The following is a 235804-nucleotide window of genomic DNA, read 5'->3' on the forward strand; positions in this document are numbered from 1 at the left end:
ATGCAGCCAACGATGTGGCAGCTGATGAGAGACAGAGCTTGCTGATGGGTCAGAGGAGGGCAGTGAGGGCAAAGACAAGCAACGGTTTGGGCTTGAGCTCGGGTAGATGGTGGTGCCATTCCCGAGGCGGGCAAGCCTGAGAGGCCCGGGCTGGGGGGAGCTGGGTCGGGGCTGCAGTGTGGAAATGCCTGAGCTGCCCGTGTGGAGCAAAGCATGAAGCTGTCAGGGAGTCTGGAGCTGCAGGGGGGCAATGCCTGGGCTAGAGACTTGGGAGTCCCCAGCCTCTGGATGACATCTAAAGCCACCAGATTCAATGAGATCTCAAAGGAGAGAGAAGAGGCCTTTGGCCTGTGTGGCCAGAGCAGCTGTATGTGGCCACAAATGTGGCTGAGTCTTGGAATGCTGAGTGGCTTTGGCTGGACTCACAGGCGCGGGGCTGAGGCTGTGATTAGCCAGAAAATAGATTGATTGTAGGGGTCACGACAGCCTTTGGCTAGACTCTCATGCTGTCCAGGCAGAGAGAGATTTGTTTCCTGGGGTCAGAACGGCCCCTGGGACTCTGCCCACAAGCACTGCTTTATTCTCAGCATCACTAGCCTGGCTGCCACCAGCGTCGCCTGGGGCCTTTGAATAGAGACCAGAGCCCAGCCTGACCCCCACCCCAGTGGGTTTGGAGCGTTTTCCCAAGTGCACCAGCGATTCTGATGCACAGTCAGGGTTGAGAATCACTGGGCTGCAGCGAGCATTAGCTGAGTTTTCCTCTGTGGGATTTTCGGAGTGCTAAGCATTGAATGTCAAATCCAGAAGAATTTTTCCTTTTTATAAAACCACCCTCCCCGCGATCCTGTTGCTCATTCAGGAATGGAAGCTGAGAGTTTCAAATGCAAAGACAGCCAAGTTCCACACAAGCTACGAACAATGAATCTGACATTTGGGGGCCTTTAAACAGCGTCAGGCACAGGAAGATGGTGCAGGGTTAACAGCCCCACGCTTTGCTCCTCGTGTCTGTTTTGAACTGTGGCCACGGAGAGAGCTAGGGGTTGGGGTCAACCTCCCGGTTTGCCCAGGACTGAGGGTCACTCACTATGAACAGCTGCAAAGTCCCAGGCCAGCTGGGATGAGCCGGCCGCCCTACAAGGGACGGACATATCTTAGGTGCCTCCAGGATGCTTTATTTCATAAGCTCTGATCTTAGTTGTGTACTTCAGAGGTTTTAACCACAAAGGATAGAAAAGGGCTTTATGATGGCCAGACAAGAAGTGTGAGGGCCCTTATTATATAGGAGATAGATCGTTATGCATTGTCTCTTACAAATTGAGACAGAGGAAAACTCAGTGGAATTTTTATAATTCAAAGACCAAGAAGGGAATTAAAAGATTTTGTGCTGAAATTAGAGGTGGACGAGGTCAGCATAGGATTCACTCTGGGGATGGCAGGTATTGACAGGAAGCAGCAGGAGGGAGTTTTCCGGGGGCTGGGAATGTTCTGTCTTGATGGGGGAGGTGGTCATAAGAGCTGTACACGGGTCAACATTTCCTGAGCTGTGAATTTAAAATTACTGTCCTTTACACGTGTTACTGGATTACATTAAACCTCAATCGAAAAGGTTTTATTATTTTTATTTTAGTAAACATTCCTATGACATTAGGCGATTTTCAATTTTCAACTGTTTTTCACTCTATTTTCAGTTTGGGGGCGCTAAATAAAAAATAAGAAATTACCACCCCCCCAAAAAAAAGGTTTTTTTTAAAAAGTTTCATTTAAAAACTCAAGGAGAAATAGGACTAGTTTAAAGCAGAAAAATGAAAGTAAAATGAAGGAAGACATGGTGACTGAGATGGAGCAAGGGAGGGATTTCCTTAAGGGCAGCGTGAGCGCAGAGACAAAGATGAAAAGGGAAGAGGGGGCTGCCAGTCTCTCAAGATGGGAGCAAGGGGTTGGAGGCATTGGAAGTGCTCCCCAATGGGAGGGATCCTGGAGAGATTTAACAGAGACAGAGGCAGGATCTCAGAGAGCGCTGTCAGGTGTTCCCCGGAGAGCCGGGGGCAAGGCACCCCTCCGCGGGCCCTTAAAGCCACGGTGGGCGGCAGCAGTCAGGGTGGACCCCTTGGCCAGCAGGTGAGCATTGGGCAGAGAAGGTGTGGAGGCCACACGGTGACTGTAGGTGGGGAGCCATGTGGCAGAGGGAAAGCCCTGGAAATGTGCGGAGTCAGGACCCTCCGGGAAGTGCTGGGAGGACTCCAAGGCAGAGTGGGGTCGGGGGATGGTGTGGGCAGGTGGGTGGAATCCAGGCCTGTGGGGGACGCCCATGACAGGCTGTCTCCTGGCCGGCATTCCCCACGGGGAGGGGGTGAAGGCAGACAGAGTATTATGTTTGAGACCCAGAACCCAGCTTGACTTGGTACCTGCCACAAACGCAGAAGGTTCCAAACAGAAAAGAGAGGAGGGCATTGGACCCCACAAACAGCCTTGGTTCCGCATGTACAAGGGAAGGAGAAGAGCCATCTTAGGAAGAGGCTTCTATTTTTAAAAAACTGGGCTTGCTTGAAAGGAGCGGGGCGGGGGAACAGAGTGGAGTGGAAGCCGCAGGAACGAAGGTCAAAGGACGGCTCTGGTGGCTTGAAGTCTCCCAGGCCCGAGATCGGACGAGTCCAGAGGCTGAGGACGGGCCGCAGGAACACATGGCAGAGGGCACTGGCCTCTCTTTGTGCTCCTGGGGGCACTGGTTCCAGAAGCTTCTGCTTAGGAACCCAAGAATGGTTTTCCACTGAGACAGATGTAAGGGGAAAAAAAGAATTCTTAGGCCTCTCTACTCAGAAGTGAGAGGAAACTTTCAAAACGGAAAGTAGGTCATCTCACGCCCCAGCTTCAAACCCTTCCTAGCTTCTTGCTGCTCTCAGGTTAAAATCAAACTCCGCCCAGTTCTAGAGGCCTGCAGGGTGGAGCCTGGTCTGTCCGACCTCTTCCAGCCGGTAGCACAGCGCCTCCCGCTGGCTTGCTGGCTTCCCGCTCCTCAGACACACTAGAACTTCCCACCCCTGAGCCTTTGCACTCGCTGTTCCCTCTGCCTGAGATGCTCTGTCACACGTGTCAGCTCCCCGGGGCGTCCCTGACCTCCCCATCTGTGTCCCCCCCCCGTTACTCTCACATGTCCCCTGTCTGTGGCCTCCACCTGCACTCACCTTGCAGATATGTTTACATCTCAGTCACTAGTCTAGAAGCCCCGTGGAAAGAGCCACCTTGTCTGTCTTGTTCTCAGCTGCAGTTTTAGCACCTTGCTCATTTCGCAGCAGAGATGGTTAATGGTTACTTGTTGAATTACAAAGCCTGGAGCATTCCAGAACAGTGCTCAGCGCAGCAACAATGAGCCCCATAACCCAACCTTAAGAACTTACTGGATAGAGAAATGCAGAGAGAAAAGCACAGATGGCCTGGTAGGGAATGGACCTGTTACAAACGTGGGGTCCCCTGCGCATAGGAAGGGTGGAGAATGTGACCCAGGCAGAGCCCACACTCCAATCAGCACTGGGCGCCAGCAACCAGGAGCAAAGGTACCTAGTCATTAAAAATATGCAGAATCGTGCCTGGAGAGGGTCCCAGGCAGGTCCTAAGGTCTAGGACTGCCACAGTTGAAATTCTCTAAAGAATTTCAGAAGACGGAAGCATCCCTAATGCCTCTGTCCTTGGGAGGAGGCCAAGCATGTACAGGGTTTCTCCTCCAGGTTAGAGGAAGTGGCCCCCAATGGTACACCACCTGGCCCCTGGAAGGGCTGAGGCTTTTCTCCACCTGGGACTTTCTGTCACTGTTCCAGCCCCTGCATGATGAGGGCATCATGGGTCTGGATTAGCAGGGCTCTGGAGCATCATCTTGCAGGGATGATAGTCAGAGAAAGAGGAGTTTGCTTGTAGATTCTAACCTCTGGCTGTTGCTGGGATTCTTCACGTCCTACTGAGTCTGACCCCAGAAAAGCAAGATGCTCCAGAAACTCATGGTCAGGTTAATTCAACATTGGAGGAGGTGACAGGGCCACCCCCAGTGATGTAGGAGATGGTTCCTCAGCTGCAGCTGTAGGAACCCCAACATCTGAGAGGGCCTGACATCTAAGGAAAAAAACTGAGAGCAGAATTTTTATTCTGGTCAAGACTATGCAGAATAAAAATTGGAGAAGGAGGTGCTTGGTCTTCAATTTCCTTGGATTTCAGTTTCAGTGACAAAGAGATTTCATTGTGAATTTTATTTTATTTATTTTTTTGAGGAGAGAATTAAGTGATCGGAGGGTGTTCCTGTTGTTCAAAGGGGGGGCAGGCTTCTTCTTCTTTGGTTTATGGCAGAACCTCTGATAAGCCACACATGCAGAATTGAGGCAGGAGTGATATGGGATGGAGACTGACCAGGCATAGGTTTTGCTCTGGGGTGTCGGGTGGCCTTGGAGTTCAGCCAGCATCGGTTCTCCCACCTCTGCCTGAGTGAGAGTCACCAGAGGGCTTGTTACAAACAGGGTGCTGGGCGCCCCCAGAGCTACTGATTCAGCAGGTCTGGGGCGGGGCCTGAGAATGTGCATTTCTAACAAGCTGCCAGGTGCTCCTGGTGCTGCGACCCAGTTCCACACTCTGGGAGCCATGGATCTAATGACTGTCCAGTTCTGAATCGTTCTGTGGGCCAGCGCAGAATCCGCACCCCCCACCACCACCTTCCAGGTCTCAGGGGACTGGCGGTGAGGGGCTCCTGATGGAGCTGGGACAATCTGGGTCATCTCCCCACACACACACCCCCACCGGGAGACAGCCAACCCCTGATGACTGCCACGTTGGCCAATAAATCCTAAGGCTTAGGAGAGGGAAGTCAAGGGGTGTGTTTGTGTGTGTGTGTGCACGTGAGTGGGTGTGATTGTGTGTTTATGCAAGTGTATATGTGTGAATGTGTGTGTTTGCATGTGAGGGTGTACGTGTGTGAGTGTGTATGTGTGTGCATGCGAATGCATGCGTACGTATGTGTGTATGTGAGCATGTGTGTGTGAAACCTTTCCCTCTACTCGGCATGCTCTCATCTCAGCCCCCAGATTGGGGACATCCCCACGTGGAGAGTGATAAGCAGCTCTGGCCTGTCTCCCCACTCTCTCCATGGGATGAGAGGTGGACTAATCAAATCAGTTTCCTCCTCCGTAAATAGCTGCAGGCCTCGCCTCCCTTCCAAAGCTGTAGGAAGGATTCAGGGTCTCCATGAAGAGGAAAGACGAAAAGGACCTCAAACACCCTCCAAAGCAGAGACACCACTCTGCCAGCATCCTGGGCAAGCTCTCAGCATCTTCCTCCAGCCCTCCACCCCTGCCTGAGCATCCTTCACAAGCAAGCTGGTCCCTGGAAGCCCTTGGACAGCCTACAAATCTTCATCCCAATTTCCCAATTTCCCAGATTCAGGGCTAACGGCAATGTGCTTGTTCTATGCGAAAAACAGAAAATGTTCAGATTTATTGCTTTGAGAGTTTGGTCTGTCTCTTGGGCCTGGTTGATGTGGTTTCCTCCAAGTTTCATAGCATTTTGTTAAAAAAAAATACTAATTTTTGACAGCAGTGTTTTGCCTCACATTTACACAAGGTTTATAGTTTAAGAAGAGTGTTCACATAATAACAATAACAATCATCACTATATGTATTGAAGTTCCTACACTAAGGAGCTCAATTCACCCTTGAAACCACCCTCCCTTTCCACAGATGGAAAAGCAGAGGCTCAGGGAGGTTAAGGGGCTTGTCCAAGGACACACAGCCCAGAGAAAGGGCAGGGTGGAGCTGAACCCAGGTTCATTAGGTTTTTTTTTTTTTTTTGCCGTACGCGGGCCTCTCACTGTTGTGGCCTCTCCCGTTGCGGAGCACAGGCTCCGGACGCGCGGGCTCAGCGGCCATGGCTCACGGGCCCAGCCGCTCCGCGGCATGTGGGATCCTCTCGGACCGGGGCACGAACCCCTGTCCCCTGCACCGCCAGGCGGACTCTCAACCACTGCGCCACCAGGGAAGCCCTGCCTAGTCCTCCTTGATGTCTGACTGTTCACTCTCCTGAGATTCCATGAGACACTCCAAGGCATTTTAATTCTTTTTTTTTTTTTTTTTTTTTTTTGCTTAAGTTAGAGTTGGTTTCTGTTATTTGTAGCTAAGAATCCAAACTGACACAAACCCAAAGGCCCAGCAATTGGGGCCCAGATCCAGAAAGTGTGATACAGCCCATGATGGAATACTACACAATCAGGTACAGCAATGAGGTAAATGTATGTTGACGTGGAAAGATGTTCATAATATAGCATTTGGTGCAGAGCAGATTGTAACAACACAGGATGACACCTCAGTATGACACCATGTTTGCAAAATAGACTCTGTACCTGCATAGAAAAAGATCTAGAAGAAAACGTAACAGTATTTATTCTGGAGGGTAGGAAGGTGAAAGATTTTTCTTTCAGCTTATCATAAAGATAAGCTTTCTAACCTTTCTATGATATCTGTGTCATCAATTTTTTGTTTTGCTTTTTAAAAAATGGGCCACTGGAGCCATACTATCTTGGTGCCTGTCAAGAGTGAAGTGATTTTCTGGGTTCAGGCAGCAACTTATTTACCAAATGCCCGGGCTCCTGCTATAGCCACAGCTTCCCTGTAGCTCTAACTACTGCTTAAGAACATGCCGGAAGCATCTGAGTCTCCAGAACAAGGAAGCAACACTTCCCACAGCTCCAGGGCACCAACGGCATCCCACTTATGAGAACCTTGTGAGGTGGAGGGTCTGCTCTCTGCCTGGTGGAAAAGAGTGGCTCAGGGAGACAGGTGACCTGCCCAGGTTCCCACAGTGAGGGTTTAAAGCCAGGTCACCTGGCCCAGGGCCCCAACACCCCAGGGGCTACTCAAGTTCACTAACAGCCAAAATGAAGTGGCTGAGCCTGGGGAAGGACTCGGGATTGTCCTGTGAAGTCAGCTGTGTGGACACGCTGCTAATGGGTGGGGGTGAGGGAGGGGAAGCTCTCTGCTCAGTGTTGGGGCCTGACCTCCTTGCCCTGCAGAACGGCCTCCTCCCAGGGGTGACAGTCAGGAGGAGAGTGGATCTGTGGGATAGTCTTACCTTCCAGGTCTCAGCTTGAAGGTCATCTGCTCAGAGAGCCTCCCCTTGACCCTCTGAGGCAGGTCCAGACATTAGTGCCTCAGCCTGCTTGTCTCCTTTGGAGCACTTCACGTAACTTGCAGTCATTCTCCTTCATGGTCTGTGTGTCCCTGCTTGGCTGTATGCTCCCTGAGGGCGGGGCTTATGACTGTCCCGCTCACAGCTGTGTCCCCATGTCTGGTCCCCTGGAGGCACTTACCAAGTATCTGCTGAATGACGGAATAGATGAACCCTGGACTGGGGTGGTGAGCAAACCCTAGGGGTTTCACCTCTGCCTTTACTGGCTGTGGGACCTCAGGCAAGTTGCTGCTCCTCTCTGGGCCTCTTCCAAGCCTTGATGTAAGTATAAATATCCAACTTCATTTAAAGGGTTGCCCTCACCTTTCCTGAATATATTAGGACCAATTCAAGGGAAGGTAATAGAAGTTGGCATCTTTATACCTTAAATCAATTGCTGGTTGGTTATTCTTTCTGATGATAGCATTGCAATGGTCTCCCCAGGAGTCACTGATGTGCGATGAACCCAATTGTATTTCTTATTCAATAAACTCCTTTATTGTAACTTTACAGATTTTTCCATTACAATACTGAAAACAGCACTAGTGATTCGTAACACTTAGGCCCAAATCAAAGGGGAACCCCTCCTCAAATTATAAGGTAAATGACACATAATTGAACATATAGTAAACGTTGGGCAAAAGGAATTCAAAATATAGAAAATGGGGTCAAGATTTTGTGTGTGTGTGTGCAAACACTTTAAGGTTTAGTTTATTGGGAGGACACCATTTTTGAAAGCACATGATTTTGAAAACTATACTTAAAATCTGTGAGAAAACACAACTGTAGAGAAAAGGCAAAATCAAGCAAAAACCAAAAAACCTCCAAAACGAAAGGAAGTGAATCAAATACACGAGGCTGCAATGCAAACCTCCGGTGCTTTGGCCCTGGAATGGCAAGTGAGCAGGTTTCACAGACATTCTCCGTGGAAAGGAACGTCTGGGCCTGGTGTGATATCGCTGTGTCTCCGAGTCCTGTCTCCTCACAGAGGAAAAGAAGTTGCTCGTCCAACACATCTGCCGGGTCCGCCAGGCAGGGGCCCACATCTCCAATCCGTTTGAGAACAGCCCCAGATCCCGTAGAGGTGGTCCCGGAGCCGCAGGGCGACGGGTGGGAGTCAGGCCCCGCCCCCGCCAGAGCTGTCTGAGTGGTTCACGGGGAGCGGGTGGGCCTCCGTGTTGAACACCCAGTCTTCCAGGGAGAGCATGTCATCTTCAGAGAACAGAAGATAGAGATACCTGTGCCCCGGCAGGGAGGGGAACAAGACACAGCCTGTCAGCGCTCTGGGGAAGGGGGCACCCACTGGGAAGGAATCTCAGGGGCCTCTGAGACAGGCCTGTGCCCAAGGGCGCAGGGAGGTCGGAGACCCCAAATCTGCCCAGAGGGCTCGTCCCCGGGAAGGAGCTGTGGACGCGGAGGGGAGCCCTGAGCTTTAGGTCAGGCAGAGCCGGTTCATCCTGGCTCTGGTCCAGCCCCCGCTCTGTACCTCCCCCCGCAACCAGCTTCCCGCAGCTGCTTTCCCCACCTGGCCCTCCTAGGACCCCGTGTGGCCTAGATTCTCTTTTTTTTTGCAGGGAGGCCTGAGGGCTACCCCAGGACTCGGCCTGCTTCCTTATGTACCAGGAGACTCGACACTCAAGTAGATGTCCGGGCGCTAAAACGCACAGGGAGTCGTGACTCCAGAACTGCAGGTTTCCAAGCCATGGGGGTTTTTAATGGAAGGAACAGACCATCCAATCCGTCCTAAACAGCTAAAGCACAAGGGGACTTGCTTTAGGGAACAGCGAGGAAACGAGGAGGCCAACTTTCGCCCCAAGAAAGGAGGGCAACAGCACAGCAGCAGAACTGCAGCAGTGACCGGGATTGACACCATCATGGTTATTATTCTGCCCATTTTACAGAAGGGCACAGTTTCAGAGAACTTACGTCACTTGAGGAGGCAGGTTAAAGAAGTTAACTTCTCACATAGCTAATGCTTAGGGGGGGTGCAGTCCAGCCCAGCCTCACTCTGCGTGGAGAAACTGGCCTGGCCCAAGGCCCGCCCCTGGATCCCAAGCCTCCATCCCTCTCGGGCCCCCCTCCTGGGACGGCAGAACCTGACTGATGGTGAAGGAAGGGACTGCTGCCCCCGCCCCTCCTCTCTGCCCCCTCCCCCTTCCCTAAGAAAAACCCGAGTTGCCCTCTGGGAAGAACACCGGCCGAGCCCCCAACTCACTTTAGTGTCTCCGCTAGAAAGAAAGTCTGCTGCTTGTTGTCGTGGTTGGGAACCTTACTGTATACGTCTTGGATCCCAGAGAACCCGGCTTCCGTCCGACAGTATTTCTCCAAAGCCTGAAGGAAAGGAAGGCAGCCTTGGTGTGGGGAGAAGAGAGGCCCCCCCCAAGATTCACGCCTGCCCAGCTCTCGAACAGGCAGGCCCTCCCACCCCTTGGCTGGGGACCCCAGCATTGGTGGGGGCACGCTGCCTGGGCCCACGCGGAGAACGTCGTCCCTGCCCGGCCTGAGCGCTTCACCTGGTGTGAACTTAGAGGAAGCTTCTCTGCCTCTCGGGGAACTAGACTGACCTGACAGACTCACCCACAGTGGTGGACAGAGGCCAGGGAAGGGGCTGGTGGTGTTTTCGGGCTGGGATTTGGGGACTGGACTTGGCACACCCCAGGGATTCCCTGTAGAGATGTAGTCCCTGGGCCAGAGGCTGTGCCTGCCTTTTGTACAGAAATGCAAGTTTTACCCACTGAGGGTCTGTGGGTGGGGCCCAGGAGCACAAAACACTTGGCTTTCAAAGGTCAAGAACCAGGGTCTTCAGGAAAGCAGGGGCACTCTGGCCAATGAAGCATGTCAGGGAGCCTGAGCAGGGCCTACGCCCCAGCTGAGCATGTGCTCTGGGAGTGTGGCTCTCCCCACCAAGTCTGTGCCTCCGAGAGCAGTGGGCCTGGGGGAGAACAGCAGAGAAAGCTTGGCATCCATCCAAGAACCTTCTGGAATCCCCACCCCTGCCTTTGATACCTGCCCCAAAGAAGGAAGGGGACTGGGGAAGCAGAGCCCAGAGAGGGGGCTGCCCAGGGCTGGGCTAGCTTCGGGCAGAGGAGGGAGGTGAGCTGGCAGCCTGCTCCTGTTTGAGAGTAGAAATCTAAAGTCACCTGTCCAGGCTTCAGCATCAGAGGGCAGTGACCACGCATGTGCTGGGCCACCTCTGACTGCTGCGCTGCGTTCGCCCCTCTCCGTTTGCTGACATTATTGGGCACTCAGAACACTCTTCACAAGTTCCTGGCTGGCTGGGGACTCTGGGCTCTGCAACCAAACCCTGACCCTTTGCACTCTCAACTTTAGCCAGATGCCAGCCTGGCTTGCCCTTCCTCTTGGGTTTGGACCCTGACTGTGAATTCTCAAGGGCACCTGCCACCAGTTCTCCACCCTCCCCCTGCGCCCCGCCACTCACCATCACCACCTCCCAGCCCCACTCCCTGTAGATGGGGTCGTGGGTCTGCCGCCACAGGTACATGTAACTCTCCACCACCTCGGGCCGCAGGATGTAGTAGCTCTCGCTCGTCTGTGTGGCCACAGCTTCTCTGCCTGAGTTAAACCAGAAGGCTTCGGGCCCCAGTTTGGTATCTGCAGGAATGACCAACCAGGGTGCCTGGGTCAGACTTCCCACCTCCTGCTCTTCAGGATCCCAGTGCCCCAGGAGAGACAGAAGTGGCGTGGTAGCCCTGGCCGGGGCCGGCTGGTGATGGGCTGGCATGGGCTGGCCAAAGCAACGCCCTTAGGCCTCGAAACATTTGCAGTTTAGACCCTGAGAATCCACATGAACTTCCCAGCAGTCCGGGGAGACAAAAGTTTGGGTGGTGCTCCCCAACTGTGTATTTTGAGACATTAGCCCTGCAGGATGTTAACCGGTGCTCGGCCAAGAAAGGGTTGTAGGTTTAAGCACATTCGGGGAACAGCGGGTTAAACAAAGTGAAAGCCTCCTGTCTACAGGACTTACCAGACCCTTTAATTTGCTAATATGCAATGATGCTTCTCCACAGACCCCCTTTCTCTGGGAACTGCTTTTGACACTTCCCAGAGCCAGCCTTCCAGAGCTGACAGTTTGGGACACTGCTGAGGTGGGGATGAGGGAAGATTCGCCCAGAAGGCACATATTCAGGCAGAGGGAGCTGAATAAAGAAAGTCTGATGAGGTCTGGGTTTTGTTGTCATTGTTTGGTTTTGGTCAGTTTGTTGCTGTTCCTGTTTTCTGGATGACCACCATTATAACCACCACTGCAGCCACCATTTATGAGTTCAAGGGCTGTGCTGGGTGCTTTACATACACTGATTTCAAACCTTAAAAAATGTTGTTTTGGTGAGGCAGATACTATTATCTGCCCCTCGCGCATGTGGAAACTGAGGATCAGAGAGGCTATGTAATTTGTCCAAGGTAACACAGCAAGTTGTGGCCGAGCTGGGATGTGACCCTGGATCTGTCTGATGCCCTTTTCCCAGGCTGTCCTCTCTCTCTTTCTCCCCTGGGTCTGACTCTCTAGGTCCAAAATTTATGGTATGTGGGTCAGATCATCCTCCCTTTAATGCCTGCATATCCTGTCAGTCAGCAGAGGGCCCAACTCTGGTCCTAATGTGGGCCCCCACCTCCCATTAGGGCTCAGGACCCCAAGAGGCCCTGGGCTGCTTTTTCTCAGAGACATATTGGAGCTTTGCAGGACATCCTGCTCATTCACGGAGGGCTTCATGGAAGAGGAATTAGGCAGATCCTGGCTCCTCTGATCCTCTCAGATGGCACAGCTTCTCTTGGCCATCAGAACACAGCCGTTCCGCCAAGCTGCTAACGGGGTGAGGGCAAGAGCGACTGCTGCAGCCATCCATGGACCAGCCGGGCTGGTTGTAACCACATGCTCTACTAAGCGGACTGTCTTTTATGGTCTGGGCTGATTGTCCCCGACAAATAGCAAGCTTTTTATTATTCCTGAGATTTCCTATTTGTTTATGGTGCTGGCAGAGATGGCTCTTTGAAGGGAATTGAAGACCAGTTTTAAGGACCCACTGCGAATGGCTGGCTTCCTGAAAACAGCTCCAGGAGCTCTGGATTCCACTGGCGCACTCACAGACACGTTTTCGGTGGACTGCTAACAAACGCCTCCCATGCTGCTGGCTGAAGGCGCGGACCAAGTACTTCCTGTGGGGCCCAGGAGACCTGTGTTATTGTTCCCACTGAACAGATGAGAAAACAGAGGCCACCAGCTGCTGAGCGGCAGAGTGGCATTTGAGCCAGGATCTTTTACTGCAGATCTTAGGTCCTCTCCTCCAACCAAGGCTGGGCTTACAACTCAGAGCAGTGGGCCCCTTCTGGGGTCACGGGGGGCCTGGGGCTTTTTCTGAGGGGTGTTGTTTAGAAAGGTAGCACACAAGATGGGGCTGGGCATCGGGAGACCTGGGTTCTAGCCCCGGCTTAGCTACTCATACACGGTGTGGCTTTGGCTAAGCCAGGTCCCCGCTCTGGGCTGACTCAGTTTCCCTGCGTGTAAAATGAGGAGTTGGGTTCACATTCTCTCATGTGGCTTCTGAGTCTAGTGTTTGACAGTTCTGCGGTGAGTGCTGGCAGGGATGGTGTAGAAGCTCTCAAGCTTTCCAGGGGTCTTGGATCAGAGGGTGATTATGGGGTGGTGCCAGGAGGTGGTGAGACCCTCTGAATGGGAGCACTCCAGGGAGGAAAGGCAGAGATACGTTTAGGGGTAGGGGCTCAGGGAGAAGGAATTTGCTAAAGGCTCAGGAAGCCAATGTTTCTGCCTCAGGGGCTGGAGGACCCTCTGCTCTGAGCCCCTCACAGGGGAACTTGGCCGGGTCATCTCTGAGCCTCAGTTTCCTCATCTGTGTTGTGAGGGTCAGCGATGATGTATGTCAAGTGCTGAAGGACACCCGGCACACACAAAGTGCTAACACAGCACCGTATTCCCTTTAACTTAGGGCACAATCTCTGTGTGTGGATAGCACGCCCCTCATTCAAATTCCGGGTAACCTCCAAGGTGAGGCTTCCCTAAGTCCACGTGTTCCCTTCACTCACTGCCCCTCTCCTGGTCTTTCCAGTTCTTCCTGGTGTCTAGCCTCAGTCTTTCCTGCTGCCCCTTCCCCTTGCAGGGTTACCTGAGCGGGCGTACGATTCGTGGCACGTCTTGGTGATCTGGGCTGCGAGCTCTCGGTAGTGGGCCCTCTTTTCTTCCTTGGCATCCTCAGCGCCGAGGGCGATCATGCCCCCGGAGAAACAGGCCAGGTGCCCCATCTTGTGGTCCAGAATCCCCCCTCGCCACTCAGCAATGTAGGTCAGCCCCCCGGGAGAGACATTCAGCAAGTGGGTCTCTATTGCCTGGGAGCAAGGTGGGAATTGGGCAGGGAGGAAGGGCATGGGAGGGTACAGAGAAGGGAAGGGAGAGGACGGAAAATGAACATTTTGGAGACGGCAGCAAGTGCAGCTCTGTCGAGCCCTCCATCCCAGACAAAGGAGGCCTGCTGACCTTGGCTGGGGGCGGTCCCTGATGGGGCTGGTGGGAGGTTCTGCCACTCACCCAGCTGAGGCCTGGTGCTTGCTGGGGGGCTTGGACACAAGGCAGCTCCCCAGGGCCAGTCTCTTACACAGACTTTTTAAAAACTTCTACATTCAAAAATTTTTGGAAAAAATACCTTTAAAAATTATCAATCTCCATTATATCCTCTGTTAGGGAATCTTAACCTGAAGCCCAGTTGGCCTGTGGATGGGCTGGAAGGAGTCCAGAATGCCCCTAAACTTGTATGTGACACTTGAGGGCATTTTCATGGGAAGAGGGTCAGTAATATTTGATCAGATTCTCAAAAAGGACCACAGAAAATAACAGCTGCCCTCTACAGGCCCTTATCACAGGCTTCCACATTTAATGCTCACAAAAAGCCCGGCACATGGGCTGTAGTGCCCTCTCTAGACACAGGGGTTGAGTGGTGTGTCCCAGGTCACCCACCACACCATGATCAGGACAAGGACCCCCAGATGCCCAAGCCCGGCTCCTTCCATTACCCAATGGCTGCTCCTTTTGGTGGCAAGGGACTTTCAGAGCCCTCCCTGGTCCCCCAATAGGTGGTGCTGTTGGGAAAGACTCCCAGGGTGTTGGGGGGTGTAGGTGTCAGGCCATCGTGCCCCTGACTGCCTGCCGTTAGTCCCTTGGGAGCCCTGAAGACTGAGGCGATGGCGGCATCCACCCACACAGCTGCAAGGCTGGACTCGATGGGTCCTAATCCAGGGCGGAGCCCCTGGGGCCCTGGCCAGGCCTCTGCCTCCACTCTTGCCCTCCCGTCTATTCTCTGGGGTGGGCGGGCGGTGGGGTGCACTCTGTATATAGTGGACCTGACTGCGTCTTGGGCCTGTTTAATGCCCTCTCATGGTTTCCAAGTGCCCTCAGACGAAAGTCCAGCAGGGCCTCTGAGACTCCCTGATGTACACCCTGAGGTTTAACCTGATGCCACGGACACGGCTCCCGGGTGTAGACTCTGTTTCAAACCCCACCTCCACCAGTTCCGAGCTGTGTGACATTGCGCAGGTTCTATGTTCTCTCTGTGCCTCAATTTCCTCATGTATAATATGGGGATGAGAGCATGAACCACTTCACAGGATTGTGAGGATTCAACGGGCTGCGTATGCAGAGCTTAGCGTATATTTCTTCGCACAGAGAGGCCTCAGTAAGTGCTGGCTATTCTGATTCCTCTCCAGCCTGCCCCCGCCCCGTCCCCGCTCCAGCCATGCCGCAGGCCTCATTTCATTCCTGTGCCCCCTCCCCCAGGGAACATTTCCTGAGCGCCTCTCGGTGCCAGCACTGTGCTCCGTGCAGGGAATACAGCCCTGGAGATGGGTCTGGACCTGGACTCAGGGAGCTCACCCATGGGCACAGAGACATCCCAACAAAAGCAAATACAGCCGAGAATCCCCATTTGTGATCAACATTCTGAATGAAACAAATTAAAGGGACGAGGAAGAAAAAAGCTCAGGGAGGAGGTCCTACTTTGCGGAGTGAGGCCAGAGAAGGTCTCTGCGCTGGTGACCTCCATGAAGACCTTTTCTTCCTGCCTCAGGTGCTTTGCGGCAACCATTGCTTCTCCCCCAAGCTCCCATTCCAACTCTACTACCTCTAGCTCTGCGTTTGGGCCCCTCCAGGATGCCTCTTCCTTGGTGAAAATACTCCAGAGTCTAAACCACTGTGGCCCCATTACGCTACTACCCTGTTATCTTTCTATGAGGTGCAATTCCCACGTGTGTGCGCCTATTTGTATACATTTCTGTGGAACGTCTGCCTTTCTCCCAGGACTCTGAGTGCCAGGTGACGGCAGAAGCCACCACTACCATCCTCCAGCCAGTGCCTGGCAGGTGGGAGGTGCTCAAACAACATTCATCCCTCGATCTGTCTTGTCCTTTGCCCTCTGCTGTAAGGCCCAGGCCGGTGGGCTGCCTGCAGGACCCTCACTGAGCAGCAGATGGGGAAGCTCTGATGAAGCGACTGGCGCGCCAGGGCACCTGCTCCCTGTGGGGAGAAGCACCGAGGCAGCCTGGAGGGCTGCCGCGTCCGGGCCGGGCCCTGGCTCCTGGGCAGAGCTGGTCCACAGTAGTTGCTCTGCGTCGCTAAGGGTGCTGGTGCGGGAGGGGTGGCAGGGCTAGTCCCGGGCACAGAAACCTGGTTCAGTTATCACTGCCAGCACTGGGGAGAGGACACAGACATCCGGGGAGATCCCAGGAAGCTTCACACTGTAGCTGGAAATCTGTACGTTCAAGACTGTCTCCCACTGGTTATTTCTATTTGGGGTTAACCCCAAGCTAAGTAGTTGTGGTAAAGAGGAAATGATAGGCCAGTCTCTCTTTGAGGATATAATTTAGACAAGCAAATGCAAAGGTAAAAAATAAAAACCCCAAGGCTTTCTAAAACCCTCAGGAAAACACAAGATAGCACAGTCGGGCCACCGACTGGTAAAAAGGCTAAAATCATAGCAAGAGACATAGTAGAGAGCTGAGTTTGAATCCCAGTTCTGCAATTTGAGAGTTGGGTGACTTTGGGCAAGTTACTTCCCTTTGCTGAAGACTCCCTTTCCTCAACTGTAAAATGGGAATGATAATTCCTGGGATGGTTATGAAGCTACTCAAAGATGCTGGCTTAGCACCTGGCACTGACGGTTCCTTCCTCTGCCTCCTGGAGGGCACCCCATCTGCGCACTTCTGAGAGGGCCTTCAGGCCAGCCAGGCTCCCCTGCAATTCGGCAGTTGGTGAGTAGAGGCAGGGGCCCTGGATCCGGAGTCAGCAAGACCCGTGTTTGTGTCCTGGCTCTGCCATGTTGCTGGGTGACCTTGGGCCTTTCTGAGCCTCAGTTTCATCATCTGCAAGAAGGGGCTAAATAAGGCCAGGCACCCAGCGCACCTGCCTGGAGGAGGCCACAGGGACAGAAGCTCCCTGTTCTTCTTGCTGCCCCTCCTCTGTGACCCCGGGGTGTGTCCAGCTGATCTGTCTGAAGCCCTCACACCCACCCTAGCTGGACACTGGTCTAACCCACATACTGGAGCCCCCAGGGCAGCTTTCAAGGCTATTGCCTGGGCCCCAGCCCAGAGGTTCTGATGTCACCTTGTTGGGGTGCAGCCTGGGCATTGGGGTTTTACAGCTCCCCAGGTGATTTTTTTTTTTTTGCTGTACGTGGGCCTCTCACTGTTGTGGCCTCTCCCATTGCGGAGCACAGGCTCCGGCTGCGCAGGCTCAGCGGCCATGGCTCACGGGCCCAGCCGCTCCGCGGCATGTGGGATCTTCCCAGACCGGGGCACGAACCCGCGTCCCCTGCATCGGCAGGCGGACTCTCAACCACTGCGCCACCAGGGAAGCCCCCCAGGTGATTTTTAACATGCCAACAAGGCGGACAACCACCAGAACATTCTTCAAAGCCCCAAACTCGCCAGAGGTCCAGCCTTTACCCAGGGTCAGAGACACTTCAGGCTCTTCACTGGGGAGATCAAACGTGGGAGCAAAGCTGAGTTCTAGCCTGTTCAATCGAGTACTTCTACAAAACTCCCCGTTTGCTTAAATAATTTATGGCCATTTCTTCCCTTGAACCCTCAACTACAGTGTTCCCTGAGGGCTGGGAACTGGGCTGCTTGTGAACTTTATGTTTACTTTGCAAGGAAGGCAGAAAGGGCAGAAAGGGCCTCTCCAGGCAGCACACATGGCCACCGCTGAACCTGACTGCTAATCCCTGACAGGAGCTGCAGGCTGCAGCGGAAGCTCAGCTCAGAAGCCTGGAGTGGACGGGGCTGAGCCAGACTGAGCTGGGACTGGAATCCTGGGACCTGCTTCATGACTCAGGTCTTGGTGCCAGGGAGCTGGGCAGGGAAAACTCATCACTGAGCCCACAGTTTAAAGGATCCATGGCTCTGGAGGCCTGTTCCAATGTGCTTCCTTTAAGGACTACCATTCCTGGCCGGATTCATGTGATCAGAGTGTAGCTAGATATCATTCCTCCATCCAGTCTGCTGCCCACACCCATCCATCTACCCATTTCTACCCACCTATCCACCCACATCCACCTACCCATCCATCCTTCCACCCACCCACCCATCCATCCAATCATCCATCTGTTCACCCACCCACTCATCTTTCCTTTCCTTCCCTTCTCCCTCCCTCCCTCCCTGCCTTCCCCTCATCCATTTATTTGTTCACAAAATAGTGACTGTATGCCTCCCAGGTACCAAGCACTGTTTTGGGAGTGAAGTATACAGTGAATGAGTAGACAAGATCCTTGCTCTAGACAGCTCAGGAAGATAGACAATAAATAAGTAAACAAATACACACATGTGATCATTTTAGATGCTGATAAAGGTGAAGATGACTAATAATAATAAGCCTCAGGTATGCGAGAGAAAGAGAAGCTGGGGAAGGCTAATTCAGGGGCATCTGAGTTGACCAATAAGCGGGACCCAGCCACCTGGATGATATTCCAGGTAGAAGGAACAGCAGGTACAAAAGCCCTGAGGTGGGAACGAGTCTGGTGTATCTGAGGAAGGTTGGGAACGAGAGCTCAGAGGGCAAAGGGGAGAGAGCTCAGAGTGACCGGCAGTCCCAGATCAGGGACTGTGGGCAAAGGTGAGGAGTCTGGTTTATTCCGAGCACTAAGGGAGTCCTGAGCGGAGGGACATGCGTTTACAGCTATTCTGGCTGCTGCGGAAGAACTGACTTAGAGTGGGGAGGGGTGGAGCAAGGAATCCAGTTAGCTTAGACCACGGTGGCAGCAGAATAGATCCAGCCTGCTCAACGTACTTGATGAGGAAACTGAGGCCCGGAGCCTGCCCAGTGCCTTTTCTTTAGTTGGGCTCAAAGGTATCTGTCGATGGGGCTGCTGGGATTCCTTAACCCCCTTCCCAAGAGCCCAGGCTAACTGACTCCCCCTCTGTCCTACAGTCTCTGCCTCTTTGGAGGGATCCATCTGAGCTTAGCAACCCTGTTCACTCCATGCCCTGTGGACAGACCGGCAGAGCTGAGGGACAGTGGGGAGAACCTGGAGGCTGGCTTTGGAGACCTGGCTCTAGCTCCAGCTCTGCCAGTTCTGCGCTGTGTGGCTTTGAGCAAGTGCCTTCCCCTCTCTGGGCCTTGGTTTCCATCCACATAAAGAGAAGGAAGAGAAGTGGATGCTCCACTGAGGGGGGCCCCTCCCAGCCGGGATGTGCTAAGTATGTCACCTCTGGTTCCACAGGAAGATGGCCGAGGGTCTTGCTTTGGCAGCCTCACTTGGGGGCTCCTAGTCTGGCTGTGTTCTGGGCTCTGACACATCAACAGAAACACAGACACTGTGGTTTCTGAATCAGACTGCCTGCTGCTTCCTGTGAGACCTCGGACAAATGACTTCACCTCCTTGGTTCCACAGGAAGATGGCCGAGGGTCTTGCTTTGGCAGCCTCACTTGGGGGCTCCTAGTCTGGCTGTGTTCTGGGCTCTGACACATCAACAGAAACACAGACACTGTGGTTTCTGAATCAGACTGCCTGCTGCTTCCTGTGAGACCTCGGACAAATGACTTCACCTCCTTGAGCTTGGGTTTTGCATTTGTGAAATGAGGATGCTCACATGGCCCTAATTTCAAGGTGTTTGAGAAGCGTCAAGCAACAGGCTGGGGAGGGGACTGTCTTGTCCTCCCTCTGGCCAGTTCACTGTAGGGGTGGGGTGGGGAGCAAGCCCTCCGGCTCTCAGGGACCCGCGTGGGAACTGGTGGCGAGTGACTGACCACCCATGAAGAATCAGGCGCCTGTCTTACCTCCAAGGCTTCGTAGTACATATCTTTAGCCTCCATATCTGTCTTGGCCGACATCAGCCAGGATTTGATCAAATATTCGTAAAAACTGTCCCCGAGTCCTCCAACCGAGACATGGTCTGTGAGGGGAGAGAGGACAGGAACATTATCTCCACCTGCCGAGGCCACCGCGACTCGGTGGGGAGAGAGCATTTAATCCGCAGCCTCGGAGCCCCCAACAGAATGGGGGCTGGGAGGAAGGCATGGCCTGCGACCGGGGGAACCAGGGCCAGCTTGAGCACCATCGTCCCTCATGGAAATGCAGGGGCTCCTTCGGCTGCTATAAATCATGTCATCGTGTTGTTTTTGCAGGCGGAGGACGGGGCAGGGCCTCTGGTTATTAACCGTAAATGAGTTGCATTTCTTGAAAAAGATAATCTGGTGGCAGGGAGTTCAGAGATTTTTATTACCTGGTGACAAACATGGTAATTAATGCTGGGCAGGCTCATAAAAGGCCACGGAAAGGAGCAATGAGAGGCTTAATTTAGTTGGTCAGAGCACAAAGCTGTTCTGGGAAAGCCAAGTTTAAATTTAGCAAATTGGGATAAATGGGGTTCAAAGGAGCAGAGGGAAGGAAAACCGGGTTTGAGGACCCCTCCGTCCGCCCTGGTGGAGCAGGAACTCCAGGTGCGGCTGAGCGGGCGGGGGTCTGCACCCAGGGCTACCCCAGGAGAGGGATGGCTGACAGAGGAGCACTTAATTACAGAAGCAAGACACGGCAATGCTTCACTCACAATTAACAACAGGGAAACATAAAGGCGTTTAATAGATAAAACAAGGAGGAAACTGCGGTTCCCTGTTAAGCAGCAAGACAGTGAAGAAGGGAAGGGGGTGGATGAAGGTGGGGTGCGGGGGAATGGGAAGAGGGTTTTCAGCTCCTCTGGAGAAAGAGGGGTTAGAAAAAGAGAGGGGAGGGGAAGTGGGTGGAGGGAGAGAGAAAGAAATAGAGAATACAGCAACAGCCACCCTTTATCGAGAGTCTACCGTGGGCCGGGAGCTTTACTGTATCATTTATAACAATCTTCCCAAGAACCCTGTAAGGTAAGCACTACGAACCCCATTTCCCAGATGGGAAAACTGAGAGTGAGCCTAAATAGCTTGGCCAAAGCCGCCGAGCTGGAAGAGCTCTCACTTTCGGCAGATTTACACAGTCAACCAGAGAATGAAAACAAAGACGCAGAGAGAAAGAAAGGGCAAGTGGGAAGAGGGAGGGTCAGATAAAAAATCGGAGGGTCAGACAGCTGGGAGCCAGGAAAGGGGGCTGACAGGAGGCTCCCACAGTAAACAGGGGCCCCGTCCAGCCCCCTCCATAAACAAACCCTGGCCCAGCAAGGTTTCAGGAAAGGAAGGAGCACTTGTGAAAATGCGAACAGACCAGGTAAAGCCTGAGGCTTAGGGAGGCGTTGGGGGTGGGGGCGGCCAGCGTGAGCTGGACTTTGTTACCTGAAAAGACGGAACCAGCACAGCGTCCCCCTTGCCCCTGTTCCCAGGGGGAGGACACAGCTGGGCAAGCCCAGAGGGAGGGCGGGGCTGTGCCAGGCCCGGCATGTGGATGGCGTGTCCACGGCCGGGGCGCGAGGTCTGTGCAAGGCAGGGGTGGGGAGGCCGGAAGTCAGACCGGGTCAGCCTGTACAGAAGGGGCCCCCGCTCACGGCAGTCAGCTGGGGGCACGGGCACCTCCACGCTCGTCTCCTGGGCTTACCTCCTCTCACGGTTCCTCTGCCACCCCAAACACTGCTAGCCCCCTGCCCACTCTGTGTCACTTGTGATGATCCCTCTGCCAGGAATACCCTTCCCCACCTCATGCGGCTGACACCCCCTCACTGCTTCACCTCAGCTCAGAAGGGCTTTCCTCCGTGTCCCCATAACACTGAGGTCCCCGCAGGGTGATGTGAGGAGTGAGGGAAATAAGGCACCTGCACCCTCTGGCCCGGCGCCCTCCTGCGGGAAGTGCTTGGTGTAGCCGTCCCACCGTCGCTAGGTGCGAGCCTTGCCCTCGGCTGCTCCCAGCGCTGTGTCATCGGTACCTGTCTGTGGGTCTACCTGCCCCGCTAGGCTGTGGGCTGTGTGGGGAGGAGCCCTGTATGACTCGCATCTATGCCCAATACCTGTGTGGCACACTGCAGATGCCCAGTAAGTCCTGAATGAGAGAAAGGCAGGCATGTGGGGGCTGTGCTCAGAAGAGCCTTGAACGTCAAAGCCTAAGAGACTGGACTTCACCATGTGATTGCAGAGTGTGTGGGGGGGACAAGGTCAAGGGCTTCACCTGGCAGGTGTGCGCGGGAGAGGGGAGCCAGGTCAGCAGGAGTTCCACAGGTGTTTGAGATAGGACACCCTCTTGGGGACATGTGTATAGTCTCCCGGGGCCTCAGCTGCAGTGCACAGGTGGGGGATGTCTTCCCCGCACCGAGGGGCACGTGGGGAGAAGTGCAGGAGTGGGAATTAGAGACGTGGCTCCACCATTAGCTCAGGGCAAGCCAGACGCCCCTGGGCCTGTCTCCTGATCTGTAAAATGTAGAAGGGAGAGTTGGTGTGCGTGAGCAGAGGTGGGCTCTGCTGCTTCCTGATCGTGTCAGCAACGCTCCCATCACACTTGGCAGCGGGAGGCAGCCACCCTATACGCCTAGGAATCGCTGGCGGGAAAGTGGTATGAAGCTGGGGGAGGTGGCCGGGCTGGAGCTGGCGGGCAGCTCACACTCCCACAGCCACGGGAGAGAACCTGGACTTGCCACTTCCCTCCCACTGAGGAAACTGTGGGATTCAGGCAGTGGACAAGGAAGACAAGCCACCCCAGGGGCCAAGCCAAAGGGCTGGCAGCTCTTCGAGCTCTCAGCGGCTCTGCTAGGACTGGTCTCTTCTGTGCTTGGTGCCAGCAGGAGCCTGCTGGACCTATCCTGGCTGTGAAGTCCTAGCGGCAGGAGGGTCTCAGCCTCCCTTGCTACCCTGAAGCTCATCTTCAGGCAGGAGTGGGGAGCAGGCAAGAGCAGAGGTCTGGGACTGGGATGCAGCCCTAATTAGCCCTTTGTCTCTTTAAGCTGCAATTTCTCTGGTTGCAATGGGTTACGCAGAGGATTCAAGGAGAGAAAATAATGTGAACTTAGCTTATGCAAGTTGGGAATGTTATCATTTGCTGGAAAATTACACAATCATCAAAAAACAAGAAGAAAAACCTAAAAAGACAAAGACGGACCAAAACACCCAAGAAAACCACAGAAAACCTGGGATGACCCCAGGTGCCAAAGCGAGGGGAGGAGGAAAGCAGGCACCCCATGATCAGGGCTTTCTTTATAACCTTCCCTCTGAAATTTGGCAGGCCTTGGATTCATATTTTATTAATATGAGACAATTTTCCATATGTGACTGACTCTGCCCAGCCTTGCGACCCCAGGGGCAGCCTGAAAAGAAAATTATGCTTCTCAGCGGGGCAGGGGAAGAGGGGGGCGGCTCCCCTGTAATTTGCCAAGGTAGCTGTTCAGGCTGGGAAGCCACACCCCTCTCCTTTTTATGGGTTTTGCTGCATTGTCCTGGAGCAGCTAAGGCGGGCAGCTGCTTAGTTTCTCTCTTTACACAGTCAGGCCTTGCAATTAAAGGCAGTAACGGTTATTGAACTGTCTCTTCCCATGGCCATAATCTGTAATTCAAACCTTCATTTTCTCCCGGCACTTTTGAACTTGGCAGTGTGTTTTGGTTAAAAATACTTTGCATTTTTATAAGTGGTTTTTGCAGGAGGCTCCTTGGGAGTGAGGTCATCCCCAAGGAAAATTCCCGGGTCGAATTTTCTGGGTCTCCTGGATGTGGATCATGGAGGCTCTGGGATGGAAGGACAGGCCTCTGCAGTTTCCTCACAGTATCCCTGCTGGCTGGCCAGCTGGCCCTCCAGGCCCCGCTTGCATACTTTTGGTGATGGGCGCTTATGACCATTTGGGACAACCCATGTCATCTTTGGAAGATGAACTGAAGTCTGTTTCCTGCAGCTCCTGACCATTGCTCCCACGCCCCTCCACGGTGCACAAAGAACACATCTCCAGCTCTTCTCCCATTTTGCAGGAGAGGAAACCAAAGCTCAAAGGGATGAAGTGAATTCCCCGCAGGCATGCAGTAATTAGACTCAGGTCTACTTTGTCGCTGAGCCCTTGCTAATGCCATAACAATTGGGGCTGGAGGCAGGGAAAGGGAGAGGGGTCCTTGTTTGGGTGGAGGCAGTGGAGGTAGGGGCTCTGGGCAAGTCTTGGGAAGCCCCTAGAGGCAGGGCCCATGGAACCTGTTGCCCCCAATTTGTGCTGACTGTGATCACACGACCAGGGCCTTGGACAGAAGGGCAAGGCAGAGCGGTGCTTCTCGATAGGGGTGCAAGCCCGGGAGCTGGAAGACTTTAACACTCCCCTGACTGAGAGACCTTCAAATCCCATTGTTTCAGTGGGTGGAGCTGGGGGCTGTGAATGAGGCTCCACAGGTGACCCACAACTGTCTGGCTGAAAAAAAAAACCTCTGAACATAAACAGCAGGAAATCCTAGGGCCAATTCTAACAGGTGTAAGATACCAGTGATGAACTCATGATTTTTATATTGCTGTACAGTTAGGATCTGCTTAAACAATTTTTTTTTTTTTTTTGCGGTACGCGGGCCTCTCACTGCTGTGGCCTCTCCTGTTGCGGAGCACAGGCTCCGGACGCACAGGCCCAGCGGCCATGGCTCACGGGCCCAGCCGCTCCGTGGCATGTGGGATCCTCCCGGACCGGGGCACGAACCTGCATCCCCTGCATCAGCAGGCAGACTCTCAACCACTGCGCCACCAGGGAAGCCCTGCTTACACATTTTTTAAGAAATTAAACTTGGAGGTAGGGAACCAGATGAAAGGGGCTGGGAGAGGATGCATGGCCTTTCTTAGAGCCGCTTTTGGAGTAAACTTCTAACGGGAGCACCCCTGCAAGTTTGGGGGAGGATGAAGGAGGCTTCGGTGGGCACTGTAAGAGATGGAGGCTGGAGACAGCTAGCATGCGGGGGATGCACAGGGCAGGGCCTCACTAGCCAGCAGCCATCACATCCGTCACAAGGGCAATGGCAACAGAAATGAACACTCCCCACGATGCCCCGAGGGTGGAGGAGGGTGGCAGGAGGGTGGTATCCAGGAGCTCCGAGCCAATGCCTTGCTGGTACGTGGCTCCAATAAGTGCATCGCTCCTCACTCAGCCGGGTGCCTCGCCCAGCCAGGCGGGGAAGCTGGGCAGGAATCCGCTGGAGGAGGGGCAGCGGCGCCCCTGTACTCACGTTGCATCCAGTTCCCGCTCACCGGGCTGAGGAAGTTGGGGTAGAGGCCGAAGGGCTTGTCAATATCCCTAAGGACCTTTCGGATGTTCCTGACCTGCCAAGAGATGGACACCAGGCACGTCTTCATTTTCTCCAAGAAGCCAGCCGAGTCCCAGCCCACTGAGCACTGAGGCAGCTGGTTCGGGTCCAGAGAGGAAACCATTCCGACGAGGCAGGAAGGCAGAGCTGCGTAACTAGCAGCCGGCTCCAACCCGGAGGTGTGAGTCAGTCCTGCCCCTGTGTTCCAGAGCGGGGTGCGGCCACAGTGGGGCCTGACCCTCCACCTCTGCGCTGACTGCTCTGCCCGGGGCCCTGCCAGTTTCCCCTCCCCCACCTCCCCCCTTCCTCATTGCGTGTGGATTTTGGGGACGGGTCTTTTTAGGAGGGCGTTCGTATAAGTGACAGTAACTCATTTGTAAGTGCTCGACAGAACTGTCTGTTTAACAGGTCAGAAACGGTTATATTGGCAATTTCACACGGTTCAGCTTGGTAACATGTTATGTTATCAGATACTGTGGGAACCGTTCCAGAGGGGAGGCCTGCGCCCCTCAACATCCCTGTGCCCTAATAGGCATCTCGGGGTTTTAGTAACAACAGCTACAACGCTACAACGCTGTCAACGTTTCTCAGTTGCTGTGAGCCGGACCCATTAGATACATTACCTCCAACCCTCATAACAACCTATACGGTATTATTATCTCAGTCTAACAGACGAGAAAACCGGATCTCAGAGAGCGTCAGTCACTTGCCCATGGTCATGGGATTTGTAAGTGGCAGAGCCAGGACGTGAGTCAGGCCTCTCTGACCACTGGGAGCAGCCCCGGCTCCAACATGGATCAGGGCAGGGACCACGCAGCAAACGAGTAGCAGAGGCCACACCCGCTGGATCAGGAGGCTGGATCTGCAACCATTTGGGCTACAAAGGGCACCATGCGGGATTCAGGAAGGCTTGATCCATCAGGGTCTGCTGTCTGGCGGTACACGAAATCCTCCCAGTACAGACTCTGCAGGACAGAAGGGCCCTCGGGGATGGAGCTGTAGCATGCTCGCAGATTTATCTACCAGGTAAGGAGCAGGGAAAGCAGCCTTTTTAGCTGTCAGACCTTTCTTTCCGGGGGAAGGCACTTTGCTTTGCCACATCAGATCTCATATCCATTTATGTTAACGGAGCCCATTATGGGGGACAGGAATGTGCTTGTACCTGAGTTATTCTCGACTGTCCTGGTGGTGAGCAGTGAAACGGGCTAAATTAGCTCCCCCGGAGGGTGCGGGCGCTTCTAGAATTTGGGCCAATTTGTTGACTGCCAATAATCGCCTCTGTGGGAGGCATGACTGGCGGATGAAAGTAGCTGGAGAATGTAAATGTAAAGAGACACAGAGAGACAATGAGGTGGATGGACACTTGAGAAAAATCCGGAAGCCTGCTGAACTGATCTGGTCTTGAAGAGCATGGGTTTCAGAGCCAGAAAGTCCTGGGTTTGAGTCTCGGCTTTATCACTTACCAGCTGGATGACCCAGGACAAGTGATTTAACCTCTCTGAGTCTCAGTTTCCTCCTCTGTAGAATGGGGATGACAGAAGACACACCTCATAGGGTTGGTGGGAAAACCAGAGCTACTATACGGTACCCAGCACATCGTAGGTGCTCAGGCAGTGGTATCTCCAGACTAGCAGGAACTAGAGCAAGCTGCTCGTCTCACTCCGCTCTGAGCCGGCCGTGGTGTTCCTAGAGGGGTCTGGCTCAAGAGCAGTGGAAATAGGGAGGCTGGGGGCAGGGAGGGCCTGGAGGCAGGAAAAAAGACCAGAGGAGAAGACCCATTGGAAGTGGGATTGAATTTATTCCAGGAGCTCTTGAGGTGGGGTATCCCAGGGAGGCAGAGTCCTCTCAATATAAGGAAAAGCTTCTGAAGGGAGGTCTGACAACATGAGGGGCTGTTTGAGGCTGGTAGTGAGCCCCAGTGCAGAGGAAGCAATCAAGGGGTTGAAAGCTCTTCTTTGAGCTTCTCAAGAAAGCTCGGGTGGATTCCCACACTGAGCAAGCAGTGGTCCTAAACCTGGCATCAAAAAGCACATGGGTGCTTATTTAAAATGCAGACTCCTGGGCCTGGGGCGACACTCAGAAATCCGCTTCTTCACCAGCATGCTAGATGATGCTTTGGGGCTGGTTGGCTGACAAAAGACTGAGAGCCACTGGGTAGAGGTGTGACTCTGTGACCTCCCAGCTCCCTTGGCATTCCAAGAGACTAACATTTGGGGGGAAGAGAAGGCTTTGGGAGTGGGGGTCTCCTTCTTCCTGGAGGGCAGGGCTTCATCTCCCTATAGGGGCAGGACTCAGGAAGGGACAAGCACCATCTGAGGGTGGTGTGTGTCCACTTCTCTTCCTTGGGTTGAGGGTTAGACCTACGGAGACACTTCCAGACAGTAGGACTGCCAAGGGCTGTGACATTGAGGAACTGCTCCTTCTGGAGGGCTTCACAGGGGGGCAGGGATGGGCAGGTGTCAGGATGGACGAAGGCCTGGGTGCTGGCGCTCTGAACCCCCTGTGGCCTTCGCCAGCCTGGTAACGATGAGAAGGAACAGACGTGAGCCTCTGCTGTGGAGTGAAATTGCTTTGCCAGCCTGCTGACAGCATGAGCTAGATGGGCATCTGGAAGGGGAAAGGCAGGCAGATCTCACACAAAGAAGTTAAATGTCTCTGGAAGGGGACTTTTGTGCCGGGTGGCCAATTCCTGCCAACGCAAACTGGTGCCTGGATTTCCGTTGTTGCACTTTCTCCAGATTTCACACATGTGTGGTTGCCAGCGAGCGCACATGTACCAGGGAAAACCTTCTCGCTGGCAGCTATGTTTCTGCCGTGCCCTCTGTAGAATGCTGCTGACTCCCTGCACTCACCTTCCCTGGCGCCTGGCATCGGTTACGATTAGGCAACTATCTGCTATGCTGGCAGTGGCTGGAGGCCGTCGGGCTCCCCACACACCCTCCAGCTGGCCCGTGGTCCATTTCCCTGTCACGGGCCGAGTGCCCACCCTTCGCTCTCCATGTGGAGAAGAGGGAGCAGGGGAGAAGACTTGCCTTTTCTGCGAAGACCTGGTTGCCAGAGAGCTGGGTGAGGTGTAAGAACTCCAAGTGCAGGGATCCAAACTCCGCCAGGATGCTGCTGCTCCCTGCCACGGCCCAGCCCCAGCTCCTGTTGGAGCCGCTGAAAGACAGAAGTGGCCTCGGTCACCCTCTGTCAGCAGGGCTGGCTCCTCTGTCCGTTGGGGAGCACCTACTATGTGCCAGGCACTGGACTAGGAGCTTCGCCATGCAATCCCAGTTAACCCTCCCTGGGGGTCGGTGCTATTCATAGCCCCATTTAGCTGATGAGGACACCGAGGTTGGTGAGAAACTTGCCGAAGATCACCCAGGCCTGTCTGACAGGTAATATGCTTTGTTTCTATGGTCAAGCAGCTTCTGCAAGACCTGTAGGCTCCAGAAGAATATTAGCAGAGCTGCCTTGGTGGCCAAGACCTGGCACACACATGATGTTAAATTTACAGGTGATACCAATAATGCCGTCAGGGGCCACAAAGACCCCCCCCCCACACACACACAGAACACTCTATTTCTATCCACTTGTCAATGGCTCATAATCATTGTTGCTGTTTGTGGAGGGTAAACGGTGCATGGCTGGGGTCCAAAGAGGGCAGATGAAGAGAGCAGGGATCCCATCTGGCCCCCTCCCTCCCCTCTCAGCCAGTGCTGCTCATGGACACACAATGGCCCCCGCCTGGAACTTCGTGGAACCCACACCTGAAGGCTGGGTGGCCCTGCTAAGACCACACACCTGGGGCTGCTGGACCCTGGGAAGTCCGAGGTTAGGGATGAAAGCAGCAGGGGCTCTCGGAGCAAAGGTCTCCTCACTCGCTGAGCATGTACATGTCTCACGGACACCTTAGATGGATCACAAGCATGACCCTACGACCCCGCCGGAGAAGGCTGTCAACTAACCGCTTCCTCCCTTTCCTTGAAAGTACTGGGTGCTTTCAAGGAGGAAGAGTGCAGGGGCAGGGCCTCGAGTAACCCTCCCATCTGCCCCTTTCACAGATGAGGAAAACAAGGCACAGGACAGTGAAATCACTGCCCGAGATCACACAGTAAATGGAACAGTGGGGACCCAAGGCTGCTCTGACGCCAGAGCTTGTCCCAGTCACTGTGCAGCTGCTGGTCTGTCGTCTCATTACATGATAAGAGGCCAGGACGCTGCCTTTCCAGGAGCTGTCACTTAAAATCTCCCTGGGACCTGCAGCCAGGAGGCGCAGGTTCAAGTCTGTTAGCAGCGAGGTCTTGGGCAAACCATTTCTTCCCGTGTACCTTAGTTTCTGCATCCGTCAGACTGAGTAAGGATAATGCGTCCCCATCTCCGCTCCTAGGGCTTTGCGGGGATTGAGAGAGAAGAGGAAGATGCAGAATGGGGGTGGCCTTGGGTAAGCTGCTTCCTCTCCCTGATCTGAGTCCTCATGTGTATCGTGATGCTCTTTCCTGTGGGACATTTAGGACAACCAGGGAGACAAGGGTCAACCTCCCTCTGCAGGGAGGTTGTGGGGGACAGTGAGTGGGCACAGAGCGGGGTGGAGTGAGTGCCCCCTCTCTGTAGGGCCTCCAAGGTGCGGTCAGTGTGTGGCAGGCTGGGGGGCTGGCTCTGCCGGGGCCTCTGGAAGCCCCTCTGCTTCCTTGCTGTGGTAGCTCTGGCTCCCTGGGAACTGGCCTCTGTCATCCCTCTGTCTCCCAGGGACAGGACCTAGGAAGGCAGGCGTGGGTCTGGGAGGTCACAGTTTGCCAGCTGAGGGGCACCGCTTTATCTGGGGTGGGCTGGGGCTCCCCTAAGGCTGCTCTTCTCCTCTCTGATGTGGTTTCAGGAAAGTCAGGAAACTCTTCCAGCTTCCAGAAACAGATGGAATTGAGTTTTAGGATCTTCTGGAGCAGGTGATCTCAGTAAACATCCCTGCTTCCTTGGGTATTTTCCCGACTTGGGGGCAGGTGGGGAGGGATGGGTTGCACAGAGAGGGGAAACTTGGCTCCTAGATGGTAAATAAAACAGCTTCCAGATGCAGGCACTGGGGGCAGGCGTTTGCATCATGACCTCATTTAAAGCCCACAAGGCAAAGCATCATTAAACCCTGAGGAAATAGGCTCAGAAAGGGAAGTGAGTTGCCTTCAGAAGCTCAGAGCTGGTAGGTGGTGGAGGCAGGATTCAAACCTCAGAGGGCACTTCCCTAAGGGGTCCCCCAGATGGCCCCATATCCACCTCGAGGGAAGGGGAAGCTGACCCTTCTCTGTCCCTCTTCCCCCCACGCCAAGAGACCTCTCTCTCCAGCCTGTGATCTCAGTGGGAGCTGCAGGTACCCACAGAGGGCTTCCTGAATAATGGATGCTTCCTGCCCTCGCAGAGAAATTCAAGGTAAACCCCCCCCCCAGCCACCAACCCCCCCCCCCAGCCACCAGCCATCTTTTGCTCTCATTTTCCCCCACAGGAGCCTCTCCCTCCTCTCCCCTCCCTCTCAATGCTCACCCTGCCAAGTGGGCCTCCTGTGGTTGAGCCGCCCTGGGCAGAGGCGGGCGGTAGGCCAGGCACCTTCTTCTCTCCTGCCTGGCTTCAAATGCTGGCTCCCCCAGTTCCCAGCTTAGGAGACCTCAGGCGGGTCAGTGAAGGGTCAGTGAATTCTCTAGACCCCAGTCTCCTCATCTGTTAAATGACAGTACCCACACCTCATAGAGCCATTGTGAGGTATAAATTATGCACGAGATGACTGTCATTGTTAACATTATGTAATTACGCAACCTAAATTATGTGTTGTTTGTTAGAGTTAAGTTCCTAATATGTGCCAGGCAGCAGCGGTATCTTATTTTACCTTCACATCCAACTTCAGAGGTAGATACCAAGATTCTTATTTCATAGGTTAGGATACTCAGACTCAGAGAGGGGAAGACACTTTTCCAAGGTCACACAGTAAGTGACAGTGCTGGTAGAGCTGATCTCAAATCCAAATCCTAGGTACTTTGTGCCCCAAATGCATCTGTTCTGGGCAGCATCCAGAGACCAGGAGGTCTTCTGATCAGCCTCATGAGGCAATGGGCTGATGGAAGCTCTGCCCTCTGCTCCCATCTTTGCCTTTTAAGTCTCCAAGTGGACTCTCCCCTGGTGGGAGGGGCTGCTCCACAATGCCCCTCCCCAGCCTGGTGGAAGCTTCTACATGTGTGTGCCTGTGTGTGCACACATGTGTATGGTGAAATCGTTAACTCTGGAGCCAGACAGACCACGATTCTAATTCTGACTTTGCTTTGCTGCTGTGTCACCTGGGTAAGTTACCTCACCTCTCTGAGTCTGTTTCTTCACTGTTAAAATGGGGTCCAAGTGGTTGTTGTGTGCTGAAAAGAGAGAACCCACGTCATTGTGCCTGGGACACGGTGAACATTCAAAAACATGCACAATTATTACGATGTGTATGTAAGTGTGTAGCAGAAACGTGCACATGTAAACGCATCTTTGTGTGTGAATCTGTGCACATATATAGAGGTGGGAGAGTGCGTGTGACAAAGGTGAGCCTGCATATCTGAGTCCTCATGATTTGGGTGAGTGGCAGTTGGGTGCATAGGTGTGTGTGAGGCTGGGTGTGTGAGAGAGCCAGTGAGATTGATTCAGCTGCAGAGGCCCTTGGACTGGCCACCTCCCCTCTCCCAGAGTTCAGTGGTCCTGCAGGTCACAGGTCATGGTTGCCCCTGCCTCTGCCTCCCAGGCCTGCCACCAGGGAGGGGGAGTGGTCACACTCACTTGGAGACCACCTCCCTTCAGGGTCCTCCTCACCGGGCAGTTTGGGGACAGGGCCTAGTTACTGCCCCTCCTACTAGGGCCCAGGTCCGAGCTGCTCACAGCCAGCCCTGCTCTGAGCAGGGGCAGCAGCGTGGACCCAGCTCCCACCAGCAGGCCCTCTCCAAAGGGAACACTCAGCGCCACGCGGGCTGTATACATCCCTGACGTTTTCCCTGGTGGAATGGGGAGGCATTTTTAGCAATAGACTCTCTTACCCAGAAAATGAGAGGGAGGTGTTGCCAGGAAATATGCATACACATACATATGTATACGGCACTGGCAGCATGCAAACAGCCTAAAAATAAATGCGCTTTCTTAATCAGAAATGTCAGGATCTGTGGGGGATCAGGTCTGGGCTCTACAGGACACGGGTAAGGCAGGCAACCAAGGCTGCAGCTTGTGGGGCTTGCTTGGAATCAGGGGGTGCCACGCATGGAGGAGGGAGGGGTGCCTGAGCTAAGGTTTTATCCCAGACCCCAGGCAGTGAGGCCTGAGAAGCTGGACCCGGGACAGGGATCCAGAAAGAGGGGGTGTTTGTGTCTTGGCTCCAAGACGTCTGGCTGTGTTTCTCCAAGATCAGTGTTGGTGGGAAAGGAATCTGAGCAGGGATCAAAGTGTCAGGGTCTGAGGAATCAACCCTGGCACCGAGATGGGGGTTGGATGGGCCCTGAGGGCCCCTCCCTGGCCTGCAGTGAGATTTAAGTGACATCACACCCCAGGAATCCTTTCTGACCACGGAGGTGAAGATGAAGAAGGTGAAGATGCTGAGCAGGCCGAGTCCTCCCTTCTTTGTAAGGCCCTAGAGGGTGTGACCTCCCCAGGAAGAAAGGGGGCCTTGGGCACTCCACCCGAGCCCAGGGCCCCTGCCTCCCCTCCCCTGTTGGACTGAGATCCCTGAGATAAGAAATCGCTTCAGGAGATGGAACAGAAAGTCCAGTGTGATGGACATATTACAGCCCTCCCCCCAGGCTCAGGTTGTAGGATGGTCTCAAGAATGGCCCCAGAGGGCTCCCTGGGTGCCTGGGGACCGGCACGTGCCTTCTACCAGGTCTCCAGGTCTGCTCCATGCATCGCAAGGGTGGCAGGGTTCCTGCCTGAGGGAGGGCCAGGTGGGTGTTGGGAGCAGAGCTTTTGATCTCTAACAAAATGGGTTAAAACTTGGCCCCACTGCCTGTGAGCTAGAAGACCTTGGGCAATGGGCATCACATAAGTACCCACCCTAAAGGCCTGCTGTGAGGAGTGTGTTCTGAGGCGTTGAGTGAAACCCTTAGCATAATGCCAGGCGCAGAGGGATCGCTCAGTAAATGGTAAGGTCAGCAGTCATCAGAGTCGGTCTCTCATGCTGCACACACGGCCTCACGTGAACATTTGTTGAAGGAATGAACAAAGAAAGACGGGGACATGGGTCCTGCCCTCAGGAAGCTCCGGGGCCGGTGGGGGAACATGAAGACTGAGTGTGACAAGGGCCACAGGAGGCAGAAAAAGTGCCTGGAGGCCAGGAGAGGCAAGGACACCTTTGGCTTCTGGAGAAGGTGGCATCTGAGCTGAGCTCTGATAGCTAGGGAAATGGTGAGAAATGGCAGCCCAGGGGAGGAAGAGAGCGAGGGGAGGCAAGACAGTGGGGTGCACTGGGGTCTCCAGGAGCAAGATTCATGCTCCTCAGTGGATCCTAAAGCTGGCTGGCCACTATTCCCCTGACTTCGAGCCCGTCCTTTCCCCTCTGGGTCTCAGTGCCACATCTGGCTCCCACCCTCACAGAGGGAAGCAGCGGGGCAGGTAAGTCCCTGGGGACTTTGGAGTGGGACGGAGCTGTGGCCCTGGCCCCACCTGCTCTAGCTGTGTCACCCCGGGTCCCTTGTGCTCTCGCTCTGTGACTTGGTGAATGTCCAGAAAGACTCTAGTTCACACGCCGAATTACGCAACCTATCAGGAGGGGAAACGATGCAAGTGGCCAATAAAAACCAATGTTTTAAAACAGTCGGTAGAAAGAAACATACCAGTGGTTTCTTGATTAGTGGAGGCACAGGTGATTTTCTGGGTCTTATCCAACACTTCTGGTATAATCCACATTTTTTTTGCAATGAGGATTTATTTTTATAGGAAGGAATCATAATAAATATTATTGAAAATGGAGTTGGAAGTCCTGGGCTCATGTCCTGGATGGTCCGTTACTGGCTTATGTGACCTCGGCCAGGGTCTTTCCTCCTCGGAGTCTGAGCCTCCATGGGCCTGATGCTCCCAGAAGCCCCTCTGGGTTCTGACAGCCCCTCTGGGCTCCTGAGACCCAGCCCTGACGGGGGCTGAGGGGTCAGCAAACCAGGGTCCCTCTGCCCAGGGTCCTGACTCCCCAGCAGCTTTGGGTTCCTGCTCGTGGTGGGAGGTGTGATGTGCCTCCCAGCCCGGGATCCCAGCTGGGAAGGGAGGGCAGTTGGGGCACAGCAGCGGGGCTGTGAGTCATGGCAGTGTTACGAGATGATCACAGAGGAACGGCGGCCCCATCTCCATGCCAGAAAGATCAGGTCTTGCGTGGCCTAAACCCGAGAACCAGGTTTAGTGACCAAAGCCAGCTCAGGAGAGCCCCTGGCTGAGGCTAGGTGTCACTGTGCCACTGACCCCCATGATTCCTGCGGCGGCATCATCCCACCCTGTGTCTCAATTTCCACGCAGATGCAGCCGAAGCCACAAGTGGGAAACCAGACGGCATCCTACCTTTTGAAGTTCACCACGCCTTTTGGGATTCCTGTGGGGGTATCGAAGGCCGGCAGGAGTTTCTCTCCCAGCTTGATGGCCTTTATTCGGAACACCTGCAAGGAAGGGTCAAAGGGCACTGTGAATCTTGGCGGATAAACCTGCCAAGGCTGCTGGGCCCAGAGTGGGAGGTGCATTAGGCTCTGGGGTCAGACAGGCCTGGACGTGAACCTGAGTCCATGAATTCCTGGCTCAATTTCCTCCCTTGTTTATAAATCCAGGGCAATATTGCCTTCCTCAGAGGGTTGCTGGAGGAATGAAAATTAGGTAATAGTTGTAAAGCCCTTACTGCAGGGTCAGGACTAGGATGAAGGCTCAGTGATTATGCTGTGCTGGGAAGACGGAGCGGTCAGGGCAGCGGGTCACCAATGGTCAGTGCCTGCCTGCACGGCGGGACCAGTGCACCCCAAGCTGAGTGCGTGAGAAACACATTCGGATAGAGTGTAACGAGCATGGGATGGGGAGCTCCCGGCCTTGCTTCCCAACCTGGCTTCCGTTTGCTTCTCAGCAAACCTCTGCCTTCCCACCTGTAAACCCAGGGGAAGGGCCTTTCCCCTCTGACATTCTGATTCTGCCCATTGTTCCTAGTTTACAGCGGCAAAGGTGAATGGCTAAACCGGTGATGTGATGGTCGGGGAGCCACAGGGAGGTCCCAGGTGTCAGGGCCCTTGCACGAGGCTCTCAGCCCCTCAAACTGTTCTTCTGGGTAATTCAAAAGCACCTGTGACCTTCTGGCTCCTAGGAATTTATTCTAAGGGAATAAATCATCAAGGATGTTGCAAAGACTTAACTTTATGGCTATTTATTCCAGTGTTGTTTAGAATAGTATAGAAAAACTGGAAATACTCTAAATATCAAGCCACAGGGAAGTGGTGAAATTATGGCTTATCACTTCCCTGGTGGCGCAGTGGTTAAGAATCTGCCTGCCAATGCAGGGGACACGGGTTAGAGCCCTGGTCCGGGAGGATCCCACAGGCTGAGGAGCAACTAAGCCCGTGTGCCACAACTACTGAATCCCTTGCACCTAGAGCCCATGCTCCGCCACAGGAGAGGCCACCACAATGAGAGGCCCGCAGAGAAAGCCCACGCACAGCAACGAAGACCCAACGCAGCCAAAAATAAATAAACAAACTTAAAAAAACAAAAAAAACACAAAAAAACATACATTAGGGCTTCCCTGTTGGCGCAGTGATTGAGAGTCCACCTGCTGATGCAGGGGACACAGGTTCGTGCCCCGGCCCGGGAGGATCCCACATGCCACGGAGCGGCTGGGCCCGTGAGCCATGGCCGCTGAGCCTGCGCGTCTGGAGCCTGTGCTCCACAACGGGAGAGGCCACAGCAGTGAGAGGCCAGCATAATGCAAATAAATAAATAAATAAATAAAAATTAAAAAATTATGGCTTATCCATGCAATGGAATACCATGCAGCCACTGAAGTGATGTTGGAGAAGTTTATTCCATAGCAAAAAACGGTTTATAATCTATTAAGAGAAAATATTTCACAATGGTGTAATTCAACTTTTGTAAAAATTATATACAAGTGGATGCCTGAGGAAAGGTTGGGAATACACTGAACTATTAACCATGGTCTTCTCAGAGGACTAGGCTCATGGAAGATTTTTATTTCCTTCTTTTGGCTTAACTCTATTTTCTGTGCTATTTTTACAATAAAAGCAAACCCACAATAACCTTATTTATTTTTGAAAAGCTGAGAAGCAAGTCCCTAAGCAACCACTCCTGGTGGGACAACAAGCGTTTCCTTTCACTTCTGGGGCTCCAGGGAGACTCAGTGTGCTGACCGCCCATGTGTTGTTGCAAAATGAAGTCTTCTTGAGGTCTCTCCTTCTAACATGTGCAATTTAAAGGCTCTGAGGCAGCTGTCTGGGGACTGCAGTGGACAGGAGTTCGTGAACACTACCTGGGCTGTGGATTGGAGGCCTCTGTGGGGCGGGTGCAGTTCTTGTTTAGGAAGGAGGGAGGGTGGGAGGGAGAGGGAAGAATTGCACCTGGGGCCTGGTAGTGATGGGTGACAGAAGATGATAACGACCAGTGCCAGACAGTGGGTCCTAGAAGTGGGCACTGGGGCAGCCACAGCAGAATCCTGAGGGAGCTTGTCTAGAATTCAAATACCAAAGACTCGAGTCACCCCAGAAGCTACTGGTTTAGCAACAACAAGGGGCTGTCGTTTGAAGGTCCTGATCTCTTCATTTGCCCCCCGGGGAGGCTGAGCACAGAGGCACGAAAGAACGCAGGAACCCAAGGGAACCTGACCCAGGGCTGGGGCTCCAGCCTGCCCTCTGCCTGAGGACGCCAAGCTAACTCCTCTGAAATGCTCCTCTCTGCCAGCAAACCACGTCTCCTCCTTTGGAAGGCCCTGATGCAGGCTGGCGTGGCAGAGCCTCAACCATCCCAGGGAGGACACTGCAGGTGTGACTGGACAGGAGTGGTACCATGCGGAACAGAACACCTGTCCTCCTTATCATTTGGAAATGATGTGTCTTATCTACGTCACCTTTGATCCTTGCAACAGGCTTGTGGGGAAGGTGTTGACCCACTTTGAGGAAAACAAAACTGAGTCTCAGAGAAGCAAGTTGTCCAAGGTTATGGAGCTATTAAGTGGCTCTTTTCCAGGACACCAAGCCGCCTCACCAACACAGAGAGATATGGCCTCACACAGCCATGGCATGCAATGGGAGGTGGCCTAGTGGTTCCAGAACAGAGGTGAGAGAGACCAGCAAAAATTACATCCTGTAGAGTGGAAAGGGCTCTTGACTGGGAGTCAGAGCCCAGGTTCAGATCTCCCCACTCAGCAGCTGTGCGACCCTGTGTGAGCCAGGTACTGTCTCTGAGCCTCGTGTGCACAAAGGAACAGTGACGTGTGCCCTGGCTTCTTCAAAGGGGTCTTCTAGAAATCAGATGAGAGGATGTACATAAATGAATATGCTATAAAAACTGTAAAGTGGGCTTCCCTGGTGGCGCAGTGGTTGAGAGTCTGCCTGCCGATGCAGGGGACACGGGTTCGTGCCCCAGTCCGGGAGGATCCCACATGCTGTGGAGCGGCTGGGCCCGTGAGCCATGGCCGCTGAGCCTGCGCTTCCGGAGCCTGTGCTCCGCAATGGGAGAGGCCACGACAGTGAGAGGCCCGCGTACCACACACACACACACAAAACTGTAAAGTGCTTTGCAAATGTCACCTGGTGCAGCTGTGGTTGTTCCTGTTATTCTCGTGGAATATTCTCATGGAAGCGGAGTCTCTGTGGGGCCCCCCACCTCCCGTCCTACCCAGCAGGGGATCCGCCTCCTGCAGGTTCCCTCTGAAGCAAGAAAGGCCTCAGCCCAGGAAGGGGTGTGGGATCTCCTTCACCGTTCATTCCACAAACACCGTGGGAAAGACCCACTCCACAGGCACCCCCTGTATGCGAGATGGAGGATGGAGAGAGGAGGGAGGCCTCAGTCTGGTGTGGCCGAGTCCTGGTGACAAGCAGTGATGCTGGGCCAGGCTGAACAAGGGCTAGAACCCAGGCCCACGGTGGAAAGACACAGGAGCCTGTGTGACCCGCACCGGCTCCCTTTCCTAAATCTCAGTCTCCGCGGCTGCATGTACGCCGGTCTCCGCGCGGGGAGGTGCTGGGCACGGAGGGGTCAGGGAGGCGTGGCTGGAGGACGGGGCTGCGCCCATAACCCCGAAGCCTGCCTGCCCAGGGGTTCTGAACCACTCGGGCTCCCCTTGGGCCTTCTGGACACAGGTACTCCTACTACACCCCACTGCCTGGTCTGCCCCCCCCAGAAATCGCTGGCCCCACACCCACCCCTGTGAGCCCTGAGCTGCATGGCTCCACCCCCATCCTGGACGGGAGGCTGGCTGGTGCCCGTGCAGAGCATGGCGCCTTTTTCTGCTCCACATCATTTTCCTGTCCTGGTGTTTTCAAATGAAATTCAGGCCTTGGGTGGCTCGCAGGGCTCGCAGGGTTCCCACGGACAGTCATTTGGGGACAAATTGGTACAAGCGGTAATCTCTGCTGAGGAGATTAGGCTTGATGGAGAGGGGCCCCGAGTGGCCGGAGAGATCAAGTGCTCGCCGCCCACTGCCTCCGCCCACGTGGCCTCCGCCCGTCCGCGCCACTTGCTGCAAGGGAAGCGGCAGGGCTTTCTCTGACAGCAGCGGCAGAGGCTCCCCACCAGCAGGGGGCAGGATAATTATGTCTCCAAGCGGACAGAGCAGCGGCTGTGCCGAGCAGTGCAGCCGCTCTAAGTAGGGGCCACACAACTGACGGGTGCCCCATGCGCTGGGGATTCTGCCAGCCTCCCCCCAGATCCTCAGGCTGTGCTTTCCCAGGCGCTCACGAGGGATGAGGTCTCCCATTTCTGTGGTTCTCAGGATTCCTTGCAGTGCAGAGAACATGGGCTTTGGAGCCCTTCAGCCCTGGGGCCAAACCCTTTCCCACTCGTCCCATTTCACAAGAGCTCTCTGACCCCCGGGGGTTAGGACCACCCCACTGTGGGGAAGGCATGAGGTCTAGGGGCGGGAGAAGGGACTTGCTCAAGGCCACAGGCAGGTGCCGCGTAGGGATGAGACGCAGGTTTTCTGACTCTGTGTCCAGGGCTCTGCATTCTCGCCGCCCTTCACGGCCCTCCTTCCGGAAGCCAGCGCAGTTCGCCTGGGCCGAGTGGCCGGCAGAGGCTGCCCACCTCCCCGGTCGCCCCCTTGAGACCTGGAGCTGGGGTTTGGCTGGTGTCTGGCCCGGGAGCAGAGGGCAAGGGGATGGCTGTGGAGCAGGCCAAGGCCAAGGGGCCCGAGGAGGAAAGGGTGAAACAACGGTCTTGGCTTTATCAGTCCTGAGAACCAACATGTGCGAAAACCAGTCCAGCAGCAGCACAAGCCTGGACGGAGCACAGATATCGCAGGTGCCCTATGGGGAGCTGTGAGGATGGTGGGCAGCCCTAACTACTGCCCTTGGAGAATTTACTAGCAACTGTGGGAGCCACCTGGGCTCCCCTGGGCAGCAAAATCGAAGGAAGAATCTGTGGGTGGCACCATGGAGATGGGATTCAGATCCCCTCGAATCCCTGTTTCCTCATTGGTAAAATGAGGGGGTGGGATTGGATGTTCTCCTAAGCCCTTTCCAGCCTGGATGGTCCAGGGGCTTTGAAAGGCCAGCTTACCTCCTCTCCCGTCAGGTAGAAGGCTGAGAGAAGTCCTCCGATGTACCGGATGTTCACTTCGAACAAGGATGCTTCTCCACTCTGCGGGGCAGAAAGACAGGGAGGGCAGTGGGGACATTCGTGAGATGGCCACAGGGCTTCCTGAGGCAGCCAAGCCCTTGAGACAGGTCACACCTGCCACTGCCCCTGCGCCACTGACCTGGCCACACCTGCACCGGGCTCCAAGCCCTTGCCCAGCGGGCCAGGCTACCTTTGGTGGTGGTTTTCAGAGCAAAATGTGAGAGGGATCAGCACCTGCCTGGCGGGCAGCTACTGAACATTTACAGAGTTCCAAATAAACACTGGGTTTGGCTTCCTTCCCCAGCCTTTGCTGGAGGCCATCGGAGCAAAGTTATGCCTGGCTGCTCTCCAAGGAGCTCAGGAACTAGTGTGGGGAGCTGCTGGCTGAAGCTTAGCCTGAGGAGAAGCAAATCCTGCTCCTGTCTGGCCCCCTCCTCCCCGAGAGAGCCTCCTGGCTTAGCAGGAGGATGGTGTGGTCCTTCTTTGGGGTGACAGGGCAAGTGGAAGGTTCTCACAGGAGGTTCTGAGGCAGAAAGGAGGGGTGCCAGGCAGATCCTAGTAGGAAACCAGCAGTTTCTCAGCCTCAGCTCTGTAGCCCTCAGGGCACACCCACACTTGCCTTAATCATGGTTGTTTTCTTTCTGAAGTGTGGACTGCAAAGCAGGGGTACTGAGGCACCATGCCAAGGACCAGATCTGGGTTAAAATCCCACCTGAGTCACTCAATGGGCTTTCGAACTTTGGGCAAGATATTTCGCTTTTCCCTGCCTGAGTTTCTTCATCCCGAGCAGGGTGGATATGAGATCCTGAGTGGGGCAGGTGAGATGCCTGCCCGGTGCCTTCCCAGTGCTGGGCATGGCTTCATAAAGGTGCCTGTTATAACCCCCCTGCCCCCCAAGGGCTCCCCTTGGCATACTTCCCACATCACGGTCTTTTGTTATTGATGACAACAGTGGTCATCTTTTTATCTGGGAGAGCTTTTCCATTAACAGGGCACTTGCAAAGCTACTCTCTTTTGCCTTACAGTCCTTGGTGAAGTCATCATTCCCACTTTTCAGATGAGAAAGCCCAGGCTCAGAGAGGTGGAGAGACCCCATCTTGCTTTCTTCCAGGGACACTCCCAATGTGTCCCAGCCTGTGTGAATGTCCCTAGGCTTGCCCAGCCCTGCCACCACCTGGCTCCTCAGGCAGCTGCCTGAGGCCCGCTGTCTACCCACCATCTGCAGAGGGGTCAAGGTGGGCTATGGAGACACTCCTTCCTTCTCCTGCCTCTGATACTGTAGGAAATGGGAGGATTCTGAACTTCCTCGCCTCACACGGACTAGCAGAAGTCATAACAAGCCTCAAAATCATCACAGTGATGATGGCACCACTTTATCTGTATTGGACTTTATAGTGTCATAAAATGCTTTTTACAACCCTCCGTGGTGGTTAATCCTCACAAGCCTGTGAATTAGGCACTATCATTGTACCATCTATTGGTTGGGAAAGTAAGGCCCAGGAAGGTTAAATGACTTTTCCCAGGCTGCGAGCTGAGCCAGAGGCTCTCCTGTAGCGTTGCCTTCCTGGACTTTCCCCACTTTGTCTCTCTGCCCTGCTCTGCTCTGACATGGGCCTCTCCAGCAGCAGAGGCCTCCATTCTGCCAGGAGCTGTCCCGGTTCATAGCAGGATCTGTCACTTGTGGAGCCCCAGATGGAGCCCGACAGTGTGTTTTGATGTGACCCTTCCCCCTACCCATCTGTCTCCATGTCTTGCTCCCCCAAACCACCTAAACAGCCTCCCTGTGGGGAGCTGAGACCTCCAGGATGGATCTGTTACTTTAGTCTGGGCTGAGAGATCAGAGGGAGAGGCATCTGGTATTTAAGGCTTTTGTACCATCCATATACATGAGCATCCCCGCCCCAAGGCCCTGGTCTCTGACCAGGGATGCCTGCAAGACTGGAAACCAAGAGGGTCCCAAACCTGGTCATGGCCTCAAACCAGACAGCTCCCCCTGCCCCTCTCACTCTCAAGAGGGCAGCACGGGGGTGGATGGGGACCTCTAGGTGAGGGCAGCTCCGAGCAGATAACCACTTCTCCCTTCCCAGAGTCGCTTCCCCTGTTGCTGCTGTTCTGTCTGACAGATTCAGTCCCAGGAGGGGCTTCCTGGGTGGAAGCAATGTGCCTGGCACCCTAGGGAGGGCAAGAATGGCTGTCTTCCACCCTAGGGAGTTCCGGCTGGTAAATACTCATGGGCCGGCCAGGGATGGGGGGATATCCCCCACCTCAAGGCTGGTCTGAGGAGAGGGGCCTTGGCACAGGGTGTGTGGAACCCTGCTTCCAAGAATGCTCTGCTGGGCAGCCTGGGAGGAGCGGGTCACTGACCTCTTGGGCCCCTTCTGGCTCTAATACCCCGGAGGTCTTTGACTCACCACGTTCAGGTGGAAGCTCTCTTCCACCCAGGCCTTGGCCTCCTGGAACTCCTCCTTCAGCTCCATGAGGTAGAGGGTGTCGAGGGAATCAATGACCGTTGCCCCGCTGAGGCCTCCTGCAGGCACAGAGGATGGGTCAGTCTCGTCCTTTCCACCCCAATCACACGAGCCACCATTCCTCGGGCCTCCTCTAAATGCCTGGGCAGGCTCCCAGGCATGATCCAGGGAGACTCCAGGGCGACCAGCCTTTGAAGCCACATCTAGGACCCAGAGTCCCCCCATGGGCTGCTTCTTCCTCAGGGCAGCAGACAGTGGGTGGGGGGTTGGAAAGACTGAGTTCAAGGGATGAGCTGCTTCCCAGACCTTGGTCCACTCTTACATCTGCCAGCAAATCAACCATCAGGGCCAGTTGAGCGCCCACCACTTCTCTGTCATGCTAGGGGTGGCGGGTGGGTGGGTGAACTGCCATTTGGTCCACAAAATCTTAACAAATGTGCCAGTCCGCTGACTCTTCAATGCCATTCTTTATTTTATTCTAAGAACAAAACCATTTTCATAAATATTTATCCAGGAAGGTATTTATTGCCGTATAATATATAATGGGTCAAAGTTGGGAAAAAACCCTCCAAGTCCAATAATAGGAGGGTAGTTATACAAATTGTGGCTCATGTATAAAATAGGACACTATGCAGACATTCACACAACTGAGAAAGACCTATGATAGTTGGGGAGATACGCATGGGATCTGTTAAGCTAAAAAATAGTAGATTGCGAAAAAAAAAAAAGCACAACATAATTTCTTTACTGTTTGCCAATGTGGATGAGCCTGAACAGAATTAAGTCTGGCAGGAAGTGATTCAGTGCTTATTGCTGAGTGCTGGGATTACAGGTGCTTTTTGATTTCTTCAGCTCATGGATTATTTTTATAACCAGAAATTTATTTCTGTTTAAAAAAAACCCGGAAAGACAGTTTGGACAAAGAAACTAAACAAGTGCACAAACCAAAGATTCCGTGGCCACTTTTGCTCTAGGCCAGTGGGTACACAAAGCGTGAGCTTTGAGGCCTGGCCCCTGCCACTGGGCCTTAGACTCTTGTCCTGGGAGTAAAGGCGGAGAAAATTGTGCAGCTTTCCACATCACAGACTGGACAGCAGAGCGATGAGGAAGAACTTCCCACATGGGACAACCAGAGCCTGCCTTCTAGAGGACGGTAAAGGCGGAAAGGAGGGAGGAAGAGATGTGCCTGGGGCCATCTGGAGGGCTTCCTGGAAGAGATGGTGGCCTCCCATCAGCTCCTTACAACTTTAGTCATCGCAGGCAGCAGCATTTTCCTTTAGGGACTAGAGGGTAACTTCAGAGGAGTAATTGTTCCTTCAATGTCCTCCTTGCAGAGGCTCAAAGCACTGAGACTCACAGACTCCACCTTCCCCTAGCGGACACTAGAGCTCGCTGACAGGTGCTGAGCCCCACTTGAGTCTGAAGCACGGCTTTGGGGGCACTCCTGCATTCAGAGCTAGCGTCTAATCTCCTTAATTAGTGCTTCCTTAACTGCTCACTTGTGTTGACTTCGCAGGCAGAGAATCCTTGTGAAACTCAAACACTTAACCACCTCTCTAGGCTGGGCAAGGTCAGATAAAGGGCACGGCTTGGAAAAGGATGGGAGGGAGATCTGGGAGAAGTTGGGAGAAAGTTAAGTCTGGAGGTTAAAGACACATTTCCAGAAGGGAGGGTTTGCAAGGAAGAGTGGAGGGAGGGGAGGGCTGGGGGATGCAGGCGTTTCCCAATCCAGAGACACTGTGTCCTGGGACGGCATTTGAGTTGAAGGGAATTTCCAGAATGTCAACCCCTCCTACACTTAAGGATTAGTAGGAAAACATACTCAAAGCCAAATAAAGTTGATCTTTTTCTGGTTTATCCTGGCTGCTTCCCCTGTAGGTGTCCAAGGCTGAGCACGATTCGTTCATGGGACTCTTTACCCTCCTGAGGTGCTCAGGCCTTGGGACACAGATGGGCCACACATGGACAGAGAGGGACTGAGACATGCCCAGGCCAAAGGGCACAGGCCTGGGGTCCACACTCCAGGCTCTGATGCCTGGGTCCCTTCCTGTTAACCACAGGGCCTCAAACCTGACTTCTTAAGGGCCTGGAGGGATTTTTGAGATGCGGCTGCCTCACCCCTAGATTTCATAGATGAGGACCCCAGAGAGGTCTCGCCCAAGATTAGCCCAAGGGAGGAGTGGAGCCCCAGGCCGGGCCACGTGTAGTGTGTTTTCCATGAGAGGGCCTCTCAATTCCCTGGGAAAACAATTTCGGATCTGCTTGCTAAGTCCCCCTCCCCTGCGGGGGCAGGAGGCTGCTCTGACGTGTGAAGAGAAGAGAGGCCCAAGCTGTGTGTCCTTCAAGGTCAAGGGAGAGGCGTCCCAGGGTACCCGATTTCTGGATCCTGCCCCGGGCTGCCTGGTGTTTTCACCCCAGAGGGCCTCCGTCTCCTGGGCCAACCCTGAGTCCCAAGGCCCCAGGGCCTTGGCTGGGCCGGGAGGGCAGCCAGGGCTCCTCGTGACCAGCTGTCCTTCCGGAACACTCCCGAGGCAGCCGGCTGAAGAGGCGACTCACTAAGAGATTTGTTGGCAAGGTTCCGCCCCTGCTCTCGGGTGTCCCAGTCCTCCTCCCCCTCCGCTCCCACCTACCACACAGCTGGGCTGCAGGCCAGCAAGGCACTTATTGGAAAGCTTTCCGTTTCAGGCCAGAGGTTACCTGGCGGCCAGGCCGGGCAAGAGAGAAGGCCCTATCCCGAATTCAACTCTATCTGCACCTGCAGCCGACCTGGGGCAGCTCTCCAGGGAAAAAGACAGCCGCCTATTCAGTCAGCAGGCCCACAACTTGTATGTAAAGAGCCAGCGGGGCACAAAGAGTCAGGTGGCCAGCTTGGAAGCTTCCCTGGGCCTGGGCGGCCCACCCTCCTGGGCGGCCCACCCTCCCGGCTCTAGCTCTGAACTGTTGCTGTTCACAAGGCCCCTGCTGTCTCCCCTTCCTGTGTTCTTCTGTGAAAAGGACACAGCTCTGGGTTCACATCCCAGCCTGGGCCAGCAACACATCTGCTCTAAGTGTCAAAGTTCTCATCTGTAAAATGAGGTGAAGACCCCTGGGCTGGGGTACCGAGGAGCCACTGAAGGTTCCTGAGCTGGGACAAAGGTATCATATACTGCTCAGCCTAGATACACCTGATAAAGACATCTGTACATGCCTGGCACGGTGTAAGGGCTTGACAAATCAGTTCATTGTTCTTATTTCTGGGGTCCCTTAGCTCACCTTGAAACATTGGCCTGGCCAGGGAGATGTTGGTTCAAATCCTGGCTCCACTATGTACTAGCTGTGTGCAGGGCAAGTCACCGTACCTCACTGAGCCTCATTTTTCTCATCTGAAAAAATGGAGATTACAGTAGGACCAACCTCGTAAGGCTGCTGGGAGGGTTAAGTGGGGGGGTGGATGGAAAGGAGTTGGCATGATGTTGGGTACACATGTGCTTGTCCCCACAAACAGAAGTGTGGCCCTCCTTGTCCCCAGCTGGCCCTGCGCAGCCCCGCCACAAAGTCTTCTGGGGTCACTGAGGCCTTGTGACCCTCCTGCCTTACTGGCCTCTCACCACCCTGTTGGGCAGTGTAGGCACAAGATGTGGCTTGCAAAAGCCTTGACCCAACTTAAAGGAAAAGTGTCATATGGGTTCCACCTGTGTCTGCTGCTTCCCACCCCTGACCTGGGTGTGCACCTGCCTCCAAAAGGGTCTACCTACCTCCCGGACCCCTTCCTTCCCCTCTGATTCACCCTGTATCTTGTCGCCTGATCTGTCTCCCGAAAACCAGATCCATTGTGTCCATCCCCAGCTCAGGAACCTGCAGTGGCTTCACAGTACAACCATACAATAAAGAGTTGTGCGTGTGTGTGTGTGCGTAAAGTCTTTTGGGTCTGAATCTAAAGGATCTGGCTAATATCTCACATCAAGCTCTGCTTCCTGGACACAGGCTGCATCCTCTGGCTTTCCTACCTTTGCATGTGTGGTCTCCTCTGACAAGAAAGCTTTTCTGTGCCTCTGGGCAAAGCCTGCACTTTCTTCAAGGTCACTTCCCACTGGCAGCCTTCCCTGATTGCACCCAGACAACCTTCTCCCGCCCAGAGACCTCCCGTAGCACTTTCTTGGGCTTCCCACTCAGGTACCCTCCATTCCTGCCCTGCACTGTGGGGCTCTGTCTCGCCCCTTAACTAGACCATGAGATCCTTGAGGCTCATGCTTCTCTCACACCCCTTCCCTGCCTTGTCTCCAAGCAGTCCCAAAGGCCAGAGCTCCCAACCCTAATGGGCCCCTCCCTATTCCCTGCAGCTTCAGCACATTCCCCGACTTCTGTGACTCTTCTACAAACTTTGCTAGGAGTTGCCTTCCCCATTCCACCTGCTCCTGAGGGGTCCAGAGCCTGCCCAGTGCCTCCTCACCCAGGAAGCCACTGTGATCCTCACCCCACAGTCTGCATGAAGTCTCACCCTCCCTGAGAAGTCTTCCCCAGCCCTTCAGGGCCCACCCTCCATGCCCCTACTCCGTGTACCCCCATCGCCACGACAAGTGCTCCTTTCTCATCACTCTAAAGGGTTCGTCAATTTACTGCCCTGTCCTCCGAAATAGTAGGGGGCACAGTCTGCAGCAGAGTTGTCTCCACGCTCAAGAGATGGCTGCCAGTGGGGGTGGGTAGGCTGGAGGGCAGGAGACCAGGCTGGCCCGTCTCCGGCACCTGTACCGACACCTTGGCACCACGCTCACTCTGTGCTGGATCTTGGCCTTCAGGATGCCGCTCTTCCTCTTGCTTCTCCTTTTCACCCTGTGGTTGCTTCTTCCCAGTCTCCTCTGCTGGTTCTTCCTCATTACCAGGCCTCTAAAGACCGGGGCGCCTGGGGCTCCATCCTTGGGCCTCTTCTCTGTCCACCTTCCTTCCTTTAGTGATTCAATCTGGTCTCACAGCTTAAATACCATCCACATGCTGATGGTTCCCAGATTTAAATTTCCAGCCAGGACCTTGACCTCGGAGCCCAGACTCACTATCCAATAACTCCTTACTCACATTTCGGAGGTCCACACACATCTCACCTCTAACTCATCTGAAAGCAAATCCTGCGCCTCCCTCCAAACCTGTCCCTCCCGCAGTCTTCCCACCTCGGCGAATGCCAGCCCACTCCTCCCAAGAGCTGTGGCCCCAAGCCCTTGACTTTGCGTCTCTCGCCCCCACATCTGGTCCCACAGCAAATCCTGGCGGCTCTGTCTTCACAAGGGTTCCAGCCTCTGCTCACTCCTCACCTCCTCTGGGCTACCGCCTTCAGAAATGCAAGTCCTATCATGCCGTTCCTCTGCTCAGAACCCTCTCAGGGCTCCCCCCTGTCTCGGAGGTTGTGATTTGGCCCTGGCCTCCTCTCCCTGCCTGGCTTCTCTCCCTCCACTCCAGTTCCTTGCTGCTCCTGGCGCCCTCCAAGCCTTAGAGTCTTGGCCTTGGCACTTGCGATCGCTCTGCTGAAATAGCACCCCCATCACTCTTCCTGTTCCCTCTTTATTTTTTCCCAGTGCCTTTATCCCTAGCAACGTTCCACGTAGGTCTGCTTCCCTATTTACTGTCTTCCCTGATGGAGCGTAAAACTCCGGGCGGGGAGAGCTCTGTTTTGTGCACTGCTGCCCTCCACTGCCTAGAACACTTTCCTGCCCATCACAGGTGCCCGACAAGTATTTGGGAATAAAGGGCCACCTCCTCCTGGGCAGGGAAGGCTTCGAGGGGACCGTGGCTCATTCATATCTCTCAGTGCCTGGCTACAGTCTGGCACCCAGAGGCATTAAAGGTCAACGTGTCAGTTGAACAGACTGAACCTACTGCCCGGGCATCTTCTGTGACCACCCAGGTCACCAGGGCAGCTCAGCTGTCTGCTCTAGGGGCTGGTGCCAGTAGACAGAGGAGACCCTCCCAGCAGGCTGCGGCCACATCGGCCAGGGTGGCTGTGTGTGTCCACACCAGTGCCCTGCACAGAGCTATCTGTCATGCGTGTCGGGCTCTACAAGGGAATGGACCCCGGGCTCCTATAACCTCCTCTCCTGGGGGCTGCCTGGCCAGGAACCACCCTGCCCTGCTGGACTGTGGCTTGTATCCCCTCTCCTGACTCTGCCATATTAATGATGATGAGGTTTTTATGTGACATTATATTAGCAAAGAGAAATGGGTCAGGCTGGAAAACATAAGCTCCAGGAAGAACATTTAGATAGAAACAAAAATCACCCAAGGCGTAGCCTAGTACCACAGTATCTCCAGAGCCAAATACTAAGGGTTGCATTTAATTTGATGATGTAGTCCACAGAGACTTTTCTTAATCTGTAAAGAAAACAACACAAATGTTTTTCTCAGCTTCCAAAGAAACCAATATGGCTGTGGGGCAGGTCACAGTTCCCAAAGACGGATGCCGCAGGATATCCCATCCCACAAGAGGACCTCTTCCCACTCTCCTCTCCTTGAACCTGGGTGGAAATTTGTGACTACCTGGAATAACAAAATAAAGCAAAATGGATGATTTGCTAGTTCCCAGGCCCAGACCTTAAGAAACAGGCAGTTTCTACTTCCTGTCTCTTGGAATGCTGGCTCTTGGGACCAGCCACCATATTGTGAGGAAGCCCAAGGTAGGCCACAAGGAGAGAATAGATGGAGAAGCCATACATATGTTTTCTGACTGACAGCCCATCTGAGGTTCCAGCCAACAGTCTGCAACAATTCCAGACATGTGAATGAAAAAGCTTCCAGAAGTTTCCAGGTGTCAAGTCACCCTCAGCCTTCAAGCCTTCCCAGGTCAGGGCCCATATATCCTGGCAGAGAGGGAAGCTGTCCCCATTGTGACCTTTCTGAATTCCTAGCCCACTGGATCCGTGAGCATAATAAAATAATTGTTTTAAGCCAGTAAATTTTGGAGTAATTTGTTATGCAGCAGTAGCAGCTGGCATGCTCTGCCACATGGGTTTCTATGAAGATGAATTAAAGCGATATCCCCACTACCCCAAAGTACATTGTTTAAAACCACATCAGGTCTTCTGGCTGCATAAAATCTTTTTAGGGATTAGGACCTCTCCATTTTTATCAGGTCTGGGTTATCTGTTTGTTTGTTTTCCTCCAATAGGAATATTTTCCTTGAATCTTTCCAAGGTGGTTATTTCCTAGATCACATAAAGTTGTGTTCAGGGGCTGAGTGTTTCCAGAAAAAGGTTTCTTGGTGCCTCCAGAAGGACTAAAGATATTTTTTACAAACTATTCTTGGAACCCAACAGAATGCTCTTACTAGAGGCTGATTAATAAAAGGTGATCAGGTCTGACCATGTCACTGCCCTTAAAAAAAGCGCTCAAAGCCTCCTGTTCTCCAAGTTCAAAGTCCTGGGCACAGTATGCAGGGTGCCTGTGGTCCAGGCCTTGGCAACCTCTCTAGTCTCACCTCCCTCCTGCTCTCTTTGCATGCAATGCTCTACGCAGAGCAGACCACTAGCAGGTCCCTAAACACCCTGCAGTGTCTGCTGATGCAACAGCATTGTGTCTTCTCTCAAATGTTCCAGAACCACAGGCAGAGCTGACCACTCCCTCCTCTGCAAGCCTGCCCTGCTCTGCTGCAGGTGCTCTGTTCATAGCACTGTTCGCACTACACCGTACATTTTGCCTGTGAATCCCAAAGGGCAGTGGCTGGCTCGGACTCTTCCCAGGAGCCGTAGCATCCATCCCCAGGCCAGGCACTGAGAAGGCAAGGACAAATGGCTGTTGAATGATTAAACGGCTGGTGGAAATGCCCACAGCGCTTTCTTAGGGATTTCCAAACACTTTACAAGGCCGCTTGGCCTCGGAGAAAACATACCACTCAGAGCAGTGGTCAGCTATCCAAGGAAAACATCGTCAGAGGAATAAGATGGACAGCGGCAGACGTCAGGGCCCTGGTGGAACTAATGGCTTCCTCCACTCTTCCCAAACAGATGCCACGCTTTGCAGCCACAGCCAGATGGAGAATGTTTGTTGTGGCCGACCACTGGATGAGGTCCATTGTGACGAATGGCCAGATACGGTTCACTGAAGCAGTCTACTGGACAGGGTTCCTTGATGGAAAACCAGGTATGTTTAAAAATGTTAACGTTTTGGGGCTTCCCTGGTGGCGCAGTGGTTGAGAGTCCGCCTGCCAATGCAGGGGACGCGGGTTTGTGCCCCGGTCTGGGAAGATCCCACATGCCGCGGAGAGGCTGGGCCCGTGAGCCATGGCCGCTGAGCCTGCGCGTGCTCCGCAACGGGAGAGGCCACAACAGTGAGAGGCCCCCGTAACACACACAAAAAAAAGTTAACGTTTTGTTTGTTTTTAAATAAGAGCTGAGGGTGCAGTCGGACCTGGAAACTGGTATTCAAAAAAATTCCCTGCGACAGCGCTATGTAGCAAGCTCTGAAGTGCTTTTATCTCAGAGCATCTCTGAGAGAAGAAATGGCAGATGGAGAAATTAGTACCCAGGATCCTCCCAAGTCGCACAGCAGCTCAGGGCAGAGCTGTAACCAGACACCACCTTCCAGACCATTTGACCTTATGGGTTTTGGTTATCCCAGCTTTGTCCCTTCCCAGCTGTGTGATCTTGGGCAACTGACTTGACATCTCTGGGCCTCAGAAAAATTGGACAATGGGGTCTCCTTTTCAGAACGGCGTGGCCAGTTCAGATGAATGTATACAAAGAGCACTCAGCAGGCACTCAGTACAAGAGAATTCGATACACCCAGCACAGAGTAGGTGCTCAATGCACGGGGCTGTTACCATAAGGCTCAGTTCCAGCAGAGGAAGGCAAAGCTAGGATCCCTTGCAGATTAGGCGGGCAGGAGGTGTGGGCTCTCAGGAAGTCGGGACCAAGCTGGGCAGGCACTGTGATATTTTTAACACACTTCTTGCCTCAGTGGGAAGAAGAGCAAAAGCCGGAGCCCTGGCTGCTCGCCCCAAGAGACACTAAATCCAACTGCTGCTATGGGAAGCTCCTGAGGGCAGACCCAGAGTCCGCCCATACTCTGGCTTCTACCTGCAAATTAGATAATTGCCCAGTACTATCCCTCTACTTCCACGGGGAGGGTAAACATCCCTGTCCCATCGACCTTGGTCTTGTCCATGTAACCTGCTTTGGCCTCATGGTGGGTAGGGAATTAAAACTGGCTCTGACTTTAGGCTTAGCCATGAGACTTGCCAATGGGATTAGTGGATGTGACTTGAACAGAGGTTTGAAATAAGCTTGCATGGGGGGGTGTTGCCCTCCTGTGTGTCCACCTTTCACCTGGAGAAGAGCAAGTCTAAAATAGCCATGAAGGTCCATGAAGGATGAGAGATAGGTGGAGCAGACCTGGACCAGCTGAGCACAGCCTAGATAAACCAAACCCCAGCCTATCTGTAGCTACATGAATGAGAAATAAATGCTCACTGTTGCCTGCCACTCACTGTGGAGTAATTTGTTATATGGCATTATTTTTGGAAATAGCTGACTGATATAATGCCCTTCCAGCTCTATTTCTTTTTTCATCCAAAAGCACTTATTTATTTATTTATTTATTTATTTATTTATTCACTCACTCACTCACTGGCTGTGTGGCATGTGGGATCTTAGTTCCCCGACCAGGGATTGAACCTGTGCCCCCTGCAGTGGAAGCATGGAGTCTTAACCACTGGACTGCCAGGGAAGCCCCCCAGCCCTATTTCTTAATGGTCTTGTCACGTTTTCCATACTCTAGCTGGACTACAGATTCTATGAGGTCCACTCTTTCTCGCCTTCCAGCCCTTTATTCAAGCTGTTCCTTCTGCTTGGAAGGCCTTCCTCTAACCCAAAATGTCTCCACAAATGTCCAAATCCAATGTCTATTTTAAGTCTTGGAGAAAATGCTGCTTCCTCCATGAAGACATCCCTGATCGCCCCACCTGGACCTGAGGTTGCCCTCCTCTGAACATTTATTAAAAGAATTGCTGGGCTTCCCTGGTGGCTCAGTGGTTGAGAGTCCGCCTGCCGATGCAGGGGACGTGGGTTCGTGCCCCGGTCCGGGAAGATCCCGCATGCCGCGGAGTGACTAGGTCCGTGAGCCATGGCCGCTGAGCCTGCGCGTCCGGAGACTGTGCTCCGCAATGGGAGAGGCCATAACAGTGAGAGGCCCGCGTAACGCAAAAAAAAAAAAAAAAAAAAGAATTGCTTTCAACTTTCATTATAGTAATCTGTGTCATCTGTGTCCTTTTCTCAAGTCCATCCCAGGCAGTGAGTGTCTTCAGGGCTGAATCTAAGCCTGTTTAATCGAAGCCTGAAGAGCAAAGGCATCTTTGAGATCTACTGAACGATGCCCTCCGCCCACTGCCTCACACCTACATGAGGAAGCCTCCAAGGAGCCAGTGACCTCACCAGAGGCTGTTCCTAATGTGGTGTGAGGTGTGTGGGTGGGGTGTAGGGGGGCAGAGACCAACTCCATGGTGCTCTGAAATCCTGGCCCAGGGCAGACACCCAACCGAAGTTCACTTGTGGAATGTGAGATTCTCCTAGATGCAAACCACAGAGGTTAATAAGAACAGCTGCAGATAGCGCTTTGTGCCAGGCACAGTCTTATACACATCTTTTTTTTTTTTTTGCGTTACGCGGGCCTCTCACTGTTGTGGCCTCTCCCGTTGCGGAGCACAGGCTCCGGACGCGCAGGCTCAGCGGCCATGGCTCACGGGCCCAGCCGCTCCGCGGCATGTGGGATCTTCCCAGACCGGGGCACGAACCCGTGTCCCCTGCATCGGCAGGCGGACTCTCAACCACTGCGCCAGGGAAGCCCATACACACCTTTTTTAAACCTCGTGAAAACGCTATCATTGTCCCTCGTTTACAGATGAAGATTGAAATTTCAAGGAATTAAGTCACTTGCTCAATATTTATTCATTTACCCAAAAAAATATTTTGGAGTGCTCAGGATGTGCCTGATGCTGGAGAATGGACAGTCCTGGTCCCCACCCTCAAGGAGCGGAAGGTCTGGTGGGGGAGAAAGACACCAACCAGGTGTCACACGGATGACACCGAGTTACAAAGGACCAAATGTGATAAAGGGAAAGAGAGCGGGTGTACGGTCAGGAGAGGGCGGCATTTGAGCTGAGGCCTGAAGGAAGCACAGGAGGAAAGAGGGGGTCGGGCCAGGCAGATGCACAGCAAATGGAATGGAGTGGGGAAGTCTTGGCCTGTTTGTGGAGCAGAGAGGTGGTGTGGGGTGGTGAGAAAGAGGGAACATGGTGGGTGGTGACGGGGTGTGGAGGCAGACCACACAGGGCCTTGGCGGCTCGGGGAGGCTTGTGTGGAGGGCTTAGGGAGATCCCCATCTGCCTGGTGTTTTTTTTTTCTTTTTTTGAGGTACGCAGGCCTCTCACTGTTGTGGCCTCTCCCATTGTGGAGCACAGGCTCTGGACACGCAGGCTCAGCGGCCACGGCTCACAGGCCCAGCCGCTCCGCGGCACGTGGGATCTTCCCGAACCAGGGCACGAACCCATGTCCCCTGCATCGGCAGGCGGACTCTCAACCACTGCGCCACTAGGGAAGCCCTGCCTGGTGTTTTAAAGTGATACTCAAGCTGCTGTGTGAACTGTCCTGGAGGGAGACCCCATGTAGAGTAATTCAGGGAGCTACACATCTGGGTTGGTGAGCGCCCACTAGTCACTTAGGATGGGTAGGAGGGAGGCAGGGAGCACCTGGGTCTGTGCTTTGGGGTCCCCTGAAGTTGGCTGGAGGCGCCCCTAGCTGGTGAGGAGCTGGTTACCAGTCCAGGGGCAAGAAGAATTAACCAAGAGCACAGGGCACCATCAGCCAGTCACCTCACTTCAGCCCCGTTGGGGGAGCCTCCAGCTGCCCTCTGGAAGCACCAGGGCCTCCCAGGCCCACGGATGCAAGGTCACAATGTCATCTTGGATATACATGGTGGCCACACAGAGCTATGCATTGATCATGGCAAACAGAGCCTGTGGACCAGAGCCAGGAGGCACAGATGCGTGGCTGTGATAACAAGATGACTGATGATTACTGGAAAGGGGAAAAGCAAGGAAATCAAAGAGGCCCTATTCACCCCAAGAAACATAAAGAGATGGCAGAGGCAGTGCCGGGAGAGCCTGGTACAGAGCTGCGCCCCGGCGGAAGATCCTTCTAGTCGCTGGGATGGCTGAGCTGCAGGGAATGGGCCAGCAGAAAGGGTGGAGCCCTGGAGCCACACTTACTAGCTACCTCAGTTTCCTTATCTGTACAATGGGGACAACCATACCCCATCCTGAGGGTTAGGGATCACACAGTGGATGCAGCAGCCGTTCCAAGGCCAGCCTCAATTGAGCCTGTGTGGAGGCAGATGGAGGCACCTCTTTAAAAAGCTTCCCAACAACCCTATAAGGAGGGTGCAATTTGTGTTGCTTTTTTCCAGATGGGGAAACTGAAGCTGAGGGAGGTCATGCAAATTTCCCAAGGTGATGAATGGGGGAGCCAGGATTCAACTCAGGCCGGCTGCCTCGGAGGCTCCGCATTTCACTGCTGGGCCATCCTGCTCCTGTGCAATTTCTGGGAACTTGGCCAGGTTCAGAGGGTCTGAGAGGGCCCCAGGGAGGTGGCCACATCCACAAGACCCCCAGGCCATCTCCTCAGGGCCTGGCAGCACCTCCCACCTGTGGGCTGGAGCAGTGCCCCTCTATAGCAGGTACCACCTCTGTGAGAGGAGCTGGTGCCTCTCCCCACAGGAGCCCCGCCCGTGATGCTCAGCCTCCAGGAAGCCTTCCCAGATCCCCTTAAAGGAGTGACGCTTCCTCCCTGCACCACTCTGGGTCCCACTGCTGATCACTTGGCCAGGCCAACTCACAGGAGGGTCTGTGTTGCTCTATCTCTCTCACAGGCAGGAGCCTGGAAGGTAGAGATCCTGTCATATTCATCTTGGAATCATCTACGATGCTGGGCGCTCAGTAGGGTCTGAGTAAACGTATGTGGAATTAATCTGGAGAGAGAACTGAGAAGGAGCCTGAGCAAGCATGAGCAGAGGCCAGACTAGCTCTGGCCCTCTCCCCATCAGGCCGACGATGGCCCCACCTGATTCACCCTAGGAATGCAGGGAAGAGCAGGAGGGTGACTTGCCCTCCTCTACAGACCAGGGACCTCCCCTTTCCTTAATGCATAGGCCTCTTCCAGAAACTGACAGAAGTCACCCCGACCCTCCCCTTAACTGAAAGGACACATGCATGCATTTTACACAGAAACTAACACAGGCTTCCCACTGGCAGACCTACCTGTGTTGACAACCTAACTTAGATGGGGGATCTCTGGGCAGATTTTTATTTCCTACAAAGGATGAGGTGAGGAGTTTATTTTGGAGTCAGGGAGATGTAGAACAAAATCCTACCTTACTGTTCCTAGCTGTGTGATCTCTGGTTAGCTACTTTACCCACATAAGCCTCAACATCCTCATCTGTGAAATGGGGATAATATCAGGTAATGCATATTACTAGAGAGATGCAATAATAGGTGAATAGGGAAGGTGGTTTTTTTTTCTTTAAATGTAAATGGGTCGCAGGAGGTGCCTCTGAGTCACCTTTCATTTAATTTTATTTGATTTTTTTTTATAGGCAGACATGATAGTGGAAAAAGCACAGGCTTCTAGTCAAAATGTTTGACTGTTGGCTCTACACATTACCAGTTGTGTGGTCACAACCACGTTGCTTAAGCTCTCTGAGCCATGAGTCTGCATCTCTCAAAAGGGACTAATAACACCCCGCCTGAAGGTGTGGGTGGCTTGGAAGTGGCACAGAGTCTGGCAGAAAGAGGGAGCAGGAAGGGAAGGGTCTGTGCATGGGCTGAACAGGGAGAGGCCCCTCACCCACCTTCCCACGTCCACCCACTCCTCATCCCTAGCATGACTGCTCTGAGCACGTTTCCTGGGTGAGAACTGCCTCTGTTTTAGATCTGGGGGCCTATGCAATTCACAAATGTAGCAAACGTGCTGCGGCCCAGAAGACAGCTCCCTCTGCTTCAGAGAAAACACACGTTTCAATTTCCTAAAGATCGACCCCCAGGAAGCCTTTCACTTCTTTCCTAGCGAGAGCAGTTCTCAGAACTTGGGAGGTGCCACCCTCATGCGACTAAACAATTAAAGCCCAAGTATTTGTCATTCTCAGCAAAGGTTTGTGAGGATGACTGAGAAAATGAAAAAAAATCTGATTTCAGCAGCAGTTTTCAGAAATATATGGTAATCCACTTTTGTCAATCCACGGAAGGCACAGCTCAAATCATTAAAAAGCCATCGCACTTAATCATGCATGGAGAAGGCTGGGCTATGCCTCTCAGATCATTTTCAAAGGGTTTCAGGTTAACTTTCAAAAACTGACAGGCAAGCAGGGAGGGGATTATGATAGATGATAATCTGAGGAATTTCTGGTTCTGGTTCTCGGAGGATAAGGAGTTTATCTGAGAGAAAACTGCCACCCAGACCTCCGCATGGTGGCAATGGTGAGGGAAATTCCAGGATGGATCAGCTGTGACTTCTGCCCTCAGGGAGTCTGCAGCTGCTTTCTCAGAATGACAGCAAATTCAGAGCACACTATTAAGTAAGCAAATAATTGTGATGTATTGTGACAGGTGCTAATAAAAGGTGGAAGTTTACCCCGTGATTAAGTCTCAGCTGTGAACATACAGACCTGGGTTTGGAATTTGTCTTTGCCACCCACTGTGTGACCTCACGCAGGTTTCTGAACCTCTCAGAGGCTTGGGTTCCTCATCTATAAAGTGGGATGGCCAGCTCATAGGCTTGGGGGGTTATGTATGAGTTCATTCCTATAAAGCCTTTCACGTAGTGCCTGGTACACATTGAGCTCTCAGTCAATGCTGGCTAAGCAGCTAATTCTGCTGAAGGAAGCCTCACAGATGACCTCTGATTGGGATCAAGAAGGACACCCAGGAGTCTGCAGGGTGGAGAGTTGGAGGAAGGACATTCCAGGCAGAGGGCACAGCACATGCAAAGGCCCTGAGGTGAGGGGTTGGTCAGGGAGGAGCACAGGGTACGTGGGGAGGGGGACGAGGGAGGGAATGCTGCAAGCTAAGCTGGAGTCCTCCTGTGAAGGTCAGTGAATGCCAGGCTGAGGAGTTTGGACTTTATTGAAGGCTGGGGCAGTGTTTCTGACCTCAAAGGGTCAGGAACATCCTGTGTCTTCTTCCAGGTCTTAGTCCATGTTGGTCACTTGTTGACTTCTAAGTGACCACCTCCCATCAAACTCTGATCCAGGGTCCCCAGCCTTTGTTTAAGGAAAACACCCTCTATTAGGTCCAGCAAAGATCATGTTCCCCTTCTAAGGAAGGCAGAGCCGTTGTGGGGAAACTTCTATACCTAGTCAGGAACTGCATTTCCCACCCTCCTTGCATTTAGGTGGGGCCCTATGACCAAGTTCTGGCCAATGGAATATGGGTATAATTTACATACATATTGAGGCCTGGTCCATGAAACCCCCTGTGGGACCCTTCAAGGCTGAGGTGACCTTGGGAGTCACAAGCTGAAGATGATGGAAGCTCCATCACCCTGGGTCCCTGAGTGACTGTGATGAGCAGAGGTCCCTCCTCCTCCCATCAATTTGACTTTACATGAGCAAGAAGTAAATGTCTGTTCTCAATCCATAAAAAGGTCTCTGGGTTTATCTGTTATAGCATCTAGCATTACCTTAAATAAATACACCCATTATACAGAATGACCTCGGGCATGTTATTTCGCCTCTCTGGGTCTCAGTTTCTCTAATGCAGATTTTTGTGAAGGGCTAATAAGATGACAAATGTGAGTGGTGCTTTGCAAGCAGGGAAGGCTACAGAGATGCCATTCACTGCTGGTGTTGTGGCTTTGGTCTCTCCGAGAGCCAGAAGGGGAGGGGACTTTGTACAGCCCCTGATGAGGCGGGGGAGTGCAGCCAAGGTCTTGGAGAAGCTCCATGCAAGGGGTCCAGATCTATCATCAGATCCTGACCCAGATTGGAGACCCTCAATCCAGACTTTAGTTCTGCCCCTTGGCAGAGATGCTCCCCAGAGGGCTGAGCCCCCTGAGGGAGGGACTGGGGCCTGGCTTCTGTCTCCTGGTGGCTCCCCTGGGAAGGAGTTGGCCCTGCCTCCCTGATACCTTGTTCCAGCCTCTCACAACTCATTAACAGGAAATTGCATGCCCTGCCAGGAAGATGCACGTCTGATTTTTCAGACATGTCAGGTAGACACTATTATCAAAACCTTGTCATTTCTCTGCATAGCCCCACATCCTCCTGCTCTGGGGTTCTCCTGCCAGGTTCTGTGCTCGGGGCACACGCTTGCTCTCTCTGGAGATTTGAGAACCTCGTGCAGTTTAGCGTTCCGCCAGCCAGTCTGGCAGGGAGCAGGGGTTCAGGATGGAAGCCTGCATTGGTAGCTGAGGCTCACCCTGCACCCCACCCCTAAGCAGTCCTGCACTCCCAGCCCAGGACTGGTGCTGAGACCCCATAAGAAGACAGGAGGAAGGCCTGAGTGGTATGTGAAGTGCCGAGCTGGATCTGAGCAATGACAACTTTAACAGGATCCTGGTCATTACATGTCCTTCTGCTGAGAGGGTTTCCTCACCCATAGCTTAGAGGTAGGGATGGAGAATGCCCCACCCTCAGCCTCTGGAGCCTGGATTCAGGGGCAGGGCCACCTCATCCTGTACACATGGTCCCGCCGCCCCGTTCTCAGGCAGGTGGTTGCAGACACCGACCTCCTGTCTCCTGTGCTCTAACCTTTGCCCAATGTCCACTTGCCAGCACTAGCTGGGGACATGACAGGGGCTCTGAAATCACCTGACAGTAAAAACCATCAACGCCCTGGGCCAGGCTCTATGGAGAGACAGAGAAGAATCAAAAACAACAAGGACAAAAAGCATCAATTTCCACAGCCTTTCTCACAATAATTAACTTGTCTGAGCCTTATACCCACCCTGAGGGGTGCCATTACCCTTATTCCACTGAGGAGGAAACTGAAGCTCATGGAGATTAAACCATTGGTGCTCAAGGTAACCCAGCTAGTGCACTAGGCAGTAATCTGAGCTGCACCCTATAAACGTCCCATAATAATCACGGTCACTTGTTTAGTAGGTCCTACATACCAAGCACCAAACTGAGCATTTTGTCAACTCTCCAGCAGAGGTTATAGTATTTCCATTTTCAGATGACGTCTGGAGGCTCAGAGAGGTTAAGCAACTTGCCCAAGGTCACACAGCAAGTAAGCAGTAACCATAGCCTTAATGCCTACAGTGTTGGTGCTCTCTCCCTATACCAGTTGCCTCACCAGCAACAAGGGTCCCACTTAGGGAGGGCAGGGAAAGAGGCTACCAGATCCTATCAAGCGAAAAAGAAGCAGATAAAATTGCACACATGCTGGTCACCACTCCATTAAAAACTCAAGTGTGCATGAATCAGATGGGATGGGATCTGGTAGACAGCTGGGTGGCGTCTCAGAGTGAGGCGGGGCCTGGCAACTTCTGTTAGCTCATGGTCTTCCTTGGCTGTATCTTTCCTTGTAACGATGCCTGAGGGTAAAGGTGTATAGGAGCCAAGTGGGCACAGGTGTGGTGGCTCATCGTTTCCTTGGCCCTGGCAGCACGGGGTCCTCCCTCCCTCTTCCAGGTGCAGGAGCCACCTGGCCAGGTAACCTCTCCACCCCACCGCATTCCAGACAGCCTTCAGTCTCAGGCAGAGATCCAAGCAAACCAGCGACCACTGCCCTGAGCACGTACAGCTTTTGAAATAGTGAGGACTTGCAGGAGAGGGACTGCAGCAGCAGCTATAGCCCAGGCAGTGTTAGAGAGGCCCCCATGCCTGCAGTCCTCCCACCACAGAGGCCAAGGCCAAGGAGCTGGTTTCCAACTACCCTCTAAAAGGCCCTTTGTGACGTAGCCCCTGCCCTCCTGGGCAGCTCAGTAGCCACTTCTCCTTTCATGCTATCATCACACTCAGTTCAGCATACTCCACCGCCATACCTCTGCCCAGGCTGTCGGCCCTCCCGTTCCGCCTGACTATTCTTCAGCTCTAGAACCCAAGTCTGTTGTTCTTAGTTGTCCTGAATCCACCCCCCAGCTTTCAGACTGTTCATAGTCTCCCACCAAAGTCATGTATCTTAAACTTCTGTTAAAACAAACACTTCAGGGCTTCCCTGGTGGCGCAGTGGTTGGGAGTCCGCCTGCCGATGCAGGGGACACGGGTTCATGCCCCGGTCCGGGAGGATCCCACATGCCACGGAGCGGCTGGGCCCGTGAGCCATGGCCGCTGAGCCTGCGCGTCCGGAGCCTGTGCTCCGCAACGGGAGAGGCCACAACAATGAGAGGCCCGCGTACCGCAAAAAAACCCCAAAACAAAAAACAAACACTTCAGGAGAATTCTAGAACTCCTTCTAAAAGGCAGAGTGGGGTGGAGAAGGAGGATCAGCGGGGGAGAGGGGGAGAGGGGCACTGGAAGGTGAGATGGGATGGCCTGAGGACACACTGCATACCTGTGCTCTGGGGGGCCGCAGGACGGCCTAGGACGCCCCGGGTGGCTTTGCTCTAATCTGCCTAATCTGCCTCTACAACAGTTCCCGGGCTCTCACTCCACCGTGCCCTTGCACATGCTGTGCCCTCCACCTAGAAGGCAGTTCTACTCTTCTCTGCCTGGGCAGCTCCAGCTCATCCTTCAAGGCCCAGCTGGATACCACCTGCTCTGTGAAGCTCCAGAGTCGAGTCAGCTGCTCCGTCCCTTGTATTTCCAGCACCGCGTGTCTCACAATTACACGTGGATACTTTCCTCTAGGAGGAGAACTCTTTGGGCCAAGGGACATGGCCAATTCACCTTTGCATCTCTGGCATCAGCCCAGAACTGGCCTAGAAATGCCTCCTGAATGAATGAATGAGCCTCTGTCTCTAAGATGCCAAGACGCCTAATTCCCCACTTCCTGCTGGGCATTCCTCTCCAGTCCCGAGAGATGCAAACTGCACCCTTTGTCCTCCACCACGTTGGTACTGACCAGAGTTGGATTTTAATGGTGCTTTGACAAAGGGCGGCACCCACATTCATCTTCCTTGGCTAATTACATTTCCCAATTGAAATGCTTATCTCTGGGCTGGTGTTAAAGACATAATCAGTTTCCAGAATGGATTCAAAAGAGGTGAGAAGCAAGAAAATAATTAAGCTAACTCCTGATTGAATCAAATAATTAAGCAGATTAAATCAGTTGCCTGTGATCTACAGTGCAGCCCAAGCCTGGGGAGTGCATTTCTCTATCGGAGAGATCATTTCTGATTGTTTTAAAGATGGAGAGCATTTCCTCTGAGTAGTAAGTAAAGGACTGACTCTTTCAACTGAATACAAATCAGGGTAGCAGGACCCCAGCTTCCTGGTTTAGGCAAAGTATTGTGGGTTTCGTAGAAGAAAGCTTGAAGGTGGGGCGTGCTCTGTTCCAGAGCCACACCTGCACACCCACGGCACAGAGGTTGCATTGACGGCCCTGGTTTCTCACTTCTCCCTGTGTCCATGCCCTCTGCCCCTCTGAGCAGGGTTTCCTGCTCTGTCCGCTTACTCTGGGCTCAGCCATGTGGCTAACTTTAGCCAGTGACAGCAAATGTGATGTAAGCAGAGGCTGGCTTTCTTACCCCTTTGCCATCAACATGAGAACATCCTGGGACTAGACCACTGAAAACGAGAGACATGTGGAGCACAGCTGAACTGACCAGTTGTCCAAGGGTCTCCTAGGTCAGCTCACAGTCAGCCACCCCCAGTCAAGATCAGCAAAGTCACTTAGCCGACCCAGCCTGGAGCTGCTAAACCCTGAAGACTCCCAGGCTAAATAAAAACTTAGTGTTACATGCCAGTGAGGTTTGTGGGTATGTGTTATGCTGTATCATTGTGGCAATAGATAACTGATAAAGTATCCCTCAGCCTGGGTTGGCCTATCCTCCAGCCCCAGCCTCTAGAAGGTACCCTCTACCCTCAGCCAAGCATCACTTAGAACCCTGATATTTGAACAGTAAATATTAGATGAGTAAAAAAATTCATCTAATCCTCACAAAGGCTCCTGGGCAGCTGTCAGGAAAGGGATCACTTGCCCCATTTTATAGATGATGATGCTAAGGCTCAGGGAACCAAGCAATTAGAAGAGCAAGAGATTATGGTTAAGGAGAGTGAGTTAGATGAATGCAGTAGCCTCTATTTCTACCCCCCACCCCGAAACTCCACCGAAACAACAGTATGAGATTTTTTTTAAGCATCAATTCAGAAGGACAAAACAAACAGAGGAGAGGCAAGAGCAACAGTCTTGGCCTCTATTAAGGAGAGAGACATGTAGCACTGACTTAGCAAAGCCAGGAAAGCAGAATCTAAGCCAAGATGCTGAAAGCACATGCATTCAGGTCTACACCAGAGAACCTCACAGGGTCTGGAATTGGTGGCAACACCAGGCATCTCTGGAAGGATTTATTGAAAGTCAGCCTTAAAGGCAGTAAGACCCCTTTTCTTTTACGTCTACCCAGCCACGAAAATGTCTCCCTCTCGTCCCGGCAGAAAACTAGGGGTTGAGACTTGGAAGGGAGTAAGACAGAAGGCCTCTGGACTGTGGGAGACCTGGCAGAGGCAGGGGCACCATCCCGAGAGCGTGGGGGTTAGGGGAAGGTTTCTGGACTGCCCCACATTGTCCTCCAGCCCTCTGCCCACCTGGCTCTCAACAAGCAGAGGCCAGGAATTCACTTTCAGATAGGAGAATGGAAACATCTTCAATGCAGACTCTGACCAGCTGTAGAAAGCAAAAACCAGCATATATCCAGAGTTCCCTGTTGCATCACCCTGCAGTGAGGCATCAGCCAACAAAATCCACTCACCACACTGGGGGGTGGGGTGAGTGGGTGTGGGGCACACTGGAGCCCCAACCATCTTCTTTTCTGGCCCCCATTTAACATGCACACAGCCATTTGAGGGACTCACATGTGCAATAGGCATACATATACCCAAACAATCAGGAAAAGTATATTTAGAGGACACAGAGGCTCTGAAGGAAGAAGGAAACTACAAAAAAAAATCCTCAGAGAGACAAAAGAAAACGTGTTGCACCCATGAGATAAGATCAGGATGCTCAAAAAAGAACATTCACAAAGTAAAACAGAACTCTTGTTAATTAATACACAGTCTGACAGAAAAAAAAACCCAAAAAACCCTACAGAAGAGCTGGATGATAAATTTGAGGAAATTTCCCAGAGTAGAACCAAAGAGAGAGAGATGAGGATGTGGAGCAACTGGAACTCTCAAACACTGCTGCTGGGGATGGAGAATGGTGTATCCACTTTGAAAAAGACAGTTTGGCAGTTTCTTACAAAGTTAACCATACACTTAACACATGACCCAACAGTTTCACTCCTGGGTGTACACACAAGAGAAATGAAAACATACATCCACACAAAAACTTGTACATGACATACAAAACAGCATTATTTGTAATAGCCCCAAACTGGAAACAACCCAAATGTCCATCAACTGGTAAATGGAAAAAAAAATAACTGTGAAATGGCTATACAATGGAATACTACTCAGCAATAAAAAGGCACAAACTATTATACATATGACAATGTGGATGAACTTTAAAAACATTATGTTAAGTGAAAGAACCTGACACAAGAGTACACACTGTGTGATTCTATTTATAAGAGACTCTAGAAGGTTCAAACTAATCTAGAGTGATAGGAGGCAGCTCAGTGATGGTCTGGGCCAGCAGTTGAAGAAGGATGAACTGTCAAGGGGCGTGAGGGAACTTTCAGAGGTAAAAATATTCTGTATCTTGATTTTGGTGGTGGTTAATTTCTCAAAATGCATTGAAAGGTACACTTAAAACTGGGTGCCTTTTATTGTAAGAAATTATACATCAATACAGTTGATTTGAAAGTGAAAAAAAAAGATAGTGCTATTGATTCAACTGGGGTTAAAATCAAGGAGGTTTCATGGAGGAGGCAGTGTGTAAGCTTGGTTTTTAAAAATGAACTTGAGAGACATATGGAAGAAAAGGCAGGGACCTGTCAAGCAGAGCAAACAGTATAAGTATGGTTGAGACTGCTAGTTGCCCCCTAATATCCATTCTCTCTTGATATCTATAGAAACAGAAGCCATAATTCTATCTGAGCACATGGCCATGAGAATAAAGACTATATTTCCCAGCCTCTCTTGCAGCTAGGAGTAGGCATGTGCACAAGTACTGGTCAAGGGGATGTAAGTGGAAGTGGGGTGTGCAACTTCTGGAGAGTATGTTTAAAGTGAAGGGACATTCCTTCTCTTCCCCCTTTTCCCTTTCTGCTGGCTGAAATGTGGACATGATGACCAGAGCCAGAGCAGCCACCTTGGACCACAAGGTAGAAGCCACTGCTGAGAATGAAGGGTGGACCCTGAGTCCCTAATGAAGTGGAGTCACCACACCAGTCCTAGACTAACTACCTGGACTTGTAAGTGAGAAAGGAATAACCTTCTCTCTTGTTTAAGCTATTGCTATTTTGGATTTTCTATTAGCTCCAATAGAATCCAATCCTAAGTAATAAATTGGGCAAAGGCAAAGAGAGGTGACATGAACATGTCCCCAGTGTCAGAGACTCCTGGACACGACCATCATGATTTGACTGTACTGCTTGAGGGCAGGGCCCTGGTGTTCCTCGTTTTTCTGTTTCCAGGGCTTGGAACTCAGCAGGTGCTCAGGAAAAACACTGAGTTGGCTGGAAGACCATGGCATGGCTGAAGACCCAGAATGATGTTACAGAATGAATGTTTGTGTGTCCCCAAAATTCATATGTTGAAACCCTAACCCCCCAATGCAATAGTATTTGGAGATGGGGCTTTTAGGAAATAATTAGAGTTAGATGAGGTCATGAGGGTGGGGCCCTCTGATGGGATTAGTGCCCTTATACGAAGAGACACCAGAGAGCTGGTGCATTCTCTCTCTCTCTCCTCCTCCTCCACTCCCTCGTTCTTGCTCCACAAGTACACAAAGAAGTCGCTCAAGATGTGAGCACACAGCAAGATGGTGACTGCCTACAAACCAAGAGAAGAGGCCTTAGGATGAAACCCACCTTGCCAGCACCTTGATGTAGGACTTCCCAGCTTCCAGAGCTGTGAGAAAGAAATTTCCGTTGTTTAAGCCACCTGGCCTGTGGCATTTTATTATGGCCCTTGAGCAGACTAATACACACAAGATAGACTATGTGTTTGCTCTCTGAGGGCAATGCCTAAGCCCTCCTGTTCACCCCCATAATCCTTGCACCTAGCTCCAGAAGGCTTGTTGTGGGGTCTCAGGTATTTGCTGAAGGAAAGAATGAAAGACTGATGTAACAGAGGTCCGAGGTTTCACAGGCCAGCATTTGCCTATCCTTTTGGTTAACAGGTCCCCAAACTGCTTTCTGGGGCACCTCCCCTCCTCCCTCACTTCTAGTCTATGTTCTTCTTGGGGTGGGACTGTCTAGATGCCCCGCAGTGGGGATGAGTGATCTAGACCTCAGCCAATCCATACCTTTCATCCCTCTGGACATAAAGATATGTTAGGGACAGACAGAGCCACATGCCCAATTAAAGCTTGTCAGAGCTAATCTTGGGACTTCAAGTGAACAATCTAGAAACAATCAAGAAAGTGGCACTAGCTCTTTTATACCACACACAAACTGAGTAGATGGAAGATAAAGTAGCTGTAGCCAAATTGCTATCATCAAGGAACAGCCGATCTGAGAATGAAGCCCACTGAGAGAGAGTACAGCACAGAGACAGAGAAGGAGGAATTGAGTCTTGGTGACTTCAACTTGATGCCTGGATCAAGCTGTGCCTGAAGTCCAATCCTAGTGATTTCAACTAAGTGATCTAATTAATGTTTTGGGGGGCTAAACCAAATGGGCTTGAGTCTTTGTCTCTTGCAACCCAGAGAGTACACGCTAACACAATTGACCTTAAGGTCAATGTCACCCTTAAAATATGTCATCTTGGGAGCAGTGCTGCCATCTAATACAGGGACCAGGGCACTATCAAGTTACTGCATTAACTCCATTTCCTTTCAACTGTAGCTGACTCTGAGAACTTAAACAAGGTCTTGTTGATTCTTCCTGGTATGTGACATTGTAAACCAATCTCACATTATCAGCATTGCAAAAATTCCCCTATAAAAACACAGGAGTCTAAAATGTTAATCTGGGAATTAGTGGACATTTATCTTCTTTTGGATCGGTATAATTTCCTCCCAGGTTTTTTATCTGCTTTCTGAGCCATCTCATTTGTCTAAGCTTTCACAAGCTCATGCAAAACACATAATGCACTTCAGCTACAAAAATCAGTGCTTGAGGATATGTTTTTACCAGGACTGCTACAGAAATTTTTCCCATTGCTTTTCAGAGGCCTCGCTACCAAAATTTTTATTCATGAATAAGAGCCAGAACAGTCTCACTTATAAACAAAGCTTTTCCCTAATTATCAAATCAAGGAAAATATGTAATTAAAAAATATATATATAGTTTTTTATTTTTCAAGGGGAAGAGATTTATATTAGTTTGGGCTTCAAACAACCCTCATCTTCCCTCCACCACCGAGACTGACTTTAATTAAAGACCATTTACCCTGGGAATGGATTGCTTGCTGCAATTTGTACCGAAGACACACATTTGCAGACAAATGGATTGCAGTCCTTAGATTTTGCTCAGATGACAAAAGAAGTGATTATGTTCCCTCGTCACTTCCTCATTCTGAAGAACTCTATTAAGAGAATAATTTGAACGGTCTCTCTGCTACTCTGCATTTTAAAGTGTGATCTATTTCAATGCCACCAACATTTTTCCCCTTTAAAAAATGAGTGATGTTTAAGAAAAAATGCCAGCTGGGTGTCTATTTGAGGAGGGGCTGCGGGAAACGAGAAGGTTTATATAACTCCCTCTGAAGCCCCAGTTGCTTGCAAGTGCGTGGGTAACCTGTAGCTTTGTTTTGTGGCTACAAATAGCAGACAGAGATAATCCTAGAGCACAGGAGGAGACTAATCAAATTCACACGCCGGCTGTGGACACCTAGTTCTATTTTTCCACTTCCTGGCTGCCCAGTGCCGGAGGGGTTTGGACGGGGCTGTCTAACTCTGGAGCCACGGAGTTTAAATGGAACTGTCAGGCCCTAAGGCTTCCTGATTCATATGTGGTTTGAAAAGAGGCCCATGGATCTGCTGAAGGAAGCCCAAACCATAGGGAGGTCACTGGTGATAAAACAAGCCCAGGGGTGCCTTCTCCATGACCCCACGAACACCGGTGTGCTGTGTTATAATGCCTCATGCGTCTGTTATCCTGAAGGACTGAGGGTGCTTTGAGAGCACTGGCTAGTCTACCTCCTCAGAGCTTAGCTCAGTATCTGGCACACAGTGGTGCTCAATAAATGCAGAGTGAGTAAAAACATGTCCTTTAGTTCGTCCGTTTGGAGCTGAGCTCAGTACCAACACTGACTGGGTACTTGGGCAATTTATCCCAAATCCAGGAAAGGCATATCTAGCCTTGGCCTGAGATGATGGGAATTCAACTTCCTTCTTTCACTCTGATCCATGAACTATTTGATTTTAGAGATTTTAGAGCAGGGAGGAATCTGAGCGTGGTGGACTGCAAAAACATCTTGATTCTCCACCCTTCCCTGAATCCATGCCTTTGGCAATGTGACTCAGCAGCTGCTTTCATCAAGAGATGGAGTCCTTCTCCTCACCCCTTGTATCCTGGCTGGCCTTTTAACTTGCTTGGCCAACAGAATGTGAAGGAAGTAACAATGTGCCTTCTGAGCCTTGGTCTTAGGAGGATACGCATGCTTCCACTTGTTCTTTTAGACCCTTGTCTCTGCTATGAGAAGAAGTCCAGGTCCACACGTAGCAAAGCTAGGTCATCCAACCAAGGCCATCCTAGACCTAAGGGCTCCCAGGTGACTTATCAGCTGACTACAGATGCATGAGTTAGCCTAGTCAAAACCCACATACTCATGAGAAATAAAACATGGTTTTGTTTTACGTCACTAAGTTTCAGGATGGTTTGTTACACAGCAATAGCTAACTGATACATAGAGCTCAGCATTCCAAACAAGTGGGTACCCTGAAGCCCAGAGGGGGAGAGAACTTTCCTAAAACCACATCTGCCAGTGACAAGAATCCACATATGGGAACCACTCACTCAGGGCCCTTCCAACTATACCAAACACTGATCTTTCTTTAAGTACCCATTTCTTTTCATCTTTCTAAGTCATCAGTGCTCAGGTTCTGAACAAAGGGCAGGGGCAGGTATGTGATGGTCACCGAGCAACCATAAAGAGGCAAGGTACATATCATTAGTTTCCAGCTCACTACCTCTGAGGTTCTAGAATCATGCTCCTAGGAAGCCATTTGGTTCCCACACATTGTAACCATCTGTTCTGCCATGAGAATCAAGCCACAGTGGTCTTTTCCAAATTTGTAAAAAATTATGGAAATCAATAGGACTTTTAATATTAATAGTAATTTATAAAAGGCACTTAGAACAGCACTTGGCACACAGTAAGTGTTCAATAAATGTAAGTTACTATTATTGTTAAATTCTCCTCTCACACTTTTTTCTTAAACCTTTGGCGCCTCATACCATGTGTCAGTCATCAGGCAAAACATATGGATAACAAGTCACAGCTAACATTCATTGAGCACCTGTGCAGGCCAGGCCTTCTACATAAGTCATTGAAGTTAACCGTCACATTTCTTTGAGGTACCAACCCCATCTTATAGATGAGGAAACCAAGGCTCAGTGAGATGAATTTGTCCAAGGTTAGTAAAGCTGGGAAGTGGCTAGATTCATACCCTAGCTGTCTGATGCAAGCCTGGGGCAGCACACACTATGATTATTCATCTCTGTTCTCTCTCATGCTTAGCCTAGAGTGAGGACTGAACAAAAGTACAGAGTGAATAAATACATTTCAAGAATTCAAAGAAGATAGTGTCTCCCTGCCCCACCCCAAGTAGGGCTGAAATTAAAAAGACTGACAATCTGACAATATTAAGCACCAGTGAGGATGTGGAACAACTGGAACTCTCATGCACTGTCCTCCCCCACCCCCAATCTCAGGCTCTCGTACTTGAAAGGACATTTACTGTAACCAAGAGGGCAGGGCAGCAACCATGTCTGATTGACTGACACAACTAAAGAGACTTACAGAGCCCTGGTGAAGTGCATGGGCTTCAGATTCCCATGTTCCTGGGCTCAGGAACATGCAAGTGTCTAAGCCCCACGTGATGCTAAATGAGTAAGAAATTCACCAGGGACTTTCTTAGATACTTTCCAAGACAGTGGCTCTTTGGTACTGTCTGGGGATTGAACTCCCCACCACCCCAGTTCTAAGATCACATATGCAGTTGTCCAACATTTTACAATTAAAAAATACCATCATATGATTCTTCTTGTTTAATCCTTCTAACCCTAACCCTTTGAGGCTGGCCAGAGTTAGGAAATAGTATCCCCATTTTACAGATGAGGACACTGAGGTCTGAGAGGTAAATTTCTGTCCTAGGATCACACAGTCCTCCTGCCTGACTCAATCCAGTGCTCTTTCTACTATATATCTCATAAATAAGGTGGGGTGGGGAACAGAGAGATGGGGAGAGAGGGGGTTATTACTACAGTGCTCCTGGCACTAAGTTAGGTGCTTTTGTGTGCTATCACCACAACCAGGTGAGATGGTATTATGCCCATGTTACACATGAGGAAACAAATTCAGGGAAGCTGAATGATTTGCCCAATGTGATGATAATAACAAATGGCAAAGCAAAATTCAAACCCAGGTTTTGAATCTCCACAGCAGTAGGCAGAGACCTACTTTCTAGAAACAGAGTTTATTGGGATCCCAGTCTGGTGAGTGACAACAAATTAGCAGGATATGACAATGCATGGTTCAGGCTCCGACTCCTAAAAGCAGCTTTCAGATGGGAGGCTAGAGCTGCTTGAGGCTGGGCAGCATCGGGGAATGTGAGCTAGTCTCTCAAAGGAACCACCTGGAAAGAAATGAACCACTTATGCTATTCCAGTAGGTTTGTTTTTTAAAAAACATATGCGTTTTGAGGTCAAATAAAATGAGACTGTCAGTCTGGAGGGACGAAAGGCTGTCCAGAATTACGGTTCCAGCATGTCTTGTTATCTCAGGCCATGGTCTTTGGGTTCTGCCCCAAAATACTTATTTCGACTGGAGACCTTCACCTCTTCTGTGCTCTGGGTAAAATTCGTGTTACTGGTTTTGGGAAACAGGAAGATTCTGAGGTCTGCAGCACAGCTGTCACCAACCCCCGGGACACCTTTTCCATCAACCAAGCTCTGGCCCACCTGTTTACAGCATCTAATGCTTCACAGAGAAATGAACAAAAACAGCTTCTTCTCAATACTTGGTCTGAGACTTCTGACGTGGTCCATCCCAGTCACCCGCAGACAGGAAGCAGAAGCTGAGAGCGTGCACCAGGGCAGGGGCTGGAGGTCTCTCCCTTTCTGCTCCCAGCGCTTGTTTCCCAACATCTGCCTCTTAACAGTTTGTTGCTATCTTCCCTGTGAGATACGAGCCATGTCAGACCAGGACCCAGGGCTGGTTTTTCTCTGAAATCTCCAGCTCCAATACTTGGAGCTCTGTAGGAGTTCCACAATGGCTCGTTGAATAAACCAATGAATGAATCAATGATAAGTCCTGTCCTGTGACTGCTTCCCTGTACCAGGGGCCTGGCTGGTGATGATGACTGTGATGATAATGATAAGGAGGAAGAGGCGAAGTTGTCGTTCAAGGTTATAGCCAAGTTCTAGGCAGGGAGAACAGACGTTGACCTTCCCAACCTCAAAGACTGCAGTAGCTTTTCCCAGTTGGCCTACACCCTTTTGAAGCCCCCAAATGCATTTTCTTCCCCAGATCAAGTTATTGCAGAGGTAAAACAATTCTCTGGTCAAGTAAAATGAATGTGAGCAGATTATCTATTGATTGTCATCCTCCCAGGTTTTACGGATAAAGACCCCCTACCTGGACTCTGCATGGAGCACTGATAGGCCAACTGGCTGTGTGATGGGAGGTCCAGAGGCCAGAGCTTTGAATGGGCTGATTTTAGCGCTTCAGAAATCTCTGCTGCGTGTGATGGCTTTCTACGTTGGCATTTCCGCTCCCTGGGTTTTAAAGAATGAGAAATCTGTGGCTGATCACATATTCAGCAACCAAATGCACTTATTCGGAGACCTAAATTGCAGAAATAACTCGCGTGATTAGTTGAATGAATATGAGTCAGATCATCAAGCTCAATCTATGGATAAATCAGGAAGAGATAACTGGGCCCAGTGGAGGGCGAGCCCTCCCCATCAGTCTCTTCTGCTGGGCCAAGACACACTTTCCCTGCGAGGTGGCCAAGGTGGGAATCCTTGAGCCTCTGCTCCTCAGAGACGCTCTGCCTTGTTCTGCTTATGTACCAGGCCCAGCCACACCCCAAGCCCCAGCTCCAAGGCAGAGCTTCAAGTTCCGAGGCAGCTGGACCTCTGATTATTCCCAAAGGGCAGATCCACTGACGATGAGCCAGCCCCAGTGAGGGACATGAGAAGAGGGCCCTGGCCTCACCCCGGGCCCAGAAGCCTGTCCTCCTAATGCTCACTGGTGAGTTCCTGCAAAACAGGCCTTACCTTCTAGGCTCTGGCCTTGGATTTGCCTAGTCCAGCAGCATTCTCATCAAGCAAATCTCCATATCCCTTGTGCATGCCCGACTCTCCCAGAGTGGCCTCCAAGGATTCCCCCAGCCAGAGCCTGGGTCCCACATGGAACCTGCTCCAGGAGGAGCACAGAGCCTCTAAGCACAGCGCATGCTCAGTCCCATACCTCAGCCCAGCCTGCAGGCCGACCAACCCTGCTGAGTTGTGCAGAGATCTCACAGCTTCCTTAAAGTGGGCCACCAGTCACCTCATCTTCCTTGCTCTGGATGGCTCCCAAGAAGGTACCTCCCAGGGACTGAGGACCACATCTACGTCATAGTGGCATGACACAGACACCATCAATTCTTCCTTTCCTGTTCCTATTATGCAATTGTGGGTGTGACAGGACTCTGAGAGGCCAGGCCTCAAGTATGGCAGTCACAGAGTAAAGAGCTGGAGGAGACAAAGTAGGGAACAGGTATGTTTAAACCATTCAGTGGAAGGCTATACAGACTTCAACTTTTCCATCAAAAGGAAAAGGATCGGGCTTCCCTGCTGGCGCAGTGGTTGAAAGTCTGCCTGCCGATGCAGGGGACACGGGTTCGCGCCCCGGTCCGGGAAGATCCCACATGCCGCGGAGCAGCTGGGCCCATGAGCCACGGCCGCTGAGCCTGCGCGTCCGGAACCTGTGCTCCGCCACGCAAGAGGCCACGGCAGTGAGAGGCCTGCGTACCGCAAAAAAAAAAAAAAAAAAAAAAAAAAAAGGAAAAGGATCAAAGAGCTTGGGTTCCAATCCTGGCTCTGCAGTTTGCCAGCTGTGTGACCCTGGCCAAAGTACATAACCACTCTGGGCCTCAGTATCCTCATCTGTAAAATGTAGATATTTCTGTATAGAATTATTTGTAGGACTCAATAAATAACATATTTAAAGCACTCAGTAGAGTGGCATGTGATAAATACTTGAACATGTTAACTAGTCCTGTTCTAAAAACTTATCCTAAGAAAACATTAGGACAAGTATGCAAAGATTAGGGAACTGAATTAGAAAGATTCTAGAATGGCAAAAAAAAAAAATCAGAAATAACCTAAATGTAAAGTAATAGGATAAGAAAAAAATATACAAAATGTATATGTATATATATAATGTATGTGAACATACACATTATATATATATATATATATATATATATACATATACATGTGTATATGTATATATATACACATATAGTCTGTCCATACAATAGACTACAACGTAGCCATTAAATACGACAATATATTTGTTTAGTGTTTAACAGCTTGAAAAGGTGATCACAAAATGCTGTTAAGTGAACAAGCGCGTCACAAGACAGTATTTATCATATGATTCCATTTATTTAAAAATATATATTTATCTCTATTCATTTATATGGGGACACAACTGGAGAGACACACAAAACTATGGGTCACCTCTGAGTAATGGAACTTCGGGAGCCTTTCTTTCCGGTTCTTATTTGGAATTTCTAATTTCCCTACAATGGGCATATACTACATTTATCTTTTTTTTTTTTAAAGGAAAAAAGAGATGGAGTAATTTTAAGGGTAGAAAAGGATTTTCATACTCAGATAATTCCAACACAGATAAAAGGATTTGTTCAAACTTCATCAATCTCCAACTGAGAAGAGGCATGAAGAATGGCAGCCTTAAGAGAGAAAATCCCACGTTTCAAGGTTTAGTGTCTGAGAAGAGTAGCTTAAAAATGAGAGTGTCTCCAGCCATCCTTATACATCCTTCCCCATCGCTCCGTCCCTTGGGACACCAACCTTGAAAGTCAGCAACAAACCAGACACAGAATATGTCTCCCTCGCCAGGAACACAAAATCAGAGTATCAGAATGACAACGAATTTCTATTTTACCTTGCAAAGAGATGCTTCCCGCTGAGATGGGAAAATCTGGGGCACAAATCAGCTCTCTGGAAGGAGGAGACATTTTCACAGGATCAGCTGGAGGTCGGGGAGAACTGCAAAGTCTAAACATTCGTGTCATAACTTTGTCAGCTGTGTTGAAGTTGACAAGATGCTTACCCAGCACCTCAAGTCATACGCCAAATTGAAGTGGTTAAATGCATAAGCTATAATAACCACGGAGATTCTTTAGCAAGCCCGTGCCCAGCAGCCTGCCGGCCTCTGCTCTCCACACTGGGGGGCTGCACAGTATCACTGCCCATGATTGGGTCTCAGGACAGGAGCAACTGGTTTGCTCACCTGCCCATTTCCAGCATCTGGATTGAGGCCCGGTGCTGGCACTGGATGTAAGGGTCAGTCAGAAGCTGTGCCTACCTTGAGGAAGCAGGTTATACTACAGAGCGTGTTCTTCAAAGAGAAAAACATAAATCCAATTTATTTCACAAAGGGAACATCCCGGGTTGGAGGCAAGAAGGAAGATAAAGGGGATGGATGGAGAGAGGCTGTCCTGCTACTCAGCCCTGGGAGGGAGACATGGGCCAAGGTTTCCTAGTGTCCTGGCTGGTTCCGACCATCAGAGAAGGGAGTGCAGATGTGCCGAAGGGGCAAGGAGCCGGGTCAGTGTGCCAGGCAGGAGTCTGCGGGGGGCTGGGCTGTGGGATGAACTCCAGTGGGGGAAGATGGGGCCCCACCAGTGCCCAAGGAGATGGACTCTTTGTGATGATAAAGCTCCTTTGAGGTTTTTCTTATCAAAAGCAGCCAAAATCCTCTCCCTGGCTCCACAGGAATGTGGGGCTGACATACATCCACACCCGCAGCCCCTTCTCAACCACACTTCAGAAACAGTTCAGAGTTACACTGAGAATATCCTGTTACCTGGGGGTAGGATTAGTTCCCAAGTACCATGTGGCCAGAAGGCACCCCCTTTTCACAACTGCTTTGCCTACCATTTGCAAATGCCATGCTCACCAAACATCTGCTGCATGAAACCCCTAGACGTGCTGGACCCGCTCACACCATATGGCTGCTCTCCAGGCCACCACAGCCTTCCTGCTGAACGGGGGGCTGGCCTGCCACATCCAATAAAGCGAGACCCCCCACCCAGGTGACAGACTCAGCATTCACAGTGGCACAGGGGGCTCGCCCTTGCCAATGGCACCACCTGGGCTAATGGGTCCGCAGGAGGGGGACTGATCACTTCAGGAACAATGTCCTTTAGGCCCAGGAAGGTCCTGTGGTTCCTAACCCGGCTCGTATATCAGGACCACCAGTGGAGATTCTACTCTTAACACAGGTCCCTGGGCCAGCTCCAGACCCACTGAATCAGAATTTCTGGGGATAGAGCCCAGAAGTCTATGTTTGCAAAAGCCTACAGGTAATTCTGATGCTTCTCCCTGGTTAAGAGCTACAAATTGGCCCACACTACTCATTTCATAGCTAGCAAGACTGCCAGGGAGAGGGGAGAAAGTGTGTTGTCCAAGGTCGCACAGACAATCACTGGCAGAGCAGGGAGAGGACCCAACTCTCCTGCTTCCCTGGGCAGCTCTGACCATATTAATGGTAAAGGGGAGGATGATGATGATAACAGCAGCTACTGTTTATTTGTCCTGCTCTGAGCCCTTCACGCGTATTAACTAATAGAATTCTCACAACCACCACTCTGTGAGGTACACGCTATTATTCTTGTTTTTTCTAGGAGAGAAAACTGTGCCACAGAGAGGTTCATTTAATCACCCAAGGTCACACAGCCAGAAAATGGTGACCAGGCAGCCTGGTGCCAAACCTGTGCTCCTAACCAGTTGGTGCAACTGCCTTAAATCATCAGGATCCTTTCTCAGGTTTTGCTTCCTCCCCAGCCATTATGTTGAGCTTCAGGCTCTGGGATGTCTTGGGGGCCGGTCTCTGTGGAGCTGCCCAGCTTTGCACCCTGAAGGGGGAGGCACAGTCACATCCCCCACCCCGGGAATGTGGGGGAGCCCAGAGAGGCTGTCTCGCTCGCCAAGGGACTTGCTTCTGCACTTACATCTGGGGCTGGGTGTGCCTCATGTCCCAGGAATTCGAGGCCCTTCAGATGAAGCCACATCCCCCGTGGAAAGAAGGACCCCGCTGTGGATTTGGGCAAGAGCGGGAGAGGCGCTTTCCCCAGTGCAGCCCCTGTGTGACATCTTCTCAGACGGTGGCGAGTGTCCTGCAATAGCCCCCTCCGAGGTGTTTGGGATTTTGTCCTCCTTGGTTTGGGGAAGACAAGTAACTACTTTGGCTGCACTTTTGCAGCCTAATGCAGGGAAGAGGAATGCAGTGGACCAGGACCGAGCCGTGTCAACAGAACGTCACAACCTCCTTTTAATCAATAAACACACACAGACCCTTCTTTGCCCTTCACTGTTACCTCTGGACACCCCAAAGGGCCATCTGGGCCTGATGACGCGCTGGTATCACACAAGGCAGGTGATGCAGGGACTCCTGGCCTGTGGGGGGTTCACAGTCCCTGGGGCAGAGGAAACAGGACGTGGGGTCTTCGGACGCAGACAAGCCTGCGTTGGAACCGCCACTCTGCCTCCTTGCAGGCTTGGGTTAGTTACTCCTCTCAGAGCCTCAGTTTCCTCATCACACCAACACCACTTCAAAGAGGCACCGTAAGGAAAAACGAAACTCCCAAGAAGGTGCCTGTGCTGCAGGTGGGCACCTGCAGCAAGGCCCTGCCGGCCCAGCTGTAACAAGAGACAGAAAACCCAAGTTGTTGGTGGGGTTACTGCCAGCTTTCCTGACAACAGTGAGAAGGAAGGGGATCCTTCCCGTCGAGTCAGCAGTTGCAGGCTTTCGGAACCCTCACCTGGTGAGGAAGACAAGGATGCAGGGCTGCTTATGACTTTCATGGGCCCTACCTTTGTAAAAAATATTAAAAACGCTCTTTTACAATTGCATTGGTATAAAGAAGCTGGATTCATTATTTATTTATTTATTTAGATGTTGGGGGTAGGAGTTTATTAACTTATTTATTTATTTTTGCTGTGTTGGGTCTTCGTTTCTGTGCGAGGGCTTTCTCTAGTTGTGGCAAGCGGGGGCCTCTCTTCATCGTGGTGCGCGGGTCTCTCACTATCGCGGCCTCTCTTATTGCGGAGCACGGGCTCCAGACACGCAGGCTCAGTAGTTGTGGCTCACGGGCGTAGTTGCTCCGCGGCATGTGGGATCCTCCCAGACCAGGGCTCGAACCCGTGTCCCCTGCATTAGCAGGCAGATTCTCAACCACTGCGCCACCAGGGAAGCCCTGGATTCATTATTTTATATTCGTTATTATATTCATATTTTTCTTCCGATTTTAAGAGAAATTAAAATTAAAATACTTTTGTGAGGGAATTCCCTGGCCATCCAGTGGTTAGGACTCGGCGCTTCCACTGCCGGGGAGGTCAGGGTTCAATCCCTGGTTGGGGAATTAAGATCCTGCATGCCGCGTGGTGTGGCCAAAAATAAATAAGTAAAATAAAATACTTTTGTGAGCCCTAGGCACTGTGTGTAAGGGAGAGGTTCAGCCCTGTGCGGGAATGCCTGGCTGGCTGCTGGCTGCTCAGACTAGGTTTCTTCCCTTCAAGGCTGCAGCCCTCACCTCCCCTCCCCCGCCACCTGCCACCAACCACCCTCCTCTCTCTGAGCACCAGCACTCCACCCAGCAGGACCACCTAAGCTTGGTCTGAGCTGTTCCCCTGTCTGTAACAGAGATTTCATGGGTGTCTGTCAAAACCTACCCCCTGAGCATCTCTGGGGTAGGATCCAGCCCCCCCCATAGGACTCCTTTCCAATGCCACCGTCTTTGTGATTCCCCAGCAATGAAACGTGGGGAACTTTACGTAGATGCTGACGCTCTCTCTTACAGCCCTGCCGCTCAGGCACACGTTCTGTCCGACCCACAGGCGGACTTCACTCGTCTTTTCTCCAATGAGCTCACCGCGTCTTGTTCTTTTCTGCACCCTCTTTCCCTGCTCCCGATCCAGCTCAGAACCTGCCACATAGTAAGTACTCAAGGCAAAGTTGCAGGATTGAATGAAAACTCTCCATGTCCCCATGTGCTATCAGTTACTTGTTGCAAAACAACATGAAGATGCATTTCTGGGCAACTGCTATTTCGGGAACAGGGTCATCTGGGGAGTCGAGCCCTGGCTGCTGGAAGTAAGAAGCCGGCGGAGGGCCTCCGGCACGGCAGCTCCCTCCCTCCCTGTCCTAATCATTGGCTCGGCCTTCGGTGGGATTAGACAACAGCAATTATCCCCACATGGTCTATTCCCAGAATTCAAAGTTATTGGGGGAGAAAATGCAATTGTGCTTTATCCAGCCATTAAAACAAAACAAAACAAAACAAAACAAAACAAGAGCAGTGGATTTTAAACCGCCTTTCAGACTTGATGAAAAAACAGACTTGAGTATTAGCCCCAAATTGTGCTGACAACACACTTCCGGGTCTCTTTGTCTTCCTCCAGGCTCTCTTCAGAATTTTTCAACAATTCCTATTGATCGCTGCATGGTTCTCATGCCGACCATTTATGCTTGGGAGAGCAGCCGTCTGTGGAGCAGAGAACCGAGCTGCCTGCCTCAGAAGCCCCTGGCGGGGTGGATGTGAAGTCCTGGCCCCCACCTTCCAGAGGAGTGGCCACCACAGCCAGTGCAGCACCTCTGCCTCCATCGCTGAGCCAGTGGCCCACTCGGCTGCACCAGGCTTTCATCAGTCAGGGTGAAACACACCCCAAAGTGGCCCAATCACCTACTCTTTAGGGCCTAGAAGTAACATGAGAGCCCATATGCCAGACGCCCACGCTGTATGGTGGGGAAATGAGCTCACAGACGGGACGGTCCTTGCCTGGGTCACAGAGCAGAAGCCCTTAGAAGCCAGGTCTCCTGGTTCTTGGGGTCTGGGGTGGGGAGAAAACACTGGGGAGCATTCATAGATCCCCTTAATATGCCAGCTGCTCACAGATGGTCTCTCACTATGCCCTCAATCTCTCTAGTCACACTGAACACCTTTTAGACCCCAAGGAGCCACAGTTGTGCTCAATCTCCCCTTCGAGGCCTTTGCACATGTGCTTCTGTGCCCGTGATCCCTCTCTTATGCTTCTTCATTCATGCTTCAGGCCTCAGTTGAGGCCATCTCCCCCAGGAAATCTTTCTGAAGCCCATCCCTCCAAGGATGAGTTAAGGAGCCCTTGGTGTGAGCTTGTACCTCATGGCATTCATACTGCCTTAAGTGAAACGACAAGTTCATGCCTACGTCTCCTCACTAGCCTGGGACATCCACGTGGGTGTCCATCTTGGTCCCCGCTGTTTCCCCTGTGTCTCGAGCAGGGTCTAGTGGCACACAGTAGGCACTGAATGATCACTGGCAGATAAAGAAATGGTCTCCTGTGATCCCAGTGACAACCTGTGAGAAGGTGTCATCATCCCCATTCCACAGGAGAGAAAATTGAGGCTCAGAAAAGGAAACGGGACACCTACCCAGCGGGTTAGTGGTGGAGCCAGGGTTTGGACAACTCAAGTCTTCTGACTCCAAGGTCAACATTTTCTCTATTAAGACCCCTTTTCTAGCCTAGTAGCTGAACTAAAGAAGCTCCAGTTCACGCCATCTGTGTCCGTGTGTCACAGCTGGGTGGGCTGGTGAGACAGTGTGGGGAGGGGGTAGTGAAGGAAGCCTCGGCCGACTGTCCCTTCTGCTGCAAGGGGCACTTGAGGCAGCTGGCCTGAGAGCCCTGATTCACCTGTAAGTCAAGGCAGGAAGAGGAGGGGCCCTCTCCAGAGCAGGGCTGAAGCAGTCACTAAATGTTAAACAAAGAGACAAAGAAAAACTGTTTATAGCAGCTTTACTCATAATTACCAAATGCTGGGAACGAAAATGTCCAGGAACAGTAGAATGGATACACTTGAAAAAGAATGAACTCTTCATGACATAATTATGAGTGAAAGAAAAGTAAACCATAAAAGTACATACAGTATGATATGAAATTTTAAGGCAGACAACACGAATCTAAGGTGACAGAAGTCAGAACATCAATGGCCCTTGGGGACCAGGAAGGGTCTGGGGGAACCTTCTGGAGGGTAACAGAAGTGCTCTCTATCTTGATCTGTGGGTGCAGATCAAGGGGTGCATCCACATGTAAAACTCATTGAGCTGTGCACTTAAGATCTGTGCATTTTACTGTATGTAAGTTATAAGTTACATCTCAGTTTTTAAAAAGTAATTAAAAAGAAAAAAAAGAGGCTCAAGTCAAAGTACCAGAGTTCAAGTCCTGGTTATTAGGCCTTCCTGAGTCCCTGTCCCCCTTGTGCCTCTTTCCCCAGCCTTAGACACTGGACCAGATGGTTTCAAAGAATCCAACTGGCACAGACAGTCTGAGATTTTGCAAATTCACATACCTATTTGTCACTGAGTTTGCTGGGAAATTTGGCAAGTGCTTGCCATCAGTGCGGTGCGAAGAAAAGAGAGCTGGCTGTCTGCTGTGGGCTCTGCCTTGTTTCCAAGGAAGGAAAGGTCTTTGTAAATTGGGCTGGAACACGTCACCCCCAGGAGGGAATGTCAGTTTCAATATGAATCATCTTATACATCCTTAGCAACTTGCTCTGGGAATAGATACCCTGACTCACTTCTCCCCAACAGAAGCAAAACTTGCTACTAAAATTTCAGATTTCAAGAGAATCGGCATAGCCCAAATAGCCACTCAGAGGCGGAAAAAAAAAAAAAAAAAAAAGAGAAAGAAAGAAATCAGCCTAGTAACCAACTGAGAATCACAGAGAGGACAGCAAGGGGCCAGGGTGCAAACCTCTTTGTACTGAAGCCGAGACGGGGCCCAGTGGAGGTCGCCGGCTCCCATGGCTGCTGGCGCCAGGGCTGGGATGGGGACCCAAGGCTCCGAGCCTCGAGTTTTCTTTTTACAACAACCTGCTGCTATATTTTCTAGAGAAATAAATTATGCTCTGTGCTGGTGGGAAGCCTTTTAAACAAAAAGAAAAAGAAAACAGCTAAGATGCATCTTAATTAGAAACTGCTTGGGAAAACAACAAATCTTTTCGGGAGGAGAGTGCAGAGCAGCGCACCCTGAATGGTCAGCAGCCTGAGAGCGTGAAAGTCCAGCGGGCTACGTTAGAGGTGAGCGCTCGGCTTTGCTAACCACCCAGTGTGACCCGAGGGACATCCTGGTCTTCAGAAGGTGGCTGAGGAGCCCTGGATGTGTCATTCAAGGCCACAGGGAGGCCCCCATGGAGCTGCAGCATCTGACCAGCAACGGCCAGTCCTATCTGTCCTTCACATGCGTGGGGTCAATATTTTTATGCTATTTCCCTCCTTGTGCTAAAGGCCATTTGCCAATGACTGGTGCTTCTAATCCACTTCCCCTGTGCTTTGACAGCCTCTGGCCTGCAGATGGAGCAGCCTGGGCTCCCAAGACATGTGACTGCCGGGAAGGTCTGCTCATTGCCCTTAAGCCTGACCCATTCTACCCAAGGAATTGCAACATCGCCACCTCCGAGGAGGCTGATGACAGCTCTTTCTCAAATCAAACTCAGAGCCTGGGTCAGGGATGTGCACCACGGCCTGCCAAAATCAGGGAGCGACACAGCCTGACATCGATTTTCTAAGAACTATGGATACTTGGTGTTTTGTTTTTCAGAAAAGAAAAGAAAAAAAAAACCTCCGAAAAACAAAACTTATAAGAGCAGATATAGTATTTTCAGCCAGATAAGTCCAAGTGCCCTGTTACCCGATAAGAGAGGAGATAGGAAAGGGACTGGGAAGGGTGTATCTGCACTTGGGGAAGAAACAAGCTAATGTTTTATGAGGACTTACTGGGTGCCAGGCACTGTACTGGGGCTACCTAGCTCTGCCTGCCTCCTGTTACAGGTGAGTAAACTGAGGTTCAGAGAACTCTGTGACTTGTCCAATTTAATTCAGCTGGTAAACGCCAGGGATTTGAACCCAGGTGTAACTCCAAAGTCAAAACCGCTGCCACCCAGAAACAAACACAGAGAACCGTGGAAACAGCATGGAGACCTGTGGAAACTGGGAAGCAAGTGGTTTTCACAAACTGTCTATCTGCAAAGTATGCAGTTCTCCCGGCAGCCACACTGCAGTGCAGCTCTCCGCCCACATAAAGACCCTGTAAGATTGGTGTGTGTGTGTCTGTGTAGGTGACTGTGAACGTTTTGCAGAAGGCACTAAGTCACATGCCAAAATGCAATTGTAAAAATGACATCTTGGGGCCTGGATTTATTCCCTCTTCAACATCATATTTGCTCTGTTTACAAGGCAAAGATGATTTTTTTCTCTTCCAAGGCCGAACATTCCCAGCCTGTGATCTGAAAATCGTGCTGTGTTCATTTTCCCTCTTAACTCACCCAAGGCCATAATCATCCCTTGAAATGCGGATTTGGTTGGGCAGTTCTATCAGGGATTCACCAGGCAGAGGCAGAATCCAATTTGGGGCTCTCACGGTCACCCTGGGCCAGCTTGGAGCAGAGGGACGTCGCTTCTGGCTATACAAGCACCTCTATCCTCCACAGAGAAGATGCCCAAGATCAGAGCTGCTGACTAAGCAGGACTGCTGCTCTTTCAGGGTCAGTTTGCCGATTCCTAATGCACTTTGTGACGGAGGAGGTCAAAGCAGCTGCAGAGGATGAGAGGAGCTGAGCACAGCAGGACCAGGAGGAAGGGCTTAAGGGAAAACAGGGCAGGCAGAGACTGCAGGGGGCAATTCATTCATCTGACAATATTTATCCAGAGCCTACTGTGTGCCACACACTTTTTTTTTTTGTCTCAGGCTATAATTATTCTCACAATTATTTTATAACTGATATAATAATAACAGCGGTAGCTTATAGTTAATGAGTGCATATGGGCAAGTATATTTAAGCATATGGGCAGGTTTTACAAACATCAACTTTATCTACTCCTCACCACTGTCCTCATTGTACAGATGGAGAAACTGAGGTGCAGAGAGTTTAAGAAACTCGCCCAAGGTCACATGACTAGTAAGTGGCAGAGCCGGAATTCAGACTCAGGCTGGTCTGCTTCTCAAATCCGTGCTCTTCTCAGCTCATTATGCTGACAGCCAACGGCATGTCTTGTAAGTAGCTGTTTTTAGGTTAATGGCAGAGATTAAATATTTTCCTATGGTGGGAGAAAAGAGGGAAATCTGAATCTTTTTCCCAGGCCCTGAATAGTCAGCTGATGTCCAATAACTCATGATGCCTTCAGATGGGTGGCCGCAGACCCTGACCTGAAATACATGTCTTTCTGGGTTTCTGTGAGGGCGCTGGAGTAGAAGATGCAACACCACCAACCCTGAGACCATCCCCCTGCCCCTGCTCCCTTCTCTACAGCCACAAATGTGGTCACTGGAGGACAGGGCAGCATGGTGGTTTGTGGATTGGGCTTTGGAGTCCAGCAGACCTGTGATTAAGTCTCTGCTTGATAACTGTGTGACTAAGCAAGTCCTAAGCCTTGCCAAGTCTCAGTTTTCTCATCTGTGAAATGGGGACAAGGGGGTAATTTATACCTTAGCAGGGCTGTGAGGAGGACACGAGAGAATACAGCTATGGTGCCTGGTGTGATGCATGTACAGGAAGCAGGTGGGCTCTTGACTCCCAAATCATACACCTCCTGAAAGACAATTTGCTCTTGCTAGAGTTCTGAGAATGTCTAGTTCCTGGTGGTGATCTGGCCAGGACCAGAGGCCTGTGCTTTGACAATCTGGCCTTGGACAATTTGGCTAATCTCAGAGTGGGTGGTGCAAAGAGCACTGGGCTGGGACTAGGCCACCAGGATTCAACTTCCAGACCTACAATTAACATGCTGTGTCACCCCGGTTGAGTCCCTTCCCCTCTCTGAGCTTGATTTCTCCAACTCTAAGATGAGGGAGTTGGACTTGCCACCAAAGGGCCTCTCTGCTGGGGAGCTCTCAAGACTCTGTGCCCAGTACCGATTTTCCCAATGCCAAGGGAGAATGGAGTTCTTATGATCGCTCTGAGTTCTTGGGAGGATTAATGCTCATTAAGTGCTTTAAGGCTGGCAGTTGGCATTGAGTATGAGGTCCCACTATTCTCCTGGAAACCCTCCTGCTGTCAGAAGGCCGATTTATTCCACAGCCTTGAACCCTAACTTTCCCCTGACTCTTCCCTCTTAAAAATTCCATTGTAAGCTGCTTAAATGAAAGGGTGAGATGTACACTGACTACCAGTGAGCTGCCCATCTGTGATCTCTGCCACAGGCGCTTGAGGGCTGAGGGGACTAGGGCAGGAGGGATCAGGGCTGGGAAAGCCCTGGAGTCCTCACGTGGGTCCCTGGGTCCAGGAGACTCGGTCATAGCCCAGTCAAAATGGGAGAAGCACACACTGTCCTAAGGGCCTTATGTCAACCTCATAGCAGCTGAACTTGAAGAATGCTTCCTATGTGCCAGGCATGAATATAAGCACTTCTCACATATTAACTCATTTAGTTCTCAAAACAATCCTGTGAGTAGGTATTACTGTTGTCCCCAATTTAAGGCTGGAAACTGAGGCCTAGAAAGGTTAAGAAACTTGCCTAAGGTCACACAGATGGGAAGTGGCAAAGCAGCATGCAAATCCAAGCCATCTGGCCTCAGAGTCCATGCTCTTCAGCTGGCTTCCCCCAGGTCCTAGGAGCAGCCCCTTTTACAGGTAAGGAAGCTGGAACTCTGAGGGCTGAGCCACTGTGCTTTACGGCATCACCAGCTGCTGCTTTACGGCTGGTTCCTCTACACTCCCCTCCTCGAATGTGTTCTTCAAGTGGCAGACTCACCTCTGTGACTTCACAGTGATGAGAGCATCACCATGAGTGCCGGCCCTGTGCCCGTGAGGAACAGGCCATGTCCACTTTGCTGGCAGCTGCTAGGGGCTTGGGGGCATTTTCTGGCAGGACCTGCTGAGCCAGATTGTGGTAAATAGGAAAGGACTTTAACACTGAATTGCTTAGGACACAAAAACTGGCTTGGGTGCCTCACCCAGAGGTCTTACTTTCAAAGTGAGAACAGATTCAGGGAGGGGGGCAAGGGTGGTGGGGAGGGCAAATCCAATTCAAATTTGGTGAACTGCCACACGGGGAGACCAGGCTCTGCAGCCGATGTCTTTGCTGCATCCCGTGTAAATACTGCAAAGCCAGGCACCAGTGTGAGGTCGTTACTCTACCCCGTATGCAGCTCTCTTGGCCCCACAGGCCCAGGGAGGAGCCTGCAAGAGCCCGTGGCAGACTGATATGCACCAGGATGCAGGAGGCTGCTCAGGGACCCTGAACAACCACTCAGCCAGGCAGGGCAGGGTGGGGACAGCTGCCATCTGAACATGCCCTGCAGGGCCCAGCCTACAGTGAGGTGACTGATGACAGCGGCTGCCAGAGCCCAGGAACGAGGCCACCCACAAGCCCGTATGAGTCCAGCAAAAGAAGCCAGTGGCATGAGAAGCAGCTTCATTCAGGCCAGTTCATCTCCTATCATCCAGAATAGTCTGGCCTCCAAGCCCCTCATGGGTTCAACCCAAACTAGAACCTCCTCCAGGTTCCTCGAATGCCTCTAAACTCTCCTCCTCTGGGGGTGTTCCCATAAGCCTTTGTATCATCAGACCCATTTGTGGCAACAATAAGCATAACTACCAGCTAGTAAGATGGTTCTGTGTGTCAGGCAGGCCTTGGGCTGGGGGTATGATGTTTTCATTCGTTCCACTTTACAGAAACTCAGGCTCAGAGAACATTCAAGGTCACTCAACCAGGAAGTAGTGAAGTCATTTTGAACTTGTTGGGCTCCAGGGACCTAGAACCACAAGCCAGTGAAGGACTGGTCACATCATTGATCATGATCCCTTCTACGTGTCCCTCATTCTGAGAGCACCTAGACAGACCCCAGAGAGGCTCCGAGGAAGGGTTGCCAGTGTACGTCTCTGGAGAGCTGGTGGAGTTTTCATTGTGTCATTTATCCCTGCATCCCCAGCCGTCAGCACCGGGCATGGCACTAAACAAGCAGCTGCTGAATGAAAGTGTAAGAAAATCAAGACTAGCTTCTCCCTGCCCAGTGCCTGGGGCCCTACAAGTCCTCTTCTCCCAGGAGCCAGCCTCCCACTGCAGCTCAGTGGCTGGCTGCAGAAGGAAGGCCCTGTCTCACTGCCAGGACTGCTGCAGGCACAGGATGATCGGGTACCCAGGGCCTTAGCCAAGGCCGCTCTTGGGAGACAGGGGACCTCAGAAGCCTCCATGGGCTCACCTGGGCAACTGCCAACCACACTTATTACTGTGGAAATCCTATATCACTCATATATACTTGGCCCGTTGCACGTTCCTGCACGCTCTCATAGCAACCTGAGTGTGAAAGATGAATGAACAGGGGCCCAGAGAGGTCAGGTGACTTGGCCACACAGATAGTTCAGGGCGGAGTGAGGACTCGCTCCCAGGTCTTCTGGTTCTGTGTCTCCCAGAGACACACACCCAAGACCCTAAAGGCAGCGCGTGTGCCCAGCTTATCAGGTTTCTTTGCATCATTCCAAGCTGCCCACTCTTCCTGAGGCTCAGTGACGGGAAAGGGGCCAAAGGGTTGAGATTTAAGTCACAGGCCCTGAGGAATTTCAGAAAATGGGACTTGGTTTAGCCCAGTTCCTCCCAGTGGTGCTCCCCATGGTGCTCCCTCTATCCCCGTGGATGGTCGCAGCAATAGCTAAGCCCATGCTCTGCAGTTTCAGAGATCAACAGCCTCCCCTCAACCTCCACCAATTCCCTGAGTATCTGCACACTGTGTAGAGAGGAGAGGATTATGTCCCTCATTTATACTAGTAGCCAAAGCTCCAACAACCTTGATGAGAGCCACACCAGCCATCTTTCCCCAGGGCTGATGTGGGTGTTGGGGAAGTCTATGATCTGGACAGGTCAGGCAGCGAGCCTCTGAAACTAGAATCCACACATTTCATATTTGAGGTTAAGGAAACACCTGTCTTCCTCCCCACGACTCAGGAGTCCTCCCTCAGAACCTATCCTAAGACAACGTTTTATGCACAAAGATGATAACTGCCGTGTTATTTTTTTATTTTTTTATTTTTTCTTTTGCGGTACGCGGGCCTCTCACCGCTGCGGCCTCTCCCGTTGTGGAGCACAGGCTCCAGACGCGCAGGCCCAGCGGCCATGGCTCACGGGCCCAACCACTCCGCGGCATGTGGGATCCTCCCGGACCAGGGCACGAACCCGTGTCCCCTGCATCGGCAGGCGGACTCTCAACTACTGCGCCACCAGGGAAGCCCCCGTGTTATTTTAATAGCGAAAAATTGGAAAGTACCTTTAGTGGGATGGTTAAATGAATTATGGCACATCCATGCAATAACTGCAACCATTAAAAATACTCTTTATGAAAAAATTTACACGAGTTAGGGAAACACATATGATGTAACATTCAGTTAAAAAAAAAAGAAAAGGAAGAACATAATATTGTATATGGGTAGGGGAAGTGTACTGAAGAAAAGACTGAAAGGAAATAAGACAAGATGTCCACAGAGGCTGCGTCTACATGGTAGAATGAGTTATTTTTGGCCTGATTTACACTTTTTGATACTTTCTCTTTTCCCTTACAGCCTATGATAATCAGGGGGAAAAAGCAGCAGCAGCAGCTACCCCAAATCACACCCCCCTACCCAAGGGGAGTGAACTGTCCGAACAGCCAGAAGGGTTGGGATGCTGCCTGGTGACATGGAGGAAGGTAGGTCCTGTGTCCCTTTTCCCGTAACACAAATACTCTGCCATATGCATGGGGGGCCTTGTAAACCTGCTTTTGAAATTTTTCTGGGGATTTTCATCTGACTTAGCTCTTTGGTTCTTGATGTCAGGAGCCTGTGTCTCTAAGGGGTGGGGAATACAGGTGATGAATTTCTGTTTCCAGCTCCCCAGATAGCTGCTGTCTCGCAGGGAAGAAGGAAGCCAGGTGCCTCCAGCATCTTTTCACGTGAAAGGCCTGCAGAGAGGGGCGCTGGTGATTTGTCCGGGAATTACATTTGATATCTAAAGCCGTGCCCACAGTGAGGCACTTTGCAGTCTCTCCAGGTGAGAAGGGCTTTCGAGGCTCTGGGTGAGGAGGATCTCACGGCTGCAAACGACAGAGATGTTGGCAAGTGTGGCTGCAGGTCAAACTCAAGCTGCCAACACACAGCAGCACCCACGCTGCTCCCTAACTGTGACTATTTGTCCACCAAGCCACCCGGCGAGAGACACACACCCAAGACCCTAAAGGCAGCGCGTGTGCCCAGCTTATCAGATACATGTTTGGTTTCTCTAGGAAAACACCCAAGATCATTTTACAGCCACCTGGAGGAGCCAATTTAAACCCAATCCTCTGTGTCCTTCAGATCTGCCCACCTTCTCCATGGCAACTAGTGTCCGTCACTCACTGCCCCCACTCACATTTCCAAGTTTGTCTGCTCTGAAAATTAACAACAGCTGCATATAAAGAAGTGTGTGAGGTGAGGGAGAAGCATGTGGGTTTCCCCCAAACCTAGAAGGCTCACAAGCCTAGACAACCCTGCAGGAAGTCAGACTTGGGAGCCCCCAGCTCTGGAGAAACAGGGACATAGCTCAGGAGGCAAAAAGTCAAAAATGAAATTCTGCTCGGCCCCCAGGGGCAGGGGGTCTTTCGACGTCAGCTCACCGAACATGTTGCCCTCGTAGCCGTCTCTTGTGAGGGGCCGGAGCTCGTTTTTCCCCATTGCATAGCGCTTGTAGCTCTGCCAGGCGAACTGCATCATCTGTTAAGAAAGACCAGAAACAGACCCTGAGCGTGGAGATTCCCAACAGCGTGGGCTGGCCACCTGGCCTTGCCCTTTGCAACAGGATTTGAAACCACATTATAAAAACAATCTTCCACATTGAGAAAGACGACTTCCTCTCACCACTGTTTTATTCATAGCTATGCCTGGAAGGCTGTTCTCCTCCGACAGCCCCACACGTCCTGCGTCTACCCATAGATGCCTCAGAGAAGGCACAAAAGGCACTAAATACACTCTAGCCATCCGTCAGTGCCAAAGTGAAAAGCCACCTCTTCCATGAAGCCTTCCCGGACATAAAGTGGCCCTCTGAAGGGAAGGAAACAAAACTCACCGAGGGATGCCTGTTAGAATCTAATAGAACCGTTCCTTGAGCTAGGGGTTGTTAACTCCATTTTGTAGATAAGGAGACAGGTCAAGACATGAGGTAACTCGCCCAGGATTACCCAGTGAGTGAGTGAGTGAGTGAGCATGCTGGGAATTGAACCCATGCCCTCTGGCTCCGAAGCCTTAGGTCTGTCCCCTAAAGTCACTGCCTGAGTCTCTTTGAACTCCTCCTGCACTTGGCTTGACCCAGGCTGGCTCTCCCAGGCCTCCTAGCACCCCAGCTGGTCACTGTTAGTTTTTGTTTTACTGGTTCTGGACCACAAACTCTTTGAAGCCAGAAACTACATTTTCTTTGCCTCAGTTCCCCCAAAGTACCCTGCACAGGGCTTGGCAATGAGTATCTGTCAGCTTTGTCACCCAGCGCATGCATGAGTTCTTACTACATTAAGGCAACTTTGTTAGCCCCTTGGCAGCATCACAAGCACACAAGCACCTTTGTCCCCTAACTGCACTTAGCACTGGAGGCTGGAGGAACGCAAGGCGACAATCTGTCCCCAGCCCTGCTCCCCCGCCCCTCCCCAGGGTCTCCCTTTTGCCTTCGATGGCAGGCTGCAGAAGAAGGACAGCAGAGCAGGCCTCTGCGGTGACCATGGGGCTGAGAAGGGAGCCAGCCCAGGCAGCGGAGGCACAGCTGAAGGACAGGCAGGTGGGAGGCAGCCTGGTGTTGTGGAAAGAACTCAGGCTTCGGGGCCGGGAGGCCCCGGGTTCTAATCCTACCTCTGCCACTGTCTCTTTGCCTTTGGCAAGCAACTAAATGTCTCCAAGCCTCAGCTGCCTCATCTTTGAGATGGGAATAACAAGGGCTGCTTTGCCACAATCCTGAAAGGTTTAACTGAAAGCAAGTAGCTGGAAATGCCCAGTTTTCGACTTCACACAGCAAGTGATCAACAAACACGAGTCCTCTTTCCTGCTCAGCCTTTAAAATACCCATCTGGTTCTCCAAGCCTCATCCATCCACCCCTCCTTTCATCCATCTTATTAGTTCTCAGACTTTGGCGTGCATCAGAATCACCTGGAGAGCTTGTTAAAACAGGCTGTTGGGCCCCATCCTTGAGTGTCTGATCCAGCAGGTCTGGGGCGGGGCCTGAGACTCTGTCTTTCTAACACATTCCCACGTGGTCCATAGGCCACATCTGAGAACCAGCAGTCTACTATGTGTGTTTATTTATATTTCTCAGCTCACTTCCAGACACTGTCTGGCACCCTTCTGCTTCCTCCCTCCATCTCCCAGCCTACCTTCCTGCCTCAGCACTGTCTTTCTGGACATCGCCACCTGCGTTCTCCATGCTCTGCCACTCCTGGTGCCAAGGTCTAGCAGCCATCTCTTCCAGGCACACCTGGACAGTAACCATTGCCATGCTCACCACTGGGGCCAAAACACACAGACCAGGAGGGCAGACCTGACAGGTCTGTGGCCTGGGCTCTCTGTGAAATGGCAGAATAATCTAGTACCATCTCTCCATAGATGATAAAACTGAGGCTCAGAGATGGAAGGTGGTCAGGGTGGCACAGCCAGCAGGGCTGGAATACAGCTCTTTCAGCTCCCAGGCCAGCAGACCCCACCCCCATGCTTGGCCTGATGTGTGGCTTCCCAGGAGACACACATGCAAATGTCATGGTACTGCATGCCAAGCACTCGACACAGGCTTTGAGCCCTGGTTCCATTCCTTGGTTATTTTCTACTTATCTTGAATTGGCAATAAGGGAAACTAATTGCCGGGTATGAGCGCTTAAGGGAGACTGGCCTCCTCCCTCAGTCTCTCTTATTCTTGGGGCGGGGGGGGGCCTCGATTAAGTCAGTGTGAGGGGAGGGAGGGATGGGGGATGGGTAGGGGAGCAGCAGGAGGCTGTTAAAACAGAAATGACAGCAGGAAAGCAGGAGCAGAGGTCTGGAGGGCGAGGACTGCACCTTACCCCCAAACCCCACCTGCTTGAGAGAGAGAAGTGGGTGTGCAGGAGTAATTAAGAGAACCATGGGTATCTACATGTTCTCAAAGGAGCTGTCACTGCAGGGACGTGGGGATGTTGGAACATGGCCTGTTCTCGCAGTCATCCACATCAATGGAGAGGAAGGAAGGCACAAATAATCCCTGTGTCACTTGGGACAGGATTCAGAGGCAATTAGAGCTGCTCTCACACACACACGTGCACAAGGCCACACAGACCCTCGAACGCTAATCCTTGTGTCTCCCACCTCGGGTCGCAAGCCCAGGCGCTGGATAAGCGGGGATGACGGAGAAAGTCCCCAGCCAGGTGGTCCTCACTTCTCTTCCTAATGTGCCCCAACCTACCAGTTGTCCTAGCCTGTGCTCCCCCAGACCCCTCCCTCCACTTTCCTGCCAACTGCTTATCTTCCTTCAACTCTCAGCTGAAAGGGCACTTTTGCAGGGAGTCCTCCTCCCCAGCCAGGCCCCCACGACCTCCTCACATTCCTGATGTCAGGTCCCACAGCAGCCTGCAGTTAAGCTTTTATACTCGCAACTATTTGGTCAGTGCCCCCATCCCCTAGTCACTGCTGCGTGCCTGGCAACTCACCAAGGGACTGACACATAATAGGTGCTCATTAAATATTTGCTCAATGAAAGTAAGAACAAACAAGAAAATTGGCTCTGGAGCTTAACACATGGCTGGGAGGCTTGACGTGTGGACCACACACATCACAGGTAAAATAGGTAATGGGTCGGGGGGATGGGGTGGGGGGGCTTCTAAGTAACAGAGGTGCTCAGAAGAAGGCAAGCGTGTGTCTCAAGGGGAGCTTCACAGGCACCCAAGTGTCCGATGGACAAGTAGGATTGTGAGGGGCACAAGAAGAGGATGACCTACAGAAAGAAAGGCTAATCTCACTCTGGAACTGGTGATATGTGCCTTGGGCAACCCCTGGACTTGGCTTTAGAGACGGACAGTCCCTGGCTTCATGTTTAGGCAGTTCTAAGGCTTCAAAGAACTCAGGCCACCTCCTGCCCCATGCAAGTTCCTTAAAAAGACTAAGTAATCTCTCTTTGAACACCCCCAGTGAAAGGGTGCTTACCTCTTTACCAGGCAGCTCATTCAATTGCAGAGTTTCACAAAGTTCTTTCTTAATCGATCTAAATCTGCTTTTCCCTGCGGCCCTTGGGGAAGACAGCTCATATGCTCCCAGCACAGATCTTCATCCAGGGGGAGCCAACTCTCAAGTCACCTTAGGCTGCCTGTTGGCCGGCTGAACGGCCCAGCTCCTTCAACAGATTGCCTGATGGCAGAGCTCTAAATCCCCTGAAACTGCAGATACACATCACAACGTTTTTCCAGGGTGCCCAGACTTCATCACCCATTTGTTATGGTTGGTTTTTGGTAACGAGCAGAAACCGAAGTGCAAACTCTCCCTGGTTATATCTGGACCAGATCCTGTGGGTGTGGACTTGCCATTTGTCCCTAACAACTGCATCTCACTGGACTCTCTGTACTCATTCCATGCTGTGAGGATCTTTCCAGACCCAGATCTTATCATTCAGCGAGTGTGTGTGTCTGCGTGTTTTGGGTATTCTGCCTGCTTTCATGGGACCGCCATCTGTGTCTCCCCCAAGTTTTAGAGAGAAACATTAAATGGCTGGGCTGAGAACAGAGTTGGGGAAACAGCAGCAGGGGCCCCTCACCTGGCTCCAGCACTGCTCTTTGAGTGTCATCTGTCAACAAGTGAGGAATCTTCCAGATAATCAGTCCAAGCCCTGTGTCTCCATTTTTGTATACGAAGATATTATGAAGGACAGGACTGAAATACAAAAGCACTCTGCCCCAGTACAGCTAGTACAGAGAAAACAGATGGCTTTTTTTTTTCTTTTAAGAAAAATCAGTGGTTAGACTGGTATGATTTGTTCTTAGAGAACGCATTTTGGCTCCTATGGATCCTCATTTTTGGTTCTAAATGCCTGCAAATCACTAACTTAAAAACCTATCAGTCACACTAGGATGGCTATAATCGACAAGATGGACAATAACAAGTGTGGGCCAGGCTGTGGAGAAGTGGAAACCTCATCAATTGCTGGTGGAAATGAAAATGGTGCAGTTGCTTTGGAAAACAGTTTGGCATAAAGTTAAATATGGAGTTACGATGTGACCCAGCAATTCCACTCCTGGGTGCAGACCTGTGCAGAACAGAGTTAACACAGTAGGCCTGAGACTTCTATCCCTAGAAAGGCTCTGCTTGCAAATTTGGCCCTTGGCTGGTGCCTGGGAACTTGGATTTAGTGAGTGTTCCCACCATTCTCTGATGGGTAAGGGTGGTTTACTGCACCGAGACTGTACAAACAATGTGGTGTATGCTGAACACCTGCCTTCCTTCTGGGAGTCTGGAATTTTGGAACATGTTAGGCCGAGGGTACTTACATGACCAGCCCCCAGTAAAAACCTTGGGCACTGAGTCTCTAATGAACTTCCTGGTGGATGGCGTCTCACACGTGTCATCACAGCTCAGTGCTGAAGGACTGAAGTGTGTTCTGGGGGACTCCACCCAGAGAGGACTTTTGCATGCTGGGTCTCGTTTCCCCAGGGCTTCCCTGTATGCACATTTCCCCTTTGATGATTTTTCTTTGTGTCCTTTCACTGCAGTAAATCAGCCAGGAGTAGGACTATGTGCCCTCCTGGTGAATCACTGAACCTAGCGGTGGTATTGGGTACCCTGACATACACCCTAGAAGATTAAAAACATATGTCCATACAGAAAGTTGTACACAGATGTGCATAGCAGCACTATTTGTAACAGCCCAAAAGTGGAAGCAACCCAAATGTCCATTGACTGATGAATGAACCAACAAAATGTGTACATAGATACAATGGAATATTATTTGGCCATAGCAAGGAATGCAGTGCTGATACATGCTCCAATGTGGATGAACCTTGAAAACACTGTGTTTAGTGAAAGAAACCAGACACTAAAGGCCATACAGCATATGATTCCATGTATATGAAATGTCCAGAATAGGCACACCTATAGACAGAAAGTAGGTTAGTAGTCACCAGGGGTGAGGGAAAAAGACACGGAGAATGACGGCTAATAGGTATGGGGCCTTTTGGGATGATGAAAATGTTCTAAATTGATTGTGATAATGACTGTACAACTCTGGGAATATACTAAAATCCACTGGATTTTACACTTTTTTTTTTTTTTTTTTGCGGTACGCGGGCCTCTCACCGCCGTGGCCTCTCCTGTTGCGGAGCACAGGCTCTGGAGGCGCAGGCTCAGCGGCCACAGCTCAGGGGCCCAGCTGCCCCGCGGCATGTGGGATCCTCCCGGACCGGGGCACGAACCCGCGTCCCCTACATCGGCAGGCGGACCCTCAACCACCGCGCCACCAGGGAAGCCCTGGATTTTACACTTTAAAATGGTGAATTTTATCATATGTGAATTATAACTCAGTAAAGCTGTTATTAATTTATATTTTTAAAAACTATTAATGGGGACAAATAGATAGCACATGCCATTTGATATGACACACTAAGAAGACCACATGTCGTTTCAGTGGTAATCCTGCCAAAAATGCAAACCTGAACCGAATCATGAGGAAAGATCAGACAAACCCAAATTGAGAGACAACCTACAACATGAATGGCCTTTGCTTTTCAAAAACATCAAGGTCGTGAAAGAAAAGACTGAGGAACTGTTCAGCCTGAAGGAGACTAAAGAGACATGAACTAAATGTAATACATGATCTTGGATGCGATCCTGGAGCAGAAATAATAACAACTACTATTATTATTATTACTATAAAGGACAATCATCAAGATAATTGACAAAATGTGAATGGGGTATAGGGATCAGGCAGTATTGTGTCAATGTTAATTTTCTGGTTTTACTATGGTAACGCAGAAAAGTAGAACCAACCTTTTGGAAACACACAATGAAGTATTTAGGGGTAAGAGGCATCATGCTTGCAACTTACTCCCAAATAGTTCAGAAACCTCGTGTGTGTGTGTGTGTGTGTGTGTGTGTGTGTGTGTGTGTGTAGCAAGAGAGAGAGAAGAGTGTACACAAAGCAAACAGGGTAAAACACTAACATTTGAGGAATCTGGGTGAAGGGTAAATGTGAATCTTTGTAGTATTTTTTGCAACTTTTTAAAAGTCTGAATTCTTTTTAAAAAAATATTAGGGAACGTTACAGGATGTTGATGTCATTTTCACCCAGATTTATACATGACAGAATTCTGTTTTCCCCACTTGTATAAATTATGATAGAATGTGCTTGTTGCCAGTCTCTTTGTGGCTCCTCTTACCCCTCGGTTCCTCAAAAGCCCTATTGGGCTTTCACATTCCCCTCACCAAGCCTGTCCCGCCCACGCTGGTCAGAAGATGGAGCAAATGAGGAACCAGCAATTTTGGTTTCTCCTTTTATAATTATATTACCATGTTCAAATGAGGTGCCCATCCTTACTCTGTTCTTCCTGCTCCAAAAATAAACTAAAAGGCACCTTTTGTGGTTCTAAGCATTTTCCAGAAGTTCCAGCCCAGTCTGGGCTCAGCCCCCCATGCCCTTTTCTCCCACCTCTGGGTCACTGCTTTCACTTGAACTCAGTTCTGTGCCCTGTACTTGCCTCTTCTGCTTACATCCTTTCCGATAGTTTAAAAAATAAGGTTGATCTGTCTATCTATCTATCTATCTATCCATCCATCTACCTACCTACCTACCTACCTACCTACCTACCTACCTACCTATCGTTTAATGCATCCAAGGTATACAAGCTCATTGCAGAAAAACAGAGAGAAAGAAAATAATCATCTATCATTTAAGTATTATAACCACTGTTGCCACTTTGGTGTCTTTCTTTCCACTCTTTTTCATTTATCTTTGCTTCTTCCAGTGATGATGACATAAACATCTTCCATTTTATTCCAAAGGCTTTGTAAACATCATTTTAGATAGCTATATAATAACTTTGCAAGTAGGTTCAGTATCATTTACTCAACCTTCCTCCCATATAATTGTACATGTCAGTGGTTTCTATTTTGGGGCTATTGTAAATAATGCCATAATGGACATCTTTGTGCACACTCCCTTTTCTATATTTCAGGTAAGTTCCTTAGGCCAGAGCCTCTAAGAAATTGCTAGGAAAAAAATTAAAAGTTATTAATAAGTACGTTCCCTTTTAAGGATTAAACCCAGACAGCTAGTTTTGCCCACTGCTGTGCAAAACTTGAATAGGAAAGCATATAACAATTTCGTGACAACACATAAAGTAGTTCACTTGGGAAGATAAAACTAACATCATGAATGATCATTGCGCATATTTGTGCAGCTCTCTGCACACTTTCTCTCATTTGATCAGGCAGTTCAGTGGGCTTGACAGGATAGGTATTGTTCCCAATTAAAAATAATCGTGCAAGGGCTAAAGTATGAAATGTAAAGTATGAAACGGGTATTAAAAATTGTGTTTCCGAACGTTTAGTGATATAAACTAAATATCACTATATAGGGAGAGACACACAAAGATGTTCATTATATAATATTAGTTGGAAAAGCAGAATACCAAGTTATATGGTATGAAGATCACTGGACTATGTATGAGTGTTTTAAAGGAAAAAAAAACTGGAAGGAAATGCACAAAAATGCTGACAGTGGTTATGTCAGATACTGAGAGGTTTAGTGGTTATTTTTTTCTTATTATTGACTTATATTTTCTGGATTTTCTATAATGAATATCTAGAAATGTTTGTAAGGTGAAAATGAAAGATTGTTAAAATGAAAAACATAAGGAAGAAATGTTATAGTGCTACTTCTAAAGCCTAAAGGGATTGTGTAGGTGGTCGGCCTTGGGGTGGATGGGAGGGAGGGAGTTTTGATAGAGGAGAAGGCCTTTTCAGCCAGGAGTCAGAAAGGGGGCCAACCAGCAAGAGAAGTGAAGCAGCTGATGGGGGTAGGGGCAGCCTGAGCTACAGAAAGAGAAATCAAGAAGGTGGCTCTAAGAATCAAGAGACACGAGAACTAAACACCTCTGCCCCCACTGGGTTCTAGAAATACACACCAGGCAGTCATCATTTTTGTGTGTGTGCACGTGTGTGTGTGCATGCATGCGTGTCCATGCTAGAGACAGGAGCTCTGGATGGGCTGGAAGCCCCTCCCTTCCAGCAGTCTATGCATTATAGATTCAAAGAATACCTAACAATAGATCACAAAGCCTTCCCTTCACCGAGCTCTGCAGAGGCAGGAAACAAAGCTCCAGTGAGAGGCAGAGCAATCAGAGCAGAAGCCTAAGACACCTCTTCAGTTCTTTCTCAAACAAAAGCTGTTCTTGTCCACCTGAACAAATTGCAATGACATGAACTCTTAAAATGAAAAATATTTACTAATTTGAGGCAGACATTATTTTGTTTAAGATGTTCTTTCTACCTGTCTCAGAACTCTAGAACCCTCTCCTGCAGAAAAGTGACTAGAATCCACTGCATTGCCCACCCCAGGGGGACAAAGACACCCACCCCAGCCTGAGGGGCCCCAGAATGATGGAGCCAAGAAATGATGCGTTTGAGAAGAGGAAGAAATAGGAATACTGGCGGACCGCCTTGAGAGTGGGAAACTGAATAGAAAGTTTGCATTGGAAAGTTCTTTGGCAGCAGCTAGGGAGAAAGGAGCGATCATTGAAAGAGTGAGACATTCTCCCCTTTTAAAAATAAAACACGTGGACTTCCCTGGTGGCGCAGTGGCTAAGAATTCGCCTGCCAATGCAGGGGACACAGGTTTGAGCCCTGGTCTGGGAAGATCCCACATGCCGTGGAGCACCTAAGCCCGTGTGCCACAACTACTGAGCCTATGCTCTAGAGCCGGCGAGCCACAACTACTGAGCCCACGTGCCACAACTACTGAAGCCCGCGCGCCTAGAGCCCATGCTCCGCAACAAGAGAAGCCACCACAATGAAAAGCCTGCCTGCCGCAACGAAGAGTAGCCCCCGCTCACCGCTGCAACTAGAGAAAGCCCGCGCGCAGCAATGAAGACCCAACGCAGCCAAAAATAAATAAATAAATAAATAAATAAACCAAAAAAATAAAAAATAAAACACGCACACAGACAGGATCAGGTCCGGCAATGACCCAGAAACACAGTTGCAACATCTCAAAGCTGCCAGGAAGGGAAATGGATTTTCCCAGTCATTAAAGACAAGTGCTCACACAGTGACTTGCAGCCTTATTGGTGTCTCCCAGCAGTGACACCTGGCCCGTCTGCAGGGGCTGAGTGGGAAAGGGCTTGGTCTCTAATGATCCCAGGATCTAATGACCACACAGATCAAGAGATTAGAATGTTACAGTGATTTTTTTCTCCTTCACTTTCAGCACAGCCCAGGGAAACAGCTGACAGCTTGGTACCTAAAACCATCCACATTAGATTTCTCAGTCCACCCCATTCTATGGGTGCCCCACAAAATGATCTGACTGACAACTGCTGATGAGACATCTGTGAATGCACATAACCCCTGGCCTATAGTTCAGAAGCGGATGCAGGATGGGGTTTGGTTGTGCTGAGGGGTGGAGGGGTGGGTGGGGAGTAGACAGGGAGGTGCTGCCTCTAACCCTTTCACTTCTGGGTTTGCTTGAGCTACTGAAGGACAAATGTAGGAAGTGCAAATGTGATATGACTTCTGACCTATCTGAGGTCCAGAGAGCACGCCCACATCCTGCCCAGGATGGGATTCAGATTTGAGCAGTCTCAGAAATCTCACCCCATCTGCAGCTGTTCTAAGGCACCATGGCTGAGAGTGTGGGACCTGGAGGCAGACAGACCCTTGCTATTCAGTGTGGTCCAGGGACCAGCAGCTGGGCATACCCAGGGAACATGTTAGGAATGCAGCATCCTGGGCCCCACCCCAGACCTGCTGAATCAAAGCCAGCATTTTAACAAGATCCTCAAGTTATCCAAATGCACATTAAAGTTTGAGAAGCTGCTCTAGGGCTCTGCTACCTACTGGCTGTGCAGCCTTGAGTGAGTGACTTAACCTCTCTGAGTCTCAGTTTCCTCATCTGTAAAAGGACAGGAATATTTAATCCTTATAATAACCCTGAGATTAAATAAGATAACACTTGCCAAGTGCTTAGCACAGCAGCTGGAACATAGTATGTGCTCAGTAAAAAGCAGCCATAGGATGACTGCTACACTATTAATTTATCTACTGAGTATCTCTTCATCCATTTCTCTCTGCACCACCACTCTAATCCATACCACTCCCATCTCTTCATGGGACTCCTGCAGCAGCCTCTTAACTGGCCTAGAGGAGTTCTCTCTGGCCTCCTACATGGTTCAACCACACTGCAGCCATGGTGATTATTCGAAGGACAAATTTATTCATATCTTTACCCCACACCCAACACACACTCAAACAGTTCCATCAGATATAAAGATCAAACTCAGTAAGGCCCATCAAGCCTTGTAGAGTCCACCCATTCATGCTTCCAGTGTCAGCTTCTCCTCCCCATCTCTGCCCAGCCGTACTAGCTTTCTTTCTCAGTTCCTCAAAGAGCAATGCCTCCTCCTGCCACGGGGCCTTTGCACACGATAGTCCCTCTCCTTGGACCACTCCTCGCTCTACTTTTTTCCTGGTAAATTCCACTCATCTTTCAGATCTCGGCTTAGTTTCCATGTCCTAGAGAAGCCTGACCTCCTGGACTGCGTTGAATCTTCCTATTATAGAGGATTATTAAAGTCAGAACTTTACATTCATTGCGTGATTGGTTAATTAGTATCTATTCCTCCCACACCCAGAACACAGGCTCCATTTGCTCACGATTGCTCCCCAGCACCTAACAGATTGCCCAGCACATAGAGGTCCTCCATAAAAGTATGTTGAATAAATATCTAAGGATGGTGACAACAGAGGGGGAGCTTCCTGGGGCTGCTAGTGCTGTGAGAACCAAGGGGAAAGGGGGATGCCTGGGACAGAAACACCTACTGCCTGGTGGAGTTGCCTCAACAAGGGTCTTAGAAGGCCCAGTAAGGGAACAGCTCCAACTGTGAGGCCACAGGGATAGCAAGAACGGGTGAGACACATTCCCATGGGACACTTTATGACCTTGGTGCAGAGTCTGCAGATGAACAAAGGGAGCTGATGGAGAAGGTCACAAGCAAATTGAGCTCTGCCACTGCACTGAGATTGGTTCCCTGACTGCAAAGTGAAGGGTCCTCCCCACTCTCTTCTGTCAAAGCCTGGGCATCAGGGTGGAGGCGGGGAGATGGGGAGTTGTGGACAAAGATGAACAACAGTATGAAAGACCTCAGCATATCTGTGAGTGAAATTCCAAGGGGAAATGGTTCAACAAGGCCGTTTTGAAGAAACTGAGTATAAAAATGGCCTATGTGTAGGTAGCTCTACTATTTCCAAAGTGCTTTGCCTTCCTGATTTGAGCCTTATGGTCCTGTGAGTGAGGCAGGGTGGGTGTCATCATCACTCCCATTTTACAGAAAAAGAAACTGCACTTCCACATACATACACTTATGGAATGTATAGCATGTGACAAACACCATGAAGAGGGCTTTTATATGTATTAGCACGTGCAGTTTTCACCACAGCTCTGAGAGGTCCTCTCAAGGAGGAGGTAAGGCATGGTAGTTAAGAGCCTGGCTTTGGATCCCAGCTTTCCGCAGCTGTGTGTCCTTAGGCAAGATACTTGACCTCTCTGTGCCTCGATTATCTCATTTGTTTAAAGATAAGGATACTGTTATATTATGCTTAACCAGTGTTTTCCATGAGTCATCAGTGTGTTCCATATATGTTAACTCTTTAATTGTCACACTAATTTTATAAGATTAGTCTATCATTGCTCCCATTCTCATATGAGGAAACTGAGGCATGTGCCCAAGTGTCACAGCAAGCAAGTGGCAGAGCCAGGATTTGAACCCGGGCAGTCTATGCTCTTGTCAGAATACTCTATGCTTCTCATAGAATGGAGCAATTACCATGCCTGCCTCCAATGGGGCTGCAAGGATTGCAGTCATCCCTTGGTATCCAGGACACCCCCACTGATATCAAAAACCATGGATGCTCAAGTCCCTTATGTAAAATGGCTTGGTACAGTTGGTCCTCCTTATCCCTGGGTTCTGCATCTGTGGATCCACCAACCTCAGATTGAATTTCGGTTGGTTGAATCTGTGGATGCAGAATGCATGGATACGGAGGGCTGTTTGTAATTACAATGCAAGGCATTCGGCACAGCTCCCGGCACATAGAAAACTCTGTCGTAAGTATTAGCACTTGTGGTCTGTGGCCCTGGGATCCACATCATCTTCCCATGTCCAGAAACATCAGCACCATCCACCTGAAACCTCAGAGCCCTCTGGAGTCTCCTTCTATTCCACACCTCACGTTCACTCTCCAGCAATCCTGTCGACAACATCTCTGATTCACCCCTTTCCCATCCCCCTCCCAGTCCACCACTGTCCCTGGACCTCAGTATGGGCTCGCCGCTTCCTCTCAGGCACCCCTCGCCACATCCTTTCTCTATACAACCAACAGACTAAGCCCTTTAAAAATGCAAGCCATCAAATGTCATTCCTCTGTGTAAGAGCATCCAAGAACTCCCCAAGGCACCATGCCTGAAAGGCCTGCCTCTGACCTCTCCCCAGGTCCCTTCCCACTCTCCGCGCTTCAGCCACAGGGGCCTCTGGACAATACCTCAAACTCACACGGCACCTTCCCACCTGGGGTCGGCAGAATAACGGCCCCCAAAGGTGCCCATGTCCTAATCCCTGGAACTTGTGAGTATGTGTGGTAAAATGGAATTACGGTTTCAGATGGAATTAAGATTACTAATCAGCTGATCTTGAGGTGGGGAGATTAGCCTGGATTATCCAGGTGGGCCCAATGTAATCACAAGGGTCCTTAGAAGTGAGGGAGGGAAGAGGCAGGAGAGTCAAAGTGGTGAAATGTGAAAAAGACTCCACTGGCCATTGTTGGCTTTGAAGATGGAGGAAGGGACCATAAACTAAGGAATCCAGGGGGACTCAAGAAGCTGGAAAAGGCAAGGGAATGGATTTTCCCCTAGAGCCTCCAGAAAGGAAGGCAGCCTAGCTAACGTCTTGATTTTAGCCCAGGAAGACTCGTTTTAGACTTCTGATCTCCAGACCTGTAAAAGAATAAATTTGTGTTGTTTTAAGTCACTAAGTTTGTGTGATTTGTGACTACAGCAATAGCAAACTAATATACTACTTCAGGGCCTTAGCATTTCCCAGTGAAAAACTGAATGAACAAAACCCACCAAACTTCCAATGCACTTTCACTCCACCGTAGCCCTTTTTCTACATAAGGAATTCTGATACTCTGGAGCAGAGGTACCAGCATTCTGGAATTCACTGTTCCACAGCCCCTTGCCATCCATCAATGACAGTACTTAAGACTTCTGCAGGATAATAATTTCTTTCATGTCTCTTCTCCTGCCCTTGAGCTCTGTGACCCAATGCATCCCCAACCCCTGGCATGAGGCTGGCCCAACAGAGGAAGTCAACATAGCACATTAGTAATAATAATGGCTACATGTGTTACCTCTATTATCCAGTAGTGGACATGTACTGCACACCCAGCATGTGCTGAGCACTGGGCCAAGCCTTTCAGAAGCATTTCATCCTGCACCACAACACTGTTAGGATGGGTTACCGTTGTTAACCCTATTTTACACGATGAAGCAGTTGAGTCCTGGAGGGTTAAGTAACTTTTCCAAAGATGCAGAACAAATAGTGGCAGAGCCAGGCAATGGATGCAAGGGGGCAACTTGGGGGTCTGAATGCTTAACCATGACAGCACACTGTTTCCCACTCCACAACCCTCCGAGGTAAGATTAGTGTCTCCTTTTCCCAACATTTGGGGCCAGGCAGCTGGCAAGTGGCAGAGCCAGTGTTTGAAGCTGGGGTCTGACTCATTCAAAAGGCTGTGTCCCTTCCATCTCACTAGGCCGCTCCACTGTCCACTGAATGAATGAATAAAACATCAACCCAGCACCTCTGGACGGCACGTGGCACACAGAATCAAAATGAGGACTGGCTGCTGCCAACCGCCATGTGACCCATCCTGAGGCCTGCTTCTTTTTGAAAACGAGAACCGTCCAAATTTCCAGTTCCCGAAGGCTCAGTTCGCTAGAAGGGAGGGATGACCTGCTTTAAAGCTGCCCCAGCAGAGGCTGGGGTCTCTGGAAACGCAAAAGAGGCAGAACCAGTTCTTTCGCCTGAATGTTAAGAATTTTTTTTAAAAGAAAGGAAAAAAAACACATATTTACGTGAAAAAAAGGAAAATACCAAAGTGAGTGGCAGGGAGACATTAACTGGGCCATGGAGAGAAGTAATCTCTGTTGCCAGGTTGCCTAGAGAGGTAACACCATTGGAAATCTGGAAGATCAGCCTTGATAAACACTTTCTAAAGGCTGTTAGTGGCATCTGTGAGAGCAAGGGGCCTAGGTGACCTGTCTCAAGGCCTTTGGGGTTCTCATGGAGGCCCTCAGCTGAGGATGAGAACAAAAGGCTTCAGGAGGGCAGGAGTCTTGTCTTCTAGGCAGTGTTGCCATCTCTCTTTTTTCTTTTTTTTGCGGTACGCGGGCCTCTCACTGTTGTGGCCTCTCCCGTTGCGGAGCACAGGCTCCAGACGCGCAGGCTCAGTGGCCATGGCTCACGGGCCCAGCCGCTCCGCGGCATGTGGGATCTTCCCGGACGGGGGCACGAACCCGTGTCCCCTGCATTGGCAGGTGGACTCCCAACCACTGCGCCACCAGGGAAGCCCAGTGTTGCCATCTCTTGAAGAGCCAGCTCTGGGTACAGAATCCTTGGGACCCTATATTTAACTCATGCATGTAGAACTACGTGAAACTGTCTATATTCTCCTTGGAGCCGAAAAAGGATTAGTACTACTTTCCTCAGAGATACCATTCCTGGACCCAAGAAGGAGGCCTGAAAACCTCTGGACATGTGTGGGCGGTGAAGGGCCCTGTTTCTCGCCCTGTACAATTGTTACTGTTAAGGATTGGAGAATGAGCTAGTATTTATTGAGTACCTCCATGTACCAGACCCTGTGCCAGATGTTACCGTTACTTTGTCTCATTTAATCCTCCATTGCTCCTCTGGGAAGTAGCCTATTTTATAGATAAGAAAACTGAGACTCAGAGAGGTTCAATAATTATTCCAAAGGCACACAGCCAATAAGTGAAGGATTTGGATTCAAACCTAGGTCTGATTCCAACCTTTGCCTCTTCCTGTTCTTTTCTCAACTTCCCCTCACCTGACACCCATTTTAAAAAAGTGTGTTGAGCATCTACTAGGTACCCCATGTTCTGGTACATGCAGCAGTAAACAAGACAGGCAAGGTTCCTGCCTTCATGGCTCGTATAGTGTGGGGAGATGGACAATAAGAAATAAGCAGGGTGATTTTGAATAGTGATAAGCACTTTGAAGAAAAATCAAGCAAGAGGGGGAGAAGATGACTGAGTGGGTGGAGGTGGCCAAGAAAGGCCTCCAAGTTGATAACTGAGCTGAGATCTTAATGAGTATCTGAAAAAAAAAAAAACTCCTCCTGTTTCCCACGTGTAGCCTGAGACATGCATTTGACTTTTCTCTTTATTCCCCCTGGGGCCCCATCAGCGGAGATTCCAAAGTACATATTTTCTTTTTTGGCTAGAAAGCCTTGTACAACCCACTGATAAGGTTACCCGTTCACACCAGGAGAAAGAATTTCAAAGCAGTAAACAGACCTGCTCAGCCTTACGAGCACCATATAAAAGACTCCTCAGGTCCTGGAGCTCATTCATCCTACGAAGCCAAAGAGCTGCCACCCCATAAGCACTCCTTCAGTTTGCATTAATCAGACAGCTCAACATAGGTTTTCTTTTCATTTTTCTAGGTCTGTGATGATGGATGATGTGCAGTGGCACTTCTGGATTCATAATAACGGGAACCGGTGGTGTTTTCTCACTCCTACAAGACTAAACTTCATGGGACATTTAGGACATCTTCCTTGAGAGTGCCGAGCTAAAGTGCTGTGTTCTTGAAAGGATTATTGCAGTCTTATTATAAAAGATAACCTAATCACACGGGAGAGGGTAAAACATAAGCAACTTTTTTTTTTTTTTTTTTTTTTCGGTACGCGGGCCTCTCACTGTTGTGGCCTCTCCCGTTGCGGAGCACAGGCTCCGGACGCGCAGGCTCAGCGGCCATGGCTCACGGGCCCAGCCGCTCCGCGGCATGTGGGATCCTCCCGGACCGGGGCACGAACCCGCGTCCCCTGCATCGGCAGGTGGACTCTCAACCACTGCACCACCAGGGAAGCCCAACATAAGCAATTTGATTTCAAAACCCTGAAATAGAATACCAAAGAATAATTAACTATGAAAACCAAAAGGCTCTAATCTTGATGAGCTAATGGGACAGACTAGGAAAGAGAGAGAGAAAACTCAGATCTTCAAGTTTCACAGAGTTTTGAACCGTTTGAATGATCAAAATCAAAGCTCACACAGGGCTTCGGCTGGCTTGATTCTGAGGTGCTCGTACCTCAGAACCTTCCTCGAATCCCCACTCCCCACTCCCAAGTAACCGAATGCACCTGCCCCAGCTCCAAAGCTCTGGCTTCTGATAAGACAGAGCAGAGTTTTCTCTTTCTCAGCTGCCTCCAGATCTGGCTTCCTGCTGGGGCCTGTAAACCTGCTGCAGGAAGGTGGCCGCTCCTGCCAAGCCCGCAAAACAGACCCTTTCACAGAAGGGAGACAAATAGACTGACGGCCAGTGACAGTGATTTGAGAAAAACCTTCACAAAATTCCTCTTCCCTTTATTTGCTTTTGAGGTACAACTACAGGTGACAGTGGCTCACAGGGTCTTGAAAGACATAAATCTCAAAGACAGGCCGTTTTAGCCACTGCCTACAAAAGAAAGGCCTTGGTGAGATTTCTGTCACCGACAGCCGTATATGCTGTATAAAGGAGAAAACCGTCGTGTTTCCCCAATTTTGAGCACCGTGGCTGGAAAAAAACATTGCATAAAAGGATCTCAGTTCAGCTAGCAGGGGTGGGGGCAGGGTGAGGGTCTTCTCCAGCTGCTGCTAAGAAAATAGTACCCAGTCTTGGGTGCCTTTTCTAAGGAGGGTGGCTTCTACTCAACCTGCTGACCCAAGAAGCTGCTCTTTTTGTCTTTCTTTTTCTGAGCAAGAAGAGGAAGAAATTCTTCTTACTTTCACCATGGACTTGGTATTCCATTTATGGACCTGAGAAACATGTGATAACCATTCACTCTCAGATCTGACTCCAGGCCTGGCTGGTACCACTTAAAATGAATAAAAGAGATGAGCCTCATTAGCTGGAATTCAATGGCCCCCCTCATGGATGAGAAGTCACCAAGTGAGAAAGCTTCATTCAAGGTGATGAAGGGGTCAAGGATGGAAATGACGCAAAAGAGAAAATGTAAATGCACAAAGTTTCCTGAGTGATTAGCTGTGGCTATTTAAGCCATTAAAAGTTTAAACCCTCTTCCGGGCAGGGAAAGAACCAGTGGAAAATCAGAGGCACATTTCCTCTCTAGGATAAACCCAGAGCAATTTTAAAATGCAAAGCATCTCCAAACAGCTATTTGATTAGGTTTTTCTCCAACTAGGCTATGATAATTAGCAAATGCCTGGGAGATGAGATTTAAATATGCCAATCAGTCCATCTCAAGAGTTTAGCATGAACAATGTGGAAGGTAATTATCTTTAAGTGATCACCACCTTGGTGGGGTTACAGCCTTAACCAGAGATCTGAAACCCAAAAGATGTCCTCTCCCGATGCCCAGAGCAGCCGCTTTCCCACTTAAAAAAAAGCAATGCCAAGTGTTGTCTGAAAATTCTACCAGTGTGACCTTTAAATAGAATGATTTTGAGTACTTCTGATGATAATTCTGCCACCATTTCTTCCACTAATGGGGCATTTTCTTTTAAAATTATTTATTTATTTATGGCTGCGTTGGCTTTCTTTAGTTGCCGCGAGCGGGGGCTACTCTTTGTTGCTGTGCACAGGCTTCTCATTGCGGTGGCTTCTCTTGTTGCGGAGCACGGGCTCTAGGAGCGCACAGGCCTCAGTAGCTGTGCCTTGTGGGCTCTAGAGCGCAGACTCAGTAGTTGTGGCTCATGGGCTTAGTTGCTCCGTGGTATGTGGGATCTTCCCAGACCAGGGCTTGAACCCCTGTCCCCTGCATTGGCAGGCGGATTCTTAACCACTGTGCCACCAGGGAAGCCCTGGGGCATTTTCAAAAGCAGCAGGGTGATGGAGATAACCTGACTTCACGGAGGTGCAAACAGAGTCTACCTGCAATACCTAATGCACCATTTTCTCCATTAGTGATCACTCCTTAGGATGGAAATTGTCAAAAACCTAAAGATTCACAACTTCTGGCTTCTCATGCAGTCCACAGGGACGTGCGAAATGGGTCCTGCACTAGAGATTGCCCTGTAATGGGACAGATTGTTACCTGAAAGAGGAGAGGAGAATGCAGTTAGCTGTTTAGGAGCGTTTTTCTGTCTTGCTACTGGGGAACGCTACATCGTGAACTACTCTGGTTAAAATGAAGTCTTTTCAAAGACTCAGGCTCTTGTCACAATGGCTCCATTTTTTTTTTTTTTTTTTTTTTTTTTTTTTCTTTTTGCGGTATGCGGGCCTCTCACTGTTGTGGCCTCTCCCGTTGCGGAGCACAGGCTCCGGATGCGCAGGCCCAGCGGCCATGGCTCACGGGCCCAGCCGCTCCGCGGCATATGGGATCCTCCCAGACCGGGGCACGAACCCGTATCCCCTGCATCGGCAGGCGGACTCTCAACCACTGCGCCACCAGGGAGGCCCAATGGCTCCATTTTTCACCCCACAGACTGGGCTCGACCACCTCTCAAAATAGCCGTTTAGAATATTGTGATGACAAAATGGCTAAGAGCAAGGAAGGTTTCACTTCTTTACCCTGTAACTATAGAAACATGCATGTCTTGGGCACAAATGGACATTACCAGGCAACATAACAAAAAATGATAACATTGATAACCATCCCATAGTATTAGTTTTTATAATTAAAGATTACTGCAAGTACAACAGATCCCAACACAAATGAGAATAATGGAGACACGATCATTTCTTTGCTTCTTTGTCACCAACTCGCCTCCTGTCTACACATGGACCTGCACTTCCATGGACTGGAGAAGTCTGTAATTAACCACCTGCCAGTGTCACTGGCCACAACTCTAACCGGGCCAGCACTTTCTTGACTAAGTTCTCGCAAGTGATAATTAAATCCACCAGCCTCGCTTATGAGGTCTGCTCACAACTGAGCAGTTCATACATGTGTTGGCATGTCTAACAGTGACAGATTTTCCAAGTACCACTGGCTGGTGTCTGGGCCGCCAGCACTCTAATCATGAGATAAGTATCTCCTTATGTGAATGCCTTGAGTCACAGCCTCTGCCCCGTGAGCCTTCACCTTTTCTTTTAATCGAACAACGTTCTGCAATTTCAGCTCCATCTATATCAGGCACTTCCACTGTCTGCTAATAGAGTTTACAGAATTCTATTCCCCGGTCTATAGCCAGGGCCAAAAAATCTTCCTGTAAGTCCAAGAACGTTTCAGATGCACTATAAACTGAACTGGAACTTGGTCCACCATCGGCTGCCGACCTGAGAATGTGCCAGCAAGGGCTTTAATTCATAATCAGATGTTGGCTAGACAAATTACTTGCCAATGGTACCTTTGCCTACCACATCGCACAGGAGAATAATGCTCAGTGTGGAGATACATGGAAAGAGAGAGCTCTCCTGGGAGGAAATGTTTTGCAAAATCTATTTCCTTGACAACTGTTTTCCAAGCAAAAGCTAGTACTGTAGGGTTTCTTCCCCCCATGGTTTTGAACTATTCTGGTGTCTAAAAATCAACACTGTCAAACGCCCCAATGTAAAAAATAGGGATTTAAATAGAAGCCAAAAAAAATTTTTTTTTTAAGATTCTAGAGTTGAACAGTTTAAAAGGTAGGGATTCATATACACCACCCTTTTGTGGGGGAAGGGGTGGTAATGAGCAGAAGATGGGCAGCATCTAGCGGTACCACACTAGGAATTAGCGACACAGCTGACCATAGAGAAGAATGTGGAGGACAAATGGGCTACTGTGCTGGGTCCCACTACCTAAGATGGGAGGACTAACCTAGTCACCATGGGGAGCGCAGCCTAGACCCGGATCATCCCCTTCTGGGATTTACAGAAACTCTAAGAGCAACCCGATCAGCCTCAGGACTAAGTTATGTTCCCTTGAAATCACACAACCCCTAATTTTCTGAGACGCACCCAATTTCAAATATTCTACGCCATTATCGGACAACGTGTCAGACACCATGTTCTAAGTTTTTATTTGGAAAATGGTCTTATGGAGTTGGTGGGCCTCCCAGGTATGGGCAGAACCACACTCCTAGGGCCAGGACAGGTTGGTGGTATAAGGAATGCTACCATTCTCTGCTCAAGCTGACCCTCTCCCCGATGATGTCAATGGAATTTTTAGCTTGACTCTACACAGGTCGTGGCAAATCAGGACACTTTTTTTTTTTTTTTTTTTTTTTTTTTTTGCGGTAGGCGGGCCTCTCACTGTTGTGGCCTCTCCCCTTGCAGAGCACAGGCTCCGGACGCGCAGGCTCAGCAGCCATGGCTCACGGGCCTAGCCGCTCTGCGGCATGTGGGATCTTCCCAGACCGGGGCACGAACCTGTGTCCCCTGCATCGGCAGGCGGACTCTCAACCACTGCGCCACCAGGGAAGCCCAGGACACTTTTTAACATGCCCACCTACCCATTCAATCCTTCTATTTATCCACCCAATATTCCACATTAAGGTCTATATGCCAAGAACTGTGCTAGATATGGGGGCTACAGAGGGACAGGATGTGCCTGCTGTGGGGAATCACATTTTTTAAAGCAGGGTTCTTAATGTGGGGTTTATGGATGGAATGGGGGCCTGTGAACCCCTGGAAACGGAACTTAAAACTGCGTGTTTGTGCGTGTGCATTTGCATGCCATAAGCATTATTCTGGAGAGGAAGGTTTATAGTTTTTATCAGATTAGCATAGATTCTGTGACCTAAGAAAGGTTAAGAATCACATAAAAGCTATAATGCAAAGTGCTGTGTTCTGTCATAAATACCTCTCCAGAGAGAAGGGGTAAGAAAAAGCTATGTAATGGAGGTAAGGTTTGGGTGGGACCTTGACAAATGCAAGAGTTTGGCTTCACCTGCCGTGTAAGTGGAAGAATGAAGGCTTCATTCTTCCAGCTCAAAAGCCTCTCCCTCCAGATGCCCTCTGGGCTTCTCACCTGCATCAATCTCCCTCCTCCAAACTTGCTCTGTCCTTCATTCACTCACTGAACAAGTTTTTCCTGATTGCCTACTGATGCCGGGCCCTGTGAGCAAGACAGACATGGATCCCTGCCTGCCCTCCTGGAGCTGACATTCTTGTAAGAGAGACAGACATCCATCAAACACACACTCAGGTAAATAATTACTACAAACTGAGATCGATGCTAAGTAGAGGGAGAACAGAGAAAGAGGAGACTGGATGCCCGTGGGGGCCTGATTCCACAGAGAGGAGGAAGGCTTCCGGGGGTGCTGGGGGTATGCTGACCGCTGTGCTCACTGGCCAGCAATCTGGATTATCAACTGCCCCACAAGTTTGAAAATCCCTCAAGGAGAGACCGCGGATCATCAGGCTTGGCAGTTCACAGAGCTTGCAAGCACCTGGCTGGGTAGGCACTTGTATTTGCTGAACAAACAGATGAGTGAATCAGCAGGCTATCCTGTGATATTTCTTATATTAAATATTGTGAAGCCCTTTCAAGTGCAAAGGTCTCATTTTAGACCTCCTTCCGCCCCGCAGTACAGAGAACAGCTAAGCATTCTTTAGGTTGGAAGGAGGCATCCCATTTTCACAAACTCTAAAGTAACTGATTTCTCTTACTGGCTTTGTCCCAGAAGCTGCTTCAATATGCAATCCTGGGCCTTCATTCAAGTTCCAAGCCCTTCACGCATGACTCTGCTCAGACTCTATCCTCCTCGAGCTGAGGCTCATCCCCAGCAGTGAAAAGCTGAAAGACGGGACCAGGATGGAGGCAGAGCTCACCCTGGGTGGGGGAGATCAAGATGCAGAGAGGGAGCACTTGTGCCTTTAAGGAGGGAAGGGTCTGAAAATGGAGTCGACGTGTTTATTCTGTTATTGTCTGTTTTGTTCGTTCCTGTGTCTCTGGTGCCTGGCACACAGTATACACTCAATATGTATTTGTTAAATAAATGTCAGTGAATGAAAGGGGACTTGGGCACGCCAGTCAAAGGCATGGAAGTGGTCAGATACGTGGGACCTGCAGCAAACCCTGTGATGTGCTGACAGATGTGTAGTTCCCACACAAGCACTGGTCAATATTTTTGTTGACCTTAAATAGTAAGACAAAAATGAAATAATGAAAACACACCAGATTTCATTTGTTTGTCAGTGATGTGAGTGGAACCTTTGCTGAATTGGAGGGTAGTTTTTGAAAACCAGAAAAATGTTATTTTCAATTTTTTGCGCTTTTTATTTACAATGATACATTTGAAAGTTTACACTGCACTATTAATTAAGATTTTCTCCACCACTTTCCTAAGTCTAGGTAATTATCAAAACAATAAATAAAATCCTGATTTATAGTGTTGGCCAATTTCTCGTGGTGTAAATATTCCCATACCAAAATGATGTTGGGTAGAGACGCACAGTAGCATACCACTAAGTACAGATACAGTAGACGTAGGTAACCTCAAGAGCATAGGTATGGAATTCCCTGGTGGTTCTGTGGTTAGGACTCTGTGCTTTTACTGCTGAAGGCCCAGGTTCGATCCCTGTTCAGGGAACTAAGATCCCACAAGCCACACAGCATGCCCCACACCACCGCCCCCCCCCAAAAAAAAAGGAGCATAGATAAATAATAAAGTGTAGTAAATTACTTAGGAAGTAATGAGATTTGAGTATTTTCTACCATTGCTTTTAGTATAACTTATTTAATTGTAAATTTATATAATTAATTTTAAAATATGGCTGTTTTTAACAATCAGCTCACCAAATTCCTGAAAATTTAACAATCGCAACTGGGCTCTAGCACATCACCGGGTGCATTCCACAGGCAGACCCAACCCTGCTTTGGGACCACAGGAGATGCAGCGTCAATGGATTCACCCAGGACCGTGCAGTTAGAAAAGCTAGAAAGCTGCTCTATCAGTGTTTGTACAACATGTAACTTTTGTGATTAAAGAAAAGGATTTCTTATGAACTACATTTTGGGATTTAGGGTTTCTAAAAGCCGTGCCCCAGGACCCCCCGCCCCCAGGCCTGCTCAGTTCACTGGAGGAAGGGTAGGCCAGGCTATTCCCCGGAGGGACTGGCACTGCCTCTTGGAGGGCTTGAGAAGGACACAGCCAGCACTGTGCTTTCTAGGTCATGAAGCACATGTTGTAGAAAACTGTGGCCTGAGGGCCATATCAGAAGCTTCCGCAAGTCAGCCAGGTAAGAGGTCGGAGGCGGAGGTGGGAGGACAGAGTCAGGGGAACTACAGAGGTAGAACAACAAGCCGGGTTGACTCCATGGGGCGTGGGGAGTGGGAAAATGGCCCAGGAGACAGTGATCTAGAACAAAGAGGCCCTGACTCTGCAGGCTGCCCAGGTGCCATCTCAGCAACAAGACAAACCCCCAAACCCTGCAGATTCAGAGGCTCATCAAGTCACTCCCGAGACCCAGCTGGGTGCAGTTGTGTGACACCAGGAACATCCAGGCAAGCAGTGACTCTACACCTAAGTCTTCTGGCAGGTGCTGGGAATGAATGAGCGCCCTCAGCCCTGTGACGACTCTCGCCCTTCCTAATGCCTCTCCCCTGAGCCACGGGCTCAGGAACGAGGGAGGTCACCTGGGGCAGAGGCAGGCAGGGCCAGCGTTGTTGCTGCTGCCGCCGCCGCTGCCAGGACTGAACGTGCAGGTAACACCAGGAAGAGGCCCACCTCTCTTGGCATCTTCACGGTGTGTGCAGATTCAGTTTGATGGATCGGGGAGACCCAGGGAAATGAGAGGTGCTTCGGGTAGGGCCTCAGAGGGCCTGTGGGTGGGACGGGGGGAGGGAATGGGCTGAGTGAGTCTTGGTTATCCCAGGACCCAGCCCAGGGTCCCTCTCAAACAACAGTCAAGCTGAGATTTAGGAGACACAGGAAAACACCAGCAATGGTGGGGGTGGAGCTGGGGGACTGGGGTGGGGGTGGGGTGGGGAACAGAAAATGGAGAAAACACGACTCAGAACCCCAAAGTCCCGCTAACGCTACGGTTTGCTACACTGTCTTGGACAAGGCCCTCTCCATGAGCCTCAGTTTCCTCATCTGGAAAGAAAAGGTCACTTTTGAGGACTATTTTAAAGACCACAAGAGAGAAAGAAGAAAGGCGATGTAAGAGGTAATGGGCTACGCAAATGGGAGGGACCTCAGAGAAGATAAAGGACATCAGGAGGCAGGTTGGGGAAGGAGCAGGCTGTCTCCTTACCAGGCTCATCCCGATCTCTGGGCCACTGCCCTTCGTTCCCAGGAAGCCTCCAGCCCCCTCCGCACTCACGCCAGCTCTTAGAGTCTATAGTTTGTGCATCTTATGATCACGGGCAGAGTGGGATAACCAAGGCTCCCACTCTGGCTCTGCCACTTTCTAGCTGTGTGACTCTGCGCAGGTTGCTTAACATCTCTGAGCCTCAGCTGCCTCAACTGCAACTCAAGGAGAGCCACCTCTGTTGGCTAGAACCATGGTGAAGATTAATAACCTATGGGAAAGGCCTACTCCCTGGTAGTGGTTACTGAGTTTTGGCTTTGAATGACTGACATCTGCTAGGCCATCGAGAGCGAGACCAGGTGTTCTTGTAGAACAGGAGATGTGGTCTTGTTTAGACCATTCAAGGCCTGGGGGGCAGGGAAGTGGGCATGGGGAACGGGGAGGAGCACAACAGGGGCCTGGCTGTAAATGCTTCTTAAGTGGGTGAGCCCTCAAAGCGGGCAGGTGTCCAGGTGGCGGGCCAGGCCCTTCCATCCAGAGGCAGGCCACAGCCTAGAGTTCAAGTCCCCCAACCACACTACAGGATGGGTGACTCGCAGTGCAAGTTACATGAGTGTTTTTATTCTATAGTAAGGATGACATATGAAAGGAAGGCAGTGGTAGCCACTGATTACTTACTGAGGCCAAGGCCCCCGTGGGTAACAGGGCTTAACACAAGGTTACCGAGCTCCCCAGTCCTGCCTTCTCATTTTTCTATGGCTCTTGCTGTATCAATCTCTTTTTTGTGTGTTTGTCAAAGGGCAGCCCTCCGAGCTCCCAAATGGGACATAAATAGAACTGATGTACAACAAGCTACTATATGCTCAGCAGAGGGAGTGGAAGGCCCTTAGTCTTAAAGTGACAGATGACCAGGAAATTACTTCTCGCTAAAGAATAATGAAGACCGTAATTGCTGTGTATAAGGATGCTTCACTAGAAGGTAAGCATCTCTCACTGAAAAAGAAAGGTGCCACCACTTCAAGCCTCAGGGCCCTGCTTCACGGCTTTGTTCCTCCACTTCAAGCACCCCACTCACCTCCACCCCTGCCTCGTAACCCTTGCCCCTCCTTCTCCCCAGCCTCTAGAAAAAGGCACAGGTTGAGAGTGGCTTTCTCGGTCTGAAAGTTCCTTCACTCCTAGGAAAGGGTTTCAGGACACAGAACTGTCCACTGGGTAATGGTGAGCATGGCCATGACAGACTCGTGTTTTGAGGGTTGAAGCCCCTGGGACCCATTTACTGACTGGATCCCACACACGAGACCTTTCCTCTACCTGGTTATGACCCAGGTTGGTCTATCCATCCCTGTCTCTCTCCTCTTTGACTTCTCCCTGATCAATGAACCTAAACAGCAAGATGCCAGTGTGGTCATGACCAAACAAGTGTCTTCTTTCATTTTCCACTTCTAACAGCACTTTTCAAATGAACCACTGCAATTAAGCAAACATAAGCACAGCCTGACATACAGCAGAGAAACACACATGGAATTACCTGCATGAGGTAGAGACCCAGAAGGAATTTAACACACAGGCTTATTTATTCCAAATATGAAGTTGACCTATAGAACTGAGGAAAGTGTTTCAGCTAACACTTTGGCAAAGCACTACTAAAACCTGAAAATAGCTTGTCCTGGAGGAGGTGCCAGATGTACCTGTAGCTGTAGCATGAAATGATGTCTTTTTTTTTTTTTTTAATTTTATTTATTTATTTTAGTGTTATGCGGGCCTCTCACTGTTGTGGCCTCTCCCGTTGCGGAGCACAGGCTCCGGACGCTCAGGCTCAGCGGCCATGGCTCACGGGCCCAGCCGCTCCGCGGCATGTGGGATCCTCCCAGACCGGGGCACGAACCCGCGTCCCCTGCATCGGCAGGCGGACTCTCAACCACTGCGCCACCAGGGAGGCCCGAAATGATGTCTTTTAAAAGGACATGATTGGCACTTCCCTGGTGGCGCGGTGGATAAGAATCCGCCCGCCAATGCAGGGAACACGGGTTCGAGCCCTGGTCCGGGAAGATCCCACATGCCGCGGAGCAACTAAGCCTGTGTACCACAACTACTGAGCCTGTGCTCTAGAGCCTGCAAGCCACAGTTACTGAGCCCGCGTACCACAACTACTGAAGCCCGCGAGCTTAGAGTCCATGCTCCGCAACAAGAGAAGCCACCTGGATGAGAAGCCCGTGCACCGCAATGAAGAGTAGCCCCCGTTCGCCGCAACTAGAGAACGCCTGCGCACAGGAACAAAGACCTGGCGCAGCCAAAAATAAATAAAATTAAATCTTTAAAAAATAAGGGGGGTGGGCTTCCCTGGTGGCGCAGTGGTTGAGAGTCCGCCTGCCGATGCAGGGGACACGGGTTCGTGCCCCGGTCTGGGAAGATCCCACATGCCGCGGAGCGGCTGGGCCCGTGAGCCATGGCTGCTGAGCCTGCGCGTCCGGAGCCTGTGCTCCGCAAGGGGAGAGGCCACAACAGTGAGAGGCCCGCCTACCGCAAAAAAAAAAAAAAATAAAATAAAAAAAATAAAAAAAAATAAAAAAAATAAGGGGGCTTCCCTGGTGGCGCAGTGGTTGAGAGTCCGCCTGCCGATGCAGGGGACACGGGTTCGTGCCCCAGTCTGGGAGGATCCCACATGCCGTGGAGTGGCTAGGCCCATGAGCCATGGCCGCTGAGCCTGCGTGTCTGGAGCCTGTGCTCCGCAACAGGAGAGGCCACAACAGTGAGAGGCCCACGTACCGGAAAACAAACAAACAAACAAACAAACAAAAACAAATAAAATAAAAGGACACGATCATTCCAACCTACGACCCACATAGGCTTTGTAGCCTACTGGAGACACCCCACCCCACCCCACCTCCTGCCCCCAGAAGAGGAAGAGGAAGAGGTTCAAGGATAAGACGTTTTTCTTTAGGTCAAACTGCAACAGGAGAACTGAGGTTTTGGCAAGAGTAAATTTCTTTATGTTGTCCTAGTAACTCCTGGCACAAGTCCCTGAGGGACAACTGGCATTTTCCAGAGGGTTTTAAAAAGGAAGAGAGTTCAACCAAGAGACATGAAGTCAGTACCCCTGATCTGAGGCTGACAACAGAGCCGAGGCGAGAAACCAGGAGTTGCAGAGCAATGCTGGGGGGAACACTGTCCGCTGCCTCCTAACAAGGCTCCCTCCGCCCCACACATCCATCATCTCCTGCCCAAGGGCCGGGGACAGACCAGAGAAGAGTTTTCCACTCGTTATTCACCAAACTCCGCTCACTCCCTTGGAGCCAAGAAGAGAGATTTAAACTACGAGTGTCGGCCAGTTCTGTGTAACTAAACCTGTCATCTGGTATTTTTTATTTTTTTTATTTTTTGTGGTACGCGGGCCTCTCACTGCTGTGGCCTCTCCCGTTGCGGAGCACAGACTCCGGACGCGCAGGCTCAGCGGCCATGGCTCACGGGCCCAGCCACTCCGCGGCATGTGGGATCTTCCCGGACCGGGGCACGAACCCGTGTCCCCTGCATCGGCAGGCGGACTCTCAACCACTGTGCCACCAGGGAAGCCCTGTCATCTGGTATTTTGAGAGTGTCTGAGAATCGTAACTATGAGGCGAGGAGAGAGGGTCATTTCTACAGCCTGGCGTCACCTTTCAGAAGGGGCAATTTTAGCCCTGGAGGAGGAGTAATCAACCACACGTTCCCGCCCTAAGTGCCACGAAATCCAGGACCTGAGAGAGAGGCTGCGGCAGGAAGGAGACTCAGAGACCTAGTTTGGGCCCCACCTTTCAGAGATGAAACTCGGACCTGGAGAAGTTAAAAGGCTTGCTCAAGATCACAGAGTAAATCAACTCCTTAATCCATGACCTTTGGGGATGAAACAGGTTGGAGCCCTCAATCAGAGATATGCTCTAAGTTTTCTTTTCGCTTTAAAATAGCTTAGCTCACAAGATGGTTTATTTCAAACCAATAGGCCTTGCTTTGTTTTAAGCCACTTCAATTATCAGAGGACAGCACATGTTCGGGTGAACTCCACAGCACTCTGGAACCACGGAAAATTTACAGCCTAAACGTGAGAAGATTACACCTCACGGCATCTGCCGTCAAGTCAGGCTTCCCAATGCAGCCACACACAGATTAAAGTAGAAGCTCGCTAAGCATAAAAAAGGGACAATTATTTGGAGGAGAGAAAAACTGCTTTGGCAACGGCACAGTCCTGGGACCTGGGAGAGCTCGGGGGTGAGCACCCACCCACCCCCTGGGACGGTGCTTCCTTAACTCAGAGCCTGGATCCGGCTCAGCAGTCCCCTCAAAATATAAGTCAGAACAGCTTTCCTTTTACAAAGGCTTGCCCTCTGGAAGGAGTCTGGTGCCTCATGAATCAGTATAGCAGCCTGGGGTCCCCTAAGACAACAATCTCTACTCCAGATCTGAAGTCTTTGACGGATCTTCATCTGGAAAGGCAACCCCCAGTATCCCTGCGTTCAGGAATAAAAACTAAGGCTCACGGGGTTCAATTTGTCCACAGTTGCACAGCACATGAGTAAGGGAAAAGTGATTCTAGGTTCTTGGACTGGGGGATAGGAAGGGATGAAGGACTCAGGCTGATCTATCTGGATACTGCTGCTCTACAATCCTCAGAGTTGCCGAAGTCCTCTCTCTGTCCAGCCGGAAATAGATCAGAGTTTTTCCACCTTGGCACTACTGACATTTTGGGCTGGATAATTCTTTGTCGTGGGAGGCTGTCTTGTACAATGTCAATGTTTATCAGCATCCCTGGCCTCTACCCACTGGATGCTAACAGCATCCCCAGTTGTGACATCTAAAAATGTCTCCAGACATCGCCAAATGTTACCCCAGTTGAAAAGCACTGGAATAGATACACAGCAAGTTTCAGAGACAGAGTAGTCCCCCAGTACTGTCCTCCCAAACATGCCTCACCCCCTGTACCCTAGAAAAGAGCTGGGCCACTCAGCAAATTTCCCCCAGGAGCCAGACTAGAGGGAAGCTGAGGGCAGCCACAACAGCCCAGTTCCGGGGAAAGCAGCTGAAGACCAATACCCACTCTGACATGGCCCCTCAGCTCAGGACATTGACACCTACTGGATCCAAGAGGGTTCAGGAAAATCAGGGAGTCTGTGGAGCTCCTCACCTGAGAAGCCAGAGGCCCTCATCCAGGGCAGGGTGACAGGACATCTAATAAGAAGGCATCTGAATGAGCCACGCAGAGTAGCCACATCACAGCACAAAAAGATGGTTTCCTATAAGCCCCTTGCAGAGTTGGGGCTTATGACCAGCAGTGATGGGGAATTTTCAGGGGTCTCAGCAGAGACATTACAATGGAAGCTAGTATTGATTAAACACCTATTTTGTGCCAGGAACTCGGCCAAGCACTTGATGCAGACTCCAACCCTGAGGATGGTCCCATTGTCCAGGAAAGGAAACTGGGGCAGTGGTTAAGTTTAAGGCCCCCTGTTCATCTTGCATGTTGGTAGGAGGACACCCAAGCTCTCTTCAGGACGAAGCACCCTCACGATAGTGCCTTGTGAGGCTCTGGTCTCGCAAGACCCATCGAGCTAGAGGAAAAGATGGCCTGACTCGAGGCCGGCAGCAGGCTTTGGTGTTTGCTAAACAGCCTCGTGCCAAGTGCTGCCAGCGGCTCAGCCCCATGCCTGAGCGGGGTTCTGGGGGCCTTCCAGCCCATGGAGCGGGAATGGCGGATGCCAGCTGGAAGAGAACTTGAGAACACATTAGCAGAGTCTCGCTTTCCAGGAGAACGCCACTCTGCTGCACTGAGCAAACTTCTTTGGCAGCAAGGAGGACTCGCAAGAGTCCCAGGGCCACTCAGAGAAGCCCTTTGTTTCCCAACAGCAACCCGGAAGGCGGCAGCGGTCGTGAGGCAGGAGTCGGGGGGCCTCGATGGGAACCACACAGCCCTTCCAGCCCCCACACGGAGCACAGGCTCCTCAGCGCTGAGCCGGGAGAAGAGCATCTCCCGTGTCCTCGGGAAGGGACTGGAGGCCTCAGGGTCAGCCGGGCAGACTCTTAGGGGTCAGGAGCTGCTATGAAGGGGCTCATCGGAAGAATAAAGCACTTGGCTTTGGGTGGTCATTGCTGGGAAGTAGGACAGGCCCTCTGGGTCCCCAGAGCATTCAGCAATCCCTGCCCAGGCCAGCCTCTGCCACCGCCGGCAGGTAGCAGGGTCGCCCTGCCCCTCGGGACCCACTGCAGCCCTGACGTGGGTCCTGGTGCTAACATGCCTCAGATGGAACAAGACTTAATCGCTTTTCTAAATCCCACAACCCAGGAGCGGGAGGACAGCTGAGATAAGCCTCCTCTTCCTCCCAAAGTACAGATTTTCCCCAGGGGGAATATCCTTCCTTCTTTCTGACAGCTGACCTCAGCCCCGGCCAGGGTAGCAATTAGAATGCCCTCTAACAGGCCAGAAGGACCTGTCTGTGGTTAAAGAATGAGCAGGTTAATTCTGTGTGACCTGCTCAGTGACAAGAGTCAGAGGAACACACATTAGCCTCTCCCTGCAGAGAGCATCTTCCTTGAAGAAATGGTGTTTCTCTCAACTTGGGTCACAGCCCCGCAGACATAGAAAAGATGGACACTGCCCGATGCTGAGGGGTCCTGGCCACAGGGCTGGGCATGGGGTACTCTTGCTACCTGCTGGGAAGCTGCCCACAGATGACAAGGGCAGAGAGCGGACAGGAATCTGTCCCACTCCAACTACTTGCAGGGCAACAAGCAGCCAGGAGCAACACTCCCAGCCCCAGAACAAGACTGTGAGCTGGGACAGAGGCTTGAAGTACAGCTGAAGAGCCAAGCAAGCTCAGGGTCCTGGGCCAGAACAACCAAGAACCCACTCACCTCTCAAGCTGGACAGTTTGTCTTTCTGCCCAGCTGGGCCTGGTTACAACAGGAGTCTCGGCAAGGGTGGGTCTGCACATCCCCTCTGGGACAGAAGAAAGGGTGGGAGAGGGTTTCCAGTTGGCACTCCAGAACTCAGCGGTGGCTGCCCCTGAGTCTCGGCATCCATTGATTTCCAGAATGTTTGCTTGTTAGTCGGTGGACCCCATTCCAAGTGTCCAGCAGGTGGAAATCTCTCCAGAACCAAGCTTCCCTTCCTGACTCTTACTGTGGTCATATACTCCCTTTCTCCCAAGCCAATCCCCTCCAGTTGTCCTTGGAGGGGTGCTTATTTACTAAATGGACAAATGAAAAAATAAGCTCACATAAGAGCAATAAAGCCCTCCTTTAGCCTTTGTCCTAAAACTGATTTGAAATAGGAGAGCCAGGTTTTCCAGGTGAGAATTACAGGGTTTGTGGATTACGGAGAGAACCAAGCCTCCTTTATTTTTATTCTGTAAGGACCAAATTGATATTTACTTGCACAAGCCAAAGGCAAAAAAGGGCAGCCAGCTCTCCTAACAGCCATTTATACTTCCAAATGTGGTAGATTTATCAGAGTCTAAAATGGCAGGAAGAGAACTCAGGATGTGATATGTCAGAGATAAGTTCTGTGTTGTCCCAAAGAGAGTGTCCTATGGTTAGAAGCCCCTGTCCCTTGCTGGAAGGGAGATTTAGTTAAGTCATAGAGAGGCCACAGAGTCAAGGGGACAATGGCTGACCCGGTCTCTCTCAGGAACTCCCAATACAGGCCCGCAAACAAGCTCAGAAGCAACTACACGGAAGCAGCCTGGAGCCGTGGTTGCCGCAGAGGTTGACCAGTCTCTCAGAGCCCTTGGCATGGTAAGCCCCAGGCACTGATTTGTCAACAAAAGGCTCCAAACTCCTACAGAGTTTCTCATTAGATTCTTCAGCTCTTGGTCAAACTTAACACGTGTTTACCAAGGTCACAGCCCAGCAATGAACCAGATACCTCCTCATCCATCCCTTGAGGGTAGGAGAAATAAATGTTGGGTAAGAAACAACGTTGAGGACCTAATTTATAAAAGCAAAAAGGACAATCTGTCTTGTGGCAGGAAAGACCTGCCTCATGCCCAGGGTAATTGGAGACCCACAGGACCCCGACTGCATTGGGGATTGCAGATCTGTGTACACGGGGGCTGCCAGCATCTATACCCTCTGCTTTTTGAGTCAGAAGCTGGTTCTGTCCCATCACTTTGGCAACTCAGCATGGCCAGTGGCTAAAGGTCTTCTTAGGAGCCAGTACAGTTATGGGCAAGATGGAGCACGCTGGCATTTTCAACATGAAAAGCAACAAGGCTGGAATATGCTCAACCTCTTGGTTCACCCTGTGACGTTGGACAGGAGCCAGATCCTTCCATCAGAGGCAGGGCAGCAGGAGAAGAGCATCAGGCAGGCTCTCAGAACCCCAGGAACCCTGAGGTCCCCTTGGAGGCAGGGAGTCCAGCACTCTTGGTCCCTCCAGCCCAGAAGCCGCATGTGTACTTGATGCCAGGAACAGAAACACGTGTATGGGCAGATGGCCTCTGAAGCCCTGAAAGCATCTCCTGCTTGGGAAATGACAGCAGAGCCTCGCAGGACAAGGGGTCCCGCAGAGAAATACGGAGCAGCTGAGAATGGAAAGAACAGCTAGGTTCCTAGGCAGGTATTCAGGGCAAGAGGCAGAGGTTCCCATCTCAGAGCTCACCACTGGCAAATCATAACAGCAAAAAGGCCAACAGCTTGAACTTCAAAACCATTAAGAACAGCTACCCAGCCCCAAGACTGGGAAAGCAGGTGCAATCAAAGGCTCAGCCAATATGGACCAAGGATCCCCTCAGAAGTTGCTGGTAAAGTCCAGAAATATGAGGACTTCTTTGGCTGCAGAGAGGCTCGGTCAAGATAAAGTCTACAGGACAGAGGTGAAAACAGGGTCAGGGTGAGCCAGAGAGACAGGAAGGCATCAGCCAGACTTAGGTCTCTCTTAGGTCTCCTTCTCCATTTCTCCCCACACTCTGTGGATTCACACCGCTGCTAGGAAAATATTTGGGATTTCTGACATTCAAAGGGCGCCTTAGTATTAGCGTGCTCTATATGTCATTGTATGGTGCCTTGGTCACAACGACAAAAACTGAAGCTCAGAGTCTCTGGTGGAAAACACAAAGCATCTTCAGAAGACCTGCTCAGCCTGCACGTTCTGCAAAGAAACTGGTGCCAAGAGTCCTTCTGAGACTCAAGTGCTTACGAGCGGCGACTGCTAGGTGGTGCAGGAAGGTACCATTTCTAAGCTAGGTGAAAACTCAAATCAAGAGTCCTGGGGTCCTTCCTGGTGCATGCTTGGCATAAAGGTTAAGAACAGTGCTCGTGAAATTCCTAACGAAACGCAGCAGGCTGATTTGGTTTCCACCATTATGTCGTTGACAGGAAGCAGGAGACTGGTAGTCAGGGAAGAATGACAGTTTGGGGATTCGTATGATGACAATTAGCCAAGTTCTGCGCTGCTTCTCTTTACAAAGAAAACTTCCCTTCTCTTTGCTCTTGGAATGCCATGTTAGAAGAGAGATATTTCCATGGCAACCACATACACATTTAGTGATGTGTCACTAAATTTGTGAGTGCACAAAGGCACATTAGGAGACTTTTTGAATGTGGCAAGAGAAATAGATTTTCATAATTGAATGTTGCCCTCAAGTAGAGTTTACCATTTGCTGAAAGCTGAGGCTGCAGCCAGAGATGCTAACTCTGCCTCGTCAGAATGGAGGCTCGACCCCAAAATCTCAGCTTTAGATGAGGGCTGTCTGAGAGGCTGCTGCCCAGAAAGGGGCCTAGACAGATGGGGCACAGAGCTGGGGGGCCAGGATGGCCTTGGCAGAGGCAGGGAAAACAGATCCATCTCACTTTTTTTTTCTTTTTGTGGTACGCGGGCCTCTCACTGTTGTGGCCTCTCCCGTTGCGGAGCACAGGCTCCGGACGCGCAGGCTCAGCGGCCATGGCTCACGGGCCCAGTCGCTCCGCGGCATGTGGGATCTTCCCGGACCGGGGCAGGAACCCGTGTCCCCTGCATCGGCAGGTGGACTCTCAACCACTGTGCCACCAGAGAAGCCCCCATCTCACTTTTGACGAGAGCCTGAAGAGAGGGAGAGCTACCTGCATGAGAATCAGACACCACCCTGATCCTTCCCCAGCACCTCATGACCCCTAGACTATCATCTGTTCTACCAAAGAGAGTACAGGAAAAGATTAGCACCAGTATCAGACAGCTTCCCTAAGAAGAACAAAATAAAAAGAATGCTGAATCTAGAGCCAGAAGTCCCAGGTGGGTGTCCTAGTTCTGTGTCTTCCTAATCATGGAAATTCGAAAACCATTCTTTTTCTAAACCTCAATTTGTAAATGGGGAATATGCTTCCTGATTACCAGATGCTTCAAGGAGGCAGCGGATGTAGAAGTATCACTATAAAACTGTAATGCTGGGGCTTCCCTGGTGGCGCAGTGGTTGAGAGTCCGCCTGCCGATGCAGGGGACACGGGTTCGTGCCCCGGTCCGGGAAGATCCCACATGCCGCGGGGCGGCTGGGCCCGTGAGCCATGGCCGATAGGCCTGCGCGTCCGGAGCCTGTGCTCCGCAACGGGAGAGGCCACAACAGTGAGAGGCCTACGTACCACAAAAAAAAAAAAAAAAAAAAACTGTAATGCTGATAAACTATAACACTGTTTATAGTTGGCACTGGCTTGGCCCATGTACCCCTAAGGGGACCTCTGCCAGATGCAGCCTGGGCTCCCAGAGCGTGGTTATGTAGAAGGGGCCACCCCAACTCTGTTTGTGCCCATTGGGGCTGCTGTGGGTTTATGGTGGCCTGACTCCAAGTCTCTCCAGGAGCTGGTACAGCAAGGGTGAGAGTACAGCCCTGCAACACCTCCCCAGCCCCAGAGGCTCTGATGTTGGCTTTTCTGGTCCTCCCTGGCCGCACACCTACCCTAGGTCCTAAGACAGTCAGTACAGCAGTCAGAAGGCCTCAAAATTCAATTCTACCTACCTGCCACCCCTCCCCCAACCTCCTTATTCTCCCCATTACTCCTTCCCACTCAAACTAGACCTTGGCCTCCATGTTTCAAGGAAAGAGAAGCCACCACTGGAAAGCAAACAAGAGAAGCTAAATTTTGCCTTTTGAGTTTCCAAGGGCATGGGTCCTAGCAATGAGAAGTTTTCAAGAATAGTTTTGACCGCATGTGATTCACTTCACATGCTTGATTCAGAACTCAACCCCAGATGCCTCTGCCTTAGGAGAGCAGCATTGCTTCAGGGTAAGAGATAGCACCTCCATACTGGAGCCCCATGAAGTGCCCCTTTCCCCCATCACAGCACTCCTTTCCTGCCACCCTCACCTCCCTCCCATCAGCCTAATCTATGAGCTGGGCTTGGGCCTGCCTCCTTGTTCTACTTGTAACCTGTCCTCCCTGAGGTGAGGACACACTCTGCCACCATCCCAGGCTCAGGGTCTAACACTTTCCACTCACAGACACCACCCGGATCAGCCCTCCTGAGCCCACCACGTGGTCCTTCCACTGCCCATGGCACTGCCCCGTACACTTCCCGTCACACACGTCCACCACACTGGAGAGGCGCAACCACCTGTGAGGGCCAGGCCCTGGCCTGCCCAGCTGCACTTGTGAACTCTGTCCGAGTTCCCAGGCCTTGCGGCCCCTCCCTGCTCACTTCTGATGCCCCTGGTCCCAGCTCCCCTACACTGAGGCTCACCCCAGATAACTACTTTGGTTTATGCCAGAGGGGTTGGCACACTTGGCTCCAAAAGTCACCACCTCCCCTCATACTGCTGATGAGAACATAAACATTTCCACAGTTTTCTGCTGTGGAAAACTGGCGATTCCTCAATAAGTTAAACATAGAATTATCATATACCCAGTATTCCACTCTTAAAAGGATTGAAAACACATGTCCACCCAAAAAAGAGTACATGAATGTTCATAGCAGCGTAATTCATAATAGCTAAGAGGTAGAAGTATCCCAAATGGCCACCAACAGGTGAATGGATAAACAAAATGCGGTATATCCATTCAATGGAATATTATTCGGACAGAAAAAGAAATAAAATTGACACATGCTACAACATGGATGAGCCTTGAAAACATCATAAAGGCCACATATTGTATGATTCCATTTAGGTAAAAGGTCCAGAATAGAAAAATGCATAGAAACAGAAAGCAGATTGGTGGTTGCCAGGGGCTGAGGTGGGGGTGGGAGATGGGAAGTGGCTGCTCAGTGGGTATAGGGTTTCCACTTGGAGGGATGAAAAAGTTCCAGAATGAGATAGTGGTGATGATCACACAACACTGTGAATGTACGTAATGCTTCGGAATTGTAAGCTTTAAAACGGTTAAAATGATCAATGTTATGTGTATTCTACCTGTAATTAAAAAAAATGTCACCACCTCACAGAGCAGTGCATGCAGTTCCTTGGTGCCCCCAGCAGCCTCTGCAGCCTTGCTAAGACTTTGGGGTCTCCGGAGCTCCAGGACTGGAGAGGGGGTGCTGGACTGGGCCCCCCAGGGGGCAGCACTGCAAATGTGCACTGAGTCAGGGAGTTGGACACTTTCACCTTAGCTGGTGGGGCTGCTACAACCAACATAAACACTCTATGAGCACGGGCACAGACGAAGGAACAGGAACTCACTTCAGCTTTCAGAGCCTCTCTGAGGAGGCTGAACAACCCAACCCAGGCTGCTGTTGAAAACACGGTGACCATGAGGGAGAAAGACATCACACACCTTTCAGTCCTGCGACGATAACTATAAACCTGCATTAGCCAGCACTGGCCGCATCGCACCTATTATCCTAGGAGGATGAGCAGACCTAAATATTCAGACTGTAAGATGCTCAAACCACCACAGGAAAAGTCAGAATGATTTGGCCAAGGCGGAAAAAGCCAGGACTACCAGGTTGCAACCAGACAGGGACTGCTTTGAACCAGAGCTTTCAGGATTTCTTCTAGATGTACGGTCCAGCCTATTTTCAATCCCAGGCTGAGGCCAGGACACAGGGCATCTTATACAGCACTGGTGGGGCTCAGCTCTCAGGAGAAAGTCTGGAAGGGTGGCCTGGGTGAGAATGCCACTTAGACATGCTTTAGATGGCAGTTTCAGCAGGGACTTTGGCAAATGACCCTCCCTTTAGTGGTCAGGGGCTTCGTTTCAAGAGAACACTCCCATTGGAGCAGAGATGCTGGCCACAGGCTGAGAAGAACGTGGTGGGATCTGGTCACCACTTATGGTCACAGGGAAAAGACAAAATGCATTGTCACCACTCCACAATGTGTTCCTTTCCTCCACAGCAGTGAAGATTAAATCGTGCCTCCTCCCCCAACACGTGGCCTCCTCCTTCACTGAGGAAGGAGCTGGCCTGTGAATCTTTAGTGTGTGGTCAGGCCAGAGGATGCACACACCCTATTTCTAGAAAGGAGATGAAGGAACGGCTCCCCATGTCCTGCTATAAGGCTGAGCTCACTCGGCATCAGGCCGGGAAAGAGCCACACACCATCCTCACCTTGGCTCTTGGGCTCTCAATTGGAAATCAAAGAGCAGATAGCTCAGAACACCAGCTCTTTTTAGCAGAGGCCCTGATATACAATCAGAAAACAAAGGGGAGAGACAGACTCTCTAATCTTCGATGCCAGCAAGGAAGGAAAGCCGAGGGGTCTGTGACCAGTGAAGGCAGTGCTCTGAAGCCAGGAGGTGGTTGAGGAAGAGAGGAAACTAAAGGCAGGCCTCTCAGGAAAGGGCACCGGGCTGCTAGCCCACATCAGCCCAGGAGCTGCGTACAGGGCTCAGCGGGCAGCCAGGCATGGCAGAACCACTGGTGAAAGGAAAAAGGAAGCTCTCTTGGTCCCTCGGCCACCTGCCTCTATCTGCTCCCCAAATCTCTGTTCCTTCTCTAAAACACTTATGCTCCTGGAGGCTCTGACCCTTGTGCCTCTCTGTCCAGGCTTTCCTCGAATGGCTTTGCGCTCAAGTCTTCACCCCCAGCACTCCATCCTTCTAAATCCGCATCTCCTGTGCCATCACCCCAACCAGTCCCAAACCAGTATTTCCAACCACCTGGATTTCACAGGCATATCATTTTTATTTTGTCTGGAATTCAACTCATCTCCCCCTCCCAGGATTTCTCACTGTCCCCACTTCCTGATGTCCCCATTGACCCCAGGTAGAAACCTTGGCCATTCCAAACTTTGCCTTCCACATCCACACCTGGAACACCCCCCCCAGATCCAGCACATGGAGCCTCTTGCTCTCCGAGGAGCCCACTACGCCTGGTATTCTCCACATTTGCCTGAAACACCAACCTTTCCCCCAAGCTCACCTCAAGTTGATGTGACTCCCAGCCCTTTGTTCACCCCTTGATTTGGGCACCTCCATGGTGTTACAACTGTGTACACACACACACACCTGTCGCACCCTGCCTAGATGTGGTACTCAGGAGACAGAAGCCTCATCTTTGCATCCTCAGCATCTAGGGCATTGCCTGGCAGGCGGTAAGAACAAGGTGAGTTCTCTGGAAAAGTTGAGCTGGAATAAAACACACAAGCAGCAAGTAGTTAATATTCCTCTCGCTGTGTATCAGCTCAACTACATTCTTTCATAAGGTCTGGTTTGGACCTGTTTGACAACTAGATTTCCAACACAAATCTGCTCTGCAAATTCCAGCAATCACATGAAGGCGGTTTCTAGAACAAAAATGACAGGGGAAAAAAACAGCAGCTAAAAGGAGGAGGACTGAGGATTGCATCAAGAGAAAATGAAGGGAGAGGACGTTGGGCCCAGGGAAGCCCCAGACCCTCTCCAAACTAAGGAATGGCATCCACCTGGGAGGGCCGGAAGAGAGGGACCCATGCAGAAATGCCTCAGCATCTAATTAAACATTTTAGACTCTACTGCACACGAGAAAGAAAACTACGTCCCCCACGGAACCCTGATAAATGAGTCGTTTCCAACCAATCTATCACCATGGCATCTGGGCACCTCAGGAAGATGAAAATAAGACCAATACATAAATGAAAACCAATATACAAACAATCGTCTCCCCACACAGGCCTCCAGGAAGCCACAGCTACAGCCATCTGCCAAGTTCCACCCTCGTCACTGCTTCCTGCAGCCAGAGGCCTCTGAGTAAGCATGGTTTACCATAAGATTTAGCAACAGAAGGAAATTTCTTCTCTGAAGTCTGCCTCTCCATTAATGCTCCTACACTAAATGCCCACTGCTTGAAGCTGGAATGAAATAAGTTTGGCAGGAATAGGACTTGTTCTATATGCCATGTCAGCCACACAATTTGCTAGAAATAGTTGGGGCAACTTGACGCAGGTTGAGAATTCAGAGGTTTCTTGCATGGAAACAGAGCTCTCGGGGGCGACCATCACTAAGCCGTGGGAAGGATGCTCACACTCATCTATGGCATAGTCTCACCTCCTGCAGCTTCCACGCGGAGGTGGCCTGGGTAGATTTGATCTGATCCACCCAGAACAGCACTTCTCAGGTTCAGTAACATCCAGCACCTGCCAAGGCAGTGATGCTATGAAACTGCAGCATTGCTGCCCTGCATCTGAACACCTGGGACTGGGTTCAGTTCTTTCACTTCTTCATTATCTGTTGCCTGAGCATCTGTTACTTGATTTTAGGGCCCAAGCAGCCATGTGAAAGGCTACTCTGTTAACTGGAAAGGGGCAGAGGCAGCCATAGGAGGGAGGTTGATGGCCTTTTGGGAAATCAACTTCTGGACAAGCAAATATTTTCATTCCAGATGTTTATGTTCTGCCTGCTTCCCCCCCAAAAATCTAGGTGGGACAGGCAAATATTTATGCAGCTAACCAATGCTTCCCTTCCTCTATGCATCCATATGTAGTGGGAAGTGATTCTGATGCATGACACTATCAAGCTATAAACTTTCTTAAAGCCAGAGACTCATCTCTACTTTTCCTTTAGCTCACATAGCTTTCAGTGAATAACTGAGGCTCAATAGATAGTGTTTCCAAGATTTTTTTCTTAAAATTTTAATAAATGTATGACTTCTCTTGATGTTAACGTTATATGTTCTTAACACTGGAAAACTGTTTTAATTGAGTCTTTTCTCTAGCTCATTTTTTTTTTCTTACCTGATCCTGGTTTAGGTCTTAATAAATATAGACAATTTCCAACCTCTTCCATAAGTGGGTAAAAGGGAAATATAGCCAGAAAGGAGATAGAGCTTCGCTGAAGACAAAACTGCAATAGGAGAGTTCTAAAGCATAGCTGTACATTAGAATCATCTGGGAAGTGTTTAAAAATCCCAACGCTCGGGCTTCCCTGGTGGCGCAGTGGTTGAGAGTCCGCCTGCCGATGCAGGGGACATGGGTTCGTGCCCCGGTCTGGGAAGATCCCACATGCCATGGAGCGGCTGGGCCCGTGAGCCATGGCCGCTGAGCCTGCGCGTCTGGAGCCTGTGCTCCGCAATGGGAGAGGTCACAGCAGTGAGAGGCCCACGTACCGCAAAAAAAAAAAAAAAAAAAAAAAAAAATCCCAACGCTCAGGCTGTACTCTAGACCAATTAAATCAGAACCTCTGGGATAGGAACTCAGGCATCAGTAGTTACTAAGTTCCCCCAGGTGATTCCAGACTGCAATCAAGGTTGGAATCCCTGTTCTAAAGATTCATGAGACCAGTTCTTTTGAATGTCTACCAAGACTATGACAATTTCTACATTATTTCATCCCAAAGTGAAAACTCTTCTTCTAAATTGTCACCCTTGAGCCCTCAGATAACATAATAGAAAGAACGTCAACCAAAGAGTCAGGAGAGGAGGTCTGAGTCAGTGCATCACAATTTAAATTGGCGGGGCCTGGAGCTGGTCACTGCCTTTGCAGGGTGTGCATTCTCTGAGCTATAAAATGGGATTATGGTCCATGCCGTGTATGCCACAAGGCTGTTGTGGGGATCAGCGAAACTCTTAACGGGATGCTAGGGCTCTACTAAGAATACACACAAGGAATCTCTGATCTGATCTGTCCACGAGCGGGTAGGTATTAGCCCAGTCCAGGCCCCACTCCCCTCCAAGCAGGCCCCCTGGAAATTCTCCCTGGGAGAATTTAAAAGACCATGGATGGTACAGGGGCCAGAGAGTCAGAAACCTCTTTTCTAACATGCAAGAACACTTTAACTCCAGGGCTGACAAACCAGAATTTTGCTCCCACTGGTGCCAAGTTGAAGAGCCCTTTACTCAGAGCACAGAGAATCTAATTATGCCTTAATCTAATCCAGTGCCTAATCACAGAAAATGTCTAATGTTGTTTGTCTCCCTCAGTCCCATCTGGATGGACACCACTCTGCTACCATTCTTAGTTACTCAAGGATCAGTAATCAGACACAGAGCTCCTACCATGATTATAGGGTGGCTATTATACAAGACCACCTCTGAGACTACATCAGTGTGAAGTCTCTGCCCTTTACGTAGTTATACATCCCAAAAGGCCTGTATCTGAAACTGCTCGAGAAGTCTTTAAACTGAGCTGCTATTTTTCTGTCAAAACATGAAACTTTCTCTATAAAGGGTTTCCTTATACTCTAAAGTAGCAAAATTGATTATATTTATCGGTTGTTCTCTAAAAGGTCCAGTTCTGAAAGCAAGAAACTTAGTCTTCTTTTCCCACTGATCCTAAGAATTAAAAACCAAGGCTACTCCAGAGCTGTGTAAGGTATGTGACAGGCATGGAGAATGGCTTCTGGGAGAGTTGGAAAGGGGGAAGATTTGCTGATTTTCGTCAAGAACACAAGTACAGAAAAACAAAAAAGGTGCCAAAATGTCTTCCCAGGAGATCAGCATTTACTTGGCAAAGTTTAGGTTTAACCTCTTAAAAGCTCATTCCAGGAATGAAAATGGGGGAGAGGGATCTTAAATAAGAGATTTGTAACTTTAATTCAACACTCCCACCCACCCCAAGTGAGACAAGTGAAATTAAAGGTAGCCTTTGCAATGAAACACTACACTTACTTCATATTGAACTTTCCTGAGTGAGGGAAGATAGGCGATCAGATCTCACAGAACAGTCCTTGGAAATCCTTCAGCCATATATATTTAGCTTCTGTCTGACCAGTAATCAGCAATTTGGACTATACAAATAGTTGGGTTTTTTTTAATGTGGGGATTTACAAACAAAGTTTAAAAAAGTAATCATTACCCTTAAGGTATGGAGACCAGAGAAAATATTTGACAGGTTAAAAAATCCTGAGAGGAAAGCTGCACTAATGGAGACTGCTGGAACATCACAGGTATCAGCAAATATTTCTTCTAACACCTAAAAGCAGATGAGCAAAAAATGCACAAATAGTTTAAGATGACATCAACCAGAAATTAGATACCCTTTGAGAATTACTGTATCTATTCAGGATATAATTTCAACAAAAAATTATATTTCATGCATCCAATACCAATTACCAAAAATAAATAGGAATCTTTAAATATCGAATCTATACAAAATATACACATTAAAGTTTGTGCACTTGATTCAGGAGTCTTCAGAGACTTACTCAAGTTCTACTTATTCGTACTTTACATATAATGCTAACAAGCTAGATTGAACGGTTTCCTAGCCATCTGCACGTTAGAAAATAGCAAAATAGGAAGAGTAGCGAATAAAGCAGCCAGAGGCAGGTATCCTGACAGCCAAAAGAAGTGACAGCTGACAGCCTAACAGAAAGAGGGGAGAAAAACTGCTTAAAAGCAGATGGGGGCTTCCCTGGTGGCGCAGTGGTGGAGAGTCCGCCTGCCGATGCAGGGGACACGGGTTCGTGCCCCGGTCCGGGAAGATCCCGCATGCCGCGGAGCGGCTGGGCCCGTGAGCCATGGCTGCTGAGCCTGCGCGTCCAGAGCCTGTGCTCCGCAACGGGAGAGGCCACAACAGTGAGAGGCCCGCGTACCGCAAAAAAGAAAAAAAAGCAGATGAATCTAGAATCTCAAAAAAGGAGCATTCACAATGTTTGGCATAACATTTAAAAAAATGACTAGTGTTACATGAAGATGTAGGAAAATATGACCCATAACCACGAGAGAAAACAGTCAACAGGGACAGACCCAATGATGACAAAGATGTTGGCAAAAAAAGACTTTTTGAAAAGCTACTACAAATATGCCTTAGGACTTCAAAGAAAATCTGGAAACAATGAGTGAACAGATGTGAAACATTGGAGAGCCCAAAACAATGAAAAAGGTCCAAATGGAAATTCTAGAAGTAAAAAAATAACTGAAAATTAAAAATTCACTGGGTGGGCTTAACAACAGATTAGATACTACAGAGGAAAAGTTCAGTGAAATTGAAGATGGGTTAATATAAATTATCCACACCAAAGCACAGAGATAAAGACTGAAAAGAAAATGAACACAGACTCAGTGACTTCTAGGAAAATATCAAGCAAATTAACTTTTATGTAATTTGAGTTCTAAAAGAAAGACAGATTAGGGTAGGAAAAATATTGAAAAAATATGGGCCAAAATTTTTCCAAACTTGAAGAAAAATATCAACCTATAGACACAAGAAGCTCAACAAGCCCCAAGAAGGACAAACAATCACATCCACATTTAGGCACAGCATAGTCAAATGACTTAAAAATAAAGAGAAAATCTTAATAGCATCCAATGGGAAGGGAAAGACATTACATGCAGGGGAATATACTCTAATGTCTTATCAGAAACAATGCAAGTTACAAGACAATGGGTCTTTCATGTAAAAAAAAAGGGCGGAAATGTCAACTTAAAATTCTATATCAAGCAAAAATATCCTTTTAAAAGGAGGGCAAAATAGAGAGACTTTCAGAAAACAAAAGCTGCAAGCATTTGTCACCAGTAGACCTACACTAAAAGAAATGTTCAGAGGAATTCAATTTATAGATCCAAGGCAAATCCAATCAGAATCCCAGCAGGAGTTTTCATAGAAACTGACATGCTTGTTCTCAAATGTAGGCAGAAATGCAAAGGACTTATAATAACTAAAGCCATTTTGAAAAAGAAGTTCAAAGATGGGGAAATCATGCTATCTGTTTTTAAGACTTACTATAAAGCCCCAGCATCAAGACAGTATGAACTGAAACAAGGACCTACTGTATAGCACAGGGAACTATATTCAATATCTTATAATAACCTATAATGGAAAAGAATCTGAAAAAGGTTATATATATATCTGAATCACTTTGCTGTACACCTGAAACTAACACAACATTGTAAATCAACTATACTTCAATAAAAAACTTTAAAAAAAAACAAAACCCAAAAAACCCCAGGAAACAAATAGCAAGATGGTTGGCTTATTACTCAGCCATAAAAAAGAACAAAATAATGCCAATTGCAGCAACATGGATGGACCTAGAGATTGTCATACTGAGTGAAGTAAGTCAGACACAGAAAGACAAATATCATATGATATCACTTATATGTGGAATCTGAAAAAAAGGGTACAAATGAACTTATTTACAAAACAGGAGTAGAGTCACAGATCTAGAAAACAAACTTATGCTTATCAGGGGATTAGGCGGGATGGGGGGGGAGGATAAACTGGGAGCTTGGGATTGACATATACACACTACTATATACAACATAGATAACTAATAAGAACCTACTGTATAGCACAGGGAACTCTACTCAATACTCTATAATGGCCTATATGGGAAAGAATCTAAAAAAATAGTGGAAATATGTATATGTATAACTGATTCACTTTGCTGTACACCTGAAAGTAACACAACATTGTAAATCAACTACACTTCAATAAAAATTTTTTTAATTAAAAATACAAAAATAAAAAATTAATGATAGAAAAAAATGAACAATAACTCTAAAAAAAGACGGTTAGCTTAAACACACTCATACTAATAATTACACTAAAAAAAAGATAGTATGAATTGGCATAAAGACAAATCAATAGAACAGAAGTGTCCAGAAATACAGCTACATACATATAGTAAATTAAGCTAACATGGCATCAAAGCAATTCAATGGGGAAAAGAAAGCTTTTTCAACAAATGGTGCTAAACAACTGGACATTTAAATGAAAATAAAGAACCTCAACCCCTACCTCACACCATATACAAAAATAATTTGAAGCAGATGAGAGACCTAAATGTAAAAACTAAAATGATCAAACTTCTGGAATTAAAAGGAGACTATCTCATGACCTTGGGGTAGACAAAGAATTTTTTTTTTTAAGTACACACAAAAGCACTAACCATAAAAGAAAACATTGATACACTGGACTTCATCAAAATTTAAAACTTCTGCTCTTTGACTGACACTATTAAGAAAATGAAAAGACAAACCATAGAGTATGAGTATATACATCTGACAAAGGACATATCCAAAATGAGCAAAGGATTTCTAAAGTTCAATAAGATAATAAACACTCAATTTTTTTTAATTTAAGAAAGGGGGGTAAAAGATCTGAATACAGACTTAAAAGGAAGATAAAGAAATGGCAGATAAACATATGAAAAGATGTTCAATATCAATAGTTAAAAGGGAAACAAAAATTAAAACCACAATTAAGGGGACTTTTCTGGTGGCACAGTGGTTAAGAAGCTCCCTGCCAATGCAGGGGACATGGGTTCAAGCCCTGGTCCAGGAAGATCCCACATGCCGCAGAGCAACTAAGCCTGTGCACCACAACTACTGAGCCTGCACGCCACAACTACTGAGCCCGTGTGCCACAACTACTGAAGCCCATGCGCCTAGAGCCCATGCTCCGCAACAAGAGAAGCCCACGCACCACAACGAAGAGTAGCCCCTGCTTGCCACAACTAGAGAAAGCCTGCATGCAGCAATGAAGACCCAACACAGCCAAATATAAAAATTAATTAATTAATTTAAAAAAAACCCCACACAATTAAGGGACTTCCATGGTGGTCCAGTGGGTAAGACTCTGCATTCCCAATGCAGGGGTTCTGGGTTTGATCCCTGGTCAGGGAACTAGATCCTGCATGCATGTCGCAACTAAGAGTCTGCATGCCGCACCTAAGAAGCCCTCATGCCACAACTAAAGATCCTGCACGCCACAACGAAGATCCGGCATGCCTCAACTAAGACCTAGCCCAGCCAAAATAAATGAATGAATGTATAAATAAATAAATATTTTTAAAAAAACACCACAATTAAATATCACTAGACATCAAATATCATGGCTAAACCTAAAAAGGTGGACAATACCAAGTGTTGGTGGAAATGCAGAACTCTCAACACTTTGCTGGTGGGTCTAACTACTTGGGAAAAGTGTTTCCAGTTTCTCATAAAGTTAAACATACATTTACTCTATGAACCAACAATTATACTCCTAGATATTGCCACAAAAGAAATGAAAATATACCTAAAGAATTGTACATAAAATGTTCATAACAGCTTGATAGCCAAACACTGGAAACAACCAAAAAGTCCAACCACAGGTGAATGGATAAACAAATTGTGGGATATTCATACAACAGAATACATCTCAACAATGAAAAGGAATGAAACACTGATACACACAACATGAATGAATTTCAAAAACATTAGCCTCAGTGAAAGAAGCCTTGCGCAGAATGGCATATATTGTACTACTCCATTTAGCTGAAGTTCTAGAACAGGTGAAACTAATCTCTGGCAACAAATCAAAACAGTGGTTGGGGGTGGATGATGGGAGACTGCTTGGGAAGGAGCAGAGGGAACTTTCTCAGATGATGGGAATGTTCTGTATCTTCATAGGGGTGTGGTTTATATGGTTTTCTGCAATTGTTAAAATTGAGCAAACTTTGTATTTAAGATCTGTGCATTTCCCCATATGTAAGTTATCCTGAGATAAATAGGTAGCACCTGCATCACAGGGTTGTTGTAAAAAAATAAGATGAGAACACAAAACACAGGCATTGAGAGGCTGGCAGTCTTACCTAAAGGACTCATCAGGTCCTATGGGACATGCGGTATTGCACAGTGGATTTTATGGTGACCCCAAGTCATGGCAGAGGTGGAACGAGGGGAGAAGAATCTACTATTATTCAGCCACTGAAAATGGTTGTTATTTAGTGAAAGGTATTTGCCTAGAAGTTTCGCCTGTAGAGCAGCTGACTCCCAAAGCATGCCAGGTGAAAGCATAATTATTGCTTACCTATTTAGGACACTAATCAGTACGCCCAAGTTTCTTCTGTAAAAGTTACCACTCTGGTACTGCACTAAAACAGATGGACAACCGCCCTAGTCTTAGCCTTTAATTAATGAAAATTCAGAGTTAAGAGACATACTCAGACCCCCTTGTGAGTAACAGCTGTTCTGACCACCTGCCTATTGAGTTTGGAGAGCCCTCAACCCAAATCTTAGAAAACAGCCTTCTCAAGGGAAGAAATACCTACAACTGGACCACCACACTGAGGCCACAGACTGCAGCTATGGTCTCCGTGGCTTCAGTTCTCTTTGGGGATGGGGACACCAAAAAACAGGTCTGACAGCGATCTCAGCCACACCCTGCCTTTAAGAGAAACAAAACCACACTGCCTTGGCTATTAACTAGCCCTCAGAGCCTAGTGGGGGTGAAAGAGGGAAGGGGAGTGGGATTGAGGTCCCTGAGTCCTCAGAAGTCCTTAAGGAATCTCCAGTTTTTTTCTTACCATTATCTGCCATGAGAATACAGAGTTTAAGAAGTCTGTTGTTTTCCCCAAGTTATGCAAATACTTGTGCATAAGGCCTTGGCCCCAGGTTAGTGGGAAATCAAGAACCAGAGCTTATTTGAACGAGCCTGGTCTTTTTGGACTGCAGATGCACAGAACTGGAATAATAATAATCCTTGGTTCATGACACTCATCCCTGCTCCAAGTATGGCCCCTCTTTTAAAGTTAATGTAATAAATGCCCATTATGCTCTCCTGAATCCTGTCCATAATACCCTTGTTAAGTCTTTCCTGACCTGTCTAAAGAAAGCAAGGCAGCGAGAGAATTTCCTGAAGTCCCCACCACCTCCCTTAGTGCAGACTTGATTTAGGATGCAGATTCAGGCACCTTCCCCATGCCAGAGACAGTACCCACAGGCTGGTTGCCCACCTAGATTACCAAACAGCTTCCCTGCATGGGGCTTTCCAATCTGCGAGCCTGATTTATTTTCTTCAGTAAGAGAAAAGATGTAAGTCCCTTGGAGCAAAGTATGCCTGATATATATCACAATATTTATTTTTTGGTGGAGTAATGGATCAGTCTTCGGGAAAAGCTAGAGAAAAGGCATTTCTTGAGCTCAGATGTAAATCAGTCACTCTGAAAACTGCAGGGGAATCTATGTTCTTACCCCCTTGCTAAGTGTGAAATAAGCAGCTGACTTTTAAAGGTCATTGTACTATTTGTTTCTAAAGCTAACACTAAAGACAGAGCTAAGGAGGTGAGGCCTGAGAAGCAATTGCTCTTGGAATGCCTGCGCCGAGTCCCTAAAATAATGGTGCAGCTCACAATGAAAGCAGAGATTCACCTAACCTGTGGGTGTTAAGTCATACACCTGGTGGGGACAAGGTCTAAGCTTTGGTCTACATGCAGTGCTCAGTTCTAAGGAAGAAGAATGAAGTGAATAGCTGGGTTTATGATGTAAGGGTCTCCCAAGGGACCTGTCCGGTTAATATAGGGCAATCTTCCTGTCTATATTAAATGTATCATAGAGCAGGACAAGAAAGAAACTGAAGGACAAGGAGGAAAAATCTTCAGAGGATTTTCAACTGAAACAGAGCTCTTCGAAGGAAAGCTATTTAAATCTGAGGTGCTCCTAATATTAATTATCCTGAACATCTCACAGCCTCAGATTCACATGCTACAAAGAACACAAAGCCTTTTAATTTTTCTACCTGTCCCTGGGACTAGCAGTGATAAATCAGATATACAGAGAAACCACACATGACTAACGAACCAGCCCATTAATGGGGAGCAAAGATCATTTGCCAAGATGACTTATTCAGACATAGTCACATATCACAACGAGCAATATCCTGGAGGCTTAACACAGCAGACATGGAAGGCAAGAGCTGGGGCACTCCCTGCCAAGTCTCAGAGACTCCGGGGTGACTCGGGCATCCTCCAGATGCCTGCTGTCCAGGCATGAAAGATTTTACTCACGGCTGCCACCTCTCCAGTCCCTTTAAGTTAGACTTGCACTTGGAAAATGACTGCAACTTCTAAAAGGCTTCTCGGGTCACAGAGCCAAGCCCCCAAACCTTGCTGTGGCCCCTACTCTATGACTCTTAGAATTCCCTGTACCCTCAGGAAGAAGACCCAGCTTCTGCCACCAGTAACCTTAACTGTTAGTTTATAGATCTTTCCTGTAGCCACTCTGGGCTCCAACTAAGTGTCATATCCTATTCTAGGTGCTTGGGCAGATCCATAAACAAAACAGTAAACTGGTGGGAGCGAGGGACAGAAAAGGCTCTCCTAAATGCCAGTCTCTTCATTTTATCACGAAAACTGAGGCCCAGTGATAAACAGGAATTTTCCCCTGAGGCCAAGGTTGATGGCATGGCTAGGACTTGAACCCAGGTTGGACACTCAGGGCGACTGCCACATACAGTGGTGCATAAGGGCACTGGGCAGAGGGGACGGGGATGGGGGTAAAATTCAATCCACATTCTTCCTATGGGCTAGGGGCAGCCCCACTCCAGTGCTAGGTTCTCACAGCCCTACTCCGCCCAATTCCCTTTAACAAAAGCTCCCTTCATTGAAGGGACAACTGAGGTGCTCCAGATCAGCAACCAACCATCATTAGTAGGACACAACATGGTTTGAAACCTTTCACTGGGATGTAACCCTGACAAGCTATTCACTCCCAACTTTTGTCATGTGTGAGAAAAGTCTATTGAACTTGAAAAGAAACCCACCTATGACCAAGGTCCCCTAAAATAATTATAACAATAATTTCCTATATTATCATCAGATCTGAAAGGAAAGGCTGCTAGCAAGCCGTTTCTCATTCTCACCAACCCCTTTACTCTCCATGATCCCAAGAGGAGGGTCTATCACTGTTCAATCCCATCTCTAAAGCTCAATATGGGTGAGAGGAATACTTAACTTAATCAACTATGTGAATATCTACTCTTGACTAGGTGCTAGGGATACAACAGTGAACACCATCACCATCACCAACAACAACACAACATTTTCCCTGACTTCATGGAACTAACATGCCGAAAACAGAGCTGGGAAAAGCCCAGCTGCTAAGGAGTCCCTGGCCAGACTGGCAGTCTACTTAGGGGCCAGGTCTGGAAGCAAGAGTTTTGTGACCAGCCTCTTCCCCCCTCTCTCATCCCATTTTACAGAAGGAAAAATAAGGTCCAGGATGGAGAGGAGGTAGCTTGTCCAAAGTCAGACAGTTGAGCTGAGACTCGAATCAATGTCCTCTGGGTTCCCCTTTCCACCACACTGCCTCCTCCAAGGTTCCAAAATTGCGAACTGAGGAGAAAATGTTGGTTCTAGTGACAGATTGTTTCCTGATGTGTCTACACCCAGAACATGCAGCTTCAACCCATCTTATCAGCTGAGACCTTGAGCCCATGACCATCTCTCAAACTAGAAGGTTCATAAGTATACTTCACTGATCTAGAGCCCAAGTGTCCAGTCTTTATTCACTCTCATTTATCACCCTCTCTGAATCTCTCCTGAAGTTTACTTTTGCTTTAAAAACCTCATCTTATAAGAACAGAGCCCTTTTTATCTGATGCTAGCTGTCCCTCTGCTCCTGGGGTCTAATCAATCCATGTCTGGAAAAAAAACAAGCCAGAGAGGAAAGCAACAGCCCCTTTTATGAAAACAGGCACCTTTTTAAAATGATCTACCCATGGGCATGGCACAGATAGAAATTTAAATGAGAAGGAAATAAAGACATCCTCCAGCAATTGTCAAATGCATTTCTCATCAGGTGGGACACCAGAGAAGTTAACTCTGTGTTAACAGCTAAAACAAATACTCTGCCCCACATTTTTTCAGGTTGTTTGGGGACCGGGGGAGGTCCAAACTCAAGAAGCCTGAAGAGAAAATGGGCTTCAAAATGTAATAGTGTACATAGTCCCGTCCCCTCCATTCTGAGGAGCTTAAGGTCTTCAAGATAGTAAGAGGGGGTTCATTGAACAACTGCAGGTATAGACAAGCGGGCTTCCAGCTACTACCAGGGGTGTACAGTGATGCCAGATAGAAAGATCCAGACATCTGGCAACCAACACAGACCTCCACTCATTGTGTTACTTTACATCCATCTGCAAAGCAGAGTCTCCACACCTCCCACCACCCCCAGCCTCTGCCCACAAGGGAGGTTCTCTTTGTATAGAGGGGCAGAACCTGGTCCCCCGCTAGCCAGCCCACCCTCCTTCCCATCATGGCTCCCAACCGCAGGCTCTCAGAAATGGGTCCCATATCTAGATGCAAATGCAGAAAGCACCTTTTGAAGAGGGCAGTAGGTAACTCTTAATCCTTTGGGGCATCCTTTTAAATATCTGATGGCAGCTCTACACCCCGTGAAAAACTGCATGCATATAGTTTATACGTAATTTCACTGCGGGTTACTGCCCTCCAAGGAAGTCTGAAAGGGTTAATGTTTTCAGAGGCAGCTTTAGGAAAGGGATCTGGGGTGGTTCAGGTGAGTATTCAACAACACAGCTCCTTAACCAGTGGGGGAGAAATGATGCCCCTTTCTTAGCCACTGCAAGTTCCAGGTTTCAATTAACCTTTGGGATTTCAATAAGAATTTGGAAACTGAGAGTGTGCGCTTGCACACAGGAAACAAGGACTCGTCTTTGTGGTTTCCTATAGAGACATCACAAAATGTCCAGTGATTGCTAGTTAAGATAGAGTCTCCACAGGGCTTAGCATAAAAGGCTGAGTAACAACAGCAGAGATAAGTAGAGAGAGGTGGGCGTTGGGAGACAGGATACACTGGACAAGGAGAGGAGGACAGCTAAGCTCTCCACTGGCTCTGAGCAGGTCTTGACAGGGCAAGTCCTGACTCTTGCTGCCTGCTCTCCCTGGAAATCAGGGCAGACTTGCTGACTGCTCTGCAGCAAACCAAGAAGTCCAGACAGAAGCAGTCCTTTCATTCTGGGTCCACGGGGATGGGGGGAGCATCCTTTCCTTTCTAGGGAGGAGACCCTGGCCCACTGCTTGCCCACAGCCCCCTCGTGGCCCGGGGGTGTCACTGCAGCCCCCTCTGCAGTGCTGGGCAAAAACCTCGCGCAGGCGGCTCCAACAGTAGGCAGCTCTAACAGGGGTTGAGCAGAACATTTAGTTATCAGTGGTGGCTTGGCAACTGTCTTCAAGCCACGGTGAGGCTGCGTTTGCTTTTGGTTTCTTAAATTAAGACTGAGATTCAGACTCAAAGTGATCCTTCTAACCCCTCTGGTACAATCCCTACAGGGAACAAATCCAAGACCTGCTATGCTAAGCCAATAACCTCAGAGCTTCTGTAACATTACCACCGCCTTAGTGATCATTGCTCCTTGCATCACATGCAATTACGTACAGTTGTTCCAAAGCTCAACAGAAACAGTTAGCAAGAATGCACAACATCCTCTGGCTTGTAGGTTGCTGGCTAGACTACAAAATACTTGCAGGTCACCAAATACCCCCCAAATCCTGGCTTTCTAGGTAGCAGATCCTAAAGGGGGTTGAGACATGTCACGATTTAAAGACACACAGTGAGAAAGAACATGGCTCTTGGCCCCTTCAAACAGAAAGGGTGTCCATTAATGAGCCTAACTAGCAACTCCACAAAAATCTTATTAACATCTCCACAAAGGGAGGGAGCAGGGCCCACCTGGGCTGAGGACTGGCCTGGAAAGACCAGAGTCTGGGGGTGGGGGAAAGTTGGTCCAGTGGTTCAGCTACCATCAGGGCTGGGGATGATTAACTGAACCCGGTAGTGGAAAATTGTGCACGCAGGAGTGAAGGTGGGAAGTTTGGGTGGAGGGAGGAGGGTATAGAGTGTGCCTGGAGGACCCAGAGTAGACCAGGGAGCCCGGGAGTGACTGGGCCCAGGGGAAATGGATGGAAGCACAAGAGGGTCTTTTCTTTTGTGCGGGGAGAAGAGTACTTACCTCCTTGATTTTCTCCCGCTGGCTTTGAACTAGGCTCTGGGGCTCCTTACTCTTGTCGGCCCTAGTGCCCAGGACCGGGTGGCGGAGGCGGCTCCGGAAGGCGTTGAAGTCAAAGCTAGAGGAGATGCTCCCCTCCTGCGGTCTGAGGGCCGTGGCGCCGCTGCCCCGGGCCGCTGTGGCCTCCTCCCGCGGCCCGGTGGGGCGGGTGCGCCGCAGCCACCCTTTCCTGCGGCGGGGACTGGCTTGGCTCCTGGGGTCGTCCTCACCTGGGGCTGGAGCCGCTGGGGCCGGGTTCGGAGGCGACTCCTGCTCGCGGGTCAGGGGGTGGCCGGCGACTTGGGCCACTGCCTCCAGGCCGGGCTGCTGGGTCCGGGGGGCCAGGAAGAGGCGCTTGAGGCGAGAGGAGTTTGGCAGCAGGAACAGGGCCCCGAAGCACAGGGTGACGAGGCCGGAGAGGAAGAGAAGGAAGAGGAACTTCTGCGGCAGCCGCAGCCCCCACGGGGAAGCCGGGACGAAGCCGGGCACTTTCCTCATGAGCATCGTTGCAGGGCACGGGGCTGGGGACAGTCAGATCCGGCCGGGCCCCTGAGGCCCTGGGAGTCCAGGCACTTGTCAGCAGGGGGCTCGGCGAAGAGAGGTCGTCGAGGGGCGCCGCCCGGGGTGGGGGTCCCTGAGGGTTTCGCCCTGCGGGAGCTGCTCCTGAAGTTCAGGGAGTTTGGAGCGAGTCCTCCTGCGCCGGGACGGGGGAGCAGCAGCCTCGGCGGGGCCCGGGCGAGCGAGGCGGCACGGCTCGGGGCCCGGGCCCGCAAGGGTCGACCGCGCGCCGCAGCTTTCCCTCCGGCCGCCGCGCGGCCCCTCCTCGCAGCGGCCGGAGCCCGCGCTTTCCCGCGCTGCGGCGGCCGCCGGGGCCGTCACATGCCGTCCGCGGCGCCCAGGCTGTCGGCGGGGAGGGGCGCACGCAGGCCTCGTCCCCGCGCCGAGCCGCCCTCAGCCCCTCGGCCCAAAGTTTTAGCCTCAGAAGTAGTTTCCAGAGGCGGGTCAGCTCCGGGGGAGAGGTGGCGGCGGGGCCGGCGTGTCAGCTGCGCTCCGAGAGCGCGCCGGCCCGGCCGGGTCGCGACAGTGCCGGGGCTTGGCTATAGGGACACGTCTACAACTTTGCTCCGTCGCAGAGCGGGCGCCGGGGAGAGAGGGCAGGCACTTCTGAGCTTGCGGAGCAGGGTCTTCCCGGGCCCCAGGGAGCGGAGGGATGACGGGCCCCCTGTCTGGAGCCCGGCGCCTTTCGCGACCCGCAACGGCGGGGCGGTTGCAGCTGCGCCCGGGAGTGCGGGCTCCCGCCCAGCCAACTCGGTAGGGCTCCGGGTTCCTGCTGGGATCACCTGTTCCCGGTCCCCGCCGGCTCCGCGGAGCGCGCAGTCCCGACTGCGCCTCCCCCGCCGCAGCTGGCGTCCTCACCGCGGCCTCTCCAGACGGGCCGCTGCTGCCGTAGACTGAGCCGCCGCGCCGCCGCCGCTGCCGAGCCTGCGCCCCACAGGCGCGCACACCACCCGGACGCCCCCGCCGCTGCCGCGGCAGCTCGGGTTTTCACTGAGACAGCACCCGCGGCCCCGCCTCCCGCCGGGCCACGCCCTCGGGACACGCCCACTGCGCGCCCCGCGGTCCACCTCCGCCGCGGCGCCGTAGCCAGGCCAATGGCCTCGCGGCTCGGGTAGGGAGTGCGGGGGCCTAAGCCCGGGTGGGGAGAGGAGCTGGGACTCCAAGCCACGCCCCCTCCTTCGAAGGGCCAGCGCCGCGCACACTCCCCCCCATCCCACCAGCACCAATGGTCCAGCTGCGCGGGGTTGGCGGGGGTGGAGAGAGGAGCGAGGTCATTGGCTGCCTCGGAGGGATCCCCGTTGGGCCGCAGTCGCCCATTGGTTAGTGCCCAGCATTCGCTGGACTGGGAGCGCCCGAGACGCTCCCGGTACCCCCAACCCTCGCCGCTCCGGTTGTTGGTGCCCTGGAGGGGGCAGGAGATCCAGCTGGTCTGGAGGGCTCTGGCGGTCGTTCGGTAACCTCACTCACCCCTCAGTAACAGGCCAGGATTGGCAGGGGGCGGGGGCCTGCCCAGGGGTCCCGAGAGCTTCCGCGGGAGCCGCGGTGGTGCTGCTGTGGCACGCTGTGAGGACGGGCTGGGCCTGGCTAAGGCAGTGTTTCCACTGCACGCCCCGCAGACCACAGCTCTGCCTTCCTTTGCCTACGGGCCCCAAACCAGGCCGGGGCCCCTGGGTGGGGCAGGGAGGGATGCTAAGCACAGCGGTGCGAGTGCAAGGAAGGAGAAGACCACACACAGCATGTGACATGCGTACCCAGATGCCTGTGTGTTTATGTGCACATGTGTGCTTCTATGCGTAGCTCCAGGTGCACTCAGAGACTGCATGTGGGTGTGTACCTGCACACAAACATACACTTAATTTAGGTATGTGATTATACCAAAGCACTTAATTTAGGTATAAGTGATTATACCAAAGCACATGTAATACATATTAGTACAAATATTGACATGTACACACATACCCACAGACACTCACACAACAGATAGGTCCAAACACACACGTACACACTGCCAGGCGTATATTCCCAGACACAGATGTGTCTCGACCTCAAGGCCCTCACACTTTCCTCCTCAGACTCAAGTCTCTCTGTGCCTACCCCTCCTATTAAACCCAAGGCAAAGAAACATTGTGCTGTGTGGGTCTTTCACGCAAAACACTTTATAGAGACAAATAACAGCAGAGGGGGAGACAAATTAAGAGGTGTAATAGGCAAGAGGGAAAATATCTGCTTTCAGCTGCAATTTAAAATGAAATGCAGTGTTGATGAGACAGAAAATACTGCAGGGAGGCCTTTCCGACAGAAGAAGCAGCCCAGGCGGACTCTCATAAATCTTGCTTATTCCCTGAGGCCTGTTATCCTTGGCCGTTGGGACTCAGACATCCTTCTGCCTCTGGCCAGGCCACTGACAGCAGACCCTCCCCTGATGTTTAAATACCCTTGGCAAGTAAATTTCTTTCAGTTGAGAATAAAATATAGCTCTGGGTAACAGGTGCAAATATTTTGGTCACTGGAGATGACTAGTCCCTTCCAACCCCACAAGCACACCTGGCTTAAATGTAAAATTCTAATTTACATGTTTCAGTCTCTCCCGAGTTTGACTGGCAGCACTCAGTTCCCTGAAACCAGCTGTGAACATCAGAGGCAAGCATGTGGTCCACTTGGGTGCAGGAGCCCAGAGACCTGGTCTGGCTTCTTCCAATCGCCAATGCCCAAGAATCTCCCCACCGGAACCCACCTTGGGAAGGGGGAGGCTTGTCTTTGGAGAACTAGGCAGGAACCCAGCAGGCAGTGGAGGCACCGCACATCATTCCACATGGAGAGTGTAGGGGAATCACTGTTCAGTCCCCTGAGAAGGGAGGAGCCAGGAGAAGGGGAGGAAGGCAAGGCAGAGTCTCAGAAGGCTGTATCTGTTTGAACTGGATCCTCACTGTGATTGTGACACCTAGACCAGTCTCTGGATTGCTGGTGAGCCAGGGTAGAAAGTGAGACTGCATCAGGATTCCACAGATTCAAGCTACAAAAACCAGAGCCCAGAGGGGACAACTCCATTTCAAACTGATGTCATGTTGGTGATTACACCAAGCTGGTGATACCATACCTTTTATGATCTCCCTAGCAAGCTCACTGAAACTCTGGAGCTCCCATCCCACCCCCATACCCCTAACCCCAATAGGCTTCACACACATTATGGCTCTTCTCTCACTGGATTTTTTTTTTTTTTTTTTTTTTTTTTTTTTGCAGTACACGGGCCTCTCACTGTTGTGGCCTCTCCCGTTGCGGAGCACAGGCTCCGGACGCGCAGGCTCAGCGGCCATGGCTCACGGGCCCAGCCGCTCCGCGGCACGTGGGATCTTCCTGGACCGGGGCATGAACCTGTGTCCCCTGCATCGGCAGGCGGACTCTCAACCACTGTGCCTCCAGGGAAGCCCTCTCACTGGATTTTTATTATTCATATACTGTCCCACAGCAAACTCAGATGCTCACGGCAGGGACCATGGCTCGTTCACTTCTCTAACTGCCCTAGGTCTTAACTACAATGCCTCACGTATGGGCGCTGTGTTTGTTGAGTAATGAATGAATAAATGTGGGAGTGGATGCCCATTTCACAGATGAGGAAACCAAGGCTCAGGGAAGGGAATAATAATGAATCAACATTTTCAATGTGCTGAACACATATTGCTTCATTTACTTTTCAGAACACTCTTATGAGGTAGATATTATTAATAGCCTCATTTTACAGATAAAAATACTAAGGCTAGAGAGATTCAGGGTAAGTTAACAAGTATCTTTCTCAGTTCAGTTCAGACACTTAAGTGGGACTGGGAACAGAAATGAATAGCATTTTAAAAATCTATTCTGTCAACAAACATTTATTGAAATTAGATACTAGGTATTGCACTAGTCTCGGGTTGGTCAAAGATGAGCAAAGCATGGTCCCTGTCATTATTGATTCATTCACTCAGTAAAGAACTACTTGTTGAACACCTACTATGTGCCAGGTACAGAGGGGCTGGGGAAAACAGCCCTGAATAAGGCAGATTTGAAGCCTAACTTCAGGGAGCTTCTTGTCTAAGAGGCAACGGGGACCAATTCAACGCATCTGGAAGGGAACTACCATGCACTGGGCACTGTGCTGAGTGCTTTGTTCTCATCCTATCTACTCTCACAGTGGCCTTCTCTGAAGTAGGCTTTGAGATCCCAACTTAACAGATGGGGAAACTCAGGCTCAGGGGTGTGATGTGACTCGTCCACCCAGGGAATAATTTGCAAATATGAGAGAAAACCAGACTCATCTAATCCCAGAATCAATGCTCTTTCTGTTAATAATACAAATAGTAACTAAGATTAATGGGGCACACACTATGTGCCAAACCCTTGTGACAGAATTTTATAGAAGCTCACTTATTTAATCCTTACAACCATCCCATGAGACAGGTACTATTATTACTGGCATTTTATAGAAGAGGAAACTGAAGCACAGAGATGTTAAGGATCTTACCCAATGTCACACAGCTGGGAAGTGGCAGAGGGGGGATTTGAATGCAGTTGGTCAGGCTCCAGAGCCCTTCATGTCTTTCAGAGTCTATTGCTCCCCATCATATAATGCCAAGAGAGCAGGTGCTGTAGGAAGTCAGAGCAGGGAAAGAGCACTGGACTCAGGCAGAATTTTCACAGGCTTGTTGGGAGGATTATATGAGCTCATTCAGCCATTCAATAAGTATGTAAAGAGCACCTGCTATATTCCAGGCAACATACTATGCTTTGGTGATACAATGATGAGCAAAAATAGACACATTGTTCGCATTGTGGAGCTTACAGTCTTATGGGGAAGAGGAGTCTAAACAAATAGACAACCCCCAAATAACCCTGCAAGCTGAGATAAAAGTGAGGAAAGAGAGAGATGCTGCTCTAAGAACATGTAACGACAGATATGGACCTAGACTCGGGTTGAGTGAGAAGTGGTCAGGGAAGACGTCCTCTAAGGATGAGTGCAGTTACCTAAGCAAAGAGGAATTGTGAGAACACCCAGGCTGAGGGCACAGCATATGCAAAAATCCTGCAGTGGAGAGAATATGATACTTTTGAGAACAGACAAGCCAGTATGTGTGGAGTAGAGAGAGTGAAGGGGAAAGACAGGAAGCATCACTGAATGATTTAGGACAGGAGTAGGAATGTGTGTGAAGGGGTAGGTGGGTGGGTGGATTCAGATTAACATTTTTAAAAGGCTACTCTAGCTACAGTGTGAAAACAGAATGGAAGGCAGGAGTGAATGATGTGGGTGTCTTTCAGAGGATATTGCAGTAGCCTATGGTGGCTTGGACTGGGGAAATGGGAGATGCACAAGACCACAGGATCCAAATCATACTTAGAATCCCAAACTGAGAGGACTTGGTGATGGCTTGAGATTTGACGTTGATAGAGAGGGAGATGCCTGCAAGGATTCCAGGTGTCTAACTTGCCAGAGGCAGGGGCATTTGTTGAGGTGGGAGCAGTGAATTAGGCTGTACGGGGCTTCCAGTCTGCTCATTGAGAAGGTTCTGGGCAGCTGGTGCGGAATCTGAATCTCAAATGGTCATTAGTCCCATCTAAAATAAAAAAACTAGAGATAAAGCTAAACTGAGCCAAGAGACAATCATCAGGCAGCTTCCTTAATGGCCTCCAGACAAATTCAACCTGGGCAAGAGAGGCACTGATGACGGGGCCTGCTGGGTGCCAGCACACCAGGTTGGTCTCGAGACAAAAGTTCCCGCAGGTGTCCCTGACTCTCTCCAGCAGGCTGCAGGTCCCGGTCGGTACCTTGCTGTGCAGGGGGTGGCCAATTTCAGGGTCACAGAGCCAGAACACCTGCTCTCAGTCTCTTAAAAGAAGATCATGAAAGTTTCTTTTCAACACTTTGCCCGAGTCCCCAGTCCTGAGGTGGCCCAGTCAGCCAGCCAGAAGCAAGAGTTCTCAGCAGGGAGCAATTCTGCACCCAGGGAACATTTGACAATGTCTGGAGATAATTGTGGTTGTCACAATTGGGGGAGGAGTGTTCTACTGGCATCTAGTGGATAGAAGTCAAGGATGCTATCAGACATTTTCCAATGAACAGGATAGCCCCCCCTTCCCAACTGTCCAGCCCCAAATGTCAGCTGTGCCAAGGGTGAGAAACCCTGGCTTAAAGCCAAGGCTTTGAAGTCAGAGAGGCCTGGGTTTGAATCTTGGCTTTGCCACACATTGGCTACTTCATCTTGGGCAACTTGTCTGAATTCTCTGAGCCTCAAGTTCTCCATCTGTCAAATGGGGTCAATAGTAATGCATACCTCAGAAAGATGACGTGAGGAATACATGAGATAACTGGCTACAAAGAGCCCGAAGCAAATGCTCTGCTCACCTTCCATGTGAGCAGGGCCTGGGTTGGACTTGTTTTTGATCTACCTCCCACAGCTAAGTCCTCAGTATGCTGGAGAAGGGAAAGCAGGGTGGTAAGAATGAGGACCCTGGAGTCAGAGCGCCAGTCTGGACTCCATCGCCTACCAGTAGCGAGACCCTGGGAAAATTGCTCATCTCTTGAAGCCCTAGCTTCCTCATCTGTGAAATGGAGATGATCACACAGGGTGGTTGTGAGGACAAAAGGAGCTAACCGTTGTAAATGTCTTAGCACAGAGTCTGGTGCATCGTGAGCAGTGGATAAGTGTGAACCAATGTTATAAAAGATAAGAATTAGTGCTGCTTCATTTCCCAGTGGCAAACAAGCTAGCAACCAAACTGAAACTTTGTAACTCAGGATTTCCAGGGAAGTTCCAATTTCAAATACTCTGTTCATGGTCCCTGTGAGGGCTTTCATTTGCCAGACTGTACACACCGATTTTCATTTCAGAAAATATGGTCTCTATCTGGATTATCATACTTGTGCTGTTTATGCAGTCCTCTTGTGCTAAGCACTGTGCTAAGCACTGCTCAGATAAGCCCCTCCTCTCCAGGAGTTTCTAGATCATCCAGCTCAAAGGTAGAATGTTGCAGATGTGAAATCTAAGGATCAAAGTGCCCGCAAGTAATTTGCAGTTAGAGGCAGAGCAGAGGCTGGATCTCATCAGTACTTGAGAATCCCAGCTAAGGCCACTTCCACACGTATCATAAGGGTTCTTCTCACTTTCACAGTCCTGGGTTACATTTACCTCACTGATGTCATTGAGGGTTAAATGAAATCATCCACGTTAATGTCTTAGCACAGTGCCTGGCATATAGCAGGAACTAAATGTTAGTTATTATTATTTATGGTATGGGCACTTTTAAAGGACATGTAAAATAAATATCTTTGAATCTCATAAAAGTACATTTCCAAAAGCTTACATCAAGCCCCATAAAGCTAGAAATGAAACAGGATCTTTAAAATGTAACCCTGGCATAATATCAGGGAGTCTTTATCTTTTGTTTAGTGTGCGCGTGTGTGTGTGTGTTTCTTAACGTCCATGGGTTATTGAGGCTCCAGATTCTGTGCAGGATCTCAAACTATCTGCCTCTCTGGGATTAGGAACGTAAGAAGGGCCCAAGGTAATAGGCAGGAGTTGCTGGGAACACATGAACCAAACAATCATGGGAAGTTCCCTCAGAACTTATCCATCATGCCATTCAAGTGATTTCCAGAACCAGCTCAAAAAGCCAGAGTGGCAAAAGAGCATTACAACCACAGCCTTGACTCTCATAGACCTGCATATGAACCCAAGTCCTGCCGAGCTTACCAGGGGCTATGGAACCTTGGGTGGTCATCTCATCTGTTTGAGCCTCAGTTTCCTTGGCTATAAAATAGCAATGATAATAGTATTAAACTCAGTATATGTTAAATGTTAGTATTATTAAAAGAAGTAAAGAATAGCAAGTTATCGGGGTTGATAAATGAAAGAGAAAAAAGACTGGGGTTTGATGAGGGAGTGTTCCATTAGTTATCTTACTAGTCCCAAGTCCCAGCTCTGCCATTTGACTGCGTGACCTGGGCAGATCACTCACCTCTCTGAGCCAGTTTCGTCATCCATAAAGGGGGCCCATAATACCCCACATGAGGTAACCAGTGGGCAAACACTTGGTTAGCGATAAAGCAAAAAAGACATGTTCGTTGTGGCTATGAGCCCTTTTCAGAAAGAATTTTCCCCGTCTCACAAATATTTATTGAGCCTCAATCATAACTTTAAAATTTTGTGATGCCCTCGGATATTTCCTATTTTATTCCATTCTACTTTTTACTATTATTCAATTCTATATATTCTAAAGAAATAAAAAAAGCCGATAGAAACCAAGCTAGTCATGTCCACCAAGTATTTCTGGATCTCTGCCTTTGGGGCACAGGGTAGGATCGCCCTGCCCCCTTGTGGTTAAGCAGAGCCATGTGACTAGTTCCAGCCAATGAGCTGTGAGCAGAAACAACGGGTGTCACTTCTAGGCCAGAACATTTAATTGCCAGTGCCATATCCTCCAGAGCTCCGGCTTTCCCTCTAGCAAGGTGACTGACAGTGATCTAGATGGCAGCTGCTCCATCAGCCAGAGTCCCTGTGTGACTATGACGGGCAGGACCTCCTGCACATCTGCTTTGGCTGCACTGGCACGGAGCTTAAATGAGAAATTAATAGGTGTCGTGTTGAGGCACTGAGACCACGGGGCTTTAAAAAAAGTTTTTAACTTAAGGAAATGTTTAAGGTTAAATTAAATTTAATAATATATGTTATTTAATCCAATATATCCAAAATATTATCATTTCGATTATTATTTTAAAAATCAGTAATGAGATCGGCTACATTTTTTTTTTTTTACATGCCGGGTCTTCATGATCCAGTGTGTATTTTACATTTATAGCACATCTCAATCCAGACTAGCCACATTTCAAGTGTGCCATAAGCCCCGTGTGGCTGGTAGCTACTGGACTGGACAGCACAGCTATGATGGCTAATGACCCTCATTTTGAAGCACACTATTGTAAGGTGGCTGAATACATAAATCTTTATCCCATTTCAGAGGATCTTTAGAAAAGGAAGTACAGTGTCTTGTAACATAGGTTGTGGCTAGATTTTAGTTCTATTTTTCCTCATTTCGTCTGCAGTGGGGGGACTTCTTCTTCCAGGATAACAAATGGCTGCCATTTCCCACCCTTTAGCTAATTCACTCACCCCTACTCTTCCTCCAAGAAAAAAAGGGGGGAGGGGCTTTCCAGTGGCCCAGGTTACAAGTAAAGAAAAAAGCGATGATTATTTAGAATGTTCTCAATACCCACAGTATTCCAGGAGTAGATTCACAAAACCCCAGGTGGAGGTGAGGGTAGGGGAACAGCCGATGCACTTTCCCTCCACAGGATATGAACTGTAGACTTCAAGGTCATGAGGAATTATGGGGTGCTGGGGGCAGAGTAGGGGGTAAGGGTGGGAGGAGGGTGAATTTGATTTCATACCCTGGGGTAGACAGGATCCCTTTTGACTTTGGATGTTGGCTATACTCAGGATCAAGGGTTTCAGGTAAATGTTAGTTCCTCTTTTATTAATTTGTTATTATGTATGTGTTATTGTTGCTATACAGCACCCACTGCTTAGAAAGTGTCCTTCTTCAATTTCCCAATACGTCAGGAGCATTTTTCCATGAAGTTAAATATTCTTCTGCCTCATCATTCTGACAGCCAGAAAGAATATTTTAAACGGGTAGACCAAAATTTGTTTTCCCAATCCACTGCTGTTGGACATTAAGGTCATTCCCATTCTTTGTTTTTTTTTTTTTCGGTACGCGGGCCTCCCACTGTTTTGGCCTCTCCCGTTGCGGAGCACAGGCTCCGGACCCGCAGGCTTAGCGGCCATGGCTCACGGGCCTAGCCGCTCCACAGCATGTGGGATCTTCCCGGACCGGGGCACGAACCCGTGTCCCCTGCATCGGCAGGCGGACTCTCAACCACTGCGCCACCAGGGAGGCCCTGGGTCATTGCCATTCTTAATTGCATTTACCACTCTTACAATGCCTCGGCTCCTACAGAAGGCATGGTCAGAGGACACGTTTAGATGGAGGAAGGTATGATCACCCCACGGTGTCCTTCAGGCAAACTGAGGTTTTACCACATACGGTGCCAACTTCTGCGGAAGTGAGGAGGACACAGACTTCTCTGGGCACTGCCAGGAGAGCTGTGTGAGGTGAAAAGAGTGTTGGAGACCAAGGGCTGTGGGTGGCACCAGGTTCCACCACTTATCAGTTCTGTGGACCTCTTCTCCGAGCCTCTGAGGATGAGAATAATAATACGGCCCCTTGGTATTGTTGTGAAGATTAAATTAGACTGACTATGAATTCTGGCTAAATAAGAGAGATCGAGCACACACACATAACTCCGCTCCCTCCTGACCCTCCACTAACATGAAGGCAAAAGGGATTTTTTTTTTTAAGGCGTAAAACCACAAGGATAATCAGCCCAGAAGGGGAGATAACATTAACAAAATTTGGAAGGCAGAAAAGCAGATCAGTGGGTTGTAACTTAGGGCAACCAAGAACCTGAACCCTAAACTGCCAACAGAGAAAGCTAGAGGTAACCCAACTTATACTACAGAACCCCCAAAAGGCTCAGTGATTACCTACAGGGGCCAAGGGCGGGAGGGGCTCAAAACAGGAGAGTGGGCCCCTTCTCTGCCTTGTCTTCCCCTGCACCCAGTTACTGCTCCTGAGGGCCTGAGGATGGGGGGAGGGGAGAGAGGCCGTCCCTCGCATGGGCAGGCACAGCCCGCTTGGTGCCAGGCCCCAGGTGTCCATGTTGGGGGAGGGTGGTGGACACAGAAACCCAGCAGAAGCAGTCTCTCCCAGGAGGGGGACTCTGCAAGGGGCAGCAGAAAGGCCAGGCTGCCATGGAGAGTTAGAAAGAACGAGCAAGGGGCCTGGAGCAGGAAGGGCTGGTGGGCAGAACATTTGCTTCAACCACCCAGGCTAAGATGGGGGCTCTGAGGGCCGAGAGGACAGGACGTGGCCCCAAACCCATACCCTTTAGCCTGTTCCTATCAACTTCCTGGCCCCCGTTCTCTCTGTGCCTCCCCTTTCTCCACCCAGCCAGACAGTGGCCTCCTCCAGGTCCTGCTCCAGGAGCTTTCTTTTCAGCCTTTGCTCGGAGACATGCAGGAAGGGAAAGCCATCCTTGACAGAAGTTTTCAGGAGGAGGAGAAAAATAAGGTCATTTCTTCTTTGTAGCTCATTAATTCCAACCCACTAAATTCATTCATTCAACAAAGATTTATTGTGTGCCTGCTATGTGCCAGGCACTGTTCAGTAAACAAGTGGACCTACTATGATCATGCCTCGTATTGCCCCCGTTTGATTGCAGAGGAAAACTGCAGTCCAGAGAAGTTAGGTGACTTGCCCAAGGTAACACAGCAGCTAAGTAGTAAACTGGGATTAATGTGTCTGATACCTGAGTCCTTGCTCTCTCCACTGTCAACTCTGTAGAGGTATGGGGCACAGAGAATAGAAGGAACTAGTTAGGTAAAGCCCACATAGATTACCAGCAGTCCCCGAGTCATTATAATTTTATCTCCTAAATATCACTGATCATCCGCTTTGCTCCCTTTCAATCATTAACCCCCAGCCCCACCCCACTCCCCCATCCAAACCACCTTCAGCTCTTGCCTCAACACCTGCATTCATCTCCAGGCTGGCTCACCTCTCTGGCTCCCCCTCCAGTCTGTTCCCCACACAGCAGGCAAGGTGATGCATATGAAAGGTAAATGCCATAGTGTCACCTTTCTACCTAAAATCTTTCCACAGTTTCCCACTGCTTTTAGAATAATAACAAAACTCCTAACCATGGCTTACCAGGCTCCACATAATCTTCTCCAGCTTCATCCCACTTCCTCTTACTCCATCTGCCTGTACACGTCAGTATTTGGGTTATCTATTGCTGCCCCCAAAATCACCCCACATCTTAGTTTTCTCATGATTCTTGGGTTTGACTAGGCTCAGCTGTGTGGTTCTTCTGGGTCTGGAACCATCTGGAGGCATGACCGGGCTGGGCTTCCAAGGTGATCATTCACATGTCTGGTGGGTGATGCTGGCTGTTGCCTGGGAGTTCAACTAGAACTGTCAAATAGAGGCCACACAGGGCCTCTCCATGTGGCTTGGGATTCTCACTGCATGCCAGCTGGATTTGGAGAGAGTCTCTCAAGAGTGAACTTTCCACAGGGAAAAAAGCAAAAACTTCCCCCTCTTAACTTCAAGGCTTGGCCTGGAATTGATAGAGTATCACTTCCACCACTTTCTTTTGGTAAAGAAGTCACAAGCCAGCCCACACTGAAGGGGAGGGGAAACAAGCTCCATTTCTTGATGGGAAGAATGTGTGGCCTTCTTTTGTCCACCACAGTCCAGCTCAGCTTCAGATCACAGAAACCACCGCAGTTCATTTAAGCAGAAAGGAATGTAATACAGGGAAACAGTGCTCACACACTACTGGGAGGGCTGGAGAGGTTGGTCCTAGGCTGAGCTTCCAGAAATGATCCCCAGAGTAACACTGCAGCCTCTGTCATGACTGGGAAGCCGGGAATCTGGATGCTGCCGCCACCACTGCTGGCTGCAGGACTATACTCTGCCCCGATCCCCGCCAGCAGGAGGGGTGCCCCCAGCTCTTCTTCTGCAATCACAAACAAGGGCTAGACACTGAACCCTCTGCAACAGCAGCTGCAGAAAAAAAAACAACCCAGTACTCCGCCTGACTGAAAATCAGAAAAGTATGACCTCAGCCTTCCAGTGTTAACGTCCATGGTTGATAGAACCTAAACCGCATCTGCATGCTTGGCTTCAGAAGTCTAGCTTCTAGGTCTGTCTAATACAGGAAGGCACACTACGAAAGATGCTGAGTAAGCCAAGCTAGGGCGTCTCCACAGTCCTGGGCCTTCTTTCAGTCCCAGGTAAAGTGCTCTGTTTCCTCTTGCCACAGGGCCTTTGTACATGCTGTTCCCTTCTGCCCACAATTCTTTTCCCTCTCCCCTTCTCCCCCTCTTCCTCAGAGCCCAGCCCAAGGAGCTTCCTATTATTTTATCTCTCCATTTTTGCAGATGAGGAAGCTGAGGCCCAGAGAGGTTAAAAAATTTGCCAAAGAGCACCATAACCAGTAAGAAATGCAGGTGGAATTTGCACTCAGGTGGCCTGATTCCAGAGCCTGCTCTTAACAGATGATTCTGTTATGCAAAGAGAGTTTACCTGCGTGAAAAGGCCAGGGGCAGGGCATAAAGCTGACCTGCAAATAAGCAAGGATGACACCAGCAAATGTTGACGAGCCCGGAAAACTCTGAGAGTGACAGGAGGCGCAGGTGGAGGGTCTCAGGACAAGGTCGGCGCTGTGGAGCTTGGCCCCGCCCCTAGAGAACGTGGATAGGTGGCATTTCAAATACCGCTGAGCTAGAGGAGTCCACAGAGCCCTGCCACTGCCGCCATCCACTAGGGAGCGGAGAGCAGCACACGCTGTGTGTCAGGGGAGGAAACATCTCGTGTCTCTCCCAAGAGGGATTATCCGTTTCAGTGGCAAAGTCCACAGTCACAGTGGACAAAGTGTGCTCTGTGCCCTTAAGCTTAACAGGCAGAATTTGGTAGAGCAAAGAGATGCTGCTGAGGAGAGGGGGTCATCATAAAAGAGAGGTTGGGGGTAAAACTGGTGCCCCTGCTTGCCTCCTCTTGGCAGCCAGTTCCCAGTGAAGGGAGCCAAGGAATCCAGAGGACCACAGTTAATTTTTAAAATATAATATGTCCTCAGTCTATAAGTAGTGATTGGGATCATTTGCCCTCCCTAGGAATTCCTGGGCTAGAAGAATAGTATTCCTTCTTCCCTGGCTGCCACAACTCAGGTCCCTCTAAAGCCAGCAGATGCTCAGCAAAGGAAAAAGACAAGGCCAGGAAACCTGGGTTAGCACACTTGCTCTGCAACTTACCTGCTGTGTGACCTTGAGCAGGAACCTTCTCCTCTCTGAACCTACTTCCTTGTCCATAAAATGAGGGCACTGGTTGAGAACAAAGGGTTTAAACATTTTTTTCCTCTTAGCAGCAAAACCCTTTGCTCAAAAAAACAAAACAAAACAAAAAAACCCCACATACTCCCATCCTCTAGTTAAGTAGGGCTGTAGGGAATCGGAGACTAGACCACTCACAACACCCACCCTGCGAGGCCCATCTGGAAAACCACTCAGAGATGATGTCTAAGGTTGCTTTGAGCCTTTATTTTATTTTTTTTTTTTTTGCAGTACGCGGGCCTCTCACTGTTGTGGCCTCTCCCGCCGCGGAGCACAGGCTCCGGACGCGCAGGCTCAGCGGCCATGGCTCACAGGCCCAGCCGCTCCACGGCATGTAGGATCTTCCCGGACCGGGGCACGAACCCGTGTCCCCTGCATCGGCAGGCAGACTCTCAACCACTGTGCCACCAGGGAAGCCCCTGAGCCCTGACATTTTAGAAATGCAGGAGTAGTTTATGTGCACCGGAGGATTTATCTTGAGAAATAAAAAGGCTCCTAATACTGTGACTGGCTCATCCGGTGCCCTGCCCACTCTGCTTTCCCATCTAGAAACTGAAAGCTTTGGGCTCAGTGGTCTCTGCTGTCCCTTTCATCTTTGACAATCTAGGACTCTGCCCTGGTAAGGTTATAGGAAAATAAGACCCCTGGTGAGGAGGAGTGTATGAGGGGAAGAGGTCAAGGGCAGCAAGAATAAGGTGATTTTCAGAGATTCCATTTGGGAACAACCCAAAGGGAAGCTCAGGGAGGACTGAAGCTCGTAAGAGGCAATGAACACCCAAATCAGAACTCAGCTAAAGGGGTCATAGCCACAGTTTCTATTTTAGAAGGAATAGGAGAACTAGGGGTCAAGACGCTAAGTGTGGAATGTAATGTATGGGATGGATGGAAGGATGGATGGAAGGATGGATGGATGGATGGATGGATGGATAATAAGTAGATAGGTAGACAGGGGAGTGGATGGGCAATGTTCAGGAAAGCAGTTGTATGGAGGGAATGGGTGCATGTATTTGGCAGGTGAGAAGATACTCAGGTATATGGGCAAGCAGGTGAACAAGTGGGTAAGTAAATGGATTTGTGGTTGGGCAAGCAGATAAACAAAAAGGTGGGTGGGCATATGGGCAGGCTGGTGGATGTCCAGGTGGCGGGTGGGTGGATGGATAGGTTTTACAATGTAAGAGGAGTGAGGGGATACAATTTGATTGATGGGCTTTTTCCATTTTCTTGGCCATCTACCCCATTTTGTCTTCCATACCCTACTTCTGTTCAGTCAAAGACATCTGAAAGGTTTACAGCGAGTCTCTGTGGAAATCGTACCACTGGTCATGTATAAGATTACTTTATGTCATTATGAAATAATCTTAGAAGAAATCCAGATACAGCTGAAGTAACACTGCCTCACACAGTAAGAAAGATATCAATATTTCCTTTGAATCCTCTTTGAATCTTTCTGATGATCTAGTCAAGGAGGAAGTCCCGTTTGGTGCTATGTCATCTCTAGCACCTTGCCGACACGTTAATCTCTTGTTTTAACAGGAGAAGGTAGACTTCGGAATTAGAACCTTAGCAGGTGGTGAAATGGAACATTATTTCATTTTCATTAGGTTTAGTTGTACTGTTAGTTTGTGTATATGACACAAGTTAGGATAGTTTACAAAGGGTTTCCCTTTTAAATGAATGTATTTAAGTAAAATGAGTCAGTTACATGTAAAGGATTTTTTTTTATTATTAATTTATTTATTTTGGCTGTGTTGTATCTTCGTTTCTGTGCGAGGGCTTTCTCCAGTTGTGGCAAGCGGGGGCCACTCTTCATCACGGTGCGCGGGCCTCTCACTATGGCGGCCTCTCTTGTTGCAGAGCACAGGCTCTAGACGCGCAGGCTCAGTAGCTGTGGCTCACGGGCCTAGTTGCTCCATGGAATGTGGGATCCTCCCAGACCAGGGCTCGAACCCGTGTCCCCTGCATTAGCAGGCAGATTCTCAACCACTGCGCCACCAGGGAAGCCCACATGTAAGGTATTAAGTGAACAGTATTTATCATTGGGTTAAGAGATGCCAGACATGGCAAAGTTCCCAAAGATTATGAATGTTTAGAAAACACTGGTAAGCAGAAACATGATCTGGTCGTGTTACTTCCTGCCTTGTCGTCTGCTCTAGATGCTTTGTGAGCCGACCCCCGCCCACCATCCAGTCTCTTCTGTGCCTCTTCCCCCTCCCCACTCTGATCCAGACACACAAAACTTGTTTACATTCTATCAACTTTCCAGGCTCTCTCTTGCCTTCAGGACTTTAAACCTTTACTTCCCTCTTCTAGAATGCTCTCCTCCTCCCTCCTAGTTGGAGAATTCTGACTCGGTGCTCAGGTCTTGGTTTAGATGTGGCCTCATCCAAGAAGCCATCCCTCATCCTCCCAGCACGGTTCTATGCCTTTCCTCGCTGTCCCTCCCCCCCAGCATCCCCCATGCCTTCATCACATCACTCAGCGCATGACAGAGAAACTGCCCAGTTAGCTGCCAGCGCTGCCTATTAGAAGGGGAGCCCCTTGAGGACAGGGACTCTGTCCAGTTCACCCCCCACTTATTCATTCAGCAGTTTGCTGAGCGCCTACTTAAGGGCCAGGTGCTGTTCTAGGAGATATAGCAGTAAACAGGACAGAAAAATTCCCTGTCTTCATTCTAGAGGGGGGAGTTGGACAAAAATACAAAACAAATAATGTTTTAAAAGGCATATATATTCTATACACAATTTCAGGTTGTAACAAGTCCTCTTAATAAATTAAAACAGAGTTAGGGAATTTGTTTTTAAAGATGGGCAGTGATGGGGGCAGTGGCTGCTCTTTTAGATTGGGGTCAGAAAATGCCTCTCTGAGGAGGTGATGTTTGCACAGAAACCTGAAGGAAGTGAGGGGAAGAGGGACAATAGGAACAGCAAGGGGGAAGACCCCGAGGTACAAACAGGCTTGTAGCTTGGTGTGTTTACAGAACACAGAAGGGGCCAGAGGGGCTGGAGTGGGGTGAGCTTCCAGGAAGCATCTGGGCTGTGGCCCCCACTCAGGATGTAGGGATGAGGCTCCCCCAGGGCTGAGACCGAGCTCTGAGCAAACAGGAGGGAGGATGCCTTCTTTGCCTGCGTGCCAGCCAACCCCGAGCCCTGCCTGAGAGACCGCCAACATTTGCAGAGGTGTTTCCTGTTAACATTTACCTTGGCTGATGTTTATTAATTGAATCTATTAATAGACTTTTTTTTTGGCCTCTCCTAAGGAATAACTTCTAGAAGAAGCCTTTCTCCCCAGTTATCCCCTGCCTCGCATAATGCTTCAGAAGTGTAAATTGCTTTTCCATCCCTTATCTCTTGATCTATTTATTTATTCATCCATAACACACATCCAATTTATTGAGCAGGGAACAAGACAGACTCAGCTCTTACCCTCACAAAGCATATATTTTTGATGAGAGACAAGTCTGAAGAGCCTTGGAGGCTCATTTTCTTCCCACCTTTGGTAGCTTAGCAGAGAGCTGGCTCGGCTGCACCAGACTAGTCTGCAGGCAACAGCCAACCCCAGCTTTGGTGTGTATCCGTGTTCCTGCCTGCTGACACTCTTCAAGACTCTTCCGCGTCCTTGGGGTGCAGCCCTGGGCCTTGGCAAGCATACTCCCTACTGTCACTAACACCCAGACATCCCTTGTTATATTTCTTGCTACTTGGAGAAATTACACATTCCCTCTTACCTCTTTGGCCAACAGTCCGGAGTGGGTCTTTTCTCTTGGTGACGGTTGCATGTCCAGCTGGCTGGCTGGGGCAGGCCCCTCTGCAGGAGCACTGGCCCTGTGGAGGACATGCCTGCCATGCTGAGAACCCATGAGGGGGATGATGAGAGCTCAGGGCACTGCAGACCCTACTACGTCTCTGCCTCTGCGTTTTCCCCTGCGATCTCCATATGCACCGTGTGCTGCTAGTGCTGTGTCCATGCCCTCTGCATGACAATTCCAGTACAAGGAGACAGGAAAAAGGAAGGACTCTACATTCTCATAGGTGTTCTAAAGGAGATGACCAAGTGCCATGGGTGTAATTTAGGACTTGGCCTGGGGGTGTCACAGGCTGTGTTCTCTGGAGGCAGCATCTGAGATGGAGGTCAGCATGTAGGTGCTTAGCGGGGAGTGTTCTGACATCCACACCTGAGGAAGGGAGGGGCAGGAAGGGAGGGGCAGGAAGGGAGGGGTAGGAAGGGAGGGGCAGGAAGGGAGGGGCAGGAAGGGAGTTGCCTGGAGATGGTCGGAGACGGCTGCAAGGTCTTTGATTCTCCTCCTGCCATCAGTGCCTCATCAGTCACTGGATGTGGGCAGCCCTGAAGCGGGTGACCGCTGAAATGTGAAGGCTGCCTGCAGACAGCGCTCCAGACCCAGGGCACCAGATCTTTCACTGAAGGGCGATCAGGGCTCATGTTATGTCCACCACAAAGCACTTCAGGAAGGCTGCCTAGAGGAAGGGGCATTTCGCTTTGGGGATGCAGGAGTGAGCAAGGAAAGAAGAGTGGTCCAGGCAAAGGGTCAGTATATGTAAGAAGACCTAAAGGCAAGATAGACACTACACTCTCAGGGAACTACATGACCCAAGAGGAAAGCAGGTGGATCCTTTTTTTTTTTTTTAATGATTTTTTTAAAAATTTATTTATTTATTTATTATTTATTTTTGGTTGCATTGGGTCGGTTGCTGTGCGCGGGCTTTCTCTAGTTGCGGTGAGCAGGGCCTACTCTTCTTTGCGGTGTGTGGGCTTCTCATTGCAGTGGCTTCTCTTGTTGCGGAGCATGGGCTCTAGGCACGCGGGCTTCAGTAGTTGTGGCTTGCGGGCTCTAGAGCGCAGGCTCAGTCGTTGTGGAACACAGGCTTAGTTGCTCCGTGGCATGTGGGATCTTCCTGGACCAGGGCTTGAAGCCCTGTCCCCTGCATTGGCAGGCGGGTTCTTAACCACTGCGCCACCAGGGAAGCCCAGGTGGATCCATTTTAAGATGAAGAAGCAACAACAGAGAGGCCAGCGTCTTCCTCCCAAATTAGGTTACAATAGATGAGGGAGCCTAGCTTAGATCCACAGCTATGGATTCTGAGTCCGGAGCCCTTCCACCCTCTCCCCATTTGGACAGCAGTACTCCCCTGGCCACTCCCTTCTCCTCTTTGAGATGCCACCTCCTTCTCCACTCTCCCCCTCCAGCCTCCGTGCACATAGTCCCCACAGCTCTGCCCAGTGAAGCACTAACGTTCCTTCTAGGTCCAGCACTAATTCTGCCCTGTGAAGGGCTCCCGGGCTCCCACTTGGGTTACATTTCAGGTCAAGGGTTAGTTTGTTGTTTGGAAAGTAGAGATCAGTCTGTGGCCATGGTCACAGTTCAGTCAAGGACTGAGGTCAGGACTGAAATTAGAGCTGGCTCATGATTGAATTTCTGACCAGAGTCAAGTTGATTGGGGGCTAGGTTTAGAGCTTAATCTTTGGTAAGTGCTCAACCTGGAACCAGGGGCAGGGCTCAGTCTGGGACTGTGATCAGGGCTTGGAATGGAGCTGGGGGCAAGTCTCAGTCTAGGGACAGTTTGGGATCTTAGCCTGGAACCTGAGTCAAGGTTAAGCCTTGGGCTGGGGCTCAGGGATGTGAATCTGCATCTGAGACTGGATTAAGGACCGTCAGGTCTCTGTCTTCCCAGCCCCTGAGGCCTGGAGGCAGAGCCCTGCCCAGGAGTGGGCACGAGAGGCCCAGCAAGCCCAGACACAGCCCAAACTGCAACGCCACTGCCATGCTGGGCCCCAGATTCCACCACGTGGTGTATGGGATGCAGGAATCTGGGTATGAGACCTTTGGGAACGCTGTGGCACTGCTGGAGCCTGGTGTCTGTGGGGAACGGTCTGCACACATCGATGCGGCCCCAGGGCAATCGGAGTCAGCTCCCAGACAGGCCCAGAGATGGGTGCAGAGAGGGGAGGTGGCTCAGGCTGCTATCCCTCCAGCATGACTATCATGGGAACCCCAGTGCCACTCATCTTCAGAAAGCTGGACCTCCGTATCAACTGCCCACTGTGAGTCCCCTGGGACTGGCCCAGCCCAGACCCCTGAGAGGACAATGGCCAGGGGTAGAGGAAAGAGCCCTGGGCTGGGTGTTGGGGGCCTGGGCGCCACTGCCTTGCCTCCCCTCTCTGGGCCATCTGTAAAATGGGAATAAAATAAATTAAGAAAGGTATTTGACAAATGAGGAAACTGACAATCAGAGAGGGGAGGGGCTGACCCCTCAGGACCCACTAAGAATGCACACACATGCAAGGCGGTGAGCCAGCATTCAGACACCTGCCACGCTGAGGGCACCGGCTGCCAGAAGCATCAATCCACAGAGAGGAGCCCGGCCGTGGGTGGTAACACGGAGCTGTTGCCTGCTGAGCCCTGATTCCCTCAGCCCCTACACCAGAGAGGCTACACCTTAAGAATGGAGAGGGAGGAATGAAACACCGACACCTGCTACCACATAGACGGACATTGAAGCCATTATGCTAAGTGAAAAAAGCCAGACACAGAAGGCCACATGGTGTGTGATTCCATTTGTAGGGAACGTCCAGAACAGGCAAATCCATGAAGAAGAACATAGATCAGTAGTTGGCTCAGGTGCGGGGCTGGTGGCGGAGGATGGGGTTGAGGTGTTTCATGGAAGGGAATGTCTTTTTGGATGATGGAATGTTTTCAATTTGATTGTAATACTGGTTGTACAACCCTGTGACTGGACTCAAAACCACTAACGTGTACACTTTAAATGGGTGAATTGTATGTTATGTGAATCATGTCTCAATACAGCTATCATTTTAAAATGAGGGGGATTTACCCTGGGATGATAAAGAAGTTCTGGAGATGGACAGTAGTGGTGGTTGCACGACCGTGTGAATGTACTTAATGCCACTGAGCTGTACACTTAAAAATGGGTAAGATGGTAGATTTTATGTTATGTATATTTTACCACAATTTCTTAAAAATAAAAAATTTCATTTTAAAAAGATGGGGGGGAAGTATCCCAGAAAAAGACCATGGAACCCCAAATACTCTCAGATACTAGACTCAGCACACCAGGAAAAAACGAGCATCCCTGCTGCCAGCCCCCCATGCGGGGTAACACACACACACACTTGCGTGTGCATGCACGCACACCCACACACATACACACTACTCTCCAAGTCCCATAAGCCTGGTGGCTGGGGACAAAGGAAGGAAAATCTTTGAATTGCCTCTGGGACTGGGATTTCAAACAGATGGCCTTGTAATAACAAAGTGACCACAGCACCCTGGGATCTGCCACCGCACAGCTGGGGCCAGAGATTGGAGAAAAATGAAACTGCTTCCTGTGAAGCCCCCTGTATGCCGAGAGCTCCACAAACTGCTACAGATGCTCGATGTCAGCTCTCCAAGGAGCATAAACTACTTGAAGGCCGGGACCGCTGGGTCTGGTTTGTGCTCGGGGCTCCACACAGAGCCGGGCACATCGTGCCCGGGTCCTCAGTCAACATCTGATGAAAGAAGGAAGAGTCTCCCCCATGAGACAGAGAAGAAACTGAGGCCCCGGGAGGCCACGGCCCTAGCCAGGGCCACACAACCAGGTAGAGGTGGAGGCGGGGACCAGGACCCAGATTCCCAGCTCCCTGGCCCAGGCCGGCACCGGGCAGGACTGGATTCCACCCAGAGCCCCTCCTCCAGCTGTGCACATCTGTCGGCCTCCATGGGATGAGGCAATTGCCCAGGAACCTGGCCAAGGATGCAAACATCCAGGACAGAACAACCGGAGGCGTTTCCAAGGGGTGGGGTCGGCAGCCCAGGGCCAAGCCTTGGTCCCCACAGAGCTGCCCCCTCCTGCCTGGCTCTGGGAGCTGCATTCCTAAGGCCACACTTCCCCTGTCATCCCAATTCCTCCTGGCTGGGAGGCAAGAGTCCTAGGCTATTGTCTTGGACAGCTACCCACTGGGGGATGAACTCCGCAGGCCCCTGCCCCTCTCTGGGTCTCAATTCCCCTTCAGTGTAATCAGGTTCCATCCAGCTCTGCTGGTCCTGCTCCTCCAAACTGCATGGCTCTCTCTGACACAGACTTCTTAGAACCCTCAGCCCTGCCTTCAGGTGCCCCTAGTCTGAAGGAAGAGACACTCCTCCCTTAGAAGCTCCAGTCGGAGATGAGGGACATAGCCCTGCACACAGGACCTCCTGATATGTTGGAAGAGATAACACTCCACTCGCAGGATCCTCGTCTAAGGAGGGAGACTCCCCGCCCCGACTCAGGTTCAGAAACTCCTGGTCTGATGGGGGAGACCTGGGCCACCAGCAGGAGGCTCCTGGGTCAATGCTTGGGCTTTGGCTGGCTTCTCTCTCCCTTTCAGATGCCTTCTCCTCTTCCTAGTCGTGGGGCGAGGGGGCTCACGCCTCTGTTTCTCAGAACCCAGCATCTCTGTTTACATAGCAGTGGGCACCACCTCAGGCTGTTGGCTGCAGCCAGCTTCGTGACAGACGGCCCATGTGCTGAGGTCCACCAGAAAACACACGTTCCTGACACACCGTTTGCTTTTGGTGGCTCAGCTGTGTCTGCCACCGTCCCCAGGATGGTGCCCCCTTGGTCCAGGACCTGTTCCAGGCAGGCCAACAGCAGTAGCATCTAGAATTAGGCAGTGCTCAGACTGGACAGGTTCCTCCCACCTCTGTGATGCCCCATTTAGGGCAACCCCTCCAGAAGCCTGGCTCTGAGGCATCCAGGCTGGTCTTCACAGTACCCCAAAAGTCTGGGGTTATTACCGGTAAAGAAGCTCAGAGCTTGTTTCCCTAACTGTAAAGTGAGGTTGATAGAAGTAATACCGCTCAGAAAATAATTGTGAAGATTAAGAGATAATTCAGGCAAAATGTTAGCACGGTGCCTAGCCAAGGTGAATATTTGCTGTTTTATGATTGTGTTTTTTCTCCTGCTCAGCATTCAAACTCCTTTCTTGTCTGGGCGACTCCCCTGTGGGGTGAATCTTAGAGGAAGGCAGCTCTGCCCTCCCATTTCGGAGGCTGACATGCCCCCGGGTCAGTAGGACCAGGCACGTGACCAGACTCCGTCCGTCAGTCAGGAGCCCATCCTGAATTCAGGGACCACTACGGTGCTACAGAGGACAGTCGGGGCGGGGGTCATTCCTGGGGACCAGAGGCCGTGCCCAGGCCGTGATGCCCAGCGAAGGCGGCCCTGGCAGCAGCACCAGAACCAGACGCTGCCTACGCGGGCCCCTTGCCTGTGTCCCGAGCTGCCAGCCTCCTTCACATCCGCCCTTTTCCTGAGCCTCGCTCGCAGTCGATTCTGTGAGCTCCTTGGTGTCCTTCCAATAAATTCCTGTTCTGCTTAAATTAATGAGCGTCAGTTTCCATTGTTTTCAACCAAGAAACTTGACTGGTTTGGAAATTGGTCTGAAGGGGCGGGTTTCAGACAAGACACCCTCAGGGAAAGGAAGGAAATAATCATCTATTCTAGTTGGGGCTGAAGGTGGCAAAAATCCAGTTAGTATCCAGGATGAGAATCTAGCAGCCTGTGGTATGTAGTGGTGAAACAGCTAATTAAGTTAAATTAATTAATTAAATTATGGCCTGTGGCCATCTGGAAAAAAGTGCCATTGAATGCAAAGCTGTGAGGGCCTCAGTGGCCACGGCCACTGAACACAAGAATGGCACGATTTCAAAGATGGGGTGGCTGCTTCTATGACATTAGAAAAGAAATTTCATAATTCTGTGACACAATTAAAAGAAAAAGAATAACAAACGTCAATGCCTAAATTCTTGACTCAAGGCATAAACTGGAGCCTAGGAACTTTCTATAACTGGACTAAAAATTCTCTTATCTTTTACTGCAGTAGGATTACGTCTGTGGAAAACCAGATGCAAAGCATGATCCTTTGCATTGTCAGACTACAGTGGCAGTTGAGTTCACAGCCTCTTCTTCCTCTGCCCGCTGCCTTCATGCCGGTGGTTCCTTGAGGCTGAGCCTGGGTCCTCTTCTCTTCTTACCCTGCATCCCCACAGCACATGGGATGCATTTGGCTGCAAGCAACAGAAAACTCTGCGACAGTGGAGGTCCAGGGAAGGCAGACTCCTGGAATGCACAGCTCCCAGGGCTGTCAGAGGTGCCCATGCTTTTCTCTCTCAGCTCTGCCATCCTCCCGGTTGACTACACCTAGCGGTGCTGGAGCTGGTTCATGCTGGCTTGCAAGGGGTGATTGTGTGTATCCTAACTCTGTGTTCAGTGGCATCATGTTGGCCGTTTGAAATTGGCTACGGAGGAGATATTTACACCATGGAAATCAGCAAGCGCTACAAATCAGGGTTTGTTTTTTGTTTTTTTTCCTTCAGTTGGAGAGAAAAAAACACCAGCACACCACTGGCTTTATCCTAGCTCTCATTCCCTAAGGGGTGGCAATGGAGCCACCTGCTTGTGTAGGCTCCCAGGAGGGAGAGGAAGAGGGAGAGTATGAGGAGACAGGGAGGGGGAGGGGAGGGGGAGGGGGGAGATGGGAGAGGCAGGAGGAGGGAGGTGGGGGGAGGGAGAATCTCCCCTGACTCTGGAACCAGGCCGGCTCTCCAGCCTCGCTGAGAACCAGCAGCAGGGGAATGCCATGACCATGCCTGGCTGAGTCTCACCAGAGCCCCTCTGGAGCTGGGGCGTGGGATCAGCTGCCATGAAGAGCAAGGGCTCTGTTGGGGGCAGATCTCTGAACAAACTGGGTCCTTCAGGGAATGAGGAAAGAGGAAGTGGGGGTGATGGGTGGCAGCAGTGCCCACCCACACCAGTGGCTTCACTGATGACCATCAGAGCTAGACCCCTGCCCAGACATGTGTAACTGACCACCCCTGAACATCTCACCTTGGAGGAGAAGAAGAAGAATCCTAAGAGCTCGTGCACATAGCATTGACCATGTACCAGCTGCTGGTCCAATGCTGTCCGTGTATCAGCTCATCTACCTACACAAGAGCCCTAGGAGACAGGTTCCGCTGTGGATCTCATTCACGGGTGAGGAAAATGAGGCTCCGAGGGGTGGGGTAACTTGCTAGAGCCCACAGAGGTGGCGCTGGGATGGGGAACCAGCCCCCTGGATCCAGGTCCTCACTCTGAACCTCCACTCTCCCCTGCCCCCCACAGGAGCCTCCCCCCAAGCCTGCTTGAAGCTCTTCTCTTCCTCATCGTAACTGCAATTCAATGTTCAGGTGTCACCACAGGCAGGCATCAATGTTCTAGAAAGATTTCCACCCCCAGCCCAGGTGAGACACCCGTCTATGGCTGCTGCAGTGAACTCTGCCCCCCCGGGGGGCACTGGGCGCTGTAACTGCCTGGCTTCTTGTCTATTTCCCTTGAGGGCAAGAAACAGGTCCTACTCATCTCCACAGGCCCAGTGTCCTCAGGCCAGGAGCCGGCACATGGAATGGGTGGGTGAGAGCCTGGCCCCAGGCCCTCAGCTCCCTTCTCCCCACTGCCAGATCCCTGGGCCCTGGTGGTCCCAGAACATGCAGACCCCTATCTCCAACCTTCCAGGCAAATGTCCTGGCAGCCCCTCCGCCACTCCACTGCCCAGCTGGGTCTACTTCATACACTCAGCACAGATTTGCTTACCTCTGCTTCTCAGCCTCCTTCCTGTTTTACTCTTTTATTAAGATTCTAATTAAATAATTCTAATTAAATATAATGAGCTGAATCGACAAACTTACTGCAATAAAGCTGCAGCATTCAAGATATCCTCTCCCGATCTTTCCTGGGCAGTGGAATTGAGATGACGTTGGGCCTTTTCTGCCTGGGGGTGACTCAGCAGGGCTGGGACTGAATGCCATGCTCACAGGACATCGCCATGGGCCTGAGCCACTGGCAGGACACCCACGGCCCAGCTTAGGCCTCCCCTGACTGAGGCACCCTGCAGCCATGCTTTAGGCAGAAGTCAGTCTGTTCTTAGAGCCCAAATACTGGCCTGGCCACACTGGCCCTCTTCCGGTCTGTGCCTCAGGCCAGCCTGATGCCTCCGCCTGATAACACATGGCCTCCTCCACACCAGGAGGGGCAGCCAAAGGCTCCAGACTTATAACTGGGGTTTGCTAAACACGTGGGTGTCCGCCTCTCCCTTCAGCCCTGCTCTCTGAAGAGGAAGAAAGGCCTGGGCCTGAGGTCCGACCCCTGCCCTTCCATGTGGCCTTAGTCAAGGTCCATCCCCTCTCTGGGCCCCACCCCATTTTCCACCAAATGTCAGGCTGACAGGGTGTGTTGAGTGAGGCCTGGCCTCAAATCCTGGCCCTGCCCCTTCTTGGCTGTGTTACCTGAGGCAAGTCACGTTGCCTCTCTGAGCCTCAGTTTCCTCATCTGTAAAATGGGACCAACATCACCTACTCTGCAGAGAGCTGTTTAAAATTACCTTAAAACAAAAATTAGGCACAGACTAAGTGTTTGATAAATTATAACCATGAATCATCCTAATCCATCTCCCCTTTGCCACAGCAACCCTAGGGGGCTGAGAGAGGACCCAGGTCATGGGAGCTGAAGGGGGGAGGCAGAACTTTTAGAATCTTCCCAAACCTGGCTCACCTTCCTTCCCACTCTGCCTTAAACCAGACCCACCAGCCAGCACTGGGGACACAGTGCCCTGGGGACCCCAGGCAGGACTTTATATCCTCCATTCACAGGCCCTGCCTAGGCAACAGCACCGTCATGGCAGTCTCTGAGCCTCTACCCACACCTGACCTCACTGTACCTTTAGACCACCCTTCAGGGAAGGCAGAATTTCGTTCATGGTCCCATTTCACAGACAGAGAAACTGAGGCTCAGAGAGGGGGTTGGTGACAAACTCAAGTCAATCAGGCAGCGGTGGAGTCAGGACTTGAACCTGGCTCTCTGGCTCTGACACCAGGGAGCCACTAACTGCCACCTCCCAGTGTAAGTGCCAGGTGGCCGGAGATACTCTGTGTGTCCTAGTGACCCAGGTCGTGAGACCCAATAGCCCTGGAGGCAGGCAGGGCAGGGCGACTATCCCAGAGTTCAGAGGAGGATGGGGAAAGGCTGCAGAGCAAAGCTGAAGAGACGGGCCCCCGTTCCTGGGCTGCCCCAGGCTTACCTGGTCACCTGGCCTCCAGCCTCAGGCTCTGTTCCTCGGCAGAGTAGCACTGACTTTGGGGTCAGGAGGACCCTGGTTCGGTCCTGGCACTGTGTTCACCTGTTGTATGATGGGCTGATGACCTCACCTCTCTAAGCCTCAGTCCCTTCACAGCGTCAATGGGGTGCATGCTTGTATCCCCAGAAAAAAATGGTGGGCATTATGGATCTTATGTCACAGGCCTGTTTTAGTTTCCTGGGGCTGCTGTAACAAGGAACATGTATCCCCCGCTTTTCAAAAGTATGCTTTATGCCACTTCGTGTTTATGAAAGACCTATGTTAGTTCCTGTTTTCCCTAACTGAAAGACATCCAAAGAGAATTTTCGGGGACTTCTCTGGTGGTCCAGTAGTAAAGAATCCGCCTTCCAATGCAGGGGACACGGGTTCGATCCCTGGTCAGGGAACTAAGATTCCACATGCCACAGGGTAACTAAGCCCGTGCACTACAACTACTGAGCTTGTGCGCCTCAACCAGAGAGCCTGCGTGCTGCAAACTACAGAGCCCACATGCCCTGGAGTCCCCGTGCCACAACTAGAGAGAGAATACACGCACGCCACAACTAGAGAGAAGCCCGAGCACCGCAACAAGAGAGAAGCCCCTGCGCCACAGCAAAGAGCCTGCGCCACAACGAAAGATCCCGCATGCTTCAACGAAGACCCTGCATGCCGCAACTAAGTCCTGACGCAGCCAAAAAAGATGAATAAAATAAATAAAGAGGATTTTAGCATTTACGAAAAAGCGAGAATAGCGTTCAGTGTTTTGTTTTGCAGCAGCCGTCATAGAGGCAGCGTGCACCCCGAGGGGTGAGAGTGGCACCGCCAAGCTCCTTCCCGGGAAACTACCCTCGGCATCTCAGCATCAAAGCATCTCAAGCCACTTTAGCTTTGAACTGTCTCTGAGAGCATCTGTGCTTTAACTGGATTTATGTTTTGCATCCGTTAGCAAGATGTGTCCTAAGTAACTGCTTCTTCGCTTTATACCATTTCAGCTTACAAAAGGTTTCATAGGAACTTTGGGATAACGGGGAAACCTATACCGCAAAGTGGGTGGCTTAGAACAACAGAAATGTATTGTCTCACAGCTCTGGAGGCCAGAAGACCAAAATCAAAGTGCCAGCAGGGCCGTGTCCCTCCCTTCACCTGTAGGGGAAGATCCTGCTTCGCCTCTTCCACCTTCTGATTGTCCCGGATGTTCCTTGGCTTGTGGCAGCATAACCCTGGCCTTCACATGGCCTTCTCCCTGTGTCTCTTCACACAGCCTTCGCTCTGTGCCTGGCTGGCCCTGTGTCCAAATTTCCCCTTTTTATAAGGACACCACCCTGATAACCTTGTTTTAATTGATCCCCTCTGTAAAGGCCCTGTTTCCAAATAAGTTCACATTCTGACGTACTGGGGGTTTGGACAAGTCTTTTGGGGAGGACACAGTCAACTTAGGCTGCAGGCTCTTTTGCACACACCTGATCCTTACAGGCAGGCCAGAAATGAGTGTCCTCACTGTACAGATGAGGAAAAATGGAGCTCCGGGAGGGGAGGTGACTAGTACAAGGTCACACAGTGAATGAGTCACAGAGACAGAGTCTGAACTTCAGTCTCTCGAGTCTGGTGCTTTTCCACTGCCCTCTTTAAAATTTAAAAGGAGAAAAGAGAGTCCAGAGCTATCCTTTGGGGGTCAAGAATTTGATAGCCATGTGGCATCAGTAATAACAACCACCACTGACCAAACTCCTACCAGAAGTCAGGCACTCAGCTTTATATTTATTCACTGTGTCACGCTGCTACTTATTTATTTATTTATTTATTGCGGTACGTGGGCCTCTCACTGTTGTGGCCTCTCCCTTTGCAGAGCACAGGCTCCGGACACGCAGGCTCAGCGGCCATGGCTCACGGGCCCAGTTGCTCCGCGGCATGTGGGATCTCCCCGGACCGGGGCACAAACCCGCGTCCCCTGCATCGGCAGGCGGACTCTCAACCACTGCACCACCAGGGAAGCCCCACGCTGCTACTTTTGAAGTCACACTGCCTATTTCAAACCCAGGCTCTCCCATTCCCCCTGAGTGACACTGGGCCAGTAACTTCACCTCTCTGGGCCTCAGTTTCTTCTTCAGTAAAATGGTGGCAGCATCCACTCTAGAGGGTCATGGTGAGATTTAATGAGGTGATTCATGCAAAGCCCTTAGCACAGGGCCTGGCACATAGCAAGTTCTCATTTAATCCTCATATAATGACATCATGAGGTGGGTCCACACTCTACAGAGAGGAAACCAAGCCAGCATTTGACCACGGTTATGAACTAGTTACTATGTCTAGTAAGTGACAGAAGTGGGATTTGAACCCAGGTCCCTCTGACTCCTAATTCTGTGCTCTTTCCACAGTGCTGAAGTCCTGGCTTCTCCTGAAGGCCTCCAGGCTTAGGAATCTGACTCTTACTGAGGGCTGGCAGGGCCCAAACTTCAGACAGTCTTCCTAACTGGGTGGTGAAAGCCCTGGTCCAACTCGGTCCCTGGGGAGGGAGGGGGCCTCTGGGTTTAAAACACTGCCAGTGCGAGAACCAGGGGCTGGGCGTCCTCCCTACTTCAGCTGTCGGATAACCCCACGGGACAGACCTTCAAGCCAAGTCCCCAAGAAGCATATGCCAACCCTCCTGGGTCCCAGGGGCATCTGTTCTGATTTGCTGTAAAAATTAGAGCTGAGCTCTGCAGAACGTCAAGAAAGCAGGGGAACTAGACAGTAGTGAAGGGGCCAAAATCAAAGACATTCCCCATTGCTGCCCCCTACAGACAAGCAGGCACCCACACATGCACAAAGAAATACACAGGCCTGCTCCCCACCAGACCAGACGTCCACATGCTCACGTTCAGATACGCACGCCTGCAGCACAACACAGACCACAGAGCTGACACATGCTCACTCCACACTCCCAGAGGAATGACACACGTGCCCGGGGACACTCGCACCACAGCCTGACGCCGGCAGGGACCTGGAGACACCAGCCCTCCACATCACACAAGGATGCACAAGCCCGGGACACAGACCCACAGACTCGGGGACACCTCAAACCCGGGCCTCTGTCGGAAACAGAGGAGGAAGTGCATCCCGTTGTCAAGCTCCCACCCACCCCTTTTCTAGCCCTGAGCCCGTTTTCTCTTGGGCCTGACCCTGGACGACTGCCCCAGCCCCCGGGGGTCTCTGCAGCCTCTGTGACCTTGTCTCTCTCTGCACAGACCTCCCACTCCATCTCAAGCAAGTCAGAAGCCCCCGCCCCTGCCCCAGGTCCCCGGTGCCCACCTGCTCTCTGACCTCATCTCCCAGCTCTCTCCTTCCGGCCACACTGACCTCCTCGCCCCTTCTGTTCTCTCACATCTCACTCTTCCCCCTGCCTGGGGCGGGGCCGAGGAGGGGGTACACTTGCTGTATCTTCTGTCTCAAGTGCTCGTTCCTCCCACTTCCGTTAGGTCCTTTGCTCAAAACTCCCTGACCTCCCACCCCTGTATAAAGCAGCACTGCCCGCCTCCGCCTCTATCCCCAGCCCTGGCTTTTTTTTCCTTCCCAGTACTGAGCACCACACAGATTACTTCTACATATTTGGGGAGCGGGGAGGGTCAGTATCCCCCTCCCCCAGTGGAATGCAACTCCGTGGGATGGGATCTTTGTTGTTTTGTTTGTTGCCATGCTCCAAGCACCCGGCACCCAGCCTGGTGTGTAGGGTTGGTGCTCAATCAATGGGTGCTGAATGAATCACTCCTGACCGCCAGCCTGGCTCAGGGAGCATCCAGAGGCAGGGCCCAAGCTGATGTGCAGACAGACCTGGGGTCCAGCCCTGGTCCTGTCACTTCATCTGTCAGTCTTGTCTCTCACACGGCTGTCGTGAGGATCGAAGATAACATGTGTCAGCTCTCAACACAGCATCTGACAGTCCCCATGGTGGTGAGGTTTCCTCTGGCCCAGCACCCTGGTTTCCCTGTCCCCCACCTCCCATAGGAGTGTCAGGGGTGGATGGGGTGCCCGGTGGTCTCAGTGCCTTCTTCCTTCCTTTCTACGTGCCCTCTCGGAGGCTGGACACCTGTGAACCACTTTTCGCACCTCCCTTGGCCAGCAGGCTTCACATCGGCTTCTGCCAGTGAGATCAGATCTCACAGAACCAACCTTAGGAGCAGAGAGCCACCGGGCCACTGGCTGCAGCTCCCTCGGCTCCAGCCTTTCCTGATTCCCTGAACCCTTGCGAGGCCTCCTTCACACCCCCAGCCCTCCTAGTGGTTTCGTGAGATGAATCTATTAAGAGATTTATTTCCTACTTGAAACAGCTAGAGTGGAAGGTATTCTTGCATGAATCCTGACTGGATATTGAAGTTTCTGGAGTTTTTCCTGGGGTACACTTTGATGGTAGGGAAGAGCCAGAGCGTGCACTTGGGTGGCATCAGGGTGGAAGCTGGTGGGACATGTCTCCTCCCCCTTTGCCATCTTTTTTATTTTTCGGGTCGTGTCGTGCAGCATGAGGGATCTTAGTTCCCCGACCAGGGATCGAACCCGTGCCCCCTGCAGTGGAGGTGTGGAGTCTTAACCACTGGACTGCCAGAGAAGTGCCCGCCTTTGCCATCTTGGGTGGGGCCACAGCCCTGTGGTGACACTGGTCCTGCATGTCCCCCTCCCCCAGCAGCCCTCACAGCAACTTACAGCCACAGTGGGCGGAGTTCTCAGCACCTCACAAGTACCAACTCATTCATTAGCTCCTCAAAACGTCCCTGTGTGGATGGTGCTGTTATCATCCTATTTTATACAGGAGTAAACTGAGACCCAGACTATTAAGTCAATTGCTCTTCAGTCATTTACATGCCTAATAAGTGGCAAACCTGAGATTCAAACCCAGTCTGGCTCTAGGGGCCATGCTCATAATCACAGCTCTCTGCTCTCTCTTCCAGGCGTCTGTGCCAGCAGCTCGAGCAGCAGATGAGACCTTGGGGTCCTTGAGGAGGCGCAGTGAAGAGACGGGTGATGAGCTGATGCTTATTACATGCTTGAGAATTCACCAATGCCCTTTCTCCAGCCTCTTCTTATCATAATCATTTCCACTTCCCCACAAGCCCTGCAGACCTCTCAAGCACATTGGCCCTCCCAGCACACGTGGGGAAGGGACCTCTCTCTCTTCTCTATGGGGTGGATGCGGGACAGGGCATGGGGTCCCTGGAAAAGAATAACACTTCCATCTCAGCTCTGCTTCTCAACTGCCCACATGGCCCGTCCCTCCGTGGGCCCCAGTCCCCGACTGTAAGCAAAGAGGGTGGGCTGGAGAACCATTATGGCTCTTCTAGCTCTGGAAATTCTAGACTCCTGCTTTGAAGACATTTTGAAAATCAAGATCTTTGGTCAGGGCAGAGAAGTGGACCACACGTTTTACTAAACCAGGCTGGGATGGGAGTGCTTGGCTGCTGGCTGCGTGATGGAGACCCAGAGAACCAAAGCCCAGTGTGCATGGGGAAGCTGACCATCGAGTGGCTTTGCCTTCAGAACAGATAACCTGCAAAGTGGATCTTTGGGCTGCAGAGACTCCAGCCTTGCCTGCCAATCTGAGGCTGCCCCTGCTCTCAGCAGGTTCTCACAGGAAGCTGGGCTCGTTGTCCCCCTATTGATGAGCTGACTCGAGTCACTGATGGTCACTCTGTGCCAGGTGCTATGCTGTGCACTGAGGTTCAGGTGAATCGGACCCAGGCCCTGGCATCTCAGAGCTCCCAACCTTTCTCCCCTCCTTCAAGGCCCAGCTGGAACACCCCTCTTCCAGGAATTCTCCCTGGCTTCCAGCTCTGACTTCTAATGTCCCCCTGGCGTAGTATAAACCTAGCCCACGCCCAGGAACTTTCCAGGGCACCAGGACCCGCAAACCCTGGACTGTGAAAAGGTCAAGACAGGTCCCCGCAGCCCTACCCCGTGCTGGGGCTCAGGAGTTGTGGTCAGAATTGTCGCTTGGCAATAAGGACTTATGACACAGCCCTCATCTGTCCTGGCTGGAAGCAAAGGCACCCATGTGTTGGGCTCAGAAGCTCCTAAGTAAGCGAGGACATTGTGTTGTCCAAATGTTCCAAGTAATCTGCAGAGGGGCAGGGTCACCTTGTGACCGTGGAGAACACAGGGGCTCTGCATCCCAGGCCTGCCCCTTCCCAGCTGTGTGGGGATGGCAGGTCACATAAACTCTGTGGGCCTCAGTGTCATCGCCTCTAAAATGGGCTAATAATGCCTCCTAGCACAGTCACTGTGCAGCAGCTTAAACTAGTTAACGGGTTCAGATGCTGCCAGTGTTCCAGAGATGTGTTCCCCTCCTTCCCGGGCCCTCTGGGGCTGGCATTCACCACCCTGACACACTAAGTCTGCTCCCAGAGGACACCTTCCCCCTCGGAGGAACACCAAGGCTCACTCTGGGCCTCCGCCCACCCCACACAAACAGGCTGGGCAATGCTGGCTGGGGGCAAGACAGGGCCCTGATGTGATGAGACCCGCCCTGCCGAGTCCTCAACTGGTCATGTCCAGAGAAGCAGCCCCAAGGGCACCCCCTAGCAGTGGGAAAGATCTGTTTCCACCAGTCTGTGAAGACAGCCCCTGCCCCAGGTACCTAGCCTGGCCTGGGCCCTGCCGCTCCCGTCTGTGCCATGGCAGAGGCTCCCCAGAACAGGACATGGGCAGCTCTGCTTGGGTTTGCCCTTCACTCTACAGGGTAGGTAGTGCCGTGGAAATACACGAGCTCTGGCGTCAGGCAGACTGGGGTTCAAATCCAAGGTCCATTCCTTACTGGCTGTGAGATTTTGGTCAATTCACTTATCCTCCTTGACCCTCAGTTGTCCCATCTTGAAAATGGTACTAGGACCACCCACCTCCTGGCATGGTTGTTAGACTAGTGTCTCTGATGTTAGGTGTAAAGGACTCACAGGGCCTGGCATGTACGCCCTGGGGAAAAGCTCACTCCCTGATAACAAAGAGGCCACCTCTGTACTCCGTGCACAGGGAGCGGTAGAGGGAAGAAGGCCAGGTGAAGAACAGACCCCAGACAAGCACCGAGGGCCCAGAATTCGCCCAGATTCGCTCTCCGGGCTTGTCAGAAAGTCCTTGGAGAGATTTAACTGGGATGGGCTCTCCCCCTGGGAGAGGAGAGCCCAACATCCACCCAGTGAAGCTGAAGGTCACATCAAATCTGAAAGGCGACTTTGTTCTCTGCAGCTTCATCCGTTATGCATGAAAGAACAGATGGCGAGTGCTCAGGATTCATAATTTGAGACATCCGGAGACTGAAGGCATTGGCCAAATTTAAACCGAAAGACGGACTTGTTGAGTGTCTTCTCAGATTATGGGAGAAGAAGAAAGGAGAGAATTTCTTAGTCATCTACCATCCACTCAGAATTCACAGCCAGTCTGCCCAACGGCTGATATCAGAGGTCTCCACCCCTGGGTTCCGGATATTTTTATGATCACTGTTTGAAAGGAACAAAGAGATAAATGTCCGAGAAGACCCCCACTAGAGCTTGAAGAGAGCGGCCCTTCTGTGCGGCTCTACAGGAGGCCACAGGCAGCATGACTGCAGATGTGGCTCCCGGGGGATCAGGCCGTGGCAGAGTCAAGGGCCACAGAGATCTGAGTCTGGGCTGTGGTCTGTCAAGCACTGGCAGCAGCGCCTGCAGCCTCGGTGCCTGCAGCAGGGAAGGGAGCTAGTACCACGGGGCTCAACAGGAGCGCCGCGATGAGCTGGAGTTGAGAGCCTGGCACGGCCCTGGGCACAGACGAAGAGCTCAGTTAACAGTAGCCCCCGTTATTATCAATTTTACTTTGACTGCCTTAAATGTATTTGGTCCAAATTGCCTTTTGCTCTGAGATAAGCTTTGAGCCATCTAAGTACATCACCAACAATATAATTGTCACCCAAATCTCACAAAACCCAGGGGGGCAGAAAGGGTGGTGATTGTTGTACCCTTTTCCCAGATGGGGAAACTGAGGCTCAAGGAAAGAAGTGACTGATCCAGTGTCACAGCCCCAGGTGGCAGAGCCAGAGCTAGACCTTGGGTCTCCCAAGTCACGAAAACACACTTTCCTTCATCCCCCACCCTAGTCCCCAGTCACACCCAAGCCACACGTTCTGAGTCCACATGGACAGGGAGGGTGTCTGGACTGCTGTCCCCAGCACTGAATCCCAGGCCTGGTTTGTGTTTAGCACAAAGTCTGTCAAATGAATAAACGTCACGGACTCATTTGAGAATGTGATGGAAATGAGAGACACCAACCCCAAGAAAAATGTATGTGTGGCCACACGCATAATGTACATTTCAAGGGGTCACAGACCCTGGTTAGGAGGCCTTGACCTAGGTTTTCAGAGGCCTCTCCAGTGCTGAGCTCACTAAGCTATCCAGAGATGACCTCATCGCACAACCCATCCGCCTGGTGGAAAGGGGGCCCTCGGGCTCCATCTAGGGGATCACAGACCATTATCCCCCATGTCTGGGTCCGTGGCCACCACTGCTCCAACCACCCAGGGCAGGGGCCGCCCAAGGCCACGCTGCTACGTGGCCACCACGACACTCCATGCAAGTGCTCTTTGTATTTCAAAAAGAGAACATTTATTACTTATTTTTTTCCTCATTAGAACTTCCTTTACAGCAACACAAAGTAAAGCACAACAAAACTTATCTGTAGACACAAGGGGAGCACACTGACCACTGTTGGCCAGAGACCAGATGAAGGCCCCGTGGAGACTCCCACAACACAGCACAGCCTTTCTCAGGGCTCCCGGACCCTCGTGCCAAGGGAGGCCCGTGTCAGGCCCAAGCCCTGATGCCTCACAACAAACACAGGGGCTGATACCAAGGAGATCTGGAGTGGGCAGTGGGGGTGCAGGAGCTGGGCCAGGGAAAGGAAGGTATCCTCACATTTTGATAAAGGCAATCCCACCCCACCTCTCACCCAGGCACTCCCGTCTCTGTGTGTTGATTCAGATGCTTAGTTAGATACGTAGATTCTAAGAAACGGTGTGTTTCCTGGGCTGGTGAAACCTGCTCCAACTATCACCAGAGACTTAAGCTCGGTAAAGCCAGGCCTGGGAGGCACCTGAAGATGAAGAATGTGCTGGCGGCTTTGCTGGGAGCCCCATGGGGGTGAAAGGGGAGGGAAGGAGACTCTGAAGACAGGCTGCTGCTGGTATGTCCCCGATCTGGGGTCGGAGCATCAGGAAGGAACAGCGTGATGCTTATGAAGTTTGGTTCTGTTTCACCCTCTGAATTAGCAGACTTCAAACACTTCCATTTCCACAGAAATCAACAGCGAGACAGCTAGCAGGGCACACAGGCTCATGCCAGTTATGTGAGTAAAGGCACCAGATGGTTTGTTATGAAACACATTTTGGTCAGAAAATAGCTGGGGCTTTTTGGTTCCTGGGAGGACAACAGAGCTAGAAAAAAGGAGGTGTGAGTTGTGAGAGGTGTGGGTGAGAAGGCAGCTTTGGCACCAGATCTGGGTTCTACTCTTGACTCTACCCCGTCCACGCGTGTGGTCTCAGTTTCCTCATCTAGAAACTGGCAACCAAACATCCGCAAACAAATCTAGGTGTTAGGTTTCACGCACGATCTCAGGGAGTATGGGGAGGTGGGGCTCAGACCAAACAGCAGCGCGGGAAAACTTGATCCACGTGGAGGGGGAAGGGCAGGATGGGAGCTCTGCAGGAGGCGGTCACAGAGACGACCCCACGGTCGCAGGCAGACTCTGGGAGTCCAGGGCAGCCAGTTACACCGGTTCCAAGCACTGACGGGGACTTTGGGCCTCGTCTCTCGGAAGAAGGGCAGAAAGAAAGCTCTACGCGACGAAGCACCATCGAGGAGCTGGGGGCCACACCTGCTGTGTGTGCTTTAAAGTGCCTGCCACGTGTTGTCTTTGGTCAGGGGCTGCCCCTCTGCCTCTGAGAGCCCCCAGGGCCAGGAGCCCAAGCCCCGGCCCGCTGGGCCCCCCACGGAAGGCGGGCTGGATGTCACAGTCTTCTCCCGCGGCCGTGTTGCCCTCCTGTGCTCAGAGGATGACAGAAATGAACGATCCGACTACTCTCAGTAAGGAGCGAGGGCGCCTCCGGGGAAATCTGGGCCCTTGAGAGAAGGGACAAGAAACGCTTTGGCCACCATCCTGACACCCACGGTGGAGCAGAGCTCGCTCAGGAGAGCGCGGAAAGCTGGTTGTAACACTGCGCTCGTGCCCGATGCAAAACCAGCTTCTGAGTTGAACCAGGAGTCACTGAATAAATATTCAAGGCGTCTTTCAGTTCTTAGAGAAAGAACGGGGTTAAAAAAGAATCTCTCCTTCCCTCTGCTTGACTGGCTGCAGCTGTGATCTGCAGACTGACAGCGCTGCCGACTGAAGGACAGTGGCTGGGGTTCCTGGAGCTGGCCCCCGCCCCCGACGTGGGTGGCTTTGGTTTGTCACATGTCCTGCCAGCCCCAGGCCTCAGAAGTTGAAGAGGTCGTCCGGCTCGGCGCCACTGCTGTCAGGCTTGTCCCAGTCGACAGGCGAGAGGCACTGGGCGCAATGAATGTCCTGTGTTGTCAGTCCAGTGTCCAGGACCTGAGGGTTCGTCCGAGATTGGGCAAGCCTGGAAGGCAGAGCTGTGTGAGCCGGGGGCCCAGGCAAGGGGCTGGTGGGGCTCCGAGGAGCCGGTCCAGCCTGGCCAGCACCAGGGTCAGAAGTGAGAGGACGTGGGTGGGAAAACGGCAGGACACATGGCCAAAGAAGCAAGACTTGTATGTCAGGAGAGGTGGAGCCTCTAACCAGAGAGCCTACCCTTGAGGGTCAAGGGGCTCAGAAAACTGTGGGGCAGGCAGTGGCGTTCCCACCACGGAGAGGCTGGGGCACCCACACCGTCCACAGCTCCATCAGGAAATGCCAGGAAAGAGGAGAAAGGGCAGTGCTGCCGGCGCAGAGAGGGGCATGCGTGGGAGAGAGCCTGGGGCAACCATGGAAGACCACTGGCTTTAACTATGCTCAACACAGTGCTGTTCACAAAGTAAATTCAAAAAGGGGCACAACTGAACGTACCAAGAATAGGGGGAGTTAAATAAATTACGGCCCATGTCCTTAAAAGAACATGAGGCAGTCAGTGAATGAGGTGTTTACAAGGAGTTTTTAACAGCCTGGAGAAATGCTCCTGATACACCAGCAGTAAGTGAAAATCAGGATCCCCAAATGCAAATATGACGAGCTGATCAATGCAAAAAAATGTATATGTATAGGATTAGCGTGAATTAAGCCCCAAAGTCAGGGCTGTGGGATTATGGGATGGTGTTATTTCCTGTTTAACGCTTTGCTGCTTTTCCAAGTTGTTCATTAAGGGCACAAGACACTTTAGTAATCTGGAAAAAGTGAATGAAAGATTTCCTTCAAACAAGGGGGTTGTAGTCAGCCAGAGAAGCTGGGAAGATGGTAAAAAGAATCATGAAGGGGCCACACACGCCGCTCCCGCGACCTGGGCTGCGTCGAGAGGTTTCCACTGGCTCTGGCAGGAAGGGGATGGGGAAGCGGGGGAGGGCTGTAGGGGGCTGCTGAGGGTCCCAAGGGAGAAAGGAAGGCCTGGCTGACCAGGGCCCAGTGCTCGGAAGCCTGAGCTGCCCGGGCCTCTCCTCAGCCAGCCTTCTTGGTGGCGTGTCCCCAAGCTGAAGGCAGCCATGGACAGAGAAGGCCCCTGGGAAAAGGGGAAGTGCCACCAGCCTCTGGGTAGACCAAATATCTCCTAATGGGCCACATATCCCTCCTCTACGTAATGCTCCACGGGCTTAATTAAACACTGCCTTCTCCCTGCCCCTTTCCATAAATGCAAAACCTCTGGAAGGAACAAAGCCTGCAAAAAAGCCCATTTTTGAAGGCTACACCAGGTGTAGGAAGAGGAAGCCAACCTGAGCTGTAGTGTGTTCAGTTCAGCTCAACCTGTGGTAGAGCGGTCACAAGGAATAGCTTTTGATTCAACAGCAAGAACTTTCTGGCAGACCTAGCCAGATAGTGAGCTCCCCACTCCTGGAGGTATCTGAGTTGAGATTTTTGCTCTGGGGAAGGTCAGAGTTCACATTCTCAGACATGGCAAAGGGCCCTGGAGACCAACCCCCAAGTGCCAGGCCTCCTCCCCCAGCACCAGGAGTCCACCTAATGTTACCTTGAAAATGCTTCATCCAGGCCATCATCCAGCTCCTTGGGGAAAACAAAGCAGGAGATAAGAACCCTCAGAGGGGGAGCCCGTGCTCACAGCCGGGGCTTGTCCCAGCCCTGGGTAAGCTATAGGGATGTGGCACACAAGCGTAGGAGTCTGGTGGGCGCCTAGAGGAACAGGCACAGGCAGGCCTTCCACCTGGCTACTGCCACCAGCATCTCAGCACAGGGACCCAAACCTGGGATGTGGGACAGGAGAAAGGGCACCTAGGTGCCTAAAGACCTGGGGGTTCAATTCCCAGCTCTGCCATGACTCAGCAACACCTTAGGCAAGTCACTGCTTCTCTTTGAGACTCAGCTTTTCCTTCCACAGAATTAGGGGGTTGGACCGGTCGATCTCTACAGCTTTCAAATTCCAAGAGGGAGGATGGGAAGAAGGTTTTCTTGCTTTCACCCACTTTCAAAAGCTGAGCCCAAATTCCAAGCTCACAAGGGATAGCTGATGGCAGGAATGCCACAGCCTAGGTGGGAAAACAATGGGCAAGGCTCCCTCCACAGACTCCGGGAGGACGGGCAGGTGGCAAGGCTGGAGAACTGGCTCACAGTGCCTGTTTGGGGGACACTGGGTGGCCCCCAACAGGCAATGGGATTTGATAGGTTTTCAAGTCCATCAATGTTCCAGATTTTTAAAATTAAAGAGACGTGCATAGCACAGGGAGATCAGCTTGATGCTTTGTGACAACCTAGAGGGGTGGGATAGGGAGGGTGGGAGGGAGGCTCAAGAGGGGATATGGGGATATATGTATACATGTGGCTGATTCACTTTGTTGTACAGCAGAAACTAACACAACAGTGTAAAGCAATTGTACTCCAATATAGGAAAAAAAAAGATTTTGCAAAAACGTAAAAAAAAAAGAGACATGACAAGTAAAGTGACATGTCATTCTGCAATAGATCCCGGACTAGAAAAAGGACATTGGAGGGACAGGTGGAGAAATGTGAATCAGGTCTGTAGATTATACAAGTGTTGCATAAATGTTAACAATTTTGATCTTTGTAACGTGGTTATGTAAGATGTTAACAATTGAGGAATCTGTGTGAAGAGGAACAGGAATTCTTTGTACCATTTCTGTAATTTTTTTATCAGTCTAAAATTATTTCCAAATGAAAAACATTTCTAATTTTTTAAATAAAAAAATTATGTTCCTCTGGGAGATTCTGCAGGCAGAGGCCATCATCGTCACTGAGGAAGTGAAAAGGCTGAGACGGAGAGAGGTCAGGGTGCCTGGCCCGGGTCACAGAGGGCGTTGCGGGCCAGGCTGCCTGCCTGAGTCTCAGGCTCCTCGTTCAGGGGGCCGAAGGGGAGAGGCCTCAGGAGCGAAGTGCCCATGCCGAGAACAAGGGGGCCTTTGGTTGGTCCTGCAGTGGGCAGAGCCACGGATGCTCAGGCCAAGAGGCCAGGCATTGTGAGGAGACAGCTGTGCCGGGAGCCAAGCCTGTTGGGGACGCAGCCCTAGGTTCAAAGGGGACATTGTTCATCCCCTACCCTGGGTCTGGCTGCTGGGCTGGGTCAGGCCCTCCTAGAGGCCTGCAAGTCACGGGCGCCAGGGTCTGCACCCTGGAGCTGCCTTAGGCCTCATCCAGGGATCAGGCCAAGGCTCCCTGGATCCTGGGGGGTCCCCAGGCCACACGACCACTCACCCAGACAACGCTGCTGCTGTTTAAGGCTTGAGGTCGCAGTGCCTCGTCCACGTTAGTGGTGTTAGCGCTGACCGTGGACAGCGGGGCCTTGGCTGTCTCTTCCAAGTCCAGCAGGTTCCCAGTGGCGACCACTATGAGGGGTCAGGTGCGTCAGGAGGAGAGGAGGTTCCTGCCTCCCAGCCCCATCTCTTGGCCCCAGCCTGGAGCCTCCTGGGCTACCCTGGTCCTGACTCCCTCCTTGGGCATGGCCTTTCCAGGCCTATCACCCAGACCACCCAGAGCCCCACCCTTGCACCTCCCGAAGCAGCTGGGCAGCTGCCCACAGGGTGGGAAGCTCTCTCCCACTCATGGTTTAGGCTGAAACCCATATTCACAACAGGTATTAAGTTTTTAAAGAGCTCACACAACAAGATGTAAAGTGTATAGGGAGAGATGTATACACAGATTTATATACCTGTATAGGGACATATCTGGAGGAACATGCACCAAAACAAGTAATTTTCCCCCTTTACCTGCATTTGCTGATTTCTCTATAATAAACAAGCATTATTTATTTAACAACAAAACAAAGATAAAAACCCAGGACTTTACCCCAGCCCAGGAGGGAGGGGGGCCCTCTGGATGAAGGGTCCCATGCCATGCAGCCCCTCCCCCGCCCAAGACTCACGGCTCTTCAGCGAAGGGGTGCTGTCTCGGCGGCCCCCACCCAGGATGTCCCCTCCGTCTTGGCTGGTTTTCTCCCTCTTCTCCTTCTCTGTGGGACCAAGGCACAGTGCGTTGGAGCCCCCGACCCCAGCACTCCATCCCTAGCCATCACTGGGCAGGGGTAGGTTGTGGCCAATCTCAGGGGGCAGGTGTGAGGTCTCCAGAACCGAGAAAAGAAACTTTGCATGTTTCATTTAATCCTCACAAGGACCCTGGGGGAGGGAGACAACTGCTCCCAATTCTTCAGATGGGGAAACTGAGACTCGGAGGTGAAGGGGCCTGTGCAAAGCCACAAACCAGATAGGCGATGAAGTTGACGATCAGTCCAGGCCTGACTCCAGAGCCTTTACCATCCTCCCCGCCCCTACTGCTCTGCTGGTCTTCTTCAACGCCCCTGTACACCCCACCCACCGTGTCCACAAACAAGACTCACCTTCCTTGGATACCTGCCAAAACTCAAAGGCGACTTTGAAGGCCTGGGCTACTGTGAGGGTGACAGCCTGGGCCTGAAAAACAGCAAGTGGGGTCGGGGGAGGGATACAGTGTTAAGCAGGTAAAAGCAAGTCTCAACTGGAGGCCCAGGGACTCCAGGCCAGGCCCACCCTGGCTGTCCCAGGCTCTGGAATGCCTGATGGGCGGAGGCAGAGTCCTGGCCCCTCCCACATCGCCAAAGCCGATGTAATGAGGCCACACCTTCCTCAGGCAGCTGGGCCCCATCTTCACTACCTGGAGCCCAGCCAAGATTCCCACAGGTACTCCAATCCTCACCTTGGCAATGGTTATTCACCTCTACTTTTTTCCTTCACCTTTGAGTTCCCCTAAATGCAATTAACTGTGAGGCTTATTTCCTCTGAGAAGTCCTCCCTAATTACCTGAGGACTGCACACAGTAACTTAGTCCTTAAAATGAGAGAACAGAAAAGCCAGAGTTGGAAAGGGCCCCGCCACTGCCTGAACGAGCCACAGCTGGAGAGGCAAAGGTTAGACTCTGGTTACTACTATGCTGGGTCAGAGGGGCGTATAACTGAATGCCAGAAAGGTAGCAGGAGGCTTCTACATTTCCTGGCAGGAGCAATATGTCAGTGAGGGCCCAGGGCAGAAGACTAAAACCATCCAGTGCCATAACCCACCTGTAAAGAAGGGCCACACCTTGTCCCTCAACCCCTGGGGGACTCCCGTCTACTCCTTCAAACCCAACTCAAATGTCACCATCTCTCTCACGTCACGTCACGTCGCGTCACAGGCACTGGGCTCCCACAGCCCTGCCTACCTCTCTCTGGTGTCACGCATATGAAAGTGTCACCAGCTCACATGCCTGTGTCACCCCACCTGGGTGCTCCCTGAAGGCAAGCATCGACTATGAACACCCCTGATTCCCAGAGCCCTCCAGGGGTGTCTAGGATGGTGGCTGAATTGCATTTGCCCGGGGGCAGGTCTCCTGAGGCCTTACACTCCAGCCAGGACCTACCCTTAGCCCACCTTCAACTCAGCCCTTTCCTCTCTGATTCCAGTTCAGGGTTACTCAGCTCAGCTTCTGGGAGTGGAAGTCCCAGAGCTCGCAACTGTAGCCAGAAGCGACATGTAGCCTCCTCTGCAAGCTCGGCCTGGGGAAGAAAGCGCAGACTCTTTCAAGTGTACAACAAGTTCAGGCCTAACCAGCCTCGGCCCCACTCCCTTCGCCTCCGCCAGACAACTCAATTTAATTGAGAAATGAATCTGTGGCTACTGCCTTTAAAAATTTTTTTAAATTTAAAATCCCTAAACAAGCTGACTGATCCATGCCAATTAAATTTCACGAAGTATAAAATCTCATTTGAATGTCTCTGTCATTTACATTTTTGATGGAAGTACTGGCGCTTTATGGCAAAACTTAAATATGGTAATTAAGTATGAAACTCTTCACAGCTGTTTACAATTTAAGCTGTCACGTCTGGATCATGTTTAATAGACCCAGTTACCATTGAGAATTGCCCATGAAATAAAAATATGGGCTAATTACCAGCCAGAGTCAGATTACTATACACCCAAGCAAGGGCTGGTCACCCAGTGTGGCAGGGAGATGGGAACGCCATTATTTTTGCCTCCAGGAAATCTGAGGACGCAAGCCTGACACTGTTTTTGCATAAATCTGCTTGTTCATTTGCATACACCCCGCCCTTTCACCCTGAAGTCCCGAGCGGCAAGTTAAACCAAATATAACTCAAGATGCAGATGCATGCAGGTGGCTGAAAGCCCAGGCTGGGCAGAGACTGGGAGGGGGTGGGCCCCGTTTTCCTGGGCGACTGCAGGAATCTGGGCACTAGCGATGGAAGGTCTGCTCAGGCCTGCCCACTGAAAAGGCCTCCTTGACTCCGCAGGCCAGGAGCCTGCCCCTCCTGAGTGCCTCTGGCTGTGGGTCTGTCTTATTACCCTGACCAGGTACTGCCTTGCCCAGTTTTTGACGTCCCTGTCTTGTTCTGGGTAACCAGACTGTTAGCTTCTCACGGGGACCAGGTCTAGCTTAGGGCTGCAGACTTGGGCCAGGACCTCGGAATCCAGGACCCCAACCAGGTTCTCAAACCAAGTCGGGCCAGGTGCCCTGTACAGCCCTGCTGCCCAGAAGCATAAATCACTGCACAAAAGGATGACCTGAGGAATGCCAGTGGCCTGGGAGGGAGAACAGCCCTGCCGCACCCGACCCCAGGTAGAATTAGGGAGTCCACCTGTACTGCAACCCTGGGCTCCCCACCGATGCCAGCAATGGCACCTTCATTTCAGAGCCCAGAGGCTGAAGTGCTGGCTGAGGCCTCCCAGGTGGGCAGATGGAAACGTTTCTTTGTACAGAACCTTATCCTGGCCGTGCCCAATAGAAGCCACAGGGAAAGAGAGGCCAGGTGGTTGGGCTGCCTAAGCTGAGCTGAACTGGTGAGTGACCCAGAAAGGGACCCATTTGCCCCTGAATTTGGGTGGGTCCTAGGCTTCTTGCTCATTCAGGCAGCCCAGCAAGGAAGGGTGAGGACGTGGAGACTCTGGGCCCTTGGCCAAAATGACTGAGGGCTACGTCAGCGTCCAAATTCAAGGCTCCCCTGAGGCTGACTCTACTTAGCCATCCACCCAGGCTCTGGTGACATGTGAATCCCCAATCCCCAATCATACCACTTCATTTTGCACCTCTGTGTCTTTGCACGTGCTGATTCCTGTGCTGGAGTGCACCCACCCTCTCACCATCCTGCCCCACTTTTCTTGGCCTGGCAAACTCCTACTTACTACTCATCCTTCAAAGCCCACCTCAAAATGTCTCCTTCTCTGAGAATTCTTCATGTGCCACCTCCAGAGTGACTTAATAACCTCTGCCTGAGAACCAAGCTCCCTGTATGCCCGTTACTGAATCCCAGCTCTTCTCTCCCATTGCCTCGTTCGCATCTTCACGGCCACCCTGGGTCCCCAGTGCCCGACACAGAGCTCAGCCTGGGACAGGCAGCAGCAAGCATGTGGAGAGACCTGCCAGCAGGCAGGATGCGGACTGAGGCACCCACTTCACCTCCTGCCTCCTCCTCAGAAACGTGCGCTCTGCCCTGAGAGTCTCAGGGTCTCCAACGTGGCCAGACCACGAGGCCGTAACACACTGGCAGCTTGGGCTCAGCTGAGGCCTTGGGAGCCACAAGGACACCCCATGCATCAGGTGGTCTACTGACACCGCCCTGGGCTGGGCTGTCTCTCCAAGGGGCCTCCCCAGGGCTCCTTGAAATGGGGAGGCCAGGCGGGAAAGGCTGCAGATGGACAAGCCAATATCCAGCCGCTCCTGATGCAGATGAGAATGGGCCAAGAAAAGCGAAGAGTCTGGGCCCTGGGTGTCCAGCAGGAGCCCGTCCCTCTGCCCGATGGCTCTGCTGTCAGCACCAAGCAGTGGCTGGCTGTTTTCCCCAGGACCTGACCTCTTGGCCTGGGGCAGACTGGTTTTGTTCAAGCCTGTCTAAAGTCCTCTGGCCCAAGGCCAGGCTCCCTTAGCCGCTGGGCCAGCATCCACTTTCTTTTACCCCCGACCTCCCCATCCCAGAGGAAGCCTCTACATGTTGGGAGCCCCTGCACTGCAGCAGTGGCTGAGGGCCAGCTGCCCCTGCCCAGTGCCTGCTCTGGTCAGTGGGGAGGAAGAGACAAACAATGGGGACATAATGAGCTTGTTCTGTGGGAACAAGGCTGTCACGGGAGAAGCCACCGCAGCTCAGGGACCTAGGGCATCGTGAGGCCCCGGGTGAGTGGCTGGCGACACCGAGTCTGCAGGAAAGAAACAAGGTGCACAAAAGAAACTGAGACCTTTCAGAACAATCCTGGAGGTCACTGAGGTGACCTCCTCATTCTGTTGATGGCATGCAGCCCAAAGAAGGTCAGGGTCTTATCACAGAGGATCAGGCCCCTGGTCTGTCTCCTCCTACAGTGCTCCTTCCACAAGGCCTGTGGTAGGCTGCATGGTACTCCCTCCACCCCAGCCCACCCCCGGTGAGATGTCCACATTCTGATCCCTAGAACCTGTGAAGGTTACCATACATGTCAAAAGGAACTTTGCAGATGTGATTAAGTTAAGGACTTTGAGGTGGGGGATTATCCTGGATTACCCAGCGGGCCCAATCACAAAGGGCCTTATGAGAGGGAGGCAGGAGGGTGAGAGCCAGAAATAGCAATGTGATGACAGAGCAGAGAGGGAGACTGGACGATGCTCCACTACTGGCTCTGAAGTTGGAGAACAGGGCCCTGAGGTGTAGCAGAAAGCCTGGGTGGGGCGGGGGTCACTTTAAGACTGTGATGTCCTGGATATGTCCTTGATGACATGGGGAGGGGAAGAGATCCTGTCTCCTTGGCTACAAGGACCATAGGGCACAGGAACTGGGGCTCTGGGCTTCGTACACAGAGGTTAACAGAGGCCAATACTAAATAAATGTCGGGAACCTCCTTACAGGGCGGATGCTCAGACCTCGGGGGCCTCAGAAACAAAAACTTCAATGCCAAAGGCTGACTCCCTCCAGCTGCTTGCCACGAAGTTCAAGACAAAAGCCCAGAGACCACTGAGGTCCAGCTCGTCCCAGCTAGATGTGTCAGGGCGGCCTGGTAATGGGGTGAGGGACTCCTGGCTCCTCACAGCCATGTAGGGAGAGAAGAAACGTGGGTTTAGACCCTCTGCTAGCTAACGGCACCCTCTGCTAGATGACAGCTAGCTACATCATCTTCAGCAAGAGAGCTGACCTCTGTGTGGCTGTTTCCTCATTAAAAATAAAAATAAAAACAATGAACGCAGTTACAGCGCTCACCTTGCAGAGTTGTTCCAAGAAGTAAATGAGACGGTACCTTAAAGATTACCACTGAAACAGGCACAGAGTAGGTACCAAGATACGGCCATTTCCCTCCCTTCTCTGGCCACAACAAGCCAGGTTCTCTGAGGGCCTTCGCCTTTGCCTTTCACACTGCGCACCTCTGATCACCAGTCTCTATAGACTAATCCCTATAAGGCCCTGCACCTTATAGTGACAGGAGACTGCCCCGCCCCAGATCTCAAATGCATCAAATCACATTATAGAGAGGAAGCGGCTCAGGGCACTCACTGGGAATGAGGGCTTGTCGCGGCCACAGGCCAGCCGAGGGCAGCCCACCCTGACAGGTGGCCCACCTGATTGTAGCCCTACACAGTGCCCTCAGCTCTCAGCACCCACCTGAGGTTCCCAGGGACTTCAGACTTTCTTTAACTGATGTCACCTTTGGGTCCTGCCTTCCCCCCAGTCAGGGCCCCCAAGGCAGGGCTGCCAAGGCGAGGCTAGAGCCTGCCCAAGCCCAGCCTCTCCCCACTGACCATCTTCCGCTTGGTGCAGAGGAAAGCGTGGCACTCAAGATTCTCGTTGTGCTGGCTCTGTGCGATGTACGCAAACACTTTGTCATGCATCTTGTCTGCTGTACAGTAGGAGATTCTGAAAGGCAAGTGGCAAGTGTCACCACCAGACTCCGGCACAGGGGCCTGACCGCATCCCGAAAGCCCCTTAGAGCATCTCCCCTGAGTTCCAGAAAGCCTGCCATCCCACTCCACCAGGGTGGGACTCTGGGCCTAGCATCCTGGGCCATCCATGGGGTGCGGGAGAGTGGGAAAACCCAGGCTAGGCAAGAAGGAGTGGTGGTAAAGACGGGAGGAAGGGCTTCCCTGGTGGCACAGTGGTTAAGAATCTGCCTGCCAACGCAGGGGACACAGGTTCGAGCCCTGGTCCGGGAAGATCCCACATGCCGCGGAGCAACGAAGCCCGTGCGCCAAAACAACTGAGCCTGCGCTCTAGAGCCCACGAGCCACAACTACTGAGCCCGCGTGCCTAGAGCCTGTGCTTCGCAACAAGAGAAGCCACCGCAATGGGAAGCCCGTGCTCCGCAACAAGAGAAGCCACCGCAATGGGAAGCCCGCGCACCACAACGAAGAGTAGCCCCCACTCACTGCAACGAGAGAAAGCCCACGTGCAGCAATGAAGACCCAACACAGCCAAAAATAAATAAATTAAAAAAAAAAAAAAAAAAAAGACTGGAGGAAGGGCACATCCCCCCTCTACTGAGCCACATCCTCAAATAGTAGTAGGTGAGCCCTTACTGTACACCAGGCAACGTTCTAGACATCACCTCACTGAATTTTCAGAACTGCCCTCTGAGATGGGTTCTAGTACTATCCCCACTTTTCAGGTGAGAAAACTAAGGCTAAGAGTCAGACCACCAAGCTACTAGTTTCCGGAGGCCGTAACCACTGTCATGCTGCCTCTTTAAGAGTTTATGCTAACCAGCTGGAAAAGGGGGCAGGACACTACCCTGCCCACAATGCCCTTCACCTGAGTGTCCCCCACCTGCCCTCCCTTTGATCACACCCCTGCGCACAGGTCAGATGAGTTACAGGCCCATCTCTCCCAGGGTGACTGAGACTACTGACAGCTTCTCTGGGAGCTGTGGCCAGGGGAAAAGGAGCTGGGGGTAGGGCGGGGGCCTAGGAGGGAGACACAGCAGCTCCCTCCTCTTGAAACACCCTCTCCCCCCTCGTCTGATCCCTCCCCACTGTCTCCAGTCGTCCTGGGAATCCCAATCAGAAGAGGAGCTGGTAGCCCAGAGGTGGGACAGGAGCTCAGCAGACTCCTCACCTCATGCGGCCCCAGTTTCAATCACAGGCATTGACAAAGGGATCAGCACCACTTAAAATCGCCAGGTGGGCAGAGGGAGGGGGTGCCAGATTCCCAGCTGCCTCTTCTCCAGCCCAGGGGATCCAGCCTCCTGTCCTCAATGCCCTGGGTCTTCGGTATGAATCAACGAGATCCTGCTATTTTTCAAGCCCCAGCAAGGCGCCACCTCCCGTGAGAGGCCCTCCCAAGTTTCCCCAGGCAGGCCTCTCCTTCTCTGCCCTCTTGGGAAACACTTATACTCTATCTCCCATGTCCTCTGCTCCATCCCCTCCTAGACTGGAAGCTCCTTGAAGGCAGGGGCTGGGTCTGATTCCTCACCCGGCACAGGCCTCAGCAGAGCAGGTACTTGGACACCAGCTAGAAACTCTAAAACCACGCCCTCAACACACATCCCCCCACCCCCTCACCCCCAACCCCAGTACTGGCTTTGCTCCAGCCAGCTGAGCCACCTGCTCGGAGACAAGGCAAGAGACTGCAGGGACGAGAGGCTTGACAGAACTCTGGCCTCGGTGTCCTGGGCGAAGCTCGGCCTCTATCTCACCACGTGGCCTTGGGCAATTCCCTCTCTGGGTCTCAGCTTCCCAACCTGGAAAATGGACCTGAGCTGCCTGTCTCTTCCAGCTCTGAAATTCTACAACTGACCAGCTAAGAGAGAGGCGAGGACAGCCTGAGGCTCCAAGGGCCGGGCCTGTTGCCCTGTGAACAGCGCTCTGGCCTCAGACTCTGCCTGAGGCCTCCCTGGACGCCTGGCCAGATGTCCAGAGCTGAGCTGCTGCATTCCCAGCGAAAAAGGCAGTGACTGTGCAGCTCTCTGTTCCAAGCCTGACTCAGCAGCACACTTGAGGGGTGGAGTGGGGGGCAGGGGTGTCCCAGGCCAGCTGCAACTAGTGATAATGGCAGCAGCAACTGCCATTTAGCCACATGTTCATTGTGAGCCAGGCACTGGGCATCCAGGGCTTCGTAACCGCACACCGGGCGGGATCTGTTTCCAACCCCACACACAGATGAGGGAACTGAGGCCCCAAGGTCACCCAGATAGGAAGTGGTAGAGTCTGGATTCAGACAAAGCACTCCATCCACTGCCCCGAGCAGCAGACTGAATGCGGACAATGCCGAGCGTACCTGTAAATGGACACGTTCTCAATGAGCTGGTTGGTGACGTTGTCGGTCAGGATGATCCCCCGTGGCGACACCTTGAGAGTCACCTTCTGCAGCTTCTTCCCACTGGCCTTGGCCTTGGGGCAAACGTGGATCAGAGGAGCCTACCTGCCTCACTTGGCACCCACCCTCGTGGGCTACACCCAGCTGCTCTGAGCCCCAGACGCGAGGCCCACAGGAGGCCTCACCTTAGGTGACTGGCAGACATGATGGGGAAGACAATTCAGCGCACACCTTCTTCTAATAAAAATAGGGACAAGTGTCACTCACTGAGCACCTGCTGTCTGCCAAGCACGGGACCTCGAGTCATCCTCACAGGCAGCAGGGCTTTGCCTCAGGAGAAAACGGACTCAGAGGGGTTAAGGGAGTTGCCCAAGGACACACAGGTAGGAGGGACCTCAGACTCTGAGGGCTGAACGCGGTATCACAGCCCAGCAGGATGGGGACTCCACGCTCCACCCACTGTACCTGCCAGGGCCTGAGCAGAGGGGGCCGAGACCACCAAGAGAGGTGGACTCACAGGGCACATGCTCACTCAGAGCTGGGGAGGAAATCCAGTCCCTCAGGCCACAGGGCAAGTGGCTGGGCACCAGCAACCCTCCCACTATCCCTCCCTGGCACTAAGTTACCAACCCTAGGCCGGTGGCCTGAGCTGAGGGAGGGGAGGCTTAGAGAGGCCACGGCCACAGCAGCTGGAGAGGAGGACACTGACCGGACCCTGCCAGCCCAACAGCTGCCCTCTCGAGTAGCTAAGCTGGAAGCAGGGGGACGCAGGGGCAGGGCAGCTGCAACACATTCAGTCAGGGTGATGTGCAGGCGATGAGTGCTGTCCCCCCAAGCCCCAGAAGGAGCTACCCCTTCCTCGTGCTCCCACATCCCACCCTGACTGCGCTCACCGTGGCCACGATCCTCTTGACGGCGGCGGCCGACAGTTCCTCACCCTTGGGCTGCTCCACCAGCGTCATGCCCAGGTACTTGAGGCTGAAGAGCATGCCCTCGAGCAGTGTCTCCCGAGTGTCTGTCCAGTTCTCGGGCAGCTCTGCGCAGAGGAGGATAGGCGCTCAGACCCCGCTGAGCAGGGCCCACCACAGCGACAGCGTCTGCAGCCCCCGTCTCCTAGGAAGACCCAGCAGGGACACTGGGGTCCCCCCATCTATCATTACTTTTATCTTTAATAAAGGAATAACATTTTCTAGTACGTACCAGGCACCATGGTAGGAAGTGTTACACAGAACCTTCTCATTGACCCTCATGAGAACCTATGAGGCAGACACTTTTATCATACCCATTTACAGACAAAGACACTGAGGCCCAGGGAGGCGAAATCACATGACCAAGTCCACAGAGCCAGCGAGTGCAATAGCCAAGAATCAACCTCTTATTTTCAAGTCCAAAGCCCAAACTCTTAACTTCAACGTTAACACTTGCTGAGGGCGCACCATGCCATTTTCTTATTGAATCTTCAACGCAATCCGGTGAGATGGGTATTATTCCCACTTTACGGATTAGGAAACTGAGGCTCAGAGAGGTGAAGTCGTCAGACAAAGGCCACATACAATGAGTAAAGGGTTGGAGTCAGAATTCAAAACTGGGTGGTTCCCATGGCCCCAGCCTGGCCTGCTTTCCTCCGTCTGCACAGCCACAGAGACCAAAAGGTAGGGAGGAGGGGGACCAGGAACGAGACAGCAGCCCAGGGAGGGTGGGCGTGGGGTAAGGCTTAGTGGGGAAAGGGGGAGGTGACTGCTCAAAAACATCATACGAAGGCCACTGAATCCGGAAGGCCTGGGTTCAAACCCCAGCCCTGCTTCCCCCAACCTGCATGGTCTTGGGGAAGGCCCCTCTCCTCTTTGAGACTAATAATGCCCGGCCTACAGCAAGCAAGGGCACACAGCAAGACACATGGGAAGGATCCTCTGAAAGCTCTGATCACGACAGAGGTCAGGAAGGTTGGGAAATGAGGGGATGAGCCTGGCTCACTGGGTGGTGAAACAGACCAGGAGGGAGAGTTGGAAAGAGGCCTCCATTTCACCCCACCCACGTGAGAGAGGGCCCTGAGCAGGCAAAGGGACAGGAGGGGAAGTGTGGTCTTCACTGTGGGAGGGGTCATACAAGAATTCACAGGAGTACCTCGTCCCCTAAACTGAGACCCAGGTGAGCAGGAATTTGTTAACCTGTCATCCAGAGCCTGGCATGCAGCTGGCATTCCTGAGTGAAGGAACCCAGACAACCCCAAGGCTTTCAGGCCTGCAATGCCTCCAACCCCATCCTCAGCTCTGGACCCTGGACCACTGCCCTCCAGCCTCTGCCCTTAGGCCTCCACCCCACATGAAGCCAGCCCCCCACTGAGAAGACCCCAAAGTGACCCCATCCTCTGTCCCATCAACCATGAGTCTATTTCATTTGATCCTCCAAAGAGAATCAGAAAGTCCCCGAGGTGTCCCAGTAGTCCTGGGTTTGGTGACGGGAATCCTGGAGCAACTCAGACATGGGCCTTGTTCTCAAAGAAACCAAGCATATTGCCACCAGCAGGGCAAAACGGAGCTACAGTAACAACAAAGCAGCAGCTCTTACCATTACGTCTAACACTCACGGCTACCTTGCAAGCTGGCATTCTTTCATTCCCATTTCACAGAGGAGGAAACTGAGGCTCAAAGAACAAGTAATTTGCCAAATTAGTTGTCTATTTGACACTTAAAGCCCAAGTTCCTAACCATTAGGCAAACGCTATCTTGCCATGAGGCAGACTACCCTCAGTTTAGCAAAAGGCCATGGAGAAGTTCCTAGAGCCAGAGGTATTTCCCCCCATAATTCTTAATTCCTGAGGCTTCCTCTCTGTAGGGAGATGCCTAGACCACCACTTTCAACCCGATATTCATCTAAGCAAGGATGGCAGACTATGTGCTGCCAATGCCTGTCACCTGTGTCCTTGGCAGACATTGCTAATCAACTGCAGCCCTATTCCCTCTGATTTAAAGGCTTTGAACTGTTTCTCAATAAAAGGCTCCTGGCTGGCAATACCAATCCATCAGGGGTGGCCTTGTTCATCTCATTACCCATCCCTGCCCCACAGCAAACATCCTTCCTCTCCCCATTTTCATGTCTTCTCTCTCCCATTTCCACCAGCTCAGCCCTTTCCTGGCCCCTCTCCAGAGCCACTTCCGCTCCCTCCATTCCAAAAGGGCCAAAGCTTGCCAAGGTCACAGACGACCTCTTTGCTGTCAAAACATTCCCCAGTCCCCCCTGACCTCTGAAATGCTCGGCATTTTTCTGCAATCCTCCTTCCCTGGCCTGACCCTTCCCCTCTTCTCTGGCCTCCTGGAAGAGAGCCCTGGTAGACTGGCTGCCACTCATCAGCCTCAGAGACCCTCTGCCCAACCTCCTCACTTGACACATGATAAAACTGAGGCCCAGAGAAGGATGGGACTTCTGCAAGGTCACACAGCAATCAGAGGGACCCCAGCTCCCAAAGCACTACAGGCAACTCCCACAAGGACTGCTGCGAAGTTATAGGTTGCCCAGCCTCGTCTCCCCCACAATATCCCTGCACGCGAGCACATGCACGCACATGCAGGCACGCACACAGCAGAGGTTCCCATCAGACACAGCTTCCTCCCATGACGTTACATGTACTTTCCCACTTCTCTGCCTTTGCTCAAGGAGCTCCCTCTACCAGAAATGCCCTTCCCTTTGCTTGACTGAAACCCCTCGCACCCAGCCTCCTCCAGGAAGGCCTTGTTTGAGGCAGTATAGCCTAGTGGTTAAGAGCAAGGGCCTTAATCCTAGAATCCACTGAGTGAGCCTGAGCAAGTTAATTACTTTCCCTGAGCCTCAGCTGTCTCTTCTATAAAGTGGGAGAAGCAAAAGTCTCCAGCTCACAGGGCTGTGGTGAGCCTTTGATGAGATAATAACACACAATAATAATGAGACAATAAAATGTAATGTGCTTAGCACAGGGCCCCACCCATGGTTTTGCCTCCTGGGGCCTGTCGCTCCTGTCAGGGGTTTCTCTGCCCCTCTTCCTCAGTATGGATCTCCTTCTCTTCCTCCCACAGCCATATCACCACCACCAAGCAGCTGCCTGCGGTGTGTTTTCCTCTTGAAGGACTGCCGTGCACGTCTGCCTCCCCCAGGAGAAGGGGCATCCCTGCTCCCTGTTGCTGCTCTGTCTCGTTCTGCTCCTCCCTGCCCCTCCCAGGCCCAGCAGAGATCCTCCTGCCCCTCCAGGGAACCCTGCCTCCGCGCCTACACTTCTGGGCATGATTCATCTCTTCAGTGAGGTTTACGGTCTCTCACACCCCACTCCCTCCCTGAAGAAACCAGAACCAAATAGCACTCAATAAAGACAGAGGTAGGGTTCACTGCCACACTGGCCTGGTCACCATCCAGCCACCTCAGGCTGGAGGCCACATGCTCCTTCCCAGGAGGAGCCCAGGGTTTCAGGAAGAACTCCCGGAGGCCCCCAGGCAAATACAGGCCTGAGTCCACAGCGCTGTTCCGGTCCTGGTTATTTTTGGCCCTGTAGAGTGGGTAATGACTGCACTATTTTAACTTTATGATTTTACAGATGACCTGCGGTCAGAATTAGCTGGGGATGGATGGACCGTATGCCCAGTCTAAGTTGTAGCTGCAAACATGTACTCTTTTCTTATTAAGCGAGCCCCTGCCCAGGAGTCAGAGCTCTTGTGCCCTTGTGCCCCTTCTGCTGCCCTGGGAGACCCAGCTTGGCTGGTGCCTAGAACATCAGAGCTGCAGCCAAACCCATGGGCCAGGGGGGAACCTCCAGCAGGGGTCCTGGCCTCCAGCCTCCTCCAGCCTGGTGGGGAGATGGCATCAGGAGCCACAGAGTGACATCTCAAAAGAGGACCCAAGCTCTGCTGTGACCTGGAGTGTGGCTGCTTCTCTAGGCGGCAGTCTCCTTATCTGACAAATGGGCTCAGGCCGGCAGGAGCGTCATCAGAAAAAGGTTCAGCATGTGAAAAGTGCTAGGCAAATTTGAGAAGCTGTTAAGACTATCAAAAGAAAATAATAATTTTAAAAAGGTAATTCCCTGCGGTCCAGTGTTTAGGACTCGGCGCTTTCACTGCGGGGGCCCGGGTTCAATCCCTGGTCGGGGAAATAAGATCCTGCAAGCTGTGGGGCACGGCCAAGAAAAAAAAAAAAAAAAAAAAAGATAATAGCAACAGCTACCATTCCTAAGTACCTACTTATACTGTAAGAAAAAAATATGCTGTCAAGGTTAAAATGATGAGGTCTGGAGACGGGCTGTGGGGTTCATAGTCACTCTACCTCCCTGGGCCTTGGTTTCCTCATTTAAAAATGGGGACAGCAACTGTACCCACCCTATGGGGTTGCTGTGAGGATGAAATTAGTATACACATGAAGTGGGCTTAGAACGGTACCTGGTAGATATCAAGTGTGAGTGTTGTGTCACTACCAAGGGTCAAGTGCAAAGAGCTTTAATGTGTACATAGCCATTTGCAGTACTTTATGAGAAGAGTCAAGGATATATTAGGACTCCCATTTCACAGATGAAGATGCTCAGAGGTGTCTGGCCATGACTCATAATCCACAGTGCTGGGCCTTGAATCCATAGCTGTGCTCCTTGCCCTCTCCTGCAGCCCGCCAAGCCCCTTCCCATGAGCAGGGCCAGGCTTGGGATCATCCAAGAAGAATGGGTATCCTGTCCTGGAGGCTGCCCGAAAGGAGCGTCTGGCTCACTTTCAGTGGGCAGTGGGTGACCTGACTCCTTCAAGCCACACACCCCTCCCTCAGCCACCAGACCTGTGAGAAGCAGCATCCCAGCCTCCAGTTAAATGTCCCTTGCACTTGCTGTTCCCTCTGGCTGGAATGCTGTTCCCAGATTCCTCCCTCCTTGTACTGTATTCATATGTGTGTTCCACACCTTCTCCGAGAGGCCTTCCCTGACCCCCTGCACTGACACTCTCAGTGCCCCACCTTTATCTCCTCGGTGGGAACCATTTCCACACACGCCACCTGACGCGCCACTCTCTGGCTGCCAGAGACTCAGATGCCCATGGGGGCTGGGGCAGTAAGAGCTCCTGCTCCCCGCAGCCCCCTCCCATCACTGACAGGAACTGCCTCTCAAATGGAGTAACTGCTCCAGAGCTCCCCACAGGTGGCGTCCCAGCCGCCCACAATGGAAACTGGCTTCATGTTGTCCACTCTTTGGATTCCTTTCCCTTCTTGCTTCTCCTAAGAACATTTCCTGGGATCTCTTCCCAAATAAGTGACTTTACTCAGATCCCTATCTCAGCATCTGCTTCTAGAAGAACCCAAACAAAGACACCACCCATCATTTCCTCACCCGCTTTATCTTTCTCCTCTTGGCGTCACCACTACCCACAAGCACCCCACTCATCTGCACCCGGGTCATGCTGTCTACCTCCTCCCCCAGAGGGCTGGCGCTATCCGAAGACGGACGCATTCCCCAGCCTCGCCGGCACCTCTAACAGTGCCCGACATACAGTCAGTGCTCAATACATATTATGGTTTGGGGTTTATTTATATTTTCCATTATAAACATTATAAATAAGGATGAATAGATCTTCCGTCCCCCACCTACCACCATGAACCAGCTCTGTTGAAACCTGCACCTCAGATTTTTTACCCATTCTCATGGAGTTCTCTGACAACCCACGGAGGAGCCCGAGGGTCAGAGGGACTCCTCTTGGAAATAAGGGTACTGAGGGGCCAGGGTGCACCACCCTTCCAGGCAGCTGGAAGAAAGGAAAACCCAGGCCAGGGACTGAGACAGAACGTTTATGGCTCCCAAAGAGGTGGGGGAAAAGCCATGTGCGGGAGAAGGAGAGAGCCCTCCTTCAAAGTCAGCACTAACCGGGAGACAGGGGGCCATGAGGTTCAGGGCAAAAAAAGCTGTCTGCTGCTGCCTTTGCTCTGGGACCTCAGGCAAGTCCTTCTCTGGGCTCCAGTTTCTCTGCAAATAAAACAATGATCACGCTAATCCCAGCTTAGGACCTTGAGGGGTGAGGGGCAAGTCACAGCCGCCAGCGGGTGTCAAATCTAACCTTGTAGACACTGGTGTGTATAAAATGGATGACTAATAAGAAAAAATAAATAAATAAAAAATAAACATTAAAAAAAAAAAATCTAACCTTAACTCCAGTGGCTTCAGTCTGGCCCCCAAACTCAAGCACAGGGCTCAGACCTTCTTGAGGGTTGGGTCCAAGGCCTGGCTGGGACACCACCCCAGGCCAGGCTGCCCCAGCACTTCCACCCCAGACACACCCCACGGCTTCCCTCTCTACTTGTGGCCACGTCAGGGCCAGTGACTCCACTTCCCTGAGCCTCAGGCTCCTTTATCTGAGAAATGAATCTGATGAGGATCCCTGCTCTGTCACCTCCGAGGAGCAAATGCAGTAATGGAAGCAAAAACACTATGTAGGGGCCTCCCTGGTGGCGCAGTGGTTGGGAGTCCGCCTGCCGATGCAGGGGATATGGGTTCGTGCCCCGGTCTGGGAGGATCCCATATGCCGCGGAGGGGCTGGGCCCGTGAGCCATGGCCGCTGGGCCTGCGCATCCGGAGCCTGTGCTCCGCAACGGGAGAGGCCACAACAGTGAGAGGCCCGCATACTGCAAAAAGAAAAAAAAAAAAAAAAAAAAAAAAAAAAAACACTATGTAAAAGGTAGAGGGCCCAAAGCAGTAGTTACCATTTATTGAACTCTTTCTCTATGCCAGGCAAAACATGATTTCAGTTAACCTGCACCCCCCAAAAAAAATCTGTGGTGGGTACTCCTGTTATTAACAATGTACAGATCAGAAAACGGACTTAATAACCAGGGACAGGTGGGGATTCACCCTCGCTTATTCTGGGTCCAGAAGGCTCCAGGATGGCACTCTGGGCTTACTGGGGTCTGACTAATAAATAGGAAGGGGGCTCTCCTCTTCTTTCCTCCACAGACAGAGACAGGCTCTGATCCCCCAAAACGCTTTCCACCACATTAAGTATCATGCTGAAGGTCCACATGACAGGCAGCGGGAAGGGGAATGAGGGAGAAGGAAACCACCAGTTAGGTGCCAGAAGGAAGTGTTATTGTCAACAACCTTCTCAACATCCCTACCGGGTTAGAATTGTTATGCCCATTTTGCGGATGAGGAAACTGAGGTTCAGAAAGGACAAGTGACTTGTCCAACATCAGAGCAGGCAGGAGACACTCTTTTCCACCATCCAAGGTAGCTAACTCTCACCCTTCCCCATACTGAGTGAGGGATACCAAGGGAAGGGGGGCTCCTAAGTTTCCTTCCCTTGCCCAGAGCCCCGCCCCCCTCCCTTATCCCTAGAGAAAACTGCAGGGTTCCCCCACTGGAACAGGCCGTCATTCTCAGTCCTGATCAAATCCCACAAATATTTAAAGGAGCTATTTTGGGAGTCAATACATGTGGGAGATGGGTGCATCCCTGGCCTAGGCTAGTCCAGTCCTAATGGTCTCTGACCCCACCCCCACCAGTAGACACCAGCCCACGTTCCCAATGCCAGTCTTGTCTTGGTTTAGGAGGCAGGCACAGCTGGAACCACAGAGCCGGGCAAGAGGCGGGGCAGGGCAGGCTCCCTAGGCCCAGACACGCTGGCACTCCTGGGCCTCTTCTGGGCCTAGCTAACTAGGGCTCCTCTGGCGGAGCCCTGGAAGGCCAAGAGGGAAGGGGGTGGGGTGTGACTGTACTGACAGCGGCTTCCTGGTGCCTGGAGAGGCCAGGGTCCCAGGCGGTTGGGGCATGGGGGGCAGTGTGCAGGAGTCCTGGCTTTGGCTCCATATCTACCAGGAAGGCTTGAGTGACCCCAGACAAGCCCCTCCGTTTCTCCTCGTGAAAAGGGCTGGGTTTCTCAGGCCTCAGGGGAGGGTGCCAGGTGACGGGTTCCCTGAGAGTAACTGGAGACAGGGAGAGGAGGGGGAGCCGGGTGAGGTTCCTCCCAGGCTCCCAGACGCCCCTGGGAGAGGTGGCGGCAGAGTCTGCCATTCGACCAAGGCGCCCAGGGACATCGGAAGTTCAAGCGGAGAGGTGCGAGAAAGAAACAGGTTTCAAAAATAGCCAGGAGGCCGGCTGTGGCACCTGGACCCAGCCAGAGGAGGGGACAACGGGGTCTAGATGGGCTGGTGTGTGGTAGGTACCTCCCGAGACGCCAGGTTAAGCCTCGCCCCCAACTTCAAGTAGGTACCTGCAAACCCGGGCTCACACTGAGTCGACTTCTGGGCGCCCGGAAGTCAAAAGGTAACCTCGTGGGTTGGACTAGGGGAAGGGGGCAAGGGGGCTCCCGCCGGCCGCTGACCTCGGGGCCAGAGTGCTGGGGTGCGGGATGGGGGTATCTTCCCAAGCCCCTGCCCCCTGCCCCCTCCCCCGGTACCGACGCTGAGCTCCTGCCTCCCCTGGCTGTCCAAAGAGGGGACGTGCTGGGGTCGCGAAAGTCTCTTCCTCTGACTTGCAACCTCCCTCCGACTGCAGCCCGCACCTGGGGACACCGAGCTCCGGTTTCTTCCCCCAGCTTCTGCCCTTCCTCCCCAGCCGCACAGAATGGGGACGGGAGTAGGAACGCAGCTTGACCCTCGGCGACCCCGAATCCCGCAGGGCCGGGTAAGGTCGCTCCGGACCGCAGGGCGCGACTCAGGCCCTGCCTCTCCCCCCCACCCGGGGCTCTGAGGAGGAGCGTCCGTGCGCCCCGACCCCCGCCCGGCCCGCGCCGGGCCCCGGTGGTCGCGCACGCACTCACTCCGGTGCCGGCCGCCGCCCCCCCAGCTCTGCTTGGCGAGGCTGGGGCTCCTGATCAGCGCCCGCCCGGCGGACTTAAGTGCGTCCATGGCCGCTCGGGCCGCCGCCGCCGCCGCCGCAGCCAAAACTCCGTCAGGGAAAACTTTCCGCCGGGGCCAGGCGGCTCACGGGCTCCGCGCTCCTCCCCTCCCCGGCGCGAGCTCCGCGCCGACGTCCGCCGGGGCGGGGCGAGGGCCGGCCAGGCTCCGCCCCCGGCCCCGCCCCGCCCGGTCTCTGCCCTATTTCCCCAAGGCTGTCCAGACAAAGGGTACCCCTGAGGCAGCGAGCCGAAAGCCGTCGACGCCCCCTCTTTCCCTCTATCTCCCCAAACCCCTTCTTTCCCACCAGGTAGGAGGCTGAGGGTCCGAGAGCCGCTTCTCCCGCCGCGGGAGGCGCTGGCCTAGGATTTCTAGACAGCTGAAAGTTACTTGGAGACCATTTTACAGATGGGGAGACTGAGGGTGGGAGAGAATGGGCTTGTCCAAGAGGAAGGTGATGCCCGTTGCAGTGGGAGGCTTGGAAAGAGAGCTGACGGTGGTAGAACTTTGCTGGGAACAGGGCCGGAGTATAGAGTTTGCCTTAGCAAGACCCGTTGGGCACTTTACTCGCCCAACCGACTCAGCCTGCTCCCTGGCACCACCTGGGCACTCTGGGCTGCCCCCTGCCCACCCTACTCCCCAAGTAGCCTCAGAGGTGGTGTGGCCTTGGTGTTATGCTCTGAGGGGTGGGGAAAGGAGTCTTAGTTCTAGCACTGACTTTCAGTGTGACTGACCTCAGGCAAATCCTTCCCCTCTCTGGGTCTTAATCTTTATCTGTAAAGTGAGATGAGATCCTGTCTCTAGTGACCCTTCCAATCTACCAGACCTTGACCCAGAGCCTGCCCTGCTTGATAGGAGGCACTTCAAGAGGAGTCTGGATTCTAGAATTCCTCAAGCACAGATGTTCTAAGTCCAGGATATAGAATTCTCTCTAGAATCCTGTACCTTCCTGTCAGGCTTTACCAAAGGGAGTCAAAAGGAGAGCACATATATCCAGGCCACAGCCTGGCTTCTGGGGGGTGGGCATGTTGCATCAGTAAGGTGACCTTCCATCTCTGGGATTGCTTCTGGCTCAGAAGGCAGGAGTCCTGTTCCCATGTCGGGGGAAAAACAGGACTGTGCTGTCACCAGCGGGACAGGGAGGCTGACATTCCTCTATAAGCTAAGCGCTTTTTCGGCCATTCTGTCCTTTGCTTCAGCAACACTGCAGCCATCAGTAGACCCACTTTACAGATAAGAGCCCAAGGCCTGGGAGAGAAGCACTCACTGCAGGTCTCTGCAAGTCAGAGGCCAGGATCGAACTCAAACCCAGTGCCTTAGGCTAGAGTAGAATGCCAGGAGTCTGAACTCAGCTTTCCTCCTTTTGGTGGTTGTGAATTCACCTTTCTGAGCCTCATTTGTATAAGGGGCAACAACACCTATTCCACAGGGCTGTCTGTAATAAATAACATGAGCTGGAAAGTCTGAGTCTTCTCCTTAAGAAGAACTCACCTATAAACTTGCCTCCTCCAGGAAGCTTTCCCGACTACCATCCATCAGGCTTCTCCTTGTGGGATGCCACAGGCCTGAGCTTTCAGCAGTATTGCAGCTGCCCATTTCTACTCTATTTGCTTCCACCAGACTTTGTGTCCTTCAAGGGCAATAAGTTTTTCTGATTTATTTCTGAATCCCAAATGCCTCGCAAGGGGTCCAAATGGAGTTGGAATACAGTCAGTGTTTCTTTCCTTCCTCCCTTCTTCCCTCCCTTCCATCCTCTCTCGAGCTTTTCACCACATCAGGCTAACTTCTCCTGCAAAGGGCTATGGTGATGTGTAGGTAGGTCCACAGGGTTGAGTCCCCCAGCCCTGAGCCAGCTAGGCCCTGGGGCAGAGAGAACATTCTGGAGCCTGAAGGAAAAGTAATCACCCAGGGCTGTCTGGTGAAGGGCAGCTGGTGGTGTCCGGCTGGCAGGGGGCACCATATGGGCCCGGTAAGCAGGCAAGCCTGGGCACTGTGCTGCAGGGAAGGCTGTTTCCAGGGCCATCACATCCTCCCGGAGGTGACCTGCTGGGAGCTGTCAGCCATGCATCCCCCGCAGAGGGGCAGCCTGCTTGTGCCCCGTCTGCCAGTCCCAGAAACAGAAGCAGAAACAGAAGGTCAGAGCTGCGAGGGGCCTCCTCTGAGGTCACCATGTCCAAACCCTCATTTCACAAGTGAGGAGCCTGAGGCCCAGAAAAGGGCAGAGACTTGCCCAAGGTCACACAGCAAGCCTGGACCAGAAGCCAAGTCTCTTACCTCCTAGCTTGGATGCTTATGAAAACAGAGAGGGAGCAAAGAAATCTTGAAAGTACACCAGTATTCAAGAAAGAGTTTTAAGGTGGCTTTTCTTTTTTGTTTTCTTTTTTGCTTATCTGATCTAACTTTGTAAAAATTTTTACAGTGATCATATGTTCTTTAATAATCAGAAAGGAAAAAAATAAATAAATAAAAGGGAGGGAAAAGCTACCTATGGGAATAACTGGCTTTTGTATTTAGGATAATGATATCAGAATTGTAATCTTACTGTTTTCTCCCCCACTGGGCCCTCATGGGACCCCAGTGACACAGTGGGTGCCAGGGAGCTGGGAGGGCTCTTGGCTTCTCTCCAGCTATCACTTGGGCTTGCAGTGGGACCAAGACCAAAGCCTTAGACTGGGATCAGGAGCCCTGATTTCCTCAAATAATCTGTCTCCCTGAGCTAGTCTCTTCACCTGACTAGGTCTCAGTTTTTCCATCTGTAAAATGGGAGTTTTTACAGCAGAGTGTGTGTTCCGCTGCCCACCCCACCCCGCAACCAGCAAAGCACAGTGGTGAAACCCATGAACACTGGAGTCTGGGATCCCATCTCCCCCACTTCCCTACTTTATAACCTTAGGCAAGTCATTTAAATCCCACAGTCCTCAGTTTCCTTATCTGTAAAAATAGGTGGCTGTAAGGATTAAAAGAGTTAACATTTGGGACATCTTTAGAATTATGCTTGGCATATAATAAGTGCTATTTATGTCACATATTTTAATAAAACTAAAATCACTTTCCTCACTGGGTGAACAGTGAAGATGGAGTGGTTATTATTACCACAATTCCTGACTGGCTCCCAGGGATGGGAGCTCTCTTGGGATTGGAACCAGCCTGGCCCAGTCTGAGCTGTGGGTAGTTCAACCTCTCCTCATTGCTCCCCCCACCCCCACTCCCCTCAGACCCAGGTGGGAGACAGCTCTTTCCCAGGGAACCTGAGGGAACCTGGGTTACTGCCCTGGGATTTCTGATTAGACTTGGCTCTGACCTTTCACCCAGCCCACAGGGCCTCCTCTCCTGCCTGCTGTGTCCCACCGTCCCAGCAGCCCCAACCAGTCGCCTCAGAACCCTTCCCTCCTCAGACCTTTTCCATGCTCCTTCCTCGTGTGGAAACATCCAGCCAGGTCACCTCCTCATCTTTGCCCTGAACATCTGGTTGCCCTCCTCCCCAACACCTACAGTCACAGCCACCCACGCACCTGTCTTCCCTCCCCAGTAGGTGTGCGCGTGCACACACACACACACACACACAGACACACACACACACTCCTAGACAACTGTTTGACCTTGGAGTTCTATATACCTGGGCTCTAAAATCAGAGCCTCCATCCATATACACGCAACTTTAGCTAACTGGGCCTCGGTTTCCTCATCTGTACAATGAGGATATTACGTGCTTTAGAGGGCTTTGCAAGGTTGTGGTGAGAAAATATATGGGAAATGCTTAGCCCCATGCCTGGCATGTGACAAGTGCTCAGTAAATGGTAACACTGGTTATCATGCATTTTTTATGGGTTTTGGTGAAACTGTTTGCTTTCCCCAGCAGCTGAGCATGCCTCAAGCACAGGGGCTGGAAACTGTCATTCACCCCAGGGTACTTGAGAGCAGCTGACCAGTGCCTGTCACAGGGGAGGTGCTCAATACACATCCAAGGGCTTGAGTTAAGTTCTGTCCTCTGGTTCTTAGAGTGCACCCAGCAAGTGGGTGACCCTCTGCAGTTGGAGAAGTAGCAGCACCTAAAGGGGCTGGGGGAGGTGCTCCTGAGGGGCCCCTACTGGCCCAGACTGCCCTCCTGGGCAGGACCAGCAGCTGTCTCCTTCTCAGCCTGGGCATCCATAAGGATATCTCTGGCTATGGAGCTGCTGAGCTAATTAAGAATAACAAAGCACACGGGCTTCCCTGGTGGCGCAGTGGTTGAGAGTCCGCCTGCCGATGCAGGGGACACGGGTTCGTGCCCTGGTCCGGGAAGATCCCACACGCCACGGAGCAGCTGGGCCCGTGAGCCGTGGCCGCTGAGCCTGCACGTCCGGAGCCTGTGCTCCGCAGTGGGAGAGGCCACAACAGTGAGAGGCCCGTGTACTGCAAAAAAAAAAAAAAAAAAAAAAAAAAAGAATAACAAAGCAGGGTGTAATTGCCAGCAGCTGATGCATTCCCTGCCTCTCCTACCCCTGCCCTCCTGGCACTGTCTGGCCTGGAGGTCATTGCACAGACGTGAAGGTAGGCGGAGTGGGGAAACTGAGCACAGGCTGGTGTCAGGAGACCTGGAGGCTGGCCGCCTCTGCCACCCTCTTGCAGTGGACCCTGGGCAAGGAAGTTCCTTTCTTACCTCGACTCCATTTCCCCATCTGCAGGGCTCTTGACCTCGTGTTAAGGGGAGGGATAAGGCTAAGGGACTGGGACAAGGCTCTGCCGAGGGATTGGGCTGCACCTGCCACATGGGTCGAGTGCAGCAAGGCAGAAAGCCCCAGGTTTGAATCCCAGGCCCGTCCCTCACCAGCTGTGTGATCTTGGGCCACCCACTTACCTTTTCTGAGCAACAGATTCCTCATCTCCAGAATGGGATTTGTTTGAGAGTGCTTAACTCTTACTAGGAGAACCTGTGCTGTCCTCAACCTGTGCCTGTAACAAAGATTCTTGGACAAGCTCATCTCTATCAAAGTGGGTGCAGAAATTAAGGGTTGAGAACTTGTAGAGTAATTTGATAGAGTAATTTTGTCTTGAATCTCATGAGAAAAATAGGCTTGTATTTAAAAATTTTTGTTTTTCTAGTAATTCATTTTCCTTGTATTTAACAAAAGTATTTGTCTGTGACAGATTAGAAAATTTTAAAGAACAGTCCTTCTCCACAGATGGTTGGATAAGCACTGCTTCAGGGGATTTTGTAAAACAGACATCATAGAAACCCTGCCATAATATTTCCATAGTTCTAGGAATTTTCAACTCCTGTGGCTCCCAAAGCCTGCAGGATAAAGACCCAGTCTCTTTGCCTGGCTTTCAAGGCCCTTCTCACTAAAATCCCAACCTTCCTTCCCCATCACACACTCTCATCAAAGCACCCTGTTCTCTCTTCCCTCAAAATTCCTATGCCCGCTTACAACTCCATGCCTTTTCCTTCCACCTGGCATGCCTTTCTCCACTTTGCCCTAAAACTGGCGAACTCCTATTCATCCTTCAAGACCCAGACCAAATGTCCACTCCTGGGGAACCTTTTCCCATGCCACCCCTGCACCTGCCCTAGGCAGGGTTAGGTGCTCCCTGCTCTGTGCTCCAAGTGCAACGTGAAATGTGGAGGCGGGACGTTGCAGCGGTTAAGGCTACTGACAGGCTCAAGGGTCAGAACAATGAGGATTTTAGACCTGACCTTGCCAGCTGTGTGATCCTGGGCAGATGATTTCATACTATTGGGCTTCATATTTCCCATCTGTACCGTGGGGTGTACGGTGAGGAGTAGAGGTGATGTGTGACAAGTTCCCAGCCTCATGACACATGGGAGAGACTGTTGTTAGTGTTACCCTCTGGTCTAGAAATCCCCAGGTTGTCTTTTCTGTCTCCCTACTAGACTGCTTGCTCCCTGAGAGCAGGGATACTTGAGAGCGTCTGATGTACCTGGATGTGTCCTGGGCCCAGTGCAGGGCTTGCCCAGAGGCTGTGTGTGGGACAGGCTCCCTGCCCTGAGGTGCCCATGGCTGTGGCTCCCTTGTCGGTGGAGTGCTGATCAATCAGCTCTGCCAATGTCCATGGTGTAAATACGTCCACCGTGGCCAACCTTAAGGTACCAAAAGTTTAACAACCAGCTTGCCCATTTCCTGAATATTTAACAGTCTGCTCTTGTGAGCCACCCAGCTCCAGCGCCCCTCCCAGTATGACTGCTCTGAGCAGAAGTGCAGCCATCACAGGTGGCCTCCCCTGCCGGCTGCCCGCGCCAGGCCAGCACATCAAGGGCCACCCGGGGAAGGGCTATAAGGTCAGTCATGCCCCACACAGAGGTCCTTACTCATCCCCCTCCCCCAAGCCTCCAGACCCTTTGTTCTCTGGGATAAAAGCCTGCGACCTCCCTCAGAAGGAAGAAGAGAAGCTGGGGTAGTGGGCCCAGCTGACCCATCCATCAGTGGCTCTTGGGGGCCTGAGTGAGGTGGGGGGCTACCTCTGAAGCCAACAGGGGCCAATTTACTATAGTCCTGTGCCCCCAGCTGTTGCAGGCTAATAAAACCAAGCCCGGTCCCAGTGTCCCTTGGTCACAGTGGGATCCAAGAAAGCTTGTGTACAAGCTCCTCTCACCTCCTTCCCTTCTCTCCTTTAGTCATGCCAGCCTGTGCCCGGGCAGCTCCCTCCTCTTGCAATGCCCTCCCCTTCCCTCCCCCAGCTCCACCCTGGCAGAGCCATCCCAAGCCATTGAGCTATACTTCCCAGGCCAGCGGACCCGGTGGATGCCTGTCTCCCTGGGGGCCCCTTAACCGGCTGCTTGCCCACAGGCCTTGCCCCCACCCGCTACAGCTGTGGTTCCCCTGGGGTGCTTGTTAAAAATGCAAATTCCTAGGCAACGCTTTCAGAGTTTCTGTATCCACAGGTGAGGCCCAAGAATCTGTGCGCCAGGAAATTTGGATTTAGAGGACTTGAGAACCTGAGCTCGAAAAGCCCTGTCCTCACTTGCTGGGACTGTGCCCGATTTACACTGAGGCCTCACAGGGACCCTCATCAGGACGAAGGGCTCCGTAGGCCTCGGTTGTATTGAATCCAGTGGCCGTTACTGAGGCCACCGTGTCTGGAGGACCCATCTTCCCGGTTCAGCTAAGGTCCCTTCTGTCCTCACCTCCTGGGGGCCTGAGCACTGACAGGTAAGTGGAAGGCGTCTCCATTCTCCGAACACTGCTGCTCCAGCTTCAGTCTCCTTACCTGTAAAATGGGCAGAGATAATGTCTACCTCCTGGGTTCACTGTGACGATGAAGTGAGATCGTGCCCACAGGGCTGTTAGCACCATGCTTGACACATAGGAGGTGCTCAGAAATGGTCAGCACTTAGAGGAGAATCCCAATGCCTGACTTGCAAAGGCTGCATGAGCTGCCTGCTCCCTGCCTCTCCCACCTCAGCCTGAAGCACTCTCCCCCTGCCCCTGGCCTTCTCTTTGTCTTGCCTTGGATTGACTGAGCTTGTTTCCCAGCTCAGGGTGCTATGGACTGAATTATGTCCTCCTCAAATTCACATGTTGAAGCCCTAACCCCCAATGTGATCGTATTTGGAGATAGGACTTTCAGGAGGAAATGAAGGTTAAATGAGGTCATAAGTGTGGGGTCCTAATCTGACAGGATTGGTATCCTTGTAAAATGGGAAAGAGGAATTTCTCTCTCTCTTTGTGTGCACACACTTGGGAAAGGCTATGGAGGGCGTAGCAAAAAAGGTCTATAAGCCAGGAATAGAGCTCTCAAGAGGAACTGAATTGGTGGGCACCTTGATCTTGGACTTCCCAGCCTCCCAAACTGTGAGAAAAATAAACTTCTGTTGTTGAAGCCACCCAGTCTACAGTATTTTGTTATGGCAGCCTGAGCTGACTAAGACACGGAGCCTTTGCACATGCTGTGCCCTCTGCTTGGAATAATTTTCCCCTGATCTCACAGTGGCTCCTTTTTGTCTCTCAGATTTCGGTCTAAATGTTATGTCAGAGAGGCCCTCCTTGGCCACCCATCTGAGGAAGTATTCCAGTCACCTGATTTTAATTCTATGTAGAGCATTAACATGTCCAATATTTTTCTTGTTCTTCCTTTCTTTGCTTATCATCTGCCTGTACGTCACCAGAATGTCATCTCCATGATAGCAGGAAACTTGTCTTTCCTGCTTGGACCATAGGCAGCATACTGGGGGCCCAATACATATTCGTTAGCTTGTTCTTGTTAAATATCCAGAATCTGACCACTCATCCTCCAGGCTGGGCCGAGTCACCACCATCCATCTCCTGGATTATGACAGTAACCCTCTGCTTGCCCTCCTGACTCCCATAGTCTACTCTCAACCCAGCAGGAATCCTTGGAAAACCTAAGTCTGATCGTGTCACTCCTCTACTGAAAACCCTTCCTTGGCTCCCCCCTTCTCTCAGACTAAAACACCAAGGCCTTAAACTGTCTCCCAGGGCCTTGCACAACCGGCCCCTCCTCCCTGAAACTCCAGTCTCATGGGCCTGCTTGGTGTCCCTTGGTCATTCCAGGCATGTACCCAGCCCCGGACCTTTGCACTTGCTGTTCCCTCTGCCGTAAACATTCTTCCCTCTGAAACCTGAGAGGCTCATTCCCTTTCATTCTTCAAGTCTTTGCTCAAATATCACCTTCTGAACAAAACTTTCTCTGAACATTCATTTAGAATGATAACCTTGGGCTTCCCTGGTGGCGCAGTGGTTGAGAGTCCGCCTGCTGATGCAGGGGACACGGGTTCGTGCCCCGGTCTGGGAGGATCCCACATGCCGCAGCGCTGCTGGGCCCGTGAGCCATGGCCACTGAGCCTGTGCGTCCGGAGCCTGTGCTCCACAACGGGAGAGGCCACAACAGTGAGAGGCCCATGTACACCCCCCCCCAAAAAAATGATAACCTTTCCTCCCTCCAGGGCTGGCTTCCGGGAGCATACCAGGCCCTGTGCTCAGAAGGGCTCACACTTGGCATTTTATGCTCCACCATTGCTGTTTTGAAATTCTTAATAATTTTATCTTTGAATTTGCGTTTGGTAAGAGAAGTCTGATGGGACAAGGGAGCACCAGAGCCTTGGCCTCTGCTCACATGTGTCCCAGCTCTCACTGCCTGCTCCCCTGTGTGTTAGTACCTCAGGCCCCCCTCTGCTCCCTGCAGCTGTCTTTGGTGCCTGGCAGGACCCTGTGCCCCACAGAGTCTTGGGACAGGGCATGGCATCAGCCATCCCCAACCTGGGCTGGCAGCACCACTGCACACCTTGTGGGTGACTGGCCAGAGGCCACATCTCAGTGGGGGCAAGACCCCAATCCAGGTACTAAGCACATCCTGGGATGGAAATTTAAGACCCCAGGACATCTCCCATCTGCCAAGGGTTGGAGCCGTGGACCTGTGGGAAGGAGATGCCTGGGTTGATTTCCCCACATCCCACCCCCATCTGGGGTGTCTGCCTCAGTCCAGCATCTGGCAGGAGGGAGGATTGGGAGGGGGAACCGGGCAGCTGTCAGGCTCCAGAGAGAGGGTGTGTCCTCGTTGGTGGGGCAGGGCCCCTCAGTGCCTGTGACGATCTTCACCCTGAGGGTATTCCTGTGGCCAGCGGCGCTCCCTCACTCTGTGGCTGGGTCATTGGTTACTTCCTCCTTCCAGTCTTCCTGTTGGCCTCTTCTGGCGGGCTTGGGGCACCCTTGGGGATGAGCCATGAAATACAACTTGTGTGATTTCCTTGATTCCACGAGTGAAATGCTCTGATATTTGCATTTAAAACTGGCATTGCACAATATAAAGATGGATAGTAAAACTCAGGTTAATAGTTTAAATTTTTAATTTTTCTTTACTCAGAGAGACATTAAATAGCAAATAGAAACACAGTGATGAGAGAGAGAGACTGGCGAAGGAAGTTTCCTGTGTACCATACCTTTTCTATTCTTTTTGAACAACAGCCTATGTTTGCATTTTGCACTGCAAATTACATAGTCGGCCTTGCCTCCGTCATTCCTGGTCTTGTTTTTTTTTGTGTGTGTGTGTGTGTGGTACGCAGGCCTCTCACTGCCGTGGCCTCTCCCGTTGCAGAGCACAGGCTCCGGACGCGCAGGCTCGGCGGCCATGGCTCACAGGCCCAGCCGCTCTGCAGCATGTGGGATCTTCCCGGACCGGGGCACGAACCCATGCCCCCTGCATCGGCAGGCGGACTCTCAACCACTGCGCCACCAGGGAAGCCCTTGTTGTTTTAAATAGCTCTCACTGCATCTTGATGCTACATGATTGGCTTGTTTCTTATGGTTGTCTCTTATGGTCTGCTCTTCCCACTAGAATGTGGACTCCTGGAAGATGGAGCTTTTGTCTGCTTGGTTCGCAGCTGTATGCCCCGGGTACAGAGGTGCCGAGTACATTGCAGGTGCTCAGTAAACGTTTGGGGAATGTTGAATGAATGGATGTGACTTGGGAAGGCTGGGGCCCACCAGTCTTTCCACTGCCTGGCCATCTGGGCTCCAGGCCCTCCCCTTGCCCATTTTGGCTCAGACAACTCACATCAGAGCCTTGTGGTTCCGGCATTTCCTTTTCAGACCTCAGTGCTTCAGCCTTTCTGCCTCCTGCCAGTCCCAGCATTGTTGGTGTGAATGGCAGCTGCCCTGAAGGCTGCAGTAAGAGCTCCCCAGATGCCTGGACCACAGGTTTCTCTCCTTCCTGGAATTCCTTAGGTCATTTCCATCCATTGTCTTTGGCGGCAGCTTCTTGAGTTGGTCTTTCCACCTCGGGAAGGTTCCCTTGCTGGTTTCCCCATCTGCTGCCAGGTTCAAATCCTTTTTGGCTCCAAATCCTCTCTTGGGGTTTCCTTGGCCCCTTCTGCCTCTAATGGCCAAGGTGACCTTGGGCAAGCCCGCCACTCTCTTCTGGGGACACCTTTGTGAAATGAGGGGGGCTGCCTTTGCCCTCCTCCCAGGGAAGGGCATCAGAGGCCTGGGTCCTTTGGAAGAACAATGCTGATACAGTGAAGGTTACTTCTTTCACATTTGAGTCGCCGTCTGTCCTCCAACCCGGTGCCGCGTGACCCCGCTCTCTCCCCTCCCTCTTTAGTTACACAAGAAACAGCCTGAAGCTGCCACCGTCCCCTGGCCACTCAGCCATTCCTCACCCATGGGATGGGACACAGCTCGTCGGGTGGGAGTTGTCCGGACTCTGATCCCCCTGCTCCTAAAGAGAATTCTGGTTTTGATATGCAGCCATTTCTCCCCCTTCCTTCTCTGTTGTTGAGGGATAAGGCTCAACTCCTGTTTCCTGAGGCAAAGAAACCCCCAAACAAAGCAGCTTAAAGAGCACAGAAGTGTATTTCTCTCTCACAAAACCTCTTCGGTGAAGGTTCCAGGCCTGGAAGGCACACAAGCATGCAGAGACCCAGGTTCCTTCCAAGGCATGGCTCTTCCATCTTGTCAGGCTTTACTGTCACCACGTCTGGTCTCAGCCAGCAGGGAGGAAAGAGAGGGCACCCACTGACAGAAGGCCAAGGCCTGAACGTGGCCTCCATCATGGCCATGCACGTTCTAATGGCCACTGCTGCAAGGGAGGCTGGGAAATGTGGTCCAGCAGCATGGCCACCTGCCGTGGAGGAAGAAGAGGACAGTTTGGGAAGACGACCAGCTGACTCACGACCCCAACCTTCTCTCTATGAAGAGAGTCTGGGTTTGGGACAAATTGGTTTCTAGGTTTTGTGTCACAGGACCAAGAAAATGGGTGGAGAGAGCCTGAAGGGGAAAGCGAGAGGAAAGGGACAGGGACGTGGAGGGAAGCAGCTTTGAAGAGTGTTAGACGCAAGTCAGAGTTGGAGTTATTTTTAAATGACTTTTGGTTAATGGTCTATGTCTTCTGAGATGCTCTGCCCTCCGGGAGCCAAGACGGGGCCTCCTGGGGTCCCAGGATACGTGGGTTACCATGCTCGGCGCACTGTGCCTGCCGAGACGGGGCTACGAGAGAGATCCGAGATCCGTTCTCTGCGCTCCAGGAATTCACGGGCCAGTGGGGCACACAGACGCAGGATTAGAGGCGAATCCAAGCTGCTGAAAAGACATCAAGGAGGGAATTACCGCTGGTGGGGGAGGGGCAGACAAGAAAGAGCATCACAGGGACCCCATATTCTAGGTTTACCTCTGCCTGTGGGAATAGCTCTCTAACGCATTTTACTAGAGTGATAAAAAGCAAAGGGAAGAAGATTAAGTAAAGAATCAAGAAACTTGAGTCCTAGCCCTGCTGCTCTGTGTCCTAGGGCAAGTACCCGCCCCTCTCTAATCCCTTCTCTCCGGCTGCCTGCAAGGCCACTGCAAGCGCATTTGATATTCTCGTAGGAAGTACTGAAAGGCGCCCTCACCAGTGGACAGAATGCAGAAAGTTGCCGCCTCCCGCAGGCTGACGCAGGCCCCGCGACACACAGGGTGACACACAGAGTGGGGACAGGCTGGATTTCAGCCACACTTACCTCTTGACTCCACACCCTTTTGAAGTGCACACCACGCACAACTGTGTTTAGGCAGCCGCCTTGCCAACCAGCCTCCCTGAGACATCGTATGATCCCAAGGGGCAACTGCTGTGAGAAGGACTCAGAACCCCAGTGACCCCCCAGGAAATCCTTCTAACCAGCAGGGTTCTTTCCCTCATGTTCTGTAGCACTGCTGGGACTAGCATAGGGCGGGTGAGGTATCTGGGGCACATAGGTTAAGGAAGCACCCAGGGTGACCACCGAGAATGCACGCCTCCATAAATTTTGTGCCCTAGGTACCTCACCAGCCTCACCTTAGTCCTGACTCTGCCCTGCAGGATTCCCACAGATCTAGGTGGTGGTGGGTTTTTTTTTTTTTTTTTTTTTTGCGGTACGCGGGCCTCTCACTGCTGTGGCCTCTCCCGTTGCGGAACACAGGCTCCGGACGCGCAGGCTCAGCGGCCATGGCTCACGGGCCCAGCCGCTCCGCGGCATGTGGGATCTTCCCAGCTCGGGGCACGAACCCGCGTCCCCTGCATCGGCAGGCGGACTCTCAACCACTGCGCCACCGGGGAAGCCCTAGGTGGTGGTGTTTTAAAGGAAGGTGCCAGAAAACCATCTGGGGGCAGCTTCCCTCAGCAGCAGAGAGCTACACCCAGGAGTCATGGAGGGGGTGAACCTGGAAGAAGAGGCACAGGGCAGGAGGGGCACGGTCCAGAGAACCAGGTGCCGGGAGAGGCTCTGTGCTGGGAACCTCAAATTCACCTGAAAAGGTAGGGAGGGAGAGGGAGGACCAGGTAGTCAGACCCCTCATCTGAGGGCGTTGTAGGAAGAGCTATGGGGGAGGGGTGGGAAGAGAGGAAGACGGTGGTTTGGGGTCCTGAGCCATAGGTGACACAGCAGCCCGGGGCCAGGCTGGCTGAGCTCACACCCAAGGAGGGAAGATGCAGCACCTGAGGGAGGGTGGCCTCCACCCAGGAGCTCGCCTTCAGGGCCACCAGGACCCTCCCCAGAGCTGCTCTGGAGACAGGGAGCCTGACACCCAGATGCTCTGAAGATAAGGACTCAGGCCACCGGGAGTCAGTTATGACACGTTCAGTGCAGGGTCCTTCCAGCAGGAGGACACCGGGTTTAAATCACCCCATCTCCCAGATCCCGAAACCTTGGACTATGTTTCTCAAACCATGCAAACATTCAAAACCACTTTCATTTTTGCCTGTCCGGATAGCTATTTGGTGCTTTTTGAAAAATCAACTCATCTTCACTTAAATAGTTTATTTTCAAAGGAAACTATGTAAATGGAAAACTGCATGATTGTCATAAACAGAAGCTGAGCAATGGCATGAGTACGATGTTAATCAAGCAGTGTTCTTAAATTCCAGCTGGACCCTGGTGCCCCCAGGGTTCTGGATTTGAGGGCCAGTCTCTGTGTTCGAAGGGAGGTCAGCGGAGGTCAGAAAGGTGTTAAACACGGAGAGCACCCACCCGAGACTCTCCTTTCTCATCAGAAATGGAATCACTTTCTTCCTCGGTGAGTCCGTATCCTGTGCACCCAGTTAGCCCATCTCATGAATGTGTCCCCTCCTTGTGAAAGACTGTCCCCTGGAGTCCTGAACACAAGACAGCAAGAGTGACCTCTCGTAGTTGGGCGGGGTGGAGCTGGGGCTCTGGGTATGGGCTGGGCCCCGAGCTGTACCCCCAGCCTCAGCCTGGCTAAGCCTGTCTCAAGTGAGTCTTTTTTTTTTTTTTTTTTTTTTTTTGCAGTACGCGGGCCTCTCTCTGTTGTGGCCTCTCTCATTGCGGAGCACAGGCTCCGGATGCGCAGGCCCTGCGGCCATGGCTCACGGGCCCAGCGGCCATGGCTCACGGGCCCAGCCACTCCGGGGCATGTGGGATCTTCCCGGACCGGGGCACGAACCTGTGTCCCCTGCATCGGCAGGCGGACTCTCAACCACTGCACCACCAGGGAAGCCCCTCAAGTGAGTCTTGAACAGGCCGGTGTTGATGCCCTTTAACCTCAGCATGTGGTAGAAGAGCTGGCACACAAAAGGTGCTCAATAAATGCATGAATATAGAGCCCTTGGAAGAGGGGATGGGTCCAACCTCAGTGAGCCTGTGGGCATGACTGCAGCGATGGCTCCCAGAGGGCTGGTTCGTCTCAGGGTCCAGCCTCAGCCCTGCCATGGGGGCCCCACTTCTGTGGGCCTGGAGGGGGACAGAGAGGGACATAATCCCAGAGAGGGACTGTTGGGAGGGAGGGGCACATGTGAAGGGAAGCCAGAGGGTTTGCCGCTGTGGTTTTGTGGTGACAACTGTCTCCCACGACTAGAGCAATGATGATAAAAACAGGAAGTACTGAGCGGCTGGGACCTTCCCCGCCTGACTTCAGCCTTCCCTGACCCCAGCAGCCTTCTGTTCCCTCCATATCCTCACGCACCACCGCTGGTCACCTGTCTGGTGGGAGGAGCTCTGAGAAGGCCCAGGGATCTCTCAGCACTCGCCCAGCCCCGCTGCCTACCCTCTGACACGCCACCACCGCAGGAGGGGCACTGGGCAGGCTGCGGGGCACCTGGGGGCTTCGTCCAGCTCTGCTGCTACCTCACTGTGTGACACTGGACGAGCCCTCCCTCCCTGGGCCCAGCTTCCCTACGACCGAATGGAAGGGGCTGGATCGCTGATGGCTCTTCCCTCCCAGGCAGGCATCCCCCAGGATCCTGCGGGCAGCAGGAGAAGCGCCCGGGGAGACCAGAGAGGGGAGGCCGCGCCTGCCATGAGTGCCAGTGTATGACCGGCTCCCTGCAGGCTCCAGGACTGAGCTGCGTGCCTGCGCGCGCACACACACACACACAGAGAGAAGCGCGCGCACACACACAGGGCGTGGGCACAGCTTTGTGAGTGAGAGTGCACAGTTTACACACCTGACCCTGCCTGCGGGGATCAGGGACCACAAAGAAGAACAAAAATAGCCAGGCTCCACCACAGCTTTGAAGGGCTCTTGGGCCAGGGGAGACAGGCCAGTCCACAGAAATGACAACTTAAAGACAAGGCTCACTGTTTGGGGTGGGCGCAAACAACTCTGTAGGGGGAGGGAAGTATTTCTTATCCTTCCCTTATTAATTATTATCATTAGTTATTTATTTTAAATTTTTATATTCTTGAGATATAATTCACATGACATAAACTTCACCAGTTTCAAGTGGGTTGTAGTACAGTCACAATGTCGTATAATCATCCCCATTATCTGATTCCAGAACACTTCCATCAGCCCAAAATGAAACCTTGTATCCATTAGCTCCTAATTCCTTCCTACCCCCAGCCCCTGGCAACCACTAGTCTACTTTCTGTCTCTATGAATTTGCCTATTCTGGATACTTCACATAAACAGAATCATAAAGTATAAGACTTTTACGACTGTCTTTTTCACTTAGCCTAAGTGTTTTTAAGGTTCATCCATGTTGTAACATGCATCAGTACTTCATTCCTGTTTATGGCTGAATAACATTCCATTGTGTGGATAGACCACATTTGTTTATCCTTTCATCTGTTGCTGAACATGTGGGTTGTTTCCACTATTTGGCTATTAAAACCCATCATTTATCAAGTTCTTTCTCCATCCTGTTCTAAGAATTCCACAGTGTCATGTCAGGTAGCCCCTCACACCAATGAGGTAGGTACTATTCTCATCCCCTTTATGCAGACTGGGAAGGGGATGGGCTCAGGGACTTGCCTCAGTGAGGTGGTGTCTGCATCTGGACTCAAGCAGTAATGTGACTCCCTTCCAGGGCAGAACACTTTATTGCCTGAGGAAAACCCCGAAGAGCCCTCTTTCTCTTGGCCACAGGGAAGAGCAACGGTTGAGTTGGTGGCTGCTCCTTCAGCCCCCGTGCCTGAGTGCCTACCAGGAGCAGAGTCTCAGCCGAGCCATGATGAACACACAGAGTGCCTGAAAGCAAGCTTTGTAGTTCTAAGCTGGGGGGGTATTTGTTACTGCAGCAGAGCCTGGCCTGCCCTGACTGACATGGCCCTCCTGTGGGCTGGGACCCATACAGCCTCTGTGCTCGGAAGCAAGGCCCAGGCTTGCACAGGCACACACGCAGCTTGGGTATATTTTTGAAGCAATTAGCTATGCGCCCAATTGGATAAAAACCAAGATCAAGCTGTGCTGCTTGAGTTTCCAAGGGCTCTGCATGTACATTTTGAGAGCCGATTTTCTTGAAAGGTCTGCACAGTGACTGAAACTTTACCCAGAGGAGGAGAGGCTCTCTCCTGGATTAGCCTCATCCTAGAGGTTGTTTCCAGATGCTCCTCATGCTTCTTGAGAACAACTCACCTTGGGGCTTCCCTGGTGGTGCAGTGGTTGAGAGTCCACCTGCCGATGCAGGGGACACGGGTTCGTGCCCCGGTCTGGGAAGATCTCACATGCCGCGGAGCGGCTGGGCCCATGAGCCATGGCCGCTGAGCCTGCGCGTCCGGAGCCTGTGCTCCGCAACGGGAGAGGCCACAACAGTGAGAGGCCCGCATACCGCAAAAAAACCCAAAAAACCCCCAACTCACCTCGGCAGATAACCAGAGCCAACAGTAAATATTTATTGAGAATTTACCAGATGCTGTGCTGAGCACTTGTCATACATTTTCTCCTCCTAACCTATGGAATAGGTGCTTTTATCATCCCCCTTTTCCAGCTGAGGAAACCAAGGCTCAGAGGGGTAGAGAGACTTGTCCAAGACCCCAAAACAAGCAGGTGGAAGAGGTAGAATTTGAACCCAGGTCTGCTTACCTCTAGAGCTCACATTCAACTCAAAAGTCATCTTGATAACTCATGACCGACTCAGCATCGACCAGTGTCTTGTGTTAGAGTTTACGGTCAGGTTTCCTTGGGGAAACACACCATGGCGTATAAACAGAGCCCAGGGTTAAAAGTCAGGAGCCCTGGGTTTGAGTTTCAGATCCAGCTTTAACTTACTCCATGGCTTAGGGCAAACTCCTCCCCCTCTCTGGGCCTCAGTGTCCACATCCATGGAATGGGACCTTTGGACTAGATCACTGGTTCCAGTGTTTGCTGCACATCTGAACTACCTAATGATCTGGTTAAAAATACTGATTGCTGGGCTTTTTCCCAGACCTGCATTATCAGGAACCCTGAATCCACAGGTGATTTACACCTGAAACAAGAATTGGGAACCCTGCTTCTGGGAGTTTCCATAGCTCAGCCTCTGTGAGTCTACGGAGACAGAGAAGACCGACCCAGTAACCATGCCTGGCAGTCTGAGTCAAAGACCAAAGAAAACAGTTTCTGGACAGTATGTTCTGGAAAAATCTAGAAGAGAAAGAAGTTGGTTGGACTGTGGAAGTTGGGAAAGTAGAAGCAGAAGCTGGCTTTGTTTCATTTTCGTGGTTTCATTTTCTCCTTGTAAGAAAATCACATTTCCAGTTAAGCCATATTTCTTGACCCCCTTGCAGTCAGGAGGGGCAGTTCTGACCAACAAAATAGGTAGAAGTGATGAGCGTCAGTTCCAGGGCTGGCCATATAACTCTTGTTGGATCCTTTCTGATCTCTCTTCATTCTGTGGTGAATTTGGATGTGAAGTGTTGATGATGGTAGCATTTAAAAATGGAAGGAAAAAGAATGGAAGGAATCTGCATTCTAGGGTGAAAAGAACCTCCCCTGGACTACAGGATGAAGGGGCAATCAATTTAGATTGTGTTAAATTACTGAGATTATGGGGCTATTTGTTATAGCAGCTAGTGGTACTTATCCTGACTAATACAACCTAGAGGAAGTGGGACCAGAGCAGGCTCTTAAAAGGTAAATAAGATGTGGAAATGTGGAGAAGAAGAAAAGAGCATCCCAGAGGGAAGGAATAGTAGGGGCAAAGGGGTGGGAGCTAGAACAGGTGTGATGTGTTTTCACCCTAGAGAGAAATTCAGTCTGCTCAGTACTGAGAGCTACACTGGTAGGAGGTGAGACCAAAAATGTTCCAAAAGTGGTGTGCTGGAGCCAGCTCATACCAGCTCATGAGAGCCAATTGTTAGCATCTTTTCCCAGCTCTGTGTTCAGTGACAGACATAGCTTTGGTAGCTTGAAATTGGCCATGGTGGGAGTATTTATACCATGGCAACCAGTAAACACTATAAGCCAGGGCTTTTTTTCTCCCGTGGTTAAACATTTATCAGCACGCTACTGGCTGCAACCCACATGCAAGTGAGTCCTGCCAACTTGGAAGGCAGTGGAAAGACCAAAGACCCTGCAGCCAATTCTAATCCTCGCCTCACCCCTTCTGAGCTGTGTGGCCTTGGGCAAGTGAACGTTACCTCTCTGAGCCTCACATTCCTCATCTGCAAAATGGGGCTAATAATAGTACCTCCCTCATAAGGCTGATGTGAGGATAACAATAAATGAGATTATGCATGTGGAACCCTGTCTGCATCCCCTCAGCACCACCATTCCTGTACACATGATGGCCTCCTATGTAAGTACCTGCAACCTATCTGAAGGCCTTCTCTGCCCAGAGGGCATGCTTGGCCCCCTCACAGGGCATCTGGGAGTGCTGGGAAGCAGCAAAGTGTCTTAGGGAGCAGTCCCCAACCAAAGGTGATGAGAGCTGGTGGATAATAGCCCAGCTTCTCCTCTCTTGCGTAGGACGAATCTGAGGCCCATGCTACCCTATCTCGCAGAAGTCTCGAGACGGGCCAATGCTCTGTAGCCTGTTCTCTGTAGCCTGCAGAGTCCCTGAATTGGATTCTTCCTTCCCTGCCTCACTTCCCCACTTCCCCACCAGGGCAATACTGCCCAAGAAGTTCCAAGGGCACCTCTCTCATCCTTGTCTCAGGGTCTGCTTCTGGGGGGACCCAACCCAGATAGCAGCCAAGATTATCAATAACCAGAATCATGTCTTATGTGGGCACAGGGATTTACAAAGGGAGAACACGTCTGCTACTGGCTCAGGCCCTACAGCAACCCCAGGAGGCAGGCAGTGGAGATTCTCCACTCCATTTTGTGGATGGAGAAGCTGAGGCTTAGAGAATAGCAAGGATTTGCTCAAGGCCATACCACCATCGGGGAGAAGGGCTAAAACCGGGGTATCTGTATCCCAAGTTTTCAGCTTTGAGCTGCTCTGGGCTCCTGGAGTGCCCTGAGCTGGCTGGGAGGGTGTTTTCCACCCCTCTGACTTCTCTCCCCTGACAGATAGGCTGACTCTGGCCCCTCTGTGGGCCTGGGACAGTGGAGGGCAAATGGGCCGGTGGTAGGAATGGCTGGTTATTAAATTCATCTACCACTCAGCAGGCCTGACCCCATTCTGGCCTGGGAAAGCCAGCTTTGCCTGGGGGTGGCCGGGAGGGGAGGGTGGGGTGGGGAGCTGACCCAGCAGGAAGGGGTTAGGTGGGGGCCGTGAAGGCCAGAGAGTAGCTAGGGTGGGATGAGGTCAAAGGCAGCTTCTGGCCGTCTGTGTCCCCACAGTGTGAGGGCAGCCAGGGCCCCAGGGACAGGCAAGGCCATTGTGATGCAGTGGCCTAAAGAGGGACCTGCTCATTCCTCCATCACTGCCTGAGCCATGGAAGTTCTGAACCCACCAGATCCAGTACCCAAGCTCCAGAAGACAGCAGTTGGAGCAATACAGTGGCTATGACACAAAACCTGGATGTGCCTGTGACTGCCCACTATTTAATGAGCACCAACTGTATGCCACACACTATTTAATAAGCACCAACTGTTGGGTACTCAGCACACGTCTCATTTCATCCTCAGGCTGTGTAGGGAATGGTTAGGGGTTTGAGTTCAGACTCAAGACAGACCTGGGTCAGAATCCAGGCCCCACTCCATGGGTGTTTCTACACCTCAGTGAGTTGTCTCACTTTGCTAACCTTAGTTTCCACATCTGTAAAATGGGCTTAATAATAGCAAGCATCATGGGAGGAACGTGGTGAGGATTCGCTGCTAGATCATGTGTAACTTGCTGAACTCAGGGCCTGGCACATCGGGCACAGCAGCAAGGACGATGTTAGCACCTACTGTGTGCAGGCGCCATGCTAAGCACTTTCCATGGGTTTTCTTATTTAAACTTTACAACCGCCCCAAAGGGAAGGGACTACTGTTAGCCCCTCTCTTATAAGTAAGGAAGCCAAAGCTCAGAGGGGTGAAGTCCCGGGCCCAAGGTCACGCAGCTGGTGGCAGCAGAGGTAGCATTTGAATCCAGGTGGTCTCTCTGCCTTGGAGGCCTGATTAGCAAAAAACTCCCTGGCCTTCTCCATCACCCTCCACCCCACATGTGAGGTTAACAACCCACTGGCTCATTTATTTGATCTTTGAAGAGATACTGCTGGGTGAAGCGTTACTGGAGGCCCAGAGAAGACAAGGCACCAGCCTGGGGCTGCGGACAAGATGGTGCCAGAGCCGAGACTAAACCCAGGGCCTCTGGCTCTCCGGTCAGGCCTCCTTCGGGACCCGGGATGACATTCCCAGCTGTGCTCTGGCCTCTCCTCTGCCCTGCCCCCTCCTCACCCTTTCTTGGTGCAGGAGAGCTCCAGGGCTCCCCAGGCCACTGAAGTGTGGGACTGAGGCCCCAGTATTGTCTTTTCCACTGAGAGGTAAGGTGCCTGGAACACATTGAGCACGTTAAAAATTTGGTCACATTGCAACCGTTTGGGTTACCATGGTGACCTCATTTTGAATTTGCTTCCCAAGGGAGAGTTGGTAACAATTAATACAGCACTTAGCACTGGCTGCCCACAGCGGGGGTGGGAGAGGATCACAGAGTCCCCTGGGACCCACTTCCCCAGGGGAAGTGGTGCCTCCTCCTCTGAGCAGGGTCCTGGGGTTCCCCAAGGAAGCAGGGGAAGGGAGAGGATGCCCCGACCCTGCCCACCTCTTCAGCAGTCCCAGCAGCCATGTTGCTGGGGCTGAAGTAGATTGGGGAGCTCCGTTTTACAGATGGGGAGTATGAGGCTCAACAGAGCTGAGCCTTATCCAAGGCCACACAACAAGATCCAGGCAGCTTCAGCATCGAGCCAGAAGGCTGGTTTCCTGTGCTTCAGGACAGGGCTCTGGTAGTTGCCACGGCTGGGGAAGCCCAGCTCCAAAACTTCTCCCCTTCTTAAGTGCCTGCAATACTACCTTTTGTGAGCCATTTTAGAGGGTTAAGCGTTGCCCTCTCTGGGCCCCAAGGAGGGGCTGATGGACCTTTGCTCATTCATTGCCCCTTGAGTGCTAAGTGGATTGATTATAAGAGGGTGCGAGGTGTTAGGGCCAGGCTCTGAAGAAATCTGTTAGAGAAGACTGGGTAGACTAGGATGGGGAGAGCGTGGGAGGGAGACTGTGAAAGAGCCGCAGGCAAGGCTAGGCCTTAGCCATTTCTGGATAGGTGCCCCAAGAGGCGGAAGCGCTCCTCTTCCGTCCCACTCCTCCCCATCATTGCTTGGTCTCCACCCACTCCAGCTCTTGTAGAAAGAGAAGTGGAAAGACATATAGTAGAAAGAACAAGAAGTCTCTCTTGTTGAATCCAGACTCAATCCCATTTTTCACATGGGGAATCTGAGGCTCAGAGAAACCTTAGAGAGGTCCAGAGACCCACAACCAGTTAAGTGGTCAGCAGGGATTTGAACCCACATCAGTCCAAGTGTACCATCTGCACTCTTAACCATTACGCTTGGACTAGGTTCTCTCCATAGTCTCACATTCCCTTTTCAGGCTGGGCTAAGGGCTTGGGGATGTGTTGGCACAAATGTAGAGCTGGAGAGAAAATGGTCCTGAGGCTCTCCAGGCCTGGGGAAGGGCAAGAGACAGGGAGAAGGAGCTGGTTGGCCTGTCTGTTGAGTAGGTGTGGCTCAGGCAAAAAGCTGGGAAATTGGGAGCATCAACTATAGAAGTTGGGTTTAAGTAAAGGGGTGGGGAGAAGAGGAATGGGGGGAATGGCGCTGGTATCTCTGGTCATATCCAAAAATTGAGCTTGCAGGGTTTTGTTCATCTCAAACAAAATAAAACAAACCTGTGATTCTAGTATGCTGCCACCAGGTGGCGGTGTAATTTGGCCGCTCTTATTAGATATTGACCTCCATTAAAATAAAAATTTCACTCATTCTTTTCAAAAAAGACAAAAATCTAAAGAATTAAATTTAGACATCTTTTCACATAATTTTTAGAATTAAGATAATATTTCAGGAGAAAAATGCCTGAGATACAAGTTGGTTCATTCTTCCCTGACCCTTAATTGTATCTATCTAGACCTGCCCTAAACCTTGGGCTCTCTGGTGGTCTAACTTCCCCTTTCTGTCTGGCTCGCGTCAACAGCTGGAGCCCATCCCCAACGTTTTCATGCCAACTCAACATACTGGAAAGAGCAGGGGACGTGGAATCCGTTCCATCCCTCACCTCAATGAGTCCAGTTTTGGAGCTAGTGTCTCACCACTCCAGGTCACCCCACATCTATACAGTAGATTTTCCATATGCCCTGTCTTTCCTCTCTGGTTTTAACTCTGACTGCCTGCCACACCCAAAGGTTAATTCCTCCAGACACAGACCTTGACATATTCATCTGTATAGCTGCCCCAGATCTTAACCACAATGCCTGGAACATGGATGTTGATCAGCAGTTTGTTGAATGAACAGATGAATTCCCATTTCACAGATGAGAAAACTGAGGCTCCCAAGGGAAATGATGATGATGATAACAATAATCACTGACATTTGTTATGTACCTACTATGTGCCAGACATATATTAAATTCATTTAGATCCCACAATAATTCTAGGAGGTAGATACTATTATTACACTCAGTAAACAGATTAGGAAGCTGAGACTAGAGACATTTGGGATGGGGGAACAACTGAAGGAGAGATAAGTCCAGTTCAGCAGCTCATTTGGGATAGGGAGCTGAGGGAAGGCATCATTCTTCATCCATCGATCATTTATTCAGGAAAAGTTTACCGCAGCTAGATGTCCCGTATCTACGGGATCCCTAGTGCCTGCTAGGCCCTGTGGTCGGTGGGCGAGCATTGCCTTGTCTCCCCTCTTCACCCTGGTCAGGCTGTGAGTGAGGCCCTCCTTCACCCAGCACCTCATGGACAACCCGCGACAGACCACCTTGAATGCCACATCCTCACGCCACGTGGCAATTTGGGTGGGAGAGAAAGGAAGTGCTCTTGTGGAAGGCGGGTAATGACTCCTCGCATCTTATTGGCCCTCATGCGGTTGAGTTTCCATCCCTGAACCAATCAGAGTGGTCTGAAGGATGCCATTGGTGGATTGACTCCGCCTACTCGCTCCTGTCGCCTGAAGCTGAGAACCATAAATTCTCACCTCACTCAGGGAGCTGGCCCCTCCAAATCAAGGAGGCCAGCCTCCCTGCCCACTCCTGCTCTAGTTGGCTGTGGGAACTCGGACAGGGCCTCAGTCTGCTCGCCTGCACAGAGCTGTGGTGAGGGCCTGACCCAGGCAGGGCCCAGGAAAGCACTTGCCCACTAGACCCCTCCTTGACCATGCATGATGTTCTGACTAAGCTGAATCATTCTCTCTTTCTCTCTCTCTCTCTCTCTCTCTCTCTCTGCAAACACCATGCACAAAGCCTTTCCCTCAAGTTTCCTACACTGTTGGTGGGAATGCAAATTGGTGCAGCCCCTATGGAGAACAGTATGGAGGTTTCTCAAAAAACTAAAAATAGAGTTGCCACATGATCCAGCAATCCCACTCCTGGGCGTATATCCTGACAAAACTCTAATTCAAAATTTCATGCACCCCTATGTTCATAGCAGCCCTATTACAATAGCCAAGACATGGAAACAACCTAAATGTCCATTGACAGATGAATGGATAAAGAAGATGTGGTACATATATACAATGGCATACTACTCAGCCATAAAGAAGAATGAAACAGTGTCATTTGCGACAACAAGGATGGACCTAGAGATTACCATACTAAGTGAAGTAAGTCAGAAAGAGAAAGACAAATACCATATGATATCACTTATATGTGGAATCTAAAATATGACACAGATGAACTTACCTATGGATCAGAAACAGACTCACAGCGACAGAGAACAGACTTGTGGTTGCCAAGGGGGAGGGGGTGGGGGGAGGGATGGATTGGGGGTCTGGGATTAGCAGAGGCAAACTATGATGTATAGGATGGATAAATAACAAGGTCCTACTGCATAGCACAGGGAACTGTATTCAATATCCTGTGATAAACCATAATGGGAGGAAAAAGCCCCTCCCTCTAGCTGCCAGAGGAATCCCAGGCTGCAGGAGACCGTGCATCTGAGGGAGGCTGGTAGACTGAAGGAAGCCAGAGGCTTCACTCCCTGCCTGTGTGACCCTGCCTCTCTGAGCCTCAGTTTCCTCACCCGTGAGGACAAGATAACTCTACCATCCCCCTGGGGTTGTTGTGGAAGTGAATGAGGGTAGGTGGACCTAGGCCCCCAGGAGGGAAGCACTCAGAGAGACTTTCTCTTGTTTCTTGGGAGGGAGTGCAGAATATGGATGGAAAGGGGATCTGGAGGCTGACAGGTTCTAGTGCTCATTCTTTCATCCAGCAAACATTTATGGAGCATCTACTATGTGCCAGGCATGGTACTGGGTGCCAGGGATACAGCGGTGAGCAAAACAGACAAAAGTCCCTGTCTTCATGGAACTGACTTTTTCTGTCAGGGAAAACAGACAAACCACAAAATAAGTAAAAAATTTAAATGCGATAGATAGTAATAAATACCGAGAAGAATAAAGCAGAGAAGAGGGATAGAGACTATTTGGTTAGCTGGTCGGAGAAGGGCTCATTGAGAAGGTGACACTTGAGCAAAGACAGGAAGAAGGTAAGGAAATGAGTCAGACATTTGAAAAAGAAAGAATGGAACTGTCACAGCCAAGAGGAGCCTAAAGAGACATACACTAGGGCTTCCCTGGTGGCGCAGTGGTTAGGAATCCACCTGCTAATGCAGGGGACACGGGTTCGAGCCCTGGTCCGGGAAGATCCCACATGCTGCAGAGCAACTAAGCCCGTGCGCCACAACTACTGAGCCTGTGCTCTAGAGCCTGTGTGCCACAACTACTGAGCCCGCACGTCATAACTACTGAGCCCGCACGCCTAGAGCCCGTGCTCTGCAACAAGAGAAGCCACCGCAATGAGAAGCCCGCACACTGCAACGAAGAGTAGCCCCAACTCGCCACAACTAGAGAAAGCCTGCGTGCAGCAATGAAGACCGAACGTAGCCAAAAAAAAAATAAATAAATTAAAAAAAGAAAAAGAAAAAGGACACTACGTAAAAACTGAGGAAATCTGAATTAAGTGTGGATTTTAGTTAATAATAATGTATCAATATTGGTTCATTAATTGTAACAAAGTTACCATGATAATGTACGATGCTAATAACGGGGGAAGCTGGGTGGGGAGTATAGGAACTTCTGTACTATCTTATCAAATTTTCTGTATACCTAAAACTGTTCTCAAATAAAATGTTTATCCAAAAATGGGGGGAGAGACGGCAGCAAGTGCAAAGGTCCTGAGGCAGGAGTGTGCCTGGTGGGATTAGCAAGGAGGCACTGCTTGAGGGAGATTGGGAGGAGAGGAGATCAGAGAGGTAGGTGTACAGGCTGGTGGGACAGTGTAAGGACTCCTTTCTTTGCTGTGAGGAGAATATAGAACCACTGGAAGTCTTTGACATCATCTGATTTGTGATCTAACGGCACCTCTCTGGTTGCTTTGTTGAAACTGGACCATGGGCGGCAAGGGCTGAAGTAGGAAGGCCAGTGAAGAGGTTCCTGCGGCAGTCCGGGCGAGAGAGGATAGTGGGTCAGACCAGGATGGTAGCAGCGGAGGAGGTGAGAACAGGTCAAATTCTGGAAATCTTTTGTTTTTCCAGGGGGAGAGCTGACCGGATTTGCTGACAGGTTAGATGTGCAGTGTGAGAGAAAGAGAGCAGTCGGGGAGGATCCAGGGGTAGCCTGAGCAACTGGAAGGATAGATTAGGAACTCGGTTTAAACAGATTGAGTCAGAGGAGTTGTCAAGAGGCATCTGGAAATACAAGTCTGGAGCTGAGGAGAGAGACCTAAACTGAAGATTATGAATGATGTGGGAGTCGGCAGTAAAGAAACAAAAGTTTAAACTCTGAAACCTGGGGAGGTGGGATCACCTTGGGGCAGGGAGGGTGAATGCTCAGGCGTGGACACACACACACACACACACACACACACACACGTGAGTGCGCTTGCGGCCATTTAAATGAACTTAGAGACTTCCATGCCTTCGCTCATATCATCCTTGCAACAAACTCCCCAGCCTCCTTCTCTTATGTTCTTCCTAAAACAGGCGGGAGGACTAGTGATGTGACGGGTGAGGTGAAGTGGGAACCAGCCTAGTGCCCGGCAGGTACCTATTCATTAAATTCTCACAGCAAGTGTGACTTGGGGACCATTTTCATCACCCCCATTTGACAGATGAGGAAAGCGAGGCACAGAGAGTTCAGGTGACTTGGTCCAAGCTCTGTCCAACCGGAAGCATGCTAGCAGGTGGGAGTCACATCACCCCCCGCTGCTCTCACAAGGAATTCAGTTTGTTCAGAGTCAGGGCTCATCGGTGGGCAGACAGCCTCATGCACAGGGCTTCCCCCACAAGGGCCCTGGTATCTGCTGAACCGCCTGCCATGCTGCCTGCAGTGCCCCTGCTGGGCTAATTCCTCCAGTTCTCGGGACATTTTTGGCTTCCAGTGTGGCGGCGGCCGTGATGCAGTGCGAACAGGGAGCACGTTAAGCTGTCAGTTCCCACCCCCGGGGCCCCAGCTATATAGAGGCCTGGGAAGTTGTAACATGCTCTCCCAAAGCTATTTTTGATAGTTCAAAAAGGCTGCACAGGTGACTTGAAAGGTAGAATTCTCTTGCTTTTCAGCTCCACTGGCCCCTGCGGTGGATCAGAAGTCCTATGAGCAGTTACCTCCTAGACTAATACAGTATTGGTAGTAATCAATAATACACATAATTACTTTTGTTTTTCGGTAAAATCCTGAAACGTGGAGCTCATGGGAGAGGAAGATAATGAAAGGGGCCTGGTGGTGGGAAGGCTAGGACCCACTGCCTGGGGCTTCGTCTACTAGAACTATAGGTGTGGTGACTGTTTGTGGGCTTCCCGGCCCCCCAGCCCAGCAGCACCTTGGCTTCTTTTTTGTAACAACCTCTCTATTTTTGTGTGTACCTTGGGGCAGGGGACACATGCTCTGGCCCCCACCATGAAACTGGGGGGGGGGCAGGCTCCTGCTCTCCACCCCAAGGGTCAGCCGAGGGGAGGGCAGAAGATTCAAGCTTGCACAATTTCTATCAGTCAGCTTTTGCTGTGGTAACAAACAGCCCCCAACTCTCAGCGGCTTACACCAATAACTTCTTTTTTTTTTTTTTGCTGTACGTGGGCCTCTCACTGCTGTGGCCTCTCCCGTTGTGGAGCACAGGCTCTGGACGCGCAGGCTCAGCGGCCGTGGCTCATGGGCCCAGCTGCTCTGCGGCATGTGGGATCTTCCCGGACCAGGGCACGAATCCGCGTCCCCTGCATCAGCAGGAGGACTCTCAACCACTGCGCCACCAGGGAAGCCCCCAATAACTTCTTTTTGTGTTCACGGGCCTGAGGATTGGTTTGACTCAGCTCAGTTCCCAGCCAGGTATGGCCCCTCTCTGGGAAATACTGTTCTCCTGGCAGAGAGAGCCAGAGGCTAGCCTGAACCACTCAGGTTCACTTAAAGCTTCTGCTCAGATCTGGCACAGGTGCCGTCCACTCACATTCCAGAAACCAGCTGGCACCCAGGAGGGTGGATGTATAATCCTCTCAGTGGGGCTGGAGTGGACGGCTGGGAACAATCATACACATCTACCACAGACTCTTGCTCAAGAGAGGCTGGGTCACAGACTCATTTACCCCAGGGGCAGGCCCCAGGCCCCAGGCCCCACTGAGCACTTCCTGCCTGCGAAAGCCCGCACTGGCTGACTCCTGTCTTTCTCAGCTGGCTTCTCAGCTTCCAGACAACACTGTACGGGCTCGCCCCGTACCTTTCCCTTCAATTCCCTTTTGGATTTATACTGGCCACTGTCCGCGTCTATGGCTTGCAATATAAAAACCTCAGATAAGAAGAGAACACATGGTAACAACAAATTTAAGGTGATGCTAACAGAATTTCTTTTTGGAAACTGGAGGGCTAACAATTTAAATGGGTAAAATCACTGTGATAAATGTGGTTGGCAGGGGGAGTCCAGGACAAGGGCCAGAAGGGAAGCCCAGGGGCCGGACAGCAGAAGAGAGCCGACCATGGTCTCTGCAGGGAAGGTGGCAGACAGACCAGCTTCCCGGACAGCTCAGTTTGGCCAGCTAAAAACACCTTTGGTCCTGGCCCGGCCCCAGGCCTGCAAATGCCCATAACACCTGTCTGAGGCTCCAGACCCCGGCCAGGACTGAGGCTTCCTTTCATTATCCTCTAGTTCCGTTTCTCAACCCTGACTGTACATTAGAAACCCCTGTGGAGTTTAAACAAAACACAATAAAGCCCAGGTTCCTCCCAGCCTGGTTAAATTAGGCTCTTTGTGGGTGGGCCCTGGGGAATGGGCAGTTTAAAGAGCTCCCCAGGTGGTTCTAACGAGCGACCAGGTTGAGACCTGAGGCCTACTTCTCCTCCAGATTCTGCAGTGCATGGAGAGGGATGCCAGCCCCGGGATGCCAAGATATGTAGATTTTTCAGCAGAAAACAAACAAACAAAAATCTGGATGTGAAATCTCCAATTTTCAAATGTTGAGTTGTTGTTTTGGCTTTTAATTACATTTAAAGTGTGTTTTAAAAACCATTATTTTTTATTATAAAAGTAGTATTAGGTTTATGGTGGAAATTTTGGAATATACAGTGAAATGTAAAGAAGAAAATGAAAGTCACCTATAATCTTAACTGCCCCTTGGGTTCTGAATACGGAATGATTCCAGGATGTTCTGAAAGAAAGTTCCTACTTCAATGCGCTGGGGGAGAGGGGCCCCCTGGAGTCTTTTCCTGTGGAAACAGAGTTCCAATTCTTGAAAGCCTGGACATTCAACACCTTCAAAAGGCTGGTCCCTTAGACCTTTGATGCTTGTCAGAGACAGACTTTGAGAACCCACCTTATTTTTTAGATCAATATTTCTTCTTCCTAATACATAATAACAAAAAGTACAATCAGAAAGAAAGAAATCTTTAGGGAAGAACCTCTGCTGTCCAGTGGAGACAGCGCTGGAGGTGAAAGAAAGACCTCTGGCTAAGATCGCATGTGCCCTCTGGTGGCAGCTGGAGGGGATGGCTTCACAGGGCCATCAAGTCAGTGGTTCTTAAAGTGGGGTCCTAGGACCCAGCCTCTCCTGGGAACTTGTCAGAAACAACTTTTCAGGCCCTACCTCAGTTCTTTTGAATCAGAAACTCTGAGTGTGGGACCCAGCAATTTGTGTTTTAACAAGCCATTTGGGCACTTCTGATAAGCCCTAAAGTTTGAGAACCATTGTTCTATATAAGTACAGGCCTGGTACCAGATAATGTGTCAAAACAGCACAAGCTCTGAGGACAAAAGGGAAGGAAATGGTGAAGGCGCTGGTGCTGGACAAACACCTCCTCAAGGTCCCCGGCCACACTCGGCCCCATCTCCCTCTCAGCCCTGAGGTATCTGGAAGCTGCAGAGTTGGGGAACAGGGGCAGAATGGACCACTGCCCAGAGTAAACCCATCCAGGCTTCTTGGACGGGGCTTAAAAGGCCACACCACAGTGTGTGAAACTAAGCCTTGGATTCTTAGGACAGAGATCAGAGGTATAAGGGCAGGGTGATTCCAGAACCCTAGCAAGCCCATCCTGAGGGGATGCAAGACTTGAACTTCAGGTAGAGGCAGAGGAATGAAAAGCAAACACTGAGGTAGGAATAAAGCAGGAACAAAGTAAGCCCAAGGAAGGAGGGGGCCAAGAAAAGAAGTGTGCTCCCCTTGGGCAGATGGATCAGTCTTTCACCAGATACCTTCCTGGAGGAAATGCTTTATAATTCAGTTACTGTCAGAATGAAAAAGACCCACATTGACTCAAGATGCAGCGGTGCTGGCACTTGGGGAAATTGGGTCTGAGGCTCCAACTGGATAGAAAACACCTAGGCCCCCAGCAGGCTCCCTGCAGCGAGGCTTCCCTGACAGAGAAGTGATGGTTTTCAGGGCATCCAGCTGTTCAGGAAATCTCTGCACCTGGCAAAGTCAAGCAGGAGTTTGTAGAGAAAATCTGACAAGAAAAACAAGGTTTCAGCAGAAACCAGAGACAGGCAGATGGAAGCTGTCATGGTAAATACGCCACTTCAAATCTTCTCCTCCCCTAGAAACAGTTCTGATTATACTGTCATTCTAACAGTAGTATTAAAGAGATGCTCTGATTCAGTTAAGACACTGTATTTCAGGTTACATGTCCAATCTATTAATTAACTTTATTCATTCAGTAAGTATTCACCAAGCACCTACTGTGTGGCAGTCATTGTTCTAGGTTCTGGGCTAAGCGGTAAACAGACGAAAATCTCTGCCCTCGAAGAGTTTACATTCTAATGGTGGGGAGGGGAGAGAGAATAAACAAAATAAGCAACATGTGTAACACTTTGAGTTCTTCATCTGCAGCTTGCCCCTCAAAAATTAAGCTCTTGTTCTGAATTTTCAAAGCTGAACTAGGAGACTGACAGCGTTGAGAGTCTTCGGGTTAGAAAAGTCAGCTCAGGCAGGGCTTCTAAACGAGTCACATGCAACCGAATCACCCGGAGACATTGTTAAAGTGCAGATTTAGATGGGGGCCTGGGGAAGAGCTCCCAGGTGCTGATGCTGCAGGCCCACAGTGCACACCACACTGCTGAGGACCCCACTTGGGAGTCAGGCTGCGGGGATGGAGCTGGCCCGGAATGCAGACTCCCAGCCAGACAGGCCTCACGGCCGCTCCCTGCTGGAGCTCCAGCTCCTAACCTCAGCAGAGGCCCTAGCCAGTGCACAGAGCACTCCTCTCCCTGATTTCCACAGCAACTCCTTCCGGCAGGCTGGGCAGCCAGGAACAACACTCCTTCTTAAAGGGGAGGAAACAGCACCTACCCCAGGGAAGTTGTGCTGGTGGCAAAGCTGGGAGCAGACTCCCATCCCTGTCTAGAGGGCTTTGCCTGGCCTAGAACAGACTAGGGCCTTTAAAGAGGGGAGATGCTGCAGGCTTGTGAAGACGCCAGCACAGCGGCAAACATCACTGAGAGTCACAGAAAACCAGGCATTTACAGGGCTCAAAGGGCCTTTAACCTAAACAGGTCTAGTTGCTGTGGCCCACCGGAAAACAGTTCACTAGTTGGCCTTCACTGAATTGGCTTTGGGGTGGGTTTCCAGTTTACCTGTCTGTCTCTCTCTGGCGTGATGTGAATTTCACAGGAAGCAATCTGATAGCAGCTGTTAGAGATGTTCAGCCCTTCCAGGTGGCTTGCCATAGCCTGACTGATGCAGCCAGGTGAGCCTGGGGAACTGGGATGGCAGGATAAAGGACTATTCCCTTTCTTTAGGCTGGGAGCCATGAGGAATTGCTCATTCTCATTTTATAGGATGTCTTGGAAAGATGATCACAGAGGGAATGGGCACACAACAGCTATTTCCTTATGTCAAGTTGGGAGACGTCAACAGAGGTTATTCGGCCAGTCAAAACACACTCAGCCCACGTCTTCTGTAAATATTTAACCATCCAGAATGGCAAACACTGCTTTATGGCATGTCATAAATGATACTGTACTAAGACGGAACCATTTCATGATGGGCCTAGAGTAACAAAGACAACAACTGGAAATCTCCTTGGTGGAAAAGAACATGACAATGAGAATGCTTTGGGCAGACACATTCCTTCAGGGAGGACCAAGGCAAAAGCCAAGCCGCCAAGCCAAGGCGTTTCCCCTGGGGAACTCTGCTCACGGTGTTAAGTGTGGTATGTTTGCAAGAGCCTAAATGGCTGAGACTCAGGAAGGCTATCCTGCAATAGGGCTCGGGCTGAGGTGCCAAGAGCAGAATTTTCCGAAACCGGAGCCAAGATCAATTGTAACAATGGCCAAGAGAGGAAAACAGAGGCCGAAAGGGGCAGCTGGCTTCTCAGAGGAAGAAAACAGACAAAGCCTCTAGAAACAAGGGAGGACTACAGAAGCGGTTACCTTGGAGATCAGTTCAGGATCTGTAGCAGATAGGAAACCCAATAGGGTATTGGTCACAAACTGGCCTGACAAGATTCTGGAAAATGGAAATTTGCTCTCAAAAATTTCTCACCAACTACCTTCCAACCCCACCCCTAACCTGCTTTTTTTTTTTTTTTTTTTTTTTTTTTTTTGCGGTAGAGGGCCTCTCACTGTTGTGGCCTCTCCCGTTGAGGAGCACAGGCTCTGGATGCGCAGGCTCAGCGGCCATGGCTCACGGGCCCAGCCGCTCCGCGGCATGTGGGATCTTCCCGGACCGGGGCATGAACCCGTGTCCCCTACATCGGCAGGCAGACTCTCAACCACTGCGCCACCAGGGAAGCCCCAACCTGCTTTTTTAGGAAAGGAG

General features: G+C 51.2%; 2 protein-coding genes across 5 annotated transcripts; both read right to left on the reverse strand.

Moving 5' to 3' along the window:
- Positions 1-7675: 7675 nt before the first annotated feature.
- On the reverse strand, positions 7676-142938 carry MAN1C1 (mannosidase alpha class 1C member 1; the record flags this gene model as incomplete). Of its 3 annotated transcripts, none has more annotated exons than XM_081225284.1 (12): positions 7676-8432; positions 9410-9525; positions 10634-10806; positions 13332-13551; positions 19484-19599; positions 24788-24881; positions 27898-28024; positions 34385-34479; positions 39587-39667; positions 42058-42173; positions 88381-88477; positions 142399-142938. In XM_081225284.1, the coding sequence occupies 12 exons, from the start codon at positions 142936-142938 to the stop codon at positions 8312-8314; spliced, it is 1896 nt and encodes a 631-aa protein (XP_081081410.1). In that variant the 3' UTR covers positions 7676-8311. The 3 variants fall into 3 exon arrangements, with proteins under 3 accessions (XP_081081410.1, XP_081081411.1, XP_081081412.1); XM_081225285.1 differs by lacking the exon at positions 142399-142938 and adding an exon at positions 127763-127822; XM_081225286.1 differs by lacking the exons at positions 88381-88477; positions 142399-142938 and adding an exon at positions 70453-70495.
- Positions 142939-178685: 35747 nt separating this feature from the next.
- Positions 178686-202933, reverse strand: LDLRAP1 (low density lipoprotein receptor adaptor protein 1). Of its 2 annotated transcripts, none has more exons than XM_081223950.1 (9): positions 202737-202933; positions 193890-194032; positions 192958-193070; positions 190488-190602; positions 185104-185176; positions 184633-184719; positions 183966-184096; positions 182272-182303; positions 178686-180720 (listed from the first exon to the last, which is right to left on the reverse strand). In XM_081223950.1, exons 1-9 carry the CDS (start codon positions 202822-202824, stop codon positions 180576-180578), a joined length of 927 nt encoding a protein of 308 aa, XP_081080076.1. In that variant the 5' UTR covers positions 202825-202933; the 3' UTR covers positions 178686-180575. The 2 variants fall into 2 exon arrangements, with proteins under 2 accessions (XP_081080076.1, XP_081080075.1); XM_081223949.1 differs by having other exon boundaries at positions 182272-182306.
- Positions 202934-235804: the final 32871 nt, after the last annotated feature.

Source organism: Mesoplodon bidens (assembly GCF_964165515.1).
Source record: "Mesoplodon bidens genome assembly, chromosome: 2".
In the NCBI taxonomy this organism is placed as follows: Eukaryota; Metazoa; Chordata; class Mammalia; order Artiodactyla; family Ziphiidae; genus Mesoplodon; species Mesoplodon bidens.

Coding starts and splice junctions, on each gene's coding strand:
- LDLRAP1 (XM_081223949.1), bottom strand. CDS start 202,824: ATGGACGCACTTAAGTCCGCCGGGCGGGCGCTGATCAGGAGCCCCAGC. Junction 194,033..202,736: donor GGGCGGCGGCCGGCACCGGA/GTGAGTGCGTGC, acceptor TCCTCTGCGCAG/AGCTGCCCGAGAACTGGACA. Junction 190,603..192,957: donor GAGAACGTGTCCATTTACAG/GTACGCTCGGCA, acceptor CTTGCCTTTCAG/AATCTCCTACTGTACAGCAG.